Below are 288,358 nucleotides of genomic sequence, written 5' to 3' on the forward strand. Positions count from 1 at the left end.
TGTATTTGGGGAGTTTCTCCCATTCTTCTCTGCAGATCCTCTCATGTTCTGTCAGGTAGGATGGGGAGTGTCGCTGCACAACAATTTTAAGGTCTCTCCAGAGATGTTCGATCGGGTTCAAGTCCGGGCTCTGGCTGTGCCACTCAAGGACGTTCAGAGACTTGTCCCTAAGCCACTCCTGCTTTGTCTTGGCTGTGTGCTTAGAATTGTTGTCCTGTTGGAAGGTGAACCTTCGCCCCAGTCTGAGGTCCTGAGCACTCTGTAGCAGGTTTTGATCAAGGATCTTTCTGTGCTTTGCTCCGTTCATCTTTCCCTCAATCCTGACTAGTCTCCCAGTCCCTGCCGCTGAAAAACATACCCACAGCACGATGCTGCCACCACCATGCCTCACCGTAGGGATGGTGCCAGGTTTCCTTCATTCTGGCCAAATAGTTTAATCTTGGTTTCATCAGACCAGTGAATCTTGTTTCTCATGGTCTGAGTCCTTTGGGTGCCTTTTAGCAGACTCCAAGTGGGCTGTCATGTGTCTTTTACTGAGGAGTGGCTTCCGTCTGGCTCTCGACCATAAAGGCATGGTTGGTGGAGCGCTTCAGAGATGGTTGTCCTTCTGGAAGGTTCTCCCATCTTCACAGAGGAACTCTGGAGCTCTATCAGAGTGACCATCGGGTTCTTGGTCACCTCCCTGACCAAGGCCTTTCTCCCCAGCACTAGGAAGAGTCTTGGTGGTTCCAAACTTCTTCAATTTAAGAATAATGGAGGCCACTGTGTTCTTGGGGACCTTCAATGCTCCAGAAATGTTTTAGTACCCTTCCCCAGATTTGTGCCTGGACACAATCCTGTCTCAGAGCTCTACAGACAATTCCATCGACATCATGGCTTGGTTTTTGCTCTGACATTATATAAACATATAAACGTACCTTTCCAAATCATGTCCAATCAATTGAATTTACTACAACTCCAATAAAATTGTAGAAACGTCTCAAAGATGATCAATGTAAACAGGATGCACCTGAGCTCAATTTTGTGTCTCATAGCAAAGGGTCTGAATACTTATGTAAATAAAAAACTAAATATATTTTTTTATATACATTTGCAAAACCTGTTTTCACTTTGTCATTATAGGGTATTGTATGTAGAGTGATGATTGTGTTTTTTTATTTAATCAATTTTAGAATAAGGCTGAAATGTAACTAAATGTGGAAAAAGTAATTGGGTCTGAATACTTTCCGAATGTACTGCATGTCCCTATTTGACTGTTCTTCAGTGTCACTTATGTTCCTGGCGCCATTGTGGCACTGAACACTTTCACTAAGGAAGTTTAGAGAGTGATATGTCTATGCTATGTAAACACTTGAGCTGTTGTTAATAAAGTAAATATCGGTATATTCAACAGCCGAAACATTCAGCACCCACGCTATTGAGGGAATGAATTAAACTCGGCTTAACTGGAGTTGTGTAATCAGCTTGCGAAATTCTTTCAACCCTAAACCATTTACAGCCATTTCAGAAGGCCAACATTTGACCATATTTGGCCATGGAGGAACATACATCTTTGGAGAGAGGGTGAAAGCCGTTGCTGAACTTGCCTTCTGCTGGGAGACAGATAGCTTCTCATCCTGTCCCATTACTGGATCTCACCCATTCTGTAACATTAATATTAGCCTAACTAAACACTGGGGCCATCCCTAGGGCCCTGCTACTACTGAGGGAAGTATGCCATTATTCCCCGACCTCAGTACACAGGCGTGACTGATGGATGATTTGTAAACCTCAGACCCCCCACCACCCCTTACCAGGCAACTGGGAGTAATGCTAATGATATTAACTAAGCCAATTGGACTTCTCCAAACAAACACATTGGACGTCTCAAATTAAGCACCTTACTACTGAAAGCAAAGACAAATTGTTTTGAAATGTGTCTATGACGTCTGAGTTGAAGATGCTGGTTGTGGGCATTTCTGTGGTCCCCTGTACCTCAGTTGGCAGCGCCAAGATAGTGGGTTCGATTCCCAGGACCACCCATACATAAAATGTATGCATGAATGACTACGTCGCTTTGGATGAAAGCGTCTGCTGAATGTGAAAATATAAAAACAACCATTTTAAAGATGTTACTGAGTTACAGTTCATGTATGGCAACCAGCCAATTGAAAACAATGAATTAGGCCCTAATCTATGGATTTCATGACTCGGAATACAGATATGCATCTAGTGTTGGTCACAGATACCTTTCAAAAAAAAAACTAGGGGCGTGGATCAGAAAAACAGTCCGTATCTGGTGTGACTACCATTTGTCTCATGCAGCATGACATCTCCTTCGCATGGAGTTGATTTAGGCTGTTGATTGTGGCCTGTGGAATGTTGTCCTACTCCTCTTCAATGGCCATGCAAAGTTGCTGGATATGGGCAGGAACTGGAACACGCTGTTGAACACGTCGATTCAGAGCATCCCAAACATGCTCAATGGGTGACATGTCGGATGAGTATGCAGATCCATGGAAGAACTGGGGAATTTTCAGCTTTCAGGAATTGTGTACAGATCCGTGCGACATGGGGCCGTGCATTATCATGCTGAAACATGAGGTGATGGCGGCGGATGAATAGCACGACAATGGGCCTCAGGATCTTATCACGATATCTCTGTGCATTCGAATTGCCACCGATAAAATGCAATTGTGTTCATTGTGCATAGCTTATGCCTGCCCATATCATAACCCCACTGCCACCATGGGGAACTCTGTTCACAACGTTGACATCAGCAAACCGCTCACCCACACAACACCATACACACTGTCTGCCATCTGCATTCCAATTCCAATTGCACACTCCCTCAAAACTTGAGACATCTGTGGCATTGTGTTGTGTGTCAAAACTGCACATTTTAAAGTGGCCTTTAATTATTCCCACCACAAGGTGCACCTGTGTAATGATCATCCTGTTTAATCAGCTTCTTGATATGTCACACCTGTCAGGTGGATGGATTATCTTGGCAAAGGAGAAATGCTCACGAACAGGGATGTAACCAAATTTGTGCACAACATTTGTGAGAAATAGTTTTTTTGTGCGTATGGACAATTTCTGGGATATTTTATTTTAGCTCATGAAACATGGGACTAACACTTACCTGTTGCCTTTATATTTTTATTCCGTATATACTGTATATACACATTTCTAAACTGTACCGGAAGAGATTGAATTGTCACTCAAGTGACTTCAAGAGTCCGCTTTAAGGTACAGTGGTTTCAGCAAGTATTCACACCCCTTGACTTAGATTGATATTTGTTTGTCTTTTGCCACTGGCCTACACACAATACCCTATAATTCCTAATTCAAAGTGGAATTATGTTTTTCGAAAATGTTCCTAATTAATACCAAAAATAAAAAGCTGAAATGTCTTGAGTCAATAGGTATTCAACCCCTTTGTTATGGCAAGCCTAAATATGTTCAGGAGTAAACATGTGCTTAACAACTCACATCATAGGTTGTAGGGGCTCAATGTGTACAATAATAGTGTAACATTCATTTTGAATGACTACCTAATCTCTGTACACCCACACATACAATTATCTGTAAGGTCCAAGAGTGCATTTCAAACACAGATTCAACCACAGAGACCAGTGAGGTTTTCCAGTGCTGGAAAGAAGGGCACCTATTGGTAGATGGGTAAAAAAATCAGATATTGAATATCCCCTTGAGCATGGTGAAGTTATTAATTACTTTTTGGATGGTTTATCGATACACCCAGTCACTACAAAGATACAGATACTCAGTTGCCAGAAAATAAGGAAACTGCTCAGGGATTTCACAATGAGGCTAATGGTGACTTTAAAACAGTCACAGAGTTTAACGGCTGTGATAAGAGAAAACTGAGGATGGATCCACAACATTGTAGTTACTCCACAATACTAACCTAATTGACAGCCTGAAATTAAGGAAGCCTGTACAACAAGGCACTAAAGTAATACTGCAAAAGAAATTGCAAAGCAATTCCATTTTTGTCCTGAATACAAAGTGTTATGTTTGGGACAAATCCAATACAACACATTACCGAGAACCACTCTCCATATTTTCAAGCATAGTGGAGGCTGCATCATGTTATGGGTATGCTTGTAATTGTTAATGACTGGGGCGTTTATCAGGATAAAAAAGAAACAGAATGCAGCTAAGCACAGGTCAAATCCTAGAGTGAAAACCTGGTTCAGTCTGCTTTCCACCAGATAATGGGAGATTAATTCACCTTTCAGCAGGACAATAACTACAAATGTTAGAATTTGTCTGCCACTGACAGAGTATTTTTTGGGGTTGTAAACCCATTTTAATCCCACTTTGTAACACAACAAAGGTGTGTGAATACTTTCTGATGGCCTCCTGAAGTGTGCCTCTGACACACAGTGCCAATATAAGGATGACAGGGGATATGTTTGGCTTGGCACTGAGCCCTGGTAATGGCATCGGATTCTCTCTCACCTCATGTTCCTTTGGGATCCTTTGGCACTATAGGCCACTTTGTCACATTCTGTTTTCCATGGTATGTACTATGCCTCTCATGCAGTTGTAACCTTTAGGCAAGACAGCAAGATATTTCCCACAAATCACTGCCCAGCCTATGGGAACTAAGGCTCCTGACTTCCACTCAACTATTTTGAATAGCACCACTTCACAGTACACACCCCCCCATTGACTATCTCTCCGTTAAAGACTCAAAACTAAGTGACATTTTTCTGGAGTATTGCAAAACTGATCCCTCGAGCATGTCCCTCATGAAGGCTACTACTTTGCAGTTGCCTACCGCCACACTGGCTGTCACGGCACGCTGACATTCTCTCACCCCCGTTAGCTGCCAGATTAATTGAGGCTAGAAGTGATAATCCCATCAGTGTAACTGATTTACAATGTGCTTAGGTTCTTTGGGGGTAAGGGACATTGCTTTCCTGTGCCACTGTATACATTCAGGCAATGGCAATATCATGTGTCCTAGTAGTCCACAAGCCTTTGTTATCCATGTCTATGTGCATGCACACTCTTCAAGAAACTACATTTCAACATTTTATTCTGTCTTTTTCAAATGCCATCTCAACAGCAGGAACTACTAGCCTCCATTGTTATAACAAACAACTCAGCATCTGAAAAACCCAACTCCACCCTTACTTTGTAGTTTCACATCACATAATTCAAAAACATAAATGCATCACAACGTTGTAATATGAAATATATTACAGCCTTTGACTTCAATACTTCCTCCAATTCTTTAGTACAGTATGGCGAAATGTTATTGAACGCAGGCCATTTAAACTTTGGCCGTGGATGCCTGACATGCGATTGGTCGGCAGCCACAAACGACAGCACCTGTTTAGCGCCTTCATTAAAACTGACATAAGAGTTGAGGGAAATATAGGCAGCATCCATTCCCCCGCAATGCTCGTTTTGATTCACGTCTCTACTGGAAAGTTATCCATTTAGTTGAATTTAGTACATTTAAAAAATATATATATATTTAAAATGTTATTTTCTTTTTGGAGTGTATTAGTGCGAATGGAGATGCTACTTACATTTTCTTTGGCGGTCTTTCTTTGTATAGCCTTTCAGCAAGTAAAGGCGACAGACCCAAACGAACTTCACGAAACCCCTCAAGAGAAACAATTGAACCATCAGAAAAGACGACTCTCACTGCAAAACACAGGTATGTTGGCTAAATGTTGCTTGTAGGCTATAGCTACTGCCTCGTACTTGTATGTCTGAAATGCGGATCATACGTTCACCAGATAGTCTAAAGTTTCACACGTTTTCATAAAATGGTCTGCACAATGCCCTTTTGACTCTCCGGTCGTATTCTTTTTAGGCCACATGAAACTATTTCACTGTGAATGAAAGTTTTTTTTTTTTTTTACAAAATGATGTCCCCCGAAATGACCTGTGGTAGAATTTGGTTTTATAGTGTCGTCCGTCGCAGGTACGCAGTGATCTCTAGTTCTGTCACTTCACTGTAATTCAATGCGCCAAGTGACCAACTCTTATCCAAGCACATTCCCGTTGAAATGCCAACACAAGCTCTGACAGCAAGCTGTTCTTACCCCCGGCGCAGCCACACACCACCGTGAATATGTTGACGACGTTTTTTTTAATACCCTGGGTTTATGTAATCCATCAATGTAATCATGGATCCACGTGCCTAGTCTTCAGCAGTGTTTATTTAGTTTTTGCAGAGTATAGGCGCAGTGGCGATTTTTAGCATGTAAATCTTGGTGCTCCTATTTTCTGCTGGCCTGCCCCACCACGACAAAGCAATGAGCTAGGCTGAAACACCTGCATTTTGGAGCTGCTTGTTTTGTAAGCAGCTTTATTAACTCAATTATATATATTTTTTACATTGTTTACAAACTGATGTGACATGCATTCAAAAAATGTAGCACTAAGAGATATGGCCCTTGGTTTACCTCAGACTTGACTGCCCTTGACCAGCACAAAAACATCCTGTGGCGTTCTGCATTAGCATCGAATAGCCCCTGCGATATGTAACTTTTCAGGCAAGTCAGGGACCAATATACAATGTCAGTTAGGAAAGCTAAGGCTAGTGTTTTTCAAACAAATGTGCATCCTGTAGCACTAATTCCAAAAAGTTTTGGGACACAAGTCCATGGAGAATAAAAGCACCTCCTCCCAGCTGCCCACTGCACTGAGGCTAGGAGACACTGTCACCACCGATAACTCTACGATCTGCAGCAACTTGACCTCTTTCGTATCGTCTGAGATCCCCATAGATTAGAAAGCTGCCGCGGTCATCCCCTTCTTCAAAGGGGAAGACACTCTAGGCCCAATATTAGACCTATTTCCGCCCTACCTTTCTAAAATCTTCGAAAGCCAAATGAACAGATCACCGACCATTTCAAATCCCACCGTACCTTCTCCACTAGGCAATCTGGTTTCTGAGCTGGTCATGGGTGCACCTCAGCCACGCTCAAGGTCCTAAAGGATATCATAACCGCCATCGATAAGAGTATTGTGCAGCAGTCTTCATCGACCTGGCCAATGCTTTCGACACTGTCAATCACCTCATTCTTATCGGCAGACTCAATAGCCTTGGTTTCTCAAATGACTGCCCCGCCTGGTTCACCAACTACTTCTCTGATAGAGTTCAGTGTGTCAAATCGGAGGGCCTGTTGTCTGGACCTCTGGCAGTCTCTATGGGGGTGCCACAGGTTTCAATTCTCGGGCTGACTCTTCTCTGTATACATCAGTGATGTCGCTCTTGCTGCTGGTGTTTCTCTGATCCACCTCTATGCAGACGACACCATTCTGTATACATCTGGCCCTTTGGACACTGTTTACAAACCTCCAAAGAGCTTCAATGCCAAACACTCCTTCCATGGCCTCCAACTGCTTTTAAATGCTAGTAAAACTAAATGTATGCTCTTCAACCGATTGCTGCCTGCCCGACTAGCATCACTACTCTGGACGGTTCTGACTTTGATTATGTGGACAAATACCTGTCTGGTTAGACTAAACTCTCCTTCCAGACTCACATTAAGCATCTCCAATCCCAAATTAAATCTAGACTTGGCTTCCTATTTCGCAAAACAAAGCATCCTTCACTCATGCTGCCAAACACCCTCGTAAAACTGACTATCCTACTGATCTCTGGCTACGTCATTTACAAAATAACCTCCAACACTCTACTCAGCAAATTGGATGTTAGTCTATCACGGTGCCATCTGCTTTGTCACCAAAGCCCCATATACTACCCACCACTTCGGCCTGTATGCTCTCGTTGGCTGGCCCTCGCTACATATTCGTCGTCAAACCCACTGGCACCAGGTCATTTAAGTATTTTGCTAGGTGAAGCTCCATCTGATCTCAGCTCACTGGTCACCATAGCAACACCCACCTGTAGCACACGCTCCAGCAGGTATATTTCACTGGTCACCCCCAAAGCCAACTCCTCCTTTGGCTGCCTTTCCTTCCAGTTTTCTGCTGCCAATGACTGGAATGAATTGCAAAAGTCGCTGGAGTCCAACTTTAAGCATCAGCTGTCAGAGCAGCTTGCCGATCACTGTACCTGTACACAGCCCATCTGTAAATATCACACCCAACTACCTCATCCCCATATGATTTATCTTGGTGTTTTGCACCCCAGTATCTCTACTTGCACATCTATCACTCCAGTGTTTAATTGTAATTATTTCACCACTGGCCTATTTATTGCCTTACCTCCCTGATCTCACTACACTTGCACAGTCTATATAGATTTTTCTATTGTTATTGACTGTACATTTGTTTATCCCATGTGTAACTCTTGTTTGTTGTGCTATCTTGGCCAGGTCGCAGTTGTAAATGAGATTGTTCTGGCCAACCTGGTTAAATAAATGTAATAAAATGTATTAATGCCAAAATTACATGCAAAACAGGCAAGCCACCCTTTATTTTATTTTTTATTTTTTTGCAAGAAATGTGCCTGCCCTGAATGACTGATCGCCACTGTATAGGAGGGACCCATTTTTCTTTGTCTCTAGGGCGGCAGAACGACCAGGACGAGTCCTGACAGCACTAGTCTAACCCTGAAACATTTTAAATACTTTTACAATATTACATCTCCACAGTTGGTTGTATAATTTGTAAGAGGATTATTCTTTACTGAAAAAGCAGCAGTCATATTTGGAGGACTTTTCAATGATTCCCTAGGAACCAGCACATTGACACAATATCGACTGTTGCATTATTATTAACAAGCTACTGTTCTCTTCTGAAGAGACCACAAACATGCTTGCCACCCTCCTGTTTAGTAACATGTTCCCTCCATCAGCGGAGATCCAGCACTGTCTGGTGAATGCTGGGGATGTGGGCTGTGGCATGTTCGAATGCTTCAACAACAACTCCTGTGAAATACGAGGCCTACATGAGATCTGCGTAACATTTCTGCACAATGCCGGCAAGTTTGACTCCAAGGTATTCCACTTCTCCTAAACCGCTGTGCTGCTGTCATAGAGGGTTTTCCACAAATGCTCTCCACTCTTAGAAAAAGGGGTCCAAAAGGTTTTTTCATCTGTCCCCGTAGGAATAAATACAATTTGGGGTCCATGTTGAACCCGCTATAGAAAGGGTTCTCCTATGGGGACAGCTGAAGAACCTCTTAAGGTTCTAGATAGAAAAAAGGTGTTAAGAGTGTACTACAGCCAGTACATCCTTTATGTAACTGTATGAACATGTTTAGTATGTTATAGAACAACTTGGAAAATGATACCTATGATGTGACTATTCTGGAATTTGGTGTAACAATTTACATCTTTGTAAAAATATATTTTTAGCTTATCATAATGCATCTTTGCAAATTAGCTACAACATGCAGTTGAAGTCATTTTCATAATTCCTGACATTTTAATCCTAGTAAAAATATTAGGATCACCACTTGATTTTAAGAATGTGTCAAAATAATAGTGGAGAGAATGATCTATTTTAGCTTTTATTTATTTCATTACATTCCCAGTGGGTCAGAATTTTACATACACAATTAGTATTTGGTAGCATTGCCTTTAAATTGTTTCACTTGGGTCAAATGTTTTGGGTAGCCTTCCACATGCTTCCCACAAGTTGGGTGAAATGTGGCCCATTCCTCCTGACAGAGCTGGTGTAACTGAGTCAGGTTTGTAGGCCTCCTTGCTCGCACACACTTTTTCAGTTCTGCCCACAAATGTTCTATGGGATTGAGGTCAGGGCTTTGTGACGGCCACTCCAATACCTTGACTTTGTTGTCCTTAAGCCATTTTGCCTCAACTTTGGAAGTATGCTTGGTCATTGTCCATTTGGAAGACCCATTTGCGACCAAGCTTTAACTTCCTGACTGATGTCTTGAGATGTTGCTTCAATATAGCCACATTTTCCTTCATTATCCCAGCTCTTTTGTGAAGTGCACCAGTCCCTCCTGCAGCAAAGCCTGCCACCCCTGTGCTTCACGGTTGGGATGGTGTTCGGCTTGCAAGCATCCCCCTTTTTCCTCCAAATAACGATGGTCATTATGGCTAAATAGTTTTATTTTTGTTTCATCAGACCAGAGGACATTTCTCCAAATAGTACAATCTTTGTCCCCATGTGCAATTGCAAACCGTAGACTGGCTTTTTTATGGTGGTTTTGGAGCAGTGGCTTCTTCCTTGCTGAGCGGCCTTTCAGGTTATTTCAATATAGGACTCGTTTTACTGTGGATGCAGATACTTTTGTACCCGTTTCCTCCAGCATCTTCCCAAGGGCCTTTGCTGTTCTGGGATTGATTTTGCACTTTTTGCACTATCTCTAGGAGACAGAACGTGTTTCCTTCCTGAGCGGTATGACTGCTGCGTGGTCCCATGGTGTTTATACTTCTGTACTATTGTTAGTACTGATGAATGTGGTACCTTCAGGCGTTTGGAAATTGCTCCCAAGGATGAACTAGACTTGTGGAGGTCTAAAATTTTCTTTTGAGGTCATGGCTGATCCTTTTTTTTTTTTTTTTTCCCCCATGATGTTAAGCAAAGAGGCACAGAGTTTGAAGGTAGGCCTTGAAATACATCCACAGGTACACCTCCTATTGATTCAAATTATGTATATCAGAAGGTTCTGAAGCCATGACATAATTTTCTGGTTTTTCCAAGCTGTTTAAAGGCACAGTCAACTTGGTGTATAATCTTCTGACCCACTGGAATTGTGATACAGTGACACCTGTCTAAACAATTTGTTGGAAAAATGACTTGTCATGCACAAAGTAGATGGCCTAACTGACTTGTTAACAAACCTATAGTTTTGACAAGAAATTTGTGGAGTGGTTGAAAAATGTGTTTTAATGATGCCAACATAAGTGTGAACTTTTGACTTCAACTGTATCTAAATAGTAGGGGTGCTGCCAAAGTTCTGTTCTGTCTCAAACAGTTTTGACTGCTTGGAACTTTTGTAAATTAAGATTCTCCTCCCGAACGTTCTGATCGTAAAATGATCAACTTTACCATCTTCATGTAAAAACAAAACTGCTATTGGGTAAACTATCTACTTGAAAATAAAGTGGAACACCTCCCTCCTAAAATGTAGTGACTTTTTTTTTTTTGTCCATAATTGTAGGTTACATGATACAATTATTGTGCCAGTCCTGAGATGACGTGTCAGCTGTTATGTTGAACTCTGTAGGGGAAGTCCTTCATCAAGGATGCCCTGAAGTGCATGGCCCACAGCCTGAGGCACCGGTTCAGCTGTGTGAGCAGGAAGTGCCTGGCAGTGAAGGAGATGATGATCCACCTGCAGAGAGAGTGCTACGTCAAACACAACCTTTGTTCCGCCATCCAGGAGAACATCAATGTCATGGTGGAGATGATCCACTTCCAGGACCTCTTCCCCAAAGGGTGAGCATGAGGCCTTTTTCCATTTCATACTAAACTCTGTGTAGGGTGTTTCCAGACTCCACATGATCTGATATTCAAATACTGTAGTAGTCTGCATTCAGAAATATAACTTTTCCTCCTACCTCAGGACTCATGTGGAGCTGGTGAACATCCTGCTGGGTTGTGGTGAGGAGGTGAGGACAGCCATAGCACAGAGAGTGAGGATGCAGTGTGAGCAGAACTGGGGGGCCCTGTGTGACAGCCTGAGCCCGTGCTCCCTCGGTCGTTCAGATGACCCCCAACACATCACCGTCCCTCCCGCCTCTCTGCATCCTGCTGGACAGCTCTTCCTCCCAGACATTGAACAGGAGAAACCTAAGACGGGCCAGCTAGACAGGGGCTACCTCCACCCCTCTGTGAGTCTCAGTCAGGAGCCCCTGGACAATGCCACAGACCTTGGGCTCGCTGTGGCCAGTCAACCACCCAATACTGCCATCCAGGGGTGAAACGCTGAGTGCAATGTCTTTAGCCTGTTGACACACAACATAGCTGCCCCTAACCCCTTTTCCCCCTCAAACAGCCCTACTACTGAACCTCAGTGGTTACAAACAATGACACAGGACGAGTAATGGTCCTGTACCATGCTCCTCCATTCATACTGTCCTAAATTGTAAAGGTGACAGGGTATGTGTGGTCAAATGTAGATTTGAGGCCATGCACTTGTTTTTCAGTAGTAATAGTTACTTTTGTTTTAATTACAGGTGCAATGTAAAACATATTGTAAAATAGCTTTCATTTGATTCCTTTTAGAAGTAAATGGGTACAGTGGGGCAAAAAAGTATTTAGTCAGCCACCAATTCTGCAAGTTCTCCCACTTTTAAAAAGATGAGAGGCCTGTAATTTTCATCACTTCAACTATGACAGACAAAATGAGGAAAACATTTTTTTTATGAATTTATTTGCAAATTATGGTGGAAAATAAGTATTTGGTCAATAACAAAAGTATCTCAATACTTTGTTATATACCCTTTGGCAATGACCAAGGTCAAACGTTTTCTGTAAGTCTTCACAAGGTTTTCACACTGTTGCTGGTATTTTGGCCCATTCCTCCATGCAGATCTGCTTTAGAGCAGTAATGTTTTGGGGCTGTTGCTGGGCAACACGGACTTTCAACTCCCTCCAAATATTTTCTATGGGGTTGAGATCTGGAGACTGGCTAGGCCACTCCAGGACCTTGAAATGCTTCTTATGAAGCCACTTTGTTGCCCGGGTGGTGTTTGGGATCATTGTCATGCTGAAAGACCCAGCCACGTTTCATCTTCAATGCCCTTGCTGATGGAAGGAGGTTTTCACTCAATCTCACGATACATGGCCCCATTCTTTCCTTTACACGGATCAGTCGTCCTGGTCCCTTTGCAGAAAAACAGCTCCAAAGCATGATGTTTCCACCCCCATGCTTCACAGTAGGTATGGTGTTCTTTGGATGCAACTCGGCATTCTTTGTCCTCCAAACACGACGAGTTGAGTTTTTACCAAAAAGTTATATTTTGGTTTCATCTGACCATATGACAATTCTCCCAATCTTCTTCTGGATCATCTAAATGCTCTCCAGCAAACTTCAGACGGGCTTGGACATGTACTGGCTTAAGCAGGGGGACACGTCTGTCACTGCAGGATTTGAGTCCCTGGCGGCGTAGTGTGTTACTGATGGTAGGCTTTGTTACTTTGGTCCCAGCTCTCTGCAGGTCATTCACTAGGTCCCCCTGTGTGGTTCTGGGATTTTTTGCTCACCGTTCTTATCATTTTGACCCCACGGGTGAGATCTTGCATGGAGCCCCAGATCGAGGGAGATTGTCAGTGGTCTTGTATGTCTTCCATTTCCTAATTGCTCCCACAGTTGATTTCTTCAAACCAAGATGCTTACCTATTGCAGATTCAGTCTTCCCAGCCTGGTGCAGGTCTACAATTTTGTTTCTGGTGTCCTTTGACAGCTCTTTGGTCTTGGCCATAGTGGAGTTTGGAGTGTGACTATTTGAGTTTGTGGACAGGCGTCTTTTATACTGATAACAAGTTCAAACAGGGGCCATTAATACAGGTAATGAGTAGAGGACAGAGGAGCCTCTTAAAGAACAGGTCTGTGAGAGCCAGAAATCTTGTTTGTAGGTGACCAAATACTTATTTTCCACCATAAATTCATTAAATCATACAATGTGATTTTTCTGGATTTTTTTTTTCTCATTTTGTCTGTCATGGTTGAAGTGTACCTATGATAAATTACAGGCCTCATCTTTAAGTGGGAGAATTTGCACAATTGGTGGCTGACTAAATACTTTTTTGCCCTACTGTATATACAATTTACAGTTAACATTTTATATAGGTTCAGTGAAGATGTACTTGTCATAGCAAGGACTCTTGCAGAAGGTTGGATGTTTTCCATTTCTTAATTGTGGCTGTAATGTAGTTTTAACTGGACACTAACTTGGTACACACAATGTATTGAGACCGTGAGCTATTGCTTTTGAGATACTATGATGTCTCTTAAAAGTACATCTCGTCCTAATGTACTTAAACACCCACATTTTGGATGGCTGACTCCAGGTCATAGATTTCAAGGTATCCAGAAGATGAGGTAAATATAACAAGTAAACTGTCCCTTTGATACTACGCTTTACATTCTATAAAATAGGTAATACTGCGTTAGCTCGACCCATTTATACTGTCACTACTGAAAAACATTTGTATAGAGATTGGTGCTTTTGCAAGTTCAACATTTCTGTGGAAAAAAAATTCTACTTTTTTCATTTGTATGTCTAAGACAGGTTTACCTTCCCTTTCAACTCAGTAATTGCACATAAATTCCACAAGGGAAGTCCATCTCTGGTATATGATCACTAATTATAAGGAACAAGTGGCCTACCACAATCAGGAAAGTTCGTAACAAATCTCACAATGGTAACAACTCTGCAACATGGTATGTATATTCACTCAAAGACAAACCTCAGGTCTCGTAACAAAACGAGACCCATAATTTCCTGGTTAAAATATTATGGGCCTTGGACTATTCTCACAGAGGTCTTTGATAATACGTATGTATCAAATAGGGTCTACTGCAATGTATTTTTCAACTACAGTGTCTTATCAGAACATTTGCCACTGACGGTTCAACATTTTTACTAGCTTTTGATGCAAATGGCTAGCTACTGTACATCAAATGCTTGTTCTAACTTCATCATTAGTACTCCAAGGAACCTACCTCACACCATGCCAGCTCTAGATGTTTCATACTGGACACATTGAGGACATTGAACTGGTATGAATACAACTCCGCTATCTCACACATTCATTTTTACATGCATTTTGTACAGGTTGGTTTATATGATAGTACTGACAACTTCTGTGTCAGTATTATCACCTAATTGTAATCAAATGAATGACATTCACTTTTACCTATTGGAAAATGAAGGTCTGTACTTAAAGACAACTTATTTCTTATGAAGTTTGTTTGTACTCTGATTCAATGTTTTTTATTTTTAATAGGCTATGCATACCATTAGGCCTTGATGCAAGCAAACCATTTTATACATCTCTTTTGTTCTGTACTTTTGGACATTAAACATTTTCACATACTTTGTTGCTATTTTGACCATTTATTGAAATGTTATAGAATAAAATAAAGAATAAAATGCTACTAGTTTGAGTGCAAATTGACTAATTGAGACTTGTTGATTTAACTCTCTCGTGTACAATTTGAAGTGAGGGAAGTCAATTTACGACTGCGCAAAAGTTATCAATTACATCGTAATCCCAGAGGAAGGCGAAGGGAGAGGGCTGACTCCACTCAAATGTCAGCGTGAAAATAAAGCGTTAATGCGATTGCGAAATTAGACAAGCCATCTCCAAAGATCTCGATAATGACGAGACAGGACTCAATGCCTTAACAATGTAAATATATTACCACAAAGGCGGGACATTCTAGCCAACCTAAACATTGCAAAATTTAGTCAGTAAGCCTCACACAGCGAATTATAGACATTTATTTTGACATACTCCCATTGACCTCCATACAAATGATTTTATTTAAATCCACTTCAACTGGAACGTCTTCAGGATCGGTGGATACCCTGAGGTACAGATGGTAAGTACAGACATCTGTGGTCAAAACTTAAGAATTTAATCCAACTGTACTGTATTACAGTGAAAGAATACCATGCTATGTACAGTTTTGAACAAATTGTCTTCATACAACATTTTGAACAAACGCAATGGTTCATTGCCTAAAACTTCACGTACACTGCCATCTAGTGGCCACCTGGGCTGGAATAATACATTATGGCCTTTATCTTGCATTTCAAAGATGATGATACAAAACGTTTCTTTTACCAAATCAGTGTGTTCCTCTCACATTTCCAAAGGGTACCAAGAATGCATACCCCAATCTTACTGTCTGGAGCAAGGATATGTCCTTTCGGGTGCAAAAGTGTCTGCTCTTTAAAACAAAACTGGCAAATCTGGCCATAATACATTGGTTGCTTACTGCCATCTACTGGTAATATGTAGAACATGTATTGGAGAGATCTTTCCGCTACCTAGCAATAAGACACGAAATACTTGTTTATTCAGTCGTTTTTCAACTTCAATGTAAACTCAATTTCCTACACTAATGCAAAGAACTTACCAGAACAAGGTGGAGCAAGCAGAGCGAGACGGGTGAAAAGGACGGGACAGGCAGAGCAGGATTGCTATGTTTCCATAAATGGATGAATTGGTTAATTTACCATGTATGGTAAAGCCTCAACCCTTAGCTACCTCTTCAAAAAAAAAAAGTTAAATTGACCACATTTTGTTGTGACTAACAGCACCAGCGATAACTTTACAATATACTTAATTGAGCGAGGAGTTAAAGTGGAAAACCCGCACGCTCGGCTTCAATTGAGTCATAATTCAAAAATGTATTCTCAAATTACACACACGCCGTCTCCTTTGGTGCGTTTAGGCCATAATGTTCTCTATCCAAAAACCATTGGCAGACGTTACGTCCAAACTTTATTATACTGTTTCAGATGTACAGTAACCATTGTCATTTCCTCGTATGGACTAACACCAGGGTGTACATTTGAGGTATACTATACAGTAAAAATAAGGTAATGGAATAAAAAAGAATTCCTGCCAGTAAAGATACTCAACGAGATGTTGCATGCACGAAAGTGGATCAATTTCCGCAAGGCTAAACTTCTCTGTTTTGGGTCCTGTAGCTTCCATTTCGTAGCAGCGTGAAGCGCACCTGTGCACATGCTCAAGATACTCTGAGAGCAGTCCTTTCATCACGCTCATCTCAACATCTGCGGTGAGTTTACCATTAAAGGTCATTCCTCTGTGGTATAGATAATGCATGTCAGACAGGTTTGAAGATGCAAAATGGCCATGCACAAGGCTGTAGTAGGGCAAGAAAGACATTGAAAGGTTAGAAACGCAGCATGACTGCAGTGACATTACAGATGTCGTTTTGGGGAGTAATAAAGGACAAAACTGGCAATTGCTTACAATTTCCTCTAAATGAATGGGAACAGCCTTTTTTTCAAAATGTACAAGACAGTGGCTAAAAACAAAGCTACTGCTAGAAAGATGAGTAGTTTGTCAGTCAATTCTCGTCGATTATACTTCGAGATCAGTTTCCTTCCCAAATGTATGGTTCCTGTCATGGATTTGAACTCTTCATCTGTTTCCAGGACTGTTCTTGAAGATGTGGCTATATAGGAGGACAAGTACTGTATGAGTGAATGTGCATTTCTACAAAGCATGAATACTGTAAAATTTCAAAAATAGCTTGGGCGTTTATTTGCTGAAATCACTGAACAGGCGCTTATGAGCCAGGCGTCTATTTCCTTAACGGACACAGCTTTTGCTCATTTGCATAGTTAATTCCAGCATATTAATACATTTCCTGCAGTAATGTGTTTATTTATTTTTTTATTCATTCATCCACCTCTTCGGAGGACATCTTTATTTTTTTACAGCTTTTCTGCTACATACATTTTATATACAGCAATCACATAATACATAAACTCTTTAATCCCACCGCTTAGGCAGTCTCTGCCCATCAACATAGACCACCCTCGTTTGGTTTCCCTGTGCCATATATTTTCAAATTGTGCTGTGGTGTTCTACATTAATTTTGAACCTTTCTAATAGCATAGTATCCACAGGCTTTTTTTTTAGCTTCCCACAAGTTGGATGAATTTTGGCCCATTCCTCCTGACAGAGCTGAAGTAACGGAGCCTGTTTTTTTGGCCTCCTTGCTCGCACACGCTTTCTCAGTTCTGTCCACAAATGTTCTATAGGATTGAGGTCAGGGCTTTGTGATGGCCACTCCAATACCTTGACTTTGCTGTCCTTAAGCCATTTTGCCACAACTTTGGAAGTATGCTTGGGGTCTTGTCCATTTGGAAGATGCATTTGTGACCAAGCTTTAACTTATTGACTGATGTTTTGAGATGTTGCTTCAATATAGCCACAATTTTCCGACGTGCACCAGTCACTCCTGCAGCAAAGCACCCCCAAAACATGATGCTGCCACCCCCATGCTTCACGGTTGGGATGCTGTTCTTCGGCTTGCAAGCCTCCCCCTTTTCCCTCCAAACAGTTCTATTTTTGTTTCATCAGACCAGAGGACATTTCTCCAAAAAGTACGATCTTTGTCCCCATGTGCAGTTGCAAACCGTAGTCTGGCTTTTTTATGGCGGTTTTGAAGCAGTGGCTTCTTCCTTGCTGAGCGGCCTTTCAGGTTATGTGGATATAGGACTCGTTATACTGTGGATATAGATACTTTTGTACCTGTTTCCTCCAGCATCTTCACAATGTAATTTGCTGTTCTGGGATTGATTTGCACTTTTCGCACCAAAGTACGTTCATCTCTAGGAGACAGAATGTGTCTCTTTCCTGAACGGTATGTCGGCTGTGTGGTCCCATGGTGTTTAGACTTGCGTACTATTGTTTGTACAGATGAACGTGGTACCTTCAGGCGTTTGGAAATTGCTCCCAAGGATGAACCAGACTTGTGGAGGTCTAAAAAAAAAATGTCTGGGGTCTTGCCTGATTTTTTATTTTCCCACGATGTCAAGCAAAGAGGCACTGAGTTTGAAGGTAGGCCTTGAAATACATCCACAGGTACACCTCCAATTGACTCAAATGATGCCAATTAGCCTATCAGAAGCTTCTAAAGCCCCCCACCCCCAAGCTGTTTAAAGGCGCATTCAACTTAGCGTATGTAAACTTCTGACCCACTGGAATTGTGATACAGTGAATTATAAGTGAAATAATCTGTCTGTAAAAAATTGTTGGAAAAATTACTTGTATCATGCACAAAGTAGATGTCCAAACCGACTTGCCAAAACTATAGTTTGTTAACAAGAAATTTGTGGAGTGGTTGAAAAACTAGTTTTAATGACTCCAACCTAAGTGTATGTAAACTTCTGACTTCAACTGTACATGCATACACATAAACATTCATACATACATATACTTTTTTTAGAATATACCTTTATTATTCCTTGCAAACCCTCCCCCAATTGGAGTAAACTAATAAACAATAACACTTAGGCTTCTACCTTCAGTTTACACACATTTTACAATAGTTATATTTTGTTTGTTTTTAGTCCTTCCTCTATTTCTGATGTCCATCCAGTTTGATTTCTATTTGTAACTGTGCTACTTAACATTTCTGAACCTATATACATTTTACAGACCCCGTATGTTTTACATTGGTTATCTTGTTATTAGTCCCACCCTTCAGCTCCATTCAACCCCTCCCATCTATCTCTTAACACCATCCATTTTGGATTTATATTTACCATATATGTTTCAACTGTGCTGTGATGCTTCACAGAAGTACTAAACTTTTCTATTCTCATAGCTTCTCATTTTTTGCTGAAATAATAATTATATTATTGATTGATTGACTGACTGACTAGTTCTAGGCAAATGCTGTAATTCTTCAGCCATTCTTGGACCTGTGACCAAAAATGAGATACATATGGACAGTACCAAAATAAATAAATGATATAACAGTCTATTAATTTCAAAAATGTTGTATAATGATTTAAATTGAAAAATGTGAAGTTTTGAATCTGCCGTTGTTTTGCGTGTCAATTCATAAACCATGTGCCATGGAATAGGTACACCGAAAAACTCTTCCCAACTATTTTGCAATTTATATGGCACAGCTGTCAATGTTTTGGTCCTTAAATGAAATTGGTATATGGTTTTTATTTATCACAATTTTCTTGAACCATTTATGGTCTTTAATGCAGGGCCGACTGACAAGTTCCTTACTTTTTGGGTAGAGCAGACATTTCCATATGTCTGTGTTAGCTGCATGTGACCTAACTCCACCAGTCCTATTTATGATATAATTTACAACAAAATATATTTATTTATTTAATTTATCGAAAAATAAGTTATTTTTATCCATTAGTATGTTAGAGTTTAACCACAATATTTGTTCTGTTTTTTTCAGGTGGATTAAACTAAAATTGCAACCAACCTTTAAGGCTTGTTTAAAGAACTATATTTTGGAGATGATTCTGTTTTCAAACAACCGAAAGTGAGCAGTTGTAATCTGAATAAAGGGGAAAAGGCCATTCTTGAACATGGGGTGAGACATTCCTATCAATTTACTAGAGAACCATTTTGGATTTAAATATTACTTTTGTATGACTGATACCTTTTAGTGAGAGGTCTAATGCTTTAATAATTTCTGCCCCACAAATTCATATTCATGATATAAATTGGACCTTTTAATTTTGTCTGGCTTGCCATTCCAAATAAAATTGAACATTTTTTGTTCATATAATTTAAAAAGTTTAACCATAATATTTGTTCTATCTTTTCTGGAGGATGAAATTGTAACCAGCTTTGTACGGCTTGTTTAAGAAAGGGTGATACTTTAAACAAAGTTTCATTTTCAATTAGTCTGAAATTAAAAGTTGTAATCTGTATAAAGGCAAAAAGGCCTCTATGGAAAAAAAAAAAAAAATCCTGGACATAATTATTCTCCTCGACTGCATTTTCGGGCAATTCTTACTTCCGCCACTAGTGGGCGATCTGACGATTTCTGGGGGTCTGTTCACCTGAAGTTCTGTTTTTGTGCTTGCCACTTAGCTAGCAGTTTCTTACTGCCGATAAAAACAGATTAAATAATGGCAATGTAAAAAATCAAAGATTAAACCTCGGAAACAATTATTGTTAATTCATAGGTACCTCGTAAACAAGTAATTTAGAATTCATTTATTTGAAACCGGCGTTTATTAGCTGAAATGTGTGCCTTTGCCTGGTTAATTAAAAGGCACAGGCGACTAAGCGTTTAATTAAAGTTTTACAGTAATTTATCATAGCTTAATAAGAGTGGCTTGCATGAATTAGAATAGGTGCTGGAAATGCAAAGTGTTCTAGCCTAATGGACGAAGTCTGTAACTACCCAGGGACACTGAGGACATTATGCCAAAGGGACTAGGCTATGTGAATGTGTTCTCACTTTCCAGCCATTTTTGTATTGCATTATTTGTATTATAGTGTATTGATTGTGTATTTTGTATACTAACTTTAAAAAAAAATGTGAATGGACAAAGTTATCGTATCTTATATTTGTCTTCAAGCACTAACCACTGGCACCCATTTTGTGACTGTTCTCCCTTCCTGAATGAGTAGTCTCTTACCCAGAGTGCCGATGGTCTCCTCGCTCTGAGACACCGACTGGGCCATCATACGACTGATGCTCATCAAGCTCTCTGTGATGTCACCAGACGTCTGGACCAGACTCTCCTTAGTTGCTTTCCTGAGAACACACACGCACACAGAGAGGGGATGACACACTAGAACTAAATTCAATGCAATCTCAACTTTCTGTCCCTGTCACCCTGTTAGAGGGGGTATCTTTTAGCCTGTACATTAGGGTGTGTTGAAAATAGGGTTTTTCAGGCTGTGAAGAATAATGATTGTAGGAATAAGAAACTGGACATAGAGCATTAATAAAATAGCTAACAGCTGTGCCTGATGAGAAGAGCACTACTCACCGCTGTCTCACAGTAGAGTCTCCACCATTCAGAAGTTGATCTTTCTCAAGGTTGTCAATGGACAGTTTACATGCCAAGTTTGCCTTCCTCCAAGCTGTCTGGTTACTGTAGATAATAATATGAAAATATTCAGTCAGGGAATTCCAAAAGGTGTGAGGTCAATGGCATGTTAAATAGGAATCTGGATCCCAATCTCTCACCTCAGATTCTGTCTGCGATGACTCTCTGTCTCACTCAGGATGGCTTGTTTGTCTGTCTCTCTGTCTTGTTCCTTAGCCATTTGTTCCATATTCTGTGAATGTAATGTATAGTTCAGATGAGTTTTTCCTAGCTATCTAATCACAATAAATGCGATCTAAAATAAATTAGCATTGATTTACATAACTACCTGGATTCTCAGTCGCAGTTGATTTAATTTCTCTTTTACTTTGGAGTTGAAATCCATCAGCACACTTTGTGGCCCCGGACATTCTCTAATGTCCTAATCAAGAGAATATAGTTTTATGTAACTGTCCATTCAATGTAATACACAGTCGTGAAACAGGCTATATTGCATAGCTTGCTCTCCGCAATTAGCTAGTTAGCTAGCCAGCCAAATGAACTAGGCTAGATTAGACAGCTGGACAAATGTACACTATCTTGGCTCACAACCGCATATTGAAATGACACAAGGTAAACCTAATAAATAAAAATAAGTTAAAAGTTGTTAAGATGGGTGTACCTGAATGAGAGCTTTAATTTCGAGATCATATTTGATTATTTCTTGTCCACAAATACGGACGTGGACATCCTGGGAAGACGCCATTTCTGTTGTTGTTGTACGGCGAAACCACTAATCCAAAAAGCGCGCAATACTTGAAGCGCGTTGTTTTATGAAAACGTTGACCGTGTTCATTCACTATAAATCGGACAAAATAACTAATGGACACATCTAATAAATAATATATAGCATAATATAGTGCATAGCCTATATATGAAAAGGTGCTTATTTGAGTGATCACAAATAACGTTAGCAAACTAGACACCGATATTCTATTAAAATTGTTATTTTGGCCAGTGTTTTAGGTAGGGTACTCCCATGTAATTAGCTTTGGCGTCATCCTAAGCAAACTACTGACACTGTCGTTTCAACAAACGTTTTCATCAGCCTCGCGTGTCTTTATTAACATACTTGGCTCTCACAACAACAAATGATTGGCATGATACATATTTCCACTAATGTGTTACCCGACCTGCTAACACTGACAGTAATGCTGTGTTCAAAACAACTGGGAATTCAGAAAAATAGATCAAGATCATGACGTACAGTACCAGTCAAAAATTTGGACACACCTACTCATTCAATAGTTTTTCTTTATTTTTACTATTTTCGAGATTGTAGAATAATAGTGACGACATCAACACTATGAAATAACACATATGGAATCATGTAGTAACAGAAAAGTAACTAAACAAATCAGAATATACTTTTATATTTGAGATTATTAAAAGTAGCCACCCTTTGCCCTGATGTCAGCTTTGCACACTCTTGGCATTCTCTCAACCAGCTTCACCTGGAATGCTTTTCCAATAGTCTTGAAGATTATCCGTTCACCTACTCTGCATCTCACAAAGACATGGAGGTTGGAACCAAAAATCTCAAATTTGAAATGCATTCCAGGTGACTACCTCTTGAAGCTGGTTGAGAGAATGCTAAGAGTTTGCAAAGCTGTCAAGGCAAAGGGTGGCTACTTTTAATAATCTCAAATATAAAAGTATATTCTGATTTGTTTAGTTACTTTTCTGTTACTACTGTACATGATTCCATATGTGTTATTTCATAGTTTTGATGTCTTCACTATTATTCTACAATGTAGAAAATAGTCCAAATAAAGAAAAACCCTTGCTTGAGTAGGTGTGTCCAAACTTTTGACTGGTACTGTGAGTGATCTTCAAGTCGGAGCTCTAGAAAGAGTCCTGAGTTTGATTTCCGAGTTGGATGACCGTTCAAAAATATTTTTTCCATTTGGAGCTTGTTTTATTCCCGAGTTCCCAGTTTTGAAAGAAAGGAAGTCAGAGATTTCCCAGTTCCGAGTAGTTATGAATGTGCCATAAAGCTAGTAAAGCTGCTACATTATACACTGCTCAAAAAAATAAAGGGAACACTTAAACAACACAATGTAACTCCAATTCAATCACACTTCTGTGAAATCAAACTGTCCACTTAGGAAGCAACACTGATTGACAATACATTTCACATGCTGTTGTGCAAATGGAATAGACAACAGGTGGAAATTATAGGCAATTAGCAAGACACCCCCAATAAAGGAGTGGTTCTGCAGGTGGGGACCACCGACCACTTCTCAGTTCCTATGCTTCCTGGCTGATGTTTTGGTCACTTGAATGCTGGCGGTGCTTTCACTCTAGTGGTAGCATGAGACGGAGTCCACAACCAACACAAGTGGCTCAGGTAGTGCAGCTCATCCAGGATGGCACATCAATGCGAGCTGAGAAAAGAAGGTTTGCTGTGTCTGTCAGCGTAGTGTCCAGAGCATGGAGGCGCTACCAGGAGACAGGCCAATACATCAGGAGACGTGGAGGAGGCCGTAGGAGGGCAACAACCCAGCAGCAGGACCGCTACCTCCGCCTTTGTGCAATAAGGAGCACTGCCAGAGCCCTGCAAAATGACCTCCTGCAGGCCACAAATGTGCATGTGTCTGCTCAAAAGGTCAGAAACAGACTCCATGAGGGTGGTATGAGGGCCCGACGACCACAGGTGGGGGTTGTGCTTACAGCCCAACACCGTGCAGGACGTTTGGCATTTGCCAGAGAACACCAAGATTGGCAAATTCGCCACTGGTGCCCTGTGCTCTTCACAAATGAAAGCAGGCTCACACTGAGCACATGACAGACGTGACAGAGTCTGGAGACGCCGTGGAGAACGTTCTGCTGCCTGCAACATCCTCCAGCATGACCGGTTTGGCGGTGGGTCAGTCATGGTGTGGGGTGGCATTTCTTTGGGGGGCCGCACAGCCCTCCATGTGCTCGCCAGAGGTAGCCTGACTGCCATTAGGTACCGGGATGAGGTCCTCAGACCCCTTGTGAGACCATATGCTGGTGCGGTTGGCCCTGGGTTCTTCCTAATGCAAGACAATGCTAGACCTCATGTGGCTGGAGTGTGTCAGCAGTTCCTGCAAGAGGAAGGCATTGATGCTATGGACTGGCCCGCCCGTTCCCCAGACCTGAATCCAATTGAGCACATCTGGGACATCATGTCTCGCTCCATCCACCAACAGTCTGTGTTTCACCACAGACTGTCCAGGAGTTGGCGGATGCTTTAGTCCAGGTGGGAGGAGATCCCTCAGGAGACCATCCGCCTCCTCATCAGGAGCATGCCCAGGCGTTGTAGGGAGGTCATACAGGCACGTGGAGGCCACACACACTACTGAGCCTCATTTTGACTTGTTTTAAGGACATTACACCAAAGTTGGATCAGCCTGTAGTGTGGTTTTCCACTTTAATTTTGAGTGTGACTCCAAATCCAGACCTCCATGGGTTGATCAATTTGATTTCCATTGATCATTTTTGTGTGATTTTGTTGTCAGCACATTCAAGTATGTAATGAAAAAAGTATTCAATAAGAATATTTCATTCATTCAGATCTAGGATGTGTTATTTTAGTGTTCCCTTTATTTTTTTGAGCAGTGTACTTACGTCACTGTTTGTTAACCCTAAGCTTTTTCCTAGTTAGCTTGCTTCGCTAGTTTTAGATATGCTGCATAACTACTTCCAGTCTTTGCCTAAGCTTGAACGGTCTAGGTATTTAGAAAAGTTGATTCTTGTTCACTTGCCTATATGTCCTTTCAACTTGCCTGAGACCAGCTGTGCAGACAACCCTACCAAATGGCCCAAAGTAGCCTATGTCAATATCTACACCTACTTCAAATCAAATTGTATTAGTCACGTACACATATTAAGCTGATGTTATTGCAGGTCTAGCGAAATGATTGTGTTTCTAGCTACAACAATGCAGTGGTATCTAACAAGTCACAACAATACACACAAATCAAGGTAAAATAATAAAATGAAGAAATACATCAATATTAGGACGAGCAATGTCGGAGTGGCATTGACTATAATACAGTAGAATACAGTATATTCATGTGCAATTAGTTAAACAGTATGTAAACATTATTAAAGTGACCAGTGATTCCATGTCTATGTACATAGGGCAGCAGCTTCTAAGGTGCATGGATGAGTAACCAGGTGGTAGCCGGCTAGTGACAGTGACTAAATTCAGGGCAGGGTACTGGGTGGAGGCCGGATAGTGATGGCTATTTAAGAGTCTGATGGCCTTGAGATAAAAGCTGTTTTTCAGTCTCTCGGTCCCAGTACCCTGACCTGTACTGACCTCACCTTCTGGATGATAACGGGATGAACAGCCCTTGGCTCAGGTGGTTGATTTCCTTGATGATCTTTTTGGCCTTCCTGTGACATCGGAGCTGTAGGTGTCCTCGAGGAAAGGCAGTGTGCCAACGGTAATGCTTTGGGCAGACCGCACCACCATCTGGAGAGCCCTGCGGACGCAGGTGGTGCATTTGCCATACCAGGTGGTGATACAGCCCGACAGGATGCTCTCAATGGTGTATCTGTAAAAGTGTGTGAGGGTCTTAAGGGACCAAACCAAATTTCTTCAGCCTCCTGAGGTTGAAGAGGCGCTGTTGCACCTTCTTCACCACACTATGAGGGTGGAACATTTCAGATTATCAGTGATGTGTACACCGAGGAACATGAAACTTTTCACCTTCCCCAATGCAGTCCTGTCGATGTTGAGTTGAGTGTATTTTGTTTTTACAGGGACAGTGCACATTAATCAATGTTTCTGTAAAAGTGCTGGTTTTAGCCAGCCGGCTAATTTTCAACCGCAGTCTCTGGGCAGGTTCTTAAAAACAATTACAATATAGACAATCATTGAGAAGTGAGCACACGCAGAGCAACATAGGACAAGCAAGATGTAGCAAACAGACAGAGCAACATAGAACAAAAAGCAGCAAGACAAAATTCATAAAAGCAACAAAGTGTTTCCACACCTCACAAGCTACAGACAACAGACAACATGGAAAGTGGCAATACACAGCTAAGGATTATGTTCAGAAATCTGATTGACCTTTAGCCATGTCTTCATGCATTTTGTGAAAGTGTGATATGTGGTGCAGTTGTGTGTGTCTGATGGCAGTGTATTCCAGACATGGGAAGCTCTCACAGAGAAAGCGGATTTACTAAAGGTGCTTTTCCTTAAGGGAACTATACAGTCACCTCTCATGGCAGACCTTGTGGATCTGCTGCCATATGTTTGGGTTTTCTGTTTAACAAAAATACTGGGAGCCAGGCCATTTAGGATCTTGAATACAAGACATGCGTCGGTGTATTGCACACGATTTTACCAACTCTGGAGCTCATGCTTTCTGAGGATGTAACAATGATGATGGCTATTAGGCTTCCTATCAAGCACTTCGGGAGCCTGTTTGTAAACCGACTGAATAGGTTTTAATGTTGTACAGCAAGCTTGGGCCCAACTAGTCAAGCAGTATGTTAAGTGGGGGAGTATCATAAATTTGAAGTACAGTTTTGCTACCTCTGTAGTCAAACAATTTCGTATAAATCGGAAATGAGTTAGGTTGAATTTGGTTATTTGAATTACCTTTTTCACATGCTTTTTAAACGAGAGGTTGGAATCAAGTATGACGCCAATGTACTTAATATCAGATACCACCTGGTGCTTCTCCCCTGACACATAGACATCTGGCTCAGTAGCATCTGTTGCCCTCTTTGTGAAGAACATGCAAACAGTTTTTTTCACATTGAGATGCAAACACGAGTCACTGAGCCACTTTGTAACCTGGACCATTACAGTAGTGAGTTCTTGTGCAGCTTGTTGTTTGCTCTTTGCATGCACATATATCACTGTATCATATGCATACATTTTAACTTCAGACCCAGTACAGACAGAAGGCAGATCATTAATGTACAGGCTGAACAGGAGGGGCCCCAGTATTGACCCTTGGGGCACGCCCACATCATAGCTAAGAGTGGGCGACAGCTCATTACTTACTCTGACACACTGAGTTCTGCCTTCAAGGTATGATTTCTTCCATCTCAAGGCATCGGGGGAAAGTTGAACTTGGACATTTTTGTGATGAGAATCTCATGGTTAACAGTATTAAAAGCCTTCCTTAGGTCCAGAAACACAGCCCCAACAACACCCCCTTTGTCCATCTTGGACTTCACATTTTCCAGAAGAAAGCAGTTGGCTGTTTCTGTGGAGTGTTTCGCTCTGAAGCCAAGCTGCATGGAGTGTAATGTGAAGGGGCTGTTGTTGAGGTGGGCAATCAGCTGTTCTGCTACACATACTTTTCAACAACCTTTGACACCACAGGTGGGCCTGTAGTTTTTCACGTCAGCAGGGTTGCCTGATTTAAAGATGGCCGTTATTATGGCCGACTTCCATACCCTTGGAAACACCCCGAGACCAATAGATGTGTTGGTGACCTTAGTAATGGGGTCAATGAGTGACTCTTTGTAGTTTTTAAGAAAGGTAGAGTCCAGCCCAAACACATCTTTGGCTTTAGAGTTCTTTAGTGAGCTAATCACCTTGTTCACCTTTGACTCAGAAACCTCACTTATGATGAACCCTTATGAAGAAGACAGTTTGAGCGTCTGAGCTGAGCTACCACTGAGCCCAAGAAACCAGTGGAGGGGTTCTGTGTCAGTACCCTGACAGTCAATAAAGTAGGAATTGAAGGCTAGTGCTATTTCGACTGCATCCTGTGTAAGATTGTTATTCACCATGATTTCTAGTCTTTTTGCAGTGTTACTATGGTCTTTCCCTGGTAACTCTTTTTTTTTTTTTGAATTTTTACCCCTTTTTCTCCCCAATTTCATAGTATCCAATTGTTGTAGTAGCTACTATCTTGTCTCATCGCTACAACTCCCGCACGGGCTCGGGAGAGACGAAGGTTGAAAGTCATGCGTCCTCCGATACACAACCAACCAAGCCGCTGCTTCTTTAACACAGCGCACATCCAACCCGGAAGCCAGCCGCACCAATGCGCCGGAGGAAACACCGTGCACCTGGCCACCTTGGCTAGCGTACACTGCGCCCAGCCCGCCACAGGAGTCGCTGGTGCGCGATGAGACAAGGACACCCCTACCGACCAAGCCCTCCCTAACCCGGGCGACGCTAGGCCAATTGTGTGTCGCCCCACGGAACTCCCGGTCGCGGCCGGTTACGACAGAGCCTGGGCGCGAACCCAGGACTCTGATGGCACAGCTGGCGCTGCAGTACCCCTGTTAACTCTTTTTAGATTCCCCAGATCAATTTAGAATTTCCCTTCACCAATTATGTTAATAAAAAAGTTTGCCTTGGCCAGTCTGATTTTTTTCATCACCTTATTTCTCACTGTCTCGTCAGTGTTGGCAATTAGGCCTACTACTGTTGTGTCATCTGCAAACTTGATGATTGAGTTGCAAGCGCGCGTGGCTTCACAGTTATTGGATAACAGGGAGTACAGGAGGGGTCTGAGCACGCACCCTGGGGGGCCCCTATGGGGCCCCTGTGTTGAGGATGAGCGTAGTGGAGGTGTTGCATCCTACCTTCACCACCTGGGGCGGCCCGTCAGGAAGACCAGGACCCAGTTGCACAGGGTGGGGTTCAGACCCAGGTACCCTAGCTTAATGATGAGCTTGGAGGGTACTACAGTGTTGAAGGCTGAGCTATAGTCAATGAACAGCCTTCTTACACTACTGTTCAAAAGTTTGGGGTCACTTAGAAATGTCCTTGTTTTTGAAAGAAAAACACACTTTTTGTCCATTAAAATAACATAAAATTGATCAGGAATACAGTTTACACATTGTTAATGTTGTAAATGACTATTGTAGCTGGATTTTTTTTTAATGGAATATCTACATAGGCGTACGGAGGCCCATTATCAGCAACTATCACTATCACTGTTAGCCTTTTAATATGATCTACTTGGATTAGCTAATTGATCATTAGAAAACCCTTTTGCAATTATGTTAGCACAGTTAAACTGTTGTTCTGATTAAAGAAGCAATAAAACTGTCCTTTAGACTAGTTGAGTATCTGGAGCGTCATCATTTGTGGGTTCGATTTACAGGCTCAAAATGGCCAGAAACAAAGCCTTTCTTCTGAAACTCGTCAGTCTATTCTTGTTCTGAGAAATTAAGGCTATTCCATGCGAGAAATTGCCAAGGAACTGATGATCTCGTACAACGCTATGTAATACTCCCTTCACAGAACAGCGCAAACAGGCTCTAACCAGAATAGAAAGAGGAGTGGGAGGCCCCAGTGCACAACTGAGCAAGAGGACAAGTACATTAGTGTCTACTTTGAGAAACCGACACCTCACAAGTTCTCAACTGGCAGCTTCATTAAATAGTACCCACAAAACACCAGTCTCAACGACTGGTGTTTTTTGTTAAAGAAGCAATAAAACTGACCTTTAGACTAGTTGAGTATGTGGCCAATATCAACAGTGAAGAGGCGACTCCGGGATGCTGGCCTTCTAGGCAGAGTTGCAAAGAAAAATACATATTTCAGACTGGCCAGATACTCAACAAGTCTAAAGGTCAGTTTTATTGCTTCTTTAACAACAACATCATAACTGCCATCGATAAGAGACATTACTGTGCAGCCGTATTGATCGACCTGGCCAAGGCTTTCGACTCTGTCAATCACCACATTCCTATCGGCAGACTCAACAGCCTTGGTTTCTCAAATGACTGCCTCGCCTGTTTCACCAACTACTTCTCTGATGGAGTTCAGTGTGTCAAATCGGAGGGCCTGTTGTCTGGACCTCTGGCAGTCTCTATGGGGTGCCACAGGGTTCAACTCTTGAGCCGACTCTCTTCTCTGTATACATCAATGATGTCGCTCTTGCTGCTGGTGATTCTCTGATCCACCTCTGCGCAGACGACACCATTCTGTAAACCTCTGGCCCTTCTTTTGACACTGTGTTAACTAATCTCCAAACGAGCTTCAATGCCACACAACTCTCCATCCGTGGCCTTCAACTGCTCTTAAATGCAAGTAAAACTAAATGTATGCTCTTCAACCGATCGCTGCCCACACCTACCTGCCCGTCCAGTATCACTATTCTGGACGGTTCTGACTTAGAATATGTGGACAATTACAAATACCTAGGTGTCTGGTTAGACTGTAAACTCTCCTTCCAGACTGACATTAAGCATCTCCAATCCAAAACTAAATCTAGAATTGGCTTCCTATTTCGCAACAAAGCATCCTTCACTCATGCTGCCAAACATACCCTCGTAGAACTGACCATCCTACCGATCCTTGACTTCAGCGATGTCATTTACAAAATAACCTCCAACACTCTACTCAACAAACTGGATGCAGTCTATCACAGTGCCACCCGTTTTGTCACCAAAGCCCCATATACTACCCACCACTACGACCTGTACACTCTCGTTGGCTGGCCCTCGCTTCATATTCATGGCCAAAGCCACTGGCTCCAGGTCATCTACAAGTCTCTGCTAGGTAAAGCCCCGCCTTATCTCAGCTCACTGGTCACCATAGCAGCACCCACCCGTTGCACGCGCTCCAGCAGGTATATCTCATTGGTCACCCCCAAAGCCAATTCTTCCTTTGGCCGCCTTTCCTTCCAGTTCTCTGCAGCCAATGACTGGAAAGAACAGCCAAAATCACTGAAGCTGGAGACTCATATCTCCCTCACTAGCTTTAAGCACCAGCTGTCAGAGCAGCTCACAGATCACTGCACCTGTACATAGCCCATCTATAAATAGCCCATCCAACTACCTCATCCCCATACTATATTTATTTATTTAGCTCCTATGCACCCCAGTATCTCTACTTGCACATTCGTCTTCTGCACATCTACCATTCCAGTGTTTAATTGCTATATTGTAATTACTTCTCCACCATGGCCAATTTTTTTGCCTTACCTCCCTTATCCTAACTCATTTGCACATACTGTATTTAGACTTTTTCCACTGTGTTTGTTTATTCCTTGTGTAACTCTGTTGTTGTGTGTCAAACTACTTTGCTTTATCTTGGCCAGGTCGCAGTTGCAAATGAGAACTTGTTCTCAACTAGCCTACCTGGTTCAATAAAGGTGAAATAAAAATAAATAAATAAAAGTGTTAGCTAGCCACTTACAGTGAATTAAGTGCTTGAAATGTATCGAGTAACCGGTACCCACAGATTTCCATCAATGGCGGCCTATAGCCTGAAACCATGAGAGGTTCGTCTAACCTGGGCAGTTGATGAAACTTGATTTGGTGGTCTTTTCTTCAAACAAAATGGTACGCAACAGCTTCTCTGCATTTTATCTATAAAAGCAGGGTTAGTTAGCTAACGTTCGCGATCTGAAGAAAGTAATTTGGGATCGGCTTGTTGGCTGACGTAGCTACATTCCATGCGACAGTCTCTGTTCATGCTAACATTTTTACATTTAGAATCAGTGTTTTTAGGTATGATGTAATTTGTCATTTATGACATGGAAATGTTAAAAATGACTAACTAAGCATATCCAAAATGTTTATAGACTAAAAGTAAGAGTACAGCCGTTGCCTGGTTGAGTGAAGTAGGCAATTTAACATGGGAGTAAGGGGAGTGCCCCACGTTTGTACCCTACTCGGGGCCGTGGTCACGTTAAGCCACGCCTCATCGTGTATCTATGTAATTCCATGAAATAAGAAATTCATTGAAAATTTAGAGTTGTAGCAAGTTGACCACAAATCACGTCTAATACAATTACCTAAGTCAGTGGTTCCCAAGCTGTGAGGCGCGCCCCCTAGGAAACTAAGTCCGGCTTCAAACGTACTCTTGAAAGTTTAATAGTAGAATGCACAAGGTGCAATTGGGTAGTGCATCATCAGTTCCTCTTGTCATGTTAGTCATTGTATACATTAGAGCCATTTATAACTTGTCAGACATGTCCAGATCAACTAGCCCACAACAGCTAACTTTTTTTTTTTAAATGTAGGTTTTTGTCACTCTTATCAAATGAATACACATTAGACATGGAAAAATGTAAAGAATTGCAAGAAAAGTAGCTTTAAAACTGCAACATTTTCTTTCCACCCACCCCAGCAAGATCTGAGATGATACTGGCATTCATCCAAGACAAGAAATATGGAAAATAAATATACAGGAGGCGACATAACAGTTCTGTTAAAGGAAAGGAAATGTGAATCACAATGCAAAGTGAAGCTGCCAGGCTATTTGAACTAATTTGTCAGTACAGTAGGTCAGTCAGCCCACAGAAGTAGAATGTGATTATATTTCTATGATTCGGCCTCTAACATCAATGCTTATGCAATAACATCTTATGGCAGATGTCTGGACTGAATTTCAACTATGCAAGACATACTGTAGGTCATGAATATGCGTCAGTGTCAATCATACGATTAAACTAATAGCCTACACAAATAAAACAATTGAAGCAAATTGTGGTTTCTAAAAGTTTTTAAAATTATTTTTATATTAAAATCAATAGTATATTTAGACTATTATGGTTACAAGCAAAACTGGGTTGTGGCTAGATGGAATACAGCTACAGACCAAAAGTGACATGTTCGAGTCGCAATGGGGACAACTGTAGCATTTTCGCTAACCCTTACCGAATTCTCCTTACCTGCTACGTAACGTCACTTCTGTCCATAGCTGTACTCTAAAATAAACCGCAAAACTGTGGTACAAACTCTGAGCAGAGTTGGTACCTGTGAGAAAAATGATTTTTTTAAAAGAGGCACAATTACACAAGCAGACCCATTTTCCAATCAATTTTATTGTTTTTAAACTAGGCAAGTCAGTTAAAAACATTCTTATTTACAATGACGGCCTCCTGGGGATCACTGCCTTGTTCAGGGGCAGAACAGATTTTTTTACCTTGTCAGCTCTGCGATTCGATCCAGCAACCTTTCGGTTACTAGGCTACCCTGCCAGTTCACAACTGAACTTAGCCAAAATCACATCTGTACATTTTCAAGGCTTATTATCCATAACAGTTCTCCAACTATTTGTGCCTCCAAAAAAAATAAAAAAATAAGAGTACGACAAAAGTATAAACCCAGCACAACATTTAAACCATATATGACAACGGTCAAGATAATGTATTTGAACTACAAATATACATTGCTAATAGGATCAAGTTACTGTTAGTTTCAGCAAGATATACTTCTGCAGATTTTCTTATGAATCTTACCAAGAGATCTATTACAGAGAATTTAGCAATGACATACAGCCTTCCTACTGTGACAAATATTCTACACTTGGGGAGTACACACACTACTACATGCTAAATTATCAATTTAAATACCATACAACATCAGAAGCATTACATCAAGGGCAGGAATTGTGTCGTTTTTAGAAGGGTTTTAAATAGAACTCATTGAGAGTTGTAAGGATTTTCAAAAATAATTTGGAGTTAACCTTACAAAAACCACAAATAAATGTTAGGTACATTTCCCTCTCACTCCATGCATTTGGCAAGTTTGGAAGGAAATGTATATCATTGCAGTGTGAATATGATGTGTTTATGGTGTTTGGAAAGAGGGTTATACCCATTTTCTCAGCGGCATTGGTAATCATTGAATTGGTCTGCATGCGTCACATGCAGGAGTACATACCTCAACACTTCAGTGCAGGGATGAGAGATCTCTGCCCAGCAGCCCTAGCGACTCTAACCAATCTCTATGCCTTTCCTGAAGTAAAAATAATCCTATTAAAAAGCACCACCACCGGCCAATCCACTTCAATCAAATTCAAACATGGTCGTCGGTGACCATTACTGAGGACAAGGCCTTATTGGCACTGATACCTCAGTGGCTAGTGCAGGTCTTAAAGCAAATCAGTCACTGTCCAGAGAAGTTCTCTGGGAACTGGTAAAGAGTTGCAACGCTCCCAAGCAGCGTGCAAACATGGCAACAGGAGCCGAGAGGCAGCTCTCGAGTGAGCTCAAGTACGTCTGAGATTCAGCACCATGGCTGGTGAGTTGTGACAACCTATCAGCTGTTTGCATTGTTTGTTTAAAACTCACTCTCCAATTAGTGCTCCCTTCAACCTTCGGTGATATAAAAGGGAACTGTGCGGTGGCACCACTTTGGAGAAATCAAGGAAACTGATTATGTGCAGAGGCCCACCACTTCAAGATTATCAATCGCTTTAAGTGTTATACAGGGGTTGCCATGTTTAAAACCTTGCCTACCTTGGTCTCTAGTGAAAAATATTTATGCAGTTTCCTGGAGCTCCATGGTTAATATAGATCTAAAGTTGAACAATGCAAACCTCGGTGTGTCATTAAGAGTTATTTCAAACCGCATTTGTTCATTGAAGAACGGCTGCTAAAGGCCACCTGCTTGTATGCGCCACTGCTCCAGGTAAAGTGCAACCCAGCCGTTTGTGGAACAGTATAAAATTATGAACAAAGAGGCACAATTATCTTGATCATTTGTGGAGGGGACACAATAGGTTAGAAAAGGTTGGACATCGTCTTTGCAAAGCAGATCTACCGGTTCTATATAAAAAAATAAAATTGTTGGTGGACACTCTGGGTCTGCTAAATGTATTTCAGCAAGAATGTATAGCTCGCAGCAGTATCATGAATATCTAAAATAATTTCTGTAGGTAAAGTAATTTCTTTAGGTTAAAAGTAAATATAATAAAATAAATGGTATGGCAAGTCGGAAAGTACAAAAGGCACAAAAAAAAAAAAAAAAGAATCTACAAATTCAAACATGTGCAACAACTTACAGATTTAAAGCATAAATACCAAAGAAATAATAAAAGGTTCACAGATATTAGGACTACAAAGTTCCTTCGACTCATGATTGCAGCACTCTTTGGATAGTCTCTCTCACCCAGTGTTACACTAGGATATTTTGGAGTATGAACACATCCGTATATTGAATTGAATCCCTCGAAGGAAGACTACATTCAACTTATAAGAAAACTGTCTGAGGCAAAGCAGCAACAATTTTCATAAGTACATGAGATCACCACTCTACACTGTTAAAACACCAGACAGAGTAAATGTCAGAATTCTTAGCATCGTGGGCAGAAAGATAGTAAATCTTGTATCCATACAAAACTTCCAAGACTTTGAAGGGTGTAGATCAAGTTTGGATTATTTTATTTTTTTGTAAGGCACCTGGTTTAGCAGGCATTGTATTAAAAATAATGTTTGACATTTTGTAAAACCAAGTGCAATGTGGGTATGCTTCTGTTTGTACTATTTGTTGTCATAACAGTGGGTAAGCAACGGAAAATAGTTTGGTCTAAATATATTGATCAACATCCAAAACAAAATCTCTTTGCGCTCATTCTTTTATGTTGAAATATCTCCAATAAAGTCCTTGAGACATACAAAATCCTTAAACTCAGGGTGAAGATGCACCCATTGCTAGTAAATTAGTAAATGTTTTACCAATAAACAAATACATTAGATGAGTGAGATTTTCATGCACGATGCTCATTCCCTATGAAATATTCGCTGCATGTATTTATCAAACAATATATTACACAAAAATGGTTATACTACATATAAAGCATAGAACCTTGGAGTATGAGGATTTCTACAAGCAATAGGGGAAGTTGCGCAAGTTATGACATAAAATGAGGCTTTTCAAAATGCTTCTGCAATGCTTAAGCATTGAAGAAAAATTCAAATACAGCCCACGACAATTTGCTATAAAAAAAAAAGTGTTGAATTTCTATAGACACTGTGGGTGTAGGGGGAAAAGGTATATGTAATGGCAGAATGCATTTTACAGGGTCCTTTAAAATGACAGATTAAAACAAAAACACAAAAGCATTCCACTGGTTAGATAAGATGGAAAGAAGAACATGTCAATTTAGCAGTGTTCGACGAGACGGGACCTTTCTCCGTTACACACGCCTGGCTCCTCCATTTCAGAGGGAATACCTCCACTCAACCCCCCCCCCCCCCCCACCTGCCTTTCACCACTAGGAACAACTCCATGGGGTTATGGAGACAGAGTAAATGTCTTTGTAGAACGTCAAATAAAATGCTCTGCTCAGACACGAGACAGCTGAAAACTAAAGAAACACCGTCTTACGAGTAAGACCTGCATAGTGCACCATTTTAAGAACATTGTCATCACACACTACAAACACCACTACATACAGAAAGCAAGCCAAAATCATATCAGGAATTTAACAACAAAAAAAAAAGGAGAAAAAAAAAAGGGGACAAGACACGCTTGCCGCCTCCTCTCTAGTCCACTGTAGCCATTTGGAACAAATCGAGTACGGTCACTTTCGCATTGTGATCTAACTGTTGGGTAACGCTGCCATTAGACATCTATAGACTTAGCAGAAGGTCTAAGACTATAGTATAAGGTTGACTCAAATGTGATCCTTTGTTAGCAAATAAAAAGGTCTATGTAATGTATCATAAACAATAATATTTTTCATACATTAAACATTTAGGAATTACCAACCATAGATGACCAGCAGCATGGTAAAACCCAGGTTGGATCAAAACTATAAAGCAAAATGATTTCCCTTTTGAAAAATACATTTTTGTATGTTTACACATGTTAAGAGTATAAAGAAATGCAAATCTAGGAAAAATATTTCTACTTACAAGTCCATTGGCCGTTGACTATTCTTATCCATCGCACCATTTTGTTTTACACTGACTCTCCATTAACGCACACAATATTATTGAACTGCAGAAATAAATCGCAACAATTTGGATTACATAAATATATTTTCCTTTGATTGAATATTTTGTTACATATATTTCTGATAGAATGGTCGTTACCCTGATTCGCAGCAGAAAAGACCATAATGGATTCAATTATCAGACGAGAGTAGCACATAATTACACTATCTATTAGCTTAATATCTGTTTATTTATGTTTGATGTCAATAGAGCAGAAGGAATATTTACTGGCTTTGAATGACAACCACTTCCTTGACTGTTAAAATGCCACAGAGTCTCCTGGCTAGAATGTAAAGTTGCACAGCTTGCGCCCATCATGTTAAATGTGAAAACCTGCGTGGAAACACACCTGACGCTAGAATCAGCTACTCACAGCACTCTTTCTAGATAAGATGTTTTACTAGCATCTTACATAACATCAATTCCCCTAGCTCAACCTCACTTGCCATCAATGATCCCAATGGAGAGGCCATTGTTGAGTTGAGCATATATCACCAGGTTGGAGTTCTTGGTTGTAGACTGTACAATAGTGGCTGATATCGGTTTCCACAGCAACACTGCCGTGCAATTGAACCAACTATTGGCCATCTTACGTGAATGGATGGGTGTTTGAAAAGGCAAAAAGTATCCGGATTACATTTCCACCACAAATTACTTGCCATACAGTACATTGATAGTTTTCCTTCTGAGGCACTCACAAAAGGACATGGGCCTTTGTGAGTACCTCAGTCTCCCCCTCCCCATTAAGTTACAAGTACAAATTACTAAAAAAATTATAACAATATAACTCTGGCAAATTCCCAGAAGAAATGCGTCTACACTGTACATCAACCTGAAGAAAAACCCAAAGCAGAATTTGTTTTTCCATAGGAAATCTCTACTGAAGGCAAATTAATTCATGACGTTAGACTCAGTCATTCAAAACATAGGGGCCTTATAACCAAAATGTTGATTGCCCTCTTAAGACCTCCCCAACACACTGTCCTGATCAGGTTACAGAAGTCAAGCACACACTGCAGCATTCAAACAAGGTCGGTTTAGCAGCAAATGGAAGGAATTTTTTTTAACTTTGTTTGTATTTTCCTTTTTTTCTTTTAACAAAGTGCTTTCTTTTTCCATACACGTAATATATAATATACAAATATAATATTTAGAAGATACATTTCAGCTTAATCTATTTACAAAATGAAACACTACAAAAACAAACCATGGATGGTATATAGAGAATCTTGACTACACTAACAAAGTAGAATAAGATATTTTATTAGAAACATAAAGTATCATTCTAGTTTCAGAGAAAGTATATTTTCTCCCCTTCTAATTAAAATCATGAGTTAATCAGTCTATGGCGTGCAGTGTGGGAGACCTGCTTTGCAGAACAATAACATTGTCCCTCTACAGCAAACGAAAGGCATGTTCAGATAATGTAAGAACTCAAATAAGATGCTCACTGGATAAAATAACATATTCAATTAAAACATGCCTTTTTTTCAGCATAGGGACAATGGTACTGTTCCGCAGGGAGGGTTTGCAGCTGTGCCAATTTGATTAAATGTAGCCTTAAATCACCACATTCTCTTGGAATTAGAAAACCTAGTCCTTCAAATTGAGAAGATCGACAAGTTGCAGCAGCAAAGAGAGATGCTCGAGCTAAAAGCATTCTCTCTAAAAGCTGCGCGTCTCATTTCGTCTGGGCTGAGATCGTAACAGGTTAAGACTACAATTGCAAGTACTCAATTGAGAATCCTCATCCATACATTTTCTACCAATCTTCCCCATGACAGTGCAATGGAGCAGCTTTGTGTCAAGAACTGAGGCTGAGGGCACAAAGAAACCATAACGATATCCATGATATTCAACCACTTACATTCAGTACGCCTAAAAAACTCTACCGTCTTCACAAAAAACAGAGGAACCCTTCCTTATCTTATGCAGAGTCACACTCCAGAAATATATCTCTCTCAAATGAAATACCTGCACACCAACAGAAAAAGGTCGAGGCAAATATTACAAAAATATTTTCTTTGTCACCCCCTCTCCAAAGTTTCTCTGAATGTGAGGATAGACCTTAGAAATGTGTCATGCTTATTAAAACGTATCAATTTGAAAAAGTGGCAATTCATAATAGATAGATATACGTGTACTGTATGCATGAATGGACAGTACTGTAAATACACAACATAAATCACGTCATGTCAATGATGTATGTGTATCCATCTCACCTACATAAATGATACAAGTTATATACCTTTTGGTTATTTGTGATTGACGTTTTGACAGGCAAAATAAAATAAAAAAAAATCATCCAAATTGCGCTCCATCCCTTTTCTACTTTGTGCCAAAGCACAATAAAAAGAGCTGGGAGTAGTAACTTCAGGAATCTATCAAAATGTTTCCAAGTAATCTACTTGAGAAGCCAACTGACAGAGCAAGCCTTTTAGAAAATGTTAATGAATGCTTCTTTCAGGACATAATTGGACCCAAGCGAATTTCACAGTTCAATGAAAATCCCTGACCCTACCACATTTCCTACATTCAATACAGTGTCAGGTAAGCTGTGCAAAACCTTACTTTATCTGGCTAGTCACCGTTTTTGTTGCATGTGTCTTTGGTACAAAAAAAAACGAATCAAAATATAGTGTGCAAATATTTAGAAATTCTAGACGAATTTTTTTTTTTTTTAAACCCTCCCATTCCCAAAGTCCAAGTACCGATAACCAAAGTAAATGTTTGTCAGAGCCATCTTATAATACAATGCACAGACTCTGTGGCATATATCTACATGTTCCATGTTCATATGTACATTCAGAATAATTTTAAAGAGCAGAAATACATTACAAACCCACACCGTGACGTTCCCTGCACCATGTTCTGCTCTCCCTCATTGTAAAATGGTCCACTACCCTTCAACCTCTGGGAGTTTTTGTAATCATCTCACTTTAAATACAAGGCACAATGAATAGTACTCTGATCAAATACAAATACGAACACCCCAAACTAAGGAATTCTGAACTTTTAGCGCTCTCATCCCTACTTCGCAAGAAGCCAATGGCATTTTCATTTGAAGACACATCAAACAAAGTGTATATAGAAAGAGAAAATTGATTGTTGTAATCACGTCATCTAGCTTATAGTCGAGACGACTTAGGATCTTAGCCTTCTGCTCAAGTCCATTTGAAATATCTTCTCAACTGCAGAAACACAGGAACAGAAACAATCAGGCTAAATCGCAAACCAACCTTCCTCACTGCATTCATGTCCTAAATGTGTAACCCCCAAACATTTACTTTTTTTTTTAAAAGAATCATTCCCTCAAAATATACTATTTATTTTCTTAATATTAGTAGTATTTCAGGTGCTTCTGTGTTTTTGTTGCCTTATGATGTGGTTTGCAGGTTGACATGTATAGGGTTACATTTTCTCCTCCTATGTAAATACCGTGGTACAAGAATGGGAAAACAGACAACTGGCATCAATAGGTATTAGGGTGTTCCTAACAGTATACACTATGGAATACACAGTGGCTGTTCTTCACTGGGAACACAGTTCAGTAAGGTGGCATAATAACAAGGCAGCTGATTAAAAGGACATGGGCTTGACAGGTGAATATTTATATTGAATATCTCCTGTCGGCTCACTCTAAATAGAACTGCATCCTGTGTTGGCGTTCCCACTCTGGTACGCAGACATGAAACGGGTCGTTTGAACGCTACAGGAAATGGCTACAGCAAGAACTGATGATCATTCTGTTTTGCTTCACTTCTCAACATAAAACATTTCAGGAGTTATCGTTTCATATATTGGCTTTGAATTCGCAAACACTGTGGCTCGTGAAGGTCACTAGCCACTTGCAACAAATGGCAAGTAACAGACTACTAAGTGCAGAGATAGCTACTAGTTTCATTTCTGTACATGCGCATTGTGTGAATACATACATGTGAAGCTATGGTATATGTATGTCTTCCCACTCAGCATTGGGAATGCGTTTCCGGATGGAATGGACATGCAGAGGGTGTGCCCGTTACAGTGTGGGACAAGAATGGTGCGGGATGGCTTGGAGTGTGCCATCACCAGGCTTCTCTACAGGGCCTGTCTACACTCTAGATGTGGGTACACGCAGCCCGACCAGACCTCCGGTGGGATCCCCCTTGCCAGTGTTCTCCAGGATCTGGTTCACAAAGTCTGAAGTCTCCCCGGCAACTGGGGACTTCACTGCAGAAAGAAACGTTTATAGTGTGCTGGTTATTTAGCTGCTTTTAACAGCCATTGTTAAAACTGTGTTTGGGCTCAAAACTCTCTGCAATCTTGATCAAATGCTGACTCCCCAAAATATACTCAATAGGCTCAGGTTAGCTAAGGACGAGAGAGTGTCTGCCTCATTTCATGGCCATTTCCTGAAGACAACCTACTGCACACTATATTTCTGTTGCTACTTACGAAATACAAATCATCCTCATCTTACCAAGGGTTTCTTCGATGAGTTTGTCCAACGTTTCAGTCATGCTTGTTTCCTTGTCGCAGATATCCTGCACTCTGTTCACCATCTCTTCCTTTATGGTGTTGATGACAAACAGAAGCCGATCTGGAGACAAAAAAAAAACAGCAATTACATTTTTCAGTTTTTAAAGAGAGGTTGGCAAAAAGCCTTCCTTCCCTAAACCTCAAGGACATATTCCAGCCTACCAATCACACAATGTACAAAACTGAAGAGGGAAATTGACAGTGAGTGTGTTATTCAACATAACTGGTAAACCTATAAGGCGTTCACTCACTGCTCTAGAATTGAGTGAAAAGCTGGTCAATTCAAGAGGGTGCGACTAAATTAAATGTCTAAACCTAATTTTCTTTAGCCTATATCATTGTGTCACACAATTAATCATTAGATATTTCCCTACAATATTACAACCTTAATAGGCTTGTACTTAACAGTGTTGATTAAACAAGAAAGTTTGTTCATTGTGACCATTGCTAATTTAGACGGCGCAGCTCTTGGTTTTATCTCCTCTATATTTCGGCGTTGGGCGGTGGTAAAATTAGGATGCGTTTCTGCGCTTTGGACCAATCAAAATCAACTTGATACTATAGTAGTTTCATCTCCAGATCCGTGGATTTCTATTCCTCTGACTCTGGTCAATCAATGTTGAGAGGGGTCGTTTTTATGGTAATTAACAAAGGGAAAGAGTCAGAAATTCACAATGAACCTCAACTGGCCTGTACCCCCACACACTGACTCGGTACCAGTGCCCCCTGTATATAGCCTCGTTAATGTTATTCTTGTGTTACTTTTTATTTTAGTCTACTTGGTAAATCTTTTCTTCTTCTTGAACTGCACTGTTGGTTAAGGGCGTGTAAGTAAGCATTTCACAGTAAAGTCTACACATGTTGTATGTGACAAATAACGTTTGATTTGAAAATCTGGATCAGATTTTTTCACGAGGGTAGGTATTGAAATTCAGTCTGTTAGCTTTGTTTATTTGTAGATATATAATACCAGTCCAAAGTTTGGACACACCTACTCAATCAAGGGTTTTTATTATCTTTATTCTACATTGTAGAATAATAGTGAAGACATCAAAACTATGAAATAACATATGGAATCACGTAGTAACAAACAAAAAAAAGTGTTAAACAAATCAAAATATATTTAACATTTGACATTCTTCAAAGTAGATACCCTTTGCCTTAATGAAAGCTTTGCATTCTCTCAACCAGCTACATTAGATGGCCACCTGGAATTCATTTAAATTAACAGGTGTGCCTGGTTAAAAGTTAAGTTGTGGAATTTCTTTCCTTCTTGATGCGTTTGAGCCTATCAGTTGTGTTGTGAAAAGGTAGGGGTGGTATACAGAAGATATCCCTATTTGGTAAAAGACCAAGTCCATATTATGGCAAGAACAGCTCAAATAAACAAAGAGAAATGACAGTTCATCATTACTTTAAGACATGAAGGTCAGTCAATCCGGAAAATGTCAAGAACGTTGAAAGTTTCTTCAAGTGCAGTCGCAAAAACCATCAAGCGCTATGATGAAACAAACTGGCTCTCATGAGGACCGCCACAGGAAAGGAAGACCCAGAGTTACCTCTGCTGTACAGGATAAGCTCATTAGAGTTACCAGCCTCAGAAATTGCAGCCCAAAATAGACCTAAAATTGCAGCCCAAGAGTTCAAGTAACAGACATTTCAACATCAACAATTCAGACTGCGTGAATCAGGCCTTCATGGTCAAATTGCTGCAAAGAAACCACTACTAAATGACACCAATAAGAATAAGAGACTTCCTTGGGCCAAGAAACATGAACAATGGACAATAGACCAGTGGAAATCGGTCCTTTGGTCTGATGAGTCCAAATTTGAGATTTTTGGTTCCAACCATGTCTTTGTGAGACGCAGAGTAGGTGAATGGATGATCTCTGCATGTGTAGTTACCACTGTGAAGCATTGAGGTGGTGTGATAATATGGGGGTGCTTTGCTGGTGACACTGATTTATTTAGAATTAAAAAGGCACAGTTAACCAGCATGGCTATCACAGCATTCTTCAGCAAAACACCATCCCAACTGGTTTGTGCTTAATGAGATGATAATTTGTTTTTCAACTGACCCAACACACCTCCAGGCTGTGTAAGGGATATTTGACCGGGAAGGGAGAGTGCTGGAGTGTTGCATCAGATGACCTGGCATCCACAATCACCCGACCTCAACCCAATTGAGATGGTTTGGGAGGAGCTGGACCGCTGAGTAAAGGAAAAGCAGCTAACAAGTGCTCAGCATATGTGGGAACTCCTTCAAGACTGTTGGAAAAGCATTCCAGGTGAAGCTGGTTGAGAGAATGCCAAGAGTATGCAAAGCTGTCATCAAGGAAAAGAGTGGCTACATTTAGTTTTGTTTAACACATTTTTTGGTTACTACATGTTCCCATGTGTTTTTTCATAGTTTAAGTCTTCACTAGTATTCTACATTGTAGAAAATAGTAAAAATAAAGAAAAACCCATGAATGAGTGGGTGTGTCCAAACTTGACTGGTACTGTACACACACAGCAGTCAGAATGTATTCCGACCCCTTCCCTTTTTACACATTGCTACGTTACAGCCTAATCCTAAAATGGATGTAATAAAAAAAATGAAATCCTCAAATCTACACACAATACCCCATAATGAAAAATTGAAAACAAGTTTAGACATTTTAGCCATTTTATTCAAAATAAAACAGAAATCACTTATTTATACATGTAATCAGACCCTTTGCTATGAGACTCAAAATTGATTTCCAAGAATCATCCTTGAGATGTTTCTACAACTTGATTGGACATGATTTGGAAAGGCACACACCTGTCTATATTAAGGTCCCACAGTTGACAGTGCATGTCAGAGCAAAAACCAAGCACGAGGTCGAATTTCTGCAGCATTGAAGGTCCCCAAGAACACATCATTCTTAAATGGAAGAAGTTTGGAACCACCAAGACGCCTGGCCAAACTGAGCTATCAGGGGAGAAGTGCCTTGGTCAGGAAGGTGACCAAGAACCCGATTGGAGCTCTGTCAGAGCTCCAGAGTTGCTCTGTGGAGATGGGAGAAACTTCCAGAAGGACAACCATCTCTGCAGCACTCCACCAATCAGGACTTTATGGTAGAGTGGTCCAGACAGAAGCCACTCCTCATAGAAAGGCACAGGACAGCCCGTTTGGAGTTTGCCAAAGGGTTTTAAAGGACTCTCAGACCATGAGAAATAAGATTCTCTGGTCTGATGAAACCAAGATTGAACTCTTTGGCCTGAACACCAAGCGTCACATCTGGAAGAAACCTGGCACCATCCCTACGTGCGAAGCATGGTGGTGGCAGCATCATCATGCTGTGGGGAGGTTTTTCAGCGGCAGGGACTGGGAGAATAGTCAGAATAGTCCTTGATTAAATCCTGCTCCAGAGTGCTCAGGATCTCAGACTGGGGCGAAGGTTCACCTTCCAACAGGACAATGACCCTAAGCACAAGTCTCAATGTCCTGGAGTGGCCCAGCCAGAGCCCGGACTTGAACCCGATTGAACATCTCTGGAGAGACCGGAAAATAGCTGTGCAGCAATGCTCCCCATACAACCGGACAAAGTTTGAGAGGATCTGCAGAGAATGGGGGAAACTCCGCAAATACAAGTGTGCTACGCTTGTAGGGGCATACCCAAGATGACTCTAGGCTGTAATCACTGCAAAAGACGCTTCAACAAAGTACTGAGTAAAGGGTCTAAATACTTATGAAAATGTGATACTTCAGTTTTTTTTATTCATATAAATTTGCAAACATTTTTAAAAACTATTTTTTTCCCTCCTTTGTGAGTATGGGGTAACTTTCCAAACACACTCACTATCTATCAGTGTAATTTTGTTTTGCATTTCAATTAGAAAAAGGCCATGTTATCACACACAAATCTGCAGCCACTAGATCGAATGTCAACTGACAAGCTAAATTAGCGCTGTTCTTCCCAAAAGCAGTGACCGAGTTCTATTTAGCAGTAACCACTTTTTGGCCGTAATTACATTCTATTCACTCTAATCGCGTTAAATTCTCTGAGTAAATAGTCCAAGTTTTGAGAAATATATAAGTCCAAACCTTGTGTCTCTACTATTTATATATAGTAGAGATACAGGGTTTGGACTATCGTTTTCTGATGCAATTCTTTACTGAATTGCATTTTCATAAACATTGAATTAAATAATAATTTTATGGACAAACACCCTAAAACATACCATATTCTGTGCCCAGACCCCACAGCTTGACTTTATTGGCCTCATACTGAGCCTTCTTCTTCAGCCGACAGGCCCTGAAAAGAGAGAAAAACAAGTGGTTTAAAGGCGTAGTAGCATTAGTGGTGGTGGTGGTGGTGGTGGTGGTAGTAGTGGTAGTTGTGTGTAAAGTTAACAAAGCAGAAAGGGACGGTTCTTGAGAGGGACCATTGAACATATATAGTGGAGTCCGAAATTACTGATACCCTTGATAGAGATTAGCAAAAATGACTGTACATAAAAAAATATTAAAATACTGATATTGTATGTTAAAACAATTGGGAAATGATTTTATACTTAATAGAATTGCTCCAAAAAAATATATTTTTTAACAAGTAATAATTGACTTTCTCAAAGTTAGACACCCCTTAATTCAATACCTACACCTTATGAGAATAACGGCACTGAGCCTTTTAAATATATGTTTTATGAGTTGGAAAACACATTGGCAGTGATCTTAGACCATTCCTCCATACAGAATCTTTCCAGATCCTTGATGGCACATCATGTGTTCGCTAACATCTGACTTCCATCTGCTCAGAGATTGGACAATACAGATTCTTTGAAATGGAAACTGACAGTAAAAACACACATTTCTCAACACAGAGGCTGAAACATTCATAACCGATGAACACAACATACGAATTGATTTGCAATCTCGTTAGAAAATAGAACGTCTAGGTTGCACAGTAATATCGCTAATCGCTAATATTTGATATCACCACTGGGTTTCAAGGATTGAGAATCCACCTCAGGAAGCCCCTGTTGCAGCCCTATTGCAAAACGTTGATGTTATGGCAAATTAAACATTTCTTGATGTGCACTTGGGGTTATGGTCTTGCTGGACGATCCACTTGTGGCAAAGTTTCAGCCTCCTTTACCATGCACCAGGATATTTTAGCCGAAAACCTGCTTGCCTCTGCCAGGAGGCAAACACTTGGCCGCAATCGGTTCTTCCAGCAAGACAACTCCAAGCACAATCAAAATCCACAAAGAAATGGCTAATAGGTGACAAAAATCAACATTTTGCGATGGCCATCTCAGTCTCCGGAGTTGAACCCCATTGAAAACCTGTGGTTTGAATAGAAGAGGGAAGTCTATAAGCGCAAACAAAGGATATCAAGGATCTGGAAAGAATCTGTATGGAGCAATGGTCTAAGATCCCTCCCAATGTGTTCTCCAACTCATAAAACATTATGCTCGCGAGGTGAGGTATTGAAAACAGGTGTCAATTTTTACCCTTACCTTTGAGGAAAAAAAACTAATAGCGTACCTATTAAACTAATTCTCTTTGTCTAAGCAATTGTATTAGTATAAAATAATAGAATTTCCGCCCCAAAAATGTACATACAATATAGCTCGGTAGTTGAATGTTTTATTTTATACAGACATTTTTTGCTCATCTTCATCAAGGGTGTCAAAATGTCAGACCCAGCTGTAACTACTGAGTGTTGAACATATGGAGGTTGAAAAGGTGAGAATCCAGTACCTGGAGGCCAGTTTGTTCTTCTCCTTGCGGGAGCGAGGGCGGGCTGTGATGGGCAGCTCGCTGACCGGGGTCAGGTCACTGATCACCTTGTTGAGCTTACGCAACTCGTTACCGATCTGCAGCAGCTTCCGAGGGTTAGGGGTTAGGTCCTCCACGTCCGTCCGTCGAGACTTCTTCAGATTGTACTTCCCTGTTCACACAGCCAAATCACCGAGCCGGTTAACCACTGAGACGTTTCCCCTTTGTCAGCAGCGACAGTCAGATGCATTTGTATCCAAATGGATTCATCCAAAACCCATGAATGCACATCATGAATAACGGAACAGCCATGTTACATGTATAACCTGTGATCTACTGTAATTAATTAACTATGAAGCATGTGGCTTTGATCAGGTACAACTGTAAGTGTGAGAATTCATACTTCAATAGGTAGTTTGTGGTGTGTGCTTCTATACTGAACCAAAATATAAGCGCAACATGTAAAGTGTTTGGAGCGATGTTTCATGAACTGAAATAAACAGCATGATTATTACACAGGTGCACCTTGTGCTGTGGACAATAAAGGCCACTAAAATGTGCAGTTGTCACACAACACAATGCCACAGACATCTCAAGTTCTGAGGGAGCGTGAAATTGGCATACTGACTGTAGGAATGTCCACTAGAGCTGTTGCCAGATAATTGAATGTTCATTTCTCTGCCATAGGCTGCCTCCAACATTATTTTAGAGAATTTGGCAGTATGTCCAACTGGCCTCACAACTGCAGACCACTTGTAACCGTGCCAGCCCAGGACCTCCACATCCGGCTTCTTCACCTGCGGGATGGTCTGAGACCAGCCACCCTGACAGCTGATGAAACTGTGGGTTTGCACAAGCAAAGAACTTCTGCACAAACGGTCAGTAACCGTCTCAGGGAAGCACATCTGCATGCTCGTCGTCCTCACCAGAGTCTTGACCCAACTGCAGTTCAGCGTCGTAACCAACTTCAGTGGGCAAATGCTCACCTTCGATGGCCACTGGCACACAGAAGTGCGCTTCATGCCAATAGGCTGAAAAAAGGCCTGAATTATATAAAAATCTGTGAAACTCAGCCTTCATTAAAGGAAGGAGTATTCATAACCATATACGATTAGTTTGAGATATTATAGATTACAGTGAGTTCATAGAAGATGATGGCTTTATATTGTATTTAGATTTTTTTTAAAGGCTTTTGACACTTTAGAGCACAACTTTGTATTTAGAACTCACTCTACTTTTGGGTTCAGGGAGAATTTCTGTAAAGTGATAAGGATGATTGATATATAATGACATTAGCAGTTCGCTAGCTATGAGTAATGGAACCTCCCCTCGTTTCTCTATTGCTAGAGGAATTAGACAGAGTTGTACAATATCCCCTCTTATTTATTTTAGCCAGATTTACTAGCCATATTTCTTAACAAATCTGAGAATTTAAAAGGGATCCGCAGTGTTTTTTTGAGGTGCAGAGTAGGTGAACGGATGATCTCCGCATGTGTGGTTCCCACCGTGAAACATGGAGAGGGTGGTGTGATGGTGCTTTGCTGGTGACACTCTCAGTGGTTTAGTTAGAATTCAAGGCACACTTAACCAGCATGGCTACCACAGCATTCTGCGGCTATACGCCAACCCATCTGGTTCTCTCTTAGTGGGAAAATAATTTCTTTAGGACAATGAGCCAACACACCTCCAGGCTGTGTAAGGGCTATTTGACCAAGAAAGAGTGATGGAGTGCTACATCAGATGACCTGGCATCCACAATCACCTGACCTCAACCCAATTAAGATGGTTTGGGATGAGTTGGACCACTGAGTGAAGGAAAAGCAGCCAACGAGTGCTCAACATATGTGGGAACTCCTTCAAGACTGTTGGAAAAGCATTCCAGGGTGTGCAAAGCTGTCATCAAGGCAAAGGGTGGCTACTTTGAAGAATCTTAAATATATTTTGATTTGTTTATTTGTTCAACACTTTTTTGGTTACTACATGATTCCATAGTTTAAGTTTTCACTATTATTCTACAATGTAGAAAATAGTAAAAATAAAGAAAAACCCCTTGAATGAGTGGGTGTGTCCAAACTTTTGACTGGTACTGTAAGTTTCACCAGCAAAATTTACTTTTCTGGAAAAACATTGATTTGGAATAATAGTTATTAAAATTAATAGGAAATCAATTTTCAAAGGCCTTTGGTTTGACAAGGGTTTTCATTTTGTATGTGATTTGTTAGACAACACTGGGGAGTTCCTGCCGTTTGAGGAGTTAATTGGTAAATTTCAGGTTAATATTACTCAGAGAGAATATATGGACTAGAGGTTTGCAAAGCAATTCCACTTCCTTTACTTGGACTTATTAAGAACACTTTGTTATATTAATGAGGTTGTTCCTACTTTTCCAAGTTTACAAATTCATGACTTGAACCTTTTGAAGAAAAAGAAACGTAAAGAATAAGTGGATACGATTGGCAGTTAAGTCATTTTTGGTGATTATAATTCAATATATTGCTATAGAAATTACCAACCCATGCTGTGGTCAAAAGTGACTACCTTTTACCTTAATTGACCAGTTATCCCAAAAGTTAGACACTCATTTTAAAATATAACGTTAATGATTTCTAGCCATAAGCTACGGACAACAAACACAATTTTATCAATGGCAATTTGAATGCACAAAGATACCATGACGAGATCCTGAGGTCCATTTTCGTGCCATTCGTCACCTCATGTTTCAGCATGATAATGCATGGCCCCATGTCGCAAGGATCTGTACAGAATTCCTAGAAGCTGAAAATGTCACAGCTCTTCCGTGGCCTGCATACTCACCAGACATGTCACCCATTGAGCATGTTTGGGATGCTCTGGTGTGAAGTGTACATCAGTGTGTTCCAGTTCCCAACAATATCCAGCAACTTCACACAGCCATTGAAGAGGAGTGGAACAACATTCCACAATCAACAGCCTGATCAACTCTACTCAAAAGAGGAGTGTTGCGCTGCATCTGGTCACACCAGATACTGACTGGTTTTCTGATTCACACCCCTTTCCTTATATGAACTGTAACTTTGTCAAATCTTTGAAATTGGTGCATGTTGCATTTATATATATTTTTTCAGTGCACACATAACCACTGACCAGTATGAGTGTGTGTGTTTGAGAGAGATACAGTTGTGTGTCTCACCGTGGTGTGGGCCGTTCCTCTGGTAGAGGTTGCTGGGCAGGGTCTGTCTGTCCCACTCGGAGGGCTTGAGCATGCGCTCCTGCTTAGAGGGGGTGAGCTGCTCGCTGTACTCCCAGAAGTAGCGGCGTTTGCCCCTCTTCCTGGAGATCCCTGCTGTCAGGCCCTTCACGTCCCCCACCGTGTCATTGTCACATCCTGATCACAACAGACAGGACAGGGATGAGGGAGAGAGAGGCGAGGGAACAACAAGAAAGAAAGAAAAGATTAGAGGGAGATATGGGTGAGGAGAAGAGATGAGGATAGGGAGTGAGCATGAGAAAAGTGCATAGAGGTTCAGTTGATCAGAGACGACCCCCCACTTATAAAATAGTATAAATAAACCATTGAGCCTGATGATCATACTGTCCCAATCACATAGGCGGGAATTCCGACTCGAGCAAGCATGCACTTTTCTTTCTCTGCATATTCTGACCCTGAACTTAAGCAGGAGAATAGCATGATATTCATCTGCTATATGTTTTGGGGTGGAGATCAAAGAAATGAAGGTGTGTCTACAAATACACCGTATTCTGACCTCGACTTCATGCCTACATAATTCCACCACCTTTACGCACAATGAAATTATGAACTTGTAGGTTGTCTCTTCTCCCCCCCGATAGAAATAACTGTGATTTACAAATTGATAAGCACTTTTGCTAAGAGCTAGGTAAATGAGCAAGCCATTTGGATAATGGGATTGTGAATATACAGTAAATTACAATTGTTTTAGATCTAATTCACCTTATGGCACCAATGGAAGAAAACTGAAGCATATCAACATATTACCTTTTCCACAGTGAAGTTAATGAAATGCTGGCTTTATAATTTGCAGGGATGAAATTTGGAGACCCAAGCTATAGGCTTCTGTAGCCATACGCAAATGACAGTATAGCGGCAAGCGTACCGAGTTGATTGCTAGAATGTTTTATTAAATGCCCGGACCTTTCACTATATTTTTTATAATTTGTATCATGTTAAATATCAGCCACTATCGGTAGCCACCGTCAGTTATACCCACATATATTTATAATTGGCACTTCATTGTTAGTTTCCTTACATTTAGCATCATTACATAGTTTACCTTTCTTTCCTGTCACGTTTGTGTGGTTGTTCCTGAGGATCGCTAGCAATGGTGGATCATATTAGGCTAACGTATTACAAGTTGTGCAATAATTTGGGACATGTAGCCTATTTGAATCGTTATGGAAGGCAGACCATACAGAGCCGTTTAAACCTGGAGAATGGCACACAGTTGACGAGGACTGGACCGTTGTCGTCGCAGTTCCATGATTAGTGAGGATTATTAGGGTTGATTTATAGACTACTATATAGACTACTGTTCAACCCCTATTGTACACTTTTTCACCGTACAATATTCCATGGATTGAACAATTGAATATGGGAACATTCAAGATGAATCAAACCGCTATTTTTGATTCACAAATATATTTAGTGTGTAAAGGCTCTCCAAACCTGTGTTTTTATTATTCACAAATACTTTCCTAACCCTAAATAATATTACAAGATCAGATTATTTTTTTTATCTGATGAAAAGGAGAGGAATATGAGTGTATTTACATGGCTTTCTTTCATTGATCCCTAATATTCTGAACCGTTCTCTCCATATATTCTAGGGAGTCTGTTGACAAAAGTCTAATTAAAGAAGGTGCACCAAATTTAAAGAGAACTGCTGGCAAGCTTCCTTGACTTGGACAATTTTGCCAACACATGGCTAACCTTTGTTTAACCAGCGAAATAGCAGCTCATACCGAAAATGTGTTTAAGTCACCCTTCTAGCTAAAAGGCTGTTAGATTTTACACTTCCTCTTCCAATTTTAATGTGGGGAGGTCAAAATAATGAAAAACTATCTGCCAAATCTATTCATTTAAAAATGTTGATTACTTCTCCTTGCCATTTTCATTCACAAGACATGTGAAGAAAGAAAAAAAATAAGTTAGCTAACGTACGATGGGGGTCCCTAGGTCGCCAGTTTGCCTGGGGGGGGGTCCCTGGACAAGAAAAGGTTGAAATTCTTCCTTTACAATACAGAATGACTCACTGTAACACAATGGGCCCGATCAAGGATTTCCAACAGGGAACAAGTGAACCTATCACAAATGTTATTTTAATTAAATGTTTCCGTCCTTCAGCTACAAAGAGACTCCCATCTAGACATATAGGTGATGTTTTCTTTACAGGTACCAGACATTAGTAATATACCCGCCGTTCTGAAGTGGGCACCTTCAGCGACTAACTTTACTTCACATGAAAAACAAAAAATGGTTACTATAATTCAAGGTGCATGGACATTGAAATGACTACCTGATACATGGCTACCTGGCTCGGAGAAGGTGTCACTCATGTCGTCATCTTTATCGCCCTCATAATCATCATCCTCCTCCTCATCATCATCATCCTCCTCCTCCTCATCATCATCATCGTTCTCAGAGAGCTCATGCTCACTGCCGAAACCCTCATCATGATCTTCATCCAGCTCCACCCCCTCAGCATCTTCCTCATCCTCCATCTCCCCCACCTCTTCTTCTTCCTCCTCCTCCTCATCCATCTCAGTGAGGGTTTTCCCAGCCAGCCTGGCTCGGGTTAGGAACAGGGAGTAGTTGTGCTCCTCTTCCTTCTTTTTGTCAGAGACTGGGTCATGTCCCAGGACACTCCCACTGGCAGTCAGCAGAGTCTCGCTGGCCTTGGCCCCAGCCACAGGGTAGTGGAGGATGGGGGGCACAGCTCCAGATGTGCCCACTGAGGCGGGGGGCATCACCCGGCAAGGCAGCTCTTCTCTCTTCTCATACGCCAGGATGCTGGCAGATGCAGAGGCTGCAGTAGCAGGAGCAGCCACAGGGGCAGCACAGCCAGACGTGGTGGCCACCTCAGGGGGCTTGCTGGGGTACGGGGAGTGGTCTTCAGACTCAATCTGATGGGAGGCCATGGGCATGTCGACTAGGGGCCGGCGAGGCATGCTGACGCGAACCGTGGCCTTGCGCACATAGTCGTTGCAGTGGTGGCCCAGAGCAGCCATCTTGCTGGGACCCTGGGCCTTGGACATAGTCTCTGTGGTGGAGGGGACAGGCCAAGTGGCGCTCAGGGAACCCTCTGCAAAGTCACCCAGGGGGTCCCTGACCAGGTTGGAGCAGGAGGCGGAGAACGAGGGGCCCGGGCGGGCGGCCATCTTCTTGCCCAGGGAGAGTGGGGGGAGGGAGGTGTGCTGCTTCTGGCCCCCCATCAGCAGATCAGGGTGGTAAAGCGTGTCACACACAGGTGGTTGCGAGTCCTCGCTGTTGAGCTGGGCCAGGGTGGGGGTCTGGCCAATCACCTCCTCGTCCTGGTAGGGGCTGGAGAAGTCATCCAGGCCTCCCTCCTTGGTGCCCCAGATGTCACAGCTGGTAAAGCGGGTGTACTTGGTCATGTCCTCCCAGTACGTATCCCACTGCTCAAAGTTAGAGCTGTAGTCCGGGTCACTGTCCACCAGCTCCAAGAGGTACTCCCCACACTCCATCTCCTTGTAGTCCCCCACTGTGAAGTGATCACCTTTAGGGCTTTGGCGATTGGTCATATCTCTATCCTGGGGAGGAAAGTGAAGTATAAAGATTAAAAAAGGCTACATTAAATGCAGGTTATTGTCTTATCCTTTGACAGATGTGTGATAAGGCTAAGTACGCAACCATATTCACTCAAAAATATTGTATGTGTAAATAAAGAGACGTTACAGCTTTATAATTCTATTGCCGTAGCGGGTTGTGTTCTCTACTAGGCCACCTGTCTATCCTGATTCTCTGTGAGCTCTGTAAACTGTGATCTTGCCCAGAGGCCACTTTGCATGGAGAACACTTACCAGTTCGTACATGAAGTCTGGGTCTGTGTTACTCGCCAACAGGTCTGTGCTGGTTAGTGCCTGGTCAGCAAAAGTATAAGTTTGAAAGAAATCCCCAAAGGGAGGATCCATTCCACTGATGCTGGGCTAAGGAGAAATAAACATTCCAAACTATTGAAACGGTGAACAGAGATGATTAGTCGTAGTTTAAAAGGGGCAATCTGTTTTTAGGCTTTACAAACAACGGAGTAACACAAGCTTATATTTTAGGTACTGATGGGGTATGACAGTTCATGAGGCATTTATAAATGTATATTCTTCAAGAATCAGTGGGCATGTACATAGTACCACTTTAAACATTTAGTTAAGCATGGAGAGTAACAATGAACATACAACATTTGTGGTGTTGTGTAAGCCAGGATGCATGTGGGAACGTTCCCATGTCCAACATGGGAACTCGCCATATACCATCCACGGTGTAATTGCAGGGCAACTAGTCGAAGGTCTGTCAATTTTAAGCTACAGACTCAGGAAAACAATGTGTGAAGATCTGAGATACATCGTTATGCATAATGGTAATCAACTATCCAGCAACCTAGTTGTTTTTGCTGAAGAGGTTGTTTGTGCTGAAAGATGGTCAATTGTAAGATAACAGCGAGACCATTGACTAAAGTTGGACCACTTCTAAAAGAACCCTCCCTTCCATTACCTGAGGCATCGCCGAGCACCGATCTCTGTTCCTTATTGTGAATTATTCTTCCACCTCGTGTCCCAGTCGTCTTTGGATGATATCAACCTCCAGTAGAAAATTAGATGGGTTAAGCAACAAAGTTTTCTTTATTGTGGAAAACTCAGTGACTCATGTAAGTCTCGCCACCTTCTCTTCTGATCCCTGGTGTCTGGAGCGAGATGAGAGAACACAGGGGGAATGGAAGGGTTAAATTGGTAAGATATGACATATGTTTGCACATTTCACTACTTCACCTTCATACTAGGTAGACTTGACAGCATATGGCACTCCTACAATCTTATATGCAATAATGTAACTTTGCCTACAAGCTGAGATTCTGTGCAGATTGTCAAACACTGCTTCTGAAAGTGCCTGTCAAGACCGGCTGTTCATTTAAATCAGAACACAGCCTACTTCTATCAACTCTAGTGTGAGCGAGCTTAACTCACGACTGCGTTGGTGACGCTCAGTGCAAACTGGGGGCCCTTCCATGCTTGTCCATGTAAAAGAGACCCTGTTGAAGCCGAGTGAAGTTGCAGACATTGTCCGGTTGCAGCCTTTCAGATGCAGAAAATGAGTTTGATGCGAAACAGAATGAGCTTTGAACCAACACTGTGTCTAGGCTATTTTTAAATGATTCTAGCTAGCTACCTTTCCCCACTGCCTACTAAGAGTCACAAACGGAGGGAGCAGAGTCGCTTGGGTGCCGTTTGCATAACAAATCATGAGAAATATGCTGGGGAGAGCGGGCACTGTGCTGGCCAGCTGCAACACCAAGCAAAACAATCCAGCTCCTTAAAAAATGTTTTGATTCAAATTAAGCAAAAAATGTTTTGCCAACATATCCAGGAGAAGATTGAATGTCTCTGCTGTAACCAAGAAGCTTGATCTTGACATCTAGCCACTCAACTAGCAAGTTAGCAAACCAAATGCATAGCTGAAGCCCTGAGCTGGATATAATTTATTTGACATACATCTTAGATTTCTTATAGTTACACTTAACTTATAATTAAGCACGCAGGTGCCCCAACCCCCAAAATACCCAGGTATAAACGGTATATCGTCCAAGCCTAGTGGATGACGTCATTTCCTCATCTGTCTGCTTTTGCATACATCTCAGCCCGCAAAAGAAGAAACCCCCCCCCCCCCCAAGCCAGCTAGCACACTTTAGGAGTTAACAGTTGTGATACGCCACGCTAAGGAAAACTTTTGAGCCATCTGTACGAGTCCAGTCCTGGTCCTGCGAAGATCCACCCACCTGTTAGAACAACTAAAATGACGGTGATTGTGTTTTGGGAGGCACTGTGGGGAAGCCCTTGCTGCAATCGGCTGATGCCATGCAAAACTGCCTGCCTGGCTACTGCACTGAACTGCCATTTTAATATCTTTGTCCTCTCTACAAAAAGAAAGGGTGGAAATAATAGCAGAATTCAGACAAACTACTATGTGCCACACACCCTGTACTGACAGCAGTGTATTCCATTTAGATTAGGGTAGGCTACGTGTTTTAGCCTTTTGGGTGCATAAATTAACATTTTGAAACTAGATATCACCAGAGACTAAAGCGCAATGGCTTCTTCATTATGCTAAGCACACAGGCGGACAGGTTAAGTCAGTTTACTATGGGCACTAAACTGATATGGGTCACAATGGATGGCACCAGCTGTTCCTGATGAACACAACTTCACTCTGCATTGGCTGGCTTCAAAGGTCTCTCAACACAATTGGAAAGGCATTAAGCCCTTCAAGGCCTTAGGAAACATGAGCCCACCTTTACAATCTGATTGTGTGGGATAAAAGACAGCCACACTCTCCTGTACCAACTACAAGGTGGGAGGATCTCACTCACAGGCATGCACACAAACATCAACAGCGTTTTCCCTATATTAATTTGGCAGAAGCAGGCAAAAAATAACATTGAGATTTTAAAATGGTTTTCAGAATAAAATGTAAATGACTAAAACCAGATAAAAATTATGTAGAAAATCTATTTAAACATGTATTTATTTGTTTAATTTTACCCCCTTTTCATAGTATCCAATTGTTAGTAGTTAATAATTGTTAGTAGTTACTATCTTGTCTCATCGCTACAACTCCCGTACGTACGGGGCTCGGGAGAGACGAAGGTCGAAAGCCATGCGTCCTCCGAAACACATCGCAACCAAGCCGCACTGCTTCTTAACACAGCGCGCATCCAACCCGGCAGCCAACCGCACCAATGTGTCGGAGGAAACACTGTGCACCTGGCAACCTGGATAGCGTGTACTGCGCCCGGCCCACCACAAGAGTCGCTAGTGCGCAATGAGACAAGGATATCCCTACCGGCCAAACCCTCCCTAACCCGGACGACGCTAGGCCAATTGTGCGTCGCCCCATAGACCTCCCGGTCGCGGCCGGCTGCGACAGTGCCTGGGCTCGAACCCAGAGTCTCCGGTGGCACAGCTAGCACTGGAAAATCGATTTTTAAATAAGATCATATTTGAGAACTACACTGAACAAAAATATAACGTAACTTGTAAAGTGTTGGTCCCATGTTTTACGAGCTGAAATAAAATATCCTTGAAATGTTCCATACGCACAAAAAGCTTCTCAAAAATGCTGTGTACACATTTGTTTACATCCCTATTTTTGAGCCTTTCTCCTTTGCCAAGACATTCCATCCACCTGACAGGTGTGGCATATCAAGAAGATGATTTAACAGCATGATCATTATACAGGTGCACCCTGTGCTGAGGACAATTAAATGCCGTTCTAAAATGTGAAGTTGTGTCACAACACAATACCACAGATGTCTCAAGTTTAGGGAGTGTGCGTTTGGCATGCTGACTGCAAGAAGCTGTTGCCAGAGAATGTAATGTCCATTTCTCTACCATAAGCCGCCTCAAATGTAATTTTAGAGAATTTGTCAGTACGTCCAACTGGCCTCACAACCGCAGACCATGTGTATAGTGTCGTGTGGGTGAGCAGTTTGCTGATGTCAAACGTTGTGAAAAGAGTGCCCCATGGTGGTGGTGGGGTTAAGGTATGGGAAGGCATAAGCTATGGAAAACAAACGCAATTGTATTTTATCTATGGTAATTTGAATGCACAGAGATATCTTGATGAGATCCTGAGGCCCATTGTTATGCCATTCATCTGCCATCATCACCTCATGTTACAGCATGATCATGGTTCAAGGACCTGTACACAAATCCTGGAAGCTGAAAATGTTCCAGTTCTTCCATGGCCTGCATTCTCACTAGACATGTCACCCATTCAGCATTTTTGGGATGCTCTGGATTGACAGCATGTTCCAGTTCCCGCCCATAACTAGCAACTTCGCACAGCCATTGAAGGGGAATGGGACAACATTCCACAATCAACAGCCTGATCAACTCTGCGCCAACGAGATATGTTACACTGCATGAGGCAAATGGTGGTGACACCAGATACTGACTGGTTCTGATCCACGCCCCTACCTTTAATTTTTTTTTAAGTATCTTAAAATCCATCCATTTGGGCCTAATTAATTTATTTCAATTGTCTGATTTCCTTATACGAACTGTAACTCAGTAAAATCATATACATTGGCATGTTGCAGTATATTTTTTTGCTCAGTATAACAACCAAAATAAAAACTAGACAGCAAGGGAAAATCTTAAATTCCAAAAATGTTATGGCATTGGGCCCCCAATGATTTTGTTATCATGTTCGAGTCACTAATTGCAAGAAATTTGCTTTAAAAACAGCAACATTTTGTTCAAGAAGAAGGCCTCTAAAATTGTAAGTGTTAGACCACGCCATTGGCCACGTCCATTAACCCCTGCACGCTAACTTTGCCACCTATGTCGATAAAAGAAAATCTAGGGGAAACACTGAACATGACACCATTCTCAGAAAGGGCAAATCATAGAGCACGTCAAATCAAATCAAATGTTATTTGTCAAATGTAGAGGTCGACCGAGTAATCGGAATGGTCGATTAATTAGGGCCGATTTCAAGTTTTCATAACAATCGGAAATCGGTATTTTTGGACACCGATTTTTTTAAAACAAATTTATTTAAATCTTTATTTAACTAGGCAAGTCAGTTAAGAACACATTTACTTTCAATGATGGCCTAGGAACGGTGGGTTAACTGGCTCGTTCAGGGGCAGAACGACAGATTTTTACCTTGTCAGCTAGGGGGATTCAATCTTGCAACCTTACAGTTAACTAGTCCAACGTTCTAACTACCTGATTACATTTGCACTCCTTGAGGAGCCTGTCTGTTACGCGAATGTAGTAGAAGCCAAGGTAAGTTGCTAGCTATCATTAAAGGTATCTTATAAATAACAATCAATCATAAACACTAGTTAACTACACATGGTTGATGATATTACTAGTTTATCTAGCGTGTCCTGCGTTGCATATAATCGATGCAGTGCGTACATAACCATAAACATCAATGCCTTTCTTAAAATCAATACACTGAAGTATATATTTTAAACCTGCATATTTAGCATATCCAGGTTAGCAGGTAAATATTAACCAGGTGAAATTGTGTCACTTCTCTTGCGTTCATTGCACGCAGAGTCAGTGTATAAGCAACAGTTTGGGCCGCCTAATTTGCCAGAGTTTTACGTAATTATGACATAACATTGAAGGTTGTGCAATCTAACAGGAATATTTAGATTTATGGCTGCCACCCGTTAGATAAAATATGGAACGGTTCCGTATTTCACTGAAATAATAAATGTATTGTTTTCGAGGTGATAGTTTCCGGATTTGACCACATTAAATTACCTAAGGCTCGTATTTCTGTGCGTTATGTTATAACTAAGTCTGACTGAGCGGTGGTAGGCAGCAGCATGCTCGTAAGCTCTTCGCTGTGCTTCAAGCCAATCAACTCCCGAGATTAGGCTGGTGTAACCGATGTGAAATGGCTAGCTAGTTAGCAGGGTGCGCGCTAATAGCGTTTTCAAACGTCACTCGCTCTGAGACTTGGAGTAGTTATTCCCCTTGCTCTGCATGGGTAACGCTGCATCGAGGGTGGCTGTTGTCGCTGTGTTCCTGGTTTGAGTCCAGGTAGGAGCGAGGAGAGGGATGGAAGTTATACTGTTACATTGGCAATACTAAAGTGCCTATAAGAACATCCAATAGTCAAAGGTTAATGAACTACAAATGGTATAGAGAGAAATAGTCCTATAATAACTACAACCTAAAACTTCTTACCTGGGAATATTGAAGACTCATGTTAAAAGGAAACACCAGCTTCATATGTTCTCATGTTCTGAGCAAGGAACTTAAACGTTAGCTTTCTTACATGGCACTTTTACTTTCTTCTCTAACACTTTGTTTTTTCATTATTTAAACCAAATTGAAAATTTTTATTATTTATTTTAGTCTAAATTGATTTTATTGATGTATTATACTAAGTTGAAGTGTTCATTCAATATTGTTGAAATTGTCATTATTACAAATTTTAAAAATTTAAAAATAAATAAAATTGACCGATTAATCGGTATCGGCCTTTTTTGGTCCTCCAATAAATCGGTCGACCTCTAGTCAAATGCCCTGAATAAAACAGGTGTAGACCTTAGAGTGAAATGCATGTGATGTGATATCATATGAATGCGCTCTCATAGTTCACCCTGTTTTGGACTGATAGATACCACAGTGTGATACCTGCCTACAGGACCAACTCAGGTATGCTGCAATGTTTCATTGCCTGCTTTCATACCAGTATCCATTAATATGACACCACATAAAACAACCAATATGTACTATACTACCTAGACCATGTTAAGAATACCTCACATTCGGTTCTTGATGGCCACCACATTTTCATAGCTGAAATTGCACAGGATGAATCTAACTGTAAAGCAGACAGGCCGTTATCTCTGTGGCCTCAACGTGAAACCTGGTTGTACTCTGGGGCTTTGGTTGTCAACAGGAAGAACCGATCATATAGACTATTTGCCTTGCACCTATGCATTTACACCTATGCTACTCTCTGTTGTTATCATCATCTATGCATCGTCACTTTAATAACTACGTACATGTACACATTACCTCAACTAACCAGTGCCCCCACACATTGATTCTGTACTGGTACACCCCCCCTCCCTGTATAGTCTTGCTATTGTTATTTTACTGCTGCTCTTTATTTCTTAGGCAATATTATTAATATATTATATTAATATATTTTTTAACCGCATTGTTGGTTAGGGGCTCGTAAGTAACCATTTCACTGTAAGGTCTACACTTGTTGTATTCAATGCATGTGACTAATAAAATTGTATTTGATATAAGCATATTGAAATAAGTTTTTTGTATTTTTATAAAAAATAATCCCAGGATAGGAGTATTCTAGAAACACAGGGTCCTCCCCTGTGCCCCTTTGCCGTGCACAAAAAAATATATAGATCTAGCACTGCTAAGTATGCCCAAGTTCCATATTATTTAGCTAATATTGAAGGTGAGCAAAGATCCAAGGCAAAAATGTGTGTGGTATTCTCAGCACGCATCGCATTCTGCATCAAATTTGTAACGCTGGCCACCCCTAAGTTTATGGTGGCAAATCGATCACATACGCAGTAAAAGTATTCACATCTATCACCTATAAACTAGATTTAGGCCCCGATTGCTGTCTAGCGTTACAGGCGATGAGGACCTAGCTACATAGCATAATGAATACCTCGGAAAAATCTGACTTTCGGAGAGGCATATGGCCAAATAAATAAATATATTATACAGGCTAGTAGATAAATAAACCGTAAAAACTACAATAACTAATCAACTGAATTAATATATATTTTTAGGCTGACCCACTAACACCCTACACCGACCCTGACACAAACAAATGCAACGTCAAACCAACGTCCTACTTGGGCCAACGCCCACGCAATCTTACAGTCCTATTGGTCAAAATGCAGTCATAGCCCGCCTTAAAATATGCGCGAATGGTCCACAATGATGTCAATCGTAGGAGATACTTCAGAGAAAAACACAGCCCATCTCAATATAACTAGGTTGAGACAGAAAACAAACAATTCAAAGCATCGTTTGTGTGGCCTAAATAACGAATTAAATACATGCAAAATGACCCCATGACACGTAGAATTCGCATAGGGGATAATTTTACAGAAGTCTATGTTATCCTCTTATTATAATCTTACAGAAGACACGCATGTCTAGCTTTGTCATATAGTCAACATAAACACACGACACGGAGAACTCGGTAATTGAACAAAAGTAGCTCGCTAAGCATTGAAGACTGTCCGGACTAGTTGACGCCTTCAAATCCCCGAAAAGCCAATCTGTCAACTGTTGTATTTTTTTCTCTACTCAGTTTACCTAGAATGTTCTCGATCTCTCTCAGCACACTGGCTGTGGTTGGGGGAGGGGGGGGGGATGTACCCTGAGAGGATTTGGATGTGTTGATTTTTGGTTGACCAATACATGTATTAATTGGGGAATGCCTGATTGGCAGCACCTGGCTTCAACATCGTCATGATTAATCAAGTTTACACTTTTAATCTTGTAAACACCCCAAAAAATATTTTGTAAAATAAAGCTCTTGTAACGAGCTACAATGCTCCTGCACATATAGTACCTATTCGTGATTCAAATTATTTTTTTACATAGGTAAGCGGTTTTAGTTCACCAGGATTTCACACGAAACAAGCTAAATCTAGTTCCCTACCAACTACAGTATGGCCTCCGTCCCGCCCCTCTCACAGCAGCACATACAACTAGCTAACGTTAGCTTACCAAGAGGTGAGAAGCATCCAGCGAAAAAACATGATGTACAAAGTTTTCAAATGGCTTGAAAAACGTTCAACTCACCGTTAGAAACCCCATGTGAAAGTTTGGTGTCGTGTTTCGCTTCGTGTTTAATCCTATCTGAGCAATAATAAAGCCATTTCAATGGAGTCCACGCTGCCTTCCTCTTGCATTTGTTTTGTTTATCTTCTTCCTGACGGGTTCCTGGAAAGCGCGTGACTTGCTAGTCATGTGGTCCTTCACGGACCAATCGCAGCAGGGCATTAGGATTGACCCAAAACATTGTACATACCTAACAGTATGCACACCATGGATGGCATAGCACACACTTCATATGCAAAATACCGTTATCCAGACATTTTTAATTATATATTTTTTTCCAAAAGCCCTAGGTTACAGTTATTTGGCAAGAAACCCAAGTCGTGTTTCCTAAGGGTTCACAAATGAAAGACTATAAATACCATCTTTGATTAGATCTGTCATTATACTATCTCTTATGTACTGTGATTTGACTATTGTTACCTCTTGGGGAAAATCACACAGACTAGGTTAACTTCACATAAAACATACAAATACATGACAAAGAAGTACAAAACAGTTATAAACCAGGAAAGTTATATATTGGAATTCTATTTACACACTATTCCTATGTGCATATTCATAGTATTATATACAGTTAAATATGATCTTAAGAGAGAGGCGCTGTGATACAATATGTTTTTTAAATCTGCTTTTTAAAGCTAAACTTTATTTTTGCCCGAGTGACCCAAGTAACCTCTGGTGGCAGAGTATTCCACTATGACATGGCTCGCTATATAACTGAGCGGCGCATTAAACCTGTTTTTGGTTTGGGTACAGTGACGAAACCCATAGTGGCGTGTCTGGTGGGGTATCTATGTCTGTTTGAAGTGTATGCAAATAGATTATACAAGTGGTTAGGCATTTTCAACACAGAAATGTTTCTGCAAGAGAAGTAGTCAATTTCTCATCAACCCTCAACCATGAAAGACTATTATGCATGTTTGTGATGTTAGGTCTGTGTGTGCAGTTAAGGGCAAAATGTGCTGCTTTGTTTTGATCAGGCTGCAACTTTGCCTTGGTCTTTCTTTGCTGCACCTCACCTATATTACCGGGTCAGTTGTAAAAGTTAAATAATTCAAATAAGAAACCACCTAGAAAGCTGTTATTCAATTTGCTAATGCTTGATTAGTGTCTCTACGTAGCTGAGAAGTTTTAGGAGTACCCATAAATACATTTTTAGGCCTAAAGTGAAGTATTAACATTTTCGCTACTCCGTTTTCGGTCAATGTGACATGCCTAAAAGATCAACATTTTTTGTCGTTATCAATTTTGTGTATTTTTATCCAAATAACAGTTTCAAATCATAACATTTTTCAATTACCCATCATTTTTTACCGTTGAAGATGGTATTACATTTAATATTGCAGCCTGTTACATTTAACAATAGTAACATTTCACTTCAGCCACTCTTGGTTGAATTCTAAACAACTGGTATGTCCTAGAAAAGTAGTTACAGTGTCTAATGGTCTAACATGTATGTTGTTTGTATGCACGGTTGAGGATTACATGTAAGGGATTACAAAAACGGCTACTGTAATACGTTACGTTACCAGAAAAAAAACTAGATGATTACTTCGAGGATTACTTTGATATTGAGAAAGGAAGTTTGCGGAAAAAAATATTTGACACTTCTCTGTTTTCTCAATGACATTGAAAGCTGCATTAAAAAAGGTGCAAATGAGCGAGGCTGACCGCAAGTGAAAGACCACTATGATGACACACCAAATGTGTTTGATCGATCCCGGGAAAAGCGCATGAATAGGCTTTTGTAGTCTTCAGTCCAAGGTATGTCTTCCAATGGTGTGACTGCTGTCGGCATCCAAAGATTATCCAACTTGAACAAACGCTTGGAGGTAAGGATGACAGCAGTGGTGTAATCTACCGCGATACGGCTATCACTTATTATTGATGTCTAAATAGCGAGTTGATGCGAATCACACTGCTGCTCTCTCATTTAGCTATTTGCGCCTTACGGATTGTGGTTGTTGTGGATACAAATCCAAATGTGTATTTGAACCCAATAATGGTTGAATTCAAGAAGTTTAAGCTGCCTGTCAGTCATTGTCTTTTAAACCAGTGGACAGCCAGTGAAAAATGCGCTCTTGCAACAGTTGTAAAGTGCGGATCCTAGTTTATGGAATACAAATTGGGCTTTTATTGCTAAATCTAATTCATGCTGATAGACTTAAATGGCCAATCTGTAGTTGCTACATCCATTGACTTCTTTCCTTCTTATTGTGTTTGAGACAATCAGCTGTGTTGTGACAAGGTATGGGGTGGTATACAGAAGATAGCCCTATTTGGTAAAAGACCAAGTCCATATTATGGCAAGAACAGCTCAAATAAGCAAAGAGAAACGACAGTCCGTCATTACTTTAAGACTTGAAAGTCAGTCAATCCGGAAAATGTCAAGAACATTGATATTTTCTTCAAGTGCAGTCGCAAAAACCATCCAGCGCTATGATGAAACTGGCTCTCATGAGGACCGCCACATGAGAGGAAGACCCAGAGTTATCTCTGCTGCAGAGGATACGTTTGTTAGAGTTACCAGCCTCAGAAATTGCAGCCCAAGTAAATGCTTCACAGAGTTCAAGTAACAGACACATCTCAACATCAACTGTTCAGAGGAGACTGCGTGAATGAGGTCTACATGGTCGAATTGCGGCAAAGAAACCACTACTAAAGGACACCAATAAGAAGAAGAGAATTGCTTGGGCCAAGAAACATGAGCAATGGACATTAGACCGGTCCAAATTTTAGATGTTTGGTTCCAACTGTGTCTTTGTGAGACACAGAGCAGGTGAACGGATGATCTTCGCATGTGTGGTTCCCACCATGAAGCATGGAGGAGGAGTGTGACGGTGTGGAGGTGCTTTGCTGGTGACAATGTCAGTAATTTATTTAGAATTCAAGGCACACTTAACCAGCATGGCTACCACAGCATTCTGCAGCGATACGCCAACCCATCTGGTTTGCGCTTAGTGGAACTATCATTTGTTTTTCAACAGGACAATGACTCAACACACCTCCAGGCTGTGTAAGGGCTATTTGACCAAGAAGGAGAGTGACGGAGTGTTGCATCAGATGACCTGGCATCCACAATCACCTGACCTCTACCCAATTGAGATGGTTTGGGATGAGTTGGACCACAGAGTGAAGGAAAAGCAGCCAACAAGTGCTCAGCATATGTGGGAACTCCTTCAAGACTGTTGGAAAAGCATTCCTCATGAAGCTGGTTGAGAGAATTCCAAGAGTGTGCAAAGCTGTCATCAGAGCAAAGGGTGGCTACTTTGAAAAATCTAAAATGTAAAATATATTTTAATTTGTTTAACACTTTTTTGGTTACTACGTGATTCTACATGTGCTATTTCATAGTGTTGATGTCTTCACTATTATTCTACAATGTAGAAAATAGTAAAATAAAGAAAAGCCCTTGAATGAGTAGGTGTGTCCAAACCTTTGACTGGTACTGTACATTTTTGACTTCTTCTAATGCTTCTTAAGGGGAAATGAATCTAAAAGTAACTGAATGTAATCAGTTTGGGTAATCCAAAAGTTAATTTACTGATTACAATTTTGGACAGGTAACTAGTAACTGTAACGGATTGCATTTAGAAAGTAACCTACCCAACCCTGTTTGTATGTATATTATTAATCTAACTCAAACAATCTTTTCATAAATAAGCAAAATGCAAAAAGTGTTACATTTTGCCCCTGTCTCCCATATTGCCTTACAGGAAGTGCTTGGGCACGTTGTGTTTCTACATAGGAGGTCCCCAAAAACCTACAGCACAAAAAACATCACAAAGTGGTTTTTGTGGCAACTACACATATTCATTGTAACAGACAAGTTTGGTCAAATAATTACACAATACAACATGAGTTCTGAGAAAAACTTAAATCTGATAGGATGAACAAGGTAATGTGTGTTCAACCATGACTAAAGGTCCTATATCATATATTCAAAAAGCATTTTCCCAAAAAGGGATAGTAACTATGTCGGTTATTAAAAATAAATATAAACTAAGCCAAGGATTCCATCTGTGGGAGGGTCTGAACTCAGGGCTAGTCTGGAGAACTCCATAGTGCACATCCTGCTTAGATCTGCCTGCGCTCCCAGGACACAAGCCAGCTCACTCTCTCACTCTCTCTGTAGAAGAGACTATATTACTCAGCAGCAAGAAATCAAATGAATACACTTTCACTTTGAATGACACTTTGTATCTCAACTACTTGCCTCCCGGTTTTCAGATTCCTACACACGAATAGATTCCAAAACAGCATCACTAGATGCTGCTGAGTGACTTACAGGCTGAGCAGAGTTCCATCTTGCAAGCCATTGCAGTACATTCATTACCTTATTATCTTAAGTAAACCAAGTGACAGGTTTAAAGTTTAGAAAAGCTAAATGGTTGACAGGTTTAGGATGCCTTTGTTCTTGATCCTCCTAGGCCTTTCTCAGTCATTGAGGGCAGAGTTGAGGGCAGAGTTGAGGACAGAGTCAGGGCCAGTGGAGTCACATGTACCAAATGGTGTCATTACTCAATGCAGGTTCAAACAGTGGATTCAGCTGGGAGAGAATAGCTGTCAACCAGCTGTGGAAGAACAGGGATGAGGAAAAACACATTATGATAACATTGAGTCAATTCAATTATCTTATTCATAATGTACTCTCCCGATCTGCTTCAAGCACTCTTATCCCCTTTGTATTGAATTCATCTTTAATATGACCAAAGCTAGAATGTGGATCATTTTTTTGATCCATTGATTAAAAACAAATGATCAACATACTATAATAGTTTGTACTATGGCGTGATAAACAATTTGGGATCAAATAGGTTGTTCAGCAAACCAACCTCTCTTCATTATAATAGGGCAGCAGGTAGCCTAGTGGTTAGAGCATTGGACTAGTAATCAAAAGATTGCAAGATCAAATCCCTGAGCTGACAAGGTACAAATCTGTCATTCTGCCCCTGAACAAGGCAGTTAACCCACTGTTCCTAGGCTGTCATTGAATTAACTGACTTGCCTAGTTAAATAAAAGTTACATTTTTTTATGAATTCCCCAAATGTTATTGAGGAGACAATGCACTGTGCTTGTTTTCTACATTTGCCTTCAATGTTGTGGTCAGCTGCTGTCGTCAGCTGGTTCATTAACACAAGGCTCAGTAACACACAGACATAGGCAGCTCCACAAGCTCAACATTTATCAACGTTTTTCTATTTAAATAGATGCATCAGACAATCCAAAGTGAAGAGAACTGGCTGCCGTTTGTTTCTTGTGTTTCCTGGGTCCACCTGTATGAATCTTACTGTACTCTAATCAGTCCAGCTGTCATAGTTGTCAGGGGAGAGAGAGAGAGCAACTAAATGCCCACACTCTGGCATTTGTTTCGGAAGCACAGAGACCCTTACTTATCCATCAAAACACTGATAACTGGCAAGAGTGGTTTCATTAGGCTACAAGGTTTAAGTGTTGATATCTGTAAAATATGAATACAGGCCAAACAGGCACAGTGTACAGGTACAGGTACTCATAAGTACTACCTTGTTGCGCAAGTTGAACAGACCCCCAAATAAAGAAGGGGATTTGTAACAAATATGTGGCTTACTGAGCTCATTGCATTTCCTCACAGTTTCAGGGCAAAGGTCCCCAGTTTGATCCTCTTGTGAATCACACTAGTTTCTCACACACACACTTGTATACAAAATACTATTCTGTTTCTTTCGCATTCTTGGCAGAGCTATGGGTGACAAGTAGCCTAGTGGTTAAAGAGCGTTGGGCCAGTAACCAAAATGTTGCTGATTAAAATCTAGAGAAATCTGTGCCCTTGAGCAAGGCCCTTAAACCCAATTGCTCCTGTGGCTCTGGATAAGAGTGTCTGATAAATTACTAAAACGTGAACCAATGAACACACATGATATCTGGTATTTACTGCCTCTTAATGCATACAAGTGGAACAATATTGCACACCTTCAGAAAGTATTCATACCTCTTAACTTAGTCCACATTTAGTTGTGTATTCAAAATGTATTAAATTGATTCCCCCCTTCACCCATCCGCACACAATACCCCATAATGAAAAAGTGAAAACATGTTTAGAAATGTTTTCAAATGTATTGAAAATGAAATACAGAAATAGTATTCACAGTAGTAGAAGCACCTTTGGTGGTGATTATGGCTTTGAGTCATCTTGGGTATGCACATCTGGATTTGGGGATTTACGCCCATTCTTCCTTGCTGATTTTCTCAAGCTCTTTTAAGTTAGATAGGGAGTGGCAGTGAACAGCATTCTTCAAGTCTTTCCACAGATTTTCAATGGGATTCAAGTCTGGGCTTTGGCTGGGCCACTCAATGGCTTTTACATTCTTGTTCTGAAGCCATTGCAGTGATGCTTTGGGTCATTGTCCTGTTGGAACGTACATCAAATTACCACCCCAGTCTAAGGTCGTTTGCACTCTGAAGCAGGTTCTCATCAAGGATGTGCCTGTATTTGATTCCATTCATTGTTCCCTCTATCCTTACCAGTTTCCCCGTTCCTGCCGCCTAAAAATATCTCCATGGCATGATACTGCCACCACTTTGCTTCACGGTAAGGATGGTGTCAGACGGGTGATGAGCTGTGCCTGGTTTTCTCCAGACCAAAGAGTTACATTTTTGTCTCATCAGATCAGAATCTTTTGCTTTATGCTTCGTCTTTCATGTGCACTTCTTATTGTTCTTCTTTGGTTTTATGGCAGTCCAAAAACAAATATTATAGGTGCATGCCGCCACCTACCGTATTGGATGTGTTTCAGCCTACTATTCTGTAGTATGAAAACATGACACTTTCTGACATGCACTGTCAACTGTGGGACCTTACTGTATATAGACAGGTGTTTCTTTCTAAATCATGTCCAAACAATTTAATTGGCCCAAGGTGGACTCCAATCAAGTTGTAGCGACATCTCAAGGATGATCAAAGGAAATTGTATGCACCTGAGCTCAATTGGAGTGTCATAGCGAAGAGGTGTGAATGCAATTTGTAAATGATATATTTCTGTATTTAATTTTCAATAAATTTGCAAACCTTTCTAAAAACCTCTTTTCACTTTGTCAGTATAGGGTGTAGATGGGGTGGGATTTTTTTTTGTTGTAATCTATTTTGAATTCAGGCTGTAACACAGGCTGTCACATGGTTATACTTACAAGTATCAGCAAACTGTCCATACTAGCAAGACAATGATGACCCTTTGAAACACAGACATAGCCATTCAAACAGTAATGCAATGGAAGTGAAGATTAAAACCACATCATCAAAAAATTGCCCTTAACAATAACTTTAAAAAATAACTTAAATATATATGTTTTTTTTTTTTTAAATAACTTCAAATAACTTTGCTCATTTCATGAACTTTTTGTGCTGTAATATCAATATTATGCAATAGAATCCTACAGTTAGCCAAGACTATTTGTCATTGTCAACTCATTTACATTTCCTGCAACCTAGAAAAGGAATTGTGCCATACTAGAGGCTAGACATTCGGTTTGGTCCCTTGAGATTAAACCATTGTACCACCCCTTCAACAAATGACCAAAACAGTGTAAATACAGTACAACCATAGGAATGGCAAAAGCCATGTTGCGTCTTAAGATTTGTTTGTTAATTTAAGAATGTGGTTTTAAAACTACATTAGACTAACTTTACAAGAATTACAATATCTCCGTGAGAGCTGCAGACGAATCAGGAAGTCAAGTCACGTGATGAAAGTGCCTATGTCAAGAATCATAATGCATAATGTAGCCTATTGTTGATACATTGTAGTAATGTGTAAATAATGCAGTTAGGAGTATTATATTTGTCATTAGAGATAACAATGTTCCAATTTGTCACTATGCAGCAGAGATGCAACTATGTAACAACTATGCAACAGGCTTCAAGCGTTGATGACTGTAGCAACAGCAGAAGCTGCTTCCAGAGAGAAGTTCCAGTTTTAAACTCAGTTTAAAACTAGACTGCCATATGGTGCAATATGGTGCATCAGAAAGTGAATCGGGAAAAAAAACAGAAGAAAAGATGACAGACACTGAGCATTTTTTAGCATGACAGAGCAAAAAAATTAAGAACAACCATTTTAATTTCTTATCAGGCAAACACGTGTACAGTTTGTTATTACTTGAACTCATGAAGAAATAAAAGCAATTATTAAAACTGGCCTTTAATCAGTGCATTATTGACTGTAGTTTAGTTAAGTAAATCAATTCTAACCATATTGTATTTGTTTATCAGAATGCCTTATGACTACAAGCATTTAGTTTGAATAAAGTCCATATTATTTACATATTTAATTGTACCTTTATTTAACTAGGCAAGTCAGTTAAGAACAAATTCTTATTTTCAATGACGGCCTAGACATGACAGTGCCTGTGGGGGGCAGAACGACAGATTTGTACCTTGTCAGCCCGGGGATTTGAACTTGCAACCTTCCGGTTACTAGTCCAACGCTCTAACCACTAGGCTACCCTGCCGCCCCACGAAATATCAAGTCAAACAGCTGAGAATGAGCCACTTTCCATGGAATGCAACGTGGCATTAAATTAAAACATGTTTTTATTTTGCATTGCAGCCAGCAGCAGTAACTTAATAAAACACAACTCCTTAGGGTTAGGCATCATGCTACAACATCTTTCAGCAAGGTTCCATAGAAACAATCCCCGCAGCTAGCCAGCGGAGCCTGAGTCTGCGGAGTTGGCGTGTCACAGCTCAGTCTTGATCTTGTGCATCAGGTCTTTCTGGTCGACCATCTCCAGCTGCCTGCTCCAGCGGTGGTAGGCCAGCAGAGCAATGTTTTTGGCTGCCACTGAGCTCATTTCCATGGCGCTGCCGGCCCACTCGATGCCATTGAGGTAGTACAGGCTCTCATGAAGGACAACTGGCGGCAGGTCCTGGGTGCTCCCATAACGTGGGTAAGCCTGCCAGTCTGTCACCTGCACAGAGTAGTAGGACCTGAACAGTGTCTTCAGCGCTGGCTTATCTAAGGGTTGGGGAGAGAATACCTTGTAAACACCAGCCTCCTGGGGCTGCTTGCGGCGGAATCCAGTGCTGATGTTGACGGGACAGATGCTAGCAGCACTGTTGAAGAAGAGTCCCGGTGAGTCTGTGGTGAGAACACTGGCAAAGGGGAAGAGCTTGGGGTCTGGGAAGCCAAAGTAGGAGCAGTTGAGGTAGCCGTGAACGATGGAGGCCACTGTGTGGTGGTAGGAACCAGCAATATCAGGCAGCTGAGGCTCAAAGCCCTGGAAGGAGATACCTGAGCCCACACTGGACTGCAGGGGAGTCGCCACCACCACAATGTCATAGAACTCAGATCCTTTCTCAGTCAGAGTGGCATAGTTGAGCTGGTACTGGGTAGACTCTCCTTCAATTCAGGTAAAGAAATAATGGGATTGGAGCAAGTAAATTAATATGTGCTAAAACGCAGTTTTGCAAAACATGCCAGTTCACCTTGGTTAATGCTATGTTATAAACATAATTCTATGTTTAGTCACTTACCAGCTGCATGGGGGGAGATGGTTGTGACCTGGGCCTGGATAAGGTTGGCCTTAGCCAGTTTTAACAGCCCAGAGCAAACCAGCTTGTTCCCTCCCTCCACTGCCCACAGGTTGGCCTGTGCACCTGCCAATGACACAGCACCTATAACACAGATTAAAACATGTGAACATGATTGATCATGATGAGCAACTGCAGTGGTAGACTGGCAGAACGTTATGACCTGAACGGCACACAACAACTACAAATGTTCTTCGAGTTCCTACGAAGGCTGCGACGACACCATTATCGCTATATTTTTTCCCATGGCAAAAATGAAAACACAAAGCAGACCTTACTCTTCGGTCCTTTAAAAACCTGCTGTATGTAGAATATTGTGCGGTATAGCTTGGATGTTTGTTTTCAACATTCCAACATTAGGGCTGTTTTCTTAAAGAAGTTAAATCCACTTTGTGTTTTGTTTCCTTGCCACAATACTAATGAGTATCGCAATACTGGTATCCTCATGGCCTTAGTTCCTACCGACAAAAGCTGGGATGCTGATATTCTGTCCATAATTGACCCTCATGACAGGGGCGATGACTTCGTCAATGAAGCGTTGTGACACCCCCAGCTCCAGCAGAGACTCAGAGAGAGAGCAGCGAGTCATATTCAGGAACCCTGACCCGCCCAGAGAGTGCAGCAGCTCCTCCACTGAACTGAAGGCATAGCCATGGGCCTGGTACTTATAAATCCTGAACACATAGACACAGAAAGGAGAGAGACAGATTGTATAGGGGATGTAAGGCATGATGAATAGCTTGACAGCGCTCTGAAATCAAGAGTAAACCAATTTACAGCGAGAAGGATTTCCCCTGTCTGTCTCGTCTGAGCTCTCTTCCCCTGCTGCCGCTCACCTCATGAACTTCTCCATGATCTCCTCCACCCACATCTGCAGGCGGATGAAGCTGATGCCATAGCGCCACCACAGGCGGAACAGATCCAGCAGGTACCAGTCAGTCTCCTCCAGGATGAACTCTTCCCCGTTAAACACAGCCGTCTTCCCTGCCACATTCTTACGATACTTAAGACCTGCAACAAAAATAGAATAGTGTGATGGGTGGAACAGCATCCTGTAGTTACCAGCAAAGCAGTAAGCCTAAGGGTATGGAAGATTATCCTACAACCATCAGTTCCTCCTCTGCTTTGGTGTGCATGTAATGGCAATGAACAGAACACCTTTTTGTCTTTGTGGTCTTCACTTGTACTTTCTCAGAGGGATCTGGACAGATAAAAGCGGTGGTACTAAAATGTACCATCTATGAACGGGACAGCGATGGACCCACCCAGTTGCTTGACAAAGTCCTGCATGTGCAGGTTTAGGGAGTGGATAATGGAGCCCCCGGACTCATAGTCCTGATGGTTCACGGTGACTGTGGCCAGGCGCCCTCCGACTGTTCCCTTCTCGAACACATCAATGTGCACTTCTGGCCCGAAGTGCTGCCTTAGAAAATGCGCTGTGGCGGTCCCGCCTATCCCAGCGCCTACAATGGCTGCGGACATCAGAAGAAACACATCATCAGTATGCTACAATTTAATGATCTGTCAAAAAAAACAAGTCATCCCCAACCAGGGAATTTACATGGCAGTTTTGGTAGCTACTCCATTTCTCTGTGGCTGAATAGCCCCCTGAAAGCTACTAGGCTAACTTACGTTAGCAGCACACATGTCCGCAAAACTATAGCTAACTTACGTTAGCTAGACAAAATAGAGCTAGCTACTTTACCTATTTTTGAAGGTGGAGTACCATCAAGTTGTGCAAATCCAGAGTCTCCTAGTGCCAAGATTGACGATAGTAATGTTAGAAGAAATCGGAAAGGAAGACACCAGTGCATGATGCAGGAATGGATGCTAGAACTGTGATGCGACAGCCAAGCGAGTCACTGCATGTGTTGTCTGTCGCCCAAATCCGCCAATTGCGAATGAAATTAGGTATCAATCGTAAACGAATGAGGCACTATATGATTATCCCCGTAATAGAATAACACATTTAGAATATGTGAAATTTGGAGATTAATAAAAAAAACGACTATGAATGGTTTTACCGTTGGCAAGATGTGGATCAATATCCGGCAACATTACCACGTGATCTGGAAAAGGCTGTTAGCTCGACAAATGGCATTGCACGAGAGCATCATTGGCATCCCCACCCTCTTCTTCAGCATCGTGAAGAAAATTGAACTGAATGAGTATAATCTAATCCGAGTTTTCCTTTGTGCTCATTGAAATAAAAGGATTGATCAAATGCTGGGATTTGAACCAGGATACCATTGTTATGAGATAAATACATAATATACATATAGCTTACATAATATAATTTAAAAGTATGCATTAAGATGACTGTAACAGAATAAATGTAACAAAACGAATGTTGACATTAATGAATTCATTTCTATAGCTTCCAAAATATTTTTACAACGTGGGGAGTGCCAACCTGGAGATGCGGTGGCTTCAATACAGCACCCCTTAACCGTCATCTAGTGTACATATAAATAATTTCTAGTAACCTTAGTTTTGGGCAGTGTTTCCTGTGTAAATAGTGGTGAACCGGTAGAATGTATAAATCCCAGAACAGGCGAAAGCTTTCAGGGAAGGTTCTGTGTTTATAGGCTGTGCGGGGTCGTTGCTTTTACTAGTCTTTTGTGTGAGAGCAACCATTTTGTGACCATGCTGTTTTGAAGAAGTGTTTGGGGATGTGGTCCATATTTTTGGGGGGAGAAGGTATGTTTGTTTATTTGCTTGTTATTTGTATCGAGGTTTATTAAATGATAAAGGTTTGCTTGTTCAAACAGGTTTACAGTAAAACACATACAACTACACAAAAGGCTTCTTAGTTCTTTCACTTCCACTGCATATAAATTACATCTTTAATTTAAAAAATGGCCATTGAACAAATGTAAATATTGCAGATTTTAGGCATACCTTTCAAAAACATTCAGTTCAATATCTAGACATTTCAATGTTATTTTCCTATGAAATGTAGGGTGCAAAAGGGATAAGAACTACCAATCAGCCATTTGGGGTAAAGAGGGTGTGTGCCTCTCCTGTTTGAAATACGCCTGTGAGGTAAAAGTGGGCCCTTGGCAGAGTAGCATGCTCTCTGATCACGTTGTCTGTCTGTGTGGGAGGAGATGGCAGCTGTGTGATCTTATGTAGTACCTCACATTGCAAGACATGCATGATTCTCCCCGTCACACACGTCTTGATATCACAAGGTCAACAGGACTCAATCTCAATGGTTTCAGGGAGGGATATTCACAGGTACTGTGCAAGGACATTTTGCACCATATGTTGTTTTCCACTAAACACTTATTAACGGCAAGGTCTTTTGGACATATTTTTTGTTGGTGCAGTCCGGACCGGCCTTGATTTCAATGTCCCACACAGACAGACTGGCCTTGATTTCTACATCCAAGGACATTGATTTTTGGTCTGGACCAAATCCGAGGTGTAGGGTTGAGTGTAGGGTTTGAGCATAGCCTGAAGGTAGGGAGGGGCAGTTCCTCTTGCTGTTCCGTAGGTAAGCACCATGGTCTTGTAGTGGATGTGAGCTTCGACTGGAAGCCAGTGTGCGGAGGATCGGGGTGACATGAAAGAACTTGGGAAGGTTGAAAACCAGGCTGAAAACCAGGCGGGCTAAAGCTTTCTGGATTCATTGCAGGGTTTTGATGGCACAAGGGGCAAGCCCAGCCAACAGTGAGTTGCAGTAGTCCAGACAGAAGAGGACAAGTGCCTTGATTAGGACCTGTTCCGCTTCCTGTGTGAGGTAGGGTCGTACTCTATGGATGTTGTAGAGCATGAACCTGCAAGAGCGGATCACTGCTTTGATGTTTGCAGAGAACGACAGGGTGTTGTCCAAGGTCACGCCAAGGTTCTTTGCACTCAGGGAGGGTGACACTGTGGAGTTGTCAACCATGATGGAGAGGTCTTTGAGCGGGCAGGCCTTCCCCAGGAGGAAGAGCAGGTCCGTCTTGTTGAGCTTAAGGTGGTGGGCCGACATCCAAGTTGAGATATCTACCAGTCATGCAGATATGCGTGTCGCCACCTGGGTGTCAGGAGGGTGGGGCGCGGGGGGGAGAGAAGTAGTTCGGTGTCATCCGCATGGCAATGATAGGACAGCCCATGTGAGGATATGATGGAGCTGAGTGACTTGGTGTATGGAGAGAAGAGGAGAGGGCCTAGAACCGAACCCTGGGGGACACCAGTGAGAGTACGTGGGGCAGACACAGATCCTCTCCAAGTCACCTGGTCGGAGCGGCCTGCCATGTAGGATGCAATCCAAGAGTGTGCAGAGCCTGAGACACCCATCCCTGGGAGGCAGCGGATAGATCTAGGAGGATGAGAACAGAGGAGAGAGTCAGCTTTGGCAGTGCGGAGAGCCTCCGTGACATAGAAGAGTAGTCTTGGTTGAGTGACCCGTCATGAAGCCTGACTGGTTAGGGATCAAGAAGATTGTTCTGAGGGAGATAATGGGAAAGTTGATCAGAGGCAGCATGCTCAAGTGTTTTAGAAAGAAAAGAACGAAGGGATACAGGTATATAGTTTTTGACGTCAGATGAGTCAAGTGATGGTTTCTTAAGGAGGAGAGCAACTCGGTCCATTTTTAAGTCAGATGTGGTCCACGCAGCCAGTGGTCAGGGATGAGTTGATGAGGGAAGTGAGGAATGGGAAAAGGTCTCCAGAGATGGTCTGGAGAAGGGAGGAGGGGATGGAGTCGAGCGGGCAGGTTGTCAGGTGGCCAGACCTCTCTATTCGCAGGATGTCATCTGGAGAGAGAGGGGAAAAAGAGGTCAAGGCGTAGGGTAGTTCTGTGTGAGTGAGACCAGTGGACTCAATAGGCTGAGTGAATGAGTAGCGGATGTCGTCAACCTTTTTTTCAAAGTCGTCTGCAGAGAGGGAGGGATTAAGGAGGGAAGAGATGGTGGAAAATAGTTTCCTAGGGTTAGAGGCAGAAGCTTTAGCAGCGGAGACAGAGGAAGAGAAGGTAGAGCGGAGAGAGTGAAAGGATAATAGGTCCTCTGGAAGTTTAATTTTCCTCAATTTTCGCTCAGCTGCCCGCAGCCCTGTCTGTAAGATCGCAATGAGTCAGCCACGTAGCAGGAGGGGAGGGCTCAGCGGAAAAGGGGCAGTGTGAGTCATAGGATGCGGAAAGGGAGGAGAGTAGGGTTGAAGAGGCAGAATCAGAAGACGGGAGGGAGAAGGATTTACCAGAAATGAGGATTTAATAGAAGAGAGAGTAGTTGGAGTGAGAGAGCAAACATTGCAACCTCGCATGACCATCTGGTTAGGGGCTGAGTGGTTGGGGTTGGAGGAAAGGGAGACAGAAAAGGAAACAAAGTAGTGATCAAAGACCTGGAGGGGGTTGCAGTGAGATTAGTAGGCGAGCAGCCTCTAGTAAAGATGATGTCAAGTGTATTGCCTGCCTTGTGAGTTGGAGGGGATTGGGAAAGGGTTAGGGGAAAGAAAGTTGGAAATAAATTAATTGAAGGCAGACGTCATGAGGTTGATGTTGCCAAGTATTAAGAACGCCTAGCCATCGTCAGAAAATTAGCTTATCAATGTGTCAAGCTCATTGAGCAACTCTCCAAGGGCACCTGGTTGGTGATAGATGACAATTTTAAGCTTGAGTGGACAAATGACAGTGACAGTATGGAATTCAAATGAAGAGATGGACAGGTAAGAGAGGGAGAGTAGACTCATGCCACCACTGCGACGATCAGATGCTCTCGGACTATGAGAGAAAACCTAGTCAGATGAAGAAAGAGCAGCTGGAGTAGCAGTGTTCTCTGGGGTGATCCATGTCTCCGTCAGGGCCAAAAAGTTGGAAGAACTTTACCGAAATTATTACGAGGTTGTTTGGCAGAAATACAGGTTTTGGCTTTGATACAAAGATATAAAGAAAAACATTGATAAATATGAAAGGGATGCACACATACTGACATGCAGCCACATGCACACATGTGCACACACACACACACACACACACACACACACACACACACACACACACACACACACACACAGAGAGACACAGATACTAGTGGTGGAAAAAGTACCCAATTTTCATACTAAAAGTGAAGATACCTTAAAAGAAAATGACTCAAGTAAAAGTGAAAGTCACCCAGTAAAATACTACTTGAGTAAAAGTTTTTGGTTTCAAATGTATTTAAGTATTAAAAGTAAAAGTATAAATCACTTACAATGTATTATATTCAGCAAACCAGACAACACGATTTTCTTGTTTTTTAAATTTACTGATAGCCAGGGGCACAGTTCAACACTCAGATATAGTTTACAAATGAATAATTTGTGTTTATTGAGTCTACCAGATGATCAGGGATTTTCTCTTGATAAGTTTGTGAATTAGAAACTTTTCCTGTCCTGTTAAGCATTCAAAATGTAGTGAGTACCTTTGGGTGTCAGGGAAAATGTAGGGAGTAAAAAGTTATGGGATGTAGTGGTGTAAAAGTTGTGTAAAGTACAGCTATCCCAAAAAACTACTTATGTAGTACTTTAAAGTAGTTTTACTTAAGTACTTTACACCGCTCACAGATACACACCCACACCTCCACGTGCATACACACACAAAACCAATAATTATTGTTGTCGAGCTAAATTAAGTAACTTGTTTGGAAATATGTTGATCAATACTAGAAGTTTCACACAATAAAGCAATCATTGCTGTTGTTGTGCTAAATGTATATATTTGGTTGGCAATATGTTGATCAAGACTAACCTTGATTTAAAAGTGATAAACTCTAATGGACAACAACATCCGTGAAGACGAGATCTAAATAGATGATGGTTTATGGTGGCTGGTATGCCTACCAGGTTTTAGGATTTCCCCGTCGCAACCCACGGAGTTTACAGAGCGGAAACGCTGTATCTGCTCTGGTTTGGGGTTTTCCTAAACAGATATCGGTTGTAACCAATGCGTCATTGGTTGAAACCCACGGTCCTGTATGTCTGCATGAACATGAAAATAAAAAAGAAACATTGCTATTTGTCCGATGTTGCAAATTATTGAGAATGCTTGCAATTAACCAACACATGGTGTTCTATTTGGATATGCCCCATGCATGCGTCATGATGCATTGTCACAGAGTTTTGCAATCTCTCTGTGTGCAATGGGATACAAAAAAAGGGGAGTTTCCGTGACTATATGTGTACGCTGCCTGTTAAATGGAATATACGCCTATGCAAATGAGCAGCCATGCTTCCCTTATATACCGCTATTTGAGGCCCATCGTGAAAGCTGGTTTAGGCAGCTAATGTTCTCCTAGTGCCCCTCTTTACCCAAACAGCACCGCGGAATGATTCAGCAGTGGCACGGTCGTGATGCTGACAGCACTGGAACAAAAAATGATTCGTACTAATGATGATGAAGCCAGAGAAAGAAAAACCCATGGTAAGTACAAAAGGAAAGTGACTAACTAATGAGAAAGCCCTGGGCTACAGACAAACATTAGAATGGTTTAAGTTGGCACATTTGTAACTGTAATGATTCAAATGTATGGTTATTTTATTCTTATGGGCCTCTATTTAAATCAACAGATTAATTTGTGCAGAATGCATTAAGAGGTGACTTTACAGCATTTAATAGTTTAGACTATTCTAACATTAGGACCCATCTCCCTAAAATGTTGAAGTGCAATACGTGATACCTTATAATATGCATAGACTACAATAATGTAAGAAAGGATAATCAGGGGAGTTTCTGTGACCAGTTTTCAGTGACCAGTTTATTAGGTACGCACATCTAGTACCGGGTCGGGACCCCCCTTTGCTTCCAAAACAGCCTGAATTCTTCAGGGCATGGATTCTACAAGGTGTGTAGTTCAAACGTTGCTCAATTGGTATCAAAGGACCTAATGTGTGCCAGGAAAACATTCCCCACACCATTACACCACCGCCACCAGCCTGTACTGTTGTCACCAGGCAGGATGGTGCCATGGACTCATGCTGCTTACTCCAAATCCTGACTCTGCCATCAGTATGATGCAACAGGAACCAGGATTCGTCGGACCAGGCAATGTTTATCCACTCCTCAATTGTCCAGTGTTGGTGATCGCATGTCCACTGAAGCTGCTTCTTCTTGTTTTTATCTGATGGGAGTGGGACCCGCTGTGGCTGCAATAGCCCCTCTGTGACTAGGACTGACAAGTTATGCATTCCGTTCTGCACACCAATGTTGTACTGCGCCGTTATTTGCTTGTTTGTGGCCTGCCTGTTGGCTTGCACGATTCTTGCTAATTATACGGCTATTATTGTAACCAGACCCCCCCCCCCAAACATCTTCCCGCAGCTATGCCTGTATGGAGATTGCTCACGTCCAGTATCCAAAGATACTGATTCCTTGAGATGCGGTCACCGGTCGAGTGTGTGTGTGTAGCAAGCTACCTAGTTTAAATATCAACAGTCCTGCCAGAGCAGCATAACATTTGATTAACACTTGATAACACTTGATTTACATCATAATCAACATTTGGTAAGGTTGGCTGATAGCCTATGTGCTGCAGAGAGAGGCACAAAGACACATAAATTCTTCTGTTGTGCAAACCCAGTTTCATCAGCTGTCTGGGTGGCTGGTCTCACGGATGTGGAGGTCCTGGGCTGGTGAAGTTACACATGGTCTGTGGTTGTGAGGCCAGTTGGACATACTGCCAAATTCTCTAAAACGATGTTGGAGGTGGCTTATGGTAGAGAAATGAACATTAAATTATCTGGCAACAGCTCTGGTGGACATTCCTGCAGTAAGCGTGCCAAATGCATGCTCCCTCAAAACTTGAGGCATCTGTGGCATTGTGTTGTGTGACAAAACTGTACATTTTAGAGAGGCCTTTTATTGTCCCCAGCACAAGGTGCACCTGGGTAATGATCATGCTGTTTAATCAGCTTCTTGATATGCCACAATGGTGGATGGATTATCTTGGCAGAGGAGAAATTCTCACTAACAGGGATGTAAACAAATTTGTGCACAACATTTTACAAATAAGCTTTATTTCAGCTCATGAAACATGGGACCAACACTTTACATGTAACGTTTACATTTTTGTTCAGTGTAGATTATCCACACAAGTCACTAGCCAGCCAGCCATATATTATGAGTTTGAAGATTATAAATATTATACTATGAAGTTACTACTTAAGAGCATTGAAGATAAATCGCAATCAGTAAAAAAACAAAAACAATTTGCTACCTAACTAGCAGATTTACAGTACATCAATCATCAACATCAATAATCAGCCTACCCTCTTTTCCCGATGTCAGTCATGTCTTTAGGAGGCACTGTAACTAGCCTTCTTAAATATCATGATGAGTGGTCTGTGCACGGCCCTGCTACAACTAAGGTCTCCTTTTTCATTTAAAACTGTTTGAGTTCTCGCCCCATAGCGCTCACATCTGTAGCCATGAAATGCTTTGAAAGGCTGGTCACGGCTCACATCAACACCATTATCCCAGACAACCTGGACCCACTCCAATTCCCATACCGCCCCAGCAGATCCACAGACGTCGCCATCTCTCTGTCACTTTATTCCGACTTTATTCCACGTGTGTGAGGTGTATACTTTTATTTCAAAGTATAGATTTGTTTAAGTCTACCAAGTAACATCCCTGATTTAGTAAAATGTTTGCTTTTATCACTTCACAGGCAGGATGAGCTGTGCATCCATCTGTAAAACAGCGCATTGAACACACCCTGAGTTCTTGACTTTGAGAACTGAATTCCAAGGGTTGTATTTCTGAAGTCAGCCCATGGGGCTCAGTTCTTTAACTTGGATGCTCCCTACTCTTGCAGAGACAGATATAAAGTGGGGTCTGAAATGATTGACACCCTTGACAAGGATGAGCAATAATGACTGTATCAAATAAATCATTCAAATCCTGAGCTATTTTGTGTGGAAATTTATATTATTTAATTCTAATACCATTGCTCAGAGAAAGATATTTTGTTTAACAAGTGATACTTTTTTTCCTCAAAAAGCTTTAGGTCAAAATGTTGAGTTTAGTCCCATATTCTTAGCACGCAATGAATACATCAAGCTTGTGACTCTACCAACTTGTTGGATGCAATTGCAATTCATTTTGGTTGTGTATTTTGTGCCCAATAAAAATGAATGGTAAATAATGTAATTCTGGAGTCACTTTTGTAAATAAGAATAGAATATGTTTCTAAACCCTTCCACATTAATGCGGTGGTTTACAATACTGAAGTAAAAATACTTTAAGGTACTACTTAAGTCGTTTTTTGGGGTGTATATACTTTACTATTTATATTTTTGACAACTTTTACTACTTTACTATTTATATTGTTTGACAACTTTTACTCCACTACATTCCTAAAGAAAATAATGTACTTTTTACTCCTTACATTTCCCTGACACCCAAAAGTACTCATTACATTTTGAATGCTTAGCAGGACAGGAAAATTGTCTAATTAACACACTTATCAAGAGAACATCCCTGGTCATCCCTACTGCCTCTGATCTGGCAGACTCACTAAACACACATGCTTCATTTGTAAATGATGTCTGACTGTTGAAGTGTGCCCCTGGCTCTCCATAAATAAATAAAAAACAAGAAAATTGTGCTGTCTGGGTTGCTTAATATAATACATTTGAAATGATTCATACTTTTACTTAAAATGTTGATATATAAGTATATTTTAGCAATTTACATTTACTTTTGATACATACTTAAAACCAAATACTTTTAGTCTTTTACTCAAGTAGTATTTTACTGGGTGACTTTCACTTTTACTTCCGTCATTTTCTTTTAATGCATCTTTACTTTTATTCAAGTATGACCATTGGGTACTTTTTCCACCACTGCATTAACGTGGATGCTACCATGATTCCTGAATGAAAGGTGAATATGTTTTACTCGCAAGGGGGCAACAAAATTTTGCTTAGGACTCCCAAAAGGCATGTGTTTGTATGGATGTGGGTATGCAGACCCGCAAGCCACTGCGGCCCATCATGACGAGTTCAGAGTTCAGCCCCCACCCCCATCAAAGTTGCCCATCCTGGTGCTAGACTAGTCTCTGTATGAATTTCTTGGCTCCCTCTAGAGGGTATAGTATATATTGCAGATGAAACATAAATATAGTCTAAATAGACAGACTGCAATTTTAGCCAAACCTGTCTTATCTTTGGTTTCATCAGCGCTTAAGACCATTGCGGTTAATTCTGCTCAGTGTCAGCTTTTTTTTTTTCCATAGAGAGCTAATATGAGAATGTACAAATTAACAAAGAAATAGTAAGTGTAAAACTAATTTTCATATTATCAATGATTTTTTAAAATTGTTGCACAGCTGAAGAGGAAAGGACAACTCATTGCGCAACTTCCTCACCATACTTTTATGAAGCATGTAAAAGTATCCGTTAATTAACCACTACTCACCCAGCACAAAGAAACAAACGTCATAACTGCTGCCCCAACTATCGACTGCATGCACTGTAAAGCAGAGCATGGTCCACATGGGCAGCCACAATGTATCTCCCTTCTAGTTTGGCTTCTAAGCTGACACCCTGTAGATTACTTAACCAAAGAATGCAAGTAATTTATTACACACACACACACACACACACACACACACACACACACACACACACACACACACACACACACACACACACACACACACATACACACACACACACACACACACACACACACACACACACACACACATATTTTAAGAGCTTCCCCATTTTTTATTATGTTGACAGAGGCAGAGAGCGGGAGCGGATGTTAATGATGATAATGATATACAGTAGCAGTCAAACGCTTTAGAACACCTACTCATTCCAGGGTTTTTCTTTATTTGTACTATTTTCTACATTGTAGAATAATAGTGAAGACATCACAACTATGAAATAACACATATGGAATCATGTAGTAAGCAAAAAAGTGTTAAACAAATCAAAATATATTTTAAATAAGTAGCCACCCTTTGCCTTGATGACAGCTTTGCACACGCTTGGCATTCTCTCAACCAGCTTCATGAGGTAGTCACCTGGAATAGTATTTCAATTAACAGGTGTGCCTTGTTAAAAGTTAAGTTGTGGAATTTCTTTCCTTCTTAATGCATTTGAGCCAATCAGTTGTGTTGTGACATGGTAGGGGTGGTATACAGAAGATAGTCCTATTTGGTAAAAGACCAATTCCATATTATGGCAAGAACAGCTCAAATAAGCAAAGAGAAATTACAGACCATCATTACTTTAAGACATGAAGGTCAGTGAATACGGAACATTTCAAGAACTTTAAAAGGTTCTTCAAGTGCAGTCGCAAAAACCATCAAGTGCTATGATGAAACTGGCTCTCATGAAGACCCAGAGTTGCCTCTGCTGCAGAGGATAAGTTCATTAAAGTTACCAGCCTCAGAAATTGCAGCCCAAATAAATGCTTCACAGAGTTCAAGTTACAGACACATTTCAACATCAGCTGTTCAGAGGAGACTGCGTGAATCATGCCTTCATGGTCAAATTGCTGCAAAGAAACCACTACTAAAGGACACCAAAATGAAGAAGGCCAAGAAACATGAGCAATGGTCATTAGACCGGTGGAAATCTGTCATTTCGTCTGATGAGTCCAAATTAGATTTTTTTTGTTCCAACCTCTGTGTCTTCCTGAGACGCAGAGTAGGTGAACGGTTGATCTCTGCATGTGTAGTTCCCACTGTGAAGCATGGAGGTGGAGGTGTTATGGTGTGGGGGTGCTTTGCTGGTGACACTGTAAGTGATTTATTTAGAATTCAAGGCACACTTAACCAGCATGGCTACCACAGCATTCTGCAGCGATACATCATCCCATCTGATTTGCACTTAGTGGGGCTATCATTTGTTTTTCAACAGAGCAATGACCCAACACACCTCCAGGCTGTGTAAGGGCTATATGACCAAGAAGGAGAGTGATAGAGTGCTGCATCAGATGTCCTGACCTCCACAATCACCCAAACTCAACCCAATTGAGATGGTTTGGGATGAGTTGGACCACAGAGTGAAGGAAAAGCAGCCAAGAAGTGCTCAGCATTTGTAGGAACTCCTTCAAAACTGTTGGAAAAGCATTCCAGGTGAAGCTGGTTGAGAGAATGCCAAGAGTGTGCAAAGCTGTCAAGGCAAAGGGTGGCTACTTTGAAGAATCTAAAATATATAATATATTTGGATTTGTTTAACACTTTTTTGGTTACTACATGATTCCATATGTGTTATTTCATAGTTTGTTTTTAATAAAGAAAAACCCTTGAATGAGTAGGTGTGTCAAAACGTTTGACTGGTGCTGTACATGAGCAACAGACAGATTCTGTCTGAATAGAAAAACAAACAGTTATATTAGTAATGATGGGAACGGGATCAGTAGGGGAAACCCAGTCATGAGAGCCTAGTAGATGGATCCCCACCAGGGTGTTTGTGGTGGTGTCAAGCTGCTAATGATGGTGATGACTATTCCTCTCTGAGGAGAGAGTTAATCACCTTATCATATGCTTCGTTGGATTCGATCATTCTCTGTGACAGACAAGATTCTTTGTGTTATGTACACTGGGTGTACCACAGTTATAAGTGGATGCAGTTCCCTATGGCGTAATGTTTCAAACAATGATATAGAAGCCTTTCGGAGAATAAAACGTTGCTCGTTGCATGGTCATTGTTTGTAGAATGTCATTATTCAATACTGCACTCCAATAAATGACACATCTGCCACACACTACACACCTTTAATGACTCAGGAGAGATGCACCCCTGCCACTCTAATGCCTCCAGTAGACAGCCTGCTTGTATAACATCATCAGTAGCTGGCCATATGCTGTGTTTTCAGAGGAGTCCCACGAGGGAGCCGGTCCATCTCCCTTATTGCTAAATTCTCCTGAGAGTGCAGTCTTTTGAGCTTAAAAACAGGATTGTTGGAACGAAATAAACTAAATTGCGTCCACAACAGGACCACAACAACATTTAGTCATTTAAAAAAAAAGGGTTCTTCAAAGAATGCCTTTTTTAATGGATCCTCGAAGAACCTTTTGGGGTACATTTTTTTAACTACACCCCCTCCCCTATTATTATTATTGTTAATAATAATACACTTAACAATAAAAACAATAACAACAATAGCACAATGTTTTAGTTGTCAGTGTTTCTTATGATTTTAGTGGCAAAGCAGAATTATAAAATCCAAATATGAGGTAAACTCCCAGCAGAGACCCAAGTCCAATGGGTATATATCCTCTGGTATGTTGATGTTAAATGTGTTGATGTTCTCTGTATCCATAGCCAGAATGATTTTGCAGTGCATGTGATCGAACAGGTTTCCTGTTATATTCATCAGAGGTGTAGGGAGGGTGAAGTCTGTAAATCCCAAAAATTAGTAATTATACAGATGATTAACAAAACATGCACACGACAGTATTCATACCTTGGTTTCTGTGGTAAAATGTGACTGAAAAAAAATGGTATACCTTGTCCATAATGTAGAGGCCTATGGGATATTCATTGAAGAGGTAAGGGAGGAGGATGGTAAATGTGATCCGCATATTAATACCAATACCAATTGACATACCTTTGTATGCCTCCTCGTCTGTATACCTGCAGACACAAAAGTGAGCAGTTCAGTAGCTACACGCTATACAGCTAGACTTCAACATATTCTTATAGCCTACAGTACATATTCTTACATCTGTGTTGATTGATATCCATTGAATTGTGTCCGTTTTGTGTTTTTAGAAAGATTTGCACAAATATGAAAAGATGGTTTTCTGATGACACCATCTATAAATGTAGATCTTAAATTGGGGAGATCTTTACATATTTCAGTTAAGTGCCTGCACCTGCTGTCCTTTCATATTCATATCAAAATGTTTCAGTTGGGCAGTTAGATTCCTGCAAGAACCCACACCAACTAAGGAGGTTCCTCGATGAACCCCACCTCCTATGGGGTTCATGGAAGAACCTTTTGGGGGCAATTTTCAGTGCCAAGATCCTTAAGGTTCTTTGAAGAACTTTGAGGATCTTAGAAGAACCCTTGTTGAACCCACCATTTTTAGAGTGTACCTTAACCTTATCTGGCAAAGACTACATCAAAACTCAACAGGACAGACAACGTCTTCTCTGTTTCCCCACTCTCTCCACCGGATCTGCGTCGCACCAAACGGCGAGCGTCACAGACACCAGGAATCTTCACTTTTCTGATCTTCCTCGACATTTAAGGCCACCTCCGTTATCACTCCTTTCAACGGTGCCCTGCTCCGGAGAGGAAAGCAAGTCCCATTTATTGTCCCTAATCGAGTGATTCGGAGTGCCCGCTCCCTTTGGGCTGAAGAAACACAATAAATCATCACTCCTAGTTACTTTCACCAACTCAGTAGTCCCCAACCTCTCCTCTACCCAACCTACCACCACATATGGATCAGTAAAAATGCAAGGATCCATTCTCTCCACAAATCTTACTCCCACTGGACCAGAATCATCCTTTACATCCACAAACCGAGGCCGACCTCAGCGGTCCTTACTGCAGGAACTTCATCGACACTCTCGTCAGATTACATCTGAGAGCTACTGGAACACGTATCCCTGTTTTTGCACTTGACGCCAAACTTCCTCGCCACCCTGCTTCCCTCTACACTCAACTTCTTCTCAACAGTTATCACTGCACCTGCCACCACATCTAATTTATCCTCACTCTCGTCACTCTCAATGTCCTCAAGTTCCTCCAAAGGTTCTGTGAAATCATCCCACATTCCCTTATATCCATTTCCACTGTTCTCTCTTCTTTTTCTTGTCCATCATCTTCTCCTTCACCAGACCTTTCAGAAGGCCTGTGTAATCTCCTTCACCAGACCTTTCAGAAGGCCTGTGTAATCTCCTTCACCAGACATTTCAGAAGGCCTGTGTAATCTCCTTCACCAGACCTTTCAGAAGGCCTGTGTAATATCCTTCACCAGACCTTTCAGAAGGCCTGTGTAATCTCCTTCACCAGACCTTTCAGAAGGCCTGTGTAATCCCCCACTCCATGTTTCTTCATAATATGCTCCACTGTCTTCCTTATTTATTTTTCTGCCATCTTCTCAAATCGCTCCCATTCTCCAAACACTACTCCCTGTGCAACCCACTATCACCCGTTGTGCTCTAACGACATCTTAATCTAGGTCGGTGGTTCCCAATCGCTTTGGGTTATTGTACCACCAACTGATTTTTTTCTCTGTCCGGAGTACCCCTGAAGTACCACCTTGTGCATTTTATCAGTAGGCCTATGGTCTCATGAGTCTTCTCAAGTACCCCATGTGGATAGGTCAAGTACCCCCAGGGCTCCTAGTACCCCTGGTTGGGAACCACTAGTCCAGGTCTTAATTGTAAGGGGGAAAAATTACAACCCGCAGACACTCGGCCCTCCTTGGAATGAGTTTGACACCCCTGAGTTAAGTGAACTGAATGACTGTTATATGGCCTTGGCAGTCCTGATGCTCTGTGACCCAGTTCATTAGCCTACAGAATGGAGATGTCACCAGAGTTATCCAGGGATTCCCAAGAGCACAGACCCAGACACTTCAAGTGCCCTAATGACCCACATAGCGTGGCTTTTACATGGAGAATATGCTTGAAGTAAAAGCAACACAGGCAAATTATTCTATAAACCCATCATCAACAGTATCATTAAATGTCGCCTCGTCTCAATAAGGAGTGATAACTGATATGGTTATGATAAATAGTCTACATTTATTTATCAGACGCACGTAGGCTATATTCTCTCTTCAAAATGGGCTTTGAAACTTTCCTGCGGATACCAATAGAGACACTCACAGGCATAACAGTCAATTCTCGAGCGACCAACAGAGGCAGCATGCGGCTATCGACAGACAGAGCAGGTGCTCCCCAGCCTCCCCTGAAATAACCCTGATGCTTCGGTCCTCCTCCCTCCGTCAACACCCTCCCTCCCTCGCATCCGACTCCAGCAAAAAAATAACATTCTCGTGTCCTGCTGGCGACTAGGGGAAGAACAATGTTTTACGAGAGTAGCATCGCGCGTGGAGACCTCTCTTCTCTTCCTGCTACTATAGCCCCGAAGGAAGGATTCCCGTTGATCTAAACCGAGTAAAAGTGATGCCGAAGACTATGGGCTCTGTCTCCAGCGCTCGGTTTCTTTCCGCTCTGTCAGTGCAGTGGGTGTAGACGATGTGGACTTGATAGTGATGCGCAGCCAACAACAACAAAAAATATGAAATGCTTCTCCCGGTACCTTCCTTACCTCTTCAGACCCTCAAGCACCATCCTCTCCTCCAGCTGTCACACGGAAGGTAGGCTACGGACTTGTGATGTTATTGCGCGCGCGCCTATGTGTGTGTGTGTGTGTGTGTGTGCGTGCGTGCGCGCGTGTCTGTGTGTGGGCACTGGGCAGCCAGCAGCAGGTTAGGTCGGGTCGGGAGACATCTCTTTATATAGAGAGAGAGAGGAGTCTGGAGATTGAATGGGACGGAGCAGAACCGCGGACTGGCTTGTCTCACTCATATCACCCTGCTCTCCTCCCGTTTCTCAGGCGAAACAGCCAGTCAGGTTTGAACATTTCAGACCGTGTCGGGAGGACCACTCTGGAGTTGGCTCAACTTGGCTGGGTTTCCTTTGTAGGCCATGTTTGCATAATTCATGACTGCACCTGTCGATGTAAATTGTAGGAACTTTCAAGACAGGACGTACAACCGTGTCCCTCAGCCGAAGCTGAATAGAGTAGACTACTCTGGTGGCAATGATAAACTGCTTGCAACACCGGATGCTGTTCAAAAAGAAACGAGAGAAATGTGTCAGCCTTTCTGTCAGTCCAAACACGGTGGTCAATTGTTTATATTTATTTTACCAGGTAAATTGACTGAGAACACGTTCTCATTTACAGCAACGACCTGGGGAATAGTTAAGGAGGACAAATGAGCCAATTGGAAGCTGGGGATGATTAGGTGGACATGATGGTATGAGGGGTAGATTGGGAATTTAGCCAGGACACCGGGGTTAACACCCCTACTCTTACGATAAGTGCCATGGAATCTTTTAGTGACCACAAAGACTCAAGACCCGTTTAACATCCCATCTTAAAGATAGCACTCTACACAGGGCAATGTGCCCAATCACTGTCCTGTGACATTGGGATCTTTTTTTAGACCAGAGGAAAGAGTGCCTCTTACTGGCCCTCCAACACCACTTCCAGCAGCATATGGTCTCCCATCCAGGGACTGACCCTGCTTAGCTTCAGTGATAAGCCAGCAGTGGGATGCAGGGTGGTATGCTGCTGGCCAAGGACATGTCATCTGACCATGACAACCAAAACAACGTTATGTAAGGCGTCATAAGAGCCCATTAGGTTAAGTTTATGATGAACTTAATGTATTATTATTAAGTTGTTATTATTAAGTTATTACACTTATTGACATTTAACATATAAACAATAACATCCCACTGGGAACAAAATGGCTGAACTCATCAACTCAAACTGTTGTTTTGAGTGCAATTTCACAGGATTATGTCATCATTGTAATCAACTTTCATCATAGACAAACCTTGTATAAGATACAGTATGTTGAATTTGTACCTTTTGAAACGGCATTGGATCTTCAGGTTTAACAAACAATAGCCTGGGCAGCACTTCCTACTGGAGAGTTGATCTACACCTATTTATTTATTAGGTCTCTTGTCCAGGGTTTTGACCAAGCCCTGCTTCACTTTTACATTTGTCACTGAATACCACACATGTGCTATCGTGATAATTATTATTAAGAGATGTCTTAATAACTAAATATATTCACTGTTGTAGCGAAGTCATTCCAAAGGGGAGGTTTAACAATGCAAATGAAATGTAACCATACTTTATAAGTCATATATCATCAATTGTGTTGTTTAGGCCTACATAGCGTTTGCAAAGTCATCCCAGGGTTCAGCAAAACATAGAGAGTACATAAAGGCCTAGGACTTCAAGCTTTGGTTGATTTCAAATGTAATCTTCAAGTTAATCATTAACACTGTATGTTGGATTCACGTCTCCATCTCAACCAAAAATCTCAGTTCAAGAATAGGACTAAATCAAAGTAAACTTTATTTAAAGTTTGATGAGATTAGATTTAGTCCTATTCTTGAACCTTTTGGTTGAGATGGAGACGTGAATCCAACATATCAACTATGAATTTGTAGACAAACTGGATATTGAATTGTGTTTGGTTGTCAACGCAACATTTTAAGGAGATCTTCTGCTTGGATAGTTCCATCTGTGCCACTGACTTAGGCGGGCTTTAATTCCAGCGCCAATATTGCAAATAGCTTATTGAAGGGGTGCTTCAGAATGGCAGATGTGCTGTGGTTGGTAACCATGGCTGGGGGCTGGAGGTAGACTAGTAGTCTTGCAGTTGTTGTTGATCAATTGAGGGGATCTTTTCATGTGACAAAGAAATGTGCTCAGACTCATTATAAACCAGCTCACCACATGTATATCAGGCACCCTACAGGACTATGGGCCATTTGCATTTAATCATTCACCAAATCCTTCAGAATAAGCCTCGTTCAAAGGCTCTCAACAAAGGCTGTCCTGGAAGTATTCTCAGTTTTAATTTCAGAAAGGAGTTTGTTGTGATTTCCATGGGCATATTGTGTAATGGTGTGGGTCTGGCCTGCCTCTCCCAGGGGGCTGACGTGATCACATCTAGCTTTTGTGGAACCAGGTGGTGATATCAGTTGTGTAACCCCCCCCCCCCCCCCCCCCCCCCCCATAGAGAGGAGTGCAGCTGGGTCATTTTGCCCATTTCAGCCTGGCTGGGAGGGAGAAGTGCAGCCCTTGAGAATTACAAGCAACACACATGCACGCACACACACACACACATACACACACACACACACACACACACACACACACACACACACACACACACACACACACACACACACACACACACACACACACACACACACACACACACACACACACAGAGAGACACAAATACACACAGACACAATGTACCCCCAGGTCTCCATCAGCAGGCAATGAGAAAAGGAGATCACTCTTGCTAAGCTCCAGTTTGCCACATCACACTGTAACTGGACCCTATAGCTTTGAGGGAGGGAAGATTTCTCTTGTGGCCATCACAGCGCATCTGGGGGACGGGGGTAATGGACACATATACCCCTCTAGGGTCAGTCATCAATAGGGCCTGAATTACTGCCAAGGTGGGAGGAATGATCTCTCTCTCTCTCTCTCTCTCTGCCTCTCTCTGTCTCTCTCTGTCTCTAGGATTGATGTGGTCTGATAAAGGGGGATGGGGTGAATATTTCAGGACCTTTGTCAATTCAGATTGCCTCAGCAGGGTGCCATCTCTCATCCTTGTTTCTAAACCCCATCTGTAGGCCTCCTCTCCCTCTCTGCCTCTCTCTCCCTCACCGCCTCTCTTTCCCCCTCTGCCTTTCTGTCTCTCTTTGCCTCATCTCCCTCTATTGACCTCTACCAGTCCCTCTGTTGTCAGCCTGTGTGTTGCGGCCTGCTTCTATGAGCCACGATGAGCCACTCTTCAACCTCTGGCTATTGGGTGACGGTGATATTGGCAGCCCCTCTGCCCCCTGGGTCCAACGGCCCAGTCACCTCAGTTGGACATACTGTAATAGAGGGGTGAACGCCACGTAGGAGAGCTCTGCGTCACAGATTGATCTTTCGATTGGGATTTGGCCGAAGGAGACAGGGACAGGGAGGGCTAGTGCCTGGTGTTGACTGTCCCACCGAGATGAGCTGTGTGGGGCAGCATGAGGAGAGACTGCGTGTACATCCCGTATTCCCTAAATAATGCACTATTTTTGAGCAGGGCCCATATGGACTCACCCAGTAGAGGACAAACTGAGCTGTCAGGAGGGATTTGATACACAGTATATGGATGGATGTATGATCGTATATATGGATGATACACAGTATATGGATGTATGATCGTATATATGGTTGATACACAGTATATGGATGTATGATCGTATATATGGTTGATACACAGTATAGTGTATGTATGATCGTATATATGGTTGATACACAGTATACTGTGTGTATGATCGTAAATATGGTTGATACACAGGATGTATGTGCTCTACTGTGTACTGTACTGAATTCTACTCCTCTATTCTAGTCTACAGTACATTACATGACTGTACTGAACTATACTTTTCTTTACTGAACTATACTTCACTTTTCTTTAATATTCTGTACTGTACTTTACTGTGCTCTAAATGACTGTAATGTACTATACTGTACTGAAATATACTCTACTTTTATTTACTGTACTATGCTGGACGTCCTGTGGCGGTCTGTGCTCAGTTGCTGAGGATGTTGGTTACAGTAAATGGAAAGAGAAGGGCTTATGGGTAGGTGTCACTAAGAGCTGTGAGTGGTGGCATTAATGAGAGAGACAGAGAGTTACAACATTTGAAATGTCTTTATTCTTTAGGAACTTGTGTGAGTGTAATATTTACTGTTAACTTTGTTTTATTTGTTTATCCATTTCACTTGATTTGGCATTGTTGCCATTTTAATGCAAGTTTGCTCTAATTCTCCACATTTTGGCATGGGGTGGAGAGAAGGTTTGGCAATTTTATAACTCATTTCATGCAATTCTACTAATTTTGGCATGGTGCAGAGAGGAAAATAAACTTTTCTACAGCTAATTTTCTGCAATTTAAAAAAAAAATCATAGGGGGAGAGACATTTTTGCATTAATATGATATCTGAACGAGACTAAGTAACAAAATCAATGGGGGCCCCCATGGTAATTTGACCATGATAACAAGTTTAGATAGCTGACCGCTAAACTAACTTAGTAATCAATGTTAGCTGACATGAGCTGATTGACTGACTATTACTGTAACGGTATTCGTCGTCGGAAGAAAAGGAATCATCGGACCAAAGAGCAGCGTGGTAAGTGTTCATACTTTTATTTCAACTGAACACTAAATAACAAATATCACAAAGAGATTGAACGAAAACCAAAACAGTCCTGTACGGTGCAGAAACACAAAACAGAAAATAACTGCCCACAAAAACCCTGTGGGAAAAAGCTACCTAAGTAAGGTTCCTGATCAGAGACAACGATAGACAGCTGTCCCTGATTGAGAACCATACCCGGCCAAAACAAAGAAATACAAAAACATAGAAAAAGGAACATAGAATGCCCACCCAAATCACACCCTGACCAAACTAAAAAATAGACATAAAAAGCTCTAAGGTCAGGGCGTGACAATTATTGACTGACAAAAACTGCTGATGCACAACCACATTTTTAAATGTCACCTTCTGCTATCCTACTGTCCTAACAGTAAAATGATAACCCAACTGCTAATACAGGCAGTAGCATTCATTTTAGTAGTAATAGTAGCATGTTTAGTCTAAATCAAATCAAATCAAATTTATTTATATAGCCCTTCTTACATCAGCTGATATCTCAAAGTGCTGTACAGAAACCCAGCCTAAAACCCCAAACAGCAAGCAATGCAGATTGTAGAAGCACGGTGGCTAGGGAAAACTCCCTAGAGAGGCCAAGACCTAGGAAGAAACCAGAGAGGAACCAGGCTATGAGGGGTGGCCAGTCCTCTTCTGACTGTGCTGGTTGGAGATTATAACAGAACAAGGCCAACATGTTCAAATGTTCATAAATGACCAGCATGGTCAAATAATAATAATCACAGTAGTTGTCGAGGGTGCAACAAGTCATCACATCAGGAGTAAATGTCAGTTGGCTTTTCATAGCCTATCATTAAGAGTATCTCTACCGCTCCTGCTGTCTCTAGAGAGTTGAAAACAGCAGGTAGGACAGGTAGCACGTCCAGTGAACAGGTCAGGGTTCCATAAACGCAGGCAGAACAGCTGAAACTGGAGCAGCAGAATGGCCAGGTGGACAGGGGACAGCAAGGAGTCATCATGCCAGGTAGTCCTGAGGCATGGTCCTAAGGCTCAGGTCCTCCGACACTGTGGCCCCATCCGATGATACCCCCGGACAGGGCCAAACAGGCAGGATATAACTCCACCCACTTTGCCAAAGCACAGCCCCCACACCACTAGAGGGATATCTTCAACCACCAACTTACCATCCTGAGACAAGGCCGAGTATAGCACACAAAGATCTCCGCCATGGCACAACCCAAGGGTGGGGCGCCAACCCAGACAGGAAGATCACGTCAGTGACTCAACCCACTCAAGTGATGCACCCCTCCTAGGGACGGCATGGAAGAGCATCAGTAAGCCAGTGACTCAGCCCCTGTAATATAGTTAGAGGCAGAGAATCCCAGTGGAGAGAGGGGAACCGGCCAGGCAGAGACAGCAAGGGTGGTTCGTTGCTCCATAGCCTTTCCGTTCACCTTCACACTCCTGGGCCAGATAGGTAGGTGCAAGCCCTTGTAATGCTTTGTAGGTTAGCAGTAAAACCTTGAAATCAGCCCTTGCCTTAACAGGAAGCCAGTGTAGGGAGGCTAGCACTGGAGTAATATGATCAATTTTTTTGGTTCTAGTCAGGATTCTAGCAGCCGTATTTAGCACTAACTGAAGTTTATTTAGTGCTTTATCCAGGTAGCCGGAAAGTAGAGCATTGCAGTAGTCTAACCTAGAAGTAACAAAAGCATGGATACATTTTTCTGCATCATTTTTGGACTGAAAGTTTCTGATTTTTACAATGTTACGTAGATGGAAAAAAGCTGTCCTTGAAACAGTCTAGATATGTTCGTCAAAAGAGAGATCAGGGTTCAGAGCAACGCCGAGGTCCTTCACAGTTTTATTTGAGACGACTGTACAACCATCAAGATTAATTCTCAGATTCAACAGAAGATCTCTTTGTTTCTTGGGACCTAGAACAAGCATTTCTGTTTAGTCCGAGTTTAAAAGTAGAAAGTTTACAGCCATCCACTTCCTTATGTCTGAAACACAAGCTTCTAGCGAGGGCAATTTTGGGGCTTCACCATGTTTCATTGAAATGTACAGCTGTGTGTCATCCGCATAGCAGTGAAAGTTAACATTATGTTTTCGAATGACATCCCCAAGAGGTAAAATATATAGTAAAAACAATAGTGGTCCTAAAACGGAACCTTGAGAAACACTGAAATTTACAGTTGATTTGTCAGAGGACAAACCATTCACAGAGACAAACTGATATCTTTCCGACAGATTAGATCTAAACCAGGCCAGAACTTGTCTGTGTAGACCAATTTGGGTTTCCAATCTCTCCAAAAGAATGTGGTGATCGAAAGCAGCACTAAGGTCTTGGAGCACGAGGACAGATGCAGAGCCTCGGTCTGACGCCTTTAATTGGTCATTTACCATCTTCACAAGTGCCGTCTCAGTGCTATGATGGGGTCTAAAACCAGACTGAAGCATTTCGTATACATTGTTTGTCTTCAGGAAGGCAGTGAGTTGCTGCGCGACAGTATTCTAACCTTTTTGAGAGGAATGGAAGATTTTATATAGGCCGATATTTTTTTATATTTTCTGGGTCAAGGTTTGGCTTTTTCAAGAGAGGCTTTATTATTGCCACTTTTAGTGAGTTTGGTACACATCCGGTGGATATAGAGTCGTTTATTATGTTCAACATAGGAGGGCCAAGCACAGGAAGCAGCTCTTTCAGTAGTTTAGTTGGAATAGATTCCAGTATGCAGCTTGAAGGTTTAGAGGCCATGATGAATTTCATCATTGTGTCAAGAGATATAGTACTAAAACACTTGAGTGTCTCTCTTGATCCTAGGTCCTGGCAGAGTTGTGCAGATCCAGGACAACTGAGCTTTGGAGGAATACGCAGATTTAAAGAGGAGTCCGTAATTTGCTTTCTAATAATGATAATGATAATGACAGTATCAAAAATACATTTAGGAGTGTTCTTATTTTCCTCAATTCATTTGGAAAAATAGGATGATCGAGCAGCAGTGAGGGCTCTTCGATACTTCACGGTACTGTCTTTCCAAGCTAGTCGGAAGACTTCCAGTTTGGTGTGGCGCCAAACTGGTATTTTCCATATACCAGGGAGCTAGTTTCTTATGACAAATGTTTTTAGTTTTTAGGAGTGCAACTGCGTGGTTAACTGATTTTTGTCCTCTGACTTCTTTGAGTAGACAAAGGGAGTCTGGAAGGGCATCAAGGAATCTGGGTTGTCTGAGAATTTATTGCATGACTTTTGATGCTCCTTGGTTGGGGTCTGAGCAGATTATTTGTTGCGATTGCAAACGTAATAAAATGGTGGTCCGATAGTCCAGGATTATGAGGAAAAACATTAAGATCCACAACATTTATTCCATGGGACAAAACTAGGTCTAGAGTACGACTGGGACAGTGAGTAGGTCCAGAGACATGTTGGACAAAACCCACTGAGTCGAGGATGGCTCCGAAAGCCTTTTGGAGTGAGTCTGTGGACTTTTCCATGTGAATATTAAAATCACCAAAATGTAGAATATTATCTGCTATGACTACAAGGTCCGAGAAGAATTCAGGGAACACAGTGAGGAGCGCTGTATATGGCCCAGGAGGCCTGTAAACAGTAGCTATAAAAAGTGATTGAGTAGGCTGCATAGATTTCATGACGAGAAGCTCAAAAGATGTAAATTGAAATTTGCTATCGTAAATGTTAGCAACACCTCCGACTTTACGGGATGCAGGGGGAATATGGTCACTAGTGAGGCCTCATTTAACACAGTAAATTCATCAGGCTTAAGCCATGTTTCAGTCAGGCCAATCACATCAAGATTATGATCAGTGATTAGTTCATTGACTATAACTGCCTTTAAAGTGAGGGATCTAATATTTTGAGATGTGAGGTATCACGATCTCTTTCAATAATGTCAGGAATGGAGGAGGTCTTTATTCTAGTGAGATTGCTAAGGCGAACACCACCATGTTTAGCTTTGCCCAACCTAGGTCGAGGCACAGACACGGTCTCAATGGGGATAGCTGAGCTGACTACACTGACTGTGCTAGTGGCAGACTCCACTAAGCTGGCAGGCTGGCTAACAGCCTGCTGCCTGGCCTGCACCCTATTTCATTGTGGAGCTAGAGGAGTTAGAGCCCTGTCTATGTTGGTAGATAAGATGAGAGCACCCCTCCAGCTAGGATGGAGTCTGTCACTCCTCAGCAGGCCTTGGTCTTGTTTGTGGGTGAGTCCCAGAAAGAGGGCCAATTATCTACAAATTCTATCTTTTGGGAGGGGCAGAAAACAGTTTTCAACTAGCGATTGAGTTGTGAGACTCAGTTGTGAGACCCTAACTGGGAGGAGGCCAGAGACAATTACTCGATACCGACACATGTTTCTAGCTGATTTACATGCTGAAGCTATGTTGTGCTTGGTGACCTCTGACTGTTTCATCCTAACATCGTTGGTGCCGACGTGGATAACAATATCTCAATACTCTCTACACTCGCCAGTCTAATATTGTCCATATTATTTATTATATTTTTCTATTCACTGTTTTACTATCCACTGTTGCCATTCTATTGCTGTTATTTATATTATATATTTATTTTTATGATAGACTTTTTATCACTTTTATTTATTATTTTATTACAATGTATATTGTAAACATTGTACTTTGGCAATCTTTAAGCAATGATTTTCAGGCCAATGAAACAATTTGATTTTGAATTTGAAGAGGTAGAAGTAGAGACAGCACCCTACAATCACACTACACTGTGGAAGAAGAAGAGACAGACAGACACATTACGCTGTGGAAGAAGAAGAGACAGACACACTACACTGTGGAAGGAGAAGAGACAGACACATTACGCTGTGGAAGAAGAAGAGACAGACACACTACGGAGTGGAAGAAGAGGAGACAGACACATTACGCTGTGGAAGAAGAAGAGACAAACACACTACACTGTGGAAGAAGAAGAGACAGACACACTACACTGTGGAAGGAGAAGAGACAGACACATTACGCTGTGGAAGAAGAAGAGACAGACACACTACACTGTGGAGGAAGAAGAAGAGACAGACACACTACGGAGTGGAAGAAGAAGAAGAGACAGACACACTACACTGTGGAGGAAGAAGAAGAGACAGACACTACGGAGTGGAAGAAGAAGAAGAGACAGACACACTACGGAGTGGAAGAAGAAGAAGAGACAGACACACTACGGAGTGGAAGAAGAAGAAGAGACAGACACACTACACTGTGGAAGAAGAAGAGACAGACACACTACACTGTGGAAGAAGAAGAGACAGACACACTATACTGTCGAAGAAGAAGAGACATACACACTATACTGTGGGAGAAGAAGAGACAGACACACTGTGCTGTGGAAGAAGAAGAGACAGACAGGGGGAAACTGCTGTGGAAGCAAACTGTGTAACCACACCATGGTCGATAGCTTTACAAGAAGTGAGCGTTGGCTTAATGCAGGCTTGTTTACCCTTGCTTTTTTTGTCTCAGCTCCATCCGTCTCTCTCGTTGGCAGCCTGTCTGTTCCAGGTTCAAGCTCTTGTCATTTTTTGGTTGAATTTAATTTATTTTTCATAATTTTTCATAAATTCCCATAATGTATTTAGCCTTGAGTGTTTCAGTTATTCTGGTGGAGTGAGTGATAGTCCATATCAGAGTTTTCGAATATCATTACAATACGTTCTGTTCCACAGATGATGAGCATGAGAAATGTTAGTCGGCATAGCTAGCTATGATCAGAGAAAAGTTTAATTGGTTCTCTGTTTTCTATGATAATGTCACGCCCTGACCAAAGAGAGCCTTTTTATTCTCTATTTTGGTTAGGTGTGACTAGGGTGGGTAATCTAGGTTGTTTTATTTCTATGTTGGCCTAGTATGGTTCCCAATCAGAGGCAGCTGTTTAGCGTTGTCTCTGATTGGGGATCATATTTAGATCATATTTAGGCAGCCATTTTTGTGGGACCTTGTTTTTGTGTTGTTGCCTGTGAGCACTCCAGAACGGCCCGTTTTGTTTATTCTTTTATTGTTTTTTTCTGCGTTTCATTCTGCTCTATGGCCGGAGCCTTCTTCTGCGCCGGTGCCCAGTCCAGGCACAGCGTCCAGTCCTGCTCCAAGACCGGAGCCTTCCTCTGCGCCGATGTCCAGTCCAGGCACGGTGTCCAGTCCTGCTCCAAGGCCGGAGCCTTCCTCTGCTTCGGGGCCCAGTCCAGGCACGGCGTCCAGTCCAGCGCCAAGGCCGGAGCCGTCCTCTGCACCGAAGTCCAGGTCAGGTCCGGTGTCCAGTCCCGCTCCATGGCAGGAGCCTTCCTCTGCGCCGGTGCCCAGTCCAGGTACGGCGTTCAACCCAGCTTCATGGCCGGGGCCCTACTCTGAGCCGAGGCCCAGTTTGGGCACGGCGTTCTACCCGGCTCCATGGCCGGACCCGTGGTCTGGGCGGGGGCAAAGTCCTGCACCAGAGCCGCCACCGATGCTGGATCCGCGGGATGAGCGGGTTCTTCGTCCCGCACCAGAGCCGCCACCGATGCTGGCGGATCCGCGAGCGGAGTGGGTACTTCGCCCCGCACAGGAGCCGCCACCGACGCTAGATGCCCACCCGGACCCTCCCCTATAGAGTCAGGTTTTGCCAGAGTCCGCACCTTTGGGGGGGGGGGGGGGGGGTAATCTGACCATAGAGAGCCTTTTTATTCGCTATTTTGGTTAAGTCGGGGTGTGACTAGGGTGGGTAATCTAGGTTGTTTTATTTCTATGTTGGCCTGGTATGGTTCGTGACAGATAAGTCATAATCAGACTGTTTTGCCAGTGTAGTCACACACGGTAGTCATACATTCTGAACCCTTGTTAGTCTATGAAAATGTCTATGTGTATGAAAATGGAGTATGAGTGTTTCATCTGTTTTCTTTTAAGTCTGAGAAATAAAAGTAGTTAGTTCCACGGATACAGAAGCACCCCGATCCAATGATTACACTGCCCAAGTTTCTGAAATAACAACAGACATTTGACAAGGTCAGATATATAGATTTTAGGAAACATAATTGCGGAAGGTTATTAGCATATGTGATATAACCAGACCTGTTTTGTGTCTGTGAAAAACATGAATATCAATCAGTTGTGTATGTGGTTTGAATATTTACACCAAAGCTTCAGCCAACTTAATCATGTGAGCCTCTCTCGACTTCTCATGTCACCTGAGCCCCAGCCCACCACTGATCTAGTTCAGCAGGCCATGCGGGCAAGTATGGGTAGCTGCAGCCCAAAATGGCAATCAGAGTATGGGTGAGTGGGTGTGTATAAAGAAGTGGGTGTATGGAAAGAGAATCAGCTAATTGGGCAGATTTGTTGCCACTCAAAACAATTTTGCGTGGCTGATTGGGCTTCACGACGAGTTGATAAGCCGGGGGTAATGACTAGTTCAGTTGTGCTGTATGGAGATGTTTACCGACCTGAGGTGCTTCCCACTGGGCAGCTGTATCATGGTGTCGCCGGCGGTAGCTAACATGGAATTTTCTCCCCCCGTCCCTTGATTTGACTTCAAGTAATATAGCAGCCTACACAGGAAATGACTAATATTGATTGTCACCTTGATACAGTACATAGAAAACAGTCAATGGGGGAGATCAGGAACGGCAGCAAAAACAACACAGTGTCCTTGGCTCCCGTTTGCCAAGCACTACTGTCCCTCAACGGCATGGGAAGTAGCTGCCTCGTCGCCAATATCAGGGTCACAGTAAGCACATGCATACAACACATACAAGCAACAGTACAGCCGTCGTTAGTACTTTTAATAAAAAATAAACAATCCTCAGTTTTATAACTGAAAATGTACAGTTGTTTGTGTAAAAATAACAGTGAAATACGACTTAGACTCATCCTCTTACAGAAGTCCAAAGTCTCGCGGTATGTTATAGTTGCGTGGGAAGAATTGCAGCTCAATCAAAACCGTCTAGCCTATAGCAGAGCGCGTTCAACACACCCACTCCTTTCCACACGCCGACTACTTTCCCTTTGACACATCCACTCCTTTCCACACGCCCGCTACTTTCCTTTCTCCACACCCACTACTTTCCTTTCTCCACACCCACTACATTCCTTTCGACACACCCAATCCTTTCCACACGCCCACTACTTTCCTTTCAACACATCCACTCCTTTCCTTTCAACACACCCACTACTTTCCTTTCAACACACCCACTACTTTCCTTTCAACACACCCACTCCTTTCCACACACCCACTACTTTCCTTTTTTTCCCCACACGCCCACTACTTTCCTTTCGACACACCCACTCAACACGCCCATAGTCCGGTCGCCATATTGGGCTGAAGCTAATCACTTCTCCATGCGTACGGGAACACTATTCACTGACACCAATACTCTATGGTAGTAGCCTTATATGTAATCTACAGTGCCTTCAGAAAGTATTCACACCACTTGATTTTTTCCTAATTTTGTTGTGTGGGATTGGGAAAGTGGGATTAAAATGGATTTAATTGTAATTTTTTGGCAACGATCTACACAAAATGCTCTGTAATGTCAAAGTGGAAGAAAAATTCTGAGTCTAAGAGCTTTGCACACCTGGATTGTACAAGATTTGCCCATTATTCTTGGAAAGATTATTCAGGCTCCATCAAGTTAGTTGTTGATCATTGCTAAACAGACATTTTTAAATCTTGCCATAGTTTGTCAAGCCGATTTAAGTCAAAACTGTAATTAGGCCAATCAGGAACATTCAATGTCGTCTTGGTAAGCAACTCCATTGTACAGTGCCTTGCGAAAGTATTCGGCCCCCTTGAACTTTGTGACCTTTTGCCACATTTCAGGCTTCAAACATAAAGATATAAAACTGTATTTTTTTGTGAAGAATCAACAACAAGTGGGACACAATCATGAAGTGGAACGACATTTATTGGATATTTCAAACTTTTTTAACAAATCAAAAACTGAAAAATTGGGCGTGACGCTTGCCGTGTGGAAGCAGAGAGAACAGTCTATGACTAGGGTGGCTGGAGTCTTTGACAATTTTTAGTGCCTTCCTCTGACACCGCTTGGTATAGAGGTCCTGGATGGCAGGAAGCTTGGCCCCAGTGATGTACTGGGCCGTACGCACTACCCCTGTAGTGCTTTGCGGTCGGAGGCCAAGCAGTTGCCATACCAGGCAGTGATGCAACCAGTCAGGATGCTCTCGTTGGTGCAGCTGTAGAACCTTTTGAGGATCTGAGGATCCATGCCAAATATTTTCAGTCTCCTGAGGGCGAATAGGTTTTGTCGTGACCTCTTCAGTACTGTCTTGGTGTGCTTGGATGATAGTTTGTTGGTGATGTGGACACCAAGGAACTTGAAATTCTCAACCTGCTCCACTACAGCCCCGTCGATGAGAATGTGGGCATGCTCTGTCCTCCTGAGGGAGAGGTTGTTGTCCTGGCACCAGGCGGCCAGGTCCTGACCTCCTCCCTATAGGCTGTCTCATTGTTGTCGGTGATCAGGCCTACCACTGATGTGTCATCGGCAAACTTAATGATGGTGTTGGAGTCGTGGCTGGCCGTGCAGTCATGAGTGAACAGGGAGTACAGGAGGGGACTGAGCACGCACCCCTGAGAGGTCCCCGTGTTGAGGATCAGCGTGTTGTTACCTATCCTTACCACCTGGTGGCAGCCCTACAGGAAGTCCAGGATTCAGTTGCAGAGGGAGGTGTTTAGTCCCTCTGCAACTTAGCTTAGTGATGAGCTTTGAGGGCACTATGGTGTTGAACGCTGAGCTGTAGTCAATGAATAGCATTCTCACATAGGTGTTCCTTTTGTCCAGGTGGGAAAGGGCAGTGTGGAGTGCAATAGAGATTGCATCATCTGTGGATCTGTTGGGGCGGTATGCAAATTGGAGTGGGTCTAGGGTTTCTGGGGATAATGGTGTTGATGTGAGCCATGACCAGCTTTTCAAAGCACTTCATGGCTACAGACGTGAGTGCTACGGGTCGATAGTCATTTAGGCAGGTTAACTTAGTGTTCTTGAGCACAGGGACTATGGTGGTCTGCTTGAAACATGTTGGTATTACAGACTCAGACAGGGAGAAGTTGAAAATGTCAGTATATACACTTGCCAGTTGGTCAGCGATTGCTCGGAGTACACGTCCTCAGAATCTGTCTGGGCCTTGTGAATGTTGACCTGTTTAAAGTTCTTACTCACATCGGCTGCGGAGAGCGTGATCACCCAGTCGCCGGGAACAGCTGATGCTCTCATGCATGTTTCAGTGTTACTTGCCTCGAAATGAGCATAGAAGTAATTTAGCTCGTCTGGTAGGCTCGTGTTACTGGGCAGCTCTCGGCCGTGCTTCCTTTTGTAGTCTGTAAGAGATTGCAAGCCCTGCAACATCCGACGAGCATCGGAGTTGGTGTAGTATGATTTGATCTTAGTCCTGTATTGATGCTTTGCCTGTTTGATGGTTCGTCGGAGGGCATAACGGGATTTCTTATAAGCTTCCGGTTTAGAGTCCCGCTCCTTGAAAGCCGCAGCTCTACCCTTTAGCTCAGTGCGGATGTTGCCTGTAATCCATGGTTTCTGGTTGGGGTATGTACATACAGTCATTGTGGGGCTACGTCATCAATGCACTTACTGAAGGCAGTGACTGATGTGGTGTACTCCTCAATGCCATTGGAAGAATCCCAGAACATGTTCTAGTCTGTGATAGCAAAACAGTCCTGTAGTTTAGCATCTGCTTCATCTGACCACTTTTTTATTGATCGAGTCACTGGTGCTTCCTGCTTTAATTTGTGCTTGTAAGCAGGAATCAGGAGTCAGATTTGCCAAATGGAGGGCGAGGGAGAGCTTTGTACGTGTCTCTGTATGTGGAGTAAAGGTGGTCTTGAGTTTTTTCCCCTCTGGTTGCACATTTAACATGCTGGTAGAAATTAGGTAATGGATGGGTAATGTAAAACATGGAGGCAATTTAAGCTGCTCTCGATAATGGAGAGAGTGCCAAGCAACCAGGCATTGATATGAGCTGCTGTAAGAAGAGCAGGGTTTCAAATGAACACACAGTTCACAGTTCAACCTATGGGCCTTGTTTTTATAGTGGTGTGTTAATATAACTAAGTGGTTTTGTATTGTGGCCAATTTTAGCTGAGTAACCCTGCAAAACATACACTTTATGCATTGTCCCTTACGAGGGGGAGGAGGGGGAGAGAGAGGGGAAACAGATAAGTGCAGTGATAAAATGCAACAAAATTATTTTGATTGCGATTCCTCTCTACGAACTAATAGTCCATGGCCTCACAGTTAAGTTGATTGAAAACATTACCCCGCTGTTGATTGCAATGGCTTGCACTGTAGGCTTAGAAAAAAAGTGTTTTTTTTCTAGACTGGGGCTTGAAGCATATCCGTCTCTAACAAATGAGCTTTCCATAGGGCCTCTGGGAAAGGTCTACACATTTGACAGAAAACAGCGTCCCTTGTAATAAAACTGTCCATACCTTGACAAACATAGCGATTGTCCATTGATCTCTTTAGTGGGGAACAATTGCAGACAACTGCAGACAATTCCGCAGGTAGACTCGTGATGGCATGCTCACCGTGACTAGGCGGCCGGCCGATGGTGAGCTAGCTGGGCTGTGGAAGTGAAATCGGTAGCCATGCTAATCCCCTGACAACAACTCTGACAGATTGAGCTCGGGTCGATGGAGGTAGTGGAGCTGGTGTTGTCTTTATCCTCCATTCGTGGCTGTTTAAAAAGTGAACTTTGTATTTCCATAACTTGTGACTAGTTCGCATGAGCAAAGAATTGCAGAGGGTCAAAACTAATTGTGCACTGTTAGCTACCTAGTAGGTACGTGTGTGTGTATGTGTGTGTGGGGGGGGGGGGGGGGGGGTATCAATTGTGATATAACCAATTAGATCTAACCATTTAAAAAAACTATTATCCAATTTTTAAAAATATATATTTTAAGCCAGCCTGATTAGGTGGGCCAGTGTTCATTCTGGCAGGACCTCTGCCCAGCCTGGCCCTGCCAAAGCTTCGCCTCTGACATAGCCACATTTAGATTAGCTCCCACCACCATGCTTGCCTGGCAGCGTTTGATCCTGTTTGGGCCTTCATGTGTGTTTCTGCTCTGGCTTTCTGCGGCACCTCCTGGTGCTCAGCATCACACAGATAGCTGACGGAAGGAAGCTTGCACTCTGATCATCTGACAGAGAAAGGGAGAGGAGGAGTCGGCGAAAAGATGATTCACAGAAAAACGTGTTTCCTTCCCCTCTCTGCATCGCTTCCCACCCACAGAGTTTTTTTGTTGTGGTTGCTGAGCGACTTATCAAAAAGCTGTTGGAATTGAGGAAGAAGATGTTTTGAATCCTGCTTGAAAGTAACAAATGTCATTCGTCAGCATTTGTCAACAGATGATAAGAGTGTAATTGGAAGTAAGTGTGCCCTCGTGTACAGCACAGCCAAGTTTTTAGTTTCAGGAAGGCTTTTAGAAAAGTGCTTTGTGATTTCTGGTGCTCTGCCTCTGACACCAAATGCTGTAATGAGTATACGCAGTGTTTCTGCTTGTGTCATGAAGAAGATATAATTTGGCTCCCGCCCAATTATGCAGCCTTCAATTAAATTCATATTCAGCCAGTGAGCAGAACCAGCTTGACTTTCCCTTGCGTAGATCATGTGCTGCTCCTAGCTGTGTGCTGTGCTGCAGACCGGGTTCACTTCTGCAGTAGCTACACTATATGGTGGACAGTGGTGGAGCCTCCCATACACTCCGAAGGGAGGGGCCCTTTGCTCACAGACCTATTTTAGCCTTTCCTCTGCAAAGGCTTTCTAAAGTGATGACAATAGACCAGGGCGAGGCTCAGAAAAGCAGAACTACTGTGAGATATCCGTATTATTAATAAGTATATAGATTGACATACGTTTATTGCATAGCAGATGCAAACGCTTTATGCAATTTAGGTTGACTTTTGGAACCATTCATTCAGTGATTGGTTGTTTTGGCAAATGGCACACTTTCACCAAAAATAAGCACCTGTTTTACATGTTCTAATCAAGGAGACTGCATGTAGACCTATTTTCTGTAAATCTCTCCTGTCCCCTCACTGTACCTTGCACACTGAAGAAAGCCCATTTCACTACTAAAGCTATCCTTGCAAGAGGTAGTTAAGTGGGTAGGCTATTCAGCACAGAGGACATTTATCTCCAGTGTAGGAGCGGGGATAAGAGAGCTTCTCTAACCTTTCTTGCTTGGGTGAAGACCCCAGTGGGTGAAAGCGGCCATGTAATTTGCAGGGTGAATGGGCTGAGTGACAGAACAAACAAATGGGTCTGGGAGAGGAGGAGGAGACCCAGTGCTGTAACTTTAGTTTCAGTCTCTCTCTCCCTCTCTCTCTTTCTCTCTCTCGCTCTAATTCCTCTTTTTCTGTCTGATTTATTGTGTAATCACCAGGGTGCTTCAGCTCCACAGTCACCGTGGCATGCACCAGGGAGGTCACAGCAACCTCCTCCCTCGGGTTCATGGCAGCTCCATTTATCCTGGGGGAGGAGAGGAGCTGGGCTGAAAGAGGAGAGAAGGAGAGCTGTGGCAGGAGAGAGAAGAGAAATTGGGCTGAGGATGAGTACAGGAACATGGAGAGGAGAGAGGAGAGATGTCCCATGGGGCTGAACTGGAGGAAGTTGTTAGGGATATGTGTTGAATCACCAACTTTGTCCCAGTATCCTATCTAGCCTGCTATTTAGTATGTGTGGCCAATACATAATTTAGTAGTGTGCAAATTTAGCCTAGATATTGGGTTACATTGTTCAGCTATATAACCCTTGACCTTCTGGCCATTGGCCATCAGTAAAAAAATGATCAGTGGCACTAACTCCTTGTACCTGTCCCTCTCAAAGTGGGAGAGCATCAGTGTTTTCTCTGATATTCAATATTTAGAGCCTCTTCATAGGCTCCTCGTAAAGAGAAGTTGCCCATGTGACGCAATCAGTCCCAATGGGCTCAGCTAGAGGCTGGGTGACGGGCCCCTGACTCCCTTCTCTCACTTTTGTGTCGACTGCTCATTAGTCTTATCAGATAGGCACAATCCCAGTATTTTTCCTGCTCCATGTTAGAAAGCAAAACAGAGGCTGGGATTTCCTCGCTGGTTCCCATGAGATCCTAATTCCTTGATCGCCTCAGTCAGTTTTTACAGTGCCTTGCGAAAGTATTCGGCCCCCTTGAACTTTGCGACCTTTTGCCACATTTCAGGCTTCAAACATAAAGATATAAAACTGTATTTTTTTGTGAAGAATCAACAACAAGTGGGACACAATCATGAAGTGGAACGACATTTATTGGATATTTCAAACTTTTTTTAACAAATCAAAAACTGAAAAAGTATTCAGCCCCTTTACTTTCAGTGCAGCAAACTCTCTCCAGAAGTTCAGTGAGGATCTCTGAATGATCCAATGTTGACCTAAATGACTAATGATGATAAATACAATCCACCTGTGTGTAATCAAGTCTCCGTATAAATGCACCTGCACTGTGATAGTCTCAGAGGTCCGTTAAAAGCGCAGAGAGCATCATGAAGAACAAGGAACACACCTGGCAGGTCCGAGATACTCTTGTGAAGAGGTTTAAAGCCGGATTTGGATACAAAAAGATTTCCCAAGCTTTAAACATCCCAAGGAGCACTGTGCAAGCGATAATATTGAAATGGAAGGAGTATCAGACAACTGCAAATCTACCAAGACCTGGCCGTCCCTCTAAACTTTCAGCTCATACAAGGAGAAGACTGATCAGAGATGCAGCCAAGAGGCCCATGATCACTCTGGATGAACTGCAGAGATCTACAGCTGAGGTGGGAGACTCTGTCCATAGGACAACAATCAGTCGTATATTGCACAAATCTGGCCTTTATGGAAGAGTGGCAAGAAGAAAGCCATTTCTTAAAGATATCCATAAAAAGTGTTGTTTAAAGTTTGCCACAAGCCACCTGGGAGACACACCAAACATGTGGAAGAAGGTGCTCTGGTCAGATGAAACCAAAATTGAACTTTTTGGCAACAATGCAAAACGTTATGTTTGGCGTAAAAGCAACACAGCTGAACGCACCATCCCCACTGTCAAACATGGTGGTGGCAGCATCATGGTTTGGGCCTGCTTTTCTTCAGCAGGGACAGGGAAGATGGTTAAAATTGATGGGAAGATGGATGGAGCGAAATACAGGACCATTCTGGAAGAAAACCTGATGGAGTCTGCAAAAGACCTGAGACTGGGACGGAGATTTGTCTTCCAACAAGACAATGATCCAAAACATAAAGCAAAATCTACAATGGAATGGTTCAAAAATAAACATATCCAGGTGTTAGAATGGCCAATTCAAAGTCCAGACCTGAATCCAATCGAGAATCTGTGGAAAGAACTGAAAACTGCTGTTCACAAATGCTCTCCATCCAACCTCACTGAGCTCGAGCTGTTTTGCAAGGAGGAATGGGAAAAAATGTCAGTCTCTCGATGTGCAAAACTGATAGAGACATACCCCAAGCGACTTACAGCTGTAATCGCAGCAAAAGGTGGCGCTACAAAGTATTAACTTAAGGGGGCTGAATAATTTTGCACGGCCAATTTTTCAGTTTTTGATTTGTTAAAAAAGTTTGAAATATCCAATAAATGTCGTTCCACTTCATGATTGTGTCCCACTTGTTGTTGATTCTTCACAAAAAAATACAGTTGTATATCTTTATGTTTGAAGCCTGAAATGTGGCAAAAGGTCGCTAAGTTCAAGGGGGCCGAATACTTTCGCAAGGCACTGTATTTGTCATTGTGGACGTTCAAAAGCAGATTTCGTCGCTGGTCTTGTAATTGAGTCGTGGCTCTGCTGAACCCTTAAACCCCTGATCAGACTGAGATACTAAACATTTGGAGTGTTTTTCAATGTTTTTCTATTCTATTTAGCATATTCTTGACTTCCCTGCTGTGGAGGGATGGGCTGGGATTATCCCTGCATGACTGGGCAGGAGGCAGGATGGAGGGATGTGGGGGTGTAGCCTGTGGGCTGTGGAAGGTCAGGCTGCTGTGGGCATCTAGGACAGGAGGACCAGACTGAGCAGCAGAGGCTTCTCTTCTCCACACGTCATCAATTTGGGATGAACTCTGAGCTTTCTAGAAAACCACAACACTCTCCATTCACAAACAAGCAATACTAGGATTTCGGTATTCTCACATGTCTCATAGCTCAGCTGATCAGGTTAACCTGGTCGGTAAATGTACGCCTTGAGGGATGTTGGATGGTTTGATTTGTTGCATGTAGGAGATGCTACCAAGACTCAATGGAAAATAACCGTAACAGTGACCTCACTTATTAAGATTACATGTATTGTACTTCTCCTAGCCTGAAATGTTCAAATAAATTCCACCCGTTGTCTCACAATGTCAGTCTAGATATTGGTAGAACATGCTTAGTCAGGTGTGCATTGAGGCATGTTTGAAGCAGGCGAGGAGTGAAGAGGAGACTTCGGGGCCGGTACGCTCTGTTACATATAATGCCTGCCTGTAGAGAGAGAGAGAGAGACACAACTGCATGTGAGCTCTCGCATCTTTCAACATGTTTTTTTTACAAAAAGATAGATTTGGAGTTAGATCAACTTGGATTTTTCAGGCAGGGACATATATAGGATGCTACCCTCCACAGCATAACCTTCACTCCAGATCAAAACTCCAAATATACAACCTGATTTTGGACAAAATTACCTGGAAGGATTACTACTACCAAGGATTCAGAGACCATCCACTGGCATTTTCTACAAGAAACCTGCCTCCTGAAATAAAAGCTTCTCCCAAGTGGGTGTGACACCTACTCCCGTTGCCTGCTGCACTGTTGCTTGGATTCTACGTGGCGATCTGTTCACTGTCTGCCCTGGCTTGTCTCCCCTTGTCTGGTACAGGTACCCCCACCACACTCCCACCTCTCTCCCGAGCTTTTGCTCGCCTGCAGCACACAGGCATTTTTGGGGCGAGTGACTGAATTTACAATGGCAGCTCCAATCCAGATGTGTTGGTCATTACTGAGACGTGGTTAAGGAACAGTGTTTTGAATACTGATGTTAACGTTTCTGGTTATAACAGTTTTCGGCAAGACAGATCTTCCAAAGATGGGGGAGCGGCAATCTTTACCAAGGATCACCTTCAGTGCTCGGTTGTCTCGTCCAAGTCTGTCTCCAAACAATTTGATTTATCGGTTTTAGCTCTTCGTTGACTGTTGCTGGGTGTTATCATCCTCAATCAGCATCGGCTTGTACCCTAGCTGCCCTAAGCTCTCGCCTGGCCCCTTACACTAAGTCTGAATTTTTCCTGCTAGGTGGCCTAAACTGGGACATGCTTAATCCGCCTGACCAAGTCCCAAAACAATGGGATTCCCAAAATGAGAATTAAGTGCATCCAGGCTATCCGGAAGGCCAAACTTAGTTACTTTAAGGAGCAGTTCGCTCTCTGTGGGTCTAAACCCAAGAAGTTCTGGAAAACGGTTAAAGACCTGGAGAATAAAACCTCCTCCTCACAGTTGCCCATGTCCCTTATAGTTGATGATGTGGTTGTTACTGACAATAAACACATGGCTGAGCTCTTTAATCATCACTTCATTAGGATTCCTATTTGACTCAGCCATGCCTCCTTGCCCGTCCAACATTTCCTCATCTTATAATGCAACTAGCCCCGATGCTCCACCCTCTTTTTCCCCTGCCCCGCTACAAAGTTTCTCCCTACAGGCGGTCACTGAGTCTAAAGTGCTAAAGGAGCTCCTTAAACTTGACCCCCAAAAAACATCTAGGTCAGATGGTTTAGAACCTTCCTTCTTTAAGGTTGCTGCCCCTATCATCGCCAAGCATATCTCTGACATTTCTAACTTGTCTCTCCTCTCTGGGGAGCTTCCCATTGCTATGAAGGCAGCCACGGTTCATCCTTTATTTAAAGGTGGTGATCAAGCTGATCCTAACTGTTATAGGCCTATTTCTATGTTGCCCTGTTTATCAAAAGTGTTAGAAAAACTTGTCAATAATCAACTGACTGGCTTTCTTGATGTCTATAGTATCCTCTCTGGTATGCAATCTGGTTTCCGCTCAGGTTATGGATGTGTCACTGCAACCTTAAAGGACCTAAATTAGGTCAACATTGCCCTTGATTCTAAGCAATGTTGTGCTGCTATTTTTATTGACTTGGCCAAAGCTTTTGATACGGTATACCATTCTATTCTTGTGGGCCGGCTAAGGAGTATTGTTGTCTCTGAGGAGTCCTTGGGCTGGTTTGATAACTACCTCTCTCAAAGAGTCCAGTGTATAAGGTCAGAACATCTGCTATCTCAGTCACTGCCTGTCACCAAGGGTGTACCCCAAGGCTCAATCCTAGGCCCCACGCTCTTCTCAATTTACATCAACAACATAGCTCAGGCAGTAGGAAGCTCTCTCATCATCCATTTATATGCAGATGATACAGATTTATACTCAGCTGAACTCTCCCCGGATTTTGTGTTAAACGCTCTACAACAAAGCTTTCTTAGTGTCCAACAAGCTTTTTCTGCCCTTAACCTTGTTCTGAACACCTCCAAAACAAAGGTCCTATGGTTTGGTAAGAAGAATGCGCCTCTCCCCGCAGGTGTGATCTTACAAGTACTTGGGAGTATGGCTAGACGGTACACTGTCCTTCTCTCAGCACATATCAAAGATACAGGCTAAAGTTTAATCTAGACTTGGTTTCCTCTATCCCAATCGCTCCTCCTTCACCCCAGCTGCCAAACTAACCCTGAATCAGATGACCATCCTACCCATGCTAGATTACGGAGATGTAATTTATAGATTGGCAGGTGAGAGTGCTCCTCAGCGGCTAGATGTTCTTTACCATTCGGCCATCAGATTTAATTTAATGTATACAGTATGTTTTTAAATAACATTCTTAGAATGTTCTCTGAACGTTGCCAAAGTTTTCTTGTCGTTTTTATGGAAACTTTCTTTAAACAATTTGAGAACGTTACTTTAAATAGAACCATGAGGAAACCTGTAGGAAATGTTATGCTGAAGTACTGAAATTCCCACAGAAGAACGTTGTTTCTTAACATTCTCAGAACAATGTGAGAACATGACTTTAAATAGAACCATGGTGAAACCTATAAAAAACTAAGTACTGAAATTGTCACAGAAGATTGTTGTTTCTTAACGTTCTCTGAACTATTTGACAACATTTCCAATGTCAAACCAGTTGGAGAACGTTCCTAGAACATTACCAACATTTACATTAAATGTAACCATGTTTGAACTATTAGGAAATGTTCTTTTAAAGCAATGAAATACCAACAAAATAATGTATTTTTCTCAAGTTCTGTAAACGTGCTGAGAATGTTCCAAAGCCAAGCAACTATCCTGCACCATTCCCAGAAAGTTGTGGGTAAGGTTGTATGCAAAATAACCATAGAACAACCACACTCTAACCTAGCTCTAAGAAACATATGGTTCTAAGAACGTTGTGTGCTAGCATACATACATATGTTCTTCACTTTGATTAATTGTGTTGTTGTGGCGTCTGTTTTACAGATTTCTTTGATATCACACTTGAAAGTTCCTTTCTTACACTAAGGCAACTACCCATGTGCCGTACCTCTGGAAGTGCCTTCTTCTCTGTTTGCTTAGGGCTCGGATACAGCAATCTGTATCTGTCATCATCCATAAAGCAGAGTAATTCAAAATAAGAGAGAGAAAAATACAGTGCTGGTCTGTGTGTTTCTGCCTTCCTGGCTGTACTCAATGGCTCTTCACTTGAGAGTTATTTCATTGGTAGTGTATTTACTTGTTGTTGTGTTCTCTCTCTCCTGCTGAGTAGGTGGTCATATTATCGGCAAACAGGAACGTTGGCCGAGCCTGTGCTGCCTGGTCCCTCCATGGGGGGTTGACTTTGTTTTGTGAACCACACCAGCATTGTGTGTTACTGCTCTAACCCCCTCTCCTTTGCCCCCCTGCCTGCTATTGATGGTCTGACTCATGCCTCTGTCTGAACACGAGGCGAGCAACCTGACTGACCTGCTTTATCCAGCAGCACGTGGCTGGCCACACTCACTGACACCTCATCTATTCCGGCCCATTTCCACATGAAGCTCCCCAGTCCCCTCTCCCATGCTGCTCCATCCACACCCACCCACAGCCCACTGCCTGTACTGAGCTCATAACCTGGGCCACTCATCCATGCTAAAGAGGGATTTATACCCAGGGAAGGCCAGACATGGCGGGCAGGCAACATCATGTCAGACCTGGCCTGTTGTGGCCTGTGGTGGATCTGGACCATAAACCTCCAAGATTCCAGGAGGGTTAGAATGTGAGTCATTGTTGTTGATGTTAAATTGTGAAAGTGCATTTGGAAAGTGGTTGAAACACACTGTGTCGGGATGTTATGATGTGAATCGCTGAGTTTTCAATCATAGAGCGGCCCTAACCATCTCCAGGATAAGAGCTGAGAGATTCAGCTGACAAGTGGCGGGTAATGGCCATGTTAGAGAGACGACTGGCTGGGAATGCGCATCATGTGATTCTCTCATACAGTTGTTCAACAAGGAAGTTGTTCTACACATTTGATCTCAATGTTCCTCCTCCTTGTTTTTCCTCATAGTTCTCTTTTTCTCATCCTCTTGTATCCCTTCTCCACATAGTGGAAAAACCTTTAATACAACATTGTGTTCTAATCCAACACCCCCTCATAGTGTATACAGGAAGCTGTGTGGTCAATGCTTCTAAAAATAGTGTCCCCAGGGCCGGCTCTAGCCTTTTGATGCCCCCCCCCGCCACTTTTGACGGCGGAGAGAAACGTTACATTTTTTAAAGTTCATTTCCTGCTGTTCTACACATTGAGAAACATTACATTTTTTAAAGTTCATTTCCTGCTGTTCTACACATTGAGAAACATTACATTTTTTAAAGTTCATTTCCTGCTGTTCTACACATTGAGAAACGTTACATTTTTTAAAGTTCATTTCCTGCTGTTCTACACATTGAGAAACGTTACATTTTTTAAAGTTCATTTCCTGCTGTTCTACACATTGAGAAACGTTACATTTTTTAAAGTTCATTTCCTGCTGTTCTACACATTGAGAAACGTTACATTTTTTAAAGTTCATTTTCTGCTATTCTACACATTTTGCTATGGAGCGGAGAGAAGGTGGTGCAATTTTACAACTTATTTCCTGCAATTCTACCAATTTTGCTATGGGGTGGAGAGATTTTTGATGCTAATTTCCTTGATTTCTACACTTTGCCATGACTTATGTCATCTTAATAATGTCTGGGTGAAAATGACGAACAAAATCAATGGGGGCCCCCTGGTGGTCAGGGCCCCTGGGCACAGTATTTGGCCATGATTATTACAAGTTTAGATAACTGGCTAGACTAACTAACCAATCTAAATATTGTTAGCTGACATGGCTAATTGAGTGACTGTCAGTGACAAAACAAGAGAAAAACTGCTGATGCACAACCGAATTTCCTAACGTGCACCTTGTGTATTCTACTATTCTATACTGAACAGAAATTTAAATGCAACATGTAAAGTGTTGGCCCATTTTTCATGATCTAAAATACAGTGGGGCAAAAAAAGTATTTAGTCAGCCACCAATTGTGCAAGTTCTCCCACTTAAAAAGATGAGAGAGACCTGTAATTTTCATCATAGGTACACTTCAACTATGACAGACAAAAGGAGAAAAAAAATCCAGAAAATCACATTGTAGGATTTTTAATGAATTTATTTGCAAATTATGGTGGAAAATAAGTATTTGGTCACCTACAAACAAGCAAAATTTCTGGCTCTCACAGACCTGTAACGTCTTCTTTAAGAGGCTCCTCTGTCCTCCACTCGTTACCTGTATTAATGGCACCTGTTTGAACTTGTTATCAGTATAAAAGACACCTGTCCACAACCTCAAACAGTCACACTCCAAACTCCACTATGGCCAAGACCAAAGAGCTGTCAAAGGACACCATAAACAAATTTGTAGACCTGCACCAGGCTGGGAAGACTGAATCTGCAATAGGTAAGCAGCTTGGTTTGAAGAAATCAACTGTGGGAGCAATTATCAGGAAATGGAAGACATACAAGACCACTGATAATCTCCCTCAATCTGGGGCTCCACGCAAGATCTCACCCCGTGGGGTCAAAATGATCAGAACGGTGAGCAAAAATCCCAGAACCACACGGCGGGACCTAGTGAATGACCTGCAGAGAGCTGGGACCAAAGTAACAAAGCCTACCATCAGTTTTTCTGCAAAGGGACCAGGACGACTGATCCGTGTGAAGGAAAGAATGAATGGGGCCATGTATCGTGAGATTTTGAGTGAAAACCTCCTTCCATCAGCAAGGGCATTGAAGAAGAAACGTGGCTGGGTCTTTCAGCATGACAATGATCCCAAACACACCGCCTGGGCAACGAAGTAGTGGCTTCGTAATAAGCATTTCAAGGTCCTGGAGTGGCCTAGCCATTCTCCAGATCTCAACCCCATAGAAAGTCTTTGGAGGGAGTTGAAAGCCTGTGTTGCCCAGCAACAGCCCCAAAACATCACTGCTCTAGAAGAGATCTGCATGGAGGAATGGGCCAAAATACCAGCAACAGTGTGTGAAAACCTTGTGAAGACTTACAGAAAACGTTTGACCTCTGCCATTGCCAACAAAGGGTATATAACAAAATATTGAGATAAACTTTTGTTCTTGACCAAATATTTATTTTCCACCATAATTTGCAAATAAATTCATTAAAAATCCTACAATGTGATTTTCTGGATTTTTTTTCTCATTTTGTCTGTCATAGTTGAAGTGTACCTATGATGAAAATAACAAACAGCTTATTTCTTTCAAATATTGTGCACTGCAGGAATGTCCACCAGAGCTGTTGCCAGATAATAGAATGTTAATTTCTCTACCATAAGCCGCCTCCAATGTCGTTTTAGAGAATTTGGCAGTATATCCAACCTGCCTCACAACCGCAGACCACGTGTAACCACGCCAGCCCAGGACCTCCATATCCGGCTTCTTCACCTGCGGGATCGTCTGAGACCACCCACCTGGATAGTGCTGTCTGTAATAAAGCCCTTTTATGGGGAAAAAGTTATTCTGATTGGCTGGGCCTGGCTCGCAAGTGGGTGGGTCTATTCCCTCCCAGGCCCACCCATGGCTGCACCCCTGCCCAGTCATGTGAAATCCATAGATTAGGACCTAATACATTTATTTCAGTTGACTGATTTCCTTATATGAACTATAAGTCAGTAACTTTGTTTAAATTGTTCCATGTTGCGTTTATATTTTTTTTCAGTATAATGCTCAACAGTAAGTTTATACCCTGATTGAGTTCTCCAAAATATATATATTATAACTTTTTGGGATGGGGGGCCACCTAGGGGCCGGGGGCCCTAAGCAACCGCTTATGTTGCTTATGCCTGGAGCCAACCCTGAGTGTCCGAACCAGTCCTTTTTCTGCTGATTTCCCTTGACACAGCACTTTTTCCTGATTTATCTGTGTCTTTGAGCCCTGTGGAAGTATCTCTCTCTCTCCTGCTCTCTGAGACCACAGCCCTGCCTGCCTGCTTGGCTACCACTCTCTCGCTGATGTCAAATCAGCCTGTCAGGCCAGCCCTCTTGATGTGAACATCCCCAGTCCCAGTCATTTCCCCTCATTCTCTATCCCTTTATGGAGGCTACTATTGCTGCTGTGAGATTTGCAATTGTGGTAAAAGTCTGCTGGACTGTGGGTATGCATGACACTTTGATTTAAAAGCACCCTCCTTATGGTTTTGTCCTTGTTTTTAGATGCTGACTCAACGTTCTGAAAATTATTATGTGTGTGTGCAATGCAACCCTTTGTAAAATAACATACTATTGCTTTCACCTGTGCACATGTATTTGACACATTAGCTTTTTTTGTAGTTAATACCCTGTTACCCAAGTATATATCTTGTAGACAATCTATGGAATTAATTTAAACAAAGCAAATGTTACTTTTGGTTATTGATTAATATGATGTCTGAGTGCTCATTTCCTTACTGGTTGGCGCTGAGCTTCGTTCCTATGTTACTAGTGTAATAGCGCAGACTGTCCACTTGATGGTGCTGTAGGGTAAGACTTGGCTCCACTATGTTACTGCAGCCTCAGACACAGGTCGTATCTAACATATGTGTTTGACAACAAAAGACGGTGTTAAAGGATAAGCCGTGATTTATTGCTTGACTTCCTCCCACCTGCCCATATCCTGGAAGAGATGATTCTGACTTATGTGTGTGTATATATGTATGTGTGCGGTGCTTGCTTGCATTTTTGCGTGTGTATTTCGCGGGAGCGCGTGTGTGTGTGTGTGTGTGTGTGTGTGTGTGCGTGCGTGCTTTCCAGCCTGCATGCGTGTGTATTTGGTAGGGCGTTTGCGTTAATAAATATGGCTCTGTTTGGAACCTCAGTAATGATCATTCACTGTGTATACAATGAGTCAAGCCCACAGAATGGCATCCAATCGGCTGTATTGAACGAGAATGAAAGGCTGTTCATGCTGTAAAATTAGCCGAGGGACGGACCAACCAGTTAAGCCCAAGGCTTTGGATGCAATTTAAACCTGACACTGAAGGGCACTACGGTCATTGGTGTGGCGTTGAGCTGTGAATAGGTCCTAGAGAGCTAATCAAGAAATATCATTTTTTGCTCGATCCATGAGCCTGTTGTTGCATATCATACGTGGCTGTACCTTATTGAAAATGCGTAGATGCTCATACAGTATAAAGCATCTCCCAATGACAGTAGAGTAGAGCACCTTTGTTTGTTTGATGAGGGGCCGTGCGTGGCCTCTCGTGTTGCACTGACACAGTTGTCATGGTGACTGGGTGATCACAGTGGCGCAGGCAGAGTCAGCTGGGGGCGGGACACCCCCAGCCACGGTCCCGTCTGCCTGATCCCCAGAATGCCCTTAGCCCCCGCCAGAGGAACGTCCGTCTGTTTCTCCTGTGGGCGGTGGTGGGGAAGAAACAACAGGTCTCCATTTAGAGTGTGTGGCTACTGCCGTGAGCTGGCCATATGGTGCCGCTATTAAGCTCCCTCTGCAGAGAGCTGAACCAGGCCTGCAGGCAGACAAGCCGACACCAACTCATCCACAACACTTACTGGAGAGAGTAGGAGCAGCTAGGAGGGGGCTGTCTATTGTTCCTTTTTTGTTTACTGTTGCTATAGCTACTCGCTCTCCTCTCTCCTCTCTGTCTTTCTCTGTCTCTGCTCTCTGTCTGTCTCTGTGTCTGTCTGTCTCTGCTCTCTGTCTGTCTCTGTCTCTCTCTATCTCTCCTCTGTGTCTCTCTCTGTCTCTGCTCTCTGTCTGTCTCTGTGTCTCTCTCTGTCTCTCCTCTCTAACTGTCTCTGTGTCTCTCTCTGTCTCTCCTCTGTGTCTCTCTCTGTCTCTGCTCTCTGTCTGTCTCTGTGTCTCTCTCTGTCTCTCCTCTCTAACTGTCTCTGTGTCTCTCTCTGTCTCTCCTCTCTGTCTGTCTCTGTGTCTCTCTCTGTCTCTCCTCTCTGTCTGTCTCTGTGTCTCTCTCTGTCTCTCCTCTGTCTGTCTCTGTGTCTCTCTGTCTCTTCTCTGTCTGTCTCTGTGTCTCTCTCTGTCTCTCCTCTCTAACTGTATCTGTGTCTCTCTCTGTCTGTCTCTCTCTGTCTCGGCTCTCTCTCTGTCTCTGTGTCTGTCTGTCTCTGTGTCTCTCTGTCTCTCCTCTCTGTCTGTCTCTGTGTCTCTCTCTGTCTCTCCTCTCTGTCTGTCTCTGTGTCTCTCTCTGTCTCTCCTCTCTGTCTGTGTCGGTCTCTGTGTCTCTCTCTGTTTCTCTTTCTCTCTATCTCTCTCTTTGTCTCTCCTCTTTGTTTGTTATCTGTCTCTCTCTGTCTGTCTCTGTGTCTCTCTCTGTCTGTCTCTGTGTCTCTGTCTGTCTCTGTGTGTGTCTCACTCCCACTCAACAGTGGGGATATAACCACTATATTGTAGATGTAGATCCTAATTTGATCCAACACTCTCCATGATTTAACTCACTTCAAAGCTTTAAAACATCTCAAGGAAGTTCCTGTCCTTATGCCCGAGTTCCCAGGGACTCTGCGATGAGAACATTTCCCAGCGTGCTCTACCAGTCAGCACAGTACCACCACTATTCCCCTCTGGAAGCTTTAGTCGGGATCCTGATTGAATATTTGGACAGCTTAGCCTAGCGCGGTGCTCTGTAGAATCAACGAGTCAAAGGGAATTACAGAATAGGAAAGATTAAATCCTGTTCTGTTTAGGCTCAGACATGATGTGCACATGTTCTATTTGTGGAGTTTCAGTGTTCTGTGCTGCAGTTGGAGAGGGGCCGAAGTGTCTGCTGGGTGTCTAGGGAGCTGCCTGTGTCTGTCTGGCACGAAGCATTTACTAACTCGTCTTCCTGGATTCCCCCCCCCCCCCCCCCGAGTCCTGTTCACAGGTGATGGGCATCACTGCCACAGGTTCACTACCACTGTCATAGATGTGGTGTGATTTTGAGACACCGCCCTGGACAGTAAAAGAACCGGGGGAGTTTTTTTCCGTTGGCTATGGCACACAGCTGATGGAGGGAGGTTTTCATTCGAGCATCAAGTCCTCCTTGGCCTTTTGATAGACAAGCGTCTGACGCTATCTGGTCTACTGCCAGTCCTTGCAACACTCGTGTGTTCTTTCACAGAGAGGGTGTAATTTAGTCAGAGATTGATCAACAACAACAAAATAACGGTTGAAACAAAAGGTTAAGTCATGCAGTTCAATTGTCTCGGTTCATCTGCTGGTGTCCTCACTTGCCTTCATTTCCTGTCTTGGTCGTCTATAAATAGACCAAATAGGGAAAGCATGAACCTGCTTATTTTGTGTTGGAGTCAATCTGTCTCAAGCCTTAATGTAATTTGGAACGATTGCCGAGTAATTTGCCTACTAGGTACCGCAAGTCATTGTGAATGTAACCGGGGAGGAAGCGGTGGAGGGGTTTAATGAGGCGTTGAGGCGACATGACCAGAACGGCCGCTGTTTATGAGCTGAAGCGCATTTCAGCTTCATTGACGAAATAGAGCCGGAGATCTTTACCTGAAATGTATTGCTGCCTTTAAGTAATCTTTCCCCAGGTTTTCTTTTAAACTGCCTTGCTTTTCTCATTTTTTTTGCGCAACAGGAAGTGTGTGTCACTTTCCTATAAATTCATTAAGGTGACACAGAGACCTTTGAGTTCGGGGGAGGGTTTTCTAAAGGATTAGGCTTTGGATATTGATTTCTGGGCTCGCACTGAATAAGAAATGAAGAGAACAAAGGGTAGGGTAGGAAAACAAAGTGTAGGACTGGACTGGTCACGCTGGGCCGAAGTGACAGCTGTCAATAAGTCAGATGTATTGACGACGAATGTCGCGTCTGGCGTGTCACGCCACCCAGTGAGCGATTTCCGAGATTAGAGAGCGCATGAGGACCGTGGGACAGGTCACTCTGTCATCATCTGATCTGGATGGATCACAGATACAGTACATGTCCTCTGTCACATGAACAGTATACAGGACTAGGCTGTAGGGAAAAGACCAATCAGATGTACTTCCTCTGTCACATGAACAGTACACAGGACTAGGCTGTAGGGAAAAGACCAATCAGATGTACTTCCTCTGTCACATGAACAGTACACAGGACTAGGCTGTAGGGAAAAGACCAATCAGATGTACTTCCTCTGTCACATGAACAGTACACAGGACTAGGCTGTAGGGAAAAGACCAATCAGATGTACTTCCTCTGTCACATGAACAGTATACAGGACTAGGCTGTAGGGAAAAGCCATGTCCTTTTAGCCGTGCATCAGAAATGTGTGCTGGTATAATGACTTGGTATGGTCATAAATAATGTCCGAATTATTTGACATTGTATCTTCTTGATTTAGTGTCCAACATGTAGGCCTACACAGTGTCACGGTCGTCTCAGGTGGAAACAGCAGACCAAAGCGCAGCGTGGTGAGCGTACATACGTCTTTATTATAAGATGTCGCCAACAAAACAATAAACATCAAAAGGAAAACGTGAAGCCAACGTAGTGCTCACAGGCAAATATACATGGACAACAACCCACAAATACAGGTGGGAAAAAGGCTATCTAAGTATGGTTCTCAATCAGAGACAACGATAGACAGCTGCCTCTGATTGAGAACCACACCCGGGACATAGAATGCCCACCCAAATCACACCCTGACCAAACCAAAATAGAGACATATAAAGCTCTCTACGGTCAGGGCGTGACACACAGAACTGTGTTTCACAGCGATATCAAACCAATGCCATGTTATTGCATGTTATATGTGATTCTGTAGCTGTTATTGTTTGTGGTTTTATGGATCCCAGCCCAGGACTAAAATAAGTGAGAGGACTAGGTTTAAAATAAGAGAGAGAGACAGAGAGAGAGAGTGAGAGAGAGTGAGAGAGAAAGAGAGGAGAGAGAGAGAGAATGAGAGAGAAAGAGAGGAGAGCGAGAGAGAGAGGAGAGAGAGAGAGAGAAAGAGAGAGATATAGAGATAGAGCTAGAGAGCGAGAGAGAGATAGAGAGAGGAGAGATAGAGAGGAGAGATAGATAGGAGAGATAGAGAGAGAGAGAGAGAGAGAGAAGAGATAGAGGAGAGATAGAGAGAGAGAGAGAGAGAGAGAGGGGAGAGAGAGAGAAGAGATAGATAGAGAGAGAGAGAGAGAGAGAGGAGAGAGAGAGAGAGAGAGAGAGAGAGAGAGAGAGAGGAGAGAGAGAGAGAGAGAGAGAGAGAAGAGATAGAGAGAGGAGAGAGAGAGAGAGAGGAGAGAGAGAGAGAGAGAGAGAGAGAGAGAGAGAGAGAGAGAGAGAGAGAGAGAGAGAAGATAAAGGTCAGGCTGGGGGAGAGCGGATTAAAAGCAGCCTGTAGGAGGATAATCTAATAGTCCTTCTTAAAACATGATGACTACTGCATCTCTTTCTCTCTCTCTCTCTCTCTCTCTCTCTCTCTCTCTCTGTCTCTCTCTCTCTCTCTCTCTCTCTCTCTCTCTCTCTCTCTCTCTCTCTCTCTCTGTCTCTCTCTCTCTCTCCCTCAGTCCATCTCATTCTGGCTGTTTCTCACTAAATCCATTTTCCATCCTGTGAGTGTGTGACCTATATTTTTGTTCACCGTGCATTTCTCTCTCCTCCACCCTCTCTCACCCTCTCCTTCCTGTCTTCTATTTTACTCTACCTTGCAGCTCCAAACCCCCTGCCTAAAATAGACGAGTTGGCTCTCTTCCAAACAGCAGTTTGTGGAGCATATCGAGGTGTCTGAGTCGACAGGGGCTTGACAGAACTTATTTTCAAAATAATTCCCCTCTCCTCTCGTAGCTAATTCAGACAATGTTACTGCTATAAGAACATTCTCCATAAGGCAACCTCTAAAACCTCACTACCTGAGGAGAAAACATCACCAATCAAACCCACAAAATCATGCCCTCATGATTACCCTTTTCATTTTTCTTCTTCAAAATTTTCTTTTCATTTTTCTTCTTCTTTGCCTGCAACTTTCTATACTTAACAGTCGTGTTCCCCAGGAATTCAGGAGGGCAGTTTTGACAGTTCTGCAGTCGGTGAGGTCTTGTTGCAACACATTTTTCTATACAGTACAGTGACTCTGTAAGCTGATTCCAGGTCAGTAAGTTCAGATCCAGAGCTGGCCTATCAGGAGTGGTTATTTCATTTGGAGCTGGCAGGGTGCTTTCCATCACAGGACTTGCAGGTTCTCCAGCTCCAGGCGAACGTGTCCCTCTGCACCTCTTCACCGTGGCAGCTGGCCAGATCGGCGTATGGCTCAATCCTATTTGCTATGAATTCAATTAGGCCACCCAGAGTCTACCACTTTGTGCTCTGCATTTGTAATCACGGATGTGTGTTGTTTAAGAAGAGGAGCTCTCCTTTCTTTTCTCGTCTGCTCCATTAGTGCTTGTATATGGCTAGTCTGGATTGCGAGTCTCGCTGTGTTTTATGTAGTGATCGCTCTACTCTGTGCTTTGTGTCCCTCTATAGGGACTGTGAGGTCATTAAGACCTGCGTGACGTTTTCTGTTCCCATAGATGCAGAGGGCTCCAGTGCGTAAGGTCAGGATGGATAGCTAGTAACCATAGCACTGCACAACTAGGCCCGTGGAGCTGTGGCGCTAGCTACCTCTCCTGGGTGAACAGAGTACACTGACCGAGGTGGCGGCGCTGGGCTTGATGTGGTTGGAGGAGGGTTATGGGGTGACAGAGTGAGAGAGGGGGGATGGGAGAGAGGGAACACAGCACATCAGGGGAGTATTCCCCCATAAGCCACTGCAGCAGCAGCCAGGAGCCAGGTGGGCACAGGGGGCAGGTTGAACGTCAGAGACAATTTGGAGGCAGACCCTGGCCATGCTCTCCGTGGAGGACAGCCCTGCGTGTTCCAATCAGGCTCCTTCCCCAGGTCATGCAATTACCACGGCATCCACAAGAGCGATTGTGTGTTATAATTAGGTAATTATTGTCTGTGTGTTTTCGATGAGTGGCGCTGTGGTTCTCACAGCTTAGAAGCAGGTGTCCTATTATGAGAGGAGGGATGCTAATACAAGTGTTGTGCTGGAATACTCTGCAATATGCACTCCCAATGACCGATCTAATGATTATTCGGAGATCACACTTCTGTGTGTGTGCACAGTGCGCGCAAACACGAACACGCTCACAACAGCTCAGCCGCGAAGTGGTAGGCCAGAGAAGCCCTCAGAACGGGACCACCGATTGCTGAAGCGCGTAGCATGTAAAAATTGCCTGTATCGGTTGCAACACTCACTGCCGAGTTCCAAACTGCATCTGGAAGCAAGGTCAGCACAATAACTGCTTGTCAGGAGCTTCATGAAATGGGTTTCCATGGCCGAGCAGCCGCACACAAGCCTAAGATCACCATACGCAATGCTAAGCGTCGGCTGGAGTGGTGTAGAAGCTCGCCGCCATTGGACTCTGGAGCAGTGGAAACGTGTTCTCTGGAGAGATGAATCAGGCTTCACCGACTGGCAGTCCGACGGATGAATCAGGAGAACACTACCTGCCCCAATGCATAGTGTCAACTGTAAAGTTTGGTGGAGGAGGAATAATGGTGTGGGGCTGTTTTAGATCCAGGGAAGAGAAATCTTAACGCTACGGCATACAATGACATTCTAGACGATTCTGTGCTTCCAACTTTGTGGCAACAGTTTGGGGAAGGCCCTGTCCTGTTCCAGCATGACATTGCCCCCGTGCACAAGCGAGGTCCATACAGAAATAGTTTGTCGAGATCGGTGTGGAAGAACTTGACTGGCCTGCACAGAGCCGTAACCTCAATCGAACACCTTTGGGATGAATTGGAACGCCGACTGCGAGCCAAGCCTAATCTTCCAACATCAGTGCCCGACCTCACTAATGCTCTTGTCGCTGAGTGGAAGCAAGTCCCCGCAGCTATGTTCCAACAACTAGTGGAAAGCCTTCACAGAAGAGCGGAGGCTCTTATAGCAGCAAAGGAGGGACCAACTCCATGTTAATGCCCATGATTTTGGAATGAGATGTTCGACGAGCAGGTGTCCACATACTTTTGGTCGTGTAATGTATGTTTCTCTCAACCATCACCACCATAATACAGAGGCTTTGGATTGGAAATGGGTTTGGTCGGTGGTATATTTTACAGTGAACAGGCCAGTAGAGAGAGGTTTCAGTCAACAGACTTCTGCTGTGGTTGTGTGTCCTGGACGCAGAAGCTTTAATTAAAGCAGTCAGATTATTGATCTCAGTCTTGGCTTCCTCAAGGCTATTTCCACCCCCTACAGTATCATTGCAGAATAAAATGGTATTTCTGCAAGCCCCTTAGAACCCCTTGTGTGTGTGTGTGTGTGTGTGTGTGTGTGTGTGTGTGTGTGTGTGTGTGTGTGTGTGTGTGTGTGTGTGTGTGTGTGTGTGTGTGTGTGTGTGTGTGTGTGTGAGTGTGCGTGTGCCTGTCTGCATACAGAATAATAATACATCTAAGCCCTCCTCCTTCCCAAGGACAGCAATGAGCTCTGCCTGTTAATGTCATCCATCAGAAGGCCTCTCTAATGCAGTCTCCCAGTCTCCCAGTAATAGAGCACATCCCAGTGTGGTGATTCTGGAGAAAATCAATGCCTTTTTAATTCCCTCTTCCTGTTGCTTATACCCCTCAGCTCCCAAATAGAATTATCAAAACAGTTTGTTCAAACCCCATGACGGCAAAGACAGATTCTATACCATTTAGAGTGAATGTGAACCCAGATTATTCAGGGGTTGGTGAGGACTATCTCCTTATTAAAAGGATTAGGGGTTGAGGGGAATGGTTTGTCATGGTACGGAGAACCATGACAACGGAGACAATTGGATTGGGGAATATTCAACTGGTCATAAATAGGGTGGATGGAACTTATTTTCATGGCATGCATCAGTGACCTTCATCATTTGGGGATGTAGATAATGGCTGTGATTTATCCAGACCTAGCTGAAGGGCAGTGGGCTGTTAAAACATGATCCTACAGCACAGATGATTTAACATGTAGAGGCAGGATGGGTAGGGGGAGGTCTCTGACAGCCACAGCCACCAACACCACCATGCCCAAACCCAACTAGGGGAAATTACAGTGTGGCCACAGAGACACAAGCAGGCAGGCACACACACACACACACACACACACACACACACACACTTTTTGGGGTAACAATTATCAGAAAGGATTTGAAGGGCATCGATATATTGTATGTTTGTTGATCAATATGTGACCACCGTATCCCCCTGATATGAGGGCGCATCCCTGCGCTCTGCCCCAGCATGTGCGAACACATCACTTGTGATGCTGACGCAGGTCGACAGAGGCAAGCTGTCTGGGCGGAGCCAGTAACGCAATGCGCGAATGGGCAGTGGCAACAGCAGGCTGGCAGTGAAGCACCCGGTGAGGTTTGGCGGCAGAGCGACACGTCGAGGCGAAACGGGGTGATCCAAGAGGAAACGGACGCTGCGATGCAAGCAGACTGGAGCAAAATAAGAACCAGCTCACACACCCTGCTCTGATTTCTGGACTGTTGTATTGCGCCTCTGACAATGGAGACGTAATGCGCAGCTATTTTATTGCTGTCAGTTTTATAGTTCGTTTTCTGCCACTTTAATCTGAGCCTATTATTGGCAGACAACCGACGACTCAACGGTCGTCTCTAAAGGGACAGGCTTTTTCCTCCTATGATATTGTATCGAACGGTTATTTATTCGTTCAGGAGCAAACGTTGAGGTTTCTGCCTCTATTCCACATTCTTATTTCTGGAAAGGGTCTAATCATGACGAAAAGCGCGCAGCTTGCGCCGACCCTGTGCTGAAGCGATGTTTCAGGACCATGGATACTTGTTTCTCTGTTTCTGGTTTACAAAATAAGTGTCACAAATGGATGAAGAAATCGACACCCGCAAAATAAACAACAGCTTCCTCCGGGACCACAACTATGCAACTGAAGGTATTGTAATGAAAGGATGCAGGGACTGTAGCTCGAATCTTCCACCTTCTACCTTCTGACCAGTAGCTCAGTGTGCCATCAACTGTTCTACAAAAGCATGCTCTATGGTACCTCATATATAGACCTAAGTACGTAACTTTAGCGCCTATTGACGATAGTATATTATCACTGGGGGAGTTTTTTTAAGAGCCACGACACGGTACGGTTTTGGAAACATAGGCCTTTTGGAAACGTAGGCCTAAATCGTTCATATAAGCGATACATAATTTAATAAAAAACAAAGGTTAAATTACTACATGTTTATAGGGTTGGGGTTCCCATAAGACCATATTTCCATGTTACAGAGCTTATTTATGCCAAACACATAGGAAGGAGGTGTACCTGTGGTAATTATTTATCTGCGTCCCCGAACACCTGTCTTCAAACTGAAAACGGACGCCACTAACATGTTGTCACATAAAAAAATACTGTCAGCTGCAACTGTGTTAACATCGGTTAAAACAGTATACATTTAGCGTTTGTGAAATAATTTTGATGTGATTTGAAAGTCGGGGGATTTATGTTTCTCGAACCGTACTGCAATTGAGATTCAATTCACGTTTAGATGGAGTATTTGGCTGTGTTGGCTGCCAGAGCCAATTCGCCTCGAAACAGAACATGTAAGGTCCTTGGGGGGGTTCTCCCGCTCTGCTGACGATTATTTTCATGCAGGAGTAATAAAGGTCTAGTGCACTAATTTGGTAAACTATTTTTTTTTTAATGTATATAAATCATTGTGTTTATTTATTGTGATTAGTGCATCAGCACGACTACTTCCCGCGGCAATGCTGAGTTGTCATAGCTATGAGTCTGTACAGTCTCTTTCTCAGAAAAAAAGTGTTAAGCTATGTAGAATTAATGGCTGTCTGGCATTAGCCTATAGCGTTGCATTATATATTGAGAAGGTCAGATATTGGAGAATACACCATCCAGTCACGGATGTCTGTGTATTCCGAATGAATCACTGAAGCTACGCACATCCCGATGCATGAGAAGCGGGTCAGAGGAGACTCGGTGGGAGAATCTAAATCCCATTCTCCTCGTGTCCTCTATCCTCTCTCTCCTCGCCTCCTTCTCAAAACCCATTGGATGAGAAAGCCAGAGGACCCTCCCCTTTGACCTTCTCCAATGTGTTTAGGGAAGGAAGCGAGGAGAGAGAATGCGAGGAGGACGCAATTGAGATTATCCCGGGTAGTTCACATAGGGAAATAGGTTTATCCCTCTGGCCAAGTACACTGAACAAAAATATAAACGCAACATGTAAAGTGTTGGTCCCATGTTTCATGAGCTGAAATAAAAAATCCCAGAAATGTTCAATATGCACAGAAAACCTTTTTCTTTCAAATTTAGTGTACAAATTTGTTTACATCCCTGTTAGTGAGCATTTCTCCTTAGCCAAGATAATCCATCCACCTGACAGGTGTGGCCTATCAAGAAGCTACTTAAACAGCATGATCATTACACACAGGGGGAGTATTTCTGTCTGTAATAAAGTCATTTTGTGGGGGAAAACCCATTCTGATTGGCTGTGCCTGGCTCCCCAGTGGGTGGGCCTATGCCCTCCAAGGCCCACCCATGGCTGCACCCCTGCCCAGTCGTGTGAATTCTTTAGATTAGGGCCTAATGAATTTATTTCAATTGACTGATTTCCTGATATGAACTGTAACTCAGTAAAATCTTTGAAATTGTTGCATGTTGCGTTAATATTTTTGTTCAGTATACAACAAGAGATCACAAACAGCATTATGTTGACCATTTCGTATCAACCACACGAGTAGCCTAAATATTTATTGATAACGACACAGTAATTCATTTAGAGAGACATTATGGCTACTTATTTTCATTTTTAATTGGCTATCGTAATTGTTTCAAATAAAAAAAGGTCATTCAAAATTCTATATCTTATAAGTTGGTTGTAAATGTAAAGGACACGCACTCTTATAGACAATTCATTCTGCTTGCCCTATGGCTGGTTATGCTGTATTGTTTAGGGTCTGTGCTGTAGCCTGTAGCAGTGGAATAAAGCATTGGGGTTGCTGGTGTCAGAGTAGTGCAGGTAATCAGATTGTTTGCTGTTCAGAATTAAAGTTTAGTTCTCTATGCATTTTGCCTGTTTAAATGGCAATAGTGAAATATGCAACACTAAGCAAAGGCACAAACAGGATTCTATGCTTTTCCATGTTGATTTCCGTCTTTCATATGACTTAGATTCATTGATTCAGGGCTATATCAAGAGTTAGGCAACAGTAAGCAGCGCAATCATGTTGAGCCCAGCCCCCTCTGTTATCTAAAGCTAAATAAACTCAGCAAAAAAAGCAATGTCCTCTCACTGTCAACTGCATTTATTTTCAGCCAACTTAACGTGTGTAAATATTTGTATGAACATAAGATTCAACAACTGAGACATAAACTGAACAAGTTCCACAGACGTGCCAATAGGCGACGTTGTTGCCGGTGACATCTGGTGAGGACCTACCTTACAACAGACCTACAAGCCCTCAGTCCAGCCTCTCTCAGCCTATTGTGGACAGTCTGAGCACTGATGGAGGGATTGTGCGTTCCTGGTGTAACTCGGGCAGTTGTTGTTGCCCTCTTGTACCTGTTCCGCAGGTGTGTTGTTCGGATGTACCGATCCTGTGCAGGTTTTGTTACACGTGGTCTGCCACTGCGAGGACGATCAGCTGTCCATCCTGTCTCTGTGTAGCGCTGTCTTAGGCGTCTCACAGTACGGACATTGCAATTTATTGCCCTGGCCACATCTGCAGTCCTCATGCTTCCTTGCAGCATGCCTAAGGCACGTTCATGCAGATGAGCAGGGACCCTGGGCATCTTTCTTTTGGTGTTTTTCAAAGTCCGTAGAAAGGCCTCTTTAGTGTCCTAAGTTTTCATAACTGTGACCTTAATTGCCTACCGTCTGTAAGCTGTTAGTGTATTAACGACCTGTGGAACACAGGTGCGTGTTCATTGATTGTTTATGGTTCATGGGAAACAGTGTTTAAACCCTTTATAATGAAGATCTGCGAAGTGATTTGGATTTTTACAAATTATCTTTTAAAGACAGGGTCCTGAAAAAGGGGACGTTTATGTTTTTGCTGAGTTTATGCGCGGATGGATCAGGGGCTGGGCAGTGAGAGGAGAGAGAGAGCTGAAATAACCATATAGGATTAAGCTGAACCACCAGATAGGCAGATGACACTGGCGTCAGACAAATGCAACACATAAGACAAGCTTAACTCAAAATGTTCTCTCCCATTCTCTCATGTGAAAGCCAGGCAGGACCAAAACATTTTCTCTCTCTTTAATCTGCTTCACCTCTAAGCGGCCAGACTACTGCTCTTTCCAGGAGGGCTTAACCAGTGCCATTCTTTATACTGAAAGTGTTGTTGCATTGTCTCAGAGGGAAGCGTACCCTGCTCGTTTCACTATATGGGTAACTGTAAGATCTATACTGTAGGGTTCTGCAGTCTTCCTAGTGCTGCATGTCCTGGAGGGAACGGAAGGCTTTCACAGAAACGTACATGTTACAGGCTCTGAGGTGTACAGCTCACTCGTTTCTCCTCGATGTATGAAGGAACTGAGGTGAAGACAGGAGCCTCGGGTGAAAGTGAGCAGCAGGAGTAAAATAATATATATTTTTATTCAGGTTCATCTGAATTCTTAAAAAAAAAAAAATATCAGTCAAGAAATGCTAGATATTCGTTTTCAATAATGGGTTTCACCCAATATGTTGTTCATATTCATATTAGCTTACCCTGCTTCACATGAATCTATTTTCAATTTATTTGCGATTCCTAAAAAAATATGTAAAGTCAATTGACAAATGGTGAAGTGATTTTCCTCGTATTATTGTCTCTTATTACTCCTCACAATCTAATAGGGAATAATGAGTAAATCATACAATTTCTGAGGCAAAACAATGTAGACAAATTACGTTCTCCCCTCCCCCACATCTCCTCCATAAAAGCATATTACTATTATCGCCGTTTCTAGCACCTTCTCAAGGGCATGAGGGCTGGAGGGGGGCTGATGGCTGCCAATAACCCCCCTCCTCCATCACTAAGAGCCCAGGTTAAGCCTGTTTCCGAGTGAATGACCCTGCCTCACCCACTGACCTACAAACTACCAAACCCTTGCCCCCCAACCCCCTCCACCTACTCACCAGGAGCTTATCCCCCCCCCCCCCAAATCCACACCCCTGTGTGCTTTCTCCCCAAGGACCACAGAGTGTAAATAATTCAGGTACCGTCCTCTCTCATCCATCAGAAGAATATTTACAACCCCCCCCCAACACCCCTCCATCCTCCCAGTCTGCTGTCTGTGGCTGTGTCCTATTATAAGGTCGGCCTGCATTTGTATGGGAGGGAAAGGAGAGGATCTCAAGGCCACCAGACTGCTGTCTCCATCTTACCATTACTAGTAAAACACATGGCATACACAACCTCTTTACCTCTATAAAGACTGCTCATGTCATCTCAGTCTATGATGAAGTAGATGACATGAAATAGGTGTATGGGGTAAATTTCACGCCTTAAGTATTGTTTTCAAAAATCAAAAAATTCGTAAACATGAAAAATAAAGTTCTAAATGTAAAAGTTCTACTTTTGAGGAAAAGTGAAATAATGGATGTTGAGATAAAAAATAAACAAATTGCAAGCAAATAATTTTAAAGCGAGAGCAAATGATTTGAAAACTAATGCAAAATTAGTTTTCAGTTCAAATTTTCCAACAACCAACTGTTAAATCTATTTCGCCTATGCTCTTGCCCGGCAGTTCACAGGCAGCTGATGAGGGGAGGACGGCTCATAATAATGGCTGGAATGGAGTGAATGGAATGATATAAAAAATATGGAAACTATGTGTTTGATACCATTCCATTCATTCCATTCCAGGTGGTGTATATTCCATTCCAGGTCTCTTTTCCATCAGTAAGTGGTATACACACGAGTCCCTGGCCTAAATACAATGATGTAGCTAGCTAGCTAACTGGAGACATTCGTCATGGGTCTAAAATCACAATGGCCTATTCGGACGTGACATCACTTGGTTTAGTAAAAACATACGGGCAAACCTTTCACTACGGCTGGCAGTGGCTAGCAACAGGCGTGCGGAGTCTGGCGATTCATTCTATTTGGCTAGCTAGTCAAACAACTAAGCAAGCCAACTAATCTAACATACTTAAAAACTGTACGTGTCAATAATTATTGGATAGCCACTGATGTGTTTACATTGGCTATTGTAATTTGCATCACCATTACGTTGCGAGACGTATTTGTCACATGCGTGTTCCATTAGAAGCATATCTATATAATACCTTTCATGACAAACCATGTAACTAGATAGGTAAACATATTAATTAATAGATAGGAATTTAAATAGAAAACTGGACTATTTTGGCATTAGTTTTCAAATAATTTGTTACTGCTTTAAAATTCAAGTTTGCTCTCGATTTAAAATTATTTGCTTGCAAGTTTTTTTGTTTTGCTATTGATATCGATTTTTCCATTCATAGTTTCACTTTTTTTTTTTAACATTCTTCACTATTTTTCACGTTTTAAGATATATTTTATTTTGAATTCAATACTTAAGGTGTGAAATTTACCCCATGTAGATGACTGTCATCTACACTGTCTGTTCTGTCTGGGAGGTTGTCCAGAGTTATGGGAGATGTGGATAGCTGCAGACAACTGTGCATTTTTAAGAGAAAAGCTTTGAATCACAACAGCAATGCTATTTATCCCCAGATGTTTCAGATGTACTGTTTCCTTAGATGTACTGTTTCCTTAGCATATAATTGACTTGGACTTTTTTTTAAAAACTTTTTGGAGTGCACTATCCACTGTCCAAGTTAGAGCAGGGAATATGTCGATAGGAATCAGGAAGAACTCATAGAAATGGCCAGGGGGTAAGCTGTTCTGCTCATGATGGTCCGATGCTACTTGTTTGACATTCAGATTAATATTTGATGACTCATACATTTTTAACATGTATTTTAATGCACGTTGTGTTTACCTCTGCCTGTTACTACTGTTAACATCCTCCACTAGAAGAAAAGACTAAACGTAAACGGTGCACTTTAACCTATTTTATGATACCGTGAGAGGCGCATCGTGTATCTTCCTTTCACCATTTTAGTCCCCAATCCCCTCACTTCTGCTTTGCTCTTTGGGGTCTAGGCTGGGTTACTGTAAAGCACTTTGTGACAACTGCTGATGTAAAAAAAAAGGCATTATAAAATCTAGAAAAGAGGAAAACCCTCTCATTGTGTTATTTTGATTGATGACATGAGAGTGAGACCAGAGCAGTAATTAGACCAGGGCGTTAGAGCAGAGCTAACGTAACGTCCATGGACCTCTATCTATGTTGTCTCTCGGAGAGGGAACACTACAGTACCACTGGGATCTCTTTTCCGTCAGCAAACCTTTGGGAGAGAGGATCTTCCTTCTGTGAGATGGGGCTTGAATTTGATGGCGTGGATTAGTCCTAAATGAATGCACACACTGGGTGATGTGTGAGTGAGGCGGTGTCACGCGGTGATTGTGCCCTCTCTAATCAGATCTCAGCCTCTTAGAGGGCTCATCCTCTCCCCTCCCAATCGGCTCCCTCCCTGCACACTGACAGGGACAGAGATTTATGGACCTCCCAATTCTCACAAAATGGATACGGGCGGGAGGTGGAAGAGGGAGGAAGACGGGCTACTGTTACAGGGACAAGCATGTACAGTGCATTCAGAAAGGATTCAAAAACCTTTTTTCTCATTGATCTACACCCAATAAACCTTAATGACAAAGTGAAAACAGGCTTTTAGACATTTTTGCAAATGTATTAAAAATAAAACACAGAAATACGTTATTTACATAAGTATTCAGACCTTTGCTATGAGACTCGAAATTAAGCTCAGGTGCCTCCTGCTTCCATTGATCATAATTTAGATGTTTCTACAACTTGATTGGACCTGTGGTAAATTCAATTGATTGGACATGATTTAGACACACTGGTCTATATAAGGTCCCACAGTTGACCGTGCATGTCAGAGCAAAAACCAAGCTAAGAGGTCGAAGGAATTGTACGTAAAGCTCAGAGACATGATTCTGTTGAGGCAAAGATCTGGGAAAGTGTTCCAAAAAATGTCTGCAGCATTGAAGGTCTCCAAGAACACAGTGGCCTCCATCATTCATAAATGGAAGAAGTTTGGAACCACCAAGACTCTTCCTAGAGCTGGCCGCCCGGCTAAACTGAGAAATCGGGGGAGAAGGGCCCTGGTCAGGGAGGTGGCAAAAAACCTGATGGTCACTCTGACAGAGCTCCAGAGTTCCTCTATGGAGATGGGGGAACCTTCCAGAAGGACATCTCTGCAGCACTCCACCAATCAGGCCTTTATGGTAGAATGGCCAGACAGAAGCCACTCCTCAGTAAAAGGCACACGACAGCCCGCTTGGAGTTTGCCAAAAGGCACCTAAAGGACTCTCAGACCATGAGAAACAAGATTCTCTGGTCTGATGAAACGAAGATTGAACTCTTTGGCCTGAATGCCAAAGCGTCACGTCTTAAGGTATCCTGGCACCATCCCTATGGTGAAGCATAGTGGTGGCAACATCATGCTGTGGGGATGTTTTTCAGCGGCAGGAACTGGGAGACAAGTCCGGATCGAGGGAAAGATGAATGGAGCAAAGTAAAGAGAGATCCTTGATGAAAACCTGCTCCAGAGCACTCAGGACCTCAGACTGGGGCAAATATTCACCTTTCCACGGGACAACAACCCTAAGCACACAGCCAAGACAATGCAGGAGTAGCTTCAGGACAAGTCTCTGAATGTCCTTGTGGCCCAGCCAGAGCCCGGACTTGAACCCGATCGAACATCTCTGGAGAGACCTGAAAATAGCTGTGCAACCAGTAGATGACATGAAATAGGTGTATGGGGTAAATTTCACGCCTTAAGTATTGAACCAGACAGAGCTTGAGAGGATCTGCAGAGAAGAATGGGAAAAACTCCCCAAATACAGGTGTGCCAAGCTTGTAACGTCCTACCCAAGAAGATTTGAGGCTGTAATTGCTGCCAAAGGTGCTTTAACAAAGTAATGAGTTAAAGGGTCTGAATACTTATGTAAATGTGATATTTCAGTTTTGTATTTTTAATACATTTGCAAGAATGTCTTAACCTGTTTTTGCTTTGTCATTATGAGGTATTGTGTGTAAATTGATGAAGGTAAAAAAACAACAATTTAATATATTTTAGAATAAGGCTGCAACATAACAGAATGTGGAAAAAGTGAAGGGGTCTGAATACTTTCCGAATGCACTGCAGCTGTGAGCATATTGCTGGCCTTTCGGAAATGGCATAATGGTAAAAAGGCTAACGACGCTGGAAACCTTTATCACAGCCCCATCAATCACCACCTGAAACAAACCCTGTGACTCTTATTAATGTATATTATGCCATGAATTAGTTTGACATTATTATACAGGTTGATCGCGTTACTAAGCCAAATAAAGTCTCCGGTCAGACATGTCTCACTCAGTTAGGACAAGGCCACGCAAAAGGTACGCCAGACTAAGGATAAAGCACTAGCTGAAATTGCCCTACACACACAACTACTCAAGTTGAGAGGGCTCTGTTTATGCCCTGTCAACGGATCCTTCAAACTACCCTCGGGAGGTACATTATCTCCCCGAGTGGACGCTTCACAAGCAATGTAGATGCACCAAAACCGGGAAAAGGAGAACGTTCCCAAAGTCCGTCCATATATATAAAGTCCCTTTATATAATCTGACTTTGGTTTACTTTCTTTGGGTGCGCGGTTTATGATGAGCAAATACATCTGGGTTTCAGGACCTGCACGTATCAGTACCGACGGATACAACTCCATTTGAAAAAGTCGTCAACATCTAGGATGTACAGTGGGTTCTGTATAACTCACGAGGAACATTATGCAGTGCCGCTGGGACAATCCTCTTGGGTCTATGGCCCGGCCTCAGGCCAAGTCAGGCACCTCATCTCCCAGTCAGTGTTAGCAGCAGCCAGGTAGAGTTATAATGAGACGGGTCTCACATCTATCTCTCTCTTCACTCTGGAGGCAGAGGAAGTAACAGTACAGGACTGTTGTGATGGATGCTGTAGTCCTGGGAGATGCACCTTCAGCCTCCACACTACTCAAATGAGCCCGCTGCCTTATGGATGGGCTGGGAGTTCGAAGGAAGCAGAGAGAAGGAGAAAGAGATGGAGGGCGGAGGGTTAGGTGGATAAATAAAGCTCAGAGAACGGCTGAGGGAGCTGGCTGACCTAGAATTGTGAGCAATTCTTGTTTGTTGTTGCTTCACACCAGTACACTACCACCTCTAAAGTAACTGCAGTAAATGAGAAGTCGGATGGATTGTTTGTATATTAGGCTCAAATGGCTTTGAGTTGAGCCGTGTGTGGCATTTCCCAGGGTTACAATTCCGGATGCTGATGTTTTTCATACCTGGGTTTGATTAGACCCGGATGAGTTAGAATGATGCTCTGAACAGTTCTACGTTTTGGAGCAGAACCAGGAGTTTTGACTCCCCATCCCGGTAACATATGCTTCTGTGAGCTTGCCTTTGTGTGCCTGTGAGCTCCCCAATCCCACTGGAATCCCTTTGTGTGTGCAAGAGGGAGTGTGAATTAGCATAATGGTGATGCTAATGTAAGGGTGTGTCTCTGTGGAGGTATGTGCATTAAACCACATGGGTGAGCAGTGAGCACCCATGTGGGTTTTGGGCGTCCGTTCAGTAAAGCAGTTCATTTTCAACTCGCCTCCGATCAGTCCAGTTGCACCTCTCACCTCTCGAATCTAAAGGCTGAAGCACTGGGCTCAAATTGTGACCTCATTGGTTCCTGCCGTTGTCTACTCTGGCCCCTACACTGCCCCTGTACCTATGGCATGAATGGGTATTTTACTTACTGCTACAGTAGGACTCCTGGTACCTCCGCAATTTTAGTCGTATTTTGGGGCTGTCTCAAAAAGATCAGGTCTAACCTTCCAGCAAACAACATTCCACTCATTCTGTAAATCTCTTTTGTTTGCCTGCAGCTTGTTTGTCTTGAATGCTGGTTCTATTAAAATACACATCTGTTTTAGCCATGCGGTCTGCAATCGATAGGCTATTGTTTTCCTGCGGCTGCTGTTGCCCTTATCATGGCCCTGCTCTCCAATTATCAAGAGGCTCCTTGTGTAAACAATGGTAAGGAAGCCAGAACAAACATACACAGCGAACACCGAACATCCACCTTCTGTTTGTGCTGTGTTTTCCTAGTGAAAGGTTCTAGAATGTCTCTACTAACCCTCCACACCCCTAGTCGGCCCTGGGTGGAATCTCAGGGTTAGCCTCTGAGGGCTGGGGAGTCCTACAGGATGTAGGAACTAGGGAGGTGGTAGAGGCCATTGTTTTGGACTGTGGTAGCGGTGAGCTGAGGTAATGGTAGATGGCGCTGAGTTCCTTCGCTAGTCTCTCTGCCTGGCTCTGGCTCTCTCCTGTTGACCCTGCAGTGACAACACCACTGAACAATAGTCAGGAGTCTGTTGACATGCCTGTTGTTTGTCCAGAGGAAGGAGATCAGCTCTCCAGTACCCAGGGAGGCCTCATGACCAGGTCCCAGAGAACATGTGATATAAGACCGGCTAAACAATGCTATGTTGTTCCTCTGCATCAGGATATCGGCCCACCACCCTCCAGCAACTGTGTACTAGAGTTTAGGTGGCATGATCTCTAATTGTGACACGAAAACAGTGCAATGCATTAGGTGTGTGACATCTTGGTGATACAATGGAAATCTTAGCTGCTGTATGTAATACATATTGCTGAGTATTTCAAGATGTATGAGCTCAGAATGAATCAAGATTCCGTGAAAGATACTTTAACATCCAAGCTGCTCACAAAGCAAATGGTATTAAGAGGGACGTTGATGTCATCCCTTCTGTTCTCCCCTTTAAGGGTTAATGAAGAAGTGACGGAGAGACTACACATACATGCCTTAACAGGCTGCTGAGTCCCTTCATGTCTGTCCATTGTCTGTCTTATCTGTGAGGGAAGAGGAGTGTGTGCCTGCAGCGCTGCTCTCTTTTCCTCTGCCCTGGGAGGATTAGGCTACTGTTCATCTGTGATGAGAACCAGCAACTCCCCCCCCCCCCCCCCCTCCTCAAAATGGTTTTCTTCCTGTAAACATAGCTTCTAAGAGGGCTCGTATAGGGTGATTTTTTTCTGTGCTCCAAAAAGAAGCCTGTGATTGTGATTTGAGAAAAGGGCTGTGGAGTTGTGATTGTGATTCGAGAACAGGGCTGTGGAGTTGTGATTGTGATTCGAGAACAGGGCTGTGGAGTTGTGATTGTGATTTGAGAACAGGGCTGTACGTAGAGTTGTGATTGTGATTCGAGAACAGGGGTGTGGAGTTGTGAGTGTGATTCGAGAACAGGGCTGTGGAGTTGTGATTGTGATTCGAGAACAGGGCTGTGGAGTTGTGAGTGTGATTCGAGAACAGGGCTGTGGAGTTGTGATTGTGATTCGAGAACAGGGCTGTGGAGTTGTGATTGTGATTCGAGAACAGGGCTGTGGAGTTGTGATTGTGATTCGAGAACAGGGCTGTGGAGTTGTGATTGTGATTCGAGAACAGGGCTGTGGAGTTGTGATTGTGATTCGAGAACAGGGCTGTGGAGTTGTGATTGTGATTCGAGAACAGGGCTGTGGAGTTGTGATTGTGATTCGAGAACAGGGCTGTGGAGTTGTGATTGTGATTCGAGAACAGGGCTGTGGAGTTGTGATTGTGATTCGAGAACAGGGCTGTGGAGTTGTGATTGTGATTTGAGAACAGGGCTGTGGAGTTGTGATTGTGATTTGAGAACAGGGCTGTACGTAGAGTTGTGATTGTGATTCGAGAACAGGGCTGTGGAGTTGTGATTGTGATTTGAGAACAGGGCTGTACGTAGAGTTGTGATTGTGATTCGAGAACAGGGCTGTGGAGTTGTGATTGTGATTTGAGAACAGGGCTGTGGAGTTGTGATTGTGATTCGAGAACAGGGCTGTGGAGTTGTGAGTGTGTGAGAGGTAAACGGAGGATCTTTGAATTTGAAGTAGTAGAGTGCAATTGCATTGGGAAACAGATGATTGAAAATGATTTTCTTTCTATTTTTGCAACTGGAAGTGGTATGACCAGGCATTGACATAGAAAGGTGTTGCACATCATATTTTGCAATAACATAATTGTTGACATGAACAAATGTGGCCATGACTATTTGCACTAATGGGCAAAACATTAACATAATGATACAGTGGAATTGAATGCTATTGTTCCATCCCCTCCCCTCCAAATGGAATCTATCAGGCCCACATTTACAGTGTGTGTGTGTGCATGCATGCCTACGTGTGCGTGTCTGTCTGTGTGTGTAAGAAGGGGAGACTGTTCAGTACCCGTCTCTACTGATTACCTCTCTGGCAGCGAGGCTGGATCTCCCCCTCAGACCCCCTGACCCTGAGTTAATCTAACAACAGCGTGGCAGAACAGAACAGGGGGATGGGGTGGAGGAGAGGAGGGGTGGAGGAGAGTGGAAGGGGAACCAAGGGGGAACCAGGGATCCTGTTAGAGGGACTGCGACCCTCTCTTGTGCGCTCATTAAATGCAGATTGCTGATGCCTATTTTTCTAGTTCCAACTCCCCTTACCCCCACCCTCTCTCCCCCTGTCCTGCAGCACTTTACCGCAGCCCCTCTGAGTCGCTCCCTGTACAGAAACACTTCCCACATACACAACACTTCTCTCCCCCACTCCAGCACCGTCAGCAGTGTACAGTAGGCTGCCTGCCTACCTGTCTGCCTGCCTGTCCTCCAAATGGCATGACGGGCCGGCCACAGCCCCAGTGGACAACAACTGATACAGCGATCTGTTTATCTCTCAACCAGGCTGGAGAGATGCTAATAGGTTGGGACCTGCTTGAATTGGGACCAATTTGAGCCTGATCACTGTAGGCTGTTTTATACTATATCCCAGGGATTGGCAACCCTGGTCCTGGAGTGCCACGGGTACATCATGTTTTTGATTTAACCCACCTAGAAGACCAGGTGTGTTGAATTTGGGCAAACGCTGAACTGATCAATTAGCTCAGTTGGCCAAGTGCCTAGTAGAACCTGCAGCACTCCAGGCAAAGGGTTGCCTGCCCCTGCTGTATACCTCCAGGAAGCCTTCGTGCTCCAGTCTCCTAGAGGTATTAGGAAGTCATACTGAGGCTAGGCTATTTATAACCTCTATATTCTCCCTCGGTTCCATAGTATGGGCTAAAAAGGCACACATGTAAACACACACAAACCCAAACCTCTTGGGGTGCCTCCTATGGTACACAGAAAGAATGTACCAGACCAAAGCCAGGCTACGGCTAAGGCTCCGAGTATATACCACATTGCCAAAGGAAAATCAACCACTGAATGCATGGCTGGAGTGGAGGTTTGTGAAAACAGAACAGGAGTCCTCTGCGTTGAATGCATGCTGATCTATAGGATTTCAATAGAGCAGTACACCAAGGTAGAGAGTCTTGTCAATGTCAGTTTGGCTGCCAGTGTCAGTGGACTGCCGACTGGTTGTCTGCTGCTGACGTAGGTTTCGATTAAAATTCCCTGCCTGGCCTGGATCAGCTTTAAAACATACTGACACTTTAATCACCACACCAATTTCATCGCCACATTTTCCATTGATTTTTTTTTTTCAATCAATACTTTTAAAGGCCCAGTGCAGTCAAAAAACAGATTTGCCTGTGTTTTATATTTCCATACTATGAGGTTGGAATAATGTTGAAGTGTATGATAATGCCCGTTTAGTGTAAGGGCTATTTAAAAAGACCGCCTGAAATTTCTGCCTGTTTTGGTGGGATGGAGTTTTGTCCTGCCTGGTGACATCACATACATGAGTTGATAGACCAATAAGAGTTCCAAACCTCTCTGCCAATAACAGCTAGTTTTCAGTTTTCCCCTCCCCACTCAGACCACTCCCATACAGTCTTAGAAAAATTCTTGCTTGAGAAATTGCTAAGAAATTTTTCTTTTTGACCATTTTAATTGCAGTAAGGTACATAATTGTTACCCGGAAATGATTTGATATTAAGATGAAAAATGCCGCACTGGACATTTAAACACGTGTTATTGCCAGGTGAAGAAATGGTCCAGAGTGGAATCGTTTCCTCGGTCAGTGGATCCTATGAAATGAGATGCCAGACTGCAGGCAGTGCTGTTGTTGATGACTGGTCCTAGTATCAGGTCTGCCCCCTGAGTCTCTGACTCGACCCTATTGATCTCTCTCTCTCTCCAGCCTCTGTGCCTGTCTCAGGAACTGTCTCACAACACAAACACGCATGCACGCACGTGCAAACATAGACGCACACACACAAAAACACACAAAACACACCTCATAAAAGCAGTCTAAGCAAAATGGTGCCTATCCCATTCTGCTCATTGTATATGGTTGAGTGGTTATTACAGCTACATGAATAGGTTGGGTTTTATGGGTGTGAAAGGCTCACACTGAGACTAGCTTCTGGCCCATTAACACAGACGAGAAATCAGCTTTTAGGCTCAGCCCTTTAGGCACACTGATATTTGTTAACCTTTTACATGATACGGCTCAGTTGACCATCTCCGTTTAGACGGGACACTAAATGTTCGTCTGTTACTCCAGTATGGTGTTCTAGCAGCCACGAATGTAAGGCTTGACATTGTAAAAACCGAGACGGGGGCAAACATTTCGGCCAACTAATCGGTGTACTCTCGCACTATTAGTTTGTTCGCAGCCAATTGTGCGTGTTTCCTGGACATAATCATTCCTGACCGTATTAGATCACCCGTCGTTGGAGTTTGGAGATTCAGTCAATATGAACGAGGGAAAGGGAAGAGGAACACAAAGAGACCTTGGCATGGCCAAACAAATCGTTGAATTAAACGTTGTGGTACATTTGGCTGGATTCTCCCTATTACATCAGTACCTAGTCAGCAGTTCTGCTCTGCCGGCCAAGTGTACCCAGGGCACTGCGTGGCACGGTACCACTCACCTTCTCATTTCAGTTCCCATGCTAATGCTCCCGGACTCCCAACAGCAGTCAAAGCCGGTCGCAGAGCCAATGATGCACCGATGGTGTCGGCTAGGCTAGGCTAGGCTAGGCTAGGCGGACAAGAACTGCTGAATTTAACGTCCCTTCAGCCCGGCATGGCTGGATGCCTCAGCACTGTTAGTAGCCCATGTCACTGTTAGTAGCCCATGTCGTTGGGTTATAGTGGTGCAGCTCCTCAGACAGACACCGAATGTACGCAACATTAAGAACACCAGGTCTTTCCATGACATAGACTGACCAGGTGAAAGCCATGCTCCCCCTTATTGATGCCACTCGTTAAAGCCACTTCAATCAAGTGTAGCTGAAGGGAGGAGACGAGTTAAAGAAGGATTTTTAAGCCTTGAGACAATTGAGACATGGATTGGGCAACTCCACATCAGGAAGGTGTTCCTAATGATTGGTTTGCTCAGTTTATTATATTAAGGGCGCATTTACATGTCCAATTATAAATAAACTAGAGAATGTTTTCTGTTGTCTCCACCGACCTCCTTGACAGATAATTAGCGCTTTTCACTTTGGTGTAGTGGATGTAGTAGAGAGAGGGTAGCTAGCTACCAGCTAACCGAATTGCATATGAAATCAAAGGCACATCACTTTTAATGGGGTACTGTGCTGCAATAAAGCAAAGTAGGGCCTGCAGCCCTGCTACACTCACATGCTCCAGATACATATCTTAACTCGTTGACGTTGAACGTTTCAACCCAAACGAATCCAGGAAGCTTACGGGTTGGTCCAAACACGGATGCTGTACTGATGGGAACCATGGTTCCCGACTGTGCTACGCTGACTGGCATGGGCAGGCTGGTATCAGCAGCTGTCATAGCAGTGACATTCTGCCAGAGGCACTGAGGGATCCCTGTGATCTGTCTTACAGCCGTCTTGGAGACACTTGTGTTCACTCCGCGGCTCTTCCTGTGCCAGACAGCTCTATCGCAACACACACACACACACGCACACACACACACACACACACACACACACACACACACACACACACACACACACACACACACACACGCAAAACACAAAACACACACAAAACACACACACACACACACACAGAACACACACACACAAAACACACACACAGTTCTCTCTAACCTGTGGCATATGTCAGCAATAAAACGTGTATTACAGAAGTAGAGGGTCCCAGATGCTCCTGTAATGGAGACAAATGTTCATGTGTGGGGCAATTTAGACCAGGTGTGTGTGTGTATGTGTGTGTGCATAGATGGTGCTGGGATGGCAGCTTATATGAAGGGGCTGCCTGCTGCAGAGATTACATGTGAGCTCATTATCATAGACCAGATGTCTCTCTCTCTCTCTCTCTCCATCTCTCTCTCCCTCGCTGTCTCTCTCCTATGAAATTGCTCTAACTGTTGATTCTGATCCAATGCTGTGCAGTCAACTGGTGATCTCCATCTTCTTTTGAGCAGATGGCAGAGGTTGAGAGAAAGGAACGAGAGCGAGGGCACAGAGCATCATGATCCTGCAGTTAGAAACAAGTGCCTTGGTTGCACGTTCCATTTCCAGCCAGGGAGTGATACTGCCTTCTTGCTCGTGGCTCCGGCCCAAGTTAACGTTGCTTACGAACGAAATGGACAGAATCAAGAATCAAAGAGGCATGCAGTCTTGATTACAGTTGTTGCAATGCAATGATAAACACGAGTGGTCTGACTGTAATAGCTGATAGCCACTGATGTGTTTACATTGGCTATTGTAATTTGTATCACCGTTACGTTGCGAGACGTATTTGTCACATGCGTGTTCCATTAGCTCATGGCTGTTGTAGTGGCTGTTAGTGTAACGGGGGAGCTGGCTCCACCAAGCATGTCCAGCCTACTGCTGGAGGTTATTTATGTGACTCTGCAGAGTGCTGTAGAGCCAGAGGCCCTCTCCTCTCCTATCATTTGCTGTGGTTGAAACAGAGAGTTACAGCTACAGTACCTGCCTCAGCAAAAACACCCTTTATTCACACACAGCAATCCCCCCCCGTCAGCATCCGCAACCAATACCCGGGGGGAAGAAACTGTCTGCTCAGGCGCTGGCAGCCAACAAAAGAGAGACAGAGCAATGGGGAGTCAGTCAGAGACCTGCTAATTCTGCTATCAGACCGTATATCACGGGTGTGACAAAAAAATAGATATTTTCTGCTCTAATTACGTTGGTAACCAGTTTATAATAGCAATAAGGCACCTCGGGGGTTTGTGGTGTATGGCCAACATACCGCAACTATGGGCTGTATCCAGGAACTCCGCGTTGGGTCGTGCATAAGAACAGCCCTTAACCGTGGTATATTGGCCTTGTACCACACCGCCTCGTGCCTTATCGCTTAAGTATAAAAGGAGAAGAAAGCAGGAGTTCACCTAGCCCTGTGACTCTGGATGTGGCTGTGGCTGCAATGTGGCCCCAGCCCCAGCCCTGGCCCCAGCCCTGGCCCCAGCCCTGGCCCCAGCCCCGGCCCCAGCCCTTGCCCAAGCCCTTTCCCCAGCCCTTGCCCCAGCCCCAGCCCTTGCCCCAGCCCTTGCCCCAGCCCCAGCCCTTGCCCCAGCCCCAGCCCTTGCCCCAGCCCCAACCCTTGCCCCGGCCCCAGCCCTTGCCCCAGCCCCGGCCCCAGCCCTTTCCCCAGCCCTTGCCCCAGCCCCAGCCCTTGCCCCAGCCCCGGCCCCAGCCCTTGCCCCAGCCCCAGCCCTTGCCCCAGCCCCAGCCCTGCTACTTCAGCCTGTGCAGCTCCAGCTTCAGTCAACCCCACCAGTGATGTATGGCTCCAGAGCTGCCTCGGGACCGCAACAAAGACAGCTGGCCAATCTGCATTGCAGCAAAGGTCCCTCATACACTGATGTGCAGTGCACACTCTCATAGAGACTGGGGGCGATTGTGCCTAAACGCACACGTAGGTACATACTGGCCGGTACACACAGCAACATATTGGAGGTAAAAAAGCATTGCCATTCAGCTGTTCTTCTGCTCAATCACATACTGCACATTTTCCAGATCTACAGCATCATCAGAAACCCAAAGCAATGCAGTGTAAAGACTCAAATTTCATCTGCTGCTGGAACAAGACGTATTCACTGGAAGCTCACACCTTGACTTTGACTAGGAAGCAGTGCAGTGCTCAGAATCCCAGTGGACATGAGAACGGAATTTGGAGATCAATTAAGAAGGAATAGTCTTGTTTAACGCTCCTCTTTCAACATCGTTATCATTTCACTATGATCTGCAATTTTCTGCTGGAGCGAACCAGCCTGCGTCAGCATAATTTGATTGAGCAGCATTTTAAATGCATTTTTCAAACTCCACCTCAAAGAAAAGTATTGGAAGTCTACCCCCCAAGTGAAATATAGCATTCAATGGGCAGTTGTCTTGTATGTCAGTTGCGTTGCATTTCACAAATGATACAAATGTATAATGTGACAACAAAAAACAACACATTTAATTCTTCCACGCAAAACAGATTCTCCCTAGGCCCATGGTTTCATAAGCTTAGTACCTCAGTGCCGTGGTGCTGAACTGGGGTTGGGGGCACTGAGCTGGGGTTGGGGGAGTGCCTGTTATTGACTGGGCTGCAGTAAGCTGCCTGGGCCAAGCCAAACAGCCCCTGGCCACTCTCCCCGATTTATTTATGAAAATAAATATTCCAGCAGCCCCGGGGGCCACATTCATTATTCCTAAAGAAAATCCTCAGCTCATTCTGGCCCCGGTACAGTGTAAGGGGAGGCGGGGGGGGGGAGAGAGACAGTTTGTGTGATTTAGATAGTCAAGCCGCAGTTTTTATTGTCTGCATTAGCATAGGATCCGTCCATTTTGTGACAAAAGAGCATTTGCATGGGCATGAGGGTGGAGTGATAGGTTTCGGGGCATATTCTAATGACCACCTGCCTCTGGCCTTTCACACAACAACACCAGGAGGTGGCTGCATGAAATCTCTGATGATATTTTAAGATCAGCCTTTGGATCTGAATTTTATTGAAATCGTTGGAGGATGTAGATTAAATTATGTGGCCTAGTTATGGTCTCGAATTGCTGATCTTCAAATGGAATTGGGCTGGGAATGAACACATGCCCTGAGCCAACCTCTATACACACCTAATGAGAGGCACTGAGCAGAACGGACAGAAACGGCACACTGCAGGAGCCCTCTGTTAATGGCCGTGAAGGGTGTGTGTGCGTGCGGGGAAATGACCAAACTGGCCTCAGGTCCTACTTTGAAAGCAGACCCTGTCATGTGATGATGTCATGCTCTGAGGGAGCTGCTGGTGTTCATGGTGAGATGACAGAGCAGTGTGTGATCCAGCCAATCAGAGAGACACAGTGTGGGCCAGTCGTCACCTCAGGACCAGGCCTCCTCAGATATCTCTCTCTCTCTCTCTCTCTCTCTCTCTCTCTAGCTTCTGTGATCTGGTCATGGACTTGGGGCAACGCTTTAGGTACAGTACAATCTGCTCTCCTGCAGATGACTCCGTGTTTCCTGATGAGCCAGTGCCACATAAACCATTCTGACCATGTCAGTGAGGCTCGGTATGTTATGATGTATTAGTTTGTTGTTATCAGTGAGTTTGAACAGTGAGCAGATTGCTGCAAATAGATTTTTCAGAGGGACTTATGGCTGTGTGTGGACGCCAGGGGCACAACATAGGATTATCAGACCTGTCTAAGCCACTTAGTGCTGTGGGTCAACTCAGCCTACAGCATGTAGGGAAGGAAAGATGGGAAACTCCCCAATGACCTCAATGCCCTAGACCCTTCCATTCGTAAAAACATTCCAGCGGACTTCTAAGAACAGCTGGTTAAGTGGATTTACCACCGTGTTTCACTTGGAAAAGACCAATGTGTCAAGACTGCAATTTGGATTTTGTTTATTTTAATACATGTATGTTGTTGACACTATGATTACTTTGCCCGTATGTTGAGGTGCTCCGTTTAGCGTGACTATTTGCATTGTTGCATTTCTTTGAATCTAGACTTTAAGGTGAGACCAGTGCAGTGAGTTTATAGTGTGTTTGTTTCACAGGAAATGGGGGCCATTCCTGATAGGTGCAGTTTATCCTGAAGTCAATCCTTTAGACACGTAATTCAGCTGCACAGACTCAGCCTGCTAATCTCTGGCCCCACGCAGGTGTTGTTTAGCAATGCATTAAAGCCAGCAAGCTGCTGCGTCTCTGTCTCTGTCTCTGTCTCTCTCTCTCTCTCTCTGTCCCTCGCTCTCTCTCTCTCTGTCCCTCACCCTCTCTCTCTCTCTCTCTCTCTCTCTCTCTCTGCCTCGCTCTGTCTCTCTCTCTCTCTCTCTGCCTCTCTCTCTCACTGCCTCTGTCTCTCTCTGTTTCTCTCTCTCTGCCTCTCTCTCTCACTCTGCCGCTCTCTCTCTCTCTGTCTCTATCTCTCTCTCTGCCTCTTTGCCTCTCTCTCTCTCTGCCTCTGTCTCTCTGTCTCTCTCTCTCTCTGCCTCTGTCTCTCTCTCTGTCTCTCTCTGTCTCTCTCTCTCTCTCTCTCTCTGTCTCTCTCTGTCTCTCTCTCTGCCTCTGTCTCTCTCTCTGTCTCTCTCTGTCTCTCTCTCTCTCTCTCTCTCTCTCTCTCTGTCTCTCTCTCTCTCTCTGTCTCTCTCTCTCTCTCTCTCTCTCTGATACTACCTGGAACTCCGCTTATACAACTGTTTCTGGGCAGAGCTACAGCAGTTGGTGGGTCCATCCCAACCTTGTAACACAAGAACTCCACAGCATGTAGTCTGCCTGAGCTCTGGTACTGGACAGTGTAGGGTTAGGACCTGTCTGGAGTCTGCTCTCTGTCTATGTTACTTACTGTTCTCTGAGAGCTTGTGAACTACTCACTAGCCTGTCTGGTTCTTGACTAAAGCTGATTGTACGGTCAGTGTTTATTCGTTTCCTCGTTATACAAGCATTGGCACATAGGTATGTTCCCTGCTTACTCTTGCAAAATGTGCACAATGTACACAGCACATAGGCCTACATTAGCATTGTTTTGGAGTACAAGGAAACAATGCAATCTTTGAGAAAGGGAACCATGCAAAATGTGTTATACAGTGGCCGGAGGTGTCAGGCACATTATTTACTGATGCTGCTTAGTCCTGGTTGGTAATACCTTTGTCACAGAGAGACACAGTGCCTCTGTGCCCTCCAGCACATTCAGATGAAACATTTGACTCCTGGTTTTAATAATACATTTTAAAAAACTCATCCTTCTCCGGTGTCGGCCCTGCTGCCCTCTGCACCTCAATTTCAGTGTCCCACGTCTGAATCGACCGCTATCTGCATCCTCTCTATTCTAATTTTAGCCTTTCGTCTGGGGCTGTTATGTGGGTTGGAGGTAGACTCAGGGATCCAATCTCCATTGCAATCAGCACTAGGCTGCAGGGGCGAGGGCGCCCCACCATGGCACTTCCGATACTCATTCCACGGCTCGGGTTTAATATTATAGGTGAGCGTGTGGGTGTCCAGATGTGTAGATGTGCGTGAAATGTATGGATGGGGAGCAGTGATATACTCAGCTCTTGTCCCCTTCCACAGTGTCGCTCTGACATTATTACACAAGATGGATTTGTGTTATCAGGGCGGCTGGGCTCTCATGCAGCACCTCGACCCCTGACCCCCAGCGTTTGAAAGCCCGACTGGCTTTGTGATTTATTCTCTCTCTCTCTCTCTCTGACTCGACGGCCAGCATCATCTAGCCTGCGTTATAGAGAGAATCGAAAATCCCAAGCCTTTCAGAGCAGACAGGTCTTTGTGCTGAGTTGATTCATCAGAGTGCCACATAGTCAGGTGTTCGAACCTGGCCAGTGATCAAAGCATCACTGAGATGTCCGGGTGAAGGCCTGTTCAGAACAGGACTCCTCACTCCTCTCAGTCCAGTCGCTTATCAACACACCGTTTTCTCCGCTATTTCTGAGACATGTTTCCCAACTAAATATCAACACGGAGCGTCGGCCTTTGGAGAATTCTGATATCATTCATGTTTGATACAGGCGACCAGATTTTAGTCTGGAAGGTTCCGTGCCGTTGTCTGTACGCAGTATGCAGACGACCTGTCTGGTGCTTTCTTATTGTGCTAGTGTGTGTGTTTTTTGTCCTCCGTCTGTCCGGGTATGATCAGAGAACAAAGCAGCAGAGCCCCTCTCTGTTCAGAGCAGCTACAGTAATGAGCTCTCCCTTTCTGAACACACACGCCCTTCTAATGGGTTAATCATGGAAAAATGGAATCCGCCTTTGAAGTCACACTCTGTCTGACAAGATATCACCCATCAATTCGCACCGGTGCCGAGTCCGATTGACTGACGCACGCACGCACACACACACACACACACACACACACACACACACACATGGAGCAAGAGAAATGTATTCTGATCTTCTGTTTGAACAGACAGTGAATGTGAAACATGCTCACAGCAATACGTGTAAGGAGCATACACATCACACCATGTATACTGATTGAAAACCAATTTCGAATTTGATTTCACATCTATTGTTCTGATTTTACTTCACAGGACAAACAGTGGGTGTATGTTGTGTTTGGCTATATGCCCTGTCCACTACAAAGAAGCAAGATGGAGCTTGGTTGTTATTAAAAGAAGATAACACTTCACCCTCTGGCGCATTCATTGCCTCTGAATCTTTCATCTTTGTTGGTGGAATTCTCCCACCACGTTCTCGTCTGATGATAAGGAAAGAAAACGTTGGGAAAAGGAGTCTGAAAATTGGATACTCCTGGGGCCTAATTAGGTCAGCATGTTTCCCATCTCGGAGAGATGATTTGGAATTCTGTTTCCATGTGGATTGTGAATATGATTTAGATGTAATTATTCCTGCCCCTGTATGTACCCCCCCCCCCTCCCCTCCCCTCCGCCGGCTCTGCTCTGCTCTGCTTTGTGTTCTCCAATACGCCTCTTCATCATGGCGCCTGATCAATGCATTGAGCATGGTGCTCTGTTCTGACGCACTAGGTGTGTGTGTATGGCAGTGTGGTGTCTGGGTTCGTGTGTGTGCTTGTTTTTATCTTTGTGTGTAGGACTGTGTGTTCTAACACCACTGAGGTAATACATCTGTGACCAAGTGGGTCATACGCTCTCACTGCCACCTCCTCTTATAAATTAGACTGGAGAAATGTCTTCTATGTTATCTGTGCTAAAAGCATGGTGTGTGTCTCTTGTGTGCGTGTGTTTGTATTCTTGCATGTGTTTGAAAGCGTGCATGTTTTTTGAACATTTCCTTGCAGTACCTGTTGTAGGTACAATCTGATATACTCATATTCTGTTCCATTGAAGCAAGGGAGTAATGATGCTGAGAGACCAACCACTAAGTGTCCATACAGACATAGAGAGGAGCTGGGGATGAAGAGCCAGGACCAAATGTCTCAGGACAGGTTGAAAGAACCCCCTTTAGCTCGGGACACAATAGTTCCCCTATGTAATGGCTGCAGGGCTGCGACACAGCTTGGGCCCATGTCTTTCTGTCTGTCTGCCAAGTGTTACCATTGTTAGCTTAGGACCATGACATGAGCCATGAGTTCTCCTGGTTACTGGACAAACACATCAGCCTTGTGTGTGTGTGTGTTTGTGTGTGTGTGTGTGTGTGTGTGTGTGTGTGTGTGTGTGTGTGTGTGTGTGTGTGCCCCTATAGTGCCTACTAAATGGCACCCTATTCCCTATATCTATACTGCAATAGGGCTCATATCAAGTCAAATCGAATTGTATTTGTCACATGCGCTGAATACAACAGGTGCAGACGTTACCGTGAACTGCTTACTTTACAAGCCCTTCACCAACAATGCGGTTTTAAGAAAATAGAGTTAAGAAAATATTTACATAAATAAACTAAAGTAAAAACTACAAATTTAAGTAACACAATAAAATAACAATAGCGATGCTATATACAGGGGGTACTGGTACCGATGTGCGGGTTACAGGTTAGTCGAGGTAATTTGTACATGGAGGTAGGGGTACATTTACTATGCATAGATAATAAACAGTGAGTAGCAGCAGTGTAAAAACAAGGGGGGATGTCAATGCAAATAGTCCAGGTGGCCATTTGATTAATTGTTCAGCAGTCTTGTGGCTTGGGGGTAGAATCTGTTAAGAAGCCTTTTGGACCTAGACTTTTGGACCTAGACACCGCCTAGTATAAAGGCCCTGGATGTCAGGAAGCTTGGCCCCAGTGATTTACTGGGCTGTGTTCACTAGCCTCTGTAGCACCTTACGGTCAGATGCCGAGCAGTTGCCATACCAGGCGGTGATGCAACTGGTCAGGATGCTCTCGATGGTGCAACTGTATAACATGGGGACCTATGCCAAATCTTTTCAGTCTCCTCTTGGTCTGTTTAGATCATGATCGTTTTTTGGTGATGTGGACACCAAGGAACTTGAAGCTATCGCCCCGCTCCACTACAGCCCCGTCAATGTGAATGGGGGCACTCATTTTCCTGTAGTCCACAATCATCTCATTTGTCTTGCTCACGTTGAGGGAGAGGTTGTTGTCCTAGTACCACACTGTCGGGCTATGACCTCCTCCCAATAGGCTGTCTCATTGTTGTCGGTGATCAGCCCTAACACTGTTGTGTCGTCAGCAAACTGAATGATGGTGTTGGAGTCGTGCTTGGCCACGCAGTAGTGGGTGATCAGGGAGTACAGGAGGGGACTAAGCACACACCCCTGAGGGGACCCCGTGTTGAGGATAAGCGTGGCAGATGTGTTGTTGCCTACCCTTACCACCTGGGGGAAGCCCGTCAGAAAATCCAGGATCCAGTTGCAGAGGGAAGTGTTTAGTCCCAGGGTCCTTAGCTTAATGATGATCTTTGATTTAAAAATGTTTAAATGATTTTAATGGTGAGCTTTTTTTCAACACTATGGTGTTGAACACCGAGTTGTAGTCAATGAACAGCATTCTCACAGGTGTTCCTTTTTTCCAGGTAGGAAAGGGCAGAGTGGAGTGCGATTGAGATTGAGATACCAACGTGAGTACTACGGGGCGGTAGTCATTTAGGCAGATTACCTTCGCTTTCTTGGACACAGGCACTATGGTGATCTGCTTGAAATATGTAGATATTACAGACTCGGTCATAGAGAGGTCGAAAATGTCAGTGAAGACATTTGCCAGTTGGTCCACGCATGCTCTGAGTACATGTCCTGGTAATCCATCTGGCCCTGCGGCCTTGTGAATGTTCACATTGGCTACGGAGAGCGTGATCACACAGTCTTCCGGAACAGCTGGTGCTCTCATGCATGTTTAAGTGTTGCTTGCTTCGAAACGAGCATAAAAGACATTTAGCCCATCTGGTAGGCTCGTGTCACTGGGCAGCTTACGGCTGGGTTTCTCTTTCTAGTCCGTATTAGTTTGCAAGCCCTGCCACATCCGACGAGCGTCAGAGCCGGTGTAGTAGGATTCAGTCTTAGTCCTGTATCGACGCTTTGCCTGTTTGATGGTTCGTCTGAGGGCATAACGGGATTTCTTATAAGCATCCGGATTAGTGTCCCACTCCTTGAAAGCAGCTGCTCTAGCCTTTAGCTTGTTGCAGATGTTGCCTGTAATCCATGGCTTCTGGTTGGGATATGTACGTACAGTCACTGTGGGGACAACGTTGTCGATGCACTTATTGATGAAGCCCGGTGACTGAGGTGGTATACTCCTCAATGCCATTGGATGAATCCCGGAACATATTCCAGTCTGTACTAGCAGAACAGTCCTGTAGTGTAGCATCTGCATCATCTGACCACTTCCGTACTGAGTGAGTCACTGGTACTTCCTGCTTTAATTTTTGCTTGTAAGCAGGAATCAGGAAGATAGAATTATGGTCAGATTTGCAAAATGGATGGTGAGGGAGAGCTTTGTATGTGTCTCTGTGTGTGGAGTAAAGGTGGTCTAGGGTTTTTTTTCTCCTCTGGTTGCACATGTGACATACTGATAGAAATGAGGTATAACGGATTTAAGTTTGCCTGCATTAAAGTCCCCGGTCACTAGGAGCAGTATTTTCTTGTTTGCTTATGGCTTTATACAGCTCGTTGAGTGCGGTCTTAGTGCTAGCATTTAATTGTGGTGGTAAATAGACGGCTACAAAAAATATAGATGAAAACTCTTGGTAGATAGTGTGGTCCACGGTCTATCATGAGGTACTCTACCTCAGGGGAGCAATACCTCGAGACTACCTTAGTATTAGACATTGTGCACCAGCTGTTATTGACAAATAGACACACACCCCTATCCCTCGTCTTACAGGACGTAGCTGTTCTATCCTGCCGATGTACAGAACACATATATTACTCGTGTTGTTGTTCAGTCACGACTTTGTGAAAAATAAGATATTACAGTTTTTAATGTCCCATTGGTAGGATAGTCTCTAATGGAGCTCATGCATTGATTGCATGCAAAATATCACAATTGGTTAGAAGCCTTTAAAATGGCAGCCATTCCCTATGGCGCCATTCTTTCTTTCTAATGTAGGGAATAGGGTGCCATTTGGGATGCAGGGTTATAGTGTGATGACAGTATGTGGCCAACCTGTCAGCAGTATGGATGTCCTTAACATCAGGGACAGGACAGGATAGAGACAGACAGGATGTATAGAGACCGATTAGAAAGAGACAGACAGGACACAGACAGACAAGAGACAGACAGGACAGAGACAGACAGGATAGAGACAGACAAGATAGAGACAGACAGGGCTAGCCAGGACAGGAGAGCCACTGACCGCTTACGTGTGGATAAACACTTTGTTCTCTCCTGTCTCATTAAGCCTATTGGATCCAACACAATTCACAAATGAGGCCCGTTATGTAACACACAAATAGGAACGTTAACAAGGTCGTTCAGCTGTCAATCTGTTGTCTCATCAAGCTATCTGATGATCATCTATAACACACCAAATCTAATTTTGGATTTCGAACATAGCTGACAACATATCATTCCATACTGCAGTATTTTCTATATGTATGTACTATATATATGTGGAAGGGGGGGGGGCGGGGGGTTAGTGTATATGATTATGAAGCAGTAGTGAAGATGCAGTGTGCTGTTGCCAGTTCAAAGCCTAAGAACAAAGTCCTCCCAGGCTATGCTCCTCATACAGCCCCTGCTAGTCTAGGAGGGGGTCGTCATGGAAACCTCCTAAAATCCCCCCAACACACACAGACAACATGGAGGTGCACTAGGGTAAAAATATAACAACCCAGTCTTCTTTCTTTTTCACTCCCCCTCTTTTCTCTCTCTCTCTCTCTTTCACTCTCCCTCCCTTATGGAGCGATTTCAGTGCCAACAGAAATTGTATTTTAATTTTATCATTTTTAATTTGTATTAGGATATTTGAATGTAATATTGTTTTATGTTTAATTCACAAATTTGAATAATTGAATTCATGAATTGAACTTGTATTTCAGGATTTGAAACTAAATTGAATGAATATTGCATTACGATTTAAAATAAAATGTCAATTGAATTCAAATTCAATATTTGTATATTCAGCTTAAATATGGTAGATATTGCATTCATGGTCTGTGTATCAAACCATCAATTCAAGTTAATCAAAGTTTAATATATTTAATTTCTCAGATGCATTCAGATTCAGTCCTTTAAATTCAGACCGGAGACCACGTCCTGGTGCTTTGCCAGCCAGGAAAGGTAGAGGAGAACAGATATAATCAAACTCTCTCAGTGGTCAACAGAAGCTTCTGCTGGTTTCTGAAGCCAATGTGGCATGTTGAATTTATTTCCCTACTATGGATTTGGCTTTAGTGTTTGAACCACTTTAGCGATGAGCTATTATGACCCCATTCCCAAAAGCTAAGATTCTCTGGAGCATTCATTTGCTTTCTGCTCCCATGTGCGATGATCACAGGCTCCATTAGGAGTGTCACAAAAACAGCAATTTGGCCACTAATATAGATGTCTCCTAGCCAACTTTTCAGAATAGCCCTGTCATAGCCCTTCTAAGGATAGCCTTTCCACCCCCTATTTTATCTTGCTCTTGTGACTGACTGGGTTCGAACCAGGTCTCCTGAATGCCACAAGGCTGTTAGACCTGAGATTAGCACATAGGCATTAGTTCAGGAAGCTAACACAAGTCTTCAAGTCTCCAATAAGGTTCATCCAACCACCTCGGTTACATTTCACCCCCCTCCCCCCCTTGGACCTCATACTCGGAGATCACGGCACCAATATAACAGACTGGGTTCGAAATCAAGCCTACTGCACAACAACCCTTTCTGTGGCAAACAGAAGCAGAAGAATCTGTGCACCTACTTTAATACACCCATCCAAGTCACAGGACCAATGTCTAGGAAACAGGCTAACACAGTCTTAACCCAGTCAGTCACATGTTAACCTCATAATGACTACCCTTGCCGGAGACATGAGACCAGGGGCCGACTGGGACCAGAAATCGGCCCCGGCATTTCTAACACAGAGCCCATTCTTATTTCCAGGCCCCTTCGCCTGCCCATTCTTTTCCTCCAGGCCCCCACAATGACTCATTATTTCCCTTGAGGCCCCCACTATTATAATTTTGTGCAAAATAAAAACAAGTTTGACCGTCCCACTGGGCTAAAAATGGACCAGCCCATCTGGCATTTGCCCGAAATTCCAGATGGCCAGTCTGCCCGTGCCTGATGTCAAACTAGCACATCTTCAGGTCTCAGGGTAGGTTCTCATCACATAAGCATTGATCACCTAAACTTGCTGGATCTTGAAGACCTGTACTCGCTAAGCAGGCAGCGTGGCGTCCTTTACAATGGTGAAACTGGACTCAACTCTACAGTTGCACTGGTACAATCACTGGGGTTGCTGTGGAGTGAACTAAAGGGGTGAATGTCGCAGATGGGGATCTTTGAAACTCACTCATCAGCAATGTTCCCTTTCTTTAGGCACTGAGCAAATGTCTGGTCTGCTGAGCGCAAACTTGAACGTTGTGAAAATGATGTGCATCTTCTGGCACGCGTTGACTGTGAACACTGAGGCTATACACGCTTTAAGGAACCGTTTTAACAGTGGACAAGTAGGCTACGGTGGCTATTTGATCATAATGTAGGCCAACCAGAGTGGCCTACCATCAAAATCAATGGAGAAAATGCATCCCATAACATTTTAAAATGGAAACAGCTGTTCTATCATTCAGCCTACAGTAGCAACTAATGTGCGGTGTTCAATGTAGTCCTACATTCTGTGAGACTTTTGGGAAAAAATATGCAGGGCTTGACATTAATTTGTTTATCCACTTGTCCTTCAGACAAGGAGGTGATTTAAATGTGTTGTTTGTGCAAGAAACCACTTTACGAAATTCAGTTAATTATTATTCCCATACCATTATTACAGAGAATCAGACAAATTATGCTATCCTCTGCATATTGGCTACTTAGCTTATTCAAGCCTGTCTCAAAAATACAACACTGCCCCTTTAAGACAGAAAAAATGATCATTACCTGACTCGCTTTTCAATGATGGCTAGAAATGAACACGTTTTGTACTCTTGAAGGAAGCAACTATTCCCCCATTGCTGACTAGAAATGAGCTATAACTGGGCTAATAACTCACTTACTAGCAAAGAACATTAACAAATGTGCACACGTGGCTTAATGCAGCTCTCGCTTTGATCTCAAAGCAAGCGCATCTACCATAGCCACGGGACGTAATGGTGCTGAGGGTGCTGGAGCACCCCCTGAAAAATCTGAATAAATATATATAAATATAAATATATATATAATATATAAGTAGTGCACTGGGGTTTTAATAGTCCTGTAATAGCCAGACCGATATAGCCGCGTCTGCAATGCGGGCAAAAACTCCCCACCCCCCTGTTGACCAAACATCTATATTAGTGGCTAATATTGGCAATTCCCACAGTAAAGGGAAACGTTGATAGTGTTAACTAAAGGGGAAAACTAGAAGTTGAGTGAAGTTCAATCTCGTGCTTCTCTGTGCTGGCTGATATTTATTTTGTGCGGCAGTCCCGGGGGAGCTGCGTGCCAGCGCATAGCTTACAGGCAACATTGCTCATCAGCCTGAAGTGTCCCTCCTTGCGCAATTGAAGAAGGCCTTTTTTCAATAGAGGGGTGGGTTGGAATGAGGGCAGTCCATTGTGGGCAGTCAGGAGGGCAGTCCAGTGTGTTTGCGAGGCCTGAGGGCAGTCCAGTGTGTTTGTGAGGTCCTGAGTTTGAGTCTCGGTACGAGCTGAATCAGAGGGAAGCGGTACTCCTTAATCAAGCAGTGTGTCGTCCTTTACATGAACTTCCTGAACTTATCCCTATAGGCTTTAGCTGAGTGGACTAACACAGTCTTGTGACATGCAGCAGACCTGGCTCAAACACAGTCAGTCACAAGAGCAAGATTAAATTGGGTGTGGAAAGGCTATCCTTAGAAGTCCTTTACAATGGTTTTTGTTTACCACAGTGAGCTTTGGATTCTATGACAAGGCATTTCAACTACAGTTGAATTTGGAAGTTTACATACACTTAGGTTGGAGTCATTCAAACTTGTTTTTTCAGCCACTCCACAAATGTATTGTTAACAGACTTTAGTTTTGGCAAGTCGGTTAGGACATCTACCTTGTGCATGACACAAGTTATTTTTCCAACAATTGTTTACAGACAGATTATTTCACATATAATTCACTGTATCAAAATTCCAGTGGGTCAGAGGTTTACATACTGTGCCTTTAAACAGCTTGAAAAAATTCCAGAAAATGATGTCATAGCTTTAGAAGCTTCTGATAGGCTAATTGACATCATTTGAGTCAGTTGGAGGTGTACCTGTGGATCTATTTCAAGGCCTACCTTCAAACTCAGTGTCTCTTTGCTTGACATCATGGGAAAATCTAAAGAAATCAGCCAAGACCCCAGAAAAATAATTGTAGACGTCGTCTGGTTTATCCTTGAGAGCAATTTCCAAACACCTGAAGGTACCACGTTCATCTGTACAAACAATAGTATGCAAGTATAAACACCATGGGACCACACAGATGTCATACTGCTCAGGAAGGAGACGCGTTCTGTCTCCTAGAGATGAACATACTTTGGTGCAAAAAGTACAAATCAATCCCAGAACAACTGCAAAGGAACTTGTGATGATGCTGGATGTCATAAAAAAGCCAGACTACGGTTTGCAACTGCACATAGGGACAAAGATCATACTTTTTGGAGAAATGTCCTCTGGTCTGATGAAACAAAATTAGAACTGTTTGGCCATAATGACCATCGTTATGTTTGGAGGAAAAAATGGGAGGCTTGCAAGCTGAAGAGCACCATCCCAACCGTGAAGCACGGGGGTGGCAGCATCATGTTGTGGGGGTTTGGCTGCAGGAGGTACTGGTGCACTTCACAAAATAGATGGCATCATGAGGGAGGAAAATTATGTGGATATATCGAAGCAACATCTCAAGACATCAGTCAGGAAGTTAAAGCTTGGTCGCAAATGGGTCTTCCAATTGGACAATGACCCCAAGCATACTTCCAAAGTTGTGGCAAAATAGCTTAAGGACAACAAAGTCAAGGTATTGGAGTGGCCATCACAAAGCCCTGACCTCAACCTATAGAAAATTTGTGGGCAGAACTGAAAAGGCGTTTGCGAGCAAGGAGGCCTACAAACCTGACTCAGTTACACCAGCTCTATCAGGAGGAATGGGCCAAAATTCACCCAACTTATTGTGGGCGCTTGTGGAAGGCTACCCGAAACGTTTGACCCAAGTTAAACAATTTAAAGGCAATGCTGGCAAATACTATTTGAGTGTATGTAAACTTCTGACCCACTGGGAATGTGATGAATGAAATACAAGCTGAAATAAACAATTCTCTCTGACATTTCACATTCTTAAAATAAAGTGGTGATCCTAACTGACCTAAAACAGGGAATTTTTACTAGGATTAAATGTCAGGAATTGTGAAAAACTGAGTTTAAATGTATTTGGCTAAGGTGTATGTAAACGTCTGACTTCAACTGTATATTCTTATGTGGGGAACATTTTGTGACACTCCCTTCTAACGCAGCCTGTGATCATCATAGAGTGAATCACCCATGTCCAGGCTCCAGAGGGTCGTAGCTTTCAGGAATGGGCTCATAGTAGCTCATAGCCAAAACGGTTCAAACGGTTCAGGGCCAAATGAATTGTTTTCAGAAACCGCCAGAAGTTTCTGTTTACCACAGTGGGCTTTGGATTCTATCAGTTCTCTTCCACCTTTCCTGGCTGGCAAAGTACCAGGATGTTGTCTCTGGTTTTGAATCTGAATTTAGAGAACTGAATTGGAAAACTGAATCTGAATGCGTCTGAGAAGTTGAATATATGAAACTTTGATAAACTTGAAATTATAGTTTGTTAACTTGATGCACAGACAATTAATGCAACATCTATCATTTTGAAAATTAATATATAAATATTGAGCTTGAATATTCAATTAAATGGAAATTAAATGTTAAAGCTGACTGTAATATTCATTCAATTCAGTTTCAAATCAGGAAATACAAGTTAAGTTTACAAGTTCAGCATTACAATATCAAAAAGATTAGATTAAAATTCAAAATGATGGAATTCAAATAAAATGTATGTTGACACAGAAATCGCTCCATACTCCCTTCCCTGTTTCTCTCTCTCTCTCTCACTCTCTCTTTCTCGCTCTCTCTCTCTCTCTCTCGCTCTCTCTCTCTCTCCCTTCCCTGTTTCTCTCTTTCTCACTCTCTCTCTCTCTCCCTTCCCTGTTTCTCTCTCTCTCTCCCTTCCCTATTTCTCTCTCTCTCTCCCTTCCCTCTCTCTCTCTCTCCCTTCCCTGTTTCTCGCTCTCTCTCTCTCTCCCTTCCCTGTTTCTCTCTCTCTCTCCCTTCCCTGTTTCTCTATCTCTCTCCCTTCCCTGTTTCTCTCTCTCTCCCTTCCCTGTTTCTCTCTCTCTCTCCCTTCCCTGTTTCTCTCTCTCTCCCTTCCCTGTTTCTCTCTCTCTCTCCCTTCTCTGTTTCTCTCTCTCTCTCCCTTCCCTGTTTCTCTCTCTCTCTCTCTCCCTTCCCTGTTTCTCTCTCTCTCTCTCTCTCTCTCTCTCTCTTTTAATCACACAAAAAAACACATCTATCTATTTTCCTTTCATTCCATCTCGTTCTCGTTCTATCCCTCTCTATTTCTGACATGATTCTCCTGGGAACAAAATATCATTATTTAAAAGCCCGGTCTTGTTTGTTTGCTTGGTTTAATGTTAATTATTCAAATCCGGACCGAGCGTTGTCGGTAAAAGCACTCTGTTCGCGAGTGTGTGGGAGTGTGTATGTGTGCGAGGGACTCATCAGGTCTGAAGAGAGTTTCGAACAATACAAATATACCTGCGAATGAGAGAGCGAGCCACAGCCCACCTGGCAGAGTATGTACCCGTATCTCTGAGAGGATTGCATAGCAACAGTGTACCCAGGCACAGCCTCTAAAACAGATGCATCTGCTAGAGGAAGACCAGGGAAGATGTGTCAAAGGTAGGAATCAATCGACCACAATCTGCTTGAGGGGAAAACTCATGATCGACTCCTTTGTTTTTCAGATGAAAACAAACTATTTCCATTCTAGGCATGCCAGTTGAATTCTCTTAACCTCACACTGCTAGAACCAGCTTGAGATAGATATTCTACTTGATACATCTCAGTTCTGGATGTCCTGACCTGAATCAATGTTTGGTGCGTTCAGTCGACAGGTCATGTGAGGTAGCCAGGTGTGTCATGTCATTTTTGTTGTGTGTGACGTGGGCGGAAGGGAACCTACAGGGTTAGATAAGGAGACGGAGAGGATACTCGCCCGCCTTGGATAGACTGTGTGTTTGGGCTGAGGATAGTTATGCATAATAGACACACAGATCCTCCATTTAGAAGCAAATCCCCTCCGCTGGCAGGGCAGGGCAGAGCTTACTGCTGCAGCATACATAAACACCCAGCAGCACATAGACAGCAATACAGGCTCTTTGTCTTCTTCGAGGTTGCCAAATTGTACGGTCGAGTCAAGAGCGGGGCGTGGAGTACGAGACACTTGAGAGGCTGTTAATGCGTACAGTGAGCTGTATTGGGGCTGTGGTGGCACTGATACGGCAGGCTGTTTACACAGACAGGCAGAGGGGAGAGCATTCGTTCCCTAAGTTCCATGGTGGTGTCGCAGTTCTTCAACGCTCCCTAGTGAGCGGTTCCTTTAATTAAACATCCCCGATTGCCCTACTTTCCTCTGTGGCTGTGTGGGTTAAGATAGTCCTCATCACACCGCAAGACAGCCAACAATGGCAGCTTCCTTTGCCATTTCTCTAAGCCCCTAGAATGCAGACGGGTTATCTGGATTTGCGCACCACCTACAGTGATGCTGCTAAATGAGACGTTTGTGTCGTACACACACGTTTGTCTGTTTGTGTTGTCCTCGGTGTAGTTTGTGTATGTTTCTCAGAGATGCAACCACAGTAATTCTGTACCATCGTCAACGGTTGGATGCCTAGCCACCCTGTTGGGGTCTGTAAAGACAGACATTGCTCTTCCATCTCTATATATGAACATGAGTGTGAGCATCTATCTACCATCTTTAATATTGTAGGAGGAGGGTGTGGGGTGGCTCTTTTGTAATGCAATTTCACTGTCAACCACATGAATGGAGTGTTCCGAGTGTGCGACGGGTGGATCAGAAATGTCATTTGTATCTGATCTGATGTGATTGAGTTGTGGAGACATATTGCGGAGGCTCCCCTGCCACAGAGAGAAGCAGCAGGCTGTAATTCTCCAGGTCCACCATACCGTGTTATTGTAGAGATCTGGCGTGTGTGTCAGGGAGATGTGTGAGAGGGTTTTGCATATGAATAGGGTGGTGACAGACAGTGTGGGGGGCAAGGGGCAGGGGGGGGGGGGGTGCTACTGATGGAGCTAGCCTAGCGAGGGGGCTGTAGCATTGTGAGTGGCCCAGGCTGTTGTTGTTGTAGTGGTGGCCCAGGCCTTTCATCAGCCCTGAGATGAGCTAGTGGCACACATAATTGATCCGATCCATGGACACTATCTGAGCAGGCCTTTCTGCCTCGGAGAGAGCAGGCCTTCAAAGACTTGAGGAGCTCATCAACTGCAAGGGGCGTGAAAATAGACCGCTTGAATGCATTGAAGAATCAGGGTTACGTTTTTTAACTCTGCCTCTTGACCCGCCTACACTAGACAGTATATACAAAAGTATGTGGACACCCCTTCAAATTAGTGGATTCGGCAATTTCAGCCACACCCATTGCTGACAGGTGTATAAAATCAAGCACACAGCCATGCAATTTCCATAGACAAACATTGTCAGTAGAATAGCCTTACTGAAGAAATCAGTGACTTTCAACGTGGCACCGTCATAGGATGCCACGTTTCCAACATATCAGTTTGTAAAATTTCTGCCCTGCTAGAGCTGCTGGTCAACTCTGTGGTGTTATTGTGAAGTGGAAATGTCTAGAAGCTACAATGGCTCAGCCGCGAAGTGGTAGGCCTCACAAGCTTACAGAACGGGACCGCTGAAGCTCATAGCGCGTACAAATCGTCTGTCCTCGGATGCAACACTCACTACCGAGATCCAAACTGACTCTGGAAGCAAGGTCAGCACAAGAACTGTTCGTCGGGAGATTCATGAAATGGGTTTCCATGGCCGAGCAGCCGCACACAAGCCCAAGATCACCATGAGCAATTTCAAGCGTCTTCTTGGGTGGTGCAAAGCTCGACATTGGACTCTAGAGCAGTGGAAACGTGTTCTCTGAAGTGATGAATCATGCTTCACCATCTGGCAGTCCAACAGACAAACCTGGGCTGTTTTTCATGGTTCAGGCCAGGCCCCTTAGTTACAGTGAAGGGAAATCTTAACGCTACAGCTTACAATGACATTCTAGACAATTATGTGCTTCCAAAGTTGTAGCAATAGTTTGCGGAATCCTGTTTCAGCATGACAATGCCCCGTGCACAAAGCGAGGTCCATACAGAAATAGTTTGTTGAGATCAGTGTGGAAGAACTTGACTAGCCTGCACAGAGCGCTGACCTCAACCCCAATCAAACACCTTTGGGATGAATTGGAAAGCCGACTGCAAGCCAGGCCTAATCGCCCAACATCAGTGCCCAACCATATACTTATGGTGAAGGTGGTGCATTTCAAGCCATTCACCAATTTAATTTCACATAGCTGGGTCTTGAAAATAGATTTTACGGTTGTCAGTGAGGTGAAGGAAACAGAACGTGACTCATTCAGGCATACAGTGGGTGGGCAATGTACTGTATCACTGTATTAAGTATCTCAGTGAGGTAACGTTTCTCTGTGTGTCTTATCTTCCAGCTGACATCATATCCACGGTTGAGTTCAACCCAACTGGAGAGCTGCTGGCAACGGGGGACAAGGGAGGGAGAGTAGTGGTGTTCCAGAGGGAACAGGAGGTAAGACCGGCACGGACCCCCATTCTCATCATGTCTCTCACATCCTGGCACTCTGTTTTACTATGTCACTAACCATTTGCCATCTAGCTCATAAACCTGCATCTAAGGAACCCATATTTTGAACCTTGAATGAAATAACATCACATCGGCACATGCATTACCATTCATAAACGTCCCTTTTTCAGGACCCTGTCTCTCAAAGATAATTCGTAGCAATCCAAATAACTTCACAGATCTTCATTGTAAAGGGTTTAAACACTGTTTCCCATGCTTGTTCAATGAATCATAAACAATTTAGAAGGTCTACAATAAACCATAAACATGCACCTGTGGAACGGTCGTTAAGACACTAACAGCTTACAGACGGTAGGCAATTAAGGTCACAGCTATGAAAATTCAGGACACTAATGAGGCCTTTCTGCTGACTCTGAAAAACACCAAAATAAAGATGCCCAGTGTCCCTGCTCATCTGTGTGAATGTGCCTTAGGCATGCTGCAAGGAGGCATGAGGACTGCAGATGTGGCCAGGGCAATAAATTGCAATGTCCGTACTGTGAGACGCCTAAGACAGCGCTACAGGGAGACAGGACTGACAGCTGATCGTCCTCGCAGTGGCAGACCACGTGTAACAACACCTGCACAGGATCGGTACATCCGAACAACACACCTGCGGGACAGGTACAAGATGGTAACAACAACTGCCCGAGTTACGCCAGGAACGCACAATCCCTCCATCAGTGCTCAGACTGTCCGCAATATGCTGAGAGAGGCTGGACTGAGGGCCTGTTGTAGGCCTGTTGTAGTAAGGCAGGTCCTCACCAGACATCACCGGCGACAATGTCACCTATGGGTACAAACCCACTGTCGCTGGACCAGACAGGACGGGCAAAAAGTGCTCTTCACTGACAAGTCGCGGTTTCGTCTCACCAGGGATGATGGTCGGATTTGCGTTTATAGTCGAAGGAATGAGCGTTACACCGAGGCCTGTACTCTGGAGCGGGATCGATTTGGAGGTGGAGGGTCCGTCATGGTCTGAGGCGGTGTGTCACAGCATCATCAGACTGAGCTTGTTGTCATTGCAGGCAATCTCAACGCTGTGCTTTACAGGGAAGACATCCTCCCCCCTTCCTGCAGGCTCATCCTGACATGACCCTCCAGCATGACAATGCCACCAGCCATACTGCTCGTTCTGTGCGTGATTTCCTGCAAGACAGGAATGTCGGTGTTCTGCCATGGCCAGCGAAGAGCCCGGATCTCAATCCCATTGAGCACGTCTGGGACCTTTTGGATCGGAGGGTGAGGGCTAGGGCCATTCCCCCCAGAAATGTCCGGGAACTTGCAGGTGCCTTGGTGGAAGAGTGGGGTAACATCTCACAGCAAGAACTGGCAAATCTGTTGCAGTCCATGAGGAGGAGATGCACTGCAGTACTTAATGCAGCTGGTGGCCACATCAGATACTGGCTGTTACTTTTGATTTTGACCCCCCCCCCCCCCCCCCCCCTTTGTTCAGGGACACACTATTCAATTTCTGTTAGTCACATGTGGAGTCTGTGGAACTTGTTCAGTTTGTGTCTCAGTTGTTGAATCTTGTTATGTTCAAATATTTACACATGTTAAGTTTGCTCAAAGTAAACGCAGTTGACAGTGAGAGGGCGTTTTTTTGTTGTTGCTCAGTTTAGTTGGTTGGATCTGGAAGAAACAGTGCCAGCGTGTTACAGTAAAGGCTCGCACACATCGCACCGAATGTTGATCTAGCGTTCGTCTGCCAATCGTTCCGCGCACTGTGTTTTAGGGACCACCCACTGTTGACATCTGACTGTCTTCACCCGATTCTACATGTAAAACTGGTGTACACTCGGTTCGCAAATGATGGCTGACACTCTGTTCAGAGATGCCAAGGACTCTCGGCAAGCAAACGCTATTGGTGTGTCTGAGCTCTTACATTCGCTGGGTTACTGTGTAGTTGTAGTAGTTGTAGCAGCAGTAGTAGTAGCAGTAATACTAGTAGTGGAAGTGTTAAGGGTCTGTGAATGTTTATTCAGTGGTTGTAGGAAGTATTATGGAAAGATTATGGGCCACTCGGGGAGGCCTACCGTCTTCTTTGGAAGCTGGATGAAAGGACTAGACAGCGTCTGCACCTTCTGTCTGGCTGTGAGAAAATATGAACGTCAGGGATTGCATGAGTCCCCCCCCCCCCTCCTCCTTTCTCCGCGTCTTTTCACCTTCCAGCTGATTTCAAGGCGCTCCATAGTATCCGCTAATCCTCACACCAGAGGCGCTTTCCCCCCCTCCCCTCTTGCTTCCCCCTGTCTTCACCCCCGCAGAGGGCAAATCTGTTTCCATTAATACCCATCCCTCTTGTTTGGTCATCTGATTTGGCTCTATTGATTCTGAAGCTTCCTGAGGTGAAACCTGACCTGCCATGTTGGCTGAGCTGAGGCTGCTGGGCTGTTATTGAGCGATCTCGCTGGCCCTTACTACAGATCCTGACAGCCTTACAATAGATTTAACCCACTTTTGCCTGATTTCTCATAGTTCTACTCAACAAAAATACCTTATGGAGGCACGAGGTCTGTACTATGTCAGCAGTTATGTCAACCCGTATAATGCCGGAGAGGGATTTTGGTGACTGCTCAACATACTACAGTCCCCATGTTTTGTTTGTTCCTGGGTAGTTCCTGGGTAGTGTGCGTATGTATGCTTGATCTAGAAAGCAGAAACCAGGCCAGCGACACATCTGCTGCTGTGAAAATCTTGGGTTGCTGTTTCCTTACATTTTGTCTATTCAATGCAAAAAGGAAGATCCCCACTCTCAAATTGTGTTCAATGTACCCCTCTGTATCCTCATCCCGCAATATCATTATCTTCATTTCATTGTCAAGCTTCAAACACTGGATTTTTTTTTTTTTTTTGCATGTCTGAATAGCTGAATAATCCCAGAACATCTGCATATTCTTCCACAAACTCCAACGTTGTCCTTGTTGTTTCAGAGTAAGAACCAGCCCCACAGGAGAGGGGAGTACAATGTTTACAGCACCTTCCAGAGCCACGAGCCTGAGTTTGACTACCTGAAGAGCCTGGAGATCGAGGAGAAGATCAACAAGATCCGCTGGCTGCCTCAACAGAACGCTGCCTACTTCCTCCTCTCCACCAATGGTAAGCCGCACAGCCAGCTTTAGGGAAATCACCATATTTTACTGCTCACTTGTCGATGTTGGTATTTGCTAATGGTTCCATTACCTCCGTTACGTCATCTGTTGCATAATACAGCCTATTGATTTTAGCCAAGCAGCTGCATTATGGAAAAGTCTTTCATGTTAAAGTGCCGCAAGAGGCAGGAAGTGGCTCTTCTCAAGTTACATATTCACATATTCATCAGTCACTCCATTGACCTTTACAATACTGCAGTGCCCCTCCTTTTCACCTTTCACTAAATGTATTAGACGGGGAACTTGCATCAGCAGACAGACTCGTATGAGGGCAGAGCGCTATCTTTGGACATCAGTGGAACAAGCTAGGCTGGCAACAGGAGGCTTTAATCAGGTTAATTGGAGGCTATTGATCTCAGCTGATATATCTGCTATCTATTTATGCCATGCCAACCCTCCGCAGTGGCAAGCTTCCAATACTGTAGCAGCACAGCAGATCGAGCCGCACACCACTGAGTCGCACTCCTCCCCTCCTCAGCGCAGCTAGCTATCTCCCCGAGCCAGATCAGCACAGTGCACCTTTCGTTTAGCCTATCCCTCGTCTGTTGTTACTCATCCCTCTCTCCCCTCCTCCTCTCCTCCCTGCAGATAAAACAGTGAAGCTGTGGAAGATCAGTGAGCGGGACAAGAGACCGGAGGGCTACAACCTGAAGGACGAGGAAGGGAGGATCCGAGACCCAGCCACCATCACCGCCCTGCGGGTAAGATGCCAACCCGTGCCCCACCCCCGGTGTCACCACAGCCTCCGGGCATCTCTGTGCCCGCCCGCCCAGTGCTACACACAGAGGTTGAACACTGATGTCATCCTTCCTCTGGCAACCTGTGTCATTATCGCTCCCCATGGCAGTCTAAGCCTCTATCTCTCCCCCAGTGCCACTGAGGGATTAAAGAAACTCGCCTGGTTTCATATCTTGCCAAATGCACATGTCTGTCAGTGTGAGGGTGTGGAAGGGGTGTTTCTGGCACTTAAGAGGGGGGGTAGGGGTGGGGTAAGTGGGGGACACCAAGCGCCAATGCTGCTGACTGACCAAACATTAGCCAGGTCCAGTAGTGACCCATCTGTCTCCACCATCCTGTACCCAGGGGTCAGCATGGGGTCAAATATCACCCCCATCTCCATGGATACACAGACAGCAGGCTGGGACATGTCTGAATCAACTCTATTGGTCGCTGTCAGGTGGTAAAGCAATGATAGTAGATTATAGCTGGTGTAAACAGAGGTCTTACGATGGCTAGACGTTTGTTGTCTTTTCCTTTATAAACATAAAATGCCTATTTTCATCATCGTTGTGTTCCATGAAAGAACCCCCCCCCCCCCCCACAGAACAAACATTGGAATTGAATCCTCTCTTTTTCTCCTCCACTCTCATTAAAAAAAGGAAAATGTAACAGACATGTTTTCCTTCGTTCAAGAGCTCACACGCCGCACTCCTCAGTAAATATCATATTGATTTAGGAGAGAAGTGAGCGGTGCAGAAACTGTATCAATATTTCGACCCCTGACTCGTGCCAATCATCCCTCTCTCCTCATGCTCTCATTTTCCACTCTGGGCCCAAATTGACCCTTACGCAACACAGCCTTTGGAAATCAATAGAAATCACATTATGGTTGAGAGATGGAATTGTGAAACATCATTGAATGGGATTAAGTTAGTGGGAGGGAGCGACAGTGTTGCAGGCTGTGCTTGACTTGGGCAGGAGCTCACCGGAGCTGAGTACCGGCAACTTCAATTTTCTAATGCTTGACCTCCTGTTCCTCTTATAGAATATTAGCTCAAAAGTATTGTGGAGCTTCGGCACCTAAATGTAAGCAGTACTGGCACCCAAAATGAGTACCGGCACCTATTTCATTCCATGTCAAGCACTGGTTCCAGGACTGGCACAGACTATCCATTATATTGATCAGATACTCTAGTGGCCAACAATGAATATTAAAAAAAAAATGGAAGGCAGTCAGGAGTAGGCAAGATCAGGTGGGATAATTTGAGCCAATGAGAAGGCAGATACGTGTGTACAGCCACAAAGTCAAAATTGGCTCTATCGTAAAAAGTCATGAAAACAGAACATTTAAGGTTAGGTTTAAAATCAAATTTTTAGAAGAGAAATTGTAGAAATAGTTGGGGTGTATGACTTTGGCTGTGGTAACTAGACCAGGCACCACTCCGATAAATAGTGTATTTTCTCAAAGTTGCCGGGATGTCACTTGTCCTACTTATATCAGTACACTCGTAACAACCGAATCATTACGAAACTTCTATTAGATCAAGTAAGCCACATGTAGCAAATATGCCAGTCAATTATGTGTTAACCAAATTTCACACTCCCTCATTGACCTCCATACGAAAACTCCTCGCTTGGTGAGCGAAGAAAATGTCTGTCAGTCACTCTGAGAGAAAACACGATGTCACCCATCAGAGAGGAGGCGGGATGTACTGTCAGTCTGTCCCAGTGCCCTGCACCTTACTAACTGACTACACTTAACCCTATGTGGGACCATTACAGGATCAATGTTATTGAAAATGTCCACTGCTCACTAGCATACCACTGTGTATGCATGCTCTTTGGGTTGAAGGTGGATTTCCCATGCCTCTCCTATCCTGTCTGAATATATCACCCGCTTGGCTTGATTCATGTCCAGGTCTTTCTATTGAGTAATAACTGTGGACCGAAGCAGCTCCTCCCAGCGCTGCCTCATCTGAGAAACAGACGTTGATGTATGAGTTAATGACCTCAGCAGTCTCTGCAGCATGCTCCTCCTCCACCTCTCGCTGTGTGATGGTGTGACCGTGCCGGGGCGCTGAGAGACACTCATCATGCTAGCAGACTCATATCTGATAATCATTGGCTGTGCTGCGCTGTGTCTGTGTGGCGTTGACAGATGGTTTGTGTTCACTGTCAGACAGATACCCAATAATGGTCAGCCAAGGAGGCGCCCAGAGTGAATGCACATTAGTGAGCATGTCCCACTCCCCCTCTCTGTCACTAGTTATCACTATCTCTCTCTCTCTCTCTCTCTCTGTCACTAGTTATCACTATCTCTCTCTCTCTCTCTCTCTCTCTGTCAAAAGTTATCACTATCTCTCATTACTCCTCTCTTTCTCTTCCTCTCTCTCTCTGTCACTAGTTCTCTCCCTCTCTCTCTCTCTCTGTCACTAGTTATCACTATCACTCATTACTCATCTCTTTCTCTTCCTCTGTCACTAGTTATCACTATCTCTCTCTCTCTCTCTGTCAAAAGTTATCACTATCTCTCATTACTCCTCTCTTTCTCTTCCTCTCTCTCTCTGTCACTAGTTATCACTCTCTTTCTCTTCCTCTCTCTCTCTGTCACTAGTTATCACTCTCTCTCTCTCTCTCTCTGTCACTAGTTATCACTATCACTCATTACTCATCTCTTTCTCTTCCTCTGTCACTAGTTATCACTATCACTCATTACTCATCTCTTTCTCTTCCTCTCTGTCACTAGTTATCACTATCTCTCTCTCTGTCACTAGTTATCACTATCACTCATTACTCCTCCCTTTCTCTTCCTCTCTGTCACTAGTTATCAATATCTCTCGCTCTCTCTGTCACTAGTTATCACTCTCTCTCTCTCTCTCTCTCTCTCTCTCGCTGTCACTAGTTATCACTCTCTCTCTCTGTCACTAGTTATCACTATCTCTCTCTCTCTGTCACTAGTTATCACTATCTCTCTCTCTCTCTCTCTGTCATTAGTTATCTCTCTCTCTCTCTGTCACTAGTTCTCTCTCTATTTCTCTCTCTCTCTGTAACTAGTTATCACTATCACTCATTAATCCTCTCTTTCTCTTCCTCTCTGTCAAATTGTCAGTACTCCGTCTCCCTCCAGGATTCTTCATATTCCCTTTCCCCTCTAGTTCTTTCCATAGTCTCTCTCCCCCTCCCTCTAATGTGTAAATGCATCTTTCCCTGTTGTCTCTCCCGTGCCGAGCCTATAGACCAGTGGTAGTACAGATTATTGTATGGGACAATATACAAATGCTTTTGAGAAAGATAACAACAAATAAAATAACAATTTTATCGAGTAAATGTTTCTTTATTTTTAAGACATGAAAATGCAATGAATTCAAGGTTATTTGTTGATGTAAAAAAAACATCTAAATGGACCAATTTTAAGGTTGTGCTATTAGATTTTGGGGTGAGGTCATGAGAAATTCTGGCTGAAAAAAATGGACCCCTCCCTGAAAAAGTTGAATACTATAGAACATTAGAGACTGGGGGATTATGGCTGAGAGCGGTAGAAATCCAATCCCAAGTGTGAATTGTCTGTGTGTGTCTGTGTGTAGGTGGGTGGGTGTGAGTGGTGTGTGTCTGTGGGGAGAGCGGCTGGAGGGGCATTTATCACTTTGCACAGACAGGAGAGGTTGTGTGTGGGTGTGTGAGGGGGAGTGCTAGTGAAGGGGTGGGGGGGTCCCTGGCGAGGAGCTGCAGGCTACAGCTGCTCCTCCTGTATGGCCGTTAAGCAGCTCTGTGAGGGGTTATCGTTTACCAGTGCTTTTATTGCTCTTCCAAACAGAGCCAAAGGAACCACAGACAGACAGAGGGAGGGGGCAGTCTCTGTCAAAAAACACACACTACAACTGACAGCTCCACACAAATGAAGGAGTCGTCTGGGCTAGTGCTGGACCAATATACCGTACAAACCTTGGTTTGGGATCGAGATATCTAAAACCTATTTCTTTGTTTTGGCCAATATGATGGTAGAAATACCCGCATGCCTATATCATCAATTGGAACTTGTAAACAGCCACAAGGTTTCCTATCTCCTGCAGTCATTGTCAATCATGAAACCCTAATGCTCCTCTATAAGAGTCCTTCTCACATCCAGAGATAATGATCATGATGCATCAGCACAAGCCTCCTGCTGATTCCACTGAGTTGGCAATGCATTAGTCTAAATTGCGAGGCGCGTATGAGACAAAATCTGGAACATTTGTCGAGGAAGGGGCCCGTAAAGTGTGCGAGTGTGGCAGACAAGGCCTTGCACAGTGGGGGTCTGGGTCTCTCTAGGGGCCCCCTGTTGTGTGGCTAGTATCTAGGGGCCCGGGCTGAGATTTGTCATCATTAAGGGACCCTACTCCTTGTGAGAACATGGGGTTCCCCATTATGGGCTGGCTAGAGGAGCTCTCAGTTCAGTCTCACACTGTCAGAGTGGTGCATGAACAGCCCATACTTGAAATACTGCACTCACTGAATAACTGACTGTTGAATACACAGGTGATTTGATGTTTATAAACACATTTTTCTTATTCTCTTTCTCTCCCTCCCCTCGATCACTCCCTCCCGCTCCACTTTTTTTCCCCCTCCATCATGCCCTCCGCGCCACCCTCCTTCCCTCCATCGTGCCCTCCCCGCCACCCTTCTTCCCTCCATCGTGCCCTCCCCGCCACCCTTCTTCCCTCCATCGTGCCCTCCTTGCCAACCTCCTTCCCAGGTGCCAGTGCTGCAGCCCATGGACCTGATGGTGGAGGCGACGCCCAGGCGGGTGTTCTCCAACGCCCACACGTACCACATCAACTCCATCTCCGTCAGCAACGATTACGAGACCTACATGTCCACAGACGACCTGAGAATCAATCTGTGGAACCTGGAGATCACCAACCAGAGCTTCAGTATCCTTCTCCCGGCAAACATACTGTAGATGGCTAGACTGACCGCTGAGGAACTCAAATTAAGAGATTGTCTCACTTTGGAAGATGTTTTCATTTTTGTTGTTGTTGGATTAGCTCATTCATGATGATGTATGCATCACAGTCAGGATGTTAAGCTGGAAGACAGAAAATATATACTATTTATATATACTATTAATTCTGAATTGCATTATTTCTCAGTTTCATGGGGAATAAAAAAAGGTATTCAGTTTAAAGCAGTTTAAGGCTCTTGTATGCAATAGAATTTGGGCCATTCTGCCAAATCGGTGCCATTTGCATGTTGTAACTTTTCAAAATGTAACTTCATTCTTTATCTTTTTTTAGCACTATATCTAATAACAGACATGTTTAACTATTCAAAATGTGTAATGGTGAATCTCAGGCAATTTTTACAAGGTTTCTAAATGGAAGATGGTTGCATTTCTCTCAGTCCGGTTACCAAAACGGTTTAAATATCAATTAAAAGTCATGCCAACTAGTTTCTTTGTATTTCCCTCAATAAAGTGGGTATTTTAAAGAAACGAATGGTTACATGTTGAAAAAAATATATATCTGTAGCTAAAAAGTCATATGCAGGCGAAATCTCTTTTTTTTAAAGACAAAGCCATTTTTTATTTAAGGGCGACCCCAACCTCAATTTTATCACAAATCTATCATGTGTTTTATCAAACAATTGTTTAAATGATGGACCAAGCATAACTGAAAACTAAGTGGTTTATCTTAATTTTTTAAATAAAAAACAATTAAGTAACAGGAATGAGGAATGAGCACTGAGTAACAGGAATGAGCGCTGAGTAACAGGAATGAGCGCTGAGTAACAGGAATGAGCGCTGAGTAACAGGAATGAGCGCTGAGTAACAGGAATGAGCACTGAGTAACAGGAATGAGCACTGAGTAACAGGAATGAGCACTGAGTAACAGGAATGAGCGCTGAGTAACAGGAATGAGCACTGAGTAACAGGAATGAGCGCTGAGTAACAGGAATGAGCGCTGAGTAACAGGAATGAGCGCTGAGTAACAGGAATGAGCGCTGAGTAACAGGAATGAGCGCTTGTATGTGTGAGAATAACTGGATGTCACAGAACTTCCTTCAATTAAACAAAGATAAAACCGGTCATTATATTTGGCCAAAAAGATCTGAGACTAAATAGCAACATAAAGCAGTAACAATTGTGTGCGTTTATGTGAGCGTGTGCTTGTGTGTGTGTATGCGGGGTGGGGTGGGCGGTAGAGAGAGAGAGAGAGAGGTGTGAGTATCCCTCCTCCCCCTGCAGCATGTGTGTCTGGCTCCTGCCTCTGCACAGCATGGGTTCTCCATCTTCCTCTACAAAAGGCAAGAAAGACAAGAAATACAAAAAGCTGAGAATATTAAGCAGATCCTCAGATCTCTACATTGACTACCAGTATCTAATATTAACTTGAAAGTACTATTTTCGGAAAATATAAAACACAACATTCACTTGCAAACACGACATACAATTGTATTTCATATAGAATTGCAATAAATGAATGAACAAAAACTTGCCTTTTCTAAGAAACAGTCTCTAGTTTGGCCCAGACTTCGTTGTCAATTTCCATGTAACGACCTGTGACTTGCTTCGCTGGTGGGATGGTACACAGGATGTCTTGAAAGGGGTACCACAGGATGTCTTCGCATGCTGGCCAGCAAAACTCGTTGGCCCCAGTCCTTTTCATACAACGAACCTTGACGTGTGTGTGTGTGTTGTTTGTGTCTGTGATGATGCCAGGGTACAGTTGACCGCCGTACTTCAGCACACACCATTTGCCGACAAAACCTCAGGACTTTGCCACTGATATTCTGTGTTCGTGGGAGCCTTCTGTCAATTTGAACGTGAAATGCTTTGCATTAAAGCACTCGCAGCTCAGAGGATGTCTTGCTGTGCACAAGCAGCTGACATCCCTGTAGGTCAGCTCTCCGTGGAATTGGTTTACTGCCTGATGCATCTTCACCGTAGCTGGAACTGGGCTAACTGGAGGTGTAAGTGAGGTGCTTCATGGCTTCTATCCTGGACTTGATCCGGTAGCAAAGTCTCCCTCCACTTTTTGCGACATCTGCGCTTTTTCCCCTTCTTACTAAATGTTATTGACTGTTTTCTTCCTGCCTGATGCTATGTCCTCCCTGTATTTCTGCTGTTCCTTCTTTTAAGTATCTCTCTCTCTCTCTCCTTTCTGGGTCGGCATCGCGTCGAGTGCGATAGCTTTTCGAGCGCGATAGCGTTTCTGCAGCATCTAATCGATTGGCTCCCTGTAAGTAATGTGTTCACATTGTAAAACTGAAAACACCTTCAGTAATTCCAACTCTGAAACTTCAAATCAAGATAATAGTATTATAATTAATCAATGTATATACCAGATACACATTTAAAATGGCTATGTCATTCAAACTTCTCACTCCTGTGACTCTTATTCAGTCCTGTTACCCTTCATATGAGTAACAGGACTGAAAGTAACAGGACTGAGTTTTTAGCATAGCATTTGCAAACACATGAAATGTAGCCACAATTGGCATCAATGCTAATAGCATGAGAACACTTAGCACCTTCAAGTGGTTTACCAAAACTATCTTTAAAAAAAAAAAGAAGCAATACCTAAATTATTTCTTGGACGTTAACAGGACTGTACTTTGAGATTGACATTTTCAGTCATACTTACAATATGATAAAACATAAGAGTGAGAGAACTTACTTTTGGACTTCCCATGGCCTTCAGGAGACTCAAATGATGCTACTTCCTGTTGATCATGTGACTTGTGGAATGTCCCACATTTTTAAAGAGGGGAATGTGTCAGGCTAACAGGACTGAGTGAAAACCTGGGGACACGACTAAAATGTGTGTTTTAACTTAACATATTATGATTTTCCGATGAAAATTCAAATGTTATGTCTAAATTGGAAATAGAGTCACACAATAATACAAAAAATAAGATTTCTGAAGGATTCTATTCATTATTTTTCATGGTGAAGTGTATTGTTAGAGAGTGGGAACGGGCTAAAATCCTATTTTTTTCAGTGTTCTAGGTAGTTTGTATCAAGGCTTCACATGATGTGTTTTCAAATTACAATTAGGACAAAGTGCAGGACACTGCTTGATAATATAATGTATTATACACATACTTTTCATGCATATTCATGCATGTAATGTCCTGGGGACGAAAAAGGCACCGATTTGGTGGAATGGCCCATTTAGTGTGTCCTATCAAATTCGTACTGAGAGAATGTGAGTTGGCATAATGTAGCTAGATCAGTCAGGTTTGGTATCATCTTGGTTATGAAACACTGGGATAAAACAGAGAACCAGGCTTAAGTTAAGAATGAATTTTGACAATTTACATTTTCTCCCAATTACACTGCTACCTATGAAAGGATATACAGTGCATCCTGAAAGTATTCAGACCTCTTGACTTTTTCCACATTTTGTTACGTTACAGCCTTATTCTGAAATTGATTAAATTGTCCCCCCCCCCCCCCCCCCCTCTCATCAATCTACACACAATACCCCATAAGGAGAAAGCAAAAACATGTTTTTTGAAATGTTTGCAAATTTAAACTGAAATATCACATTTACATAAGTATTCATACCCTTTACTCAGTACTTTGTTGAAGCACCTTTGACGGTACAAGCTTGGCACACCTGTATTTGGCGAGTTTCTCCCATTCTTCTCTGCAGACCCTCTCAAGCTCTGTCAGGTTGGATGGGGAACGTCGCTGCATCTCTCCAGAGATGTTTGATCGGGTTCAAGTCTGGGCTCTGGCTGGGCCACTCAAGGACATTCAGAGACTTGTCCTGAAGCCACTTCTGTGTTGTCTTGGCTGTGTGTTTAGGGTCGTTGTCCTGTTGGAAGGTGAACCTTTGCCCCAGTCTGACCAATCTAACATAAAGGCCTGATTGGTGGAGAGCAGCAGAGATGGTTCTTCTTCTGGAAGGTTCTCCCATCTCCACAGAGGGACTCTAGAGCTCTGTCAGATTTACCATTGGGTTCTTGGTCATCTCCCTGACCAAGGTCCTTCTCCCCCGATTGCTTAGTTTGTCGGGCGGCCAGCTTTAGGAAGAGTCTTGGTGGTTCCAAACTTCTTACATTTAAGAATGATGGAGGCCACTGTGTTCTTGGGGACCTTCAATTCTGCAGAATGTTTTGGGTACCCTTCCCCAGATCTGTGCTCGACACAATCCTGTCTTGGAGTTCTACAGACAATTCCTTTGATCTCATGGCTTTCCCCCCCCCCCCCTGACATGCACTGTAAACTGTGTGACCTTATATAGACCAGGTTTGGCCAGGGTAGACCCTCACTGTAAATAAGAATTTGTTCAAAACTGACTTGTCTAGTTAAATAAAGGTAAAACAATACAAACAAACAAATAGACAGGTGTGTGCCATTCCAAATCTGGTAAAAACCATTGATTTTACCACAGGTGGACTCCAATCATGTTTTAGAAACATCTCAAGGATGATTAATGTTAACAGGATGCACCTGAGCTCAATTATCAGTCTCCTGAATACTTGTGTAAATAAGGTATTTCTGTCTTTTAGTTTTAATACATTTCCAAAAATGTCTAAAAACCTGTTTTTGCTTTGTCATTATGAGGTATTGTGTGTAGATTGATGAGGAAAACAATTCATTTAATCCATTTTAGAATAAGGCTGTAACGTAAAAACATTTGGAAAAAGTCAAGGGGGCTGAATACTTTCCGAATGCATTGTAGATCTATATGGCTCATCGTATGAAACTGCTGATGCCAGTGTGCCTACAAATCCCCCTTTATCAGATCGTCCTCGTAACAGAATGCCCATGGACTTCCAGTGTTCCTTTAAATGGAAGGCAATTTGAGCTAACAGCTTGGTTGATATTTACACTGGGTAGATAGCAATTAGCAAGCTGCTGGTATCTCTGTCTATATCCCCCCTGGGTCTTCATATGTCTGCCTCTCTGTCACTCTGGCCATTACCCTTTATCCGGTGCCTGTCTCTGTCCAGCAGTCATCTGCATCCCATCCCAGGTGTGTGTCAGAGAGATTCCAATGAGGTCATCTTTAAACAGGCGCACATCCCCATTGATCAACAATGATTTCCACTTTGAGGTTCTCTGCAGATCACAGATGAGATGCCCTATGGACAGCAGAATGGATGGCTGAGCTTTGGGGCCCTGGGCACGTATTGAGCTTCTTTACTGGATCAATCACAGTGCTACTGGCTAGTCAACCTCTCTCCTCAGCTCTCATCTCCTGTCTCTCTCTCTCGCTCTCTGTGATGGATCTGCTGTCATTTCCCTCCGGGTCAGCGCTGGTTTCTGCTGTTCCTTGACATTTTTAAAGTCTTATTTTTTTTGACCTCATGCTGTTTGTTATATCTTTTCATTTTTTGTGTGTGTGCTTACTCTGGCAACCTCTAATGGGTTGCTATGGGTTTCCCTTTTCCTTCTCTTGAAAGTCTCAAACTGTAAGCTATGAATTGCGTCAGTGCTCCTCTATGTGGTTGAGTTCCTTTACCTCCCCCACCTCAGACATTGTGGACATCAAGCCGGCGAACATGGAGGAGCTGACAGAGGTGATCACAGCGGCGGAGTTCCATCCCAACCAGTGTAACACCTTCATCTACAGCAGCAGCAAGGGCTCCATCCGCCTGTGTGACATGAGGGCCTCAGCACTGTGTGACAACCACTCTAAATGTAAGACTGCCTCTGCCTCTGCCGCACCCCAAACCACTCATATGCTGTACATTGTCAGCGGGCTCCATGATAAGGGCCAGCAGTTTATCCCGACCACACGAGTTGACTAGGAAAAGCTATGGGGCCGAGTTGTCCCAGGCAGTCAGGTCACATGATCAGGGAAAACTGCTAGCCTTAAGCATAGGCACCGGGGCTGTTGTACGCTCTGAAGCCCCTAAACCTCTATAACAGTCGATCTACTCCTTTCTAATAGCTACTGTGTCACTAATTGTTAGTCATTTGCTGCACAGTGATAAATTAGTATTTGTATGATGGGACCCTGGCACAGTTGTTGGTAAATGAATTTATTGCATGCTATGTTTTGTTGAACTGAGCTAAGCTGCAGGTGGACATGTCTTTGTGAGATATTATTGGGAAATAAGGTGGAAATGGAGGTAAACAGAGAAGCACTATGTTGTCAAGGGGGATTTTATAGATTTTTTTCCCCCCTCCAGTTGTTTTTGGCATTTTTCCCATGTACTAAGTTCTTTGTAAATGGTGGACCAAAACGTCCACAGGATACAGTGTGTATTCCTCCATGGCTCTGAGTTGATCCAAACACACAGTGGTATTGATGTTTCAAGGTCAGTCAAGGCTCTGTCCCTGAGCCCCAATTCATCCGTTTTCACCGGGCTGAACATATTGACAGATCATAGAGAGACAGGAGGTTATGCAGTGAGAACAGCCATATTATAATATCTATTATTGGCACATACATCTTACATGTAATATGTTAAATAAGCCCACAGTATTTGTGTGTTCAATTATTGACCGTTAAGCATTTGCATTTCAAATCAATTGTCATCCTGTTTGAGAGGCCCCCGTGGATAAAGATCGACTCATAAATAGAAAAGATAGATGATACATTCCCAGAAGTAAATAATCAAGTATTAATGATGCGTTTGCATTGCAAAATATGACCATGTTAATGACTTGTTTTACTGAGAAATAAATGTCGTCCAACATGAGAAATGGTTTTCTATTTAGCCAATATTTATCAGTGAGATGTATTGTTTCTCTTCCTTTTCCCCTTTGCATATTTAGCGGTTGTTTAGAAGAGCCAGCTGATGGCCTAAAGTAGCTGGTGCAGTGTGAAAGTGATTAATCAATCAACTGAAGCTGTAAGCCAGAGAGTGGCTCCTCCAGGTGCTTTCTGTCCAGATGTGAACACCGCTCGTTCCTCTGTCTGTTCCCCCTGCAGTCTTCGAGGAGCCGGAGGACCCCAGTAACCGCTCCTTCTTCTCTGAGATCATCTCCTCCATCTCAGATGTCAAGTTCAGCCACAGCGGGCGCTACCTGATGACACGGGACTACCTCACGGTCAAAGTGTGGGACCTCAACATGGAGAGCAAACCTCTGGAGACCTACCAGGTAGAGTATACCCCTCGTACACTTTTTGTTGTTGTTGAACGTGTCAAGCTTGTTATGGAGACCTTGATACACTGTAGACCATACGTCGCTCTGACCGTGTCTGCACATCGCTGGGTACAACAAAGAAATATGCAAAGGGGGAACACCAGAGCCATATATTTACCGAAAACATATGGTTCTGGAAAATAGATCTCCATTTATTTCCCCCTCTTCCAGGTGCACGACTACCTGAGGAGTAAGCTGTGCTCCCTGTATGAGAACGACTGCATCTTCGACAAGTTTGAATGTGTCTGGAACGGGTCTGACAGGTCAGTGACCGCCGCTGTATTAGGATCGGTGTGACTGGAGGTCTTCATCCTTTACATCAGTGTATCAGTAGATTCGGTTGGATGAATGGGATTGATGTGTTGCGGCATCCTCACCCCCCCTCCCCTCCCTCTCTCTCTCTCTCCCCGTAGTGTGATCATGACCGGCTCCTACAACAACTTCTTCCGCATGTTCGACCGCAACACCAAGCGTGACGTGACCCTGGAGGCGTCGAGGGAGAACAGCAAGCCCCGGGCCATCCTGAAGCCCAGGAAGGTGTGTGTGGGAGGCAAGAGACGCAAGGACGAGATCAGTGTGGACAGCCTGGACTTCAGCAAGAAGATCCTGCACACCGCCTGGCACCCCTCTGAGAACATCATCGCCGTGGCCGCCACCAACAACCTGTACATATTCCAGGACAAGGTCAACTAAGGTTGGATGGACGAAGAGCAGAGCAGCACAGACCAGCATAGCGCGCCCTGGCTGGCTGGCTGGCTGACTGACCGCGCTCACCTGGGGACTGGGAGAGGGCCGCAAGGCTGGGAATCTCTGGCCGCACTGCAACTTGTGAAGAAGAGACACTGACAGCTTTGCAGCTTCCTCTCTCTCTCTCGATCTCGGAGACTTGCCGCCATGTTGTTGTAAATCCAGGGTTGCCCTCGGTTGCACCCAGAACATTGAGAACGATGGCTGTCAACGCCTGTTTATTTTGTTTTTCTCCATTTTACAATTTTCTCCCTCGAAGTTGTTGCTGTAGTTTTGATGGATATGCACAGAAATGCAGGGATGATACTTTTATGTGTATGTTCCTAAGTAGAAACAGGAGTGCTTTGCATTGGGGAGATGGAGATGAACTGAGAGACTGGCTCCAACTAACTCACCCTTTGCATCCCTGAGATGATGACATGCTTAGATGCTACTGAGATGGTGTGAGCTTGACACCCTTTGACCTCTTCTCCTGCCCCCTCTGTATCTCTTAATTTATTTATTTATAATTTCTCTTCATGAAGGTTTCAAAATATACCTGCAGAGGAACGGATGATGTTACTGGGTAGAATTGATTTAAAACAATGTAGCAAGCTTTTTTCTTCCAAGTTTTTAAAAAAGACATTTACAAAAATACAACATGTATAATAAAAAAAATGAGTAACCTAAATAGTCCTGACTTTTTATTATGGGCTCAGTGATCCCGGGAACAGAGCTGGGAAAATGAATCCAAAACGTTAGTCTCTTTAGCCCCGTTTATACTTGGTGCTGTGTCCTGATCCTGTCCACATTCTGATTGGGCAGACAATTAGTGTAGACCAGTGGTTCCCAAACTTTTTATAGTCCCGTACCCCTTCAAACATTCAATCTCCAGCTGCGTACCCCCTCTAGCACCAGGGTCAGCGCACTCTCAAATGTTGTTTTTTGCCATCATTGTAAAAGCCTGCCACACACACAAAATATGACATATTTATTAAACAAAAGAATGTGTGAGTTTTTGTCACAAACCGGCTCGTGGGATGTGACAAAGAGTTCTTATAGGACCAAGGCACAAATAGTATAATAATAATAATCAGTAATTTTGCTCTTTATTTAGCCATTTTACATATAAAATTGTATTTGTTCATCGAACATAGTGAATAACTCACCACAGGTTAATGAGAAGGGTGTGCTTGAAAGGATACACATAACTCTGCAATGTTGGGTTGTATTGGAGAGTCTCAGTCTTAAATACTTTTCCACACACAGTCTCTGCCTGTATTTAGTTTTCTTGCTAGTGAGGGCCGAGAATCCACTCTCACATAGGTACGTGGTTGCAAAGGGCATCATAGTCAACGCGATTTGCCAAGATTCGCAGCCCAATCCAGAAATCTGGCAGTGGCTTCTGATTAAATTCAATTTTCACAGAACCGCTTGTTGCAATTTCGATGAGACTCTCTTGTTCAGATATGTTAAGTGGACTGGATGCAGGGCATGAAAGGGATAACGAATCCAGTTGTTTGTCATCCGTTTCGGAAAAGTACCTGCGTAATTGCGCACCCAACTCACCCAGGTGCTTCGCTATATCACGTTTAACATTGTAAGCTCGAGTTCATTTGCACACAAAAAAATCATACAATGATGTGAAGACCTGTGTGTTGTCTTTGTAACGTAGACAGAGAAGAGCTCCCACTTCTTAATCATAGCCTCAATTTCATCCCGCACATTGAATATAGTTGTGGAGAGTCCCTGTAATCCTCGATTCAGATCATTCAGGTGAGAAAAACATCACCCAAAATTATGGTCAGTGAAAACTTTAAGCTCGTCTCTCAATTCAAAAAAACGTGTCAATACTAAGTCATTAATAATCAGCGTATGTTGTAAAAGCGTTACATGGTCGCTGCCCATATCATTGCATAGTGCAGAAAATACACGAGAGTTCAGGGGCTTTGCTTCAAGTTAACCATTTTCACTGTAGTGTCCAAAACATTTTTCAAGCGGTCAGGCATTCCTTTGGCAGCAAGAGCCTCTCGGTGGATGCTGCAGTGTACCCAAATGGTGTCGGGAGCAACTGCTTGCACGCCCGTTACCACTCCACTATGTCTCACCGTCATGGTTGTTACGCCATCAGTACAGATACCAACACATCTTGACCACCAAAGTCCATTTGATGTCACAAAGCGGTCGAGGACTTTAAAATGATACTCTCCTGTTGTCCTGGTTTCCAGAAGAGGATGTCTTCCTTAATTGACCCCCCATGGACATATGCCAGGCCCGCCAAGACTGTTGACCCGCATAGAATTGACTGGCTTGTATGCGAAGCAGTAATTGTTTCAAAACTGGTCATTGATGCGCCGTGAAAAAGTGATTTTTGATGAAGGCATTGTTTGTCAGGTTTTTTTGGCCTTTCCCCCCAGCATCGTCCCAGCCTTATCCACGGCAGCAGGAAGAATTAAGTCCTCCACAATAGTATGGGGCTTGCCTGTCTAAGCCACTCGGTAGTTCACCATATAAGACGCTTCTAGCCCCTTCTTATTAATGGTATCTATTGCTGTTATACATGTCTTACTACTCAAAAGTAGTCTTAATTCTCACTCCAAAAACCTCCCGTGGCTTATTTTTCAAAGTTGCTGATGGTTTAATTTTATTTTTTGGCAGTGAAACGAGGCTACTCAGGCGAGAGAAAAGAAAAAAAACTCACCCAAATGTATAGCCCCATTGGAGAATATAAATGGACTGTTTGAAATTGTGAAGATCGTAAAAAAAAAAAAAGGTGAATCACATTTTATTTGGCGTACCTCACAACGGCATTGCACATATACCCCAGTTTGGGAATACCTGGTGTAGACAATCAAAATAACTGACCTATCCGCCTCCTCTGGAGGTAGTTGTGGATGAATTGATTGGTTCGATGAAATCAGTGGGCAGAGTAACAGGGGAGTCAAAAAAAATCTATTTAGGGAGGTAAACAGTTTGACCCACACAGTTGCCAGTTCAAATCCCAGTGACTTTTGGTTTTCCAACCTTACCCAACATGAACTAATCACATTTATTTTGTCAATCAACCTAACTTTGAACAGCTGTATGTGTCAAAACAAGACTGGTGCTGTGGACTAGGCACTGGGAAAAAGGAACCCAATCTTGCCAATCCTCTTTCTCAAAAAGGGAATATTTCAGCAGAATGCACATTTTTACTTTGTTAAGACACATGCCTTGAGTCAATGGAGTCGTGTCAAGGGGGACGATTTAAATGGTTTACGATATCTAGATACATTACAACACATCCTCGACTACCTCTGAAGGTGGTCAGGAGGACCTGGGCCCAGTTTCCCCAAAAGCATTTTAAGGCCAATTTCATCGTTACAACCTTCATGGGAGCACCCAGGCTGTATCACATCTGGCCGTGATTGGGAGTCCCATAGGGCGGCCCAGAGTCGTCCGGGTTTGGCCGGGGTAGACTGTCATTCGAAGTAAAAATTGCTGAAAAAAAAATCATTAACGTTGCGTTGTTAGATTATTTTAAATGTCTCCTTTGAGGACATTGGCGGGCCTGGCATATGTCCATGGGGAACACAATCAGAATGTGGACGAGATCAGGACATGTTAGCTCCAGGTACAAACAGGGCATTTGATACCTCCATAGATTACTCTAAATTGTTTGGTAACAAAACCATTAAACACTGACAGATCATAGGACAAGATTGTCAAAAAAAGGTTGCCTTTAATCCAGTAAAACATTTACAGAAACAGCAACCTATCAAAATTAAACCGCTTTGAGAAGCATTTAAACTGTACTGTGAGATGGTACATGAAAATTACACCCTCTAACAGTTATTACCAAGACCTGCAATGCCTTGAGTCACAGAAACAGCTAAACTGATCATTTACATTGTCGCACATGTTGTAGGTTTCTGCAACTGCAGCAGATTGAAAACCACAGATGTATTACTATGCCTATCCCTTTGACCTTAGCCAAAGGTCAGATGTTAAGGGTCACAGGGAAGTGGGCATATCATCATCAGGCCCTGAAGGCAGGAGGGGAGAGCCACGACGGCCCAGAACTGCATTTAATAAATACAGGGGGTGGATGTTCTGGGTTTATGATGAGGCATTACGACGTTACAGTTTTAAATACTGCACTAGGACAGGTGGGTTCATGCTCTGGCTCTCTAGCACTCTCCGTGGTCACTTAGTGGAGCGTCGCGTGGGCTCAGAGGCAGTGGGGGGAGGAGGGGGACCCCTGCGGTCCAGGTCCTCGATGTAGAACATGATTAGTTTACTCCTCTCCTCCGGGACACAGTCCAGCACCAGGTAACGCTTGTCGTTTTGCAGAACCTTCTCCACGTCCTTCAGGTGCTGGTCAGACTCCTGGAGCAACTTCCGCGACCTGAGGAGGACAACATTGGTGGAAGCAGTCAGTGGAAAAAAATAACGTGTTGGGAGAAACAAGACTTGCCGATATCTTGTGACTATAGTACAACAATTCAACAGTTATAGGAGTGGTTAAGAGGCAGTGCAGTTGAAACAATAGCGCCTCCTGCTGACCAAATAGCAAACAAGCAATTCTTTGATAATCCATTCTGAATTAGAAGTATAAACGCCATTAAAAGTAAAACCAACTTATGATACATTTCAATTGAAACCTCATTCCCTCAGGTGGCAGTGTAAAGATGTCAAGCCAGCCCATGTGTCACCCACCTGTACCTGTAATCACCCACCTGTACGTGATGAACTTGGTCTCTTTCAGAAGCGTTCGGAAGTCAGCTTTGGCTGTGATGTACTTGTCTTTGATGTAGTCTTCAAACTCCCTCTGTTTCTTCTGAGAAGCAAAGCACACACAAAACCCCTCAGCGTGTTTTTTTTTGCCTGGTGTTTACTCAGTACATGGGTAGCTGAAGTAAACAGCAGCACACAGGAAGGTAAAGAGAAAAGCAGAGGTCTTACTCGGTCACTACTGGAGAACTTGATACAGCGAGGGTCCTCTTTGATGATCTTCTTCATCTCCTTCCACGTGGTGGTCAGTGTGATCTTTGGGTGAACAACAACAGCACTTACTATCAAGTCATTTGTCCCAGGATTACACACCATATCTGAATGACATGCATGTCCGTTGTCTACGACGCCACCTTTATGTCAACAGCACGTTCAGACGGACTGCAGTGAGTTCCCATTTCGTGCGGCCATGTCAGTGTGCAACATGCCCTGGAATGGAGTGTCACACCAGCCAAAACAAATTGCCCCTCACCATGACGGTCTCGTCCAGTAGCTGTCTGAAGTTCTCCTTCTTCTTCTTGGAGAGCGTCTCCACGTGTTCGTTGAACAGTTTCTCCTTGTCGTCCCTCTCCAGCAGAGAGGCGGACTCCCAGCGGTGGTCCTTACGCAGGTTACGCCGGGTGTCTGACCACGACGCATCAGACGACCTCACCTGATCACACACACACACACCCCCCAGCATTAGGATCTGGCAAGTAGTTCTTTGTCCACATAAATCACTGCACAAGGCTGTGCATTAATGCAGTTAAAATAATAAATTACTTTTTGCACCCAGAGGTCATATGAAACAGGCCCAATTTTTTGGTACACCCAAGTTAAACTAGTAATTATAGTCCTATTTTTCTTATTCAGTGAACTGACTTCAGATGTGTGTGCGAGAGAGAGAGCTCACCATATCCGACATGAGGGCTCTGAAGTGCTGGATGGCCTCCTCCCTCTTGTGCTGCTCCCGTTCTCTGTCGATCTCCTTGGTCTGCTCAGAGCGGGCCTTCTGCACCTCGCGCTCCCTCTCCCTCAGACTGGCCTCTATCCTGGCGGCGCGCTCCATCTCCTTCTCCTTATCAGAGTCCATGTGCTGGCAGCAGAGAGAGAAACCGTCACACACACACACAGGCATCATCATAATATACACACACAATCATCACAGGCGGCATGACAGATGACTCCCATCACGTCAAGTGCTCAAACGGCGCCTAACCGCACGCCACTGAATAGTGGCAGGTTTGTGCCTGTGGGCTGAGTTAGATGCCAGAAGAGCTGGAGTCAGTGTATGAATGAGGGCTGCAGACAGCCTCTGAGCGAGGTGCCAAGGCTATTCCTCCCACCTTGGCCTGCTTGTCCACATACTGCTTGTAGAGTTCCTCTCTGGTGTTGGAGCTCTCCACAGCCTTGTAGCGGGGGTCTCCCTCCAGCTTGTCCTTCACCTTGCTCCAGCGCTGCCCTCCATCCAGGTGGTGGTCCCCAAGAAGTTCAAAGAAGTCCTGCTTCACCTGGGACAGACACGAGGGCAGACCAGGCTTATAAGAGGAACACACACACCTGGCCAGGTAGACATTTAACAACAACTTAAATGATTGTTCTAAGTGTTGTCAATTAACAATTTAGGTATTTCTCCCAGGTTTCCCTAAGCACAGAGCCCAGGCAGCAAGGTACTTGTCCCAACATATCATTTCCTCAGGCGTCTGTATTCAGTGGGCCATGGGTTTTTTTCAGTGCTCACCTTCTCTCCTCTGTTCTTGGAGTCCTCCTTCTCTTTCTTCTTGAGAGAGGTCATGAACTCAATGAAGATGGCCTCCCGGTCCTTCATCTTCTCGATGGCCTTGAACCGTTGGTCCTTGGCGTGCTTGGAGGCAAACTCACTGAACGTTGTCCTGAAACAAACAAAGACTCTTAGTTGGCCAAGAAACAACGACAATGCAAAATGGACACTTGACACTAAATTACTAATGAGTGCAACAGCCTGGTATACCAAGACAATGTTTGATCTGATGGGTGTTTGAAGTGAGGTCTGACCTGGCGGTGAGCTTAGCATCCTCCATCATCTTCCTGAACTCGTCCTTAGACTGCATCAGTTTATTCTTCTTCTCCTTCCTCTCCTCCTCAGCCCGGGTCTTCACATACTGGTCAAACACCTGTACAAGACCAGCAGACACATGGAACAATAGTCAGCGAAAATAAAGACATTCGTGGCAGGTAACCCTTAAGGATATTCATTACCTAATATCAGGGCTCTGACCTTCCCCCAAAAGTGAAACATAGCTCATGTTACCATAACACAGAATATGGCAAAGGAAACATGTTCTTATACTTTTAAAACCAAATAGATGAATTGATTCTGTAAGTATACAATACCTGCTTTCTCTCTTTTGGGTTGAGCAGCAGATACCGCGGGTCAAAAACAATCTTGTGCAGCTCTTTCTCCCAGGTAGAGAATGCTGAGACCTGCGGGCACAGGGTTAAAAGAGGGCATGAGACCAGGCCAATCAAGGTGGGCTTCAACAACATCCACATAACAAGTTCACTCATCAGTCAACTTAGTTGCTTTCAAGGAAAAAAAATAATCCTTTGGTCGTCCCCCATCAGAATCTAAAAGGGTCGGAATGAGTCACGTTTTACTCCTCAAACTACTGACACACAAAGGAGCAATATAATAAGAGCAGAGTAAGGCAATAAAATGTCTGCATCGCGCCTGGTGGTGCCCGTGGAAAAGGCTCCAGAGACCAGGCAGGCAGCTCCAAATAAACCCCCTGCCAGGGTAGTTCAATACGGTTTACAATACAATTTAGATTTATTTTTATTGCTGCTTTGGATGCGGCAGTTACAACAAGCTTCTGTTGGGGCAGAACAGCAGTTGAACACCTGGGTTTAGTCAAATGGGACAGAAAAGTTGACACACAGTTCATGTCATACATAAACAGAAGGGGAAGACAAGAAAGCTGAACCCAGATTAGAGATAAGACTTTAACAATGTAAAATAGGCTATTATCTACTCTGCATGCCAGTTTGTAAACAAGGAACATTAACCGACTGTCATAGGCAGTGTAGGCCTATAGACATATGGATGGTATTGGACAAACCCAAGAACTGAATTCTAGGAACAAAAGCTATAGTTAGAAACACCTATGCAGCATATGGATGAGTCATCTTCGGAAAAAGAAAGATATGAAACAGTCACCGTTATGTACAATAAATGGATAATTATGAAATCATGTCTTCCCTACATAAAATAGTGAAATGTTAAATCCATAGCCTATCATTACAATTCAAAAATCAGACCATTGCAGTAACATTTTTTTAACCTAACATTTTATATTCCTTTTTTTGTATTAGCAAAGCAAAACATAGGCAGAAAAGTATTGGTCATTCAGCTGAGCATAAGAGAGAAGACAGAGGCAGGAGGGAGAGGAATAAAAGGAAAAGGAGAATTAACTGAAGAGTGTACCTTGGTGGGCTTCCATTCAGATTAATGTGTCTAACATTACAGAGCTGGTTACAGTATTGCGTTGGATTGAAGTGTTTTACCCCTCTCTTCAGCAGCATGTCCCTGAACTGTGTCATGCGGCTCTCCAGGGGCACAATGGCCCGCTCTCGGGCCGCCTTCAGCTCCGCCTCCATGGCTGCCTCTTTCTCAGAGTCCGCCTCTTTCATCACTTCCTCCTTCCTGCAAGCAGAGGGAACACGTCAGGGACCAGGAACACGGGGACAGGGGAGAGCTATCTGCTGATGTAAAAAAAAGGGCTTTATACATACATTTGATGATAGATAGGGAGTTTACTGGGCTGGACTGGGGTGCAACTTAAGTTATTTAAATAGGGAAACGATATGTTCTGCTCTATCCAGGTGGTATGACGAAGAAATAGTGGAGGTGCACTATACTTGACTGTTCAATCACTGGCCATCTCTAACAAAAGAGAACTCCAAATTATATACGGTAGGCTTTGCGTAGGTCTTACAGGTTTGGAGGTGGCAGGATTTGTCAAATACATGACCACTGATATTCATTGTCATGAACTTGGGATTCCATGTTCCACAATCACATAAAGCTAGGGCAGGACAGGACAGTGAGGTGAATGTCTTAATTTGCTGTTTCATTGGGATTCCTAAAGCAGTAGTTTTAGAAGCAAGGTGGTTACCTTGGAGGCCCATGTTGGCATCATGTGTTCTACAGGCCTTTTCCCTGAACAATAGTCTCGTGTGCAACTGGACCAGTGTTTGGGGTAGCAGGGAGAGGCAGGCTTGGAGGGCACTGATGGGAAACAGTGACTGATTGGGTAACCTGGACAGTGACCATTGATTCACCACTTCAACAGACCCAGTGAAGACATAAATCAGGCTTTACTAAGGCAGTGCAAGCTGGGTCAAAGACTACTTCCCACCAAAATAGTCAGTCCCTCCACCCCCACAGAAAAATATCCAAATCAAGCAATTTAGGGTTTGATGACAAAAAAAAAAAAAACACAAAAAAAACCTTCAACTAACAATTTAGATTTTTAGCCAGAGTACATTATAGGTTTATTTGAATTTGTACATGCTGTTTTATCTGTTTAGACAAGAGGAAGAATGACTGAGTGCCTCCTCATGCTGCTATTGGCCCCTGTGTTGGGCCCTTGGATGGAGAGGTGGACTGTGGACTTACTTCCTCTTCTTGGCCTTCACAGGCTCATCCTCCAGAGCTTCCTCTGCTGCCGCCTCCAGCTCCTCTTTGCTGATTCCTGAGGGAACGATAATTGATAAGACAGCTGTGTAACATTATAAATGAGGCCATCCTCATGAAAACCCACAGAGGCATAATGAGAGTAGGGGCTGTGAAGATTATGGAATCTTGGGTAATAATTCATTGTCAAGAGAATAGCTAGGGCTATTGTCAGTAATTTTATGGAAAAAATGTTTTGGACCTTGTAATGCATCTAGTTAAATTAGCTAGGACATAGTGGGGTCAAATTATTGACACCCTTGATACAAATGGACAAAAATTACAGTATAAAATATATTCAAATACTGAGCTATATTGAATGCTAAAACATTTTATACTAATACAATTGCTCAGAAAACGATTGTTTAAAAAGTAATACTTTTCTCCCCTCAAAAAGGTAGGGTAAAAAAATGACAGACACCCCTGTTTTTAATACCTCACCTTGCAAGGAAACAAGCACAGAGCCTTTTTCTAAGATGTTTTATGAGTGTGAGAACACATTTGGAGGCATCTTAGACCATTCTCCCACACAGAATCTTTCCACATCCTTGATCTGCGCTTATGGACTGCCCTCTTCAATTCAAACCACAAGTTTTCAATGGGTTTCCAGAGAGAGATGAATTTAGATTGTTTAGGACAATTAACCATTTCTTTGTGGATTTCCGTGTGCGCTCGCAGACACACACACACACGTTCTGAAAGGCCCCAGAGTCTGCAACACCACTAAGCAAGGGGCACCTCGAAGACCAAGGAGCTCGCCAAACAGGTCAGGGACAAAGTTGTGGAGAAGTACAGATCAGGGTTGGGTTATTAAAAAAAAGTAATCAAACTTTGAACATCCCACAGAGCACCATTAAATCCATTATTAAAAATGTTGGCAGGGACTGGGAAACAGGTCAGAATTGAAGGAATGATGGGTGGCGCCAAATCCAGGGAGATTCTTGAGGGAAGCCTGTTTCAGTCTTCCAGAGATTTGAGACTGGGATGGAGGTTCACCTTCCAGCAGGACAATGACCCTAAGCATACTGCTAAAGCAACACTCGAGTGGTTTAAGGGGAAACATTTAAATGTCTTGGAATGGCCCAGTCAAATCCCAGACCTCAATCCAATTGAGACTCTGTAGTGTGACTTAAAAGATAGCTGTACACTAGCAGAACCCATCCAACTTCAAGGATCTGGAACAGATTTGCCTTGAAGAATGGGCAAAAATCCCAGTGGCTAGAGGTGCCAAGCCTACAGAGAGATACCCTAAGAGACTTGCAGCTGTAATTGCTGCAAAATGTGGCTCTACAAAGTATTGACTTGAGGGGGTGAACAATACTGCACGCTCAAGTTCAGTTGTGATATTTGACTGTTGTACAAGAAAAAATATTTTGCATCTTCAAAAAGTAAGCATGTTCTGTAAATCAAATTGATACAAACCCACCAAAAAAAATACATTTCAATTCCAGGTTGTAAAGCAACAAAATAGGAAACATGCTTACTCAAGCCACTGTATATGTAGTACAGTTACATCAATTACCTCGTACCCCTACTGGTACTCCCTGCATTTAGTCATCTTATTTTTACTCGTTATTCATTGTGTATTTTATTCCCTGTGTCACACAGACACAAACTCAGCAGTTCCCGGACATTTCTGGGGGGAATGGCCCTAGCCCTAACCCTCCGATCCAACAGGTCCCAGACGTGCTCAATTGGATTGAGAGCTGGGCTCTTCGCTGGCCATGGCAGAACACTGACATTCCTGTCTTGCAGTAAAACACACACAGAACGAGCAGTATTGCTGGTGGCATTGTCATGCTGGAGGGTCATGTCAGGGGGAGCCTGCAGGAAGGGTACCAAATGAGGGAGGAGGATGTCTTCCTTGTAACGCACAGCGTTGACATTGCCTGCAATGACAACAAGCTCAGTCCGATGATGCTGTGACACACCACCCCAGACCTTGACAGACCATCCACCTCCAAAATGTATCCTGCTCCAGAGTACCGGCCTCGGTGTAACGATCATTCCTTCGTCAATAAACGCGAATCCGACCATCACCCGATGTGAGACAAAACCACGACTCGTCAGTTTAGAGCACTTTTTGCCAGTCCTGTCTGGTCCAGCAACGGTGGGTTTGTGCCCATAGGCGATGTTGTTGCCGGTGATGTCTGGTGAGGACCTGCCTTACAACAGGCCTACAAGTTCTCAGTCCAGCCTCTCTCAGCCTATTGCGGACAGTCTGAGCACTGAAGGAAGGATTGTGCGTTCCTGGTGTAACTCTGGCAGTTGTTGTTGCCATCCTGTACCTGTCCCGCAGGTGTGATGTTCGGATGTACCGATCCTGTGCAGGTGTTGTTACACGTGGTCTGCCACTGCGAGGACAAATCAGATGTCCTTCCTGTCTCCCTGTAGCACCGTCTTAGGCATCTCACAGTACAGACATTGCAATTTATTGCCCTGGCCACATCTGCAGTCCTCATGCCTCCTTGCAGCATGCCTAAGGCACATTCAAGCAGATGAGCAGGGACCCTGGGCATCTTTCTTTTGGTGTTTTTCAGAGTCAGTAGAAAGGCCTCATTAGTGTCCTAAGTTTTCAGAACTGTGACCTTTATTGCCTACCATCTGTAAGCTGTTAGTGTCTTAACGACCGTTCCACATGTGCATGTTCATTAATTGTTTATGGTTCATTGAACAAGCCTGGGAAACAGTGTTTAAACCCTTTACAATGAAGATCTGTGAAGTTATTTTGATTTTTACAAATTATCTTTTAAAGACAGGGTCCTGAAAAGGGGACGTTTCTTTTTTTGCTGAGTTTATATACACACTACCGTTCAAAAGTTTAGGGTCACTTAGAAAAATTCATTGTTTTTAAAAAAGAAAATCAACATTTTTGTCAATTAAAGTAATGGTGTAAATTACAATTGTAGCTGGAAATGGCGATGTTTTATGGAATATGTACATAGGCCCATTATAAGCAACCATCACTTCTGTGTCCCAATATCATGTTGGGTTAGTTAATCCAAGTTTATCATTTTAACAAGGCTAATTGATCATTAGAAAACTCTTTTGCAATTAGGTTAGCACAGCTGAAAACTGTTGTGCTGATTAACCTTCTTTAGACTAATGCATCAGCATTGTGGGTTTGATTACAGGCTCAAAATGGCCAGAAACAAAGCCTTTCTTCTGAAACTAGTCAGTCTATTCTTGTTCTGAGAAATTAAGGCAATTCCATGCGAGAAATTGCCAAGAAACTGAATATCTCATACATCACTGTGTACTATGCCCTTCACAGAACAGCGCAAACAGGCTCTAACCAGAAGAGAAAGAGTGGGAGGCCCCAGTGCACAACTGAGCACGAGGACAAGTACTTTAGAGTGTCTAGTTTGAGAAACAGACACCTCACAAGTCCTCAACTGGCAGCTTCATTAAATAGTACCCGCAAAACACCAGTCTCAACATCAACAGTGAAGGGGCAAAGAAACAGCCAATAAAAATGGCCAATAAAAATAATATTGAGATGAGCAAAAGAACAGACACTGGAGGGAGGAACTCTACCTTGAAGGCCATCATCCCGGAGTTTCCTCTTCACTGTTGACGTTGAGAGTGGTGTTTTGCCGTCTCAAGTATTCAGACCCTTTACTTAGTCCTTTGTTGAAGCACCTTTGGCAGCGCTACAAGCTTGGCACACCTGTATTTGGAGTTTCTCCAATTCTTCTCTGCAGATCCTCTCAAGCTCTGTCAGGTTGGATGGGGAGAGTTGCTGCACAGCTATTTTCAGGTCTCTCCAGAGATGTTAGATCAGGTTCAAGTCTGGGTCACTTAAGGACATCCAGAGACTTGTCCCAAAGCAACTCCTGTGTTGTCTTGGCTGTGTGTTTAGGGTCGTTGTCCTGTTGGAAGTGGAACCTTCACCCCAGTCTGAAGTCCTGAGCACTCTGGGGCAGGTTTTCATCAAGGATCTCTGTACTTTGCTCCAATCATCTTTCCCTCGATCCTGACTAGTCTCCTAGTCCCTGCTGCTGAAAAACATCACCACAGCATGATGCTGCCACCACCATGGTTCATCATATGGATGGTGCCAGGTTTCCTCCAGACGTGACGCTGGGCATTCAGAATAAAGAGTTCAATCTTGGTTTCATCAGACCAGAGAATCTTGTTTCTCATGGTCAGAATGTTTAGGTGCCTTTTGGAAAACTCCAAGCAGGCTGTCATGTGCCTTTTACTAAGGAGTGGCTTCCGTCTGGCCACTACCATAAATGTCCATCTGGAAGATTCTTCGATCTCCACAGAAGAACTCTAGAGCTCTGTCAGATTTACCATTGGGTCCTTGGTCACCTCCCAGACCAAGGTCCTTCTCCCCCGATTGCTCTGTTTGGCCGGGTGGCCAGCTTTAGGAAGTGTCTTTATGGTTCCAAACTTCTTCCATTTAAGAATGATGGAGACCACTGTGTTCTTGTGGACCTTCAATGCGTCAGACATGTTTTGGTACCCTTCCCCAGATCTGTGACTCGACACAATCCTGTCTCGGAGCTCTACGGACAATTCCTTGGACCTCATGGCTTAGTTCCAAATCATGTCTAATCAATTGAATTTACCACAGGTGGACTCCAATCAAGTTGTAAAAACATCAACTTATCGATTTGTCTTTATGGGGTATTTTGTGTAGACTGCTGAGGATCTTTTTTCCCCCATTTTAGAATAAGACTGTAAACGTAACAAAATGTGAAAAAAGTCAAGGGGTCTGAATATTTTCCGAAGGCACTGTGTGTAGATGACATATCACACACACACACAAACACAGTGTCCTTCAGAAAGTATTCAGACCCCTTGACTTTTTTCACATTTTGTTACGTTTACAGTCTTATTCGAAAGCGAGGAAGTCACTCGCTGGGTGGGGTAAGTTTCTCAAAAAAAAAAATTGATATCGCAAAAGTAGTGTCTGGACCCTGATAGAACTTTATCCAGGACATTTAAGGGGGAAATCTAGTTGCGTCCCCTTACGAGGCTGAAACTTAGTGGATCTTCCAGCAAGACAATAACAACAACCACATAAAAAAACCCCACAAAGGAATGGTTTATTGGCCACAAAAATCAACATTTTGCAATGGCTAGCAGTCTCCGGACTTCAAACCGATTGAAAACCTGTGGTTTGAATGGAAGAGGGCAGTTTATTAGCGCAGACAATGGATATCAAGGATCTGGAAGGACTCTGTATGGCTGAAGGAGCAAAGATCCCTCCCAATGTGTTCTCTAACTCATAAAACATTTTAGAAAAAGCCTCAGTGTCGTTATCCTCGCAGGGTGACGTATTGAAAGGTATTGAAAACAGGGGTGTCAATTTTGATCTATATATGAATTTATTTGTTCAACAAAATCTCTTTCTCTGTGCAATTTTTGAAACGTACAATTTAGCTCAGTATATGAATTATTTATTTTCCAGCATTCATTTCTGCTCATCTTTATCAAGGGTGTCAATTTCGGACCGCTCTGTAACTAATGAACACAACACAGCTTTGGTGATATCCCGTCTCAAAAACAAATGTTCTTGACCGCTTGGAAATTAAAATTCTCCTAACAGTGCCGTTCAGCTCATAAAATAGATTACATAAAGTTGGTAAAACTGGTTTTAAAAAAAGAAATAAAAAAAAGCTATGGGTAAACTGTATATACACTTGAATATAAATTGGAACCCCACCTTCTCCTAAAATCAAACATTTTTTTGGGGGTGTGCGTGTTCGTACCCAGCTTCTTGGTGGCGTCCTCCAGGCCTCTTTTGTGAGGTGGTTCCTGGATATTCTTGTCAACGTCGGCCCGCCCCACCAGCTCATCTGGCCGGTCCCACATGGAGAGACGCGTGGTGGGATTGTAGTAGAAAACACGCTCGTCACCGGTCCACACAATACACCTACACATGTTCAATAGGGCACATGGGCAGGAGAGTGATTAAAGTTCAGCCTCATACAACAGCACATGGCTCCATCACCATCAGTGGGTACATACCAGGGAGTGCCAGGGATAGGGTTAGTGGCCACTGGCTTGGCTTTCTGTGCAGTCTTCTCCTCTTCAGTCATCTCTTCCTCCTTAACCTCCTCAATGAAAGGAATACAACCGTTAAAAGAGTATTCTTCAAATGATCCACCCTATCAAATTTTAACATTTAATGCTACGGATGTAAAAAAAAAAAAAAAAAAAAAAAGGCTGTTAAACGTTTGATGCCAACTTTCTGACTAGGAGACCGCGCCAGCTCTCCTCTTACCTCTTTCATCTCATTAGGGGGTTCTATTTTGGGCTCCTCGTCCTCCATCTCCATGGCCTCCTCCTCCAGGGCCTGCTGCCTCTCCTTGGCCTTCTCTGCCTCCCTCTCTACAGGAGGAGAAACTCACACACATTAGACATGCAACAGTTAAACATCAAATTTTATTGGTCCCATACACGTGATTAGCTGATGTTATTGCGGGTGTAGCGAAATGTTTGTGCGAAGTTTCCTAAGAGCTAGTCGCGATGCTGCCATCTCCGTCGGCGCCATCATCAATATTTCACTAACCAGTTTCACTATCCCTAACCAGTCCAGGATGAATGATAACTGGCTGTAGAGACCCAAGCTTTAAATAGACCAACCTTTCTCCCGTAGTTCCTGGGGCTTGTCCCAGGTGGACTCTAGTGTGCGGTTGTTGTAGTAGTAGGTTTTCCCATCAGCCGTTTTGTACTCGGACCACTCTGGGAGTTGGAGGCCTGCCAAGGTGGGCGCCGCCAGGGCCAATTGGGGGTGGTGCATCATGGGAACAAGGGGAGGGGCCATGCCGGGCAGCATACCTGTAGAAGGTGAAATACACAGACTACTTCTTAAGACATTCAGCTCTGATAAACTCCTAACCCCAATCTATTGCACATCTAATCAACACCAAACATACAACATGAGATGGGTAGTAGCAGAGGTTGATGAGTGCCTCTTATTCCTAAAATATATTGATGTGCACTACCAGTCAAAAGTTTTAGAACATCTTCTCATTCAAGGGTTTCTCTTAATTTTTTTTTTCCATTGTAGAATAATAGTGAAGACAACAAAAGTATGAAATAACAATCATGTAGTAACCAAACAAATATATATTTGAGATTCTTCAAATAGCCACCTTTTGCCTTGCACACAGTTGGCAGGCTCTCAACCAGCTTCATGAGGTAGTCACATGGAATGCATTTCAATTAACAGGTGTGCCTTGTTAAAAGCTAAGGAAATTAATGTATTTGAGCCAATCAGTTGCGTTGTGAAAAGGTAGGGGGGTATGCAGAAGATAGCCCTATTTGGTAAAGATCAAGTCCAAATTACAGCAATAACAGCTCAAATAAGCAAAGAGAAACAACAGTCCATCATTACTTTAAGACATGAAGGTCAGTCAATCCAGATAATATCAAGTGCAGTCGCAAGCGCTATGATAAAACTGGCTCTCATGAGGACCGCCACAGGCATGGAAGACCCAGAGTTACCTCTGCTGCAGAGGAAAAGTTCAATAAAGTTACCAGCCTCAGAAATTGCAGCCCAAATAAAGGCGTCACAGAGTTCAAGTAAGACACATCAACAGTTCAGAGGAGACTGTATGGAATCAGGCCTTTATGGTCAAATTGCTGCAAAGAAACCACTACTAAAGGACACCAATAAGAAGAGACTTGCTCGGGCAAAGAAACACAAGCAATGGACATTAGACCAGTGTAAATCTGTCCTTTGGTCTGGAGTCCAAATCAGAGATCTTTGGTTCCAGCCTCTTTGTGAGATGCGGTGTGGGTGAACAGATGATCTTCCCATGTGTGTTTCCCACCATAAAGCATGGAGTAGGTGGTGTTATGGTGTGGGGTGCTTTGCTAGTGGCAGTGATTAATATATTTAAGCAGCCAACAAGTGCTCAGCATAAGTGGGAACACCTTCAAGACTGTTGGAAAAGTATTCCAGGTGAAGCTAGTTGAGAGAAAGCCAAGAGTGTGCAAAGCGGTCATCAAGGCAAAGGGTGGCTATTTGAAGAATCTTAAAATATATTTTTTTAATAAAAAACATTTGATTGGTTTAACACTTTTGGTTACTACATGATTCCATATGTGATATTTCATAGTTGATGTTTTCACCATTATTCTACAACGTATAAAATAGTAAAAAGAAAAACCATTGAATAAGTAGGTTTGACCGGTTGTGTATATAATATAAGAATTCACCTGAAATATAGAAAGGTCTTACGCAAAACATTTACACCTAATTCCCCACACTAGAAAGAAATTGGCCTTCCCCTGGTTAGTCACACAGGTAACATCTAAACTGAGCCACTGAGATGTTAACAAAAACACACAAAAGGCATGCCACAACAAGAAAATGATTATCAAATGAAAATACAACATTAATGTGATTATCCTCTACTGAATGGAAAATAAGGGTGCCTGTCGAAACAAGGTCCAATACTCCTTTGTCACTGTCTACAAAATCAATGACCACTCCGCTCTTAAAAATGTTACCCTGCTAAAGTAGCCTACCTAAAACCAACAGAATAACAGTGACATTACTGATGCAAGTCTACAACGCGGTTACCTCCAACAAGACGTCACACTGATGCCAAAAATAAAATGGTTGTTTATCATAATTACAAGGGCAGAGATGTCTCTGTTCGGGGGGGGAGCATCAGAATCTATGCATCTATGTCTAAATCACCAATGTTGAGGAAATATAAAGGAAAAAGATAGTAATACTTTCACATTGTTTAGCGGTGCCTAAGCGGCAAAAAATAAGAAGCATAATTTTCACAACACACCACTAACATGCCACCTAACAAAATGCTGACTGGAGACGTTTGAAAGAATTACCGTTATTGTTGGGGGAGACTGTCTTTATATAGGGAGCGCCTACTATCTGCATCATTGCTACACCTGCAAGAACGGACAAGCAAGCATGTTGATGGGACACAGGAGAAGAGGTGCCAGCTGCCAGGGCAAGGCAGACAGCTATTGACACAACACATATAGAAAACTAGGCCCACAACTATAATATCACTTTGATAAAACCACATTAGTATTCTCATCCTGGAAACAACAATATGGAAGAATAATTTGGTCATGTAAATGGAGAGAGTATTGAACATTTTTATTTATTTATTTAAATTCAGGAAAGTAGATTAAGTCATCTAAAATTAACACCCCCTTTCCTTATAAGGCAGTATGTCAAAAGCCTTCGAATTTGCTTCTGCATTTGTTTTCTCTAGACGCCTTGCTGAACTTGGGCAATGCTGACATTTACAGGACTGAAAGGGACTTGTTTCTGCAATAATTAGTGCAAGAAAAAAACTGGGGGAAAAAAACGCAACCTGCAACAATTTCAAAGACTTTACTGAATTACAGTTCATATAAGGAAATCAGTCAATTGAAATAAATTCACTCTGCCCTAATCTTTGGATTTCACATGACTGAATACAGATATGCATCGGTTGGTCATAGATACCTTAAAAAAATAAAAAATAATAAAGTGTATTTTTTAAAAGGACCACAAAACCAGTCAGTATCTGGTGTGACCACCATGTCTCATGTAGCTCGACATCTCCATCACATAGACTTCATCAGGCTGTTGACTGTGGAATGTTTGTCCCACTCTTCAATGGCTGTGCAAAGATGCTGGATATTGGAGGGAACCGGAACATGCTGAAGTACACGTCACACCAGAGCATCCCAAACATACTAAATGGGTGAAATATCTTGCGAGTATGCAGGTCAAGGAAGAACTGGGACATATTCAGCTTTCAGGAATTGTGTACAGATCCTTGCGACATGGGGCTGTGCGTTATCATGCTGAAACATGAGGTGATGGCAGCGTATGAATGGCACGACAATGGACCTCAGGATCTTGTCCAGGTATCTCCAGGCATTCAAATTGCCATTGATAAAATGCAATTGTGTTTGTTGTCCGCAGCTTATGCCTGCCCATACCATAACCCCACCGCCACCATGGGGCACTCTGTTCACAACGTTGACATAAGCAAACCGCTCGCCCACACGACACCATATGTGGTCTGCGGTTGTGAGGCACTGCCAAATTCTCTAAAACATTGGAGATGGCTTATGGTAGAGAAATTAACATTCAATTCTCTGGCTACAGCGCCGGTGGACATTCCTGCGGTAAGCATGACATTTGCACGCTCCCACAACTTGAGATATCTGTTGCATTGTGTTATGTGACAAAACTGCACATTTTAGTGGCCTTTTATTGTACCCAGCACACAGTGCACCTGTGTAATGATCATGCTGTTTAAAATCAGCTTCACCTGTCAGGTGGATGATTGTGACTGAGGATAAATGCTCACTAAACAGGGATGCAAACCAATTTGAGCAACAAAAAAGCCTTTTGTGCATATGGAACATTTCTGGGATCTTTTATTTCAGCTCATGAAACACATGGGAGCAACACTTTACATGTTGCGTTCGTATTTTTATTCAGTGTAAAATGCTAAGAGTTGAATGTGGAATAAAACTATTTTCATTGGCACTTTGAAGTCAACCCAGATTGGGCTTTCTTTGTTTGGCTAGCTGAAATTGCATTTCCACTGCTTCCAGAAATGAGAAATGTCATGTTGTTAGGTAGCCAATGTGACTGCAACTGGCTTTGCCAATGTTGCTAACTAGCAAGATGTTGAATAATTTAAATCACCCTCACCATGCAATAACTAACGTTATCACATAGTCCTATCAGCACCAGCCAGACTTACGTCAGTTAGCTAGCTAAACGGTTAGCGTCGATGCCAGCATAACAGACGAGATAGCTTAAATCCTACATTGCTTATCATGGCATTGACTATTTGCTAGCTAGCTAACCAAGCAAACCAACCGACATGTTTGATATGATGTAGCTTGCTAGCTCTCAAAACGACCTGACCAGCAAAAATTTGCTGCTGGCGCATGTTAGCTAGCTTGTTTCAACTGATTTACTGGCTAACGTTAGGTAGCTAGCATTTGAGGGCTGACTGTTCAAAAGTTTGTGTAGTGCAAAAATGAATGAAGGATCCAGCTATGGTGGAAATTTGTGTAATGTCAGACAAGCAGTTCTGCAGTAGTCAATGTGCTAGCTAAGAGCAAGGAGCCCAGACAAGCTAGCTAAACATATCAGCAGCCAGCAGTGATCAGTTTGGTGATTGCATATTAACAGAATTACCAGCCAGAGTTCTAATCGAGCTGGCATCAGTTGTGAAACTGGGCTGCACTGGCCTGGGTTTCTCTCAACCCAGCTTGAATTTGAGAATTCCATTCGAACGTGGCCCTAATTTTAAGTGCCAGTGGAAAAGTTAAGAATCATAAAAAACTAAGTAGAAACAAGTTGAATTTATTTGCCCAATTGTTTACTCCAGCCTTGACCAGGACCATTCTACAATAATTGTTTAACCTATTGCTTTACCAGAAGATGAAAATAGGAGACCTAACATTATGACAAACAAATGAAGAGATGACACATGACAGAGTATGGAAAGGGGTGAAGAGGCAGTACTGTTAAAAGTGGGTAGAGAGCAGAGGGTTTGGGATGAGGGAGCTTATGTCTTACCGGGCAGTGGGATGTGCATGCCTGGTAGAGGCAATCTAAAGGGGTGCATGACCCCTGGGGGGAAGCCTGGGATAGTGGCCGTGTGAGGCTGGGACATGGCGTGGTGGGGCAGGCCAGTCGGGAGACTCTGGGGCAGCAGGGACATGGTCTGGACTGGTGTCACGGAGGCTGGCACGGTGGCTACACTGATGGTCACCGCAACACTGGAGGGGACGGAGGCCACAGGCTGCAGATCTGTAGCAGCAGAAACTGGACAAAGACCAGCAGAGAGTTGCAACACAGTCTGGTCATGTAGTACAACCAACCATAAACAAGCAGAAAACAACCCATTACCAACTTTGTGAACTTCACCAAATCAGGATTTCTCATCATACAAAAGGTCAGACATGCCAAAAACTTTGATGGGAGCCAGATGTCCCTCTCCCATTTACAGTGGCTTGCGAAAGTATTCACCCCTGGGGATTTTTCTATTTTGTTGCCTTACAACCTGTAAAATGTATTTTTTGGGGGGTTTGTATCATTTGATTTTTCACAACATGCCTACAACTTTGAAGATGCAAAATATTTCTGTGTTTGAAACAAACAAATATCACAAAACAACTGAACTTGAGCATGCATAACTATTCACCCCCTCAAGTCAATACTTTGTAGAGGCACCTTTTGCAGCAATTACAGCTGCAAGTCTCTTGGGGTATGTCTCTATAAGCTTGGCACATCTAGCCACTGGGATTTTTGCCAATTTTTCAAGGCAAAACTGTTCCAGCGTGTTCAAGTTGGATGGGTTCCGCTGGTGTGCAGAAATCTTCAAGTGATACAACAGATTCTCAATTGGACTGAGGTCTGGGCTTTGCCTAGGCCATCCCAAGACATTGAAATATTTCCCCTTAAACCACTCGAGTGTTGCTTTAGCAGTATGCTTAGGGTCATTGACCTGCTGGAAGGTGAACCTCTGACCCAGTCTCAAATCTCTGGACGACTGAAACAGATTCCCCTCAAGAATATCCTTGTATTTAGCACCATCCATCAATCCTTCAATTCTGACCAGTTTCCCAGTCCCTGCCAATGAAAAACATCCCCACCATGCTTCACTGTGGGGATTGTGTTCTCGGGGTGATGAGGTGTTGGGTTTGCGCCAGACATAGCGTTTTCCTTGATGGTCAAAAAGCTCATCTGACCAGAGTACCTTCTTCCATATGTTTGGAGAGTCTCCCAAATGCCTTTTGGCGAACGTGTTCGCTTATTTTTTTCTTTAAGCAATGGCTTTTTTCTGACCACTCTTCTGTAAAGAGAATCTGTAAAATGTAGATTCTGCAAAGCTCCACAGCGGAGATTGGTGTTCCTTCAGGGTTATCTTTGGTCTCTTTGCTGCCTCTCTGATTAATTCCCTCCTTGCCTGGTCCGTGAGTTTGTGGGCAGCCCTCTCTTGGCAGGTTTGTTGTGGTGCCATATTCTTTCCATTTTTAATAATGGATTTAATGGTGCTCTGTAGGATGTTCAAAGTTTCTGATGTTTTTTTATAACCCAACCCTAATCTGTACTTCTCCACAACTTTGTCCCTGACCTGTTTGGAGAGCTCCTTGGTCTTTGTGGTGGTGCAGACTCTGGGGCCTTTCAGAACATGTGTATATACACTCGGATCATGTGACACTTAGATTACATAGGTGGACTTTATTTAACTAATTACACGACTTCTGAAGGTAATTGGTTGCACCAGATCTTATTTAGGGGCTTCATAGCAAAGGGGGTAAATACATATATATGCACGCACAACTTTTCCATTTTTCTATTCTTTTTATTTTTTAAACAAGTTATTTTTTTTCCATCTCACGTCACCAGTTTGGACTATTTTGTGTATGTCCATTACATGACATCCAAATGAAAATATATTTAAATTAAAGGTTGTAATACAAAAAAAGTATGAAAAACACCAAGGTGGATGAAAACTTTTGCAAGGCACTGTATGTACTCACTAGCAATGGTCTGGGACACAGAGGTGGTGGTGGTGTTGGAGTCTGGGCTGGTGGTCATGGTGCTGGATGGAGCGGGGGCCTGTGTGGACACTGGGGAGGGTATAGCAGCTGTAGTGCTGACTGATGTGATGCTACTGGAGGAGGCTCCCGTCCCCACCGGGGTCACCATAACAGGGTTGAGCTCTGACTGCTGGATCACCTTCACCCCCTCAGGTTTGCTCCAGGCTGACTCTCGAGTCCTGGCATTGTAGTAGTACGCCTAGGGTGAAGGGTAGGGGGAGATAGACGGGTTGGTTTACAACGTCACAAAAACAATGTGCACACTTCAATGGGGCAGAAGTCTGTGTGGCGTTTTGATTCAGGGATGGCCAGACCGCTAGCAACAACGACAAGAAGCTGCCATGTGGGGAATCGCAGGTGGCTCATTTCAGCTAGTGTTATCTTGTTCTTGATACCATGCCTTGTTTGGAGGTGTTTTGACTGATGTCACATCTATGCTAATATGGCTAAAATTTACAAGCTAATCAACAACTGTCACAATATATTTGAGAGAAATTAAAATGTATTTATGTTTTCAATAAACAAATATAGTTTACATGTCAACAATCTAAGCCAACCCTGTCTGTTTTACCCCATAGTTGTGCATGCGTCAGTTGTGTTGCTAAACAACCAACCCACCTATAACTTATGAGGGAAACACAGGAAAATATTAATTCCGGTAGGTTGAAATATTACAGAACTATGTAACAGCCCAATGTAAAAGGACATTCTTTACTTTTCCCTCCGGTGTCTTGTTCTCCACCCAGATCTCCTCAGCAAGGGGCAGAGTAGGGGCTCCAGCTCCTGGAACTGGGGGCATTCCAGGGGGGAATAGCATTCCTGGGGGTGGGGGCATGCTGCCCATTGGAGGGGGCATGAAAGGAGGTCTCTGAAAAACAAAAACAAATGCATTCCAATTTCAAGCCTTTTATACTAACTATGCAGTCTGATGTTCTGGCTCTTAATGCATTCCGAGCTCTGACAGACCAAAAGTGCAGCAGTCATACTTTAGAATAGATGGATGGTCTAAATTCTAAAAATATCCTTGCATCACTGGCAGGTGTACCTGTAGGTGAGGGGGTCCGAGAGGCGGGGGCATGCCTCCTGGTGGGGGGATGGGTGGCATGCTGGGGTCAAAAGGTGGACGCCCGAATGGTGGCCCCCTTGGTGGAGGCCCTCTCATCATACCGAAAGGGGGAGGCGGGGGTCTGAGAAGTGGGGGTGGACCACGCATCACTGGGGTTGGAGGAGGAGCAGGGCCGCGGAAACGCAACGTCTGCTGCGTCATCCTGGAAACAAACCAAATGGACCTGGCTCATGAACCAAATCAAAATCAACACAACATTTTACTCGCTAGCTTTCCTACCCATGTTCAGGTTACTGTTTGTAGCAACAGACTAGCGCCTCAAAATATTCACTCATGTTATCAAGCTAGCTAACTATAGTAGCTAGCGTATTACTTACGTTGCGCGGTCAAGCTAGCGATTCATCGCTTGATGGCATCAAACGACGCAGTGACTGTCGCTAAATTTGACAGTTTCACTGGTTAAACTGGTAATCCGCGGGCCAATGAACAGTAACTAGTGAATGTGTATGCTGACCAGTTAGCTAATGTAGCTACTCTAGGCTAACTAACGTTGGCTAATGTTATGCCATTCAAATCGACGCGCAGTCTGCACGCCCAGCTAACGCTAACGGACCATTTCAGAAACAATTGTCCGTGTCTAAGTAGCTATTAAGTAGTTTATGTTGAAACTGCTTTGCTTAACTCGACGAATAGCATCACCTTTTAGCAAAATATACGATGAGTCAGGTTGTAGCTAACGTTACGAGGCTAATGTTAGCAACTACCTAGCGTGGCCACATTGAACAGTCAGCGGCAGCAACGAATGTCCTCGCGAGCGCATGTAACACATCATTGGGAGTTCAGTCTCACAATAATGTCAAGTTAACAACCGCAGAAAACATTATTTATCACAAATATCGATCACTTGGGTTTATTCGCTATAACCTCACCTGTTGTCGTTAAACCCAATACTTTCACCGTCTCCGTGGTCCGCCATTAAAGGGAAATCAAACGATTCTTCCTGGAAACACCTCCTTGACACAAACTTGGAAACAGCATTGGCCAAATGGCCTGTCAATCATAGTAGGGGGGTCAGTCGGTATTAACATCTGATTGGATGCCAAAATAGTCAACATCGTCTGGGCAGAGGGCTCTGCGTCTAGCCACTGATGTGTTTTGTTCAGTTAGGACTTTCCCCAACTATTGATATGTAACTATTTCATAACAGATGGCAAAACAGGCAACTGTACCATAACCTAATTTACATTTGAGAAAAACACGTTGCATGCAATATGTATAAACAGTATATGTATTCATGCAATATATTATCAATATTGTGGGTAAAGTATTTGCTATAGTTGTGTAAAAAGTATAACTCATGATTAAATTACCACTCTGCAATGTATTATTGGTGCACTGTAATTTATTGGATTTCTATACAAATATCAGCTGGTGTCTGTCTGCATAAAATCAGCAAAACACCCCTTTCTCCTTACAAACCAGGTATTTGTAGAACAAAAAGGCATAAATAGAACCCCTATCAAACACTTTAAAATACTTGACATTTAATTTTGTGCAGAGCAGTGGTCGATCGCATAAAACAGTATTAAATCGTTAAAAATACATTTCAGAATAACAGTAACAATTCATGTGTTTTTGTATGTACAACAAATAGTCTATCAGGGATTTTGCTAAAGGATGTCTCTTAGGTTTGATCCTAGAGAACTCTCATCACGCGCACTTCTTCTGCGTCCTCCTCATTGGGGACTTGGACCTCCTGGACACTGGCAGAGTTGGTGAAGACGTTCTCCAGGGCACGTACGTCCAGAAGTGGGACCGAACCTAGGAGCTCAGAGGCAGTGGGGGCCTGCCCTTGACATCTCTGCCCGCCCTCTCCACTCTGCCGAAACGGGTAGTCTCTGTTGAGAAGGGAAAATGTGGACTCATGCTGATCGTAGTTGTCATCATAGGGGTAGCCCGGAGTAGCCATGGGAGTAGCCATGGGGTTTGAGAAATCCTGGGGTTGGAGAACTGGGTAGGAGTATGGGCTGTGTAGGTAAGGGTATGATCTGAAAAAAAATACAACAATCCCAGGATGATGGCATTTCAAATGACCATAATTACATTTTCACCACTAACCTTCACAAGTATAAAACATCAAACAGCATACCTAAGTAGAACTTAAATGGTATTCAAGATGAAACAGCATTCATTGCTCACCCTGGAGGATAAAAATTGGGTCCAGGCATGAAGTAGGGCGGAGCAAAGGGGAAGCGAGGGGTGGGGAAGAGGCCCACTGGATGTGGCATGGGAGATGGAGGATACATGTGAGTGTGAGCCATGTTAGGGAGTGGCATTTGGAGACCTCTGGAGCTGGATGCCATGCTTGTTGAGGGCATCTCATTGGCAGAATTGTAGTAGGCCTGTTGCCTGCTGATTTTTCTGGGTTTGGGAGCTTCTTCAGGATTGCTGGCAGAGTGACTGGCTTCATGCTTGCGTTCTGCAGGCTTACCACCAGAGGTTGTGGCTGTTGGGTGGGGATGTGGGCAGGCAGTAGTCTGGAAGAATATGGAGACTGGGCTGGTAGTCTGAGAGGCATTTGGAGCTGCCGTTATAGCCACCTGGAGACCATGGTCATTAGAGCCTAGGGAAGACAAAACCATAATATTTACAGTATTGAGCTTCATACTACGATGTATTATTCTTACTGTTACAGCAACCGGATCATTCCACGAAAAGTGTGACTTTTGCATCCCTTTGATATTTTATGTAGAAACTGTACACCAATATTACATTTTAGAAGCATGTTATAATAAATGAACTGCCTTTAATATAGACAAGGAAAATTCAATAAATCAAATTTTTAATATCAACAAAGACTTGCTTAAGTGCGAAAATTCAGTATTTTGACATGTCCCTCCATGCATCTTCTGTGACTTCTAGGAAGATTAACCCATTTAAACTGTCTACGTTTTTAACATCATTGTAAAGCCGTAGTTATTTTGTTGCTTTGACAAAGTAATTTCTGAAAATTATTATTTAATGTGATTAGTGAATAATTTACATATGTCCCTTATTTTAAGGTCAAACCTGTTACGTGAACTGAACTCTCATTTTAATATGGTGAAACTATTCCTTTAAACAAAACAACAAAAAAAATTAAAAAGAAACATTGAACATCTAATAGTGAAATCATAGTGTAAAGGCAGGTGAGCGCGTTCTACACTTTTTGGCAATTTTCTGGTGTTGTGGTAAAAAAACTGAGCAGGTCAAGCACACAGTATATTGTCCCACCCCACACACACGAGGAGACCTTACCTGGCTTAACTTGTCTGTCCAGAGATGAAATCGCTCTCATCGTCACTCAACACTTAGGTTTACCTCCACTGCACTCACATCCTACCATACCCTTGTCTGTACATTATGCCTTGAATATATTCTACCACGGCCAGAAATCTGTTACTTTTATTCTCTGTCTCCAACGCACTTGACGGCCAGTTCTTATAGCCTTTAGCCATGCCCTTATCCTACTCCTCCTCTGTTCCTCTGGTGATGTAGAGGTTAACCCAGGCCCTGTAGCCCCTAGTTCCACTCCTATTCCCCAGATGCTATCATTGGTTTCATGCATGTTAACATCAGAAGCCTCCTCCCAAAGTTTGTTTTATTCACTGTTTTAGCACACTCCGCCAACCTTGATGTCCGAGCCGTGTCTGAATCCTGGCTTAGGAAGGCCACCAAAAATTCTGAAATTTCCATCCCCAACTACAACATTTCCCACCAAGATAGAACTGCCAAAGGGTGTGGAGTTGCAATCTACTGCTGAGACAGCCTGCAGAGTTCTGTCATGCTATCCCGGTCTGTACCCAAAAGGTTTGAGTTTCTACTTTCAAAAAATCCACCTTTCCAGAAATAATTATCTCACTGTTGCTGCTTGTTATAGACCCCCCTCAGCCCCCAGCTGTGCCCTGGACACCATATGTTAATTAATTGCCCCCCATTTATCTTCAGAGATTGTACTGTTATGTAACCTAAACTGGGATATGCTTAACACCCTGGCCATCCTACAATCTAAACTAGATGCCCTCAATCTCACACAAATTATCATGGAACCCACCAGGTACAACCCTAAATCCATAAACACGGGCACCCTCATAGATATCATCTTGACCAACCTGCCCTCTAAATACACCTCCGCTGTCTTCAACCAGGGTCTCAGCAATCACTGCCTCATTACCGCGGTCAACAACCACCCCTCATCACTGTCAAACGCTCCCTAAAAAATGTCAGTGAGCAGGCCTTTCTAAATCGACCTGGTCTGGATATCCTGGAAGGGTACTGACCTCATTCCGTCAGTAGAGAATGCCTGGTTATTCTTTAAAAATGCTTTCCTCACCATCTTAAATTAGCATGCCCCATTCAAAGAATGTATAACTAAGAACAGATATAGCCCTTGGTTCACTCTAAACCTGACTGCCCTTGACCAGCACAAAAACATCCTGTGGCGTACTGCATTAGCATCGAATAGCCCCAGCGATATGCAACTTCTTTTAAAAAATGTATTTTATTTTACACCCCTTTCTCTCCAATTTCATGGTATTCAATTGTTAGTAGTTACCATTTTGCTACGCTACAACTCCCGTACGGGCTCGGGAGAGATGAAGGTCGAAAGCCTCCGAAACACAACCCAACCAAGCCGCACTGCTTCTTAAATACAGCGCGCATCCAACCCGGAAGCCAGCCGCAACAATGTGTCGGAGGAAACACCGTACACCTGGCGACCTGGTTAGTGCGCCACAGGAGTCGCTAGTGCGCGATGAGACAAGGATATCCCTACCGGCCAAACCCTCCCTAACCCGGACAGCGCTAGGCCAATTGTGCGTCGCCCCACAGACCTCCCGGATGCGGCCAGCTGCGACAGAGCCTGGGTGCAAACTCAGAGTCTCTGGTGGCACAGCTAGCACTGCAATGCAGTGCCCTAGACCACTGCGCCACCAGGGAGGCCGATATGCAACTTTTCAGGGAAGATAGAAACCAATATACACAGGCAGTTTGAAAAAGCTAGCCTTTGCTTTCCTATCAGAAATTTGCATCCTGTAGCACAAACTCCAACAAGTTCTGGTACACTGTAAAGGCCATTGGAGAATAAGAGCACCTCCTCCCAGCTGCCCACTGCACTGAGGCTAGGAAACACTCACCACCGATAAATCTACGATAATCGATCATTTCAATAAGCATTTTTCTACGGCTGGCCATGCCTTCCACCTGGCTACCCCGGTCAACAGCTCTGCAAACCCCACAGCAACTTACCCAAGCCTTGCCCAAATCTCCTTCACCCAAATCCAGATAGCTGATGTTCTGAAAAATCTGAAAAATCTGGACCCATACAAATCAACTGGGCTAGACAATCTGGACCCTCTTTCTAAAATTATCTGTCGAAATTGTTGCAACCCCTATTACTAGCTTGTTCAACCTCTTTCGTATCATCTGAGATCCCTAAAGATTGGAAAGGTGACGCATTCATTCCACTCTTCAAAGGGGGTGACACTCTAGACCCTAACTGGTACAGACCTATATCTATCCTACCCTGCCTTTCTAAAGTCTTCGAAAGTCATGTTAATAACAAACAGATCACTGACCATTTCGAATCCCACCGTATCCTAGTGGTATGCAGGGTAGCCAAGTAGTTAGAGCGTTGGACTAGTAACTGGAAGGTTGCAAGGTACAAATCTGTCGTTCTGCCCCTGAACAGGCAGCTAACCCACTGTTCCTATGCTGTCATTGAAAATAAGATTTTGTTCTTAACTGACTTGCCTGGTTAAATAAAAGGTAAAATATATGTATATATATATATATTTTAAAATGCAATCTGGTATCCGAGCTGGTCATGGGTGCACCTCAGCCACGCTCAAGGTCCTAAACGATATCATAACTAGAGGTCGACCGATTATGATTTTTCAACGCCGATACCGATAATTGGAGGACCAAAAAAGCAGATACAGATTAATCGGCCGATTTGTATTTATTTGTAATAATGACAATTACAACAATACTGAATGAACACTTATTTTATCTTAATATAATACATCAATAAAATCAATTTAGCCTCAAATAAATAAATGTTCAATTTGGTTTAAATAATGTAAAAACAAACAAAGTGTTGGAGAAGAAAGTAAAAGTGCAATATGTGCCATGCTAAAAAGCTAACGTTTAAATTCCTTGCTTAGAACATATGAAAGCTGGAGGTTCCTTTTAACATCAGTCTTCAATATTCCCAGGTAAGAAGTTTTAGGTTGTAGTTACTATAGGAATTATCTGACTATTTCTCTCTATACCATTTGTATTTCATTAACCTTTGACTATTGGATGTTCTTATAGGCACTTTAGTATTGCCAGTGTAACAGTATAGCTTCCGTCACTCTCCTCGCTCCTACCTGGGCTCGAACCAGGAACACATCGCCAACAGTCACCCTCAAAGCAGCGTTACCCATCGCTCCACAAAAGCCATGGCCCTTGCAGAGCAAGGGGAACAACCACTCCAAGTCTCAGAGCGAGTGACGTTTGAAACGCTATTAGCGCACAAGAAATAAAAAATAATTACATGCCATTTTGCAAACACTTTTATCCAAAGCGACTTACAGTCATTCGTGCATACAATTTACAAATGGGTGGCCCCAGCAGGACTCAAACCCACAACTCTTGGCTTTGCAAGAGCAATCCTCTACCGACTAAGAGGACCACTTTTTATGTAGCTGAACATGTGTTCTTTATGACAATGTTAATTAGGTGATATCAAAATAGAAGTATGTTTTCGTAGTCTATGTTAGTTGTATGGAGAAACTTGTGCACTTAATGAGTGTGTGTGTGGTGAGGGATAGCCAGCAGGGTGGGAAAATTAACACCATTTGGGAGAATTGTTTTTATTTAGCCAAAGACCCCATGTAAAAGAATACACATACAGTACCAGTCAAAAGTTTGGACACGCCTACTCATTCAAGAGTTTTTCTTAATTTTTACTATTTTCTACATTGTAGAATAATAGTGAAGACAAACTATGAAAAAACACATTATGGAATCAGGTCGTAACCAAAAGTGTTAAAACAAATCAAAACATTTTATATTTGAGATTCTTCAAAGTAGCCAACCTTTGCACACTCTTGGCATTCTCAACCAGCTTCAACTGGAATGCTTTTTCCAAATGTCTTGAAGGAGTTCCCACATATGCAGAGCATTTGTTGGCTGCTTTCCCTTTCCCACTCTGCGGTCCAACTCATCCCAAACCATCTCAATTGAAGTCGGGCGATTGTGGAAGACAGGTCATCTGATGCAGCACGCCATCACGCTCCTTCTTTGTCAAATAGCACTTACACAGCCTTGAGGTGTGTTGGGTCATTGTCCTAAATAAATGATTGTCCCATTAAGCGCAAACCAGATGGGATGGCGTATCACTGAATAATGCTGTGGTAGCCATGCTGGTTAAGTGGACCTTGAATTCTAAATAAATCACAGATGGTGTCACCAGCAAAACACCCCCACACCTCCTCATTCATGCTTCACGGTGGGAACCACACATGTGGAGATCATCCGTTCACCTACTCTGCATCTCACATAGACACTGCGGTTGGAACCAAAAATCTCAAATTTTGAATCATCAGACCAAAGGACAGATTTTCACCGGTCTAATGTCCATTGCTCGTGTTTCTTGGCCCAAGCAAGTCTCTTCTTATATGTGTCTTTTAGCAGTGGTTTCTTTGCGGCAATTCATACAGTCTCCTCTGAACAGCTGATGTTGAGATGTGTCTATTACTTGAACTCGGTGGACAATTTATTTGGGCTGCAATTGGTAAATCTAATGAACTTATCCTCTGCAGCAGAGGTAACTCTGGGTCTTCCTTTCCTGTGGCGGTCCTCACGAGAGCCAGTTTTATCGTAGTGCTTGATTTTTGCGACTGCACTTGAAGAACCTTTCAAAGTTCTTGAAATTTTCCGGATTGACTGACCTTCATGTCTTAAAGTAATGATTGACTGTCATTTCTCTTTGCTTATTTGAGCTGTTCTTGCCATAATATGGACTTGGTCTTTTACCAAATACGGCTATCTTTTGTATACCACCCCTACCTTGGCACAACACAACTGAACGGCTAAAACGCATTAAGGAAAGAAATTCCACAAATTACACTTTTTTTTTTAGCAAGGCGCATCTGTTAATTGGAAGGCATTCTAGGTGACTGCCTCATGAAGCTGGTTGAGAGAATGCCAAGAGTGTGCAAAGCTGTCATTAAGGTAAAGGGTGGCTACTTTGAAGAATCTACAATCAAAAATATATTTTGATTTGTTTAACACTTTTTTGGTTACTACATTATTCCATAGTTTTGATGTCTTCACTATTATTCTACAATGTAGAAAATAATAGAAAAAAAAACTTGAATGAGTAGGTGTCCAAACTTTTGACACGTACTAATTCACCCAACTTATTGTGGGAAGCTTGTGGAAGGCTACCCGACCCAAGTTACACAATTTAAAGGCAATGCTGCCAAATACTAATTGAGTGTAGATGTAAACTTCTGACCCACTAGGAATGTGATGAAAGAAATAAAAGCTGAAATAAGTCATTCTCTCTACTGCCATTCTGACATTTCGCATTCTTAAAATAATGTGGTGATCCTAACTGACCTAAGACAGGGAATTCAGTTTTACTAGGATTAAATGTCAGGAATTGTGAAAAACTGAGTTTAAATGCATTTGGCTAAGGTGTATGTAAACTTCCGACTTCAACTGTATATACTTTTGTACCCGTTTCCTCCAGCATCTTCACAAGGTCCTTTGCTGTTGTTCTGGATTCGTGGAGTGGTTGAAAAACAAGTTAATGACACCAACCAACAAAGTGTATGTAAACTTCCGACTTTTACTGTGATTTATCTTCATTATTTATATCCAGAAAAAAAATGTGGCTGGTAAAAAAATGTGAGTGGCTGGTAAAACTTGGGCATCCACCAGCCACCCTGATAGTGAGCTATTGCTTTACCTGTGGTCTGTGTGTATGGAACACAGGAGCTGGTGTTAGTATTGGCCATAGTCATCATGGTCATGGGATAAGACTCAGCCGCAGGTCCACTTGTCCCTGCAGAGCAGCAGGATGGTTCAGGAGCAAAGGACATCACAGAAGGGTAGCACTTTCTTTTTCCAGGTCTGGGCTGATAGATCCAACCTGTGATGATTATGGGTGAAGATTGTGAACAAACACTTGAAAAGCAAGTAAAGGTCATAAGTGTCAGAGCTATGAGTTTTGAAATACGATAAATATATGAGCCGATAATTATACTGTACATGTTTAAATGGACTTAAATGGTGTGAGTGAGTAGACAGCCTGCTCTTTGCTTACCTGGGAACTCCTGTCTGTGCTTGTCTTTGAGTTTACGTGCTTCAACATAGTAGGGCCTCTTCTCTTCCTCAGTAAGCATGCTCCACTCTATTCCTAGCTGCACACTGATGTCTGCATTATTGGCTGTTGGGTTGGCCTTGGACAGGGCAGGCCTGTGGATTCTCGCCCAGACCATGAACGCATTCATAGGCCTCTTGATGTAGCCATTCCTGTCTATGCTCTGTGGTACTTCAAGATTTTCTAGAAGGAAATGTTTCACATAAAGTTTTGGACTGTGCATGAAATCAATACGTGACAATGATGTGTTGAAAAGTATTAAAAACATTCAATCCGTATGTAAAAAGTAGATAAGCTCTTAGTCATACCTGCTTCTGATGGTGGCATGGTGAGATTCATCCCTCTAGTCTTCACCTTTACTGGGGGTGGCGGAACATTCACATGAACAAGTGGTGGGTATGGAACTTTGCTGAGCGTTATGGCTTTACCATCCAATACTGTGAAGGTCATCCCATTTTCGTGGACAACATGGATCGGTTTGGAGAAGTCTATAGTGGGAGCCACAGGTGGACATCCTTGATGATGCGTTGTGGCAGGTTCTTGGTCAACTTTGACCTTGGCCTGACCTGGAGCAGTTGTGATGATCTCCTCCTTGATGACCAGCACTTGAGATGTCGTGGGATAATCAAATGTGGCTTTACTCTGTTTACTGGCTAATGATGATGCACTCTCCTTTTCAAATGTAACTGTTTGACCTTGTATGGCTCCCTTGAGGTGTGATGAACTTGTGAGCATTAGCTCTCCATCACCACCCCATTTATTATCAGCTTTAAAAATAACTTGAGGCCTAACCTGAACATCTCCACTAACACTATTTCCAGAACGTCCACTGCCTTTAGGCCTACCCACTGGTCTTTTCTGTTCTCCATCACCTCGATGCCTCTCTGTTGAAGATGCAGGTTCCTCGCTTTCACTTGCATTTTTCTTACTAGCTGGTGGCCCACTGTCATCTTCGTTTTGACTTGGTTCACTTTTCTTGAATGTCATTTGCGCTCTTCGCTTGGGATGCCTGTCCATTGTGGCAAACATTAGCAGGCTAAACTTAAGAGAAACACTTATCGTGCCCGACCACAACCAACGAAACACCCCAGAGTCCTGTCCGTTGTTACGAGAAAGAAACGGTCATGGAATGTTTGAGAACGATTTAAATTGTTGCGCGAGCAGCTTTGTTGCGAACCACAATTATCACGTGAGACCTGTCGTAATTGAAGTTCGTATGGCAAGGAAAGGAACGCCACTATGTAACTTGTCACAACGATACACCCTCAAAGGACAATGGACAACGTGTCAACAATGCAAGCAAAACAAGTGTAGTTTCCCATTATCACAAGCATTTTCATGAATCCAGTCATAAATATCAGTTAGGCCTACCAGCCACTGTACTCAAATTAACCACTAGATGGCGACATTATACTAATAATACATTTAGCGAGATGGAAGTCTTTTATCGCTTTAATCTGCTTGACAAATACATTTCATGCGGTCAACATGAATTATCATGCTCCTGAACTGTAAATAGCGTCCGGGTGCCATTTTTTTTTTTACATTTCTGATTGTGATTACATTTTAATGTGCACATTATCCCTAAACACACGAGCTACATAACTCTATGTCACAGAATTCAAAAGACTACCCCCTCCCTTAAACGTACCTTAATTGATAGGACAGACAACAAACACCCTTATGCACTCAAAAGCATTCTCAATTCATAGGGTATAGGCACTTAAACCTTCATTATGTTGGAATAGTGAAAAGACAAATTGGCTGAGGTGAACATCGGTATATAGTAAGTGGCTATTAAAACTTATTGAATGATAATGCAAAATGTAGATTTCTACCTAAATAGACATACCAAAAAGTAAATATTTTTCATGAGATGCCCATAAAAAATAACTAGAACTGTTGCATAGTTCTAGAAAGATCTGGAACTCACCTTTCTGGTAAAAAAAAAAAAAAAAAAAAAAAACAGTTATACATTGCTGAGGTGTACTCACTTGTGAGGACACAAGCTCAAGTACAGTACACATATTATGAAAATATGAAAGTATAAAAAGTCATTGATATTTTTTTTTCCTATTCAACAAACGTGGGGGAATAGGGCTTGAAATTATTGAAATGCTTTCTAAATATAGCAACAATCAAATTGGAAACATCTTACCATAAGATTTCACCTTTCTTATAACTGTAAAATAAATATGATCATATTTAGTGACAGTACATATTTGTCCCCCTTTCATATAAATGACGACAGAGCATTTTCTGCCAAACCTCCTCTGAGTGATGCAGACACCATTAAAATTGCTGCAGACTCGTTACAACTTCAGCTTTACGCAGGAAATGGAAGTGCTCGTGTTGTTTTTTGTTAAAACATTGTACCATGCCTATCTATGGGTAACAGAGTTGACCTGTTCAGTTTTCCACCACAAAACACCAGAAAATTGCCAAAAAGGGTCGAACCAGCTCACCTTTTAACAATATAATTTCACTATTAGATGTTCAATATTTCTTTAGAAAAAAATATTTCAAAAGGAACGTTTTCACCGTACTAAAATGAGAGTTCAGTTCACATAACAGGGTTGACCTTAAAATGAGGGACAGACGTAAATGAATCACTAATCACATGAAATAAGAAATGACTTTGTCGAAGCAACAACATAAATAGGGCTTTACATTTATGGTGAGAACTTGGATACATTTTACATTTAAGTCACAGAGGGCGCAAGGAGGGACTTGTCAAAATGCTGAGTTTTGGCACATTAGCAAGTCTTTATTCATATAAGAAATCTGATTTATTGAATTCTCCCTGTGGTTTGTATTAAAGGGCACTTAACTGAATGTCACATGCTTTTAAAATGCAATATTGGTGCACAAGTTCTACTTAAAATATCAAAGGGACACAAAAGGCACTCATTTTGTGGAACGATCCCGGTATCAAACTGGGCTGCATGGTTTCAAATCTGACAATGAGTTGTGTTTCGATGGCAACCTTGCAAGACCAGGCCTTATCTGTCTGTAATTATGCAAAATACTGTCTGCAATTCAAAAAGGTGAAAGGATGCACACGTGCAATAATATTTGATGGCTGTATATAATAGAATTGCCCACCATGGAGAAGAAAGTGGAGCCCCTTCCTTGTCTTGCTGGCGGCTCAGGGGGGAGGCTGTAGATGAGTCCCAGGGGACATCTGTTCCCCAGCTTCACAGACACACTTCAAGAGCTCCACAGAGCAGAGCAGGGCTCATTAGAATACGGTCATGTCCTTAAACACACAACAGGCTTGGAGATTTATTTTCAAGACCAACATCTGCAAAGGTGCTCCAACTGTGCAAAGTCCCCCTTCCTCTTGTGAAAGCCTCTCTTCTAACAACTTCTATGGGCACTCTAATGTTCAGGTAAGGCCCCAGCCTCCTCTTCCCAGTGCCCACAGCAAAGTCACTCTTTTCTACTTTGTTGTTTGAGAGATAAGATATGTTATTTCAAGTAGTACGATAATGAAAACTAATAAGATCTGTCCAAATTAGGTGGCAATTGTACTTCAGTGACCTTGTTTAACCCTTTAACTGGCACACCAAGAAATACATATTTTTCATAAAAATGTATTTAGCCTTAATGTAAATTAATATTTTTTACTTTAACAAAATTGAAGCTCATTTACTGCATTTCTACACAATTAAAACACTTTTAAAAACAATTTGGGGAACAGCAGAAACACATAAAATACTACTTCAGCCATTATTATTAAAATAGTACTTCAGCCATTATTACCTTGGCTGCTACGGCACCAGAATTAAAAACTCTAGTTTAGTTTCATGTAAAGTCAAAAAGCAGTTTCCTAGCCATGCCATCTACTACAGCCATCTTCCACCATTACAACCCCCTCCTAATCTCCTCTCTCATTGAACAGATGCCAGTATTGCCCACCCAGTCAAGGTACTTTGGATATCCTGTAAACCAGCCTGGTCTCATAGACTAAACATAACATAGTAAAAGTAAATCAGTGTCACTGAAATTAGTATGCTACTGTACTGTACACTACATGACCAAAGGTATTTGGACACCTGCTTGTCGAACATCTCATTCCAAAATCATGGGCATTAATATGGAGTTGGTCCCCTCTTTGCTGCTATAAGAGCCTCCACTCTTCTGAAAAGGCTTTCCACTAGATGTTGGAACATTGCTGCGTGGAATTGTTTCCACTCAGCCACAAAAGCATTAGTGAAGTCTGGCACTGATGTTGGGTGATTAGGCCTGGCCCGCAGTCGGCGTTTCAATTCATTCCAAAGGTGTTTGATGTGATTGAGGTCAGGGCTCTGTGCAGGCCATTCAAGTTGTTCCACACCGATCTCTACAAACCATTTCTGTATGTACCTCGCTTTGTGCACAGGGGCATTGTCATGCTGAAACCGGAAATAGCCTTCCCCAAACTGTTGCCACAAAGCTGGGCTATACTCGGGGCTATACTCTGCCTTGTCTCAGGATGGTAAATTGGTTGTTGAAGATATCCCTCTAGTGGTGTGGGGGCTGTGCTTTGGCAAAGTGGGTGGGGTTATATCCTGCCTGTTTGGCCCTGTCTGGGTGTATCATCGGATGGGGCCACAGCTTCTCCTGACCTCTCCTGTCTCAGCCCCCAGTATTTATGCTGCAGTAGTTTATGTGTCGAGAGCTAGGGTTAGTCTGTTATATCTGGAGTATATCTTCTGTCTCATCCGGTGTCCTGTGTGAATTTAAGTATGCTCGCTCCAATTATCTCTTTCTTTCTCTCTTTCTCTTTTTCTTTCTCTCTCTCGGAGGACCTGAGCCTTAGGACCATGCCTCAGGACTACCTGGCCTGATGACTCCTTGCTGTCCCCAGTCAGTCCACCTGGCCATGTTGCTGCTCCGGTTTCAACTGTTCTGCCTGCGGCTATGGAACCCTGACCTGTTCACCGGATGTGCTACCTCTCCCAGACCTGCTGTTTTCAACTCTCTAGAGACAGCAGGAGCGGTAGAGATACTCTGAACGATCGGCTATGAAAAGCCAACTGACATTTACGACTGAGGCGCTGACCTGTTGCACCCTCGACAACCACTGTGATTATTATTAATTGACCCTGCTGGTCATCTATGAACATTTGAACATCTTGGCCATGTTCTGTTATAATCTCCACCCAGCACAGCCATAAGAGGACTGGCCACCCCTCATAGCCTGGTTCCTCTCTAGGTTTCTTCCTAGGTTCTGGCCTTTCTAGGGAGTTTGTCCTAGCCACCGTGCTTCTACACCTGCATTGCTTGCTGTTTGGGGTTTCAGGCAGGGTTTCTGTACAGCACTTTGAGATATCAGCTGATGTAAGAAGGGCTTTATAAATACATTTAATTTGGTTTGAAAGATGGAAGCACAGAATCACCTAGAATGTCATTGTATGCAGTAGCGTTTTTGATTTCCCTTCACTGTAACTAAAGGGCCTAGCCCAAACTATGAAAAACAGCACCAGACCATTATTCCTCCTCCACCAAACTTCACGGTTGGCACTATGCATTTGGGGCAGCTTGTGTTCTCCTGGCATCTGCCAAACCCAGACTTGTCCGTCAGACTGCCAGATGGTGAAGAGTGATTCATCACTCCAAAGAACGCGTTTTCACTGCTGCATGGTGATCTTAGGCCTGTGTGTGGCTGCTCTACCATGGAAACCCATTTCATGAAGCTCCCAATGAACAATTATTGTGCTAACATTGCTTCAAGCGGTAGTTTGTAAATCGGTAGTGAGTGTTGTAACCGAGGACAGACCATTTTTACACGTTATGTGCTTCAGCACTTTGCAGTCCCGTTCTGTGAGCTTGTGTGGCCTACCACTTCCCGGCTGAGCCATTTTTGCTACTAGACCTTTCCACTTCACAATAACAGCACTTACAGTTGACCGGGGCAGCTCTAGCAGGGCAGAAATGTGATGAACTGATTTGTTGGAAAGGTGGCATCCTATGACGGTGCCACGTTGAAAGTCACTGAGCTCGTCAGTAAGGCCATTCTACCGCTAATGTTTGTCTATAGAGATTGCATGGCGGTGTGCTCGATTTTATACATCTGTCAGGTTGTGTGTTCGAATCGCAACATGGACAACTTTTTAGCTAATTAACGCCTTGCAACTACTTACTACTTTTTAACTACTTTGCAACTACTTAGCATGTTATCTAACACTTCCCCTAAGAGTTAGCCTAACTCATAACCTTAACCCTCTCCCAGCTAACGTTAGCCAGCTAGCTAATATTAGCCACCTAGCCAACGTTAGCCACAACAAAGTTGTAACATATCATACGTTTTGCAAATTTATAACATATTGTACGTTTTGTGATTTCGTAACATATTGTATGAATTGCTATTGGTAACATACTGTATCATACAACCTGTAATTCGTAGCATACCTTAGGAAATGGATGATGGACATCTACAAATTAATACATACCATACGAAACGTAACATATCATAGTAAATGAAGTGTCTCGGATTAACTACAGAATAATACAAAATTCTCTGAGACCAGGTTGTGTAAACTGGTATCACTGACATCTTTCAGCACTCTAGACAAAGGTGCCAGGACCTTTGAAATTACTAATAAACCAATCAAAATGACTGAGAAACCAACATACACTGCCTTCAGAAAGTATTGAAACCCCTTGATTTATTCCACATTGTGTTACAACCTGAATTCAAACTTGATTTAAAATTAATAATTAATCCATCTACACACAATACCCCATAATAACAAAGTGAAAACATGCTTTTAGAAAATGTTGCAAATGTACAGTTGTGGCCAAAAGTTTTGAGAATGACACAAATATTAGTTTTCACAAAGGTTGCTGCCTCAGTGTCTTTAGATATTTTTGTCAGATGTTACTATGGAATACTGAAGTATAATTACAAGCATTTCATACGTGTCAAAGGCGTTTATTGACAATTACATGAAGTTGATGCAAGGAGTCAATATTTGCAGTGTTGACCCTTCTTTTTCAAGAACTCCGCAATCCGCCTTGGCATGCTGTCAATTAACTTCTGGGCCACATCCTGACTGATGGCAGCCCATTCTTGCATAATCAATGCTTGGAGTTTGTCAGAATTCGTGGATTTTTGTTTGTACACCCACCTCTTGAAGATTGACCACAAGTTCTCAATGAGATTAAGGTCTGGGGAGTTTCCTGGCCATGGACCCAAAATATCGATGTTTTTTTCCCTGAACCAGTTAGTTATCACTTTTGCCTTATGACAAGGTGCTCCATCATGCTGGAAAATGCATTGTTCATCACCAAACTGTTCCTGGATGGTTGGGAGAAGTTGCTCTCGGAGGATGTGTTGGTACCATTCTTTATTGATGGCTGTGTTCTTTGGCAAAATTGTGAGTGAGCCCACTCCCTTGGCTGAGAAGCAACCCCACACATGAATGGTCTCAGGATGCTTTACTGTTGGCATGACACAGGACTGATGGTAGCGCTCACCTTGTCTTCTCCGGACAAGCTTTTTTCCAGATGCCCCAAACAATCGGAAAGGGGATTCATCAGAGAAAATGACTTTACCCCAGTCCTCAGCAGTCCAATCCCTGTAGTCCAATCCCTTTTGCAGAATATCAGTCTGTCCCTGATGTTTTTCCTGGAGAGAAGTGGCTTCTTTGTTGCCCTTCTTGACACCAGGTCATCCTCCAAAAGTCTTTGCCTCACTGTGTGTGCAGATGCACTCACACCTGCCTGCTGCCATTCCTGAGCAAGTTCTGTACTGGTTGTGCCCCGATCCCGCAGCTGAATCAACTTTAGGAGATGGTCCTGGCGCTTGCTGGACTTTCTTGGGTGCCCTGAAGCCTTCTTCACAACAATTGAACCGCTCTCCTTGAAGTTATTGATGATCCGATAAATGGTTGATTTAGGTGCAATCTTACTGGCAGCAATATCCTTGCCTGTGAAGCCCTTTTTGCGCAAAGCAATGAAGACGGCATGTGTTTCCTTGCAGGTAACCATGATTGACAGAAGAAGAACAATGATTTCAAGCACCATCCTCCTTTTGAAGCTTCCAGTCTGTTATTCAAATGCAATCAGCATGACAGAGTGATCTCCAGCCTTGTCCTTGTCAATACTCACACCTGTGTTAACGAGAGAATTACTGACATGATGTCAGCTGGTCCTTTTGTGGCAGGGCTGAAATGCAGTGGAAATGTTTTTGGGGATTCAGTTCATTTGCATGGCAAAGAGGGACTTGCAATTAATTACAATTCATCTGATCACTCTACATAACATTCTGGAGTATGTGAAAATTGCCATCATACAAACTGAGGCAGCAGGCTTTGTGAAAATTAATATTTGTGTCATTCTCAAAACTTTTGGCCACGACTGTACTGTATTAAAAATTAAATACAGAAATGTTGCATTTACATAAGTAGTCACACCCCTGAGTCAATCAATACAATACATGTTATAATCACCTTTGGCAGCGATTACAGCTGCTAGACTTTCTAGGTAAGTATCTAAGAGCTTTGCACACACCTGGATTGTACAATATTAGCACATTATTCTTAAAATAATTATTCAAGCTCTGTCACATTGGTTGTTTATCCTTGCTAGACAGCCATTTTCAAGTCTTGCTATAGATTTTCAAGTCGATTTAAGTCAAAACTGTAACTAGGCCAATCAGGAACATTCAACGTCGTCTTGGTAAGCAACTCCATTGTATACCTGTCCTTGTGTTTTAGGATATTGTCTTGCTGAAAGGTGAATTTGTCTCCCGGTGTCTGTTGGAAAGCAGAATGAACCAGGTTTTCCTCTAGGATTTTGCCTGTGGTTAGCTCTATTTAATTTATTTTTATGCTAAAAAAACTCCCTAGTCCTTGCCGATGATAAGCATACACGTAACATGATGCAGCCACCACCATGCTTGAAAATATGAAGAATGGTACTCAGTGATATAGCCCCAAACATAAAGCTTGCATTCAAGACAAAAAGTTAATTTCTTTCCACATCTTTTGCATTTGTACTTTAGTGAGTTATTGGAAACAGGATACATTGCAAACAGGATAAACTCAGTAACTGTTTTAAAGTCACCATTGGCCTCATGGTGAAAACCCTGAATGGCTTCCTTCCTCTCCAGCAACCAAGTTATGAAGAACGCCTGTATCTTTGTAGTGACTGGGTGTATTGATACACCATTCAAAGTGTAATGAATAACTTCATCATGCTCAAAGGGATATTCAATGTCTGGTTTTAAAATGTTTACACATCGACCTTTTTTGCAAGGCATAGAAAAACCTTCCTGGTCTTTGTGGTTGAATAGTTAGATTACTTGTTAGATGTTACTGCACTGCCGGAACTAGAAGCACAAGCATTTCGCTACACTCACATTAACATCTGCTAACCATGTGTATGTGACCAATACAATTTAATTTGAATCGATGTTTGAAAATCACTGCGCGACTGAGGGATCTTACAAAGAATTGTATGTGTGGGATACAAATCATGTGAAACACTATTATTGAGTCCATACAACTTATCAAATCCAATTTTATTGGTCACATACACAAACTGGACTTGCTAAACAAAGTTTTACTCCTGAACTTATTTAGGCTTGCCATAACAAGGGAGTTGAATACACATTGGCTCAAGACATTTCAGTTTTGAAATGTTATTTAAGTTTGCAAAAATGTCTAAAAACATAATTCCACTTTAACATTACTGGGTATTGTGTGTAGGCCATCGTCACAAAATCTCAATTTAATCAGTTTTAAATTCAGGCTGTAACAACAAAATGTGTAAGGTGTGAATTCTTTCTGAAGCACTGTACATGCTTTAATTATACCCATCGTGTTACTTATGAATCACTTTAATGTCCCACTATCCCCTTCTTCCATCTCTGGTTCAGCCATCCCCTCCTTCACTCTGATTCAGCCATCCCCTCCTTCACTCTCTGGTTCAGCTATCCCCTCCTTCACTCTCTGGTTTAGATATCCCCTCCTTCACTCTCTGGTTTAGATATCCCCTCCTTCACTCTCTGGTTTAGATATCCCCTCCTTCACTCTCTGGTTTAGATATCCCCTCCTTCACTCTCTGGTTTAGCTAAGGAATATTCAGTGAAAATAATACTATACAAGCAAAGTGACTGTTGATGTTGCCATTTGGTTTGTCAAGGAGTATCACTAAGTAACAACAAAAAATTAAGATAACAAAATAGAAGCTTTGCGTGATAAATAAATGGCATTTTAATCATGATTTAATGAAGAGTTTATTGAAATACATAAAACATTGTTGAGTACAATGAAAACAATATGTACTGAAAAGTAAAGAAACTAGCTTATGAAAGAGCCATTTTATCCTATTTTTCACATTTGCATAAACTAATAATGGTTTTTAGTAACTCTCCCATTCAGTCAACATGATGTAAATTAACATATTCCAGTCAGTTTCATATTTGAATATGTAATATTATACAAACACTATGGAATAATCTTGAGTAATAAAATAAACATTTGGTCATTTGAAACAATGCCTCGGAGTATGACAGAAAGGTGTGTTCTTTTGCCTCTGTGTGCACAGCAGCAAATGGAGAAATCTCTCTCACACACACACACACCCTTTGAAATAACCTTCACATTTGGGAGATGCAAAAAAACACTGCTTTCAGCCTTCAGTGGAAGGGAGAGTGATGAGGGGGTACCACTGGGCAGGTCAGAGGGACTCAGCCCAGGTCTCATCTCTCTCTCGGTCTGTCCCCACTCTCCCGTTAAGAGTGCTAGGCAGGTATGCAGACAGTTTCACTCATCAAAGTCAATAGTACCCCCCCTTCTCCACAGTCCCATTAAACCCTTGCTCCCCATCACCACCAGGCCTGACAGGCCACTCCGGATGGCCACACATTCATACACCTACCCACAATGACCTCGCAACACACACGTCATACCAAGCTGTGGCATATATGGGTTTAATATCCATGAATATACTTAAAAGGACTCGAACGATCAAGGATCTCAATCAAATAGTGATTTATTCTTGTGTCAGCCTCTGTGACCATACTCATGACAGACAAGGCATGGGTTTCACTGTGAGGCACCATAGAGCAGGAAGGAGAGGACAGCCTCTGTCTGGGTAACACTACCAATGCCACTGTACATGATCACATTGGGATGGAAAAGCATATGAATCCCAAATGGCACTCGAATCCCTTTATAGTGCACTAGACACTGAGTGTACAAAATATTAAACATTAAGGACACCTGCTCTATCCATGACAGACTGACCAGGTGAAAGCTACGATCCCTTATTGATGACACTTGTTAAATCCACGTCAAATCAGTGTAGATGAAGGGGCGGAGACCGGTTAAAGAAGGATTTTTAAGACAATTGAGACATGGATTGTGTATGTGTGCCATTCAGAGGGTGAATGGGCAAGAAAATATTGAAGTGCATTTGAACAGGGTATGGTAGTAGGTGCCAGGCGCACTGGTTTGAGCGTCAAGAGCTGCAAAGCTGCTGGGTTTTTCACGCTCAACATTTTCCCGTGTGTATCAAGAATGGTTCACCAACCAAAGGACACCCAGCCAACTTGACACAACTTTGGAAAGCATTGGAGTCAATATGGGCCAGCATCCCTGTGGAACGCTTTTGACACATTGTAGAGTCTATGTCCCAATGAATTGAGGCTGTTCTGTGGGCAAAAGTGTGGGGGGGGGGGGGTTTGTACATTCAGTGTGTTGGGAACAGGGTGCCATTTGGGACACAACAGCAGAAGCTGGTGCTTGTGGTTAACAGCTTTGCTTAATGCTGATTCTGATGGTTAACCTCTTAAGATGGTAGAACAGGCAATAGAACCGAGGGCATTGAAAGTTCAGCTTAAAACATGCACCAGTAACAGACTGTAGGTTTCAGATATTCAAATGTAATCGGACTTCAAAACACAACAAAAAAATTACGAATTTAAGGACTTGGGGTACTTCTTTGTCCTTTAGGCTTGCTCTCCACGTCATACGGTCCAAGACGTCGTCAATAACGCAAAAATTTATTTTTTTGCACACCGAAAATATATTTACATATGGTCAATGAATTATGGTAAATATGAGGTAATTCCTGAACATTCTGATGACAGGTTTGAAATAGAGAGATGACAACATGAAAGTAGAAAAGGGACAAAGTAACACGCCTACCATGTTTTTATCTGGTGTAGGAGAGACGCCTTTCTCCTTCTTTCAAAAGTATACTGTATATGCCTTCAAACATTTACAAAATCTCACATTAGATAAGCCACAGCCCCCTCCCCTACCCCCAAAACAAATTCAAACTCTTGATTTATACAGTACATACACTGAACAAAAATATAAATGCAACAAGTGTTGGTCCTGTGTTTCATGAACTGAAATTAAAGATCCCATAAATGTTCGATACACACAAAAAACTTCTCAAATTGTGTGCACAAATTTGTTTACATCCCTGTTAGTGAGCATTTCTCCTTTGCCAAGATAATCCATCCACCTGACAGGTGTGGCATATCAAGAAGCTGATTAAACAGAATTATCATTACACAGGCGCACCTTGTGCTGGGGACAATAAAAGGCCACTCTATAATGTGCAGTTTTGTCACACAACATAATGCCACAGATGTCTCAAGTTGAGGGAAAGTGCAAATTGGCATGCTGACTGCAGGAATGTCTACCAGAGCTGTTGCCAGAGAATTTAATGTTAATTTCGCTACCATAAGCCGACCTGCAACATCGTTTTAGATCATTTGGTACTATGTCCATACCGGCCTCACAACCGCAGACCACATATATGGCGTTGTGTGGGCGAGCGGTTTGCAGATGTCAACGTTGTGATCAGAGTGCCTCATGGTGGCGGTGGGGTTATGGTACGGGCAGGCATAAACTACGGACAACAAGCACAACTGCATTTTATGGATGACAATTTGAAAATACCGTGACAAGACCCTGAGGCACATTGTGAGGTATTTGTGACCAACATATTATTTCCAGTCATGTGTGAGCCAGGGCCTAATGAATTTATATAAATTCCTCATATGAACTATAACTCAGTAAAATCAATTAAATGGTTGCATGTTACATTTATATTTGTGTTCAGTATACGTAGGTAACTGGCAAAACAAAGGAAACACCTTAATAAAGTGTCTTAATAGGGCGTTGGGCCACTAAGAGCCAGAACAGCTTCAATGCACCTTGGCATAGATTCTACAAGTGTCTGGAACACTATTGGAGGGATGTGACACCATTCTTACACAAGAAATTCCATCATTTGGTATTTTGTTGGAGGTGGAAAACAGTCTCAGGCACTGCTCCAGAATCTCTCATAAGTGTTACAATGGGTTGAGATCTGGTGACTTGGCTATGACATATAGTTCACATCGTTTTTATGCTCAGCAAACCATTCAGTGACCACTCATGCCCTGTGGATGAGGGTATTGTCATCCTATTTGTACATAGCCATGGTAGCCAAAATAATGGCTTGCTCAGCATTTGTATACATGACCCTAAGCATGATGGGACCATAATTGCTTAATTAAATCAGAAACCACACCTGCTTTCAATATTTACTAGAAGTGTTTCCATTATTTTGGCAGTTACCTGTATATTTCAAAAGTAGGGATTGAAGGGCAACACCATCAGATATTTTTCAAGTATGAGCTTTTCCTTCAAAATGGTGTATTCTGACATACTCTTCAACACAAATCCTTCAGCGCCCTCATTTCCCGAAGTTGACGAAGTTTGCGAAGGCATCTTGTTTGGGTTGCACCATGGCAGTGTTGACCATGGGCTGCCCCATGCCCATTCCTGGCATACCCAAGGTGCCTTGCAGGCCCATGCCTGAGGGGGCCACGCCCAGGTTCATTCCCATGATTCCCTGATTGACAGGCATTCCTCCCATTCCCATGGTACCCGTTGCCATGGTGGGAGGCATGCCCAGGCCTATGGCCCTGGCGGGCATCATGGGGTTGGTCGGAGGTCTGATGGGTGTGGCTGTAGGCTGGATGTTCATATTCAGGCCTCCAAAACTCTGAGCCAGGTTGATGGGTGACTGGACTCCTGGAAGCAGGGGATCTGAAATGAAAAATGAGGCACTATTACTGTCATTTCAATCTCCCTGCACTGACACACAGATATTCAGATATTCAGATATTCATTATTGAGTTGACACCCAACAAAGATAAAAGTAGAGAGCTTGAGTTAATAACAGACCTTGCTGTAGAATATTGAGGCTTGGCTTACAGTTGGTCGACTGCATACCAGGAGACAGGAAGTCCAGGCTGATATTGACACTGGGGTCCGACCATGTTGGGGGGAGGGAGGGCTTCTGGAGTCCCATGTGCTGCGGCAATAAGCCCCCCTGCATTGGCCCAAAGTTCTACAACGATCCAAAGAAGAGACAAGACATTTGTCTATCCTACAACCACACAACATACATCCTTCTTTGTATTCACAACGTAGACATCTTCAGTGATAATGAGGCTCCTTCATCTGTAACAATGACTGGTGTAGTGAGTTGGAGGCCTGTGAGCCACCCGTACCTGTGATCTGGAGATGGGCAGGCCGGTGTTGGCGACGCCCACACTCTGGCTACCACACATGGAGAAGGTCATGCTTTGGGAGGCGCTGAGGGAGGTGCGATTGGAGCCCATTAGGTCAAAGAGCTCAGCTGATGGCGGGGTGGGGGCCGAGGCTGGGAGAGGCTGGATGCTACCAAACAGGTCTGTGATTGGCTGAGACGGAGTGGTAGTGGTGGCTGGAGGACTGGAGAACGCATTCCAGTCCCCAAACTCACCGTTCCCATTGGACCCTGGCCCTACGGAAAGAATAGAGAATCATTTAGAAAATGAAAGAATTCACCAGATATCTATGAATCTCTAACCAGCCTTATACCAACAACTCTAAATAAAACTGTGTTTTTTCTTTGAAAAAAATGAATGAGTTGATGTGCTTATCTTAAAATGTTTTTTTTTATTATCCAGTGTTCAGTTTTGTTTTTCCAAGTCAACTTGAAGAGAAATGAATAAGGCATACATGTCCCATTTCTTCTGAAAGGGCGATGTGCACCCTGTCAGCCAGGGCGGGTGAACAATGAAGGTAACAGATATCGCCCCGAGGGGAGTACCAGCACACACAGCCCAGTGCTGATGGGACCTGACACAGGACAGAGTGTGTGCTAACACTAGGGCCAGAGGGTACTGCATGGGAACACACACCACACACACCTGGCCCAGAGGGTACTGCTTGAGCAGGCACACGCGCGCGCGCACACACACACACACACACACACACACACACAAATCCAGGGAGGACTCTGACAATGACTAATTAGTATACACAAGAGTGTACAAAACATTAGGAACACCTTCCTAATATTGAGTTGCACCCCCTTCTGCCAACAGAACAGCCTCAATTCGTTAGGGTATGGACTCTAAAAGTTGTCAAGTTGGCAGGATGTCTTTTGGGTAGTGGACCATTCTTGATACACACAGGAAACTGTTGAGTGTGAAAAACCCTGCAGCGTTGCAGTTCTTGATACACTCAAACCGGTGCGCCTGGCACCTTCTACCATACCCCGGTCTTTCCCAGTAACCCTCTGAATGGCACACATACACAATCCATGTCTCAATTGTCTCAAGGCTTAAAAATCCTTCTTTAACAGGTCTCCTCCTCTTCATCTACACTGATTGAAGTGGATTTAACAAGTCACATCAATAAGGGATCATAGCTTTCACCTGGATTCACTGATGTGTACGTCATGGAAAGAGTTTTGTCCAGTGTAAATCCAATCTAGATAGCAGATAAACTGCCAAAGACTTGCTGCTGGGGCCCTCTCGTCTTCCCTGTATCCCGCTCTCTTTTTTATCCATCCATCTATCCATCCAGAGCAGAGGGTGGAGGATGGGGGAGGTAAGCTGTGTCAAATGGGAGCTGACAGGTGTCTGTCCTCATAAGGCTCAGGAGGTAGTGACTCATCAATATTTCAAGACCTTCACTTCCACAGGACAGAACAATACGTGGGACGCAACCACAAACCCCTCAGCAGGAACGGGAGGGGGGCCTCTGGATTCTCCTAATATCTCTGTCGTGGGTGCTTCTGTACTAAGGTATTCACCTCTTCTGCTCCTAGGTTTATGAAAACATTTCTGCTGGACTTAACCTGACTGCTAGGTCATTGGGAAGAGGGATCGGCCTGCCTAAGATTAATGGTCGGAGCTGTGATACAGAAAGAGGATACTGTTCAGACAATGGAGCGAGAAAGCGGTGAGACATACCGGCTGATGAAGGGAGACTGGCTGAGGCAGCTGGGGAGGAGAAGTCAGCAAAGCCACCGATGAGGTCTGAACTTCCACCTGGATGGCACGCGCATGCACACGCCCACACACACACACAGTGAAAGAGTGAGAACAGAGTGTGACAGTGGAGGTGATGAAGATGTCTTCATCTTCGTCCCTACCAGAGTGTATGACTGAGTGTGAGAGACAGGCCCCAGCTGTTTGGTTGAAGGCGGCAAGGACACGATGAACAGGGACAGCAGCATCTGTGTATGTGTGTGTGTGTGCATGCAGCACTCCCTTCCCACCAGAGACTGGCTCAGCCTCAGACAGCTGGTCATACTCTGCTACCACACTTCTCTCCTCTAGCTAAGCTGCCTGACATCTGGGCCTCTTAGGCCTGCCCGCCTCCTGCCCTCCCCTGCTCTACTACTCACAGACGATTCTGGAGGAGCGGTTCAGGGCAATTCTATACATCGATGGCTTTGAGCCATCTTGCTTTGGAGTGCCATCACTTTGTATACCAAGCTCTTATTGTCTATACCACTTTGACTCATTAGATAAGTGATGGGTCTTACCTGCTGGTGCCGCATGAATGGACCCAGAGTCCACCATCAGAAGGTCTGCAAGGCCACAGCTTGAAGTCTGGCTGACCGACGTCTGAAGAGGAGAGAAATAGAATGGCTCTTAAACAAGCTGTTCACTTTTAAATGGAGTTGGAATAAAACAAGGGGCTACCCTTCCTAAAGCTGCCACAAGAGGGCAGCATTAGTCTAGAAACAGTCAGGAATAGGCAGCCCAGGAGCTCCTGCTGTTCACTATTCCTGCTGCCATCCACTTCTATCATCTCATTAGACAGTCAGAAGAGACACAACACGGCTTGCCTTCTGTCCCACAGGAAATGATCACCATCTTGTGCTTCAGTCTCAATAAAAACGCACTGATGAAAATAGATGGCGCAGACAATCCGCAGACAATTCAACAGTGTTCTCTATAGGCTTCAAAAGCAGGTGCTGCATGGAGTCCATCCCTGCTATAGGCCTACGCTGACGTACAGCAGCGGCCTAGGTCAGTGGTCAGAGTGGTACACGAGGGCAGTGGTACCTTTGCGTCGTCTGCGTCCAGACTGCTCCTGTCCCCTGTGTAGTGTGCGGCGGCCCCCAGGTCCACGGTTTTGGACGGGACGCCGCCCCGTTTGCGTGTGGTGGTGGTGGTGGTCTCTGTTGCCTGGGTGATCTGGATGCTCTTGGTGGTAACAGTCTCCTCCTCGTCTTTGAACTCCAACCCCGACAGACTCCCTGACCCCGACAACGGCCGGCCGTTCCGCGATACCCTGTCCTCGTCGTTGTCACTGGGGGGGGAGAAAGAAAAGCCCCCCCAAAAACACAAACACATTAAAAAGGAGTGAAGATTATCTTGTACGTGTCTTTCAAGAAGAAATGATCCGTCATTAAGCAGATTTGTATGAACTTAATAAGCATTTTGGCCGTTGTACTTAAATACACTCGGCGGTACCTGATTCTGTCAGGCGAGTCATCCCTCTCCTTCTTGCGGAACTTGTTAATGGTGTCGTCGATGGTGCTGCCGATCTTGTCGCTGATCTCTCCCAGCTTCTCGCTGAAGGGGAAGGCTCCTTTGCTCTTGTCCCAGTCCTCATCCCACTTCCCTTTGGGCTCCGAGTCAAACATTTCTCCCGCTGAGGGGCAGAGGGGGGTAACGGGTTGACACGTGCAGAAAAATGTGTTTTGGTACCATTAACATGTGTTGTAGCTATGCCGAGTGAGCCTCACTTCACTAACACGAGAGGCATTGTGGAAATGCTCTGCATCTATCTGGAATGCCAAATTATGATTTGCAACAGACAACTGTTTATCGCGCATTGAAAATGGGCCCCATTGCCAACACAAACATTGCAGAGCTACAGTATGTCTGCTGAAACAGAACGAGCATCCTAGATGAACATCCTAGATGAATGTCTCGCTGTGGTATTTTGATCCTGTGTGACAAAAATAAATCCCTTCCCTACCACATCACTAATTGACAAATGGTTTGACTAATGAAGTGGGAAATCACAGCAGCAAATCAAAGATATCGGGAATCAAAGGGAGGAATCAATGAACAGCGCATGGAAATAAAGTGCAAACTCTAGTGAGTTGTCTCCAACCCAATCCTAATGAAATGGCAAGGGACCCGCCAGCCCCCTTGATTAGATATCAGAATAGCAGATCAGAAAGCAACAAATCAAAAAAAAAAAAGAAGATTTGTGGAAGATCTATTCCGTTACATGAATGGTGAGGTTTCTCTCATACAAACATGATCAGAAATCACACAGATGAAGATGTGAGAGGAGATAAGACGTGATTGGCCCCAGAGTGAAAACAGCTCTAATCAAAAGATCAATGAGGAGGAGGAGGAGGAGTGACGAGAGAGAGGGAGAGGTCTGTGGGGAATAGAGGAGGGGAATGAGGTGTGATATTCTGGAAGCCTTCCGAGTCTGTAGACTGACAGACTGAGGCCTGCAGAGAGAGCGACTCCAGGTAAATCAGTCAGTGTGTTTACTTACTTACTTGAACCTTGTATGTCTGCTTACAGGGAAAATGCCCCCGCTGACTGACGTACCCGTACCAACAGCATAACGTCTATTTCCCCCCGTCTCATTTTGTGAGAGCACGGAGCTGAACGACAATACCACATTCTCCACACCGTTAGCAGAGCATCACAGATTACTTGCCCTCTCCCCCGCGTGGTGAAACTTACGGCTGGTCTTGCCGAATCCTCCTCCAGTGCTGTCTGAGGACACGCCGATGTACTTGTCCTTGTTCTTCTTGGCTTTCTTCCTCTCCTCCCGGAGCCGGTCGTCATCCTGGACAAACTCCACCATCTCCTTCACCTTCTGACGCACGTTGATGCCCTGGTCCTTCCCACTCTCATCTGGCGACGGTAAGGGGGAACACAAGACACAACAGGATAGGAACCTTAGTATACAAGCATTCACCAAATTAAAAAGTAAAAAAATAAATAAAAATGCACTTTTGACTTCACACATTCGTGCCAACATCCCAGGCACCGTTGTTTCACTGCCACAACAGGCCTGTCCTGGGGACAGTTTTCGCCTCAGCAAGGACTTTATGTAACATAACCTAGCTGTACTAACGCCATGCACCAAATGCTAATTCTTGAGAGGGAAGCATGAAAAAAGATTACCGTGACTTTAAATAGCCCTACTGTAAATATGTTGGCCTCCCTATTTAAATATTTAAATGGATGCCATCACCCAAATACATTTGTTATTGGATTATGTGTAGCACAAAAACACAATATCCAATGATTAAAATACAGAGGCAACTTTACCAGTTGTGAATTTCTCAAGATAAACTGAACTTCTAGAGAGAGAACCCACATTTATGGCTACCTATCCTTAAGGGACAGTAACCTTGATGAATGTAATGAGATTTAGGCTTCAACGTACCTAAACATTATCTGAACAAAGGTCTGTGTGCATCTCTAGACAGGCTAGTTTAGCCTATAGATAGACCCAGAGTCCTAAATAAGCATTACTGGGTAACTGGTCTAACCACATGTACATTGAGTCATTCAGTCACTCACTGAAACTACGAACATAAGAGGTCTCTGAGGGTCAGTCGCTTGGCTCTAGGTTCAGTTGTGTAGACTGAAATGAAGTTTAAAGCAAACTGCTGTACGTAGTAGTTCAGCTCTGGAAACAACGTTCTGAGCCACTTCTAACTGCTAAATGTAACTGGAACCAAAATGGTGCCTCCAAAACATTTTTTCCCCTGAGCATGTTAAAAGTATTGATGCAATGTCATTCCTCAGTTTTTCATAACCACCAACAATAAAAGGGATTGTGGCGAAGATGCGCACGACTCCTGCTCTCCTCCTCTAGTTTGTAAATCTTTATTAATTCCCAGTTATAACACAAATATTTATTTAGTCTTATTTATTTAGATCACCATGTATGTATGTATGTATGTATGTATGTATGTATGTATGTATGTACAGTACCAGTCAAAAGTTGACACTCATTCAAGGATTTTTCTGTATTTATTTATTTTTTAAACTATTTTCTACATTGTAGAATAATAGTGAAGGTATCACAACCAACAGTCTTGAAGGACTTCCCACATATGCTGAGCACTTGTAGGCTGCTTTTTCGTCACTCTGCGGTCCAACTCATCCCAAACCATCTCAATTGGGTTAAGGTTTGGGGATTGCGGAGGCCAGGTCATCTGATGCAGCATTCCATCACTCTCCTTCTTAGTCAAATAGCCCTTACACAGCCCGGAGGTGTGTTGGGTCATTGTTCTGTTGAAAAACAAATGATAGTCCTAAGCCCAAACCAGATGGGATAGCGTATCGCTGCAGAATGCTGTGGTAGCCATGCTGGTTAAGTGTGCCTTGAATTTTTTTTTTTAAATCAGAGTGTCACCCACAAAGCACCCCCACACCATCACAACTCCTCCTCCATGCTTCACGGTGGGAACCACACATGCAGAGATCATAAGTTCACCTACTCTGCGTCTCAGAAAGACACAGCGGTTGGAACCAAAAATCTCAAATGTGGACTCATCAGACCAAAGGACAGATTTCCACTGGTCTAATGTCCATTGCTTGTGTTCCTTGGCCCAATCAAGTGTCCTCTTCTTATTGGTGTCCTTTAGTAGTGGTTTCTTTGCAGCAATTTGACCATGAATGCCTGATTTACGCAGTGTACTCTGAACAGTTGATGTTGAGATGTGTCTGTTACTTGAACTCTGTGAAGCATTTATTTGGGCTGCAATTCTGAGGCTGGTAACTCTAATGAACTTATCCTCTGCAGCAGAGGTAACTCTGGGTCTTCCTTTCCTGTGGCGGTCCTCATGAGAGCCAGTTTCATCATAGCGCTTGATGGGTTTTATTTGAGCTGTTCTTGCCATAATATGGACTTCGACTTTTACCAAATAGGGCTATCTTCTGTTTACCACCCCTACCTTGTCACAACACAAATGATTGGCTCAAACGCATCAAGAAGGAAAGAAATTCCACAAATTAACTTTTAACAAGGCACACCTGTTAATTGAAATGCATTCCACCTCATGAAGTTGGTTGAGAGAATGCCAAGAGTGTGCAAAGCTGTCATCAAGGCAAAGGGAGGCTACTATGAAGAATCTCAAATCTACTTTTTTGGTTACTACATGATTCCATATGTGTTATTTCATAGTTGTGATTTCTTCACTACTATTCTACAATGTAGAAAATAGTAAAAATAAATAAAAACCCTTGAATGAGTAAACTGAATGTGTCTAAACTTGACTGGTACTGTATGTATGTCTCCTGCTGAATCTCTGTCCTTAAGACAGCTACAAGGTCTCTATTTGACAGGGACAGCAAGCCATGTTTGGAATGCACATGTTCAGAGTTTCTCACATTCTCGTGACGACATTAGCCTCGAAAGCATGCGTTGTTGTGCCACTGAAAACACAAGGCGAGCTATTCAGGCTAGGTCTAGCACACAAAACATGTACAGAACCCATCAAAGGCTTTTACCTCTGTCATAGCAAATCACAAATGCGTACAGTTGGTATCCATAGAGAAACTCAACTTGAAGATTTAAATACGGTTAATTTGTGCACATTTCGTATGTGCATATACCAATTTAAAACCAGAACATGATGGAACTGACTTCAGTACTCCAGCATTGGAGACTTCCTTCTCACTAATGAATTCTCCTGGGTTTTCCATCTGAGAACCAACAGTCTCACCACTGAGGACATCCTGATTGGTTTAGAAGAGAAGTGTGGGATGGTTATGGAATTAATAAACACCTAGGATTAGGCTTCACACTTTTCTTCGTCGTTCTGTGCTGCGCCAGCCCCAAATGTTTCCTTACCGACAAAATGGTAGTTTTCCAAGGAGCGAAGGTCGTAGATGTGTTCCCTCGCACTGGTAACAACTCGCTCCGATCCGTTCCTGATGAGGTATGCAAGTAGTAGTAAGGCCTGGGGGAGAGGTGCAACACAGTTAGAAACAACACGGCACTAGGCTTCCTCACCGCAATCAACATGATCGTATGAATGATACATGAGCAGCGTAACAGAGAGACTCTCCACACCTTGTAAACTCTCCTCCAGTTCTTCTTGTTGTCTTTCAGCATTCTGGTCCACAGCATGTTCATGACCTCGGGGAACTGCTCGTACATGAACGTGGATCTGAAAGGTAGATCAAGAAATATGGATGGGATTAGTGGTAAATGCACAACTAGGGCTTGGCAATATTGCCACCAAAAAATTAATATGTATATATATCGTTCTTTTTCAAACTTATGGGCGATTCACGGTGTACAACTATATATATATATATTTTTAACTTCTCTCTAAATAAGTTTTGGTGTACAATGTAAAGTCAAAACTCCGCATTTCAAAAACAGTCTGCAATAAACGAATGAATTTGCAGTTTGTGAAATTATACCGTGGCTAACTATAAGCCTTCAACAATAAGGCCAACTAATAATTTCATTATTTGATCAAAATAGTTTTACCTGCTTTTTTGAAATAATCACTGATCTGGCTTTCAAGTCAGTCTAGGAAAATGACATTTGTGTTACAAGTAACCAGAACCATACACATCCACTAATAATGACTCACTTCTGGTAGCAGGCATTATTGAACATGAACACAGGTCTCAAAAACAATCTCACAAGCACATGCCCACACTGCTAGTGAGTAGCCAGCTAATCTTTATTTTTAAAGTCTAGACAACATGGATCTATTTGCTTGCTAACAAGGGAGAACAGTTGAACTGTAATGAATACACCCTCCTGTCTGTCTCCAGCTGTTTGAACAACATAGCCTGTTCACTTTGTTTAGATGTTGCCTACCTGGATAAGATGACGCTTATTTCTCAGGATGAGAACGAATTGCAAATTCCTTAAACAAATGCATATTTTTATGTTCATTGCATGTTTATAAAACACAGACTAAACAGCCATCGCATAACAGTCTGTGGCTGTTGATGATTATAGGTGGTACGTGGCAGCGCAATGTCGCGAGCCACAGAAACGGAGGATTCATTTCCCACAATCGTGTTCATTGATACTCCAGTCTTGGTAGGGTCTGCTCTATTAAAAGAGTTGGGAGTTGAGACATAAAAAGGGGACTGTTACAAAAGGTTAAGATATTTTCTATTACACTAAAATAATATCTCAATGTGTTTCGGTGCCCATATAACCGATTATATGTCTGACCAAACCTCAAACGCAAATAGCGAGTTGAAACTGCTTATTGTCAGAGAGGAAGAAGTGATGTTTCATGTCTTTGTTGTTGTGAGTGGCAGGGGGAAGGTCTTGGTGTCTGTGCGAGTGGCAAGGTACAGTTACACACAGCACAGAAGGAGCAAAGGATACAAGACCAAAAAAGACACAAAATGAAGAAAAAAACCTATGAAAAAAACTTGATTCTTGCGATACAGGTCTTTGAAACATGGCACTAAAACATACATATACAGCCCAGCCCTAGGCACAACTACCAGCCTAGTTTTTGTAAATGTGAAAGGACAGTGTTGTGCAGTGGTTGTCCCTTACTTGGCAATCTCTCCCATGAGCTGTCCAGAGGGACCCCAGGAGTCATCGTTGGTGGCCTCTCGCACCTTGGACTCGATCTCAGAGTAGTTCATCACCACATTAGTGCTGCAAGAGACATGAAACATTAGGCTAATATAAGAATCACATCAATAAAAAAAACATACGCGCACACACACACTGAAAGACACTGGTGTATCATATACAGCTGAAATCAGAAGTTTACATACACCTTAGCAAAATACATTTAAACTCAGTTTTTCACAGTTCCTGACATTTAATCCTAGTAAAAATTCAATTTTAGGTCAGTTAGGATCACCACTTTATTTTAAGAATGTGAAATGTCAGAATAATAGGAGAGAAAATTATTTATTTCAGCTTTTATTTCTTTCATCACATTCCCAGTGGGTCAGAAGTGTACATATACTAATTTAGTGCATTGGTAGCATTACCTTTAAATTGTTTAACTTGTGTCAAACTTTTCAGGTAGCCTTCCACAAGCTTCCCGCAATAATTTGGGTGGATTTTGGCCCATTCCTCCTGACAGAGCTGGTGTAATGGGTCAGGTTTGTAGGCCTCCTTGCTCGCACACTCTTTTTCAGTTCTGCCCAACATATAGGATTGAGGTCAGGGCTTTGTGATGGCCACTCCAATACCTTGAAATTGTTGTCCTTAAGCCATTTTGCCACAACTTTGGAAGTATGCTTGGGGTCATTGTCCATTTGGAAGACCCATTTGCGACCAAGCTTTAACTTCCTGACTGATGTCTAAAGATGTTGCTTCAATATAGCCACATAATTTTCCTTCCTCATGACACCATCTATTTTGTGAAGTGCACCAGTCCCTCCTGCAGCAAAGCACCCCCACAACCTGATGCTGCCACCCCTGTGCTTCACAGTTGGGATGGTGTTCTTTGGCTTGCAAGCCTCCCCCTTTTCCTCCAAACATAATGATGGTCATTATGGCCAAACAGTTCTATTTTTGTTTCATCAGACCAGAGAACATTTCTCCAAAAAAAGTACGATCTTTGTCCCCGTGTGCAGTTGCAAACTATAGTCTGGCTTTTTTTATGGCTTTGGTTGGTTTTGGAGCAGAGGCTTCTTCCTTGCTGAGAGGTCTTTCAGGTTATGTCGATATAGGACTCGTTTTTACTGTGGATAAAGATACTTTTGTACCTGTTGCCTCCAGCATCTTCACAAGGTCCATTGCTGATGTTCTGGGATTGATTTGCACTTTTCGCACCAAAGTATGTTCATCTTTAGGAGACAGAACACGTCTCCTTCCTGAACGGTATGACGGCTGCGTGGTCCCATGGTGTTTAGACTTGCGTACTATTGTTTGTACGGTTGAATGTGGTACCTTCAGGCATTTGGAAATTGCTCACAAGGATGAACCAGACTTGTGGAGTTCTACAGGTCTTAGCTGATTTCTTTAGATTTTCCCATGATGTCAAGCAAAGAGGCAGAGTTTGAAGGTAGGCCTTGAAATACATCCACAGGCACACCTCCAATTGACTCAAATGATGTCAATTCGCTTATCAGAAGTTTCTAAAGCCACGACATCATTTTCTGGAATATTCCAAGATGTTTAAAGGCACAGTGAACTTCGTGTATGTAAACCTCTGACCCACTGGAATTGTGTTACAGCAAATTCTAAGTTAAATAATCTGCCTTTAAACAATTGTTGGAAAAATTACTTGTGTCATGCACAAAGTAGATGTCCTAACCGACTTGCCAAAACTATAGTTTGTTAACAAGAAATTAGTGGAGTGGTTGAAAAACTTGTTTTAATGAATCCAACATAAGAGTATGTAAACTCCCGACTTGAACTGTGCATTGTGGAGCATGATCTATTTCATATTCTGCATGAAGAATGTCTTGTACTTGGCATGACAGTACATGGTGTGTTTTGAGTATTAGGGTAGTGGTGTTAAGATAGGTAGGGGTAAGGCTGGTCTTAACAGACTTCTGATTTAGCCTATCATGTCCAGCAAAGGCTTAACTCCTCTGTTCAGACCGGGCCTGTTCTGAGAGCAGCTTGGGAGGGCTCCAGATGTCCATAAAAATCAATGTGACTCAGTGTGGACCATTTTGAACAAATCAGCCATTTCCTGTCAGGTCTCAATTCACTCCCATCACCATACCTGCCAAATCACAGAGCAGTCAGATTGGCAGGAAACAGCTGGGCTCGACACAACTATCTCCTCTGAACTGTCAGAAGGAGCGTCAGAGTGGGCCACTCCAGGGTATAAAGACAGCAATTAAATTGACTGATGAGGAAAAAGGGTTCTCAAGATCTATCCTGATTCGAGAAGCAGCTTGACCGGATTATTATGACAACTCAAATAGACACCCATAACCACTCAGATTAATGAAATATGTACCAGCTGACAACAGGACTCATTCATGAACTCTACAAGGTGTCAAAATAGTTCCACAGGGATTGGACTGGCTCATGTTGACTCCAATGCTTTCCACAGTTCTATCAAAGTTGGCCAGATGTCCTTTGGGAGGTGGACAATTCTTGATACACAGGAAACTGTTGAGTGTGAAAAACCCAGCAGCGTTGCAGTTCTTGATGCACTCAAACCGGTGCACCTGGCACCATAACCCTTTCAAAGGCACTTTAATATTTTGTCTTGCCCATTCACCCTCAAAACACACAAACGCAATCTGCGTCTCAATTGTCTCCTTGTCTCTCCTCAAAAATCCTCCTTTAACATGTCTCCTCCCCTTCATCTACAATGTTTGAAGTGGATTTAACAAGTGACATCAATAAAGGATCGTAGCTTTCTCCTGGTCAGCCTGTCATGGAAAGAGCAGGTGTTCCTAATGTTTTGTACACCCAGATGACATTCCATCCGCTGATGGAAGATCCGTGAGAGTGATAAAATGTGATGCAATGTTATTTTAGTGACTGAGATCACACCTAGGGACCAGCCGTTCTAACCCCCTGCCACAGTTCAGCCGGGTCAGATGTGAGAGGGAGTGAGTAGGGGGCCCACCTGATGCAACTAATGGAAGGTGAGGGTGAAGGGAAACAGCACTGCGATGCTCTACATCTTAAAAAAACGAGGTAAACATGGTAACTTCCGCTTGCAATGGAGGTGACAACACGTTAACTGAAACAACAAGGCAGGTCAACTATTCATTAATGAAAGAATTCACTTGTGGCATTACCTAATTGTATATAGCCAAGGGACATTCCCACGTGAAAACTGCAGGATTAAATGGGTATTGTACGCCTAGGCCTATATTTTGTCTATTGCAGTCAGCACCATTTCACCAGGTCAAATTGTGGGTGTATGTTAATGTACTTGGTGAACAAAGGTGATTCCGATTGTGATCCCTGTAGGGACTGTTCAGCCATAGTAAGAAGGGACCAAACATGACTGTGTGGATGATTAGGCTGACCCTGGGGTTCCAAAAGAGTTTGGCCCGCAACCCCCTTTTGATATCAATTTTGAGGAAAAAGTGATGCATTCAAAAGTCAATGATAACTTTTCCCCCCCAATTGGGGCTATGACAGTCTTATAAATGAGTCTAGCATTACTTCAATCTGAAGGAAGCATGGTTTGAAGTAGAGGTCGACCGATTAATCGGAATGGCCAATTAATTAGGGCCGATTTCAAGTTTTCATAAAAAAAATACAGATTTCCGATTTGTTAAGACCTTTGTTTATCCTTTATTTAACTAGGCAAGTCAGTTAAGAACACATTCTTATTTTCAATGACGGCCTAGGAACGGTGGGTTAACTGCCTTGTTCAGGGGCAGAATGACAGATTTTTCCCTTATCAGCTCGGGGATTCAATCTTGCAACCTTACAGTTAACTAGTTCAATGCTCTAACCACCTGATTACATTGCACTCCACGAGGAGACTGCCTGTTACGCAAATGCAGTAAGAAGCAAAGGTAAGTTGCTAGCTAGCATTAAACCTATCTTATAAAAAACAATCAATAATAATCACTAGTTACACATGGTTACACATGGTTGATGATATTACTAGTTTATCTAGCGTGTCCTGCGTTGCATATAATCGATTCGCGAAAAAGGACCGTCTTGCTCCAATGTGTACCTAACCATAAATATCAATGCCTTTCTTAAAATCAATACACAAGTATATATTTTTAAACCTGCATATTTAGTTAATATTGCCTGCTAACATGACTCATTGCGAACTGTGAAGACTATTTCTTCTTAACAAAGACAGCCAACTTCGCCAAACGGGGGATGATTGAACAAAAGTATATTTGCGAAAAAAGCACAATCGTTGCACAACTGTCCCTAAACATAAACATCAATGTCTTTCTTAAAATCAATACACCAAAGTATATATTTTTTAAACCTGCATATTTAGCTAAAAGAAATCCAGGTTAGCAGACAATATTAACCAGGTGAAATTGTGTCACTTCTCTTGCGTTCATTGCACGCAGAGTCAGTGTAAATGCAACAGTTTGGGCCACCTAATTTGCCAGAATTTTACATAATTATAACATTGAAGGTTGCGTAATGTAACAGGAATATTTAGACTTATGGATGCCACCCGTTAGATAAAATACGGAACGGTTCAGTATTTCACTGAATGAATAAACGTCTTGTTTTCGAGATAATAGTTTCCGGATTCGACCATATTAATGACCTATGGCTCGTATGTCTGTGTTATTATGTTATAATTAAGTCTATGATTTGATAGAGCAGTCTGACTGAGCGATGGTAGGCACCAGCAGGCTCGTAAGCATTCATTCAAACAGCACTTTTGTACGTTTTGCCAGCAGCTCATCACTGTGCTTCAAGAATTGAGCCGTTTATGACTTCAAGCCTATCAACTCCCGAGATTAGGCTGGTGTAACCGATGTGAAATGGCTAGCTAGTTAGCGGGGTGCGCGCTAATAGCGTTTCAAACGTCACTCACTCAGACTTGGAGTGGTTGTTCCCCTTGCTCTGCAAGGGCCGCGGCTTTTGTGGAGCGATGGGTAACGCTGCTTCGAGGGTGGCTGTTGTTCCTGGTTTGAGCCCAGGTAGGAGCGAGGAGAGGGACGGAAGCTATACTGTTACACTGGCAATACTAAAGTGCCTATAAGAACATCCAATAGTCAAAGGTATATGAAATATATCGTATAGAGAGAAATAGTCATATAATTCCTATAATAACTACAAACTAAAACTTTTTACATACATATATATATATATATATATATTTTTATCGGCATCGGCTTTTTTTGGTCCTCCAATAATCGGTATCGGCGTTGAAAAATCATAATCGGCCGACCTCTAGTTTGAAGTGACTGAAATGCATCAGAAAGATATTGGGAAGAATAGAAGAATATCCGGCAATAATTTTGGATGATCTGTGTAGAAAAGAACATCATTGATGAATATGCCCCCCCCCCCACCCCCTCCCCAGTCTGATTTATTGCCTGGTCTCTTCCACTCTGCTCTAATGAGTCCTGCACCGTTTGTGGGCATTGTAGAGGTAGACAGAGTTATCTTTCAGTGAAGGGGTCATAATATTTTGTAGCTTAAAAGGATCAAAAAAGATAAGAGCCTCACCTGTAGAAAGAAAACAAAAGCGCTCTGTTTATTACAACCGTTACTGACTAACCCCGGTTCTATGAACCAAGCACAATTGTATTTATTTTATTTAGGTTTTTCACTACATTATTTTCAAAATCAGGCAAACCGACATGGGGTCCTCGACCCCTAGTTTGGGACACGCTGCGCTAACCCTTCTTCGGTCATCCCTGACCAGGCAGATGTGTGAAAAGGACAGAGGAGTCAAGACTCTGGAGAATCTCAATGCCATTCTGCTCGCATCCTCTCGATTTGCCTCCTACTCAAAACCCATTGGAGGAGAAGGCCAGATGGGAGGGACCTCTGGCTTTCTCATCCAAGGGGTTTTGAGGCGGCAAGGAGTATGCAATTGAGATTCTCCCCATGGCCCAACAGACTCTTCCTTCCCCTGCAGCTGCCAGCACTTTTACTAATCATAGCCAGCACTTTTACTAATCATCCCTACTGTCATTTAGACAGAAAACAGACACTTCCTTCACTCCCACACTCAATAAATTCCAAAGACACACCTGCACAGGGAGGGAGCAGGTTGAGTGGAGAGCCAGGTACGCAGCACCGGAAGCCATTACCACAGATTGGGACATGGATGATGGAAGAGTTAGAGGAACAGAAACTTGGTCAGGTCTGAGAGATTGACGTTTGAACACCTGTTCTCACAGGGCAGGAAATGCAGCCTACATGTGCACTGTGCACAACCCTAAGCCGACATGTTTCTTTCTGCAACTCGCAGCAAAAGGAAATCTGTGATTAAACCAGCTTTTGGAACGGATCCCTGGATTTGGCAGAGGACTTGAGATGGATCAATTTACTCTGGTTTAGAATAAACTAATAACATCCAAGAGGGTTTATTAAATCCAGAAACGCAGGTTCACAGATTAGTTCAGGTTCACAACACATGCCAAGCTCTCCCACATGTTGCTGATGGCAAAAAAAATAAAAAAGATCACATTTTATGGCTCTAGAGCCCTATCGATAGGAAGGGAGATTGACTTAATTCCTGACCCTAATATCAGCCTAGCGAAGAGATCGGACAATCCACAACACTACATGGAAAAGCATATTTACAATTCCCCTCCCTATTCAACCTATTTCACACTCAGTCTATTTGCCTACATTTGTTTGCACACAGTAACCTACCGGGGGTCTAGAGTAGTGGAGGTGGCCCTAAAGGAGTCTGCATGAGTTTGTGCATATATTATGACAACATTTTGTGAAGTTGTTTGTTTGTTTTGGACTTCGGTTAGTTCTTTTTGGGCTGTTCGGGCACACAATATATTTTCTGGAGGCAAGCCAAAGTTCAAAGTCTAAGCCGCTTCGTCAGCGGTTGGTCAACAGTAGGGATTCTTCAATAAAGTCTGTAGTCATTCAACAAGAGATAACCCATTTTCATGCACATTGTTTAATTGAAAAGTACTGTACCAAACATCTTAGTTAGATTTAAAATTGCGGGGCTTAGATCTCTTTGGCAAAAACAGGTAAGGTAATGACAGATTTCTTAAATTATCATAGATTAATTCTGACTTTTTAGGAAGTGAATACTGGTTGCAGTGTCTCAAAATGGACAATCAGAACTATTGAAGCTTTTTTCAAACATTTTTAAGCGGAGGTCTTTGAAGGGAGTATGCGAGCACACTCCTTCGGTTCGGCTAGCTGACGCCTTAAGTGACCACTGGTCTGATTAGGCTAGTCAAAAGCTGGCTGCTGGCTGGGTTTAGCCAGGGCTTTGCCACAGACGGGTGCTCAGATCCTTAGGAGGTCAAGGGTAAAGTGCTCAGTGACAGATGGGAGGACAATGGAATAGAGCTGGGGAAAGAATGACGAGACGAGAGAGATGAACGAGCCAATTATATCAAGTCTGCAAGTAAGCATTTCATTGCACTGTACTCAAATGTATATCATATGTATTTGACGAATAAACAAACTTGAAGCCTGAGATAACGGCCAACCGATCACCCATAGGCTACACAGAGACTCTAGATCAGGGATGTCCAACTTTGAAGGGGTGGGGGCCACAAAAAATCTGAACTCATCATGTGGAGCCGCAGTGGCAGCCGCAGTGGCTCGCGGGTCTGTGTACCGACATCCATACCCACACATGCAGTTAGAGCTGCAGTTAGCCTTTTGGGGGCTCTAGGTGAATTTTTGTTGCAGAACATTTTAGCTTTTGAGTTCAAACGCAAGTTTGCTGGAATTCTACATATTTTGCCATAAGGCGGAGAGAAATGTTTGCAGTTTTTAATATATCTGAGTGAAAGATCAATAGGGGCTTCTGGTCAGTAATTCGACCATGATTACTACAAGTTTATACGGCTGGCTAGACTACTGTAAATTACCAATCTAAAAAAAATGTGTGTGTCAGTGACTGACAAAACTGCTGATGCACAATCAAATGTTGAAATTTCACCTTGTGTATTCTACTATTCTAACTCTCAACAGCAAGTTGAGACCCTGATGAAGTTAATTTATCTTTTTTTGGGGGGGGGGGGGGTTGATTCGCAGGCCTACAAAAAGGGGACTCTGCTCTAGATCAACAAATGGCCACAGCTCAAGCCGGTTTGTTCCAAACAGAACATTGGGTAGAACTGGACATTCAATGAAACGGAATACACTTCTTTAGGTGTATGAAGCATGTGTGCTTCATGGTGGATGGATTAACAAACGCAGAGAGAATTTATACAGTCAGTGTCCATGCACCAGCATGAGTGACAGAGAGCGAGAGCTTCTCCACAGCAAAGCTGCTCCAAGATGAGGGAAATCCTAGTCCACTGAATAATGAATGACAGCGGTTTATAAAAGCAGATGGCCTGAACGGCAAGCGTACCGGCGATGTGCTTACATTTCAAACAGCCTAGAAAACACACACACCGACAGAAGGGCCCGCTGTGTGAAAAATATTCAGCTGAAGATGAGACAAAAGAAGGTGAGCAGTGGCTCTGACTGAAAGGGAGAAGGAAACAGACAGAGCCCAGGCTTCCCTTCCAACTCTCTGCATCCTGGGCCTCTTTGTTCAGTAGGCCCGCCGTTGCCGCGTCTGTTCTGCTCAGGATGTGCCTGCTTATTTACACATGCAGTGGAGAACACAGCCTAGCGGGCCACTGCTGAAAAGCCAAAGCCCTGCACATGAAACAACCTCTAGTTGCTCCAGTCCTCACTCTCCTCTCTCCCTCCTCCTACACTAGAAGATAAACATCACCTGCTGCTTCTGAGGAACAGTGGTTCTAGAGGTCAGTTTTCAAATGGAGATAGTGGTGAGAGTAATGAAGGGGACACAGGGGACAACAGCAGCGAGGGAGGGAGGGAGGTTGAGAGCGCTCCGCTCACTGACGCTCATTAGAAGCAAGAGGCACTGGACGGACAAGGACATTTGCCAGGGAGAAAAGTCCCTGGGGGATGCAGCCTGCAAGCTCGGTTGATCTGGAGTAGGTCTATTCCTGAAGCTACTCACACAGAAGTGGCGCTGATCACACTGCAGTGTGCTGGGAGGATATAGAATACTGTACTGCTGGGAGTCATGCCTAGGAAGATCATTTACTGATAAAATGTATTTGCAGGTTGGCTGATGGACTGAAGTTCTGTTCATTACTGTAGCCTAAAAGGATCATTTGCATTTGCTAAAAGGGTGGCTCAGTCATGACATGGTTCAGCCTAGACAGTGAGGCCAGCTAAGGGCAAGCTGAAGAACTTCTCAAAAAGCGTTGGAAGAAAACATGGACGGATCATTTCTTCACGTTTGTCTTCGCAAGAGTTTGCGAGTCCTCAGATCTTATCAGAGCGAGAGTTGTCAAAACTCCCCTCCTCTCTCTCATGTCTTCAGGAGCAGGTTTCCTCTGCTCCCTTCAACAGATCACATCTCTCCACATAATAGTGCAATGTTTGACATTTTTCATTCTCCACAGAGTGACGCCTTCTGAGATCTCCCCACACAAAGCCATCAGTCCCGCCATGATATTGATCTTACTGCATTAGATGGGACTTTCTGTCCATTAACTGGCAGAGAAAGTCAAAAGAACTAAAAACACAGCCAGGACATGAAGAAGCCGTCATAGGGGATATTGTTAGTCAAATCAATGATATCATCAATATCATGGTTTGTCATACTGAACACAGGACTCATGCCTTCACAAAGACAGTTGGAGTGGGCCTTGAAGCAAAGTCATCATTCAAATAATAAATGACTTCTCTTGCGCAATAACAGATGGAATACCTTTGTATTATAACCTACAAGAAAAATAAAAAAAACTAGAAAGAAATACTAGAGGATCACTCTCAAAGTTCCTCCCATCAATGTCTCAACTTAATTCTCAGACAGATATAATTGATCAGCCACAGAGTACTCAGAATGACCTCTAGGTATAGGCTATACGGCCCAATGACCCATCGACTAGCCTCTCATCTCAGGCAGCATCCACTACTGTCACTTGACTGCAAGCTCTGTCCATAAAACAGGCACTCGACTGGAGCCTCTGTCTGCTATAGAATAAATTATTGTTATGTAACAATAGCAAGCACATTTGTTTCCTGGCTGGAGAAAGTTATGTTAATGGTTCTGTTCAGTATTTAGAGAAATTAACAACAGCTCTGGTGGACATTCCTGCAGTCAGCATGCCAATTGAACGCTCCCTAAAAACTTGAGACTAGAGGTCGTCCTTTGAAACGTGGACCATTCTTGATACTAGAGGTCGACCGATTAATTAGGGCCGATTTCAAGTTTTCATAACAATCAGGAAATAGGCCTTTTTGGACAATGACATTGCAATCCATGAGGAAACTGCGTGGCAGGCTGACCAGCTGTTACGCGAGTGCAGCGTCAAAAGGACCTTGTGGCAGCAATGAGCCAAGGTAAGTTGCTAGCTAGCATTAAACTTATCTTATAAAAAACAATCAATCTTCACATAATCACTAGTTAACTACACATGGTTGATGATATTACTAGGTTAACTAGCTTGTCAATAATCAATGTGGTGCCTGTTAATTTATCATCGAATCACAGCGTAATTCAACTTTGCCAAACGGGTGATGATTTAACAAAAGTGCATTCGCAAAAAAAAGCACATTTGTTGCACAAATGAACCTAACCACAAACATCAATGCCTTTCTTAAAATCAACACACAGAAATATATATTTTTTAAACCTGCATATTAGCAGGTAATATTAACTAGGGAAATTGTCACTTCTCTTGCGTTCAGTGCAAGCAGAGTCAAGGTTACTGTATAAGCAACAGTTTGGGTCGCCTGGCTCGTTGTGAACTGTGTTTCTTCCTAACAAAGACCGTAATTAATTTGCCAGAATTTTACATAATTATGACATAACATTGAAAGTTGTGCAATGTAAGCAATATTTTAACTTATGGATGCCACCTGTTCGACAAAATACAGAATGGTTCCGTATTTCACTGAAATAATAAACGTTTTGTTTTCAAAATTATAGTTTCCGGATTTGACCATATTAATGACCAAATGCTCTTATTTCTGTTTGTTTATTATAATTAAGTCTATGATTTGATAGAGCAGTCTGAACGGTGGTAGGCAGCAGCAGGCTCGTAAGCATTCATTCAAACAGCCCTTTACTGCGTTTGCGAGCAGCTCTTTGTTGTGCGTCAAGCATTGCGCTGTTTATGACTTCAAGCCTATCAACTCCCGAGATGAGGCTGGTGTAACCGATGTGAAATGGCTAGCTAGTTAGCAGGGTGTGCGCTAATAGCGTTTCAAACGTCACTCGCTCAGACTTGGAGTGGTTGTTCCCCTTGCTCTGCATGGGTAACGCTGCTTCGAGGGTGGCTGTTGTCGTTGTGTTCCTGGTTCAAGCGAGGAAAGGGACGGAAGCTATACTGTTACACTGGCAATACTAAAGTGCCTATAAGAACATCCAATAGTCAAAGGTTAATGAAATACAAATGGTATAGAGGGAAATAGTCCTATAATTCCTATAATAACTACAACCTAAAACTAATTTACTGTGAATATTGAAGACTCATGTTAAAAGGAACCACCAGATTCCATATGTTCTCATGCAAACAAGGAACTTAAACGTTAGCTTTCTTACATGGCACGTATTGCTTTTTACTTTTACTTTCTTCTCCAACACTTTGTTTTTGCATTATTTATTTGAGGCTAAATTGAATTTTTAAATGTATTATATTAAGTTAAAATAAGTGTTCATTCAGTATTGTTGAAATTGTCATTATGACAAATAAATAAAACAAATCAGCCAATTAATCGGTATCGGCTTTTTTGGTCCTCCAATAATCGGTATCGGCGTTGAAAAATCATAATCGGTCGACCTCTATTGGAGTCATTAAAACCTTTTCAACCACTCCACAAATTTCTTGTTAACAAACTATAGTTTTGGCATCTACTTTGTCATTTTTCTAACAATTGTTTACAGACAGATTATTTCACTTATAATTCACTGTATCACAACTCCAGTGGGTCAGAAGTTTACATACACTAAGTTGACTGTGCCTTTAAACAGCTTGGAAAATTCCAGAAAATGATCTCATGGCTTTAGAAGCTTCTGATAAGCTAATTGACATAATTTGAGTCAATAGGAGGTGTACCTGTGGATGTATTTCAAGGCCTACCTTCAAACTCAGTGCCTCTCTGCTTGACATCATGGAAAATCTAAAGAAATCAGCAACGCCTGGTTCATCCTTGGGAGCAATTTCCAAATGCCTGAAGGTACCATGTTCATAAACACCATGAAACCACGCAGTCGTCATACCACTCAGGAAGGAGACACATTTTGTCTCCTAGAGATGAACGCACTTTGGTGTGAAAAGTGCAAATCAATCCTAGAACAGCAGCAAAGTTGTGGGGGTGCTTTGCTGCAGGAGGGACTGGTGCACTTCACAAAATAGATGGCTGCATGAGGAAGGAAAATAATGTGTATATATTGAAGTAACATCTCAAGACATCAGTCAGGAAGTTAAAGCTTGGTCGCAAATGGGTCTTCCAAATGGACAATGACCCCAAGCATACTTCCAAAGTTGTGGCAAAATGGCTTAAGGACAACAAAGTCTGGGTATTGGAGTGGCCATAACAAAGCCCTGACCTCAATCCTATAGAAAATTTGTGGGAAGAACTGAAAAAGAGTGTGCGAGCAAGGAGGCCTACAAACCTGACTCAGTTACACCAGCTCTGTCAGGAGGAATTGGCCAAAATTCACCCAACTTATTGTGGGAAGCTTGTGGAAGGCTACCCGAAACATTTGACCCATGTTAAACAATTTAAAGGCAACGCTACCAAATACTAATTGAGTGTATGTAAACTTCTGACCCACTGGGAATGTGATGAAAGAAATAAAAGCTGAAAAAATATATTCTCTCTACTATTATTCTGACATTTCACATTCTTAAAATAAAGTGGTGATCCTAACTGACCTAAAATAGGGAATTTTTACTAGGATTAAATGTCAAGAATTTTGAAAAACGGAGTTGTATGTGTATTTGGCTAAGGTGTATGTGAACTTCTGACTTCAACTGTATATGAAATACAAATGGTATAGGGAGTAATAGTCGACGCGTCATAATTCCTATAATAACTACAACTTCTGAACTGGAAATATTGAAGAACTGGGAATATTGAATCACCAGATTTCATATATGTTCTCATGTTCTGAGCAAGGAACATAAACATTAGCTTTGTTACATGGCACATATTGCACTTTTACTTTATTCTTCAACACTGTGTTTTTGCATTATTTAAACCAAATTGAACATGTTTCATTATTTATTTGAGGCTAAATTGATTTTATTGATGTATTATATTAAGTTAAAATAAAATGTGTCATTGTTCATTCAAAACTGCACATTTTAGAGTGGCCTCTTATTGTCCCCAGCACAAGGTGCACCTGTGTAACAATCATGCTGTTTAATCAGCCTCTTGATAGGCCATACCTGTCAGGTATGGCCTATCTCGACAAAAGACAAAATGCTCACTAACAGGGATGTAAAGAAATGTGTGCACAAAATTTGAGCGAAGTAAGCTTTTTTTGTGCGTAGAGAAAATTTGGGGGATATTTTATTGAGCTCATTAAATATGTGACTAGCACTTTACATGTTAAGTTTAGATTTTTTTTCAGTGTAGTTGACAGTACTGTAATGAACCAGCAAAATTGACTTTCCAATATTATGAACCATTGTCAATGTCACTGTGATATTTCATTGTGTAATCCCAAAATAATCCAGCAGACGGCCATAGTGAGCCAGGAAGTTAGGTTAGTGTGCCAACACTGTTGGTTCGCAATAAACAATGAGCAATGATAACCTGTTCCTGTTCACTTATTCATAGACGATATACACTGAGTGTACAAAACATTAGGAACACCTTCCTAATATTGAATCGCACATGCCCTTTTGCCCTCAGAACAGTCTCAATTCTTCGGGGCTTGGACTCTAAGTTGTTGAAAGAGTTTCACAGGGACGCTGACCCATATTGACTCCAATTGTGTCAAGTTGGCTGGATCTCCTTTGAAAGGTGGACCATTCTTGATACTAGAGGTCGACTGATTAACCGGCAATCGGCATTTTTGGATGCCGATTATGACCGATTACATTGCACTCCACAAGGAGACTAACAGGCTGACCACCTGTTACGCGAGTGCAGCAAGGAGCCAAGGTAAGTTGCTAGATATACATAAGATAATACATAAAGATAGCATTAAAATTATTTCTTACACAGTTACCCCAGGAAATCTGAAATCTTATTACATACAGCCGGGAAGAACTATTGGATATAAGAGCAACGTCAATTTACCAACATTACGACCAGGAATACGACTTTCCCGAAGTGGATCCTCCGTCTGGACCACCACCCAGGACAATGGATCGGATCCCAGTAGGCAACCCAAAACAACGGCGCCGCAGAAGGGGCGGTCTTCTGGTCAGGCAGCGTAGACGGGCATATTGCTCACCGCTCCTGAGTATGCTACTCACCGATGTTCAGTCTCTTGAGAACAAGGTAGACAAAATTTGAGCAAGGGTTGCCGTCCAGAGAGACATCAGAGATTGTAACATTCTCTGTTTCATGAAAACATGGCTCACTTGTGATACGTTATCAGAGTCGGTACAGCCACCCGGTTTCTTCACGCAATCGCGCTGGCAGAAACAAACATCTCTCTGGTAAGAAGAAGGACGGGTGTGTATGCCTTATGGTTAACGAGTTTTGGTGTGATCATAACATACAGGAACTCAAGTCCTTTTGTTCACCTGACCTAGAATTCCTTACAATCAAATGCCGACCACATTATCTACCAAGAGAATTATCTTCGATTATAATGAGTATATCCCCCCCAAGCAGACACCTTGATGGCCCTGAAAGAACTTCATTGAACTCTACGTAAACTGGAAACCACAAAAAATCCTGAGGCTGCATTTATTGTAGCTGAGGATTTTAACAAAGCTAATCTAAATTTTATCAGCATATCGAATGTGTGACCCGGGCCGGCAGCATTCTGGATCATTGCTACTATAACTTCTGCGAAGCATACAAAGCCTTCCCTCGCCCTCATTTCGGCAAATCTGACCACGACGCCATTTTGTTGCTAGCAGCCTATAGACAGAAACTAAAAAGTGAAAGGCCCATTCTCTGGTCTGTTCAACGCTGGTCTGAACAATCAGATTCCACACAAGATTGCTTCGATCACATGGATTGGGATATGTTCCGGATAGCCTCAGACAACAACATTGATGTATACGCTGATTTGGTGAGCGAGTTTATTAGCAAGTGCATCGGTGATGTTGTACCCATGGTGACCATTAAAACCATCCCCAACCAGAAACCGTGGATTGATGGCAGCATTTGCGCAAAACTGAAAGCAAAAACCACTGCTTTTAATCATGGCAAGGCAACCTGAAACATGACTGAATACAAAGAGTGTAACTATTCCCTCCGCAAGGCAATCAAACAGGCTAAGCGTCAGTATAGAGACAAAGTAGACTCACAATTCAACGGCTCAGACACGAGACGTATGTGGCAGGGTCTACAGTCAATAACGGATTACAAAAAGGAAACCGGTGTCCGCCGCGGACACCGACGTCTTGATCCCAGACAAACTAAAAAACTTCTTTGCTCGCTTTGAGGACAATACAGTACCACTCACACAGCCCACTACCAAATCCTGCAGGCTCTCCTTCACCACAGCCAACGTGAGTAAAACATTCAAAAGTGTTAACCCTCGCAAGGCTGCCGGCCCAGACGGCATCCCTAGCCGCGTCCTCAGAGCATGCGCAGACCAGCTGGCTGGTGTGTTTACGGACATATTCAATCAATCCCTATTCCAGTCTGCTGTTCCAACATGCTTCAAGAGGGCCACCATTGTTGCTGTTCCCAAGAAAGCTAAGGTAACTGAGCTTAATGACTATCGCCCCGTAGCACGTCCGTCATCATGAAGTGCTTTGAGAGACTAGTCAAGGATCATATCACCTCCACCCTACCTGACACTAGACCCACTCCAATTTGCTTACCGCCCCAATAGGTCCACAGACGACGCAATCACACTGCCCTAACCCATCTGGACAAGAGGAATACCCATGTAAGAATGCTGTTCATCGATTACAAGTTGCTGCTGCCAACATACTGACTCAAATCTCTAGCCACTTTAATAATTAAAAATTGGATATAATAAATGCATCACTAGTCACTTTAAACAATGCCACTTTATATAATGTTTACATACCATACATTACTCAGCTCATATGTATATACTGTACTCTATACCATCTACTGCATTTTGCCTCTGCCTCAAGGCCATCTCTCATCCATATATGTGTACATATTCTTATTCGTTCCTTCACACTTGTGTGTATAAGGTAGTTGTGAAATTGTTAGATTACTTGTTAGATATTACTACACAGTCGGAACTAGAACCACAAGCATTTTGCTACACTCATATTAACATCTGCTAACCATGTGTATGTGACCAATAAAATTGTATTTGATTATAATAACCACAACCTAAAACTTCTCAACTGGGAATATTGAAGACTCATGTTAAATGGAACCACCAGCCTTCATATGTTCTCATGTTTTGAAAAAGGAACTTAAACATTAGCTTTTTTAGATGGCACATATTGCACTTTTACTTTCTTCAACACAGTGTTTTTGCATTATTTAAACCTAATTGAACATGTTTCACTATTTATATGAGACTAAATGTATTTTTATTTATGTATTATATTAAGTTAAAAATAAGTGTTTATTCACTATTGTTGTAATTATTACATACATACATACATACATACATACATACATACATACATACATACATACATACATACATACATACATACATACATGAAATCTACTACCATACCCTGTTCAAAGGCACTTTTTGAACAGGGTACCTTATTCTTGCCCATTGTCTCAAGGCTTAAAAAGCATTTGTTAACCCATCTCCTCCCCTTCATCTACACTGATTAAAGTGGATTTAATAAGTGACATCAATAAAGGATCATAGCATTTACTTGGATTCACATTGTCAGTCTCATGGAAAGAGCATGTTTTGTACACTCAGTGTAGAATGATATCAGATCACAGCCAAGTAAAAATATCATCCTTTAAAGTGAGTGTTATTTTCTGTGTATAACATTAGCTACTAGCAAGCAAGCAGGCAACTAGTCCAAACCTGGTAGCAGGCTAGCAGTTGAAAACAAATCTCACATTTCAATGATTACATGTCGACATGTAGGCTATGGTTTATGCCAGAACAGAGAAGTAGCTAGCTAGCTAGTACAATTTATGATAACCCCATATCCCCAGCTCAGCAACTCGCTAAAACGCAACTCTATGGTGAAGAAAGTTTCTGATGAACTTCCTTCATCATTGAGTTGGGTCAGCTAACTTATGGCAGTCTATGGAGCCATCATCGGAATCAGTTAAGGAAATGTGTGCTACCAAGCCAGCTTCTACATTGAAAACACGGGTTGTCTTTGCTTGCTAACGTTATAGGACTGCTGCAGTCACCCAATGCGCGCTGGCAAGATATCCCTGCCTCAGCAATAGCATTGGCTATCTAGTTAGCTAGTTCGTTATCCAGCTAGCTTCCACCTACTGGCAGGCAGCTTGTGGCCATTTGGTGTTCAAACAATATGTAAAATAATTAAATAAACAGAACTCAGCTAGCTGAGGGGTGTTACAGATGGGCTAGCTAATGTTAGCTACAGATGGGCTAGCTACAGATGCCCAGTGCCGGGTAAAGATTGGATAAGTTGAAATAAAGTGAGATAATTGTCGCTATTTTCATAGATGGAACATGTTAGCTAGCAATCTATCCAACACTGCAATTAGGAGCTGAGCTAGCTTGCGGATTATACATTTAGAACATTTTTATTTTTAATCAGGGCTCTGGCTAGCCTTTAGCAGGACAGCTGAAATGTATATAGCTAGCTAGCATTTCCTCCATTAAATGTTACATTTTAGTCATTTAGCAGACGCTACTGTCCAGAGCGACTTATAAATTATGGTTCAGCGCCTCGCTCAAGGGCACAGACAGATTTTTCACCTAGCCGCCTTTCGGTTACTTGCCCAATGCTTTAAAACCATTGAAGTCTATAGGGAATCATTTTCCGGTAAATTGATGTTTACAGTCCTTCATAAAACCATGGAGTTCCTTTCAAAATGAGGAGACAAGAAGCCAGAAAGGACACTTTTCAATTACTGGGCTCGTTTGTCTGTTTGCACAATGAAAGAAACCTCTTCCTTTACAAACCTTCTGTTTGGAATCAAGGATGAGTGCATTCAGTCAGACAATGGAGGCAGTATCTTGTCTACCTACATGGAGTCTAGCCTGGCTTTGCACCTTACAAACCTCCATCTCAACAAGCACATAATTGAAGATCAGAGGTCACAGTGACATCAGAGCACCATTCATTGGGGAGGTGGGCGAAGTTTTGCATCAGAATACGCCATTCATATCCTTCACCTCTTTCTACTGCTCATCAGCATTCTCATTTCATGCATTCTTTATGACTAAAGTGTATGCATGATTTGAAACTACTCTGCATGCAAATAAACTTTTTGATTCAAATCAAAACACAGCAGATTATAAATAGGCTATTTTCAATAGGTCCTGAATGGCTAGACCAGTGATGGTATTTAAGTCCCTCCCTATATTAAGCCTAACTTAAAAGCATGAGAAAGGTAATCCTGCAGAAAGTGGTTGTATGCAGGGTTGATACAAGAACTGCCATGACTTTATGCTGGCATAGGGAGAGAAGTGCTAGAAACACACCACTTGGTTTCAAAACTGTATTAGTCAAATGACCACAGTGACTGCACATTTCAACCCAGAGGTCAAATACGCTCTTTCCTATGAGAAGTGGGCTATGCCTCAGGACAAAATGTCTTTCTATTTTATACTTTGTGGTTACTTAGCTACCCTTACAACATCTTGCACAACCTTGAAGCACTAAGCTGCAGGGCTTGCAATGCAAGATATTTGTGCCACAGAGGCTTTTCTCATGATCATAGCTAGCTGTGTTGACATAAACGGTTGCACTAAGCAATTTGAACTTCTCCAATACTGACGCAGGAATGATTAAATAAGTGTTGCCAGGGTATACAAACTTCAAACCCCTCTAGCGATTAATTGAAATAATGTCTGGTAAGCACCATGCAGTACAAAATGTCCATAGCCGACATATGAGCTCATGTGCAACACACTAATTTTGATTTCTTTTCTCCGAGCATCAGGATATTATGCTGGCAGCACATTTCAAAATAAGAGTGCCCCTGCAAAGACAAGCTAAATGTTGGGATTATCGATTTTCTTAGCACTAGTGCAGTACAACTGTTTTTCACAGCATTAGAACTAGGCTTGGGCGGTATACCGGGGTACTTGGAAAAAGCCAGGGGATGGTTTTTCAATAACGTCAAAACTATTTGAAGTTTTTCAATAAATGTGAATATTTGTAGCCAATTTAAGTTAAATACCTGCAGTCAACTTGTGCAATATGTTAGGAGATAAAAGCAGATTGCGTTCTTCATTTCACCTGTCACAATATGAAGCTTAGTTCCCCAGAAAAGTTGAGCGAGTTACATGTTTGTTTGTAAATAGCACAACAGGAGAAAGCAGGAGCTGGTGATTCCAGCTTTGTATTTGGTTTAACTTGCTAGGTATCTATGTAAGTGACTGAATTAATAAGGAGATCGGGCATCATATAGTGTTAGCTTTCTGTCGTGTTTGAGAAGTCAAAGCGTTTTGGATGAGTTCTTGATTTCTGTGCGTTTATTTTTTCTCCTCTCCCTTCTTGCCCGTCTGCTCCTCCCGGTCTTTGCAAATAGTTTATTTTCGTTTGCGCTCGTTAGCATATTTAGCTAGCAGCTTGTATTGAAATTTGCTAATACTTTGTGCAAATTCTATCTGATAAGACACGCAATGAGCTTTTTTGTTGTTGCATTTTTACCACCCCCATGTGTACTAAGACGGTAATACTGTAAATCCCCCGATGAGAAGGACAGTATGCCAATATGAAAACTGTATACCCCCCAACCCAAATTGCAACTACCTAGAAAAAAGTTTAAAAGATAATTTGATGCATTTTATTTTGAACATTGTATTATTTATAGTAGCATTTATTTTGAAAGTTTACACATATGTTGAAAGCTAGCTTCATGTGTAGGTTATATTTAAAAGAAATATATTTTTAAAAATACAGTTATGTTATTGGAATTACTCAATAGTCTGCTAAATTTAAATGGTCTCTTGTTTTTATTTAACTTGTGATGGGCAACAGGTTTAATACAGAGTGCTGATGACTCCTTACTCCACCCACACTATTCACTGCGATACAATACACTGTATGGGGGATACTTACTAGTTGTAGAGAAGTTGTCGGGTGAAAAATACGCAATAGGGTCTTTACTAACCAAATATGGTTAGATTTGGAGGGGGACTGGCGTACATATCCAGCAGCACTTCGTTCTCCACTCTATAGCCCTCAATGCAATACACTGTACATGGGATACAGTGCCTTGAAAAAATATTTGTTCTGAGTGATTAACTGAAAAATATATTATTGAACGTCGGTTCAATTATTTGAATTCCATTTAGTTTGTTTTTTTTCTGTGAGATCGATGCTCAGTTTCTGTTGAGATCAAGCCCGAATTGTGAGATGTAGTAGGGAGTTGTAGTTTCCAACAGGCCAATATTCTACACAGTTTAGCACAGAAAATGTGGTAATTAACTACAATGATCATAATCACATTGAGCGCCCGCTTACTTGTCCGGTCTCAGTCTGTGTGGAGCAGACGCAGAGACCTTGTTGACAGAACCGAAGAGAGAACTCGCAAGAGGGATTGAAAGCAGTTGCTTTGCAGGGCTTTCTCTACCTGAAAACACATGATCTAAGTGACTTATAGTTGGTATTCAGCAGTCATAAAAGTATGCCTTATTTACTTTTAAAAAATGACAAAATAGTGATTTGTCAAACAGCAGCTCTATAGAGATGAGATGTTGACTTGGAATGAAATAATAAAGTCATCAAATAACAACAAATGTAATATACACAACTGAAATATTTTATTAAAGTAATGTGAATAAATGATAGTTAATAGGTGATAAACAGTAATGGGCAGTCACTACCATCACGGGACTTTTATTAACTGTTTTATTCTGTGTTACAGCATTCAACCCAAATAATCGAAAACCGAAATGAATGTATTTTTTATAATCAACCCGAAACCTAGCGAACCTCAAAAAGCACTAATCGCTCAGCACTACTAGCAAGTTAGTTATACCTAGGTATCTTACAAGGTTAGTTAACTTTTCTCATAACTAGCCTCATTGTGTCTTGCTACTTATTGTCCCTCATGCTAGCCTTTACCGCCAAATATCACTTCAGAAACAACATTACAAATATTAATATGGTCAGCATTGTAGACCATTTCTCCCATCTTGCTGCAGCTTTAGCTAATCTCCAAATAACAGAGAAATGCTGTGAAAACCAGCATGCTGCAAACATTCTAAAATGTTTTGTCACCCGTGCTTATTTTGTCCTCATGCAGTGTAGCTCCTATGACACTAATCTGGTGAGCACCTTTGAAACTCTGCCCAAGCAGGACATTTGATTGGTTTGACGTGTTGCAAGGCGTCAGTGATTTCACCAGGCTCCAACCCGTCTTTAGCGGATTTCTGCCATGGAACTTTCTCAGGCCTCTGTTTATGGGAAACCTGGTTTGCAACAAAGCTAGGTCTCTACTAACCAAATATCTGTAATTTTGGAGGGGGACCTGTGTGTCGTACATATCCAAAAACACTGCTTTAAATGACCTGGTACTATCCATGGTCCTGAAATCAACAGACACACAAAATAAAAAAAGATAGTCGACCCTTTAAAAAAAAAATCTAAACGTAAATCTAATGTATATTGAAAGAAATTCATTAGGCCCTAATCTAGGGAATTCACATTACTGGGCAGGGGTTCAACCATGGGTGGGCCTGGCTCCCCAGTGGGTGGGCCTATGCCCTCCCCACTGGGGAGCCAGGCCCAGCCACGGGGGAGCCAGGCCCAGCCACGGGGGAGCCAGGCCCAGCCACTCAGAATTGAGTTTTTCCCACACAAAATAGCTTTATTACAGACAGAAATACTACTCAGCACCCCCCAAAAACCTGTTTTGCATCTCCAACTGATATTCAACACAGGTAGAAAAGTTCTCTCTACAAGCCAATATGTATCCCATGTACAGCCTATTACAGTGTATTGCATTGGGGGCTATGGAAGGGGCAGAGTGAAAAGTCACTAGCAGGCCATGCAACACAAAAATGAACCATATTTGGTTTGTGGAGACCCTACTGCGTATTTCATGCCCCACTTTTGCTAAAACAGGTAGAATAGTTAGTTCTCTCAACAGCCCAATAATCTCAACATACCAGTGTCAACATACCTTTTTCATTAGTATGGTCTGAAAAAAATGTTTTTAAAACCGATACTTTTTCATTTGTTTTCATAAATTACTTCCTGTATTTTCTTGTTGGCACAATAGAAGTGACCATTGATTCAAATGCAATACCTTTTATTTAAGGTTTCCTCATTACCATATGAGGGTGACATCGTTTGTGCTGCTGGTGGAATACTAGTCTAATTTAGCTCATGTCAACTAGCTATAAAGAAAATGCCCCCCAGTGAGACGTTAGCTAAGAGATTATGTTGGTGCTGTGTTGCATTCCTTGTGGTTCAGGTGCACTTTCAGTCAAAGTGTTTGATGAGAGGCATGAGGAGCCTGTTTACCCTATTCGGCATACAGCTCTTAGGCTCTGCTGCAAAGCCCTCCTGAAGCTAACCGGCAGCTGGCTACAATACAGTAGGTTAGTGCACAGACAAATACATGTTAGCTGCTGCTGGCTTAGATAATTAACTAACTAGCTACCTAACTAGTTAACTAACTAGCCAGTAATTGTGGTCGTATAAAACGTTTTAACTATAAAACAATAGAATGGTCATGAAGTTTAACTTCCATAGTGGGTAATGTTATGGACACAATGAAACGAAAAGGTCTTGACTGTCATTGTGGCTAGCTTAGCTATGCTAGCTAATTAGCTCATGTTACGCTAAATTTGCCCGTTTTGTAAGATTTCTAACTAGCTAATGTTAGGTGGCAGTGAGCGAGGGCCTTGCATTATAATTTTGTAATTGAGTAAGAAATCATCTAGCCATGTAAAACAAATATTGTTAGCAGGAAATGGATGATAGTGGACATCAAAGGGACCGATTCAGAGACACGGAATGAGACTAACTAACGCGTTAGCATTAACCATACATCATCAGCTAACGTTACTTTCCTGAGTTAGCAGCCTGGAAGAGGGGGATGGGGATGCTACTTTGCATGTATACTTAGAATGGACATTAGCAAAAAGATCAGAGGAGAATACATGATTTAACGTTATTTCATGTTGTACACAAGGCTGAAACAGTAACGTTACCCATAATGAGCCATCAGCTGAGAAAACAGCGTGACGTCACGAGATCAGTGATTCACTTGTCCTTAACATAAACGGGCCTTGCAACAAAACGTCAACACGATAACTGCAAGAATACTCACGCTTTATCCACCAGTTCTCGGACTTTCCACATATTTAGCATGTAGACTCTCGACCAAGGGCTCGCCGCCTCAATACTGCACCGTCCAGTCTGTTTACAACCACAGATGGACTTGGATTTGTGTCACCGACAACAGAATTCCGAGTCCTTTCAGCTAGCCAGCTCCGTTAGCGGCAAACGGGCCGCGCAAATTACTACTGTCGGGAGCGCGGCGAGCTTGTTCTTCTATGATATAATGGCGGTCCGCAAACAAACGTTAGAGGTGCATGCCGCCACCTCCTGTGTTGGAGTGTATGGTCAATCACGTTTTACAACATTTCTAAATCCTCCTACCTAACTCAGAAAAGAGCCATACTAACTTTGAACAGAAGTTTAAAGCTATTTTGGCTAACTGGTCAACGATTTCATTCCCTTCCACACCCGAACGTGCTGGGACCCAGCAGAATCTCACTTCTACACCCAGTCTCTGAAATCTCTATAACAACATTAATACCTCCAATAGTAAGTCCCTGCTATTAGATTTACCAGATGAAAAGCTATTCAATACAGACAGAGAATCTGAGCATACTATAATTCTAACAGGTTGTATGTCCTCCACCCACTGGAGGGCAACTACTATCCCCAACAGTTCAAATGAGTATACTGAGTATAGATAGCTGTTATATAGCTGTTATACTGAGTATAGCTGTTAGTCTTCTACATATCTGTACATACAATTCAGGAACATAAAAGCCTGCTCCTGTGCACCCACTATCTGTGTTCTTGGATCCATCTGTGAAAAGCGGTAAAAAAACATAAAAACTTCTACCAAAATAATTGTCAACCAGTTTCTCTATATCACTGACTTCTGACCAATCTTTCCTTTTCTCTGCCAAGGTTAGATAAACAACAGGATCTGGGAGTAACCATGGAGGAAACTCCCTTATCACCACAGAAGGGCCAACCTCCAACTCCCTCAAACCACTCTCATCAGCAAGCTTTCCTACTGTCCAACCAAAACCACTATATTACCAGTATATTCCCAACAGTCATCTAGAACAGTAGCAGTGGAATGCTCAACCTCACATTCTTTCAGCCTAACCCAATAAGCTAATGATATTTTTTTTACACCGTATATCCAAAGGCATCTCACCTGCTTCCACTAGTAAGGCACATATAGATGTTGATTTAAATTCACCAATACATATCCTTAAAGATATATACTGGATTCTGTCCAGCCTCTGAAGCCAAGTCTTTGCCGCTGTTCCATAAACTATACACCCGTAATCAATTGTCGTCCTGATCAGAGCTCTATAAATATCCATCAACGATGGTCAGTCAGCACCAGATTCATAACCAGAGACCGAGCGCATAAGATGCACCACCTTCTTACACATTGTTTCAACATGTCTGACATGATCTTTCCATGTATATTGCTCATTGAGCCATAGACCCAAATATTTGTACTTAGAAAGTCTCCCCATAGGCTGGCCATACAGAAACAACTGTATATCATCAGCAATTATCAAGAACATACAAGACATCACCACCATCTTTGAACATCCACTATAGCTTTTTGAATAAATTCGATCACAAGAGACATTGCTTCCCCTCTTCAAAATAGCTCAATGATCGGCATATAGGGAAGCCCCAATACCCCTACCTACATTTGAAAAACACACCGTTAATCCTAATGTTAAACAAAATAGGACTGATAACACTGCCTTGAGGAATACCATTGTCAACTCCATTGGCATAAGATAAAATGGATCATATGTTAACTCAAAGGAGTGATTAAATAAGAAGGCCAAAACCCAGTTATATAATCTCCCCCCAATACCAAGTCTTTCCATTTTAATCAGTAGGCATTCTCTCCAAATAGTGTCATAAGCCTTTTCAATGTCAAAAAAGACACTAGCCATTACTTCTTTCATTGCCAGAGTTTTTTCAACTTCATTACTCACCTTACCTAATGCATCCAAAGTAGATCTACCTTTACGGAATCCACTTTGACATTGACTCAATAAACCTCTATGTTCCAGGAAATATGACAATCTGTTGATTATCATCTTTTCCATTAGTTTACACAAGTTAGAGGTCAGTGCTATTGGTCTATAACTATCTGGTATCTGTGTCTGGACCAAAATACAGTAAGCAGCATTTCCTACAGTAGGTCCACTTATTCCAGGACTGACCCTAATATCTCCATCATTCTGACGAATAGGATACATTATGAGTGATTTTATATATTTGGGCCTCTCTAACCTCTTTCTGCACCTGGCATCCACCAAATGCTGCACTGCTCCCCCCCACTTTGCACAGAGCTGCCACATGGCCCATTCTTTGGCATTTATAACACCTTAATGGAGGTGGGACAAACTCTCTAACAGTGAAAGCCAAGAAGCCCATCTGTACTTTCTTAGTTAAAACCTTCTCAAACATGAATAGTACTGACAGGCTTTCACTTATCTGCCCCTCTTTTTTACTGAACAGCATTTTGGCTTTAATCACTATGCTCCCCTCTACATTTAATTTTATATAATCTATGGGCATAGATAGTGGAACCCCAGAAATGATTCCTCTCAGCTTTGCCGAAGCTCCAGGGACATGACTTGTGATTTTCTTCCCATTGTGAGTTTTCATTTTCAGAATCTTCCCTTGCTGAACATGGTCAGCACAGAATATTAACAGTCTAACATAACCAATGAACCGAGCTAATGCGATTTCTTTACGGCATTGATTAATCAAATAGGGTGTATAAGAGACCCCGTTTAAACGATTACAACTTTCCACCCTGACACATCATTACTTTTGTTTTTCACTACCTTCACCCTCTTCACGTTTTCAATGCTAGAAGAGCCACTGCTGTCAGCAGCGCTTATAGCATGGCCATCCTTTTTCCTTTTCACGACAGACCATCCAGGTCCATGACTTTCATTAACCCCACCCATACCATCAGAAGTATCATCCGTGTCGACCACAGTCCAGCACAGCTGCCTACCACAATATAGAACGATGGATTCTATTTCCCTTCCTAGTTTGAATGAAGGTTGTCCGGTAGGGTTTCACTGCAACCCCTTTAGCCAGAGATGGTTAGCTCACCGTCGTGGCGAACTGTCTGTTTTTTTCTTCTTCTATGGTATAATCATAAACTCTGTGGTATAATGGTGGTCCGAAAAACAAAAGTTTAAGGTGCATGTCGCCATCTATTGTGCTGAAGTGTGCGATCAATCATGGTTTGCCTAATTCTGTACTAAGACAAAATCAAATAAATTGTTACAAATTTATAACACCCCCCCTTCACACTTAATCTCTATCATGCTGAGACAATCCAAAATGTGGATTATTCAGCATTTCAAAAATCCTGTCGACAGTAACATATGTTACCCATAATAATTGTTGCCGTATCCACAATAATCTTCACCCTGGCATTTCTGCTTTCCTCAATCCGCGTCATGTTAATAATTTTTCCAATGAAAGCTATGAAGTCCATTTTATTTACTATCAAAGTGTTTTGTTACAGCATATTTATGGGAGCAATATTTCTGAACAGGCCTCAAAACCATGTCAGGACTAGTAGAAGCAGCCATGGTAGCTCCATCAGTCCGCCTGGTAGTTCCACCAGTCTGTTTTACAGCCTCTGCATATGAGACATCATGATTGCTTCTGGATGACTGTGTGATCACGCTCTCTGTAGCCGATGTGAGTAAGACAGGTTAACATTTAAACAGCTTAACATTCAGACGGATTACCTGCACGTGTACTCAGAGCATTCGCTGACCAGCTGGCAGGTGCCTTTACTGACATCTTCAACCTCTAACTGACCCAGTCTGTAATACCTACATGTTTCAAGCAGACCACCATAGTCCCTGTGCCCAAGAACGCCAAGGTAAACTGGCTATCGCCCCGTAGCACTCACGTATATTGCCATGAAATGCTTTGAAAGGCTGGTCATGGCTCACATCAACAACATTACTCCAGACAACCTGGACCCGCTCCAATTCGCATACCGCCCCAACAGATCCACAGATGACGCAATCTCTACTGCACTCCACACTGCCCTTTCACAACTGGACAAAAGGAACACCTACATGAGAAGGCTGTGAATTGACTACAGTTCATCACTAAGCTAAAAAACCTGGAATTAAACACCTCAAACTGCAAATGGATCCTGGATTTCTTGACGGGCCGTCCCCAGGTGGTGACGGTAGCTAACAACACATCCGCCACGCTGACCCTCAGGGGTGTGTGCTTAGTCCCCTCCTGTACTCCCTGTTCACCCACGAATGCATAGCCATGCACGATTTCAACGCCATTATTACGTTTGCAGATGACACAATGGTGATAGGCCTGATCACTGACAATGACGAGACAGCCTACAGGGAGGAGGTCAAAGGCAGTGTGGTACCAGGATAACAACCTCTCCCTCAACGTCAGCAAGACAAAGGAGTTGATAGTGGACTACAGGAAACGTAGGGGGGAGCACGTTCCCATTCACATCGACGGGGCTGTTGTGGAACAGGTCAAGAGCTTCAAGTTCCTCGGTGTCCACATCAGTAAAGAATTATAATGGTCCACACACACCAACAGAGTCGTGAAGAGGGCACGACAACGCCTATTACCCCTCAGGAGGCTGAAAATATTCATCATGTGCCTTCAGGTCCTCAAAAAGTTATACAGCAGCACCATGGAGAGCATCTTGACTGGCTGCATCACCGCTTGGTATGTCAACTACTTGGCATCCTTGGCACTACAGAGGGTAGTGTGTACGGCCCAGTACATCACTGGTGCCCGAGCTCCCTGCCATCCAGGGCCTCCATACCAGGCGGTGTCAGAGGAAGGTCCTAAAAATGGTCAAATACTCCAGCCACCCAAGTCATAGACTGTTCTCTCTGCTACCGCACGGCAAGTGGTACCAATGCACAAAGTCTGGAACCAACAGGACCCTGAACAGCTTCTACATCCAAGCCACAAGACTGCTAAATAGTTAGTTAAATAGTTAACAATCTGCATTGACCCTTTTTTGACTCACTTTATCACTATCTATATGTACAGACAGTATCTACCTCAATTACCTCGTACCTCTGCACATCGACTCGGTACTGGTACCCCCGTATATATAGCCAAATTATCGTCATTGTGCATTTATTCCTTGTGTTATTATTTTTCTTTTTTTTTCTTCTTTTTTTTCTATGCATTGTTGAGAAGAGCATGTAAATTTCACTGTTAGTCTACACCTGTTCACAAAGCATGCGTCACAACTCTCGTGGGTTGAAGAAGGAGACCAAGGTGCAGCGTGGTAGGCATTCATGATATTTATTAAACTGAACACCGCAACAAAATAAATAAGTAGAAAAACGAAAGCGCACAGTTCTGTCAGGCAACTAAACAGCTAAACAGAAAATATAGAAATAAAGAAACTAGAATACCCACCCTAGTCACTGGCCTAACCAAAATAGAGAATAAAAGCCTCTCTATGGCCAGGGCGTGACAGCATGTGACAAATAAAATTTGATTTGATTATGTATCTCTGGGCCTCTCTGCACCTGGCATCCACAAAATTCTGCACTGTGTTCTCCCCACAATTAGAACACTTAGCCTCGAAATTGTTCCCACAGTCATCGTAACCATGTTCCCCTCCACAATTGGCACATTTTCTTTCTTTACACTGAGCAGCTAGAAAATTGAGCTCAGGTGCATCCTGTTTTCATTGATCATCCTTGAGACGGTAGATTCAATTTAATGGACTTGATTTGGAAAGGCACACAACTGTCTATATAAGGTCCCTCAGTTGACAGTGCATGTCAGATCATAACCAAGCCATGAGGTCGAAGGAATTGTCCGTAGAGCTCCGAGACATGATTGTGTCGAGGCACAGATCTGGGGAAGGGTGCCAAAAATGTCTGCAGCATTGAAAGTCTCCAAGAACACAGTGGCCTCTTTCATTCTTAAATGGAATAAGTTTAGAACCACCAAGACTCTTCCTAGAGCTGTCCGTCCGGCCAAACTGAGCAATTGGGGAAGAAGGGCCTTGGTCAGGGAGGTGACCAAGAACCCGATGGTCACTCTGACAGAGCTCAATAGTTCCTCTGTGGAGATGGGAGAACCTTCCAGAAGGACAACCATCTCTGCAACACTCCATCAATCAGGCCTTTATGGTAGAGTGGTGAGACGGAAGCCACTCCTCAGTAAAAAGGCGCGTGACAGCTCGCTTGGAGTTGACTCTCGGAACATGAGAAACAAGATTCTCTGTTCTGATGAAACCAAGATTGAACTCTTTGGCCTGAATGCTGAGTGGCACATCTGGAGGAAACCTTGCACCATCCCCACGGTGAAACATGGTGGTGGCAGCATCATGCTGTGGGAATGTTTTTCAGCGGCAGGGACTGGGAGACTAGTCAGGATCAAGGGAAAGATGAACGGAGCAAAGTACAGAGAGATCTTTGATGAAAACCTGCTCCAGAGCACTCAGGACCTCAGACTGGGGTGAAGGTTCACCGTCTATCAGGACAATGACCCTAAGCACACAGCCAAGACAATGCTGGGGTGGCTTCGGAGGAATGTCTCTGAATGTCCTTGAGTGGCCCAGCCAGAGCCCGGACTTGAACCCAATTGAACATCTCTGGAGAGACCTGAAAATAGCTGTGCAGCGACGCTCCCCATCCAAGCTGACAGAGCTTGAGAGGATCTACAGAGAAGAAATGGAGAAACTCCCAAAATACAGGTGTGCCAAGCTTGTAGCGTCATACCCAATGAAGACTCGATACATTAATCACGGCCATAGGTACTTCAACAAAGTACTGTGTAAAGGGTCTGAATACTTATGTAAATGTAATATTTCAGTTTTTTATTTTGAATACATTTCTAAACATTTCTAAAAACCTGTTTTTGTTTTGTCATTATGGGGTAATGTGTGTAGAATGATGAAAAAAATAAAATAATACATTTTAGAATATAAGGTTGTAACGCAACAAAATGTGGAAAAAGTCAAGGGGTCTAAATACTTTCCAAATGCACTGTACATGTCCCATTCTTTGGCATTTAAAACTCAGCGATGCGGATGGGACAAATTCTTAGACTTTTTTTTCTAGTCTAAACTTTCTCAAACCTCGGTAGCACTGATAAGCTTTCATTTATTTGACCCTCTTTCCTACTGATCAACCTTTTCTCCCAATCACTGAATCCTTTCACATCGTCTTTAATATCATCTATGGACATACTAGTGGGATCCCAGAAATGACTCCCTTCAACTTAGCACCAGGAACATGGCTTTTGATCCTATTCAAATTGAGGGTTTACATTTGAAGAATCTTCCCATGCTGAGCATGTCTAGTACAGAATATAAGCAGTCTACCATTCCAATGAACGGTGCTATTTTTTTCCACCTATCTCTTTCTTTACATCATTGGTTAATTGGATGTAGGTGTATGTAGATGTGACCCTGTGGTCACATTAAATACCATCATAACTTCCCTCTCCAACACTTTATTACTCTTGTTCCCTACCTTCGCCCTCTTCACACTCTCTGCACTAGAAGCGCCACTCCTTTCTGTAGCATGGTCTCTCTTTTTCCTATTACTTTCCACTATAGACCATTCGGGTCCTTAACCCTCGTCCTCCCGCTCCATATCATCACAACTATCATCCATCCAACCTTCTCTCCATATCCTCCATCGCAGAATCCTCACTACTTGCTGCCATTACCGCATGTCGGGTTCCATTTTTTTTTTTTTTGACCAGTCAATTTTTTGCCAATATGTATTTTTTTTTCTCTGTGGTGCCCACCCGGCCAGGTTGTGCTAGCATGGGTCGCGTGTCAGGAAAAAAGGATACTAAGACACGCAAATATTAACCTAAAGGGTAAAGAAATTTCCAATTTAACCTTGGTCATTATTCCTCCCCTCAAGCTTGATGTCTAAGCCTATGTAAAGAATAATCAGAGACGATTCGGAATCAGAACCCTCTCTGCCATCTCTTCTCCAGTAAAATACACAGGCGTGAGATTTTCTCCAGTAAAATACACAGGTATGATATTTGATTGAGCTATTTTAACTGAATTGATTAGGTCAGATTTTTTGCTGTTTGGCAGCCTAGCTGGCTCTGGTTCTTTTTATATGCAGATGTTTATTGTTCTATTTGATAGTTTTGTGTAGATTTTGTCTCTTGCGGTAGCCTAATAGGCTGCATTGTGGTAGCCTACACAGGCAGCCCAATTTTGATATTTTTTCCACAAATTGGTCTTTTGACCAGTCACATCAGATTTTTACACAAAATCTTTTTCAGAGCTGATTTGATTGGTCAAAATACCAATGAATGAAAAAAAGGATCAGAATTGAGCTGTCTAAGTAAACGCAGCCTATTGCAAGAAAGAGGAATCACAATTATATTGGGCCGGTTTCCCGATAGCGATGGAATTTAATCTTACGAGGGTTTTAACAATGAATATTTCCTACAAGGCCGAAGATGTGACACGCATTTCCCGCGCAGAGAGAATGGTCGGTAAAGTACGTTGTTGGAGCGTGTGACGATACTGATAGTAACGGAAAAAAAAGGAGCACTGCTCTTGGATCAGCCTTCTCCATTCGAATCTTTCTTTAACATTATAATTATTTAACAATACTGACGAGGGGTCAGCTCCTAGAGAAATATTACTGCCTATGGCTGAAAATATTGAGGCGGCATATTCTAATGCTTACCCAATAAAAATGCATTAAATCACTGATTTGGAACATCATTGCACACATGTTAGTCTACACATCATGAAATATATTGAGACAAATCACAGAAAGTAGCCTAATGGAGCTCAATGGATAGAACATTTACATGTATTTCAATGTGGTTGAAATAGGCCTATAGCCTACGGTTTATATTTGCATGCAGTTATCTCAGTTTTCATTTGAATCATCTTTTTATACGTCACTTGTTGGTATCAGTTGCAAAGACATTGGCACCTTTCTATTTATAGTCAACTTTGTTCTGAAGTTATCCGTAGTCACAGAGATAGAATCACGTGGTTTATCCTGTTCAGCAGAGATCTTCTGTTTATAAAATGTGAGGGCAAAAAAACATCCAACGACGCACTTAGCTGTTTTCAAATCAAATCATATTTTATTTGTCACACGCGCCGAATACAAAAGGCAGACCTTAGAGTGAAATACAAGCCCTAACCGAAAAAAAGAAGCAAATAATTCAAGAGCAGCAGTAAAATAACAATAGGAGATACCAGTACAGTGCAGGGGCACCGGTTAGTCGAGGTAATTGAGGTAATATGTACATGTAGGTAGAGTTATTAAAGCGAATTGTCTGGGTAGCCATTTGATTAGATGTTCAGGAGTCTTATGGCTTGGAGGTAGAAGCTGTTAAGAAGCCCTTTGGACCGCATGAGAGAACAGTCTATGACTAGTGTGGCTGGAGTCTTTGATCATTTTTAGGGCCTTCCTCTGACACCGCCTGGTATAGAGGTCCTGGATGGCAGGAAGCTTGTTTTATGAGAGAACTGAGGCAGGCACAAGATAACGAGCGTTTTCAAGAGCAGCGTTAATAACAATGTTTTTGGGGAACAGCTCAAATATTTAATGATGCTCCTACGAAGGTTTTAACGATGAACTTCGCCTTTAGATGCTTCTGGGAAACCGGGTCCTGGAAATATGTGCTAGTTTCAAGTTCATCTTTTGTTTTGGTAGGCCTCAACCACTGAGGTATAATAAGAACTGGAGACTTTTTCCGATCGTTGTTTTCAAGGTAATCTACTCACGTTCACATACACTGATTCATGAACCGTCTATATCCAGGTTGCATCCGGTTTATACGGACAAACATCACATGTGAACTAGCACTCGTGCCGCGTTCACGTGCTCACCTGAACTAGGAAACTCGGAAATGTTCGACTTGATAAAGGGTTGTAGGTATGCACGTGCCGCGTTCACCCAGTTAGCAAGTCGAAAATGTCTGAGGTTCCTAGTTCCGACTAGCCCTTGAATGCGGCATCGGTGCGCTCAGGGAGCAGCGCGAGCACCGACGACATAATCAAAAAACAAGGCAGACATTGCATGAATATAACATTTTAATATCTTCAGCTGTGAGTGATGGAAAAAAACGGCTTCAGCGACAAATATTTGAATAATTCAATGGATGTTTTCTGCACAAAGGTGATGACCAAAATGTCTTATTACGAATATTGTAATATGACTTTTCTTTGTGGTCGTCTATGGAAATGGCCTTTCTCGGCCGAGTCAGTTAAACTGCAGTACCGAAGCAAAACTCTAGGAGGAGTTGAAACCGGGATTCTAGACCTGGCCTCAACCCCCAGTCCTCAAACTGTTGCGGCAAACACCTGACATTTTTCTTATGGATTTATCTCTTGAAAAGACTCTGTTTCATGATCATAATTATTACATATTTGTGAGGTATCACTCAAAATATGGTAAAAAACAAACACTTTATCCGTACAATCTAAAAAATAAACATTTGTAACTTGTAAAAACGTGTAAAAATGGACTTAAACAAAAAAAAATCACCCAAATCAACACATCAAGTGTAAACATAAAATATTGTAGCGATCCGTGCTATATGAGCCACCTTATTGGTGTGATGTGTTGGGTGTTTTCCTTTCACACCCGTGACCTGGGTTCACTTCCCTGCCTTGCTGTTTGTTACATTGGTGTCAGAAGTGGAATGGTGGCCGTGAGGCTATCAGAATGCATGGCCAGACATGTGAGCAGGCCACGGTAGGTCAAAGCACGAGGACGTGCCTTCCCGTTTGAAATGGGGGCACTGTAGTGATCCTGACTATATAAGCCACGCTACAATTCCCACCAAGTAGGTTAACCCATGCCCACTCCAGCGACCTGGGTTTGTCTCCGTTCCCCGCCAATATTATTTCAAATTAAATTACTATGCATTGACCGCTCTATAGGGCCTCAACCTCCTTGGATCTTGAAGGCCTGCCAGTGGTAAATTATTCTAGGAGATACATCATTGTGGAGGACAAGTGAAAATGTAATGGGATTTTCTGGTGCAGGCAGCCATCTTCATGAGGACACTTTCAGCTTCAAGACTGCAATCCACAACAACAGTGGTGACATCCAACAATAATGTCATTGCTCTTACTCCAGCCTGGCAGTGAAGTGAGGCCTGACCCGATGCACATCAGCACAATCACACTTTGTCATCCTGATTCTATCATGCCTGTCTCAGTGATGGACAGGAGACAGCCGTGCAGGACTTCCTGGTGTCAGCTCCGATCCCCAGCCCATTTCTCAGGATAGCGTCTGCCTCTGCCTCTGACGGAGAACGTTTACATGATCGGGGACCCACTTCAACTGCAGGAGGAGCTCTCGTCTTTACACGCATTGACATTTATTTTTTATTTTTTACAATGCTCTAAAAACAGATGGGGAAAATGACGATTTTAGTGAAAACAAAGCATGACATAAGACAGCACTTACTGTCCCTATCTGCACTGTGTCGAGGGAGCCCCCAACCCATCAAAACTGCATGGCCAATGAAGAAACAGCCCACGGACTGTCAGGCCTGCAGAGGAAATCAGAACATTCAGAAGCAATTTCATCATTTTGACTCGGAGGAGTGGCAGAGATTGACAGGCCCTTCTTTACGAACCTGTTTCTGGCTTCCTAATAAAGTATTCAGGAGTGTTGAGGCCACGGGGATGGGCTATAAGTAGTAAACAATGTCTTTCAGATGCACTTAGTCAGTGGGATGCCAAAAGGAGTGCTGTGTTCTGTCAATGCGATCAGGCATGAGTTGACCACGCCACTCCCCTGTCACGCCCCCGTCATCCTTCACTATTCCTCAGCTTTCACTGTTTCTCCTCAAGACCTCATCTGGCTGGTTTGGAGGGATTTGTTTTAGCAAGGAAGCGGAGCGATGTGGAACTTGTTAGGAAATAGGGCCTACTGGTGTATTAATAAATGAATGTTAAATTGTAACCTCTTTCGTTCACATATATTAAGAGCTTTTTTATTGATCTACATGGAAACCCACTGAAGAATAGTTCAGAAATGCATGGCACAAGACTATAAACAGAATATTTTCATAGAGAATCTGGCACTCAATGCCAAATTAACCCCATAGCCTCTACACCTTAATCACTTCATGTAGACCTGAAAAGATAGCTCCAGCTTGCCCTCTGATAGGCTAAGTAAAATGATGCGGTTCAGATCCACAAAAGTCTGTACGGGGGTACTGGCTACGGAGTGGGTGTACAAGCAATTCTAATTCGGTCAGCTACCAACACTCATTTTGGGGATTACTGATGATGATGACACAATTGCATTTGAATTGCATTTCAAATGATTGTCTGAACAGTGACGGGTCAATATTGACTGGGCATGTTTGCCCAGAGTTCACCCTGATCAAGACACAATCCTTTAATGTATGCCAATGTGATACTCGGTGTATTCTGTCTCTCCAATAGGTGTCACTGTGACCCCACCATTTGTCACGACGGCTCCAGATGAAGCGTGATAGATAGAAACAAGAGAATGGATAAATCTAACCGAGCGGTGAGTTCTTTCACCAGTCACTACGATAATCATTTGAAATGTTTTAAGAGCTTTATTTTTAACATATGTATTATTTTAAATAACAACGATGGTTATAAATGATCAATTGTTGTAGTTTTCATTATAAAGAGAAATACGTCTTCTGCCGTCCTTATACAATGGAGATGAAGGAATTTATCAAAGACAGATTATCGAGACATTGTAGGATATTGCGTTCCACTTACAAAATCACACATAAAAAGCACACAGATTTCTATGTAACAGGCATGAACCTTTTTCCCATTTGTTTGTTTAGATATCTTTTTTTTTTTCTGGGAAAGAAGCCGTGGTGGAAGTAGGCTTGCATGTGGGGCAGGGTCAAATGATGTGTGTGGGTGTATGACATGTATATCGCTTGGGAAAAGGACCTAAGGTCTGACTGTGTTCTGAGTGGTAGCCAAAAATAACAACCCAAAATAAAACAGCGGAGAAGGGGAAAGATATCCCGTCCGACAGAGCGACTACAAACCTGAGACTCTAGTTGTGGGCATGGATATGTAAAATTAGAGCTAAATCAATGAACAAAGAACATTGTATTTCAAAAAGAAATGGAAGAAAAACAGAAACACACTCACTCGCATGGTTTCACAGTATTTAAAGTAATTGGATCCATATGAGAAAAAAAATAATAATGGGACATTTCGATTGTTTGATTTGTTCTTTTTTGTTTTGCTAAACTATAAAGTGGGAGAAGAAGATGGAGAGCGTCCGTGACTGCAGATGATGATCAGCCATGGGAAATTCAGCTGGCGTAAACAGGTCTGCTCCATTAACGCTCAGGGAACGTTCAGGGAACTTGACAAATAGCCGAGTCGACGTGATGTTCAGTCCTGGCCAGTCACCTCCTGTCATTGTGATGGGATCTACAGAGCTGCCTGTCCTTGGGATGGAACAGCATAGATCTACCAGGTATAATGATGCACTGTGAGCTGGGCCATATTCACTGTGTTCACTGCGGTGGTTCTAGCCTAATAGAGCCAGTGTGAGCTGGGCCATATTCATTGTGTCCACTGTGGTGGTTATAGCCTAATAGAGCCAGTGTGAGCTGGGAGGGTCACCACCCTAAGTGGGCGGGCACACTGCCCAGCAGATCATTTTCTTCCCGCTGGGCATGTTGCCAACGTCTCGCCCAAGCACTGGACAAAAATGTGATCCGATGCTTCCTTTATACATTGTTTGAACTGGCTTCACAACAATCACTTTCAATGTTCCTTTTCCCTTCAAAATCCTTTGTCTGAAACTGTTGCCGTTCCTCTGCCCCCCACAAGAGAGGCAGCGTGCATTCCTAGGGGGTAAACAACAGTCTGGCTCAGCCTGCGGCTCAGCCTGTCATTGTTCATGCAGGGGAGGGAACAAGGGAATGGTGGAAGGACACATGAAATGTCCTCCATCTTTAGCGCCACAGCAGGGAGGGCCGTAAAGACACCACTGCATGGTCACACAGCACAGGGCCTTACTGAGGCTGCTGTCTCACTCCCACTCTCAGTCATGCTCTGAACAGGCAGCAGCTTCTCTATCATCAGCTGCTGCAGCGTTTACTGACGCTTCCATTTTTATTTTCAACACAAACAGGCAGAAGGCACACATTCCAGAGCTGTTACAAAAATAAACTGGAGAACGATAAATAAGGGCCTTATTCTTAGCGCACATCTGGGTAGGAACAACCGTGGAGCACTGGGACTTAACCCCATGGGAGAGCTCCTGTGCATTTAAAGACTTGTATCAGTCCTCTTATCGCGGATGAAAAAGCTGGGGCGGGAATGATAACTCCCCTGTCACCGCACACACTCACACACAGACACACATGCTTTGACTGTGAAGAGCCTGGCTTCAGTCAGCCATTTGCTTTTTGCAAACAACCCTAAACCGGCGTCACGCAGACACATAACAGCAGTGTAGCGGCACAGGTATAGGATGATCAGCTCTCAGGGAATAAAAAGAAAGGAATGGAGAGACTTTAAAGGCAATTAAAGAGCAGGATAAAGCTAGCTGCTGATGTCATATGGGACCCAGGACAACTCCTCTCATCCTGCTGTCCTGTTGGTCTCTCCATCCTGACACTGACACACTGTTCTGGTCCTCAAAAAGCAGCTGCTCTTTTATGGCCAGATTGAATTAACAATTTAGCTGAATAAAAAGGAGCGTGAAAAAAGGTCCAAACATCTGGAGTCATTAATAGTTGATGTGGAAAAAGAGGATGAAAATGTGAGACTTTCAAGGACAAACGCTTCCTGCTTCCTGCATGATTAAACAGGTCTGTGCCATGGTCCAGCCAAGAGGAATGGCAGATAAGTGGTGAAAAAAGTAAATTCTCAATAATAAAATAATAATTTGTCTATTGTAAATCCACTGAGACTATGGATAATAATGCATAACATTAAACAGTACAAGGCAATGGCATCAGAATTGAATTGACAGTCAATTTAGTAAACTTAGATTATACCCCAGTGGCCTAAATTATATCAATAGCTTGTTCATTTATTTTTACATTTAAAAATAATTCACGTTTTTGAAGAATAGACAGTACCGTCAGAGGGGGGGAAAAAAATCACAAATAATATACAGACCACAAAGAATGAAAGAGATGAAAACGCACTATTCACTCTTCATAGCGAGGCATTTAAGAGCCCTGTCAGTCCGTGGCTTTGTCTCTTCTCCCATGGGATGGAGAGCAATGCCAAAAAATGCTCCCTCATGCAACAACCAAAATGCAACATCATGCTATGCTTCATGTCCATGGGTCTATCCTCTCCAGCTACAAAAACCACGGGACAGAAGCAGAGTGCAGACGGCATGACAACAGATGCCCACAAAAGGGCTGGCAAGTGCCAGATGGGCTGGTCCCTTTTTAGCCCAGTGGGCCTGTCAAACTTGAGGGTTTTTTTGCCGCAAAATGAAAATGATCAGGCTAATAATTGGGGGGGGACTCAAGGAAAAAAATGTGCCGGTGTGTTTAAAATGCCAAGGCCGATTGCTGGTCCCAGTCTGCCCCTGAAAGAAAGAGAGAGCATGAGAATATAAAATAGAAAGAGGGAAAGTGTGAGAGAGAAAGAGAGAGAAAGAATAGCCTAAACCTCCCAGGGTCCTCCTGTACATCCCCTGGCTCTAGGCTAAACCTCCTTGTCTCATTGTCAACTCCACATTGATTATTTGAGCTGTTATGAGCACCTCATTATGAAAACCAGGCTCTTGGCTTACACTTGCCTGTTAAAAGCATGTGAATACAATATAGAGCTCTGAGTCCTTATCAAAATCCCCTTTTTGGCCTCTGACAAGAGAGAGGTCGAGTGGCTGAGGCATAATGTACATTGATTGAAACACTGATAAAGCATAGCTTGTGGGTCCGCATACAGAATTAACCACTGGCTCTGTTTATCCAAATAAAAAAAGGATTTCATAATATTTGTTTAAATGAAACAAACTGATGGACAGTGGTCTTTTTTTGCTCCAGAGGCTTATGGTTTCGGTTATAGATAGTGAAGAAAAATACTCTCTCAATTGCAACGTGATTTAAATCTGAAATTAAACAATGACTCCCAAATGCAATGTTGTAAAACATACAATGTAAATGTTGATACTACACATCAGCAGCATAAAAACGATAAGACAGTGACAAGGAACATTCAACCTATTTCAACGCCAGCTAGATTGCATGAGTGAAGTCATTGAAAAACTATTCCTTAATGTCATGTGGATACATCATCTCGTTGCCTGTACGCTGTGCAGAGAGCCGTTTTCCCTGCATAAGATTTATATCAAGCAGGCAGGCAGCCTCAGAGGCCTGGGAATTGCTTCAGGACACAGAAAAAAAAAACAGCATCTCTCCCAAAGCAGGGAGTATACATTCTTAAAATAACACTGCCTTGTCAAGCTGGTTCCTCACCACGCACACTAGGTGTTGAAACCCCCGTTTGCCAGAGAAGTAAACTCTCATCGAGTTGATGTGACCCATGACACTGCAGGCAAAAACAAATATTATTGCTCCTTACGCCAGAGGGAAAGCAAGACACGTTGGAGAAAAGGTGTTAATTGTTTTCAGTCTGTCATTTTAAAGAGCCCCCGAGATAAATTAAGGCGATTGCATTTATTAAGGTTTAAATCAAAGCCTTCTCAAGGAAGGAAAATCTACCCCTGTGCATTTGTGGAATGTGAGGAGCTGTCACAGTGTAATCGTGTGAAAGTAGGCAGCGAGCGAACGGTCGGGCAGCTTCAATATGTTTTGTACTTTGCCTCCCATTTATCATGAAATAACAAAGTGAAAGGAAAACACACTTCACAGGATTACGGCCTGTTCCATATGAATAGTAATAGGGACAGAGAGAGAACATCCATGGAACAACAGAGAGATGTGAGAGGTGAGAGAGACACAGCACTTAAAGACTTCCTCCAGCAATTTTTGAACTTTCACTGTTGAAAAGCAATATCCCTGTATAAATACTGATGGGAATAAGTACTGATGGGAATCCGTGATGTCATCGGCCTACCCCCTTTCTTGAGGAACGATAGAGGGGCAATAGAGAACAAAAGAGGAAAGCCCCCCCCCCCCCCCCCCCCCCACTTGTGCCATGTCGTGACTTACCTGGACCACCTTATGAGATGGGGCCTTTTGTTAAGTAAATCAGGTGTTAAATGAGGTGAAAATCATACGATGTAAAATGGATCATACGGGGATGATTTCTGTATTTTGAAAGCTATATATCTTGAAAACTTAATTGCTGAAAATCAAAACATTTTCGGCCTATAATGAAATGAATAATAATAATGAAACAAATATCAAAATATAGTTTTTGGGTGGAATTTTCCTTTAAATTATATTGATTTTCAACAGGAAACAAATAGCTGGTGTGTGTCTTGAACCCATTCTATGAGAGAACGCAGCACTCTACTAAAGATTCAGTGGCCATGATGACTATTGGAGGGCTGAGCGGATAACACGATAACGTGAAAGCTCCGTGGATGCTATAGGGTTAAGTTTTCCTGAATATGACATAGCTGTATACTCTACCTCTGCGGTTGTACAGTACTCTACATACTCACGGCATGTCATCCATGTGTAGTTTATTTAAAGGGCTAATGTATACAAGCAGCACTCTAGAAGTATGACAAACATGTCGGCCGAGAAAACGCCACTCCGTGTTTTCTCCACTCTGCCCCTCCTCTGTTCGGGGCTGTTTGATCAGAGGCTTCAGCAGTAGCATAGAGGCTGATGAAAATATGGAAAAATACAACACTGTGAGATGGAAAGAATCAACCAAGAGCCAACATGTTTCATAGTGAAATGCAGGGCACAAGAGCGAGTGAGGTAGTGAAACACTAGAAACCCAGGAGAGAATGTGTTGTTTGTGGAACCATGGCAGTTAAGGCACTGGAGCTGGGCGTCTGGAATTACCCTCTCAGCCCTCTCCCTCCAGCCCACTGCACCCCAGAGGATACCCAGGTTTTCAACACGGAGCTCAAAGTACTTGATTGCAAAAAAAAAGGGAAAATGGTCAGGGGTTGACACATGGGATAGGAAACAGCGTAGAATTGGATAATGCCTCCAGGCCAAACTGTAAAGCCAACCGTCTTGGTTGTTCACCTGCCACAGCAAATAAACGGTGGGTTAGTGTGTGTAAGTGTGTGCATGTGTTCATGTTGGGTTAGGGCCGATGGAGGGGTGGGGGTGATGGTATATGTTGTGGGACAGTGAGTGTGTTTGGATATTCAGTTGTAGCAAGATGTGAGAGGTATGCGAAGACCCCCAGAGCCTATAGTTCTATCCCGTGCTGTATCCCAGGCACTACTACAGGGACAGAAGGACTGGGTGGGTGTCATGGCGGAATGTGCTGGGAGGGAGATAGAGAGGGAGCCTTTGGCACGCTCTCTTCCCCCTCTCTCCATCTGAGAGCTATTACGGGTTTGACACTGTGTGACATGTGGAACCACAGGACCCTGACCCGCCCATGTCACATCCAAATGTAACATGACTGATGAGCTCAGGGCCACGAAGTGATTCCGAGCAGGGGAACACGGGGAGTTCAGATAGGGGGGACCACTTTCATTCCATCGATACAACTGCCCCACTTTCCCCCAAACACACCACCGCCACCACCATTTATGTTGGCATGCAAAGGAGTCAGACCAGCCCATACGATGACACTTAGAAATCCATTTCAGATACTGGACCTCGTTGAAGGTGTAAATCGATGCGGCTGTATTCTCAGCATTAGTAAGCGTTAGTGGAATTAAGACCACAACAACCCAAAAAAAGAGCTACTACGCCAACACTCAATGCACAGAGCATGAATATTTTATGGGGCATTTGCATCAGCTGTCTGAACCAATCAGGGCCCTTTTGCATTCTCTGCCTCCCACTCGGCGCCATGGCGATGAGCATGTACCCTAACAGGGCACACTGTCGCTCAGAGCACTGGTCAACATACATTACTAGTGATAACCAAGGAAGACTATAGCTAACAAATACACTATACACGTGTTTGGATGGATACAAATGATTCTATCCTCTCTCTTTCTCTCTCTCTCTTAGTACTGAGTTGATGGAGTCAATAGTTCTGAATCTGATTAACACGAATATACAACGATTGATACTCTTCACTGACTCTTACTCTTTCACCAAGAGAGATCTTTGATGGGAGAACATGTTTGGATACCACTGCTATGCAGACAGTCAAGCTCCCCTGTGGAGACTGAAGACCCCAAACCCAAACCACTGAGGCGCTTCTGTCACATCTGTCCTCCTGCTGAGCTTCTCGTAGCCTGCAGGATTAACTCACTCTGCCACCTCACCCCTCAGAGAGGAGCGACAGCGACAGAGGCACTAGGCAAACCTCCAGGACTAGGAGGACTAGGTCTGAGGACACTCTTACTGAATGAGTTCAAGCCTAATGTAACTACGCAATGATAAAGATAGGATACCACCGTGGAGGTATATGGGACAGGCTAACATGTCAGAGCTCAGTTAGCCAGGGCAAGACGATCCAAGGGGGGGGGGGGACACACACCACACCTGATCAGTAAGGGTGATAGGGGGTAAAGGGTAGGGTGTGTACGAACCAGAAAACAGGAATGGGAAAACGGGAGTCCAATTGGCACGTTGGTGTTGGGGTGAGTGGCCTGCGGTCTCCCTGTCATAATGACATTGAGTAGTAGCCCCACAGCGATGAGGTTCACCAGGGAGGTCATGAGTTCACCTGCACACAGCAGAGCGAGGTTCAACAGGGAGAGAGTCGAGCTCAGGAGCCAAGGCGCTCCTCAGGCGAAGATACAAGGCGCAGTACTGACGTCCATTTCACAAGTCAATGTTTCATACAAATTCACATGCATTGGGACCCAGTGACCTGTTAGTATGGATCACTGAGAGAAGAGCTGTGGATCGTGTCGGTAATAATAAAGAATGTCAATAAGCCGCCTTGGCCTGCGGCAGAGGTGTCCCCCCTTGTTCACAGTCAATCAGAGGTCACCACAGTAACTGTGGTTGAAATACAGATCCATTAAATGGCCGTTCCGACTTCCCCCTCTTCCGAACATATTTCTGTTCTAAACGCAAGTCTAATGAGGCCTTTGATCGCCACCTGCTTGATTGTCACACAGCCTGCAGGGACAAGCTCCCCGACTCCATCACCTCAGTCACCCTCACATTGCTTAAAACAGCAGTCGATTTCCTCCCGCTTCCCTCTCAACCGGAGGAATTTAAATGTCCCCAGCGGCATATCCGTTTGTCCCTTAACGCCGCCGATAGCCAATCCGCTTCTTGTGACAGCAGGGGGAAAAAAGGCTTATTAATAAATGAACTGAGCTATTTGTTCTATATTATTCAGGTCCCCCCAGTATTATGGGTGGCTGGAGTGGAGCCTGAAGGGCCTCTCGCTCATTTATTTATCAGGCAAAATAATGATTTCTGCATCACTTTGCCACGACGTGACCCCTACAGCTCAGTGGGCGCAGGGCTCCATGTGAAAGGACAAATGTGATGGTATGTCATAGGAGCGCAGTGTTTGAGTGGCATACCCTTTTTACGCTCACATTCAGGAATAATTTATGGATTGACACGGGTCACAGCGCCAGAGGTGTTTTTGACTGAGTTCCCCGCTCTCTTGTCGTTGCTCTGATTGTGTGTGTAGGACTATTCAAGTGAACACACAGTGAACAGAGCAAGCCAGGCCAGCAGCATCCTGGAGCTATTTAACCGCATGGATGCATTTACTACCCAGTGGGAACTAACTGGGAGGACTGGATACTCCTCTTGCAAATAATCATGAGTCATACATATGAAATGACATCATTCACCTCACACTTCCAGCACCTCGTAACATTTTGTGTACTCTCATTATCCATTCAACGGCTTGCATGGTTTAAGATGCCAGGGCATTAAAAAACACAGATATTTATATTATTAAATAGGCCTGGTGTTTGTGGGCATGGCTCCCAGAACAATCTCGATGATGAGTAAGGATATTCAATAAGTCAGAAAAACATGTCAAGAAGCTAGGTCAGAGGTGTCTAATAAGAGGACTGTAAATAAAGAGTAGCGCGTTCCAAGATGTGACATTTTGGCCTGTGTTTTATCAACAATTGAAGCTGCATTCGTTTCTGTCTCCCAATCAATCTTTCTTATTTGATGTTGAAAGAGTCCCTGTGTTTTCTTCTCCTCGCCAAGAGTTCTGTTAGAGAACATCACTTGATCTGGTTATTGATTTTGAAACTGCCTTGCAGCCCCCCCCCCCCCATGTCTCTCTCTCTCTCTCTCCTCTTTCTCGCTCCCTCTCTGGCCGTAATTGGCAAACTCCTCTGAAGTGAGAGAACGATCTCTTCTCTCTTTTAACTCTGCAGAAAGAGAAAGGCTGGCCAACCCGGTCTGTCACTTCCTGTCTAAGTCTAGGCTGTGGACGGCTGGGACAGGCACTCATGTGGAGAGCTGTGTTCTCGCTCAGTGGGACACCAGCTGTCATGTGGGGTGACACCAGGGACTGAGAGGGGCACCTTGGGACCAGGGCTGTGGCTGTCAGGGCCAGAGAGTCAGTCAGTCCGTCAGGACTGGATCAGGAAGCAAACCCCCTGGGTCTGTGGAACAGCAGTAAAAACCTCCTACAGCCCATGGGCTTTTAGGGCCAGACCACTGTAACACTGTGAACCGTGACAGATGAGATCGGACAATGTGAAGACATGCACCTGTCTATACAGCAAACATGCATTAGGAACCGTCTGTGACAGCCATGGCTGGGCCAGTCAGCGATGCATCCTGGCACTGAGCATATGTCACAGGCTGTTGTTGGAGAAATGAAATGACTAGGAGGACGGGTTGATCCTTTTATTTATGTGTAGCGAGTGCGTGTGCATGTGTGTACATGCACATTGTAATTGTGCTTTGAGGGGAGGCATGCATACGGCAGCCAATAGATAAAACCTAGTGTAGAAAACAGAGGAGCTGTTGAGGACATGTGCATGATATGCGTCCACCTCCACTGGTTCCCAGCAGCACACACAAACAATCAGCAGAGAGCGCCCGCCGCCAGTTCCTTCTAGAACTCTCCCATGGGAAAGCAGCAGAGAGATACTCGTATCCTGCTCAAACACCATGACCTCATACGATTACGCGACCTCATACGGCATGGAAACTATGACTCCCCTGCTGGGATTAGAAGGGGGTGGAGGGGTGGGTTGGAGGTGAAGAGGCAGGGGATGTCAGGGCAGGATCCTTCAAAATGTGTTGGGATGTGCTTGGCCAGGACTAGAAGAGGAGAACACTGTGTTGTGTTGACTGGAGGGTGGATCCATTCTGAGCCTATCTGCTCCAGAGGAGAATTGAGCCTCTGTGTGTTTGGACTGCCATCATGGTCACTTGTCATATGATTTAACATTAGAAGCAGACACCAATTACAGAGCACAATAGACGCTATGTGTGCTTGGCTTGTTTTTGAGCAGAGCTGGAATAATACTTCTGTGTGCTATTGTGTCTATGAAAGTTTAGCAAATTCGCCGGAGGGAAAGATTTGTTATTTTAAATCTATGCTAATTATTTTACTTTGGCTTGGTTTGTTTCCAGCGCCTTATAAATTTTGTTCAGGCAATTAAATAGCCGTGTGAGAACAGGCAGTCTTTTACTGCTACGAGGGATATCAATGTATTCTGAGCATGCTCGCAAAATACAGTGAAGTCACACTTGCAATTGTATTTGCTTTCTTTTTACATGAATAATATTACTCTAAACTATCTTTGACCTAACCTTCACTTTTACGAATTTCCCATTGAATAAAAACACGTGTGCCCAATTTTAGGAGCATATAGCATTTTGAAATGCGAAGTCGAATGCTCGGTTTGGTTTTCGAATACTTTGGTGTGAGTGAATGGCCTTCTACTCTATGCCCCGGAATAATAATACACACTCCAACCCGTACCCACACCTAGGTCAGAATGTCATACATGTAAATGACTTAAAGGATGTGTTATGGTATTGGAAGCCTATGTTAATCGTACCGAAGAAACTCCTGACAAGGTTAAGAAAGCAGTACGACTCCCCACATATCACCTGAGACCTGGATAAATCAACTCTATACATGAAATAAGTAAACAGGTCTGACATCAGCAACTCAAATATTGGTCAAAATGTGTTCAAGTAGGTTATCAAATCAAATTGTATTTGTCACATGCTTTTCGTAAAACGAACAGGTTTGGAATAACAGTGAAGTGTTTACTCACGGTCCCTTCCCAACATGGCAGAAATAAAGAAAATCGAGAAATAATAGAAAAGTAAAACGTAATAATACAAGTAAAAATAAATACATCATGAGTAAAGATAACTGGACTATATACACGGTGTACCAGTACCGAGTCTTATGTGCTGGAGTACGAGGTAACTATATCGACTTCTATTTATAAAGCATACATTTGCACGACCACAATTTTGTTTTTGGTTTAGTGTAACGTATACAATCTTAGACTGTGTTGTGGAGCCTAGTATGGTGAAGCCTACTGTTTCCCCCCCTAGCCCTACTGTTTGTAGTGTGTGTCTGTTGGGACTGAGTCCTGTGTCCGTGCAGATGCTTGTCCTTGGCTGTCAGTGATTTCTACCATCACTTTGAGGGTGCGCGGGGAGCCTGGCTCAAGGTCAGGCAGGAAATGCCTGTGCAGATGTAGCAGTAATTTAGAACGCAAAGAGAACATTATAAGCGCAGAGGGGGGAGAAAAAAAACGACACAGGAAATAGCATACTCTGGAGCTCAATATAATATATCATCTGTAACAAAGGAGACGAGAGAGAAACATACAAAGCAATAAAACACAAAGGTATAAGACACAAGTTATTCTGCTTATTTAGTTACCTTATCAGAGTCAGGGTTAGTCGACAGCAGTGGTTCCGAAACCAGAGGCACTAGGACCCTTGGGGTTACTTGGCCTATCCACAGGGGATACTTGAGAAGACTCATGAGACCATAGGCCTACTGATAAAATGCACAAGGTGGTACTTCAGGGGTACTCCGGGCAGCCAAAATTCAGTTGGTGGGACAGTATCCAAAAAAGGCCGGGAACCACTGGTCTACAGTATCTGCATTGCGTTGACCTACTTTGAGGCAGTCCTGATTCCAAGACTAAAATGGAATCAGAACACTAACACCTATAGATATTCTTCATGACGTGCTATAGACACTCAAAGCTCTTCTGGCTGATACCATAGCTGTGTGTCCATTGTAACTGTGTTGACATTCAGTAGCAGTGCATGGGTAAAATCACTGGGAGAAAAGCCATATTAAAATCTACAGTACCAGTCAAACGTTTGGACACGCCTACTCATTCAAGGCTTTTTCTTAATTTTTTACCATTTTCTATATTGTCAAATAATAGTGAAGACATCAAAACTAGGAAATAACACATTTGGAATCATGTTGTAACCCAAAGTGTTAAACCAATCAAAATATATTTGATATTTTAGATTCTTTGCTTTGATGACAGCTTTGCACACTCTTGGCGTTCTCTCAACCAGCTTCATGAGGACTGCTTCCCATCAGTCTTGAAAGAGTTCCCACATATGCTGAGCACCTGTTGGCTGCTTTTCCTTCACTCTGCGGTCCAACTCATCCCAAACCATCTCAATTTGGTTGAGGTTGGGTGACTGTGGAGGCCAGGTCATCTGATGCAGCACTCCATCACTTTTCTTTTTGGTCAAATAGCCCTTACACAGCCTGGAGGTGTTTTGGGTCATTGTCATGTTGAAAAACAAATGATAGTGTCTCTAGCGCAAACCAGATGGGATGGCGTATCGCTGAAGAATGCTGTGGTAGCCATTCTGGTTAAGTGTGCCTTGAATTCTAAATAAATCACTGACAGTGTCACCAGCAAAGCACCTCCACACCATCACACCTCCTCCTCCATGCTTCACAGTGGGAACCACACGTGGCGATCATCCGTTCACCAACTCTGCATCTCACAAAGACACAGCTGTTGGAACCAAACATCTCAAATTTGGACTCATCAGATCAAAGGACAGATTGAAGAAGCTTTCAAAGTTCTTGAAATTTCCCGAATCGACTGACCTCTTAAAGTAATGATGGACTGTTGTTTCTCTTTGCTTATTTGAGCTGTTGCTGCCATAATATTGACTTGGGCTTTTACCAAATTGGGCTATACTTCTGTATACCACCCCTACCATGTCACAACACAACAGATTGGCTCAAATGCATTAAGAAGGAAAGAAATTCCACTAATGCACTTTTGACAAGGCACACCTGTTAATTGAAATGCATTCCAGGTGACTACCTCATGAAGCTGTTTGAGAGAATGCCAAGAGTGTGCAAAGCTGTCATCAAGGCAAAGGACGGCTACTTTGAAGAATCTCATAAAAAATGTATTTTGATTAATACAGTGACATATAAGATACCAAAAACAATTTAGTCCAATCATCGTAAGCTAAATACGATGTGGCTGTCAGTAGTTCTGATTTCTGTGTATGTGAATGTGTGTGTGTGTGTGTATGTGTGTGTGCAGGTAGAAAAACATGTTGACTCACCCTACTTGTAGAGAAACACCAATGCCATCCTCCTCTATTTCATGTTGACGAAACAGTCAACATCTATCTGTCATACAGTACACACTTTTAGTTTAATTGCCCTAGGCTACCTGGCTAAAATACTTTCTTGGATGACAAATTTCCTTTCATGGGCAATGATAAGCCAGGCCAGCTAGTTAACATTAGCCTTCTACATCTAGTTACATATTGAACTTCCATCCTCTCAGGCCAGGGGCACAATGTATGAATTTATGGTTGGATCAGAATCGTCGTTATAATCATTGGCCAGTACAGAGAATTAAGCCCAAATCCTTATCCCCATCCATGGCTAATTTAGGATAGGGACGATTTTAGCTAGCTAGCTAGCCACCGGAGGATGACAGAGATGCAACCATTTTTTTTTAATTCAGCAAATTGTGCTTTGCTTTTGAATTGATGCGATTGGTGTTGGAGGTCAAATCCAAACTGGTATCCATTGACATTATTTTGGTCAGTGTGCCAGGACCATTCACAGTTGAGCTCACTCAGTTTAGCTCTAGCTGATTGGATATGATTTAAAAAAAAAAAAAAAATATATATATATATATATATATATATATATATATATATATATATATATATATATATATATATATATCAAGTGAGGCCAAATACTCTCTGGCTTCCCTTGCATTCAATGATACAGCTGAAAAT

The 288,358-nt window shown here is 43.0% G+C and overlaps 8 protein-coding genes and 2 long non-coding RNA genes across 34 annotated transcripts; 3 read left to right on the top strand and 7 right to left on the bottom strand.

Annotated features, from left to right (window-relative positions):
* Positions 1–5,408: 5,408 nt before the first annotated feature.
* Positions 5,409–14,960, top strand: stc2b (stanniocalcin 2b). The gene is made up of 4 exons (XM_036939510.2): positions 5,409–5,680; positions 8,798–8,940; positions 11,144–11,355; positions 11,483–14,960. Exons 1-4 carry the CDS (start codon positions 5,500–5,502, stop codon positions 11,838–11,840), a joined length of 894 nt encoding a protein of 297 aa, XP_036795405.2. The 5' UTR covers positions 5,409–5,499; the 3' UTR covers positions 11,841–14,960.
* A 1,406-nt stretch (positions 14,961–16,366) lies between these two features.
* On the bottom strand, positions 16,367–22,250 carry bnip1b (BCL2 interacting protein 1b). Of its 2 annotated transcripts, none has more exon segments than NM_001165207.1 (6): positions 16,367–17,080; positions 21,045–21,163; positions 21,402–21,506; positions 21,602–21,693; positions 21,790–21,882; positions 22,123–22,216. In NM_001165207.1, coding segments are annotated over 6 exon segments (690 nt in total). In that variant the 5' UTR covers positions 22,207–22,216; the 3' UTR covers positions 16,367–16,883.
* A 10,962-nt stretch (positions 22,251–33,212) lies between these two features.
* LOC110537781 (CREB3 regulatory factor) lies at positions 33,213–63,132 on the bottom strand. Of its 4 annotated transcripts, none has more exons than XM_021624162.3 (9): positions 62,979–63,132; positions 55,150–55,339; positions 54,462–54,587; positions 52,937–54,191; positions 50,575–50,769; positions 47,388–47,577; positions 45,863–45,936; positions 41,595–41,714; positions 33,213–41,344 (listed from the first exon to the last, which is right to left on the bottom strand). In XM_021624162.3, the coding sequence occupies exons 2-9, from the start codon at positions 55,156–55,158 to the stop codon at positions 41,226–41,228; spliced, it is 2,088 nt and encodes a 695-aa protein (XP_021479837.3). In that variant the 5' UTR covers positions 55,159–55,339; positions 62,979–63,132; the 3' UTR covers positions 33,213–41,225. The 4 variants fall into 4 exon arrangements, with proteins under 4 accessions (XP_021479837.3, XP_090048905.1, XP_021479841.3 ...); XM_090192779.1 differs by having other exon boundaries at positions 52,952–54,191; positions 54,462–54,521; positions 62,979–63,121; XM_021624166.3 differs by having other exon boundaries at positions 54,462–54,521; positions 62,979–63,121.
* Positions 63,133–71,567: 8,435 nt separating this feature from the next.
* Positions 71,568–74,692, bottom strand: pcyox1l (prenylcysteine oxidase 1 like). The gene is made up of 6 exons (XM_021624167.3): positions 74,292–74,692; positions 73,852–74,058; positions 73,423–73,597; positions 73,049–73,260; positions 72,530–72,670; positions 71,568–72,395 (listed from the first exon to the last, which is right to left on the bottom strand). The coding sequence occupies exons 1-6, from the start codon at positions 74,398–74,400 to the stop codon at positions 71,734–71,736; spliced, it is 1,506 nt and encodes a 501-aa protein (XP_021479842.1). The 5' UTR covers positions 74,401–74,692; the 3' UTR covers positions 71,568–71,733.
* Positions 74,693–79,839: 5,147 nt separating this feature from the next.
* LOC149979218 (uncharacterized) lies at positions 79,840–82,455 on the top strand. Its single transcript, XR_016485129.1, has 2 exons — positions 79,840–79,973; positions 82,219–82,455. It is a non-coding gene; the product is annotated as an uncharacterized LOC149979218 (long non-coding RNA).
* Positions 82,456–89,359: 6,904 nt separating this feature from the next.
* Positions 89,360–181,876, top strand: ppp2r2bb (protein phosphatase 2, regulatory subunit B, beta b). 3 transcript variants are annotated; one of them, XM_036937799.2, is made up of 9 exons: positions 89,360–89,853; positions 164,345–164,442; positions 167,433–167,598; positions 168,240–168,352; positions 173,104–173,281; positions 178,840–179,004; positions 180,245–180,414; positions 180,631–180,722; positions 180,873–181,876. In XM_036937799.2, the coding sequence occupies exons 1-9, from the start codon at positions 89,775–89,777 to the stop codon at positions 181,150–181,152; spliced, it is 1,341 nt and encodes a 446-aa protein (XP_036793694.1). In that variant the 5' UTR covers positions 89,360–89,774; the 3' UTR covers positions 181,153–181,876. The 3 variants fall into 3 exon arrangements, with proteins under 3 accessions (XP_036793694.1, XP_036793696.1, XP_036793697.1); XM_036937801.2 differs by lacking the exon at positions 89,360–89,853 and adding an exon at positions 127,287–127,940; XM_036937802.2 differs by lacking the exon at positions 89,360–89,853 and adding an exon at positions 161,136–161,510.
* On the bottom strand, positions 173,907–176,094 carry LOC149979219 (uncharacterized). Its single transcript, XR_016485128.1, has 2 exons — positions 176,027–176,094; positions 173,907–175,586 (listed from the first exon to the last, which is right to left on the bottom strand). It is a non-coding gene; the product is annotated as an uncharacterized LOC149979219 (long non-coding RNA).
* Positions 181,877–184,886: 3,010 nt separating the features above from the next.
* Positions 184,887–206,448, bottom strand: LOC110537785 (transcription elongation regulator 1). Of its 16 annotated transcripts, none has more exons than XR_016485122.1 (22): positions 206,213–206,302; positions 205,263–205,485; positions 204,933–205,085; positions 204,158–204,416; positions 202,188–202,436; positions 199,472–199,534; positions 197,252–197,446; positions 196,890–196,996; positions 196,634–196,719; positions 196,375–196,538; positions 190,595–190,670; positions 190,092–190,204; positions 189,401–189,619; positions 188,311–188,400; positions 187,972–188,090; positions 187,679–187,829; positions 187,284–187,448; positions 186,851–187,033; positions 186,431–186,610; positions 186,130–186,213; positions 185,904–186,004; positions 184,887–185,572 (listed from the first exon to the last, which is right to left on the bottom strand). XR_016485122.1 is itself a non-coding variant. In XM_090192780.1 (21 exons), exons 1-21 carry the CDS (start codon positions 206,257–206,259, stop codon positions 185,371–185,373), a joined length of 3,036 nt encoding a protein of 1,011 aa, XP_090048906.1. In that variant the 5' UTR covers positions 206,260–206,309; the 3' UTR covers positions 184,887–185,370. The 16 variants fall into 16 exon arrangements, 4 of the variants coding, with proteins under 4 accessions (XP_090048906.1, XP_021479845.3, XP_090048907.1 ...); XR_016485120.1 differs by having other exon boundaries at positions 196,634–196,722; XR_016485126.1 differs by lacking the exon at positions 199,472–199,534.
* A 219-nt stretch (positions 206,449–206,667) lies between these two features.
* Positions 206,668–215,807, bottom strand: LOC110537786 (transcription factor SOX-30). The gene is made up of 5 exons (XM_021624173.3): positions 215,007–215,807; positions 214,642–214,881; positions 214,285–214,467; positions 207,483–207,906; positions 206,668–207,331 (listed from the first exon to the last, which is right to left on the bottom strand). The coding sequence occupies exons 1-5, from the start codon at positions 215,725–215,727 to the stop codon at positions 206,980–206,982; spliced, it is 1,920 nt and encodes a 639-aa protein (XP_021479848.2). The 5' UTR covers positions 215,728–215,807; the 3' UTR covers positions 206,668–206,979.
* A 9,100-nt stretch (positions 215,808–224,907) lies between these two features.
* On the bottom strand, positions 224,908–263,013 carry LOC110537787 (clathrin interactor 1). 4 transcript variants are annotated; one of them, XM_036937807.2, is made up of 12 exons: positions 262,125–263,013; positions 238,521–238,625; positions 237,054–237,150; positions 236,832–236,940; positions 233,702–233,875; positions 232,460–232,640; positions 232,049–232,295; positions 231,523–231,604; positions 230,945–231,022; positions 229,211–229,485; positions 228,912–229,047; positions 224,908–228,743 (listed from the first exon to the last, which is right to left on the bottom strand). In XM_036937807.2, the coding sequence occupies exons 1-12, from the start codon at positions 262,163–262,165 to the stop codon at positions 228,388–228,390; spliced, it is 1,881 nt and encodes a 626-aa protein (XP_036793702.2). In that variant the 5' UTR covers positions 262,166–263,013; the 3' UTR covers positions 224,908–228,387. The 4 variants fall into 4 exon arrangements, with proteins under 4 accessions (XP_036793702.2, XP_021479849.3, XP_090048908.1 ...); XM_021624174.3 differs by having other exon boundaries at positions 228,882–229,047; XM_090192782.1 differs by lacking the exon at positions 230,945–231,022 and having other exon boundaries at positions 262,125–262,350.
* Between the last annotated feature and the right edge of the window lie 25,345 nt (positions 263,014–288,358).

Source organism: Oncorhynchus mykiss, chromosome 12 (assembly GCF_057628025.1).
Source record: "Oncorhynchus mykiss isolate SJ-2025 chromosome 12, ASM5762802v1, whole genome shotgun sequence".
In the NCBI taxonomy this organism is placed as follows: domain Eukaryota; kingdom Metazoa; phylum Chordata; class Actinopteri; order Salmoniformes; family Salmonidae; genus Oncorhynchus; species Oncorhynchus mykiss.

Coding starts and splice junctions, on each gene's coding strand:
- pcyox1l (XM_021624167.3), bottom strand. CDS start 74,400: ATGCACTGGTGTCTTCCTTTCCGATTTCTTCTAACATTACTATCGTCA. Junction 73,598..73,851: donor GGACTTTGTCAAGCAACTGG/GTGGGTCCATCG, acceptor TTTTTGTTGCAG/GTCTTAAGTATCGTAAGAAT. Junction 72,396..72,529: donor CATCTCCCCCCATGCAGCTG/GTAAGTGACTAA, acceptor CCTGAATTGAAG/GAGAGTCTACCCAGTACCAG.
- bnip1b (XM_090191343.1), bottom strand. CDS start 22,206: ATGGCGTCTTCCCAGGATGTCCACGTCCGTATTTGTGGACAAGAAATA. Junction 21,164..21,401: donor GACTCTACTGTGAGACAGCG/GTGAGTAGTGCT, acceptor GTGTGTTCTCAG/GAAAGCAACTAAGGAGAGTC. Junction 19,341..21,044: donor GGAGACCATCGGCACTCTGG/GTAAGAGACTAC, acceptor TTTTGGTCACAG/GTCCAAGAATGGCTGAAGAA.
- ppp2r2bb (XM_036937799.2), top strand. CDS start 89,775: ATGAAATGCTTCTCCCGGTACCTTCCTTACCTCTTCAGACCCTCAAGC. Junction 180,415..180,630: donor AACCTCTGGAGACCTACCAG/GTAGAGTATACC, acceptor CCCCTCTTCCAG/GTGCACGACTACCTGAGGAG. Junction 180,723..180,872: donor GTCTGGAACGGGTCTGACAG/GTCAGTGACCGC, acceptor CTCTCCCCGTAG/TGTGATCATGACCGGCTCCT.
- LOC110537781 (XM_021624162.3), bottom strand. Junction 50,770..52,936: donor GCCAGGTAGCCATGTATCAG/GTAGTCATTTCA, acceptor TGTTGTGATCAG/GATGTGACAATGACACGGTG. Junction 45,937..47,387: donor AAGAACAAACTGGCCTCCAG/GTACTGGATTCT, acceptor CTCTCTTTTCAG/GGCCTGTCGGCTGAAGAAGA.
- LOC110537787 (XM_021624174.3), bottom strand. CDS start 262,165: ATGCTAAATATGTGGAAAGTCCGAGAACTGGTGGATAAAGC. Junction 232,296..232,459: donor GACTCGCCTGACAGAATCAG/GTACCGCCGAGT, acceptor CTCCCCCCCCAG/TGACAACGACGAGGACAGGG. Junction 229,486..230,944: donor CAGTCTCCCTTCATCAGCCG/GTATGTCTCACC, acceptor TTCTTTCCGTAG/GGCCAGGGTCCAATGGGAAC.
- LOC110537785 (XM_021624170.3), bottom strand. CDS start 206,259: ATGGCGGACCACGGAGACGGTGAAAGTATTGGGTTTAACGACAACAG. Junction 189,620..190,594: donor GTGAAGGCCAAGAAGAGGAA/GTAAGTCCACAG, acceptor CTCTGCTTGCAG/GAAGGAGGAAGTGATGAAAG. Junction 187,830..187,971: donor GATGCTAAGCTCACCGCCAG/GTCAGACCTCAC, acceptor TGTTTGTTTCAG/GACAACGTTCAGTGAGTTTG.
- LOC110537786 (XM_021624173.3), bottom strand. CDS start 215,727: ATGTTTGCCACAATGGACAGGCATCCCAAGCGAAGAGCGCAAATGACA. Junction 214,882..215,006: donor CATGCCACCATCAGAAGCAG/GTATGACTAAGA, acceptor ATTTCCTTCTAG/AAAATCTTGAAGTACCACAG. Junction 207,907..214,284: donor TCCATACACACAGACCACAG/GTAAAGCAATAG, acceptor TGTCTTCCCTAG/GCTCTAATGACCATGGTCTC.
- stc2b (XM_036939510.2), top strand. CDS start 5,500: ATGTTATTTTCTTTTTGGAGTGTATTAGTGCGAATGGAGATGCTACTT. Junction 5,681..8,797: donor ACTCTCACTGCAAAACACAG/GTATGTTGGCTA, acceptor TCCCTCCATCAG/CGGAGATCCAGCACTGTCTG. Junction 11,356..11,482: donor CAGGACCTCTTCCCCAAAGG/GTGAGCATGAGG, acceptor CTCCTACCTCAG/GACTCATGTGGAGCTGGTGA.